The sequence below is a fragment of the Mus caroli genome, unplaced genomic scaffold, assembly GCF_978045245.1.
Source record: "Mus caroli unplaced genomic scaffold, Mus_caroli_1 scaffold_4, whole genome shotgun sequence".
Classification (NCBI taxonomy): Eukaryota; Metazoa; Chordata; class Mammalia; order Rodentia; family Muridae; genus Mus; species Mus caroli.
The window spans coordinates 36,413,791-36,676,242 of NW_028227259.1; the positions used below are offsets into that span (position 1 = coordinate 36,413,791).

At 42.8% G+C, this 262,452-nt stretch overlaps 6 protein-coding genes, 1 non-coding gene and 1 pseudogene across 9 annotated transcripts; 4 read left to right on the top strand and 4 right to left on the bottom strand.

Moving 5' to 3' along the window:
* Positions 1-43,138: 43,138 nt before the first annotated feature.
* On the top strand, positions 43,139-44,675 carry Nicol1 (NELL2 interacting cell ontogeny regulator 1). Of its 2 annotated transcripts, none has more exons than XM_021163739.2 (4): positions 43,139-43,292; positions 43,413-43,552; positions 43,708-43,796; positions 44,545-44,675. In XM_021163739.2, exons 2-4 carry the CDS (start codon positions 43,435-43,437, stop codon positions 44,608-44,610), a joined length of 273 nt encoding a protein of 90 aa, XP_021019398.1. In that variant the 5' UTR covers positions 43,139-43,292; positions 43,413-43,434; the 3' UTR covers positions 44,611-44,675. The 2 variants fall into 2 exon arrangements, with proteins under 2 accessions (XP_021019398.1, XP_085692744.1); XM_085836618.1 differs by having other exon boundaries at positions 43,171-43,292; positions 43,376-43,552.
* A 13,274-nt stretch (positions 44,676-57,949) lies between these two features.
* Aspnat (aspartate N-acetyltransferase) lies at positions 57,950-67,253 on the top strand. Its single transcript, XM_021163626.3, has 3 exons — positions 57,950-59,171; positions 60,330-60,494; positions 62,156-67,253. The coding sequence occupies exons 1-3, from the start codon at positions 58,805-58,807 to the stop codon at positions 62,521-62,523; spliced, it is 900 nt and encodes a 299-aa protein (XP_021019285.1). The 5' UTR covers positions 57,950-58,804; the 3' UTR covers positions 62,524-67,253.
* Positions 67,254-68,698: 1,445 nt separating this feature from the next.
* Positions 68,699-210,495, bottom strand: Poln (DNA polymerase nu). Its single transcript, XM_085836355.1, has 24 exons — positions 210,423-210,495; positions 206,264-206,316; positions 202,163-202,663; positions 195,492-195,682; positions 192,804-192,916; positions 190,812-190,969; positions 188,967-189,035; positions 187,689-187,749; positions 186,921-186,985; positions 182,782-182,865; positions 181,730-181,825; positions 180,516-180,572; positions 178,612-178,665; positions 177,357-177,422; positions 151,693-151,750; positions 150,701-150,778; positions 149,050-149,164; positions 92,831-92,913; positions 85,189-85,320; positions 74,740-75,000; positions 74,123-74,201; positions 70,221-70,288; positions 69,476-69,537; positions 68,699-68,860 (listed from the first exon to the last, which is right to left on the bottom strand). The coding sequence occupies exons 1-24, from the start codon at positions 210,493-210,495 to the stop codon at positions 68,780-68,782; spliced, it is 2,658 nt and encodes an 885-aa protein (XP_085692481.1). The 3' UTR covers positions 68,699-68,779.
* On the bottom strand, positions 112,265-112,954 carry LOC110294700 (nuclear cap-binding protein subunit 2-like). 2 transcript variants are annotated; one of them, XM_021163102.2, is made up of 2 exons: positions 112,837-112,954; positions 112,265-112,674 (listed from the first exon to the last, which is right to left on the bottom strand). In XM_021163102.2, exons 1-2 carry the CDS (start codon positions 112,952-112,954, stop codon positions 112,487-112,489), a joined length of 306 nt encoding a protein of 101 aa, XP_021018761.1. In that variant the 3' UTR covers positions 112,265-112,486. The 2 variants fall into 2 exon arrangements, with proteins under 2 accessions (XP_021018761.1, XP_021018760.1); XM_021163101.2 differs by having other exon boundaries at positions 112,265-112,954.
* Positions 167,714-168,067, top strand: LOC110294081 (protein transport protein Sec61 subunit gamma pseudogene; annotated as a pseudogene).
* A 19,444-nt stretch (positions 210,496-229,939) lies between the features above and the next one.
* On the bottom strand, positions 229,940-240,594 carry Haus3 (HAUS augmin like complex subunit 3). Its single transcript, XM_021163464.3, has 5 exons — positions 240,412-240,594; positions 238,431-239,469; positions 236,928-237,367; positions 234,554-234,782; positions 229,940-230,133 (listed from the first exon to the last, which is right to left on the bottom strand). Exons 2-5 carry the CDS (start codon positions 239,337-239,339, stop codon positions 229,999-230,001), a joined length of 1,713 nt encoding a protein of 570 aa, XP_021019123.1. The 5' UTR covers positions 239,340-239,469; positions 240,412-240,594; the 3' UTR covers positions 229,940-229,998.
* LOC115031147 (U6 spliceosomal RNA) lies at positions 233,388-233,490 on the top strand. Its single transcript, XR_003836772.1, has one exon. It is a non-coding gene; the product is annotated as a U6 spliceosomal RNA (small nuclear RNA).
* A 4,222-nt stretch (positions 240,595-244,816) lies between the features above and the next one.
* On the bottom strand, positions 244,817-258,671 carry Mxd4 (MAX dimerization protein 4). The gene is made up of 6 exons (XM_021162369.2): positions 258,387-258,671; positions 258,206-258,305; positions 255,190-255,219; positions 249,711-249,825; positions 248,491-248,653; positions 244,817-248,042 (listed from the first exon to the last, which is right to left on the bottom strand). Exons 1-6 carry the CDS (start codon positions 258,607-258,609, stop codon positions 247,885-247,887), a joined length of 789 nt encoding a protein of 262 aa, XP_021018028.1. The 5' UTR covers positions 258,610-258,671; the 3' UTR covers positions 244,817-247,884.
* Between the last annotated feature and the right edge of the window lie 3,781 nt (positions 258,672-262,452).

Below are 262,452 nucleotides of genomic sequence, written 5' to 3' on the forward strand. Positions count from 1 at the left end.
AAACACTACCCACTACTTTCTATGACGCCACAGTTACACTGATACCTAAACCACAAAAGGACCCAACAAAGAAAGAGAACTTCAGACCAATTTCCTTTATGAATATTAATGCAAAAATACTTAATAAAAGTCTTGCAAACTGAATTCAAGAACACATCAAAACGATCATTCATCATGATCAAGTAGGCTTCATCCCAGGAATGCAGGGATGGTTCAATATATGGAAATCCATCAATGTAATCCACTATATAAACAAACTCAAAGATAAAACCACATGATCATCTCATCAGATGCTGAAAAAGCCTCCGACAAAATACAACACCCATTCATGTTAAAAGTATTGGAGAGATTAGGAATTCAAGGTTCATAGCTAAATATATTAAAAGCAATGTACAGCAAACCAATAGCCACTATCAAACTAAATGAAGAGAAACTCAATGCAATCCCATTAAAATCTGGGACAAGACAAGGCTGCCCACTCTCTCCCTACATTAAAATCTGGGACAAGGGGCTGGCAAGATGGCTCAGTGGTTAAGAGTACCGACTGCTCTTCCGAAGGTCCTGAGTTCAAATCCCAGCAACCACATAGTGGCTCACAACCACCCATAATGAGATCTGCCGCCCTCTTCTGGTGTTTCTGAAGTCAGCTACAGTGTACTTACATATAATAAATAAATAAACAAATAAATAAATAAATAAATAAATAAATAAATCTTTTTAAAAACTCTGGGACAAGACAAGTCTGTCCACTCTCTCCCTACCTATTCACTATAGTACTTAGAAGTTCTAGCCGGAGCAAGTAGACAACAAAAGGAGATCAAAGGGATACAAATTGGGAAGGAGGAATTCAAGATACCACTATTTGCAGATGATATGATAGTATACTTAAGTGACCCCAAAAATTCTACCAGAGAGCTCCCACAGCTGATAAGCAACTCCAGCAAAGTGGCTGGATATAACATTAACTCTAACAATAATCAGTAGCCCTCCTCTACTCAAAGGATAAACAGGTTGAGAAAGAAATTAGGGAAACAACATCCTTCACAATAGTCACAGACAATATAAAATATCTTGGTGTGACTCTAACCAAGCAAGTGAAAGGTCTATATGACAAGAACTTCAAATCTCTGAAGAAAGAAATCAAAGAAGATCTCAGAAGATGGAAGGATCTCCCATGCTCATGGATTGGCAGGATTAGTATAGTAAAAATGACCATCTTACCGAAAGCAGTCTACAGGTTCAATGCAATCTCCATCAAAATTCCAACTCAATTCTTCATAACGTTATAAAGAGCAATTCTCAAATTCATTTGGAATAACCAAAAAACCCATGATAGTAAAAACTATTCTCAACAATAAATGAACTTCTGGGGAAATCACCATCCCTGACCTCAAGCTATACTATAGAGCAATAGTGATAAAAACTGCATGTTATTGGAACAGAGACAGGCAGATAGATCAATGGAATAGAATTGAAGACCCAGAAATGAACCCACGCACCTATGGCCACTTGATCTTTTACCGAGAAGCTAAAACAATCCAATGGGGAAAAACAGCATTTTCAACAAATGGATCTGATTCAACTGGTGGTCTGCATGTAGAAGAATGCAAATTGATTCATTCTTTTCTCCTCGTTCAAAGCTTAAGTCCAAGTGGATCTAGGACCTCCACATAAAACCAGATACACTGAATCTAGTAGAAGAGAAAACGGGGAAAAGCTTTAACTACTTGGGCACAAGAGGAAACTTCCTGAACAGAACACCATAATGGCTTATGCTTTAAGATCAACAATCAACAAACGGGACCTCATAAAATTGGAAAGCTTATGTAAGGCAAAGGATACTATCAGTAGGACAAAATAGCAACCCACAGACTGGGGTTCATAAAGATCTTTATGAACCCTATATCTGATAGAGGGCTAATATCCAAAATATGCAAAAAACTCAAGAAGTTAGACTCCAGAGAACCAAATAATCCTAGTAAAAAGTGGAGTACAGAGCTAAACAGAGAATTTTCAACTGGGGAATCTCAAATAGCTGAGAAGCACTTAAAGAAATGTTCAACATCCTTAGTCTTCAGGGAGATGCAAATCAAAACGACCCTGAGATTCCACCTCAAACCAATCAGAATGGCTAAGATCAAAAATGCAGGTGACAGCAGATGCTGGTGAGGATGTGGAGAAAGAGGAACACTCCTCCACTGCTGATGGGACTGCAAGCTGGTAAAAACCACTTTGGAAATCAATATGTTAGTTTCTGAGAAAATTGAAAATAGTTCTACCTGAAGACCCAGCTATACCATTACTGGGCATATACCCAAAAATCAAATTTTCTTTCTTTCTTTTTTCTTTTTTTTCTTTCCTTCTTTCTTCCTTCTTTTCTTTTTTCTTCCTTTCTTTCTGTGGGGAGCAGGTGTGGCAGCAGTCCCAATAAGGCGCCAGGGACTGCAGCTAAGTCGTATGACTTGCACCTGACTTCCTCATATAAACCACAAACATCTTGAGAGCTGCGCAGGTGTACCAGGATACCGGTAAATCCATTTTGATGGAGATATGCCCCTGCTGCCCTGATTAGCTGAAGCTGCGTGCCTGGTGAGGTGGCGTGGCCTGCTGTGCATGGATGAGAACTGAGAGTATTTAAGAGTGAGAGGCCCAGGGCTCGGGGGGGGGGGGAGATATAAACAAGAAGAAACAGGACTGAATAAACTGCTGTTAGAAGGACTGGTGGTCGTGTCCTTCTTGCTGGTCGAGAGCGGACGCCACATCTTCCTTCCTTCCTTCCTTCCTTCCTTCCTTCCTTCCTTCCTTCCTTCCTTCCTTCCTTCCTTCCTTCCTTTCTTTCTTTCTTCAAGACAGGGTTTCTCTGTATAGCCCTGGATGTCCTAGAACTCACTCTGTAGACCAGGCTGGCCTCAAACTCAGAAATCTGCCTGCCTCTGCCTCCCAAGTGCTGGAATTAAAGGCATGCACCATCACTGCCCGGCCTAAAAAATGTTTCAACATATAACAAGGACACATGCTCCAACTATGTTCATAGCAGCCTTATTTATAATAGCCAGAAGCTGGAAACAACTCAGATGTCTCTCAACAGAAGAATGGATACCAAAAATGTGGTACATTTACACAATGGAATACTACTCAGTGATTAAAAACAACGACTTCATGAAATTCTTAGGCAAATGGATGTAGCTAGAAAATATCATCCAAAGTGAGGTAGCCCAGTCACAAAAGAACACACATGGTATACACTCACTGATAAGTGGATATTAGGCCAAAGCTCCAAATAACCAAGATACAATTCACAGACCATATGGAGCTTAGGAGGAAGCAGGGTATGGATGCTTCAGTCCGGCCTTGGGGACAGGATCATCACAGGAGGTAGAGGAGGAGGGGGACCTAGGAGGGAGAGAGGAGGGGGAGGAAATAAGGGGATAGTATCAGGTACTGGAGGGGATGGGAGAGAGGTACAGAGGATCAGGAAATCGATTACAAATATGTAACAGGAGTGGATGAGGAAGGGGGGTTAGCCACTGGAGGGTCCAAGACACCAGGAAAAAGAGCCTCCCAGGCCCAAGCGGGTGACTCTAGCTGAAATGCACAGAGAAGGGGGAGATGGAACCTGTAGAGACCACCTCCAACAGATAGGCACACACCCCTGGTCAAAGGATGGGCACACCCACCCATCTCAAAGTTTTTAATCCAGAAATGTTCCTGTCCAAAGGAAGAAAAGGGACAAAAATGGAGCAGAGATTGAAGGAAGTACCATCTGGGGACTGTCCCACCTGGGGATCCATCTGCCTGAAGATACCAAACCTTATACTGTTGCTGTGGTCAAGAGGCGCTTGCTGACAGGAACATGATATGACTGCTTCCTGGGAGGTCTGGCCAATGCAGGTGTGGATGCTTGGAGCCAACCATCAGACTGAGCTCAGGGACCCCATGGGAGAGCTGATGGAAGAACTGGTGGAGCTAAGGGGGATTGCAACCCCATAGGAAGAACAACATCAGCTGACTGAACCACCCCAGTGCTCCCAGAGACTAGACCACCAACCAAGAAGGGTACCGGGAGGAATCCATGACTCCAGATACATATGTAGCAGAGGATAGCCTTGCCTGACAGCAAGGAGAGGCCCTTGGTCCTGTGGAAGTTTGATGCCCCAGTGTAGGGGGATACTGGAACAGTGGGGCAGGAGAGGGTGAGTGGGTGGGGGAGCACCCTCATGAAGGCAAAGGGGAGGGGGAGATGGTGAATGTGGGATGGGGAGTTTGTGGAGGGGTAACCAGGAAGTGGGATATCATTTGAGATGTAAGTGAATGGAATGAATAATAATAATAATAATATAATACTAATGCCAGCTGCTTGGTGAAGGATGTCATGCTGACTTATAAGAACTAGTCCAATTTGATGATGGTGTAATTGAACAATGTTGTGTTGCTGCTTTGAGAGCTTGGGATTTGGTTGATGAACCAGGGGAAAAAATCCACCTCATTTACTAAAATAATACAAGGTTCTGGAGAAGCCTTCAGAGAATTCTTACAGAGGTTGAGTCCAGCTGTGAATAGAGAGCCATAACAGACTCTGAAACCAGACAGTCATTGATAGAATTATTGGTATTTGAAAATGCAAATGTAAGAGAGTAATCAGATCATTTAAAGCACATAAAGCCCCTGTAGATGAATGGATAAGGGAAACAAAGGCTATTGGTTCTCAGGAGATAATGCCAATATCACAGGGAAAATCATAGCTACAAATATCAGGAATCAAAATGCTTGATGTTTTCATTGTGGTGAATTTGATCATTTCCAAAGAAATTGTTAAGGTTAAAAGATTCAGAGCTCAAAAAATAAAATAAAATAAAATTAAAAAAAAAAGATTCAGAGCTCAAAATAACAGGTCCATTGACTCTAGAGAATATGGCAATTATAGGAGAGAAAAAGTAGGTTCTGGTCGCTAAGACCCACAAAGACTTCAGGGTTTTGCTGCTATGGAAAGGGCAAACACTGGTCAAAGGATTGCAGGTCTAAGAGAGACATAAGAGGTAACCTCTTGCATCAGGAAACAAACAGAAGGGCCTGTCAGCCTGAGGTCCCACAGCAAACAATACGAGCTGTGTTCCTTTGGTCAGGAAGAAAGTACCAAACAGGCAAAATAATAATAATAATAATTAGGTATTTCTGATCTTATACATGCTACAGAAGGAAGTGCAGCTTTGGATCTGGCTACAGATAGCTCTCTTACATTATCCCCCAAAGCTGAATGTTACAAGTAAGGTAACACAAAGAACTCTGCCATGCTGGGGTTACAGATCGCTCCAGAAAAAATACAAAGAGGAGATTCACTTAGTTACATGGGTTATAAAATCATTCCACAAACAATTTGAGCACAAAAGGTACAGATCTGCAGGGACCAATTGCAAACTCTTAACAGTTTTCAAAACTTAATGGGAGATATTAACTGGCTGACACCTACAATTGGATTAAGTACATATGAATTAAGTAATTTGTTTCAAACATTATAAGGATATTCTAATTTAAACAGTCTACGACGATGCCTAACAGCTGAAGCAGAAAAAGAGTTAACTCTTGTACAACGAAGACTGCAAGGGTAATATGTGGGTAGAATTGATCCTAAACTTGAGTGTATTCTGGTCATTTTACCTTCAACTCATTCTCCTACTGGACTCATTATGCAAAGGGGAGATAATAGTATGGAATGGATTTTCTTAGCTCATAAACAAAGTAGAAAATTGAAGACATACAGGAAAGTTTTCTGAATTCATTATAAAAGGTAGAATAAGATTACTTCAGCTGGCAGAACAGATCCAGCTGGAATTGTGGCACCTCTTACAGATGCTGCGATTATATCATTATGGGTGATTAATGAGAACTTGCAAAAAGCTTGTAGTAACTTCGTGGGTGAAATTAATAACAAACATCTGAACAGCAAATGTATACAGTTTATAAAAAACTCATTTGAATCTTCCACATACAGTAAAGACAACACCAATTCCAGAGGCACCAACATTTTCTACTGAAGCAAGCAAGATAGCTATGGGAGGTTTTAAGTCAGATAAAAGAAGCAAGGTGATCAAAAGTCCATGTACATCCGTTTAAAAATCAGAATTGTATGCAATCCTATGGTATTATTAGATTAGCCTGAACCTCTTAACATAATTACTGATTCTTTATATGCAGAAAGAGCTGTTCTGAATATAGAGGTTGCTGAATTTGTACCTGATAACTCGGAATTAACTTTGCTATTTATACAATTACAACAGGCCATCAGCAGTAGACACCATCCATTACATATCACTCGCATTCAATCTTATGCAGGTTTGCCTGGCCCATCAGCTCAAGGAAATGACGAAATTGACCAATTACCAGTAGGAAATGTGTTAGGGGCCTCAAAATTTCATGAGAAGCACTTGACAACAAGCCAAAGAAATAATAATAAAAAAGTCCTATGTGTTCTTTATACAACCAAACTCTGTTACATGCTGTGGGGACACCAGAAGAAATGACACCTGGCAGATGGATGGTTTCCATTTTGCAGAATTTGGAAAGCAAAGGTGTATACACCATATCATTGACACATTCTCAGGGTTTCAACGGGCAGTTTCCATAAGTTCTGAAAAGCCTGAATATTTATTGTAAATAATGGCAATTATGGGGATACCTGCATAAATTAAAACTGACAATGCTCCTGCATATGTATCCAATAAGATGAAGCAATCTTTTCATATTATAAAATAAAGCACACCACTGGTACACCACACAGTCCCATACAGTCCCAAGCAGTTATAGAAAGAGCCAATCATACCTTAAAAGAGATGCTGATTAAACAGAGAATGAAAAAACCCAGGGACAAACTAAATGATGCTTTGTTAACTCTCAGTTTTCTTAATGTTGGTGAAAAAGGAACAAATGAGAGACACTGGGTTATCGAGAAAAAAACCTAAGGACTTAAGCTAACCAATATACCATAAGGCTGTGTTGACATTAGAATGCAAACCTGCAATAGTTTTGAGATGGACGGTTATGTTTATGTATCTACAGGGAATGAAAAAATATGGATACCAACAAAACTTATAAAAGATTAAATCGGACCCAGAAAACGTATAAAACCAAGGAAACCCTCTTACCACTTGAGCCATGGATGTCTTCACAAAGCAAACAACCCAAATAAATTCACAGACTGTCTCAATTACTGATTTCTACCAAAAATGCATGCAAACCAACTTCAAAGGGATAGCCCAAGTGATGGATCACAAAGAGATGAACAATGCATAAACTGGACAGACAATATAGACTGGATGAACCCAGAGACTGGACAAGAAGTGCTACAGGTAGTTTTTTTCAGACTAATCATTTTTTCCCATGAGGTCCAAAACAGGAATTCTTTACCCCAAGTCAAAGTTTTTGTTAAATTATTGTATATTAATAGAAATTTAAGTTTTGTGTATTGATTAAGTTTTATTGAAAGAAATTTAGGGTTTTTATTTAATTATTATATAGTGATAGAAATTTAAGTTGTTTTGTTTGAATTATTGTATATTGACAGTTTTTTGTTCACTGTATAGTGATAGAAATTTAAGCTTGTTTTATTAGACCATTGTTTGACTATGTTGTACATAAGCCATTTATTGAAAATATGATTGTTCATATAATTATTTCTTTTATCTTTTTTTCTTTTCTCTTCTTTTTTTTTCGAGACAGGGTTTCTCTGTATAGCCCTGGCTGTCCTGGAACTCACTCTGTAGACCAGGCTGGCCTCGAATTTAGAAATCTGCCTGCCTCTGCCTCCCAAGTGCTGGGATTAAAGGTGTGTGCCACCACTGCCCGGCTTTATAATTATTTCTATTGTATATAGTTAATGTTAGAGAAAAGGAAAATTCTTAAACAGAAAGTGGGATATGAAGTGGAAACTTAAGGGTTCTTTGGAGAGTCAGTTGTGTTAGAAGGTGTTTTGCTGGGGCAAACATGTAAAGGAGTGTTTTCCTGAAGCAGACACAGGTGAAAAGCTAAGGCAGACTCATGAAGGAACATTTTGCTTATGCAGACACAGGAGAAGGATGTTCTGCTAAATCAAGTATGTGAAATGACACATGATGAAGGATTCTTTGCCAACAACACACATGTATCTGTCTGTCTTCCATTGTGTACTTGAGCTCCATTTGTCGGGACTCCATAGAGAAATGCACCAAAAAACTTCTGGTGGTGTGCTGCAGTTTCTTGGACTCAGGCCAACTGGCAGAATGATGTCAACTGAGACAGTTGCACATGCTGAGGAGAGGTACATGGAGGACACATGATGTTTAGAGGGTATAAATAGGATTTGACAGACAGTGACAGAGGCTGAGCTAAGCTTGATTATGTGCTAACTGTGCAGTGCTTGTGGGTCTCATGTCTTCACTGATCTTCACATCCCTGAGAGAGAGAGGCACAGCAGAAAACTCCTGGCGTCCCTCTGGGTCCCTCCTGCCTGGCTGTGTCTGCCAGGTAGTGCCACCGCTGCTGATTCGTGGTTGCTATCCCGACTTTACCAAACTGGACTGCTGGGGTATCCATGAAGTATTTGTGAGTGGATTGAGCTGCCGCGGCTGACCTATGAACTCAATTGTCCATTTCCAGACAACACAAAACAGGAGTTGCTCCAAAGAACCTTTTAAACAGGTCCACTTCCCTCATATCCTTTCTTTCCTACTACCTCTGGTGGATGGTGGTCTAAAAGGGAGGCTAAAGCATTTAAGAACCATCATTAAAAATAGGTTTTGAAAAATTAAAGTTATACAAAAACAAACAGCAAAAAGAATATTCAGAACCATTGTAAGAAATTTTTCGGAGAGGGGGCTGGCTATGTCCCCTTTTACTCCTAAATATTTATTGGGGGTTTCTACCCTACTTTTTGCCCGTATACTTCCAATGACATAGAGACACTACAATTTATTAATAAGCTGTAGTCACTGTGCTGGGCAGGTTCAAGCTATGATATCCCCTCACCTGTTAAAACCCATATAAATACCTGTCAGTTTCCAATGTGATGTTTTCCTGGACGCTTCTGCTCCATCAGCCTGTCCTTAGGGTGCTCCTCTCTAGGCAACATGCTCCTGATCCATCTCATCTCATCTCATCTCATCTCATCTCATCTCATCTCATCTCATCTCATCTCTCCCCTCCCCTCCCCTCCCCTCCCCTCCCCTCCCCTCCCCTCCCCTCCCCTCTCCTCTCCTCTCCTCTCCTCTCCTCTCCTCTCCTCTCCTCTCCTCCCCTGCCCTCTCCTCCCCTGCCCTCCCCTGCCCTTCCCTCCCCTCCCCTCCCCTTCCCTCCCCTCCCCTCCCCTCCCCTCCCCTCCCCTCCCCTCCCCTCCCCTCCCCTCCCCTCCCCTCCCCTCCCCTCCCCTCCCCTCCCCTCTCCTCTCCTCTCCTCTCCTCTCCTCTCCTCTCCTCTCCTCTCCTCTCCTCTCCTCTCCTCTCCTCTCCTCTCCTCCTCTCCTCCCCTGCCCTCTCCTCCCCTGCCCTCTCCTCCCCTCCCCTCCTCTTCCCTCCCCTCCCCTCCCCTCTCCCCTGCCCTGCCCTGCCCTGCCCAGTTGAGGTGGTTTAGGTGGGCACTTGGCCCAGGGAGTAGAGCTGTTAGGAGGTGTGGCATTGTTGGAGGAGGTTGTCACTATGGGGTGGGCTTTGAGACCCTCCTCATAGCTGCCTGGAAGCCAGTCTTTGTTGTGGGTTCCTCTAGTACTGTTTGTATTCTTTATTTTTGTTTTTGTTTTTCAAGATAGGGTTTCTCTATGTAGCCTTTGCTGTCCTGGAACTCACTCTGTAGACCAGGCTGTCCTGGAACTCAGAAATCCTCCTGCCTCGGCCTCCCAAGTGCTGGGATAAAAGGTGTGCGCCACCACTGCCCGGCTCTGTTTGCATTCTTAAGTTAATTCTGCTTCCTCAAGAGGGGCTGCTCCAACAAGGAGTGGATCACACACTCAGGTGATTTCATGTAAACCTTCTCCCCATTTTAACTGGTCAAATAAAGGCTAGAGGCTGTGATTAGGCAGTGGAAGGGAAAGGTGGGACTGGAGGTTTTAGAGAGAGGGGGAAGAGTGAGGAACAAGAGAGGAAGGACAGAGGAGGAAGAGGTGGAAGGACATGCCCTGGAGAAGCCACAAATAACAGGAGTCTCATAACTGGGGAATAGATTAGTACAGTGATAGGTCTGCCCAATCTAGACATACAACTTATAAAAATAATTACTAAGTTGTGTGTTTTTGATATGGGCTTATTGAGGTAAGAAATTACCACAACAAGTCTTCTCCTGTTTGCCTTCAGGACAAAATGTCCTTTCAGCTCCTCCAGCCCCACTTTTGCCCGGACATTGCTGTGCTCCTGCCTTGATGATAATGGACTGAACCTCTGAACCTGTAAGCCGGCCCCAATTAAATGTTGTCCTTTATAAGAGTTGCTTTGGTTACAGGGTCTCTTCACAGCAATGGAAACCCTAACTATGACACCAGCCATAGGTACAGCCTTTTATTAACCAATCAGAGATTATTGGGGAACAATCTTTATCATACATTGGCTAATACAGTGCTCCAACATCAGGCTATAGTATCAGGCTATAGTCTGGTCAGGGGCACAGAACTCAGCTTCTGAATACACATTCCACAAAACGAACCCCCACAATCAGTGCTAAACCTGCCATCCTGAGTTCAGTCCCTACGTGGCAGAAAGAGAAGAGCTGATCCCACTGTTGTCCTCTGAGCTGCCACTGCAAGCAATGGAGTGTGCCTGCTCTTCTCCCTCCACATACATGAACACATTTTGTTTTGTTTTGTTTTTGTTTTAAGTCAGGGTTTCTCTGTACAGCTCTGGCTGTCCTGGAAGCTCTGCAGACCAGGCCAGCCTCAAACTTGGAGATCTACCTGCTTCTGCCTCCTGAGTACTAGGATTAATTTGTGTGCCACTTTAGCCCCACATGAATTAAAAATTAGAATATATAGTATTCACTGTGCAATTCATGAGTAGCGCCAATCTGTAAGATGTTGCAGTGCCACTGTGCTGCTTGGAATGGCTTGGATTAAAGAATCTGATCATATTGTAAGCCGAGTAGACTGCAAAGGGACCACAGCTGGCAGACACTGCTAGTGACTTGAGTAGGCCATAACCTCACTGAGAAAGACTAGTGTGAGACATTACCCACCACTCAGGCATCTGCTTCCAAGTTATTTACCTAGGAAAGCCTAAACCCCATGTCATACAGACTAGCACAGCTCTATTAGTAATACTGAAGGCCATTAAAAGTGAATGCTGGCCAACTTGGAGCACAGTTTGAATCCCAGCACCTAGGAGGCAGAGGAACTCTGGACGTTCAAGGCCAGCCAGGGCTATGTAGAGAGACCCTGTCTCAAACAAACCAATAAAAAGTTCACAGACACAGAAAGGTCCCTCTTTGGAGTCTGTGAGGCTGCCTTCTGACATAGAGCCCTCGGCAATCAGCATTTGTCTAAGGTCACAGTATGTGCTCAGGGCTGCGTCACATTAATTAACTACATCACTCAACCTCAGCCAGTCACTTAGGAATGTAAGGCCAGGGGCTGGAGAGATGGGACTTCCAGAGGACCTGAGTCAGAGTCCCATCATCCAACACCGTGACTCATAAACATCTGTAACTCCACTTTTAGGAGAACCGACATTCTGAGCACTAGGTACACATGGTGCACAGACATACAAGCAGGAAAAACACACATATGTGTCAAATAAAAGTATTTGTAAAATGATGTCTTTATTTAAAAAAAGTGAGACTAAACTCTGGCCACTCAGTGGAGAGCAGTACCGCTCTAGATTAGGAGTGAAAAAACCCTAAGCCTACTCACTCCTGATTATGCACAGCTATGCACTGCTGTAAGACACTTTGCTGAAATACTTTGGATTATAGAAAGAATATCTTCTATACTGTATGAATGCATCTCCTGTCAATTAAAAACCCTATGGCCTATGGCTTAGGCAGGGAATAAAAGTGGGACATTCAGGAGGCAGAAAGGATTCTGGGAGAGAGCCAGGCCCGGGGGGCGGGGGGGGGGGAGGGCGGGGAGATGTGGTGAGAAGGACACATGGTACCTGAGCACAGATACCAGCCATGAGGCAGAATATAGGCTAGAATAAATGGGATATTTTAAGTAGTATCTAGTCAGAGAAGAGCCTAGCTGTATGGTTAAGGTATTTGTGAATATATTTTGAGTGTGAGTCTTATTTCTGGGAGCATGGGGCTGGGAGGTAGAACCAGGCCTAACATCTACATTGGCTCTTCAGATCCCAGATGCTTAGTCAGTGCTCTATTGCCGTGAAGAGACACCATGACCATAGCAACTCTTGGGTTACAGTTTCAGAGGTTGAGTCCATTTAATTGACACAAAACTATCTGACAGAAAGATGAGTATTACTGTGTTCCCAAGGCTGACACATGGAGGGGAGCATGGTAGCATGCAGGCTGACGCAGTAACTGAGAGTTCTATATCTGGGTCCACGGACATCAGGAAGAGAGAGACTCTGGCTTGAACACTTGAAATCCCAGTGACACACTTCCTTCAACAAAGTCATATCTACTCTAACAAGGCCACACCGCCTAATCCCTGTCAAATCGTGCCATTTCCTAATAACCAAACATTCAAATATATGGGCCTATGGGGGGGCATTGCTATTCAAACCATCATACCAGATCTATTTCTAATACTTCACCCCAGTAGAAAAGAAATGAAGGTTCTTCTACCAACTCATAGGATGAAAAAGCAGCACAGTAAGGTTTCATATCCAAACCATGGGAATGCATACTTTCTACAGTGAGGTGTGGCGAGGGTTTCCAGGGTGACGGTGAGGGGCATTTAATATGTGCAGTATACTCTACATCAGACTCTTTTGTCAGATTTGTGTGGGAGTGTGTTAATGGAAAAGCCCGAGGTCAGCACCAGATGTGCTGTGTGACACTATTCCCTGGACAAATGTGCTGTGTGACACTATTCCCTGGACAGATGTACTGTGTGACACTATTCCCTGGAAAGAATGAGCAAACTTTAAACAAATCTACTCACCCCAGATAAGGAACCAATGGCAGACCAAAGTGTGGGTACCACCAAAGTCCATCCTGGTGAACCAATTAGTGTGTTGGGATTACTTAGAGGAATATGGGTGAGGGATTATTTATGGGAACAAAATGACTCAAAAGTGACTGCATCACCCAAGCCCATCCCAGCATGGGTGACAGCTCATAAAGCTGGAAATCTGGAGCACAGGACAAGTCATTAGACATCTAACAGGTTGGAACGTGTCCTTTCCAGGTGGCTCAGCTGCTGTTTTTTAAAGGCAGTTTGGCTGGTTGCTGAATCTACCAGGTTTTAGGTCTTGCAGGCAGTCCAGATATCCAGAAATGAGCTCAAGATAGACTGCAGAGTTAGATAAGAGCCAACCTTACTCAAGAACTTGTGAAGTTGGTTCCCGCCTGCTGAAAAAGTGTACTTAGATATTTCAAACCCTACTTTTGATAATGGTTCTTAAATGCTTTAACCTCCCATCTAGCCCACCACCCACTGGAAGTTGTGGGAAAGAAAAGTCATTAGGATACAGGGGGAGTGGACCTGCTTGGAAAACATTCTTTGGAGCAAATCCAATCTGCATTGTCAGAAAATCAGCAGTTTAGGTCACAGAAATCAACTGCAGCAACTCAATCCACTCGCAAACACTTCACACATACACCAGCAGTCCAGTACTGTCCGGGTAGCAAATACAAATCAGCAGTGGTGGCAGGACTTAGCAAAAACAGCCAGGCCTCAGCCAAATCAGCACAAGTCAGCAGGAGTGACCAGGACCAGCAGGGGCACCAGGGGATGTTCTTTTCTGTGCCTCTCAACGAATTGAAGATCAGCAAAACCAAAGAGTGAAGTGTTGCAAAGCTAACTATGCAAGCTTCCTGTCACTGCCCATTAAGTCCTAATTATATTCACTCCAAACATCACGTGCCCTCCCATGGGTTTGTCTTAGCAAAACACCACACGAATCTGTATCAGCTGACATTCCTTTGTCAATTGTCTCCAGTACGAGGAAGTGGCAAAAAGCCACCAGAGCACCACCAGAAGGTTTTTGGTGCATTTCTCTCTACGGAGTCACAACAAACAAAGCTCAGCAATGCAATGTAAGGCGAACAAATACATGTGTGTCATTAGCAAGGAATCCTTCATCACGAGTCTTTTTCACATGCTTTAGAAATACATCCTTTCACCTGTATCTGCTTCATCAAAATGTTCTTTGACATAACTGACTTACCAAAGAAATCAGAAATTTCCACTTCAAAAAAAAGTAATATCCCTTATCTCTTGCAGAAGGGACAAATGGCTACCTGTGATTGCATATTAAAGCCCGTGCTGGCTCTAGGCTTCTTCAGTATACAAGAAGTTGTTTTATACTTCAAAGCTAAGACAGAATCCTGCCTTCTCACCTCCCCAGGATTCCCTCTTCCTAGATACCTGTTTATTCTCTTTATAATAGCAAGGGTTTTACTCCCCCTATACTATTCTCCTTTCTCTCTCTCTCTCTCTCTCTCTCTCTCTCTCTCTCTCCCACTTACCCTCATTATCTTACTCTCTCACAGTATGCTCTGTTCTCTATCTCTTGCTATCCTACAATCTCCAGCATTCTCTTCCACTTCCCCACTTCCTTTGCCCCCGGCCATGTCTAATCTGCTGGCCATATTCAGTCTACTTCTTTCTCCCTCTGCTCTGGATTCTTCCAGATGTCTCTGTCTCCTGACTACAATAAAATCTTTAATTATATCATGGAGTAGTTGTTGGCAATTTCTTTATTGTACCCACTCACATACAGCTGTGTCAGAGCCCGCTGACAAAAGTCAAATGGTCCCTGAGTGGGGACTGAGGATTAAAGAAGAAAAGAAAGAAGACATGGAGCCAAGAAGCAGTTTCGGGAGGGCTGTCAGTGGATACTGCAGCCTGAAGTTTACTGAGGAGTACAGCCTTTTTATACTCCACATTGCTGTGGGGAGCAAAACTACAGAATAGCAGAAACAATTGCTGACATTTACACAGGATATCTCTTATCCAGGCCTCCCTGTTCCTTCTGCCAAGGTCAATAGAACGTTCAGCCCCTTGCCGTGAGCCTCACATTTCTGTCTTCCCAATGTTCACGTGTCAGCAGGCCAGGAGATCTGTCTGCCCACAAAACATCCTGCCAGGCCAGCCAACCCTGTGCTGTCTTGTCTCTGGGTAGCAGGCGGACTTTTACTCAGCATCAGAAGCAGGCAAGTGGCTCCTGACACATCTTGTGTTGACCACCAGGAAGGGTGCACAGTAGGGGCCTAGTGCTTACAGGGTAGCTCACCAGAGATAACTCACACAGACACAATCTATAATCAATTGAAAGTCATTATTCTATCCAGCTGAGATTACACGCAGGTATTCTGGAACCTAAGTCTAGCTCTAAGTATCCAGAACACAGGAATTTTGAAGGCAAAAATTATATCTTGGCTTCTTACGAGGCGGCTGCAGAAGCAAGCAGTTTAACAGAAGCTAACTTAAGCAGTTAGTTGGAGGGGTTTCCACACAAACAGGCAGTTTAACAGAAGCTAAAATAAGTTAGCTAGGACAACCTGACCTTGAGTTCCTAGAATAGAATTGGGTAATTTTCCATAGTATTCTTCCTGAAGGAGATCAAATTCTAGTTAAACTTGAAAGCCTCTGCAAGAATACAAGATGGTGGAATCTCTTCTCTGTCTTACTCTGTTACATGGCCTTCTGCTGATTTGACTCTCCTAAGGTGTAAGTTCCACACTTACAGTTCTGTAGGGAAAGGCTTCCCTTACAGAAGTTCTGCTCCAGCTGCTAGGAAAGTTTCCCCACTACAAGTATAACAGCTCTGCTTAGTCTGAGGAAAGATTCCCTAGCAGAAGTGGTACAGCTCTGCTCCAAGAGTGATCCTGGCAGTAGGGAGCCAAGGAATACCACAAAGTCACACCACACAGCAAACCACACAAGAGGGGAAACCCAGGAAGGAGGCTGCCTCTGCTGGTGGCAGAAGCAGCCGAGAACTGGGCAGAATGCAGTGTTTATATAGGGTTTCTTGGGGTGCAGAGCTTTCCAAGATGGCCTGGGATTGGAAGGTTTGTGTGGCCTGAACATTGCAACAAGCTCAGAGATTGGTGAGATTTTTTTTCTTGTAGGTTGGAGCCTGGCCAATAGCCCACCTCAGGATTGGAACTGCTCTTACAAAAATTAGCCATTACAGCTGTTAGGAACGTCTTGGGGTGGGGTCTGGCTCTTCTAATGGGAGCCAGGCCTCTTTCCTGCCTTGAGGGTTTACAAAGTCTACAAAGTCTACAAAAGGAACAAGTTTTATTTACAAAGTTTACAATGGGAGTCCCTGCCACTTGAACTGGTGTGAAAAGCGAAGATACAGTATGGAGCACTCGTTTCTGCTGGCTCCTGCCACCCACCACATTCAACTTGAAACTTTGAAGTCCACCTATTCAGCTACTTCTTCCCACCACCTGCTCTAAGCACTGGTCTCTCCTGGCCTACTTGGGTTCACCTTCGAGTTTCTGCCTGTCTTCTTGGGTTTCTGACGTCTACAACTGCTACAAAAGTTATGCCTGTGGGTCACGCAGCTTCTCGCCCTCCTGGACAATCATCATCTTGGAAGGGAAGTCCTTCCTCTGTAATTTGGACTCTGACAAGACTCCTGGTCCACTTGGCTTGGGGACACCCCAGATTGAATTCTTGCCAAAGGGCACTCACCACTTTCTCTCCTAGCCTTGCTTCCCCTCCCCATCTGCTACCCCTTTTCCTAAAGTCTCTCCCAACTCCTCTTTGCTCTGCTGTTGGCTCTCTCCCTGTAAGTGTTACGGCGCGGATGGAAACATATCCTGACAATGAGGAGCTAAGGAATTACACAGAGTGACCCTGCACAACAAACCTCACACAGGAGATTTATTGGGAGGAAAAAAACCAAGGAGGGTGACTGGCAAGAAGTTGCAGAGAACTGATCAGAACACAGAGTTTAGATAAGGTTTCTTGAAGGAGTAGGGAACTTTCATGGTGGCCTGATTGTAGACAGAATCTCTTGTGTGTTGTGTGGAAGTATCACCTGTTCCAGGCAGGAAATAGGAGGTGGGAGTTCTGGGAGCGAGAGAGAAAGATTCTGGAATAGAGTCCTGTGTAGGAAGAGATTTGCCTCGAAGTCTGATGGAGACAGTTGCATAAAACTGAGAAGAGGTGATCAACCACGTGGCTGAACTTAATAAATAGCACAAGTGAGTCACAAGCCAGCAGGAGCAAGCCAAAGCTTTGGCCTAGGCAATTATTTGTAAATAATTTGATCTCAGAGTAATTACTTGAGCATTGGTGGAAAAGCTTTCAGTACAAATGGTGTCCACTGTCAGACATAGAATTTAAGCTTGGGAAAGTCCACCGTAAAATATGCGAATGAACACTTCCTGGAGCACTTTCTGGCTCTTTTTAAGAGGAAGTCTGTGAACTAACTCAGCTGCCAGAGCTGGCCCTGTGATCTCTCTCATACTTGAGCCTGTGGGCTTCTCCCTCCCAGGGTGCCCCGGGGGAAATCCCAAAGAAAGGACCAACCAGAAGGTCAGAACCAGGAGCCAGCGGCCTGCTGAGTTAAGGGGGTGGGATTGAACGGCCTGAGGAGCCTGCAGACTTTCCCAGAGCTGCAATGGGACTGAAAAGCCCTAACTTCAAAACTGGAAAAGTGTTAAGTTTAAAAACAGTAAAAAATAAACCAGGTATTTATAATCATTAAGATAGTTTAAAATTAGTAAAATAAAGTCCTTAGAGAATTAAATTTAAAGAAATAAGGCACATAAAGATGAGAGTTATAAGGACACAGAGTTTTTGGACTCTATATAAGGCAATTTTAAAGGGTTTAAGGATAGAAACAAAAGGCAGATAAATGACACAGTTGACACAATACCAATTATGATTACTATTACATTGGTAATCTTATTTTAATCCTGATAGACAAGATGACTTCTTATGCTTTCTCAAGGAAACGTGTTTTAGAGAGACAAGGAAAAGAGAAAAATGAAAAAATGGAAACCATCCTTGGAAGAAAATTAGAAAAGTTTATAAATAAGACTGAGGAAGATTGGTCTCTGCTCCCTGCCAATGGATCCTTTCTGCTTACTTGGACTGCCTGGTCGGGCCTCAGTGGTAGAGGATGTACCTAGTCCTGCTAGGACTAGATGTCCCAGGGTGCAGTGGTACCCAAGGGGGGTTTTGAGGAAAGGGAGAGGGGCAACAGAAGGAGAGATTTATAAGGATGGGACTGAGAAGAAAGGAGGGAGGGGGCCTGTGATCAGGATTAAAGTGAATAAAAAAAATGAGGAAGAGACTAAGATGATAGAGATACAAGAAAGGAAAAAGGTGAAAAATGAAACAAGCCTTAGACATAAAGCTAGATCCCAGAGACCTGGGGTCTTAGGAGCTCCCAAGGCTCAATGGGGATGACCTTATTTAAAATGTCCAACAATGGGGAGATGGAACCTGAGGAAACAACTTCCAGTAGATAGATATGCCCGAAACCATGAATCATGAGGCCACCCACCCATTTTCAAATTTTTGAACCAGAATTGTTTCTGTCTAAAGGAAATGTTGGGGCAAAAATGGAGCAGAGACTGAAGTAAAGTCTGTCCAGTGACTAGCCCAACTGTGGTTCCATCCCACTCACAGGCGCCAAACCCAAACCTTGGGATACTATTACTGATTCAATATTCTACTTGTAGATAGGAGTCTAGGATGGCTGTCCTCTTAGAGGTTGTACCAGCAGCTGACTGAGACAGATGATGGAGCTACAGCCATCCATTGGACTGAGATCGGAGACCCCTATGCAAGAATTAGGGTAGTGACTGAAGGAGATGAAGGGATTGCATCCCCATAGGAAGAACAACAATATCAAATAATCCAGACCCCTCAGAGCTCCCAGAGTAAGTAAAGGGGCAGGAGATTGGGTGAAGAACTGGGGGGGGGGGGCTGGGAAGGTGAACAATATTTGGAGTGTAAATAAACAAAATAACTTAATAAAAAACATATAAGGAAAAAAAGAAATAAAATTAGAAAAAACCCTATAAATAAAATTGAAGAAGGTACTAAGATAGAGACAGAGGAAGGAAGGCCAGCACCTACAGCAACAAGACTCAAAAAAGGCAGTCTATATCTGTTAGAAACCCTAAAGTGATTTTCCCAGCCTTGTTAAGAGAATTAAAAAGAGATGGAAGAAATCCACAGGGTTATCAAGAATGTTGGTGACAACCTAGGGAGCACAAGATTTAAAAACATTGAAGGAAGCAATAATGACCTATGACTTACACTCACCAATGTCAAACAGATACTTAATAACTGGGCCATACAAAACTGTATAGTTCCAAAAGATGGAAAGATTTGACGACAGCCATCTTAGAGCCTGGCCTTCAATTACAATGGCTAACCTGGTGGAAAGATGAGGATTCAATCACCGAGCAACAGAACAGGACTAGAGGCATTGAAATTATCAAGAATCAGTTACCAGGTGAAGGTCTGCATTCTGAACTGAGAGTACAGATGACCTTGATGCTGCTCTCATAGAGCAAGGCCGTACAATAGCCCTAAATGCTTGGGACAAGGTTATAACAGGGACAAGCTGACTGATTTACAAAGATAACCCAGGGTTCAAATGGACCTTTCAATGACTTTTTACAAAGATTAACTACAGCCCTGAATAGAGCAGTATCAGATCCAAATGCTAGAGAAATTTTGACTGGATCTTTAGCTTCTGAAAATGCTAATGCTAAATGCAAAAAAAGCTATTAGACCATTAAGGGCCAGATCCACACCTCTTTATGAATGGACTAAAACTACTGAGGATATAGACTCTAATTCTCACAAGTTAGCTATGGTTGGATAAACAATTACAGGAGATATAAAACCACAAAGCGACACTGTTGTAGCTAAGAAAGATTAGGTTATTCCCTAAAGGACTGTTGACAAACAGTTTCTAAAGATAAATTCTTCTATAATAATAATAATAATAATAATAATGACTTATAAAGAAAGTTTCCTGTGAAATGTGGAACATGTGGAAAGAACATATGTAGGCTCATAAATGTAGATCATCCAAAGATATTTGAGGCAATTCCTTAATGTCGGGAAACTGACTAAGGGGCATCACTCAAGGCCCAACAAAAAACAACATGAGCCATTTTGTTTCCTGCACACCAAGGAAAGACTGTTCTGAAAAACAAAACAAAACAAAACAAAACAAAACAACTAGAAAAATCAAAGCCTGGTAGGAGAAACAGAGCTGCTCAAAACTTAGACAAGCCACGTTACAGAGATGGAGTGACTCCTATGTCACAGAGATGGAGCCACTCCTATGGGTAAAGCAAGAGACTCTAAAGATACAAACAAACAAACAAAAACAAAATCCCCCAACTGCTTTTAAATGGATTAAATGCATAGGCCCAAAAGATCAACTAGGAAAATTAAGGTCATATGTATCTAATAAGGACATAAATCTATGGGTAAAAGATCTATTGCAACAGTGGAAAGCAAAGATTAGCATTCCTCTAACTTCAGAAACAGGCTTTAAATGAGAAGTTCTGAAAGAACCTAGTGGGGAAACCCCCACTCAATTCCTGATTCGGTGTGCACCCAAGAATCACAAATAGAACAGAACACCTTGATGTAAAAACATGAAGTAGTTTAATGGTGGAGCTCTGGGTCGAAACGTATCTCATGCAGGAGACAGTGGATTCAACCACGAGGCTTGGAAGCTAGGGGGTTTTATAGAAAAGGGGCTGGGACTGGGGGAAGAATTGGCACGGTTTCACATGATTGGTCCATTTAAACATCTGCAGGGAGGAATTGGCGTGGTTTCACATGATTGGTTCATTTAAACATCAGCAGACTGTACATGCAGATAATATTTAACTTAGGTCAGAAGGGCGGGAGATAGGGAGATGCCGGGACAGTCCAGCATGTCATTCTCTTTATCTTTATGGCCAAGCAGCCTCAGGAATGTCTTAACGACGGGCCTGCCCGGGCATGTCCTGGCCTGTTCTGCTATGTTCTTAGCCCCAGGTTTCAAAGCTCACAAACAACTCTTTGGGCTATTTGACATCACAGGTCTCAAGATTTATTTTCTTTCATTTCCTAATAAAGAAATTAAAAATGTTATTGAAGATTGACTAGCCGTAAGTAGGATACAATAGAGGCTGACTCTTCAACTTCATATCGGGGAACCACTGCTGGTAGATCAGCAGTTGGCCTACCACTGAAGTAGCAAATGACAAGCCTGTGTGAATAGAACAATGACCATGACAAAAGAAATATTACAGGCACTAGAACAACTTGACCAAGAGCCACTGGAGGCTCAACATACATAAAAGTCCACCAGCCTTTGGAACTCCCCTGCCTTTGTCATTAAAAAGAAATCAGACAAATGGAGGATGTTGACAGATCTAAGAACAATTAGTAAAATCACTCAGATAATGAGCTCTTGACAGCCTGGAATCCCATTGCCTTCCTTGTTATTAAGGCATAGCCATTTATAGTGACTGAGTTAAAAGACTGCCTTTTCACAATCCCTTGCATGAGCATGATATGGGTAGGTTTGCTTTCTCAGTACAACTTCAATAGAAATTGTCCAATAAAGAGACATCACTGGAGAAGTCTTGCCACATGGAATGCTGAATTCTTTTCTACCAGGGCCAACTCTCTCTCAGCCTCAGCTAATAATTTTTCTTGGACTATCTAAATCATTATCACCTTGTAAGGTCTGAAATAAATTTCAATTTATGCTAATATTTTGTACCATAGCCGTTAGAGATAATTCATAAGCACTTTCCTCAATCTATAATTTACCTTTATATGGATGATATCTTATTGGCTGATTCAGATACAAATACCTTAGGGGGAAAATGTTTGACAAAGTAAAGAAAAGTTTGCCTTACAGGGGATTATAAATTGTTCCTGAAAAGAGAAGATTCTATTAATTATCCAGGATATAAGGTAGGTCTACAAAAGATTTGAGTACAGAAGATAAAAACCAGAAGAGACCAATTGAGAATTCTTAATGATTTTCAAGAATTGTTGAGAGACATTAATTGGATAAAAGTCTCAAAATTGGATTAACTACTCAAGAGCTAAGTAGTTTATTTCAAACCTTACAAGGTGATAAGCACTTAAATGGTTCAGGAAAATTATTAGCTAAGTCTGAGAGAGATTTGGCCCTGGTAGAAAAGAAATAACAAGATGCACATATAGATTGTTTGGATCCAAAGAATGCTTATATTTTAGTTATTTTTCCTTCTACTCATTCTCCCACAGGAGAATTCATATGCAGAGAGAAGCTTATATCTTAAAATGAATACTTTTAGCACACAAACTTAGTAACAAAATTAAAGACATAAAAAAGGTTTCCAAATTGATTCTGAAAGGAAAAATGAGACTTTGTCAATTAGCACAAATAGACCCATCAGAAATTGTGGACCTTTTGCTAATGTACAAATTGCCTCATTCTTGGCAGAAAATGAACATTGGGAAAGGGCTAGAAGTAATTTTGGAGGCGAGATTAACAAAAAAAATGCCCCCAAAGAAGGTGACTTCAATTTATAAAAAGAACTAATTGGACCGTCCCTCGTATAGTGAAAGGGACACTGAGTTCTGGAGCCCCTATGTTCTGTAAGTAAGCTAGGAAAGGCAGGTTATACGTCAGAAAAATAAATAAGATGGCCCAGAGCCTTATAATTCAGTTATGAATTATAGTTCTATGCCATCCTTATCATATTATTAAAATTTCAAGAATCAGCCGGGCATGGTGGCACATGCCTTTAATCCCAGCACTTGGGAGGCAGAGGCAGGTGGATTTCTGAGTTCGAGGCCAGCCTGGTTTACAAAGTGAGTTCCAGGATAGCCAGGGCTATACAGAGAAACCCTGTCTCGAAAAAAATTTTTTTCAAGAATCTCTTAATACTGTTACTGACTCTCAATATGCAGAAAGAGCTGTTTTGCATATAAAGACTGCTGACCTTATTCAGGATGATTCAGTATTAACATCAACTGTAGTTTATTCAACTATAACACATAATCAGAAATAGAAATCATACATTGTCAGCAGCACATATCAGATCCCATACAGGTCTTCCAGGGTTTCTAGCAAAAGGTAATTATGAAGTTGATCAGCTATTGATAGGAAATGTACTAGGAGCTTCAAACCCACCATATTAAGATCAAAGGCTTGAGGAAAGATTTATGGCAACAAGCCAGAGATGCATACTCAGGACTTCAATGGGCCGTTGCTCTACTTTCTTAAAAGGTTGATTTGATAATTACACATTTATTAGAATTTATGGCAATTATGGCACTACCTGCACAAATTAAGACTGACAGTGTTCCAGCATAGGTCTCTAGAAAAGTGAAGTGAGTTTTTGCATATTATAATATAAAGCATATTATGGGTTTACCACATAATCCTACAGGACATTCGTTGTAGAGAGAGCTAATCATACTTTATAAGAAGATGCTAAACAAACAAAAAAGGGTAAAAAAAAAACCCCAGAAATAGATTACATAGTACTTTATTAACTGTGAACTTTGTGAATGCTACTGAACGAAACCAACAGCTGCCAAGAGACGTTGGATTATGGAAAATACTGCTGAACTAAAGCAGCCTGTTTGTATTAAGGATGTCCTAACTTCAAAATGTAGGAAAGGAAATGCATTACATGGCGGGGGGAAGCTGTGGATTCCTTCCAATTGATAAAAATCAGATTTGACAGGGGAGATGCTTTAAAGATCTTGGCTACAGAAAGAAAGAAATCAAGAGGAACAAAACAGGTAAAATATATGCTGAGGCCACTATATGGGAACCACTCTGGGACTGGCTCAGACATGAAAATGTCTCCAGCCAGGACTTCAGCTATGCATAGCCAATAAATCTTGTTTGCTACAGAGTCCTCATGACTTCTCATGCCATCCTTTCAAATGGCATAGATAGAAATTTACATTACAGTTCGGTTATATAATCCAAACTAACTTATAAAGACAGATGCCGTACCTGCTTGAACAGCGAGCAGAGAATCAGCTCTAACTGAATTGTGCACACTGCACAGTCCACACATATGCTACTGCAGAAAAGTGTATTACCTTGTGGTCTCCCTTCCCCCCAGCTTGGAACCTGCCTGCTCTAGGGTGGAGCTACCGGCTCATTCGTCCTGCCACGCCCACTGCTGGAACCTGACCTTGCTGCCTGGAGGCACACACGTGTTCGTCCTGCTACTGGACCCTGAGTTACTTGGCGGGAAATTGGGTTCCCTCCCCCTTCCTTTATAAACTGAGTGTTTGGAAATATTAAATTGAGCCTCGATCAGAACTTGTTGTCCTGGCTTCATTCTTTTCTTCCGCCCTATCTAGTTACCTCTCTTTGCAGGGAACTGCCATTCTCAGTTGAACCGTTCGTGTTGTGGACCGCGGGCGGGCCGCAACAGTTGGCGCCAGAACTGGGACCTGAAGAATGGCAGAGAGATGCTAAGAGAAACGATTGCTGTGTGGAGCTCCACAAGAAAGGAAAGAATCTTCGTATCGGAGGAGGAGCATCGGAGCAACGGACAGGTACACATGCTAGCGCTAGCCCAAAAAAAATTTCAGTTTTGAAAGTGTTGCGGGGATGCAGTAGGATACGAAGCAAGTTTGAAGCAGTGCTAACCCAACACTGGTTCTGCTTGGGTTCAGCAGTTCGTAAATCGGAACTAGATACGGAGACAGGCGGTGTGCCGCAGTTTTTTTGGAAAACTGCTTAGGTGGAGGAAAGAAGGGTTCAAAAACATGGATCAGGCAACTGTGTTTAGTTTTCAGGAGTTGCTTAAGGAAAAAGGAGTAAGGCTTGAAGTACAATTAGTAAGAAATTTTTTAGATAAGATAGATAGCTGTTGTCCATGGTTCAAAGAAGAAGAAACGATAGATTGTGGAACCTGGGAAAAAGTTGGTGAGGCCCTGAATATCGCTCAGACAGATAATTTTACCCTAGGTCTCTGGGCGCTTGTAAATGATGCTATGAAAAATGCAACTTCCCCAGGGCTAAATTGCCCTCAGGCGGAGCTTGTGGTATCTCAGGAGGAGTGCCTATCAGAGAAGGCCTCCTCAGGAAAAAATCTTCTTAACTCAAAAATTGATAAATGTGGTTCCTATCCTAAATAGTAAAATTTAAGATAAGATATAAAGCAATGCCTCTTTACTAAAGCGTTAAAGCTTGCTTTAATAGGTATTCATAGGTATTAATTGATATCCAAACTTCGTAATATGATAGTAATGCTTCTAATATTGATTTTAACAGTGATAAATTGTTTTAAACATAGGTTTTGCTTTCCCAAAGTTGTAAGTATTATCCTAACCTTGCACAAAAACTTAAAAATTATGGTTAAATCTGCCATTGTTCCATTGACTGCAGCTTGCAGTTTGATTGCAAATTTAAGATTAATGCTCAGATTAAAAAGTATTTTACCTTTGAGTCAATACAGGGCTCTGGGCAGTCCCAGAGCGGCTTGTGCCTTTTCTTTTGTTTTGCAAACAATGCCTAAAAAAGTTTTTCCCTGTGTTCAAGAAAATTTCTTTTTAACAGTGTTACAGATCTATTCAGATGTTTAAAATAATGCTTAAATTCAAAGATTTTTGCTTCTAGTAAACTGGTAATCACTAGAAAATTTTGCCTCTATGTATGGCTAATATAGCTTTACATTATGTAAGAAAAATGTTTATTGTTTCTGCTTCTTTACAAGAAGCCAAAAGTTTTAATCTTTCAGTATATATTGTTTCCTAAGTGAAAAATATTTTATTAACTAATGCTTCTCAAGGGAAGTTTACCTTAAATCCTTGCTCTCACCCAAAAGATTCAGAGACAGTATCCTTTTGTTATTTGGTGTTTTGGTTTGCTGCAAGGGGTTTTGCAGAAAATAAAAAAAGCTTTTATAATTGTTGTTAATTGGTAATTAAAAATTAGTTGTGCCCAAGACAATTCTTTGGCCAGAAAAAACATTATTGTAAAGTCATTTTTCTCATCCTCCCAGCCGATCGTTAGCCCACGTGGGCCCAACTAGCTGCTGTGGAGCGGAGTCTTAAGACACACAGTTGCCCCTATTCCAGCACAAATAATCTGGTTGTGTGCTGTAGATGGTGTTTTAAAATGCTGAACAATCAAACCTTAATTTATATATTAATAGTCAATGCTATATCTCTGAGCTCATAATTACTTAAAATTGTTCGTCCCTCAGATACTATTAATTCTCAAATTTACAATTGCTTATACATATTTTTAGTTAATAAATAAATAAATTATGCACGTGTGACTCTTAATAACTTTTCTAGCCTTCTAGTTACAACCGTTCCTTAAGAAAAATAATTGAAAGTACAATTAGTCACTGCCCCTTTACAGCCAAATATTTAAAATGTTTTGTCCAAAAAGTTATTAATTCAAAAGGTTAGATATTGTAAAATTTTAAACTTTAACCTCTTAAAAGACAAAAGAGAGAAATTGTATCCCCATATATACTATTTAGTGCATTTCCATGCACACTATTTAAAACATACCTTTATTTTCAAAATTTGAGATTAAAATGTCAAATTTAATAAATGCTTTTTAGTATCTTAAAAGGATCTACTTATTGGCTTATAAATTGATCCTAAAACAGCTACCTTATTAGGAAAGGGAAAAACAGGTTCTCTCCACAGAACTCTACAGAAGCATATTGGTAATTCGTGTGCTGAGCTGACAGGTAAGTTAACTCAGTGTCCTGATTAAAAGGACTAAAAGATTAAATTCATGTTTTAGATCCATCCTTGCTTGTCATTTTTCCAGTTTAGACTAGCTTCTAGCCTTTTAACTTTATGGCAATAGTACATCAGAGACTGTATATTCAGACTTAGTAAAATTAGTCATTTAATAAAGTCATAATGATTTTTCACTCTTCTTCAGTGTGACCAGCCATTCTAACTCAATCTTAGACTGGTCTAATATTCAGTTCAATTATTAGAGATTCCTATATTCTAAATTACCTAGCAAAGTTAATTCAGAGCATTTGCCCCATCACCAAAGGCTCACCTTGCCTTTACCTTATTTGTCCTAAACTTTTTGCAAACTGACATTAAAGGTCAGTCTGCAGCGGAACGCCACTGGCACCCAGTTACTTCTAATTCTTATGCATTGGCAAAATGGAAGGACCCCCTGACTAATAAATGGAAGGGTCCAGATCCAGTCCTAATTTGGGGAAGAGGGTCGGTTTGTGTTTTTTCACGAGATGAAGATGAAGCACGGTGGCTACCAGAGAGATTAATTCGTCAGGTAAACACAGATTCTGTCTCTCCTCGTAAGTATCACCTTGAGGACTAAATTTCCTCTTGAGCTGGGAGTGGAAGCTCTCAAAAAACACTGTTTCCTCTGAGCCAATTCCCCTACAAAAGGCCGGAGACAAACTTTAGCTTTACAATTTGCATCTAAATAAAGTACCTTGACTTCTCCAAACAGAAAATTTACATTACTACACTCTAATTGTTTAGTATTCTTCCTTCTCTCAAGCAGGTCAATCTACATTCTCCGGTTCTCCGCCCAGCCCCTAAGAGCAAACAGGTGGTTCTGCTAATCTCCCTTCCAAGGACATCCCAGCATGTGGCCTTTCAGTCTAAGATAAGATTTAGATTTACCAGGAGAGCTAGGGAAGTAGAAATTTCATATATATTTACAAAGATTAGTTCTTATTTTGATAGATATAGGCTTAGTCCCTTAACTGGCCTCTGGCTTTTCACCCTTGCTGTTACTGCAAGGTGTCCTTAGTTCCTCAGGCTACTGGGAATAACAGAGATGAAGAGAAAAGACTTTTAGCTCCTATTTTAACCAAAATTAATGGTGTTAATAGTGACATAATTCTTGTCTAGGCCTTGCTAAATCTGAGGTTGACAAGTCTCACATAGAGGCCTCGCAATAACTCAGAATTGCGATACTGATTCATAATCATATGAATACGGTATGGGTACCGCTTGGCGCAGGAGATCACTGCGGAGGGAAGGTCCAATTTGACCGTTTCTGAGTTCCCTGTGCGACACACCTGATTTGAAAGAGGTTGGTATCCGACTCCAGCTAAACACTAAAAATACTTACGGCTCTGCCTCCCCTCCCCAAAAGATACCAAGAGCCACAGATGTGAGTTGTTACGATACTCACGGGAGGAATCAGGTTAATGTCCACCCAAGTCAAGGTTAAAGGCCCACTCATCTACGGATGAGAAAATCTTTTGATCACCTCTGTTAAGCATTGCCTATTTAAACTTAATTAACAGGGGGGAGAGAGATTGGAGACCTTGCTGTTGTAAGAGCAGGCCCTTCACTGCCTCCCACCCAAAAAATAAAAAAGCCAATTGGCCTTGTACTAGGAGCCAGCCAGTCTTAATCGCTTCTCACTGTTTCCCCTGCCTGTCACCCAAAATTGTGGATAATTATCAGTTCAGTGTTATTCTAAAATTGTTTAGCTAAACTCAGCCAGGGTTCCAACGCCCTACTTAAAAGGCAAACAGGTAGCTACCTATTCAGCACTAATTAGCATTATAAAGTCAGAGCCTACAGCCTTAGCCAGATACAGTTTACCATTAGAATAGTTAAGAAATCCCACGGAAATAGGTTTTTTCTTTAGCCCTAGGAACTTAGGCAGAACTATTGAACATAGATAATCTTTCTGCCACAGGCCACCCCTTTTTTATTTTTATTTTTGTTATCTAATGGGGGGAAATGTGGTCTCCCTTCCCCCCAGCTTGGAACCTGCCTGCTCTAGGGTGGAGCTACCGGCTCATTCGTCCTGCCACGCCCACTGCTGGAACCTGACCTTGCTGCCTGGAGGCACACACGTGTTCGTCCTGCTACTGGACCCTGAGTTACTTGGCGGGAAATTGGGTTCCCTCCCCCTTCCTTTATAAACTGAGTGTTTGGAAATATTAAATTGAGCCTCGATCAGAACTTGTTGTCCTGGCTTCATTCTTTTCTTCCGCCCTATCTAGTTACCTCTCTTTGCAGGGAACTGCCATTCTCAGTTGAACCGTTCGTGTTGTGGACCGCGGCCGGGCCGCAACATTACCTGTGAAAGTTTATATGTTTACACACACCAGTGAAGCCAATGCAGCTCTGACAAGAGTCACCCTTGGACAGGCTCATTCACTGGGACATATTTATTCCAGCAAACTGCTTAACCCTACCTCAGACTGCCTCAACACTGTCTCCTCAAAAATCTGTATCTGGGAGCAATTCAAAATGGCTAGCTAGATTGTCCAGCATTACAGGACTTCAGTTAAGCCTTGAACTTTCTCAGCATGAGTAGACAGGACAGCAAATGCTACAGCTAGCTTTCTTAAGACTGACCAATACCCAAAAACTTTTTGGGTGTAAAGAGAATATATTGTGTGTTGTATGAATGCATCACTATTAAAAATATTAAATAAAATTAATTAAAAAATTAATTAAATTAATTAAAATTCTAATTAAATTAACTAAAGTAACTAATTTAGTTAATTTAAAACCTGGGTAGACTAGAAGGTGGGACATCCAGGAGGCAGAATTAATTCTGGAATAGAGCCAGGGCAAGAGATTTGCCCAGGAAGACGTGCTGAGACAGATGCATGGTACCCGTGCACAGGTAATCAGCTGTGTGGCAGAATGTAGATTTGAATAAATGAGTTCCCTTAAGTTATGATTCTAGCCAGAGAAGAGCCTAGCTATATGGCCAAGCTATTTATGAATATATTTTGAGTCTGAATCTTATCTCTGGGATCATGGGGCTGGGAGGAAGAACCAGGCCTAACTTCAACAAATGGGGCCCAACTTGCAGCAATTAGAACCCAAGCTCAAGCCCGAGAAGGCCCAGAGGGAAAGTCAGGCTAGCTGGACAAGAGCCCTGATCTATTTAAAAAGGAACTAAAGCCACCAAAGCCTGAGGGCACAATAGCTGCAACTTCTCCCAAGAGCAACACAGTTACAAGTAAGCTAGAAAGAGCTCACTCTGAAGTCACAGCCTAAGGAAGTGCAGAAGTATGGTGGGTTGGAAAGTCCTGGCCAGGACGGGCATTTGGCAGGATCAGGAGCCTTGAATTATCTGAACTGCGAGGCCTGGACTAGCAACAGCACACGGTACAAAATAAAAAGCCCCAGGTGCCTGCACTGGAATTACATTTAAAACTGGTAAATTCAAGTCCTTAGGGAGAAGTTTTGAGATGAAAAACACAAAGAAGTTTTGTATAGTTAGGATGACATTGGATTCCATGTGATCCTGCTTCCCGGCATGCAAATAGCTGTTTTTTCAATGATTACAGTTTTGTATGTCATCTTTGGGAGAGATCAGAAGGATGCAGACTTGGAGAAAGATGAGACTAAGAAATGATATACTAGATTGGAGATTCAAACAGAGGTTGAAAGAATCTTTAAATCAAAATAGAAATCCAATCTCAAACTTACAATAACATCAAATACATAGTTCTAGACTGGAAGTTTCCACAGTGACTTGAGAAATTAGGATGGCAGCCCAAAGAGATACAACATCCAAGGAATCCAGATGCTGACTAATGATGCTAACGTAAAGAAATGCCACACCATGGATTGTGTGTTTCATTTTATAGGGTTTGGAGAATTGAGATATGTACATGTGTTGATATATTATACAGAAGACATGTCTGGAGTTCCAGTGGGCTTTTAGCTTGAGTTCTGAGAGAGATGATTCTGAGATTGCACATCTATTAGAGATAATGACTGTCTTTAGCATGCCTTTGCAAATTAAACTGATGATGCTCAGGCATCACCAATTAGAATACAACACTATTTACACATTATGACATAAAGCCTGTTGGAGATATACCTTATAGTCCTATGGGTCAAGACATTATAGGAAGACCTAACAGAACTTTCAAGGAAATGCTCATAAAACAGAAGGGGGTGTGGTATCTCCCACAGATGGTTTAAAATGTGCTTTGTTAACTTTACATTTTTTTAAAGTCAATAAAATAAATAGCACAAACTCTAAGACATACTGGATTTTAGAAAGAACTGCTGAATTAGATCAGCCTATAGAAGTCCTAACTCCAAAATGAAAAAAAAGGAGGTATATCACGTTGGGGAGGACATTTTACATTTGTTCCAACAGGAAGAGAAAAGCTATGTCTCCCATCCAAATTACTAGAAGTAAAATTTGACTATGGAAGACCTGAAGATCTCAGCTACAGACAAGGAGAAAATCAAAATGCAGAGATAGTAATGTATATGCTGCTCTCTCTATTTGGAAACAATTCTAAAACTGACTGGGACATAAAAGGTCTCCAGCCCAAACTTGCTATGCATGCCTAATAAATCTTGCTGGCTACAGAATTCTCATTCCTTATTTTCACAGGCCACCTGCTCAGATGAAAGTGGATGGTCATCTTTGGCTGAATTTTACAGCTTGTGCATTCCATACATTGTTGGTACAGAACTATGTATTGCTTATAAGAAAATATGTTTTCAGAAAACTACAACCAAGGAAGCTGCCCTAACAAGATCCACCCTCGAAGATGCTGGAGTGCCGGATCCTGCTTCAGACAGCTTCGATGGCATTCCTCAGGAGACTTGCTTCCAGGACAACTTCAAAATAGCTAGCTCACTTGGTCCAGCCTTACAGACTGATCCAGTTAGGGCTTCACTTAAGCCTGAACTTTCTCAGCCATAGAGACTGGACAACAAATGCTACAGTTAGCTTTCTTAAGACTAACCATTTTTCTAATTTTCTTGGGTTCCCCCAAAGGAGTTCTATATCCAAAATTAGTGGGAGCAATTATATGAAGACTGTTGTCCCAATGACTTAAATTGGAATGGATGGGTTTTGGTCATTTTATGAGTTACAGACATATTGTCATTTCAGGAGATGGTTATAAACACAGTTATGGTCTTGGCTAGGGAGGAAACAAAATAGTGATCTTAGACTCAGGGATTTCTCTTTCCCTTCCTTTTCTTCATCATTCTTTCTTTCTTAGATAAAGGGAAGGAGGTTGAGAAGGAAAAGAGGAAATATAGAATTATCATATAGAAATAATAGAATAAAAGGATATATTATAGACTCTGCTCTTCTACTTAGAGCTATTGCTACTCTCAAACTTATTTTTGTTTACATTGATATGGATTATTGTATACTGATACAAGTTTAAGGTTTTCATTGGTATGTCTTTGTATATTAACACACAATTTAAGATTAATTTTATTACAACATAATGTATGTATGTTTCAACTCTTGCATAGGTATTATGCATATGCAACTCATTTAAAAAACATAAGGATTAATCCCAGTCCTTTTGATAGACGCTATTGCAAACTGTTAGGGATGGTTGAAAAATGCAAGTTAATGGTCAGACAGTTAAACTCATGGTCATGTCAAATACTAGCCTGGATTACCACAAAAATGTACATTCTTGGTAATTACAACAGATCATAAATAACTAGAAGACAATGTTTGTTTGTCCAGATATGCTATAAATAGATGGTCTTTAAAAACCTCAGAGATCCACAGAATATTGTAACTTTAATTTTTTCAAATGCCTATTTTTTAGATTTTATTTAATATATCTTTTATATTTAATATATATATATATATATATATATATATTGAGTACACTGTCACTGTCTTCAGACACATCAGAAGAGGGCATCAGATCCTATTACAGATGGTTGTGGGCCACCATGTGGTTGCTGGGAATTGAACTCAGGACCTCTTAAACACTGAGCATTCTCTCCTGCTCTCAAATGCCTATTGTTAATGATGGTTCTGAAACTTTTAGCCCACCACCCACCAGAGGTAGTGGAAAAGAAAGGATATGAGGTAGGGGATGGGGGAGGGGGGAAGTGGACCTGTTTAGAAAGGTTCTTTAGAGCAACTCCCAATTGTGTTGTCTGGAAATTGGCAGTTAAGCTCACAGGTCAGCCCCAACAGCTCCATCCACTTGCAAATACTTCATGGATACATCAGTAGTCCAGTTTGGTAGAGCTGGGATAGCAAACAAATCAGCAGTGGTGGCACTACCTAGCAAAAACAGCCAGGCCTCAGCCTGGGCACTAATCAGCAGGAGGGACCCAGAGGAATGCCTGGAGAAGTTCTTGGCTGTGTCTCTCTCAGGGAAGTGAAGATTAGCAAAGACTGGAGACCTACAAGTGTTGCATAGCTAGCTCTAGCCAAGCTCAGCCTCTGTCACTGTCCGTGGAGTTCTATTTATACGCTCCAAACACAAGGTGTCCTCCACAGGTCTTGCCTCAGCACCTGTGTTGCAGCAGCACCATGTCTAGCCTCAGCTGACATTACCCTGCCAATCAGCTGGAGTCTGTAAAAGCATCAAGAAACTGCAGCACACCACCAGAAGTTTTTTTGGAGCATTTCTCTCTATGGAGTCCTGCCAATGCATCTCAACTATGTAGTGTAAGGTGGACCAATACATGTGTGTCCTTAGTGAAGAATCCTTCATCATGTGTCCTTTCACATGCTTGTTTTAGCAGACCATTCTCTCTCCTGTGTCTGCTTCAGTGAAATGGTCCTTCACGAGTCTGCCTTAGCCTTTCATCTGTGTCCACTTCAGGAAAACACTCCTTCACAGGTTTGCCTCAGCAAAACACCATCCAACCAACTTTCCAAAGAACTCTTAAGTTTCCACTTAAGCATATGGCATTTAAAGATATTTTTATTAACTTAAGGCTCTTGGACATTGAGACATGTCAGCTCCAGGCAGCACCCCTTTCAACTTGTGTATTATTTTTCAACCTACTTTAATAAAGGTTCAACCTCCCCTGTAGCCAAGAGGTAGTGGGAAAGAAAGGTTATTAGGATACAGGGGAAGTAGACCTGATTTGTTTGTTTGTTTGGTTTTTTGAGACAGGGTTTCTCTGTGTATCCCTGGCTGTCCTGGAACTCACTCTGTAGACCAGGCTGGCCTCGAACTCAGAAATCTGCCTGCCTCTGCCTCCCAAGTGCTGGGATTAAAGGCATGCGCCACCACCGCCCGGCTAGTAGACGTGTTTAGAAATAGTTCTTTGGGGTGATTCCAATCTTCGTTCTCAGTCCAGTCCATTAACAAACACCAAACATGAATCAGCAGCTGCAGTCCAGTCCACTCAGCAGACACCACACACAAACCAGCAAGGGCAGTTCAGTCCCGAAGAAAACACAAGGCTCACCAACTGGCCTTGGCCTGAATCTGCTGAAGTGGCGAGAAGCCGCAGGAACCTCATGAGAAGTTCTTTGGTGAGTTTCTCTCTGTGAAGTCACCACAAGTGAAGTTCAGCAATACAATGTAAGGCAAACCAATACATGTGCACTGATCCCACTTCAGATTTGGAAGATGAACATCAAAGGACCTCCATTTGGAGATGGCTTCATTTTTGTTAAGCTAGTCCCTAGCAAAGAAAATGCCCTAACTTCATCTGCAGACAGAATGCTGTCCAGAAAGGACAAACAGATGCAGGGAAATCAACTGCTGGACTCTACTGAGACAGGGTAAGCAGGACCTTTATAATTACTGCCTCACAAAAGGTCTGTCAGATATTCTGGGCAGAAGGCTAAAGGTGATTCTCCAACACTTTAGAGGTCATTTGGGACTGTCCAGGTAGGCAGCTGTCTCTGTTATTCGTGCAAGTTTTGGAAGCTGCACCCCTGCACTTCCTACATATGCAGGTAAGTTACTACTTTTCAGGTCTCTAATGGGGTTGAAGACTAGAGAGTCATAATCTTACTCTAAGCTAAAATTGTTTAGGATTTAAGGTGATGTTCCATGTCTAAGAAGATGTTTTTGGATTGATAATCCAAGATAGGATAAATAGAATTTTTTCTTAATTGCCAAATACTATGGACTGAAAATTTTTTCTTAATTGCCAAATACTATGGACCTTTATTAAAGTAGGTTGAAAAATAATACACTTACACAAGTTGAAAGGGGTGCTGCCTGAAAATTGTTAATGTATATCATAACATATACTTTCATAATTATTATAATTATATTCTATTTATATTTGAAATAAAAAGAATCTTTTATTATACTAAAAGGAGGAATTGTAGAGAAACTACCTTGTGCATTGTATGGCTGCATGACCTGTCAATTAAAATCCTACAGCCTACAGGAAAGGGTAGAACAGAAGGTGGCACAGCTGGGAGGCAGAAAGAATTCTGGGATAGAGCCAGGGTGAGAGATTTGCTCAGGAAAATGTTTGCATGGTACCTGAGCACAGGTAATCAGTCACGTGGCAGAATGTAGATTAAAAGAAATAGGGTAATGTAAGTTTTGGTCTAATAAGAGAAATGCCTAGCTATATGGCCAAGGTACTTTAAATATATTTTGAGTCTGAATCTTATTTCTGGGAGCATGGGGCTGGGAGAAAGATCCAGACCTAACCTCTACATTTGGGGAGTCCCCAAAAGGAAAATAATTCCCCAAACCAGCAGGAACCAATTTTAAGAGAGCAATGGCCCCATTCCCAAAAGGCAGAATAAACTGATTTTGGTCATTTGATGGATTTGTTATAGTTAAAGGGAGGTTGGTTGCAAGGTGTTAATGGCCTTGGCCAGGGAGGAAACATTTATTTTCTCTTTTTCTTTCCTCTCTCCTTCTTTCTTTCCTATCTAGTGTTAGAAGGAGAAAAAAGGGGGCATATAGCAATACTACAGGAATAATAGAAATAAAGGGTAGATTACTGAATCTACTCTTTAACTACAGAATATTACTAGCCAAAAACCTTACATTGGTATAGACCTTTGTATATTGATACAAAATTAAGGTTATATTTTAACACAATGTATTATGTATATATGTTTTAATTCTTTTTAAGGTATTAAACATGCAATTCATTTAAAAATGGAATTCGTGTTCTAGTTCTAGAAAGCTGCTATTACAAACTGTTTAGAATATTTAAGAAATGCAAGTTAATCAAACTTATGGTCATGTTAGATACTAGTTTAGTTTATTACAGAAATATGATTCCAAGGTTGAACAGGTTTATATCATTAGAAACAAGCAGTATTTGCCTATGCAGATGTGTTATAGATAGGTGGTCTTCAAAACCCTCAGTGTTCTGGGTTTGAGATGACTGATCAAGAGAGAGACTCCACATGGAAATTCTTCAGAGCTCATCATCTGCTTTGAAGTAGAATGGAGGTGCCACAAGGAACAGATCTGTCTCACTGTCAAAACAGGCTTTTAAGTAATAAAACATCTTTAAATGCCATTTTCTGTAAATCTCTGATGTTTTCTTTCCACCATTTCTTGCTTTTTTCAACTTTCTCTTTTACAAACCCCTTGGCACAGTCACTTAAAAGCCAGCACCCTCTTGGTTCACTGTGGCCTTACCTCCCTGAGAGGCCCTGTTCCTGGTGTGTCTGATTTCTCCACACATTACTCATTGCCCAGGACACTTCTCTTCTGGACTCAAGGCCTTGATTGACCATGTTGCTTGCAAGGTCATGAGGACCCACTTTAGCTGATGGCTGGAAGTATTAGTGGTCCAGGGCCATCGCTAATATGCCCCCATTTCACTTTCTCCTGACCACTCAATGATCATGAACTAGTAGCAGATAGAAACTGAGGAACCTGCCTGACTCCATTTTGAAGGCAGGAGCTATTGTGCTGTATTGCTAATATATATATATATATATATATATATATATATATATATCCATTTACTAAGAGAGCTGAGTTTCTGTTTTTCAATCTGTTTCCTGGAGCCTGACCTGCCTGAACCCACGACCCTGACTTGATTTTGAGAACACCATGATCCTCTGAGACCCTCCCTGTTCATGTGGTGGTGTGGTGTTTGTTGTTTGGGTTTTTTGTCTTTGTTTTTTTGAGATTTTTCTGTGTTTCCTTTATTCCATCTCTCTCTTTTGTAAACCTACTTTGCAACTACTTGTGATTTTATTCCTTAAAAGGGTCCCAGGAAATGGATTTGGGACTGTTATCTTTGCCCAACTTAGGAGGCAGTTGCTACCCAGCTCTTCAATGCACCCCAATAAAATCCAGCTTGCTTCATTCAAATTTGATTTAAAATTGTGGTAGTGGTCTTATTCCTTCCCAGCCTAATGAGGTAGAAGCCGCAGTGAGTGTGGGAGGCTGCCAGGTTTCTCAGGAAGGGCCCATTCTCAGGGTTCCCTGGAGTCCCATAGATGCATGCTTCATAGACTCACACATCACATCCCGCAGCCAGACAGGCACAGGCAATAGCTCGAAAGGGCAGCTTCCTGATTGAGTGTAGAAAGGCAAACCTCTGACACCACACCCTCATCTCCCTACCCCCCAAAACATCACACAATGGGTAGTCTCTCTAAGCAGGTGGCCCCAATACCAGTCCCCCAGAGACCCCATAACAGACCTGAATGCCCTAGATATTGGCAAACATTCTGAGGACCAAACCATCTCTGCGACCAACCCCACCCTTCTTGGATTAGATTTTTCAAAATCTACTTTAATAAGGTTTCTTCAATGTTCCAATCTTCCTTCTAGCCCACCACCCACCTGAGGTAGTGGGAAAGAAAGGTTAACGGGGCAAAGGGTGAGGTGGGAACTTAAAGGTTCTTTCGAAAGTCCGATGGATGGTGTTTTGCTGCAGCAAACACGTGAAGGAATGTTTCGTTAAAGTGAACACAGGTGTGGAAGGCTAAGGCTGGGCTTCCCCTCCTAAGAGGTTCTTTCCTATACAATCCTGATGGAGGATGGTTCTGTGCACTGGGCATTCAGATGCTGATTTCTATGTCCAGACATCTGGTTACAGTCTAGATGACAGCATGGTCAAGAAGCTCTGTTTTCATTATATAAAAATTGCTTTCCATCACCTCTGGTTGGTTAATGAAAGAGCTGCAATCACTTATAGCTGGGCAGATTCCAAACTATTATAACCCAACTAGGCTGCTACTGCCCAGCAAAATGGTCCTTTACCTGCATCTGCGTCTCCCCCTGGTTTGTTCTGGCTCATGTGTGTCCTCATGGCTACTTTCTCACAGCCATCTCAGTGAATGCGCCTGGTCTCTCCAAACCTTCTTCTCCTTGTGGTCCTCCACGGTGTTCTGGTCTCCCTTTGGACCTCTTCACTGGGATTAGAAGTTCTGCCCTATCTCTTCTCTCCAGCTAATTGTCTGATCAGCTCTCTTATCACCTGATGCTTTCACACAGTACACAAGAGATTCTTTCTACATAATACAGACATTTTGTTATCTTTCTCTCTCTCTCTCTCTCTTTCCATTTCTCTGTGTGTACACTCTCTCTTTCTACCTCCTCTCCTCTGTCTCCCTGTCTGCATGGTGATTTCTCTGGCCACATTCTTTGGGACCAGTGAACCCACCTGAGAGCTGGCCCCTGCTATTAGAACTTCTAGAGTTTAGAGCAAGGTTAGGCATGGGGATTCCACACTAGGAAGTGACAAATGCTGGTCTGTAGCATGAAACTTCATGGGAGCTGTTGCTTTAAGGGAGACTATAGCTTGTGATTGATCCTTCTGTATACAGAAGGTGGGTTCTCTTCTTGGCTTCTCTGCTGTGTTGTCACACACCATGGAGACTTACCAGGGACTAGTGCCATGCTTTTCAGCCTTCAAAATTGTAAGTCAAACAAACCTCTTTTCTTCATAAAGCACCCAACTTCATGTTTTGTTATAGCAGCAGAAACAAGGCATCAAAGAAGTAGTTACGGAACCTGAAGATACAGAGGATATGACCTGGTAGGATTAGTGTCCTAATGAGGCCATGTGGTAGTGTGGGGTGGGCAGAGGGGTATGAGAAATGTCACAGAGATGGTGACCTTAGCTGCATACAGTGGGCAGGGGGAGGTGTGGCAAAAGATGTTGACAAGGTGGTGACCTTGAAGCTTTGAAGCTATGTCAGAGACTTCTAGAAATAGGATGGGAACTGCAGACAGGTTGGGGTATGGCACAAAGGTCCTGTGCCCGCAGATTTCCAGAGAAACCAGGAAGGTCAAGCACACAGGGAAAGATGTAAAAATATGTTCTTCCATGCAGAAAGTGAGTAACTGGTGGTGACTAACAGTTGGGTGGTGATCTGTGTTATCTGTTGGTCCAGGCCATATTAAGCTCCCACAACCAGGACCAGAGAGATGCCTAATAGCCCAAATGACCGGCAACACTATCTGTATGACCAAGACAAGGCTAGATCTTTCCTTAGGTCCTTAAGCTAGTACAGGTTTCTTATCTCTAGAACCCATATTCTTGGAAGAAAGGACATTTACCCTGAGTGATTTTCAATATAATTACGGTTCCTTGTGCATTGAGGGTTGTATTACAACAGGAAACTTAATTCCAAATTATAATTATATATAATTAAGAAATTATTTCTTAAATATATTGGCAATAAGCCCCTAGCATGGGGTTGCCTTGGTCATGTCTCTTCACAGCAATAGAACAGTATCTAAGACCCTCTAGAAGGTTTTATCCAGGTTGATAAAAAGTCAGTCTGAACTTTCATTCCCACCTCTTTGTGGTTCATTTCCCTGCCTGACACCTGCAGAGCCACACCCTCCCCATCCCACTGCATGGAGAATGTGAACAGAGGTGGGGGAACCAACAGTGATTTGAAAAGTTCCTCTGTATTAGTAGCAGTTCACAACAGCAAAGAGGTGGAAGCAACCCAAACAATAAATGGGTAGGCAAGGTCTGAATGAAAATGGCTCCCATATATTTGCATGCTTAGTCTACAATTAATGAACTGTATGGAAAGATTGGGGGGGTGTCCTTAACAGAGTAAATGTGTCCTTGTTGGAGGAAGTATATCCCTAGGGATGAGCCTTGAGGGTTCAAAGGTCCACAGCAGGCCCAGTATCTCTCTTTCTTGTTGCCTGCTACCTGTGCATCAGGATGTAAAGCTCTCAGCTGCTGCTCCAGTGCCATGCCTGCCTGCCTGCCTGCCTGCTTGCCTGCCTGCCTGCCACCATGCTCCTGCCATGATGATAATGGACTGCCACGCACACTCCAGTGAAGTCTGCTTGACAGGCTGAGAAGCCTGGGAGCACTCACGAGGCATAGAGTTTCCAAAGGAACTCACCTCCTGGATCTTTGGAGCTTTGGCGTTCTCATTAACCCGTATACTCACACCCTATCTCCGCATTAGTCTAGTGTATGGATCCACGTGCTTTCTTTTAGTATTATTTTATTATAAGTGCATTTTAAGATTGAATTCTGACATAGCTAAGCCTTCACCAGTGTTCCAATGTCCTAGAAAGTCCTTGAGCTGACCATGGGTTTGGAATTCAGTAAGAATGTTGCCTATTCAGTGACATTCAGAATTGCCTCTGGTATTACACTATCACTTAGAATAAAAGCCAAGTTGCTTCCATATACAAGAATTTACAATGGTTTAGGAAGTAGATCAGGCTGTGGTTTTAGAGTATTGCATTATTCATGAGATGGTTAGCTAGAGCAGAACTCCCTAATTAGAACCATGACTTGGGTGTGAAAGCCCTTGCCCTAGGAGTGTAAAGTCCTCCCACCTGGCTTCTAAGACTATGGCTGACCTTAGAGCTGACTTTATTTCAGTTGTTTTATTGCCCAGTTCCTGCCAGTATTTGTGTTTACATTCCTCTGTTTTGTGTAAGAGTCATTAAGCATCCGGTAACCTCATTTGTACCTTGCTGATGTGTCACCTAACTTCCCTATTTTCTTCTATATAAAAAGTTTGATGCTCAATTTGACATTACATTCAGATTCTACACAACCTCTTGGTTATAAAGTTAGTTTCAGAACAGTCAAGGCCAAACAAAGAAACCTAGTCTTGAAAAACAAACAGAACAAAACAAAGTATATGGTAAAAACCACGGAGCATATATTTGCATTTTCAGGTATCTGATAATGTGGCTTTAAGTACATACACATTACTGTGCAAATATAATCATATCTATCTCCAGAACTGTCATCTTCCCAGACAGATACTTCCCCTCTACATGACCCTTGGAACATGACAAGGGTCCACTCCTGTCTCTATGGAATTGAAGACTCTGGGACCTCTAGTGAGGGAATCATGGTGTATTTTCCCTTCACTTTTTAAAAGTTTTTATTGTGGTGTAGGGGCACACATGATGTGTGTGCACAAACATAGCATGTGCATATAAGGTCAGAGTGCAACTTTCTGGAGTGAGTTCTTGCTGTCCACCATGGGTTCTAGAGAGTGAACTCAGGCAGTACGGCTTTTGTGATGTCTTAGTTGGTGTTCTATGGCTGTGAAGAGACATCATGACCATGTAAAGTCTTACAAGAACAAGCACTGAATTGGGGCTTGCTTAGTTTTACTAGTTTAATCTACTGTCATCATGAGAACACACAGGCAGACATGGCACTGGAGAGGTGGTGAGAGTTCTACATCCAGATCGGCAGGCAGCAGAGAGAAATTGGGCCTGGCTTGGGCTTTTGAAACCCTAAACCCAGTGACACATTGTCTCTAACAAGGTCACACCTCCTATTTCCTCTCAAACAGTGCCACTCTCTGATGACCAAGCATTCAAATGTATGAGCCTGTGGGTGGAGCCATTCCCATTCAAACCACCACGCATGAGAAGTAGTTTTCACTGCTTTTGATGCTCAATTTGACATTACATTCAGATTCTACACAACCTCTTGTGTTGCATCTGTCTGTCATTCACCTATCTTGCTGGCCCTAAGCTGTCCTGTCGTAACTGGTTACACATGAGATTGGCCCACCTGGGCTGGTGGCAGGTGGACAATGTTAGGATGGCTCTGAGGTAAGTGGGATGGCTAAGGGCCCTGGAAAGGGGCTAGCTCAGAGCCTGCAAAGCAGCAGGGTATTCGAGGGAAACTACCACCAAAACGTGGTATGTCTCCTCCAGGCTGACAGCTGAGAATATTGACCCGGCTGACAAGACCACTTGCCATTTGAGTTTATTCAATGGGGGAGGGGGAGGGGGAGGGGGAGGGGGGGGACTCAGTCAGGGTCAAATTCCTAAGGGTAGTCAGCTGCTGGCCCCAAGAGGACAGATGAAGAAGGGGAGGGCAACAGGCTGAGTGAGGATGAGGAAAGTGGGAGCCCAAAAGGAGAACAGTTTTGTGTGAACTCAGCTAACTGCCCTAGGTGAGCGAGCTGCAACCTTCCTGGAACCCGGTGGTGATTGTGGAGACAGAGAGTCAAAATGATCTTGGGCTTGCTAAGTCCTTTAATATTTACCGTAACTTGTCTGACTTGGCAGCCCTGGGCACTCACATGGTTTAGAATAAACCAGTCTTTCCTTTATGAGCACAGTTCCTTCCTGTCACCGCTGACTTTCTGGGTCAATTTTGCGTGACTTGAATAGAAATCTCAGTGGTTTTTCTTAAGACTGTGTGTGTGGTGTGCCTGGGAACAATCGACTGCGCGGTGACTCACCTGGATCTTCCAGCGTGGCTCATGGTCATGGTCAGTCTAGATCCTGGAATGAAGCAGATCGGAAGGGAGAATATATGCCTAAACTGCGGAAAAGTTGGGAGGGAGCCCCATCCCCACCCCCTGAGCCTCGCTTTCCAAGGAAAGGAGAGTTCCTCTGACACGCAGATGCAGCTGTGCATGGGGGTGGAGACACCGTGACAGGACAGGACAATACCGTGACAAACCAGTGTGGCGCAGCGCCCCAGGCCCTCTCCTGACCCCCACCCCCACCCCCGCACCCATCGCGAGGTTCCCAGGCTTTAGTCAGGACAATCAGGAAACCAACTCCCTCAGCTTGGGCGCGCTGTTCCCCGCCGGCTCGGGTCTGGCTGCCAGGGTTGGTCTCCCACACGAATGGGCCTTGGAGGGACGCGAGGTCGAAATCAGCGGCGGCCAGGAACTGTACGGTCACTGTGGAGAACCAGCGCCCAGGTCGCAGGGAGGATGAGGGGAGCATGTGGGTCCTGGGCAGGAGCTGGCCGAAGGCTGAGCGCGCGGCCAGAGTGACAAGGTCGCAGTAGGCACCCTCAGCTGATCTCCGGTGTCCTCAGCTGCACCCCTACGCGGATGCGCCACGGAGCCTCGCGCAGAGGGGAAGCGGCCAGAGCCAGGCGCGCGCGGCCGCGGTGTTTCTATGACGACGACGTCAGGGGGCCCCGGGTGGGGTCGGCTTAGGCGCATGCGCGCGCGTGCGGGTCGCGGTCCGTCTTCCCGAGTCGCCCGCGCTGCTTGTTCGCGGTTCCTTGAACCGCGCTAAGGGTGGGGTGGTGTTCACGGGGCCCAAGGCAGGGTGGGACTGGGCTAAGCGCACCTGAGCTCGCGGGACACGTGAGTAAGGCTGGGCTGTGGGTGGCGGGCTGTGGGTGGGCGTGGCCGGGGCATCACCATCAGTGGAACGGTTCGGGGTGCAGCCAGGTGCGCGGCGCCGCTGACCGCTACTCGCTGCAGGGCGGCCTGGGCTCCTTCTGCCATGGCCCCCGCGCTCAGGTCCTTGCTGTCGCCACGGACTTTACTGCTGCTGCTGCTGAGCTTGGCGCTGCTGGGCGCCCGCGCCGAGCCCGCCACCGGGAGCGCTGTCCCCGCGCAGAGTAGGTGCCCGCGGAGGGGGAGTGCGGGAGGCGTCTTTGTTTCCTGAGCGGTCACTTCTTGGGTGGGAACTGGAGGGCGGGCGACAGGGACCAGGACGCCCTGGCAGTGGCTCGGTCTGTCCACCCTCACGTGACGCTGATTCGCGTCCCCGCAGGCCGCCCGTGCGTGGATTGCCACGCATTTGAATTCATGCAGCGCGCCCTTCAGGACCTACGGAAAACCGCCTACAGCCTGGACGCACGGGTGAGTATACAAGGTCAGGGAGGTCTGGGTTTGGCCTGTAGGCACCCCAAGATGTAGCCACTTTAGGGATCTGGGCCTAGGTCTCACTTGAAAACGCCCCCATGCCCAGCGCCAAGATCTCGGGACCCTAGATCTTGTGTACTCCAGGGATGTGTATCCGTAAACCAGGATCTCCAGTGAGAGGTGAGCCCAGAGTAAAAAGAAACAGAGGCTGTGGCACAGAGGCTATGGTGTGTGACAAATGGAAAGCTAAGTTGGACCAGAGATCTGGGTGTTTGTCCTGGAGTCTTAGGTCCTCAGAGGTTGGGTGAACTTGGATCTCTCAATTCCTGGGACGTAGCCAAGGGAGTTGACCTTGTACAGAGAATTGTTGGAAGCAGGAGGAAGGAAAGATCCCACCTGCACAGTCAGAAGGATACTCCCCACAGTGGTATCTCTCTCCACTTCTCAGTGAGCAGGCATCCACTCCTTTGTGGGGCGAGAGTTCATGCTTTGAGTATCGATGTGAGTTGAAAGATGGCTGGAGTGGTTATTCTGGCTTAGGGATGAGTGTGAGGAGGGACCCCAGCGATGGGAGCTACTCTGGAGGAAATGGAGGTGATAAAGCACTGAAGGGTAAGGAGGGGCAAGGTGAGGCGGCGGCTTGAAAGTCCCAGCAGGGTACCCAGATGAAAGTGGAGGAGCCAGGAAGGCCTGGGAAGGAGGAGAGCTCTGCCCCATCTTTATGCTGCCTCTGGTTTCTTTGCAGACGGAGACCCTCCTGCTGCAGGCTGAGCGCCGGGCTCTGTGTGCCTGCTGGCCAGCTGGACGCTGAAGATCTTTGGCCAGTGATGTTCCTTGTCAATAAATGCCTGCTAGCATGCCTGTGTCCTGTGTTTTGCTCTGGCCACCAGAGCCCCCATGTTGCCCTGTTAGGGCCCTCTTTAGGTCTTGGTTTTTCTGTTACAGGTGATAGGGAGGTGTTTGGTACTGTCCTGTAGAAGCACCCTGCTGAGGTGTGCTTGCCTGTCCATGCACACACTTGGCACTGACAGTGAATTGGTCATCTCAGACCTGCCTCAGCCAGCATGCTGTTGTTTGGAGGCCAGAGGGTCTGGATACTGGCCTGTCCCTTCTGAGTTCCCTAAGGCCTCTCTGTACTGGAGTGGGCATGGCTTTGTGGAAGCTGAGCTCTGGAACCCTAACCTAGGGCTTCTGCAGGAGGGAGCAGCAGTGAACAGCAGGCAGTGGGCTAACATACCTTCCAGGAGAGTTCTATCTGAAGCCCCAAGCTTGGCTCCTGGGTACGCTAATAGGAACTTCTGGGTGGGAGTTAGTGGTCCCTCTTATATTGGCACATGTGTGTTAGATGCCTAGCAGTAAACCTCAGACAAAGTGAGGATAGCTCTCTCCTTTTTCTCAAACTTTTGCAAAGTTTGTGCAAGTGAAGTTAAAGTTTTTCCACCCTTAAATCGAGATAGGGCGTGTGCACATACGATTGGAAACACTTCCAGGAGCACATCAGGGCTGAGGTTGTAGTAGCTGCCCTGCCCTAGACACACAGTACTGGCCTTCCTGGGGCATGGTTCCTTGATTTACCCCCATGTCCTACAAGGAGCTAATTCACCTTGGGGTTGGGGGAGGCGTTGATGGAGGAGTGCTGAGACCCTTGGTGGCTCTTCAGCCTGAGCGCTGTCCAGGTGTGTTGCACGAACCAGGCTTTTGTTCTGGGTCCTCCCTGAGCAGTTGAGGTGGATGGATACTCCTGCTCTGTTGGCTGATTTCAGTCCTGACCATTCCTTGTTGCAGGAGAGACAGAGAGTATCCTTGCTCTGGGTGTTGATTGCCACAGCTAGCAAGTCAAATACAGAAACAACACTTTTTAGTACAGTGTTTATGGGATGTACTACGCCAAAGAGATTGTTTACTCTAAATTCGAGATTAACTGTTCTGTATTTAATGGATGCTGTTAGGTACAAATAGCCAAGAAAGTATGGTGTAGAGTTTTTCTTCGGGCGTGCCTATGGAATGAAGTAAAGTCAGTCAGAAAGGCTAGGATAAAGGTGTCTGGAGGTTGGTAACCCATCCTGCAGGAGTTGGGGGGCTATGGGGAACTGTGGGAGCAAAGAGAAGAGGCAGCTTGTCAGGTGACCCTCCTTGGAGCTTTATAGTGTCTTTGAAAATGTGTGTGTGTATGCACATGCCCGCGCACAGAGGACAATTGGGGAGATAATTGTCTTCTTCCACTGTGGGTTCCAGGGACTGAGCTCAGTTTGTCAGGCAGGCTTGCCTGGCCGGCACTTTTAGCCACTGAGCCATCCCTCTCGCCCTATGAGATTTTGAGCCAGCAGATTCTAGGAATGTAGGAACAGGCTGCTTGTGGCTGCTAGAGACACTAGGTAATCCAGAGGATAATATGAGCCCTTGAGATCATTGTACCATGGTGGATGGAGGCTAGCTGGGCAGTGCCACCTGTGGTAGCGTGAGAAGTGGTTGGATTCCAGATGAATTTGAAAACAGAAGTGGGGTGTGGTGGCACCTACCTTTCATCCTGGCACTCTGAGAGTTCAAAGCCAGCCTGGTCTACATAGTGAGTTATAGAACAGCAAGAACTATACAGAGAGAGAGAGAGAGAGAGAGAGAGAGAGAGAGTCTCAACTTTAAAAAAGACAGGAGGAGGATTGGGGGAGGGGCAGGTCAATGCAGCTGTAAGGACAAGCACCCGAACTGGCACCAGAGAAAGAAAGAGGGAAACTGTTGAGTTCTCCATGGCTGAGTGAAGACAGGAGAGAGGAGCTGAGAAGACAGTGAGGTAAGGCGAGGAGCCTCAGAGTAGAAGGAGCAGACAGGAGGCAGGAGGAAAGCTGGAGCATGTTCAGGGTGTTGTGCTGAGGGCTCTAGGGAGAGGAGAGCTGCTTGTGTTTCATGCTACTGTGGTTAAGCAAACACCAGGTCTGTACCAACAGATTTGGTATTTGGGCCGCTGCTGGGTGAACTTGACTTGGTTTCTTGGAAGGCGCAGAGATGGAGAGGTTTAGCCTGGTTACCTGGCAAGGCCTTTAGATTTTCCTAAGGGCCCTGCATTGTCCTGGAGCCACAATGTAGCTCTGCTGTTTGTCATTGGCTTGGTATGGTATTGGGAATGACTAAACACAGCCCAGGTTATGGTCAAGCACAAGACATGCATTTTCTTTCCAAGATGCCTTTTCTTTTCTTAGACTTAGCCCTGGACTAACCGACCTTGGTGTCTGCTTATTGTTGAGCACTCAGCCCAAGCCTTAGGCACAGGATACCCTCATATTTACCTGAATCTCTGTTCTTGTTCCCAGACAACTGTACATTCCCACACTGGATGCCCTCTAGGGAGCAGAGGGTGCCCTGAGTGCATGAAGTGCGGAGTGAATGTATGGAGCTTGTGCAAAGACCAGCAGCTGTGGCTTCTTCCTCCTGTAGACTTGTAGGCAGGACTGAGGGCCTGCACACCACCTTTTTCAGAGACTTCCTCCCCCTCTGTGCTGTACCTACAACACGCAGAGATTCCATGTTCCAGTGCTAGTGACCCTAGCCTCATTGTACATGTGTCTGTGCATCTGCCTTTCCTTCATTCTTTTGCCACCCCTAGCCAGGGTTCTGGGACCCAGCTCACCCGCAGTCTTTTGCCAGAGTTGCCTTTTTCTAGGCTTCGTGACTTCTATTCCCGTGGCCTGTGTAGGAAGTGCGGAGGAAGGAAACTGGGTTGGTCCACCTGAAAATACCTTTGTTTGGTCTTGTTTTGTTTTTGGAGGCAGGGTTTCTCTGTGTAGCCCTGGTTGTCCAGGAACTCACTCTGCAGACCAGGCTGGCCTCGAACTCAGAAATCTTCCTGCTTCTGCCTCCTGAGTGCTGGGATTAAAGGCGTGTGCCACCATCACTGGCTGAAAACATTTTAATGTTTGTTTGCCACAGACCCTCTGGGTCCCTTTGTCTGTGTGAAACGGGTCTCTAGTTGCAGATGGGCAAGGAGTCAGCGAATGAATGACAGATGCAACACAAGAGGTTGTGTAGAATCTGAATGTAATGTCAAATTGAGCATCAAACTTTTTATACAGAAGAAAATAGGGAAGTTAGGTGACACATCAGCAAGGTACAAATGAGGTTACCGGATGCTTAATGACTCTTACACTAAACAGAGGAATGTAAACACAAAGACTGGCAGGAACTGGGCAATAAAACAACTGAAATAAAGTCAGCTCTAAGGTCAGCCATAGTCTTAGAAGCCAGGTGTGAGGACTTTACACTCCTAGGGCAAGGGCTTTCACACCCAAGTCATGGTTCTAATTAGGGAGTTCTGCTCTAGCTAACCATCTCATGAATAATGCAATACTCTCAAACCACAGCCGGATCTACTTCCTAAATCACTGTAAATTCCTGTATATGGGAGCGACTTGGCTTTTATTCTGAGTGATAGTGTGTGTGTGTGTGTGTGTGTGGACTTTCTAGTAATAAGTAATGTAGTCTGCCATATATAACCATAATAAAAATTCTAAACTTACTTTGCTAAGCTTGCCCTGAGATTTCTAACTCTATGTAGTAGATAGTAATGCCTGATTTCTTTCACTATCTCTCTTACAATACTAGAGGCAATTCTGAATGTCACTGAATAGGCATCATTCTTACTGAATTCCAAGCCCAGGGTCGGCTTAAGGACTACCTAGGGCATTGGTGAAGGCCAGGAAGCAAAGTTCAATTTTGCTTAGGTATTTGGCAAGTCATTGCTTGGAGGCACCTATAACAAAACAATACTGAAAGGAAGCACACAGATCCATTCACAAGGACAAAATTGGAGCATACGTGCTATGGGATGCCACAGTTCCAGGAGACTAAGTTTCTGTGAAACTCTTTGCCTCAGGACTGCATCCAGGCTTTTGGCCTGTCATGCATGTCACTACTGGAGTGGATGTAGCAGTTCCCTCCCACTTTTTAAAATAATTTTTTTCTTTTAGATGAAGTTCCAGAATATCCCACCCTGGGAAAACTCTAAAGATGAGTGGAAACACAACAATTACTAATAAAATAATGCCAATAATAATAGCAAGTAGGATTATATATTGAACCCAATCCAGGGGATTCAATGTACTTAGGTTATTATTAAAATCTTTGTCCAATTCATCAATATTCCAAGTGACTTTTGCTAATATCTGAAATTTCTGCCTTTGTAGCCTTAATATTTGCTATATCCTGCCCTATTGCTAAGACTACTACTATCATTAACAAAATGAGCAGTATGCAGCTGCTGAACTAAGGCTGTGGTAGATACCTTTTCAAAGTTTGCATTCCCAGATTTTTAAACCAAGGATCTTCTAACTCTACAGGCAGCAAAACATAAGCAGGCCTTTTTAACAAAATCATAACAGCAGATTCCTCATCTAAATTAGGATCTACACAATTAGTTAATTGTCAAGAATTACAATGAATTTGAAAAGACTTGTCAAGATTGGTGATCTTAACTCTTAAGATTATCTAACAATTTAGCATATAGATAAGGTACACAAGCTTTCACAGCTATAGGGGAGTTGGCCTGAATGGCCAAAAACAGTGTCTCTGAGGAAATCTTGTCCAATGCTCTGTAGCAGTCCCTCAGCCTCACCAGTCAGCCTTTTTAGTCGTCCCCAAGTTGACACCAGGTCTGCTCTCCTCGATGTAGCCCATGGCGGAGATAGGAAGTTTCTTCATCTTGTTTGCAAGTGGCTGCTCTCCCTGATTCCTCTTTCTCTGTGTGCTTAATACAGCTTTCTTGTCACCACTGTCAGGGCACTCAGGAAGTCACAGGTCAGCCTGTCACATTGGAAGCTAGCACGCTCCTGCAGCATTCTGTGGAAAAAAAAACAGAAACATTGTCCCCTTTCCCCCATATTAAATATCTGAACAGGCTTATGCCAATGTGCCAATGAGTGGATCCTTTTCATCTCACCTAGTCATAATTATGTCTAGTTTTAAGATACTATGAGGCATTTTGTAAGTTCTTTGACATCCAAATTTAATTTTTTTAAAAATAAAAATGTGATTTAAATAATGTGCACGGGGAATATAATTCCTCCCCTTCTTTGTTTTTTAAGAAGATAGAGTTTTTAAAAGTTCCACAATACCTTGTCTTTGAGAATTATTAAATTGTTGACAAAACAGCTCAAATACTTGAATGTTATAGTCAGTTTTAATATCTGTTTTAATCTAATTTGGAACACCAAGTCTATTAAAAAATTAACATAGGCAGTGACTAATTACACTTTCAGCTGTTTCTCTTGTAGACCAGTTGTAACTAGAAAGCCTGAAAAGGCATTAAATAGTCACATGTGCATATTTTATTTATTAATCAGAAATAAGAGTAGCAATTGATTGTTTTCTCTGTCAAAGAATTGCTGTGGGCTCATAACAATAACTAGAATAAGCAGCTAATATTTGATTACCATTGATCATAATTGATAACAATTGATCACAGAAGTTTCTTCTGCTTTTTGTAAAGCCTTTTTGTTTCTCACCAGTTAATTTGAATCTCACTTGATAGCGCCTAACAAAGGTATAACTAAAACCCTGAGTATTAAAAAAGATATTGCCTCTGAATCTTATGGAGCAACAACCACTCCCCAGAACTTTAAAGCTCATTGTGTGAAAACAAAGATTTGAAGTAAAGTTCCCTTTAGAGACATCAGCTAATAAATTACTTTCCACATAGGAAACAATATACACTGAAAGATTCAAAGCCTTAGCTTCTTGAAGCCTAGACAACGAAAATTTCTTACATAATGTAAGACTATTAGCCATACTTAGGGGCAAAACTTTAATGGTCACAGTTCACTAGAAGCAGACTTTTTACAATGAACAGGATGCAAAGGAAAAAAAAATAAACTTTCAAATCTATAATAGTTTTATATGAAGTAGGCAAGCTCTCTTGTAGTGCCTTTATAAGTTCTACAGCTTGATTAACCTTTTATAAATCTTGAATTTAAACTTTATTATGAACAACACCTGGGTAGATCTGAAAAAAAAAAATGTTGTTTAGCTAAAAAGAAATCCCCCTGAAGGCAGGGAGGGGTGAAGTTTCAAGAACTTCCTTAGGCGCAGTTTGCAAAACATAACATTGCACAAGTTTCCCTGAGGCTGCTCTGGGGTTTGTAGTAACTCAAATGTATATATTTTTTAATCTGAGCATCTTGGCCCTCCTGCAGTGAGGACTGTCTTAGTCAGGGTTTCTATTCCTGCACAAACATCATGACCAAGAAGCAAGTTGTGGAGGAAAGGGTTTATTCAGCTTACACTTCCATGCTGCTGTTCATCACCAAAGGAAGTCAGGACTGGAACTCAAGCAGGTCAGGAAGCAGGAGCTGATGCAGAGGCCATGGAGGGATGTTCCTTACTGGCTTGCTTCTCCTGGCTTGCTCAGCCTGCTCTCTTATAGAACCCAAGACTACCAGCCCAGAGATGGTCCCACCCACAAGAGGCCTTTTTCCCTTGATCACTAATTGAGAAAATGCCTTACAGTTGTATCTCATGGAGGCATTTCTCAACTGAAGCTCCTTTCTCTGTGATAACTCCAGCTGTGTCAAGTTGACACAAAACTAGCCAGTACAAGGACAGATTCTAGGGGAACAATTTGACTGTCTGTCTATACCTCTAATTTTGGACAGTCTTTCTTCAAAAGACTTATAGTTAAAATGTTCTTTATAACTTTAGTGCTGTGAAAAAATTGCTTGTACTATAGTATCCTGCCAGGCAGCAACCATAGCCAAACTGATTGTATGAGGGTCTAATTTCTGTACAAAGACAAATATATCTATAAGTCTGCCTTGCTTTGTATGGCCTGATGGCCAAAATGAGCTGCATTAGCACTCTCATAAGATAATTACTCTTGTAATAACCTTAATTAACAATATATGGGTGAGTTAAAAATCTCAAGCTTGTGATCAAACTGCAAGCTGCAGTCAATGGAACACTGGAAATTTTAACCATAATTTTTAAGTTTCTTTTGCAACGTTAGAATAATATCTACAACTTTGGGAAAGCAAAACCCAATTTTAAAACAATTTATTCTCTTTAAAATCAATACTAGAAACATCACTTTCACATTACGAAGTTTGGCTGCCAATTCATATATGAATGCATGACAGTGCAAAATTGAATGCTTTACTAAAGAGACATTGTTCTGAATCATATCTCTTATAAGTCTAGTTTCTAGGATAAGGATTACATAAAATATTATCTCAATTAGAAGTATCCCTAGAGGCCTAGTTTTCTGGGCTGCTTTATGCCACGTGTTGGACTCCAACCCTAAGTTACCAATATAAAGCTAATTTTCTTGTTACGAATGTTACACCCTTTTAATCATACCCAATAACTTATAAGCTAATACTCTAAGTCCAGTCAAAAACAAAATGAAGCAGCTACATGAATCTTATAAATTCATACCAAAGAATTTTACTTTTTTTAGCTATAATTTCAAGATAAAAACACTTTGTCAGTTGCTAAACACAGTAATCACAATTACAGAGAATTTTCTCGGAAAAAACTATCAGCTTATTTGCCTTAGAACTAAGAGGTTGCAGACTCCTTTTTTAAAAAAAAAAAAAAAAACAGTTTTTCAGCAGGGCCTCTCCTGCTGTGCTTGATTTTTGGCTAAAGTAAGGGGCCACTCTCAGCCTCTGTTGTGCAAACGGAGAGTGAATCAGGAGGTAAAGTTTTTTTTTTTTTTTTTGGTTTTTTTTTTTTTGGTTTTTCGAGACAGGGTTTCTCTGTGTAGCCCTGGCTGTCCTGGCACTCACTTTGTAGACCAGGCTGGCCTCGAACTCAGAAATCCGCCTGCCTCTGCCTCCCGAGTGCTGGGATTAAAGGCGTGCGCCACCACGCCCGGCTCTAGGAGGTAAAGTTTTAACCATTTATTTTTTCTTTTCTTTTCAACATGAAACATAAAACAGTCAGTAAGTCAGACAATGAAACAATCATTCAGACAATGAAACAAAAACATACATGAATTGACACATGATTGGTGCACCAAACACAGACAATACAAAGAGGTTAGAGAACTTCTGTAGGGGCCAGAGAGGATAAAACAGGGTGTCCCCCGATTTCTCACTGTCCCTGGGAGAGTTCCAAAATCCATTTTCCTCTATCCCTTCATTTCCTTTCCTGCTTGTAAGAGGCAGCTTGTCAAACCAGGATTTAAACCCAAAATTTTCGAACAGCTTCTGGCAAGCATCCAAAACTTCTAATTTATTTAATCTGAGGGCAATTTTTTGAGAAAACACACAATCTCTATCCACCAAATGCCTCAAATAGCCTAAAATTTTACCATGCTGAATCTTTTTTGAAGCCATCATCAGCCCACACTTAGTCAAATATTTTACAGCCATCTGCAAAACGCTCTCTACTTTCTGCAACCAACAAAAATACCATCAACAAAATGTATTATATATGTTTCAGGAAATGATTTCCTAACATCCAATAAAACCTAATCTACGAATTTTTTGGCACAATGTAGGATTGTGGAGTTGTAAATAAGGAAACAGTAAGAATTGAGCTATATTTTGACCTTTATGAAGTCTCTTTTTATACTTTAACCATAATTTAACCATAACTTTTAATTTTACCTAAAATATCAGAATTCACAACTTGAAGTTTTTTTTATAACTGGGACTGTGTCCTATAATGAGGTCCACAGTTCCTGAACGGGGCTAAGAGACTGCCCCTGTAGTTTTTTGTCTTACCTGCTTTTTTAGTGAGCGGAGTCCCATCTTTATGGGACTTTGATTTGCAATCATTCTCCAGTGCTTTCCTTTGCCACAACGCAGGCAGGGACCCAAAGGAATGCTCTTCTTGTCTCCCGAGAAATTTTTACAATCTTTTCTCAGGTGCCCCAGTTTTTTTTTACAACCGAAACATGCAATTCCATAAGTATTTCTGACACAGGCGCTGAATTTCTCCCCTATCATTGCTGCGGCATAAGCTATCCCCTGAATTACCGCCGGTGAGGCATCTACACATGCTTTAATATAATCTTGTAGGGAACCTATCTTACGGATTGGTCTGATCAGGTCTTGGCACAAGGTATTCGAATTTTCCCAAGCCAATTGTTTTATTAATATATCAGTCCCTTCCGAGGGAGGAAGCATCCTACCTACTCGCTTCCAATCCTCCAATGTCAAACTTCCCTCCTCTGGAAACCATGGACTGATTTTTTGCACGAAATCATAAAATTCTTGTAAGGATTTATCCGAGACCTTTAAGCCTCTGCCAGACAACATGTGCTTAAAGACTGACAGAAACAATCTTTTCCCTTTCGATTCTGATTGCCCCATGATAAAACTTACTCGACCCTAGCTGATCTACTTATCAGCCTGTCTGCAGCACGGTTACGACGAGATCCTATCCTTGCCTGAGAAAATAAAGAAGAGAAAGAAAAAGGAAAAAGGAATAAAGACTAACCTGCCCTGGTATCCATGTTCGAAGGCACCAACTGCCGCAGACCCTCTGGGTCCCTTTGTCTGCGTGGAATGGGTCTCTAGTTGCAGATGGGCAAGGGTCAGCGAATGAATGACAGACAGATCCAACACCAGAGGTTGTGTAGAATCTGAATGTAATGTCAAATTGAGCATCAAACCTTTTATACAGAAGAAAATAGGGAAGTTAGGTGACACATCAGCAAGGTACAAATGAGGTTACCGGATGCTTAATGACTCTTACACTAAACAGAGGAATGTAAACACAAAGACTGGCTGGAACTGGGCAATAAAACAACTGAGATAAGGTCAGCTATTGTCTTAGAAGCCAGGTGTGAGGTCTTTACACTCCTAGGGCAAGGGCTTTCACACCCAAGTCATGGTTCTAATTAGGGAGTTCTGCTCTAGCTAACCATCTCATGAATAATGCAATACTCTAAAACCACAGCCCAATCTACTTCCTAAACCATTGTAAATTCCTGTATATGGGAGCAACTTGGCTTTTATTCTGAGTGATAGTGTGTGTGTGTGTGTGGGGGGGACTTTCTACTAATAAGTAATGTAGTCTGCCATACATAACTATAATAAGAATTCTAAACTTACTTTGCTAAGCTTGCCCTGAGATTTCTAACTCTCTGTAGTAGATAGTAAAGCCTGATTTCTTTCAGTATCTCTCTTACAATACTAGAGGCAATTCTGAATGTCACTGAATAGGCATCATTCTTACTGAATTCCAAGCCCAGGGTCGGCTCCAGGACTACGTAGGGCATTGGTGAAGGCCAGGAAGCAAAGTTCAATTTTGCTTAGGTATTTGGCAGGTCATTGCTTGGAGGCACCTATAACAAAATAATACTGAAAGGAAGCACACAGATCCATTCTCAAGGACAAAATTGGAGCATACGTGCTATGGGATGCCACAGTTCCAGGAGACTAAGTTTCTGTGAAACTCTTTGCCTCAGGACTGCATCCAGGCTTTTGGCCTGTCATGCATGTCACTACTGGAGTGGATGTAGCATTTGTTTTTTGAGACAGGGTTTCTCTGTATAGCCCTGGCTGTCCTGGAACTTACTTTGTAGACTAGGTTGGACTCGAACTCAGAAATCCGCCTGCCCCTGCCTCCTGAGTGCTGGGATTAAAGGCTTGTGCCACCATGCCTAGCTGGCTGAAAACATTTTGTTGACACATTCCATTCACACTGTAACCCTCCACCTCAAAGGCTCTGCCCTCACTGCTTGCTCTCCTCTTCACCCAGTCACCTCCTCAGTCTTGATAACCTGGTTCACAAGTCTGCCCCTTATGTCCCTCCCCTTTTTTTGAGGCAGGGTCTCATGCAGCTGTGGCTGGCCACCTACCTTTTTTGGGGCGGGGTAGGGTTGATTCCTAAGGAGTACTAGACTGGTTTTCTTTTTATCAGCATATTTCCTCACCCTAGCCCATGGCTGAGTGGGACTGAATTGGTCATGCCCAACACGGGCTGGGGATTCAATCTGTGCTCAGAGGAAGGATGAGTGATGGGGTGGGGGGTGTCTTCTGAGAGCATTCACTTTGCAGCTATAGTAATGCCATGTCCCTGCAGCAGCTAGCTCTGAAGAGGTGAGCTCTGACTGAGGAGGCTTTTCTAAGGAGCACAGAGCCTGAGCTTGTCTGGAGGCATTTTTTTCTTCCTTTCCCTTCCTTTCCTTTCCCTTCCTTTCCTTTCCTTTCCTTTCCTTTCCTTTCCTTTCCTTTCCTTTCCTTTCCTTTCCTTTCCTTTCCTCTTTCTTTCTTTCTTTCTTTCTTTCTTTCTTTCTTTCTTTCTTTCTTTCTTTCTTTCTTTCCTTCCTTTCCTCTTTCTTTCTTTCTTTCTTTCTTTCTTTCTTTCTTTCTTTCTTTCTTTCTTTCTTTCTTTTTTTAAAACTCAGAGTGAGTTGAGTCTGGACCTCCAGAAGTTCTGGCCTGGAAATATTATTGCAGAATTCCCATTTTGGTGGCACCTCTTAGTGGCTGCTGGGCCTGTTTCTCTTCTCTGTGCTTTGGGTTCTCCTGCTCTCTTAAAGGCTCCTGTCCTCCCCCAGTCCCCAGTGGTTTATAGCGTTCAGCAGCGCGCCCAGGGCCATCCCCCAGGATTACTTTGGCTGTGGATATTCCCAGTACCCACTCCTTTTTCTCTACATTTTCAGTATGGGGTTCATCTTCCCCAAACAGACCCTGGGGCAGCCATGCCAGGCAAGGATAAGTCCTCTGTACCCAACATCCTTAGAGAACACACCGTGGTTGGAGGGCTGCCCTATTAAGAAAGCATTCCTACCCATGAATGTTCAGGTGTAGGGTCCAGGGCACCGGTCCCCACTCTGTCTCTGAAATCTTGATAGACGTCTTTACCCCTGCCAGGCTGTAGGCAGGCACTTCTAGGCTCCTGGAAGAGCATTCAACTGCAGGATGTGAGGAAGCCACGCTGGGTATCCTGAGTCTTCCTAGACACCCAGGCAGAGGAGTGTGTAAGCCTTCGTGGGGAGCTCAGGAGAGGTCTTGGCTCTAGGCTGCTGCTTTATTAAAGAGGACCTTGATGCCACCCAGGAATGGCCTAAGGGAGAACGGCAGAGGGCGCCCCACGACAGGAAGGAGGAACAGGGCTAACCAGGGCCATGGATTGCCCCGCTGTCTGCGCAACTCCTACGGTATTATCTTTAAGTCTCTAAGACCCTGGGCTCCAGTCTTGGCCCCTTCACGCTTTCAGACGGTTCTGATGTGCTGGCTATAGCGCAGGCCACCATCATGGCCATGGGGGCGGGGGGCAAATGATTATAGGAGGACTGGGGCAATGGAGGGAATGGTTAGGCAGACCAGGGAAAGGGAGCTCTGCAAAACCGAGGGGGATTCTGGTCGCGCTGATGTGAGTCTTGCAAAGCCCCTAGGCCCGAAGGAGCAACTCTGGTCAGGGGTGTGGAGAGATACCCTATAGGCACCGGACCATTTTGTTGCTTCTAAGGCTTACAGGCTTCAGTGACCCGCAAACCTAGGGTCCTGAGTCAGAACTTCTTGGCTCCACCAGATGGGTCCTCAATGTTCAGCCTCACTTTCCCCGGGGCCCTTCTGCCTGACTGTCCTCAGCCCTTACAGGCCGGCACTGGTCCTGCAGACCACCCAGCCAACCTCGGGACTCAGGAGAAGTCAATGTGGCTGGTCAGGTGCCCCAGCCTGTTCAGAAACTATCAATGAGTTCCTTTGAAATATTGAGAAATTTAGCATCAGTGTCCAGGAAGGTCGCCTCTGGGACCCAGATAAGTCCCACTCCCCCGCCTCCGTGTCTCCAAAACAGTGAGGAAAATCCTCTCTAGCCCAACCCTCTCCTTCTCAGTCCCCTTGCGCTGACAACCCTGGCTGTTTAATTATCCTACTCCCAGGTTCCATTTGCGAGACAGGCCCCTTCAGTCTCTAGGTGACCTTAGCCTTTCTGCTGGCTCCAACAATGGTGCAGCATAACGCAGACTGAGGGTCCTCCGGCCCGGGGACCTCAGAGTCTCCGCGAGCACGTGGATGATTCGGCTTTGGGGGTGCCCATTCCCGTGACCTAGGAAAGTGGATATGCCACTACGCATTCCCCACTCCATGCGCGCCCAGTCTGCTGCGTCTGCACGTCTTGCTCTGGGGGACTGTGAGACCGCGGCTCTGAAGCGAGCCCCCGCTGCACCTGCACCAAGGCCACGGGGCGCATGCGCGGACCGCGGAAGGCGGGGGCCGAGCCGGGAGGGGTTCTGCAATCCCGCAGGTCCGCCGCCGGGAACGGTCGGGTGTCAGATTGGAGTGGGGTGGGGTTCGGCTGTCAGGCAGCGAGTGCATCAAACCCCATTTCAGCCGCGTCCTCACTCTCTCAGTCCGTTCGGCCCCGGCCGCAGGCTCGGAGGGCGCCTGCCAAGGGAACACGGGGCCCCTAACGAGGACTTCGGCCGGGCGCCGCGTACAGACAAAGGGGTGGGAGATGGAGACACTTCCGTGATTACTGCCAGCGGCCGCGGAAGAAGAGGACGCTTTGCTGCAGGAACGCAAGTCCGAGCGCAGCGACAGCTTTGCGGGAGCTCAGGGGCGGGGTAGGAGGCGTCCATCACTCGCCGTCCTCCTGGCGAGCCTCAAGCCCCCTACGCAGCGCCTCTCTGAGCACCCTGTCCCTGCTGCCGTTCACTGAGGACCACTTCCTCGCACGCTCTCCGCTCGGCCCCTCTGTGCTCCCGCGGTCTGCCAGCCACGCAGCCCAAGTGTGCCATCGGGCGGGCGCAGAGGCGGTGTCTGCTCCCACCCCCGAGATCACATGGTGACCCTCGGCAGCCAATGCAGTGGACGCTAGGACCCTGCGGGACCCCGGGCGCCGCGACTGCACCGGCGCCGCTGCATTATAAATACTTCTCCAAAATGCGGCGCAGCTCCCTGCGCGCGCCCGGGCCGCCCGCCGCCTCCGCCCTGCGCCCCTGAGCCGCTGCCGCCGCTGCCGCCGCCGCGGGTCCGAGGGCGCCGCGCCCTTGCCCTGGGCTCGGGCTCTGCCCGCTGCCGCCGGCTCGCGTCCTCGCGCTGCGACGCCCGGCCGGGTGCATGCATTGTGGGCCTCCCGACATGGTCTGCGAGACGAAGATCGTGGCTACGGAGGACCATGAGGCACTGCCGGGGGCCAAGAAGGACGCGCTGCTCGCCGCCGCCGGAGCCATGTGGCCCCCGCTGCCCGCCGCGCCGGGGCCGGCCGCCGCACCCCCACCCGCGGCAGGTCCTCAGCCCCACGGAGGCACCGGGGGCGCGGGGCCGCCGGAGGGGCGCGGCGTGTGCATCCGCGAGTTCCGCGCAGCTGAGCAGGAGGCGGCGCGCCGCATCTTCTACGACGGCATCTTGGAGCGCATCCCCAATACGGCTTTCCGCGGCCTGCGGCAGCACCCGCGCACCCAGCTGCTCTACGCCCTGCTGGCCGGTCAGTGCGCCGCGGGGGGCGGGGGGCCGGCGGGGCTGCGGCAGTCCGGCTCCGGCCCGGCTCCAGCGGGTCCAGCGGACCCCTCCGGGGACCGTCGCGCTTGACTCTTTTTGCCTTCCTTCTGGGTTCCCATCTCTGAGCCCCGGTGCCGCGTCGGTACGCTGGACCGGTTGGGAGGAGACCCGCTTGCACCAGCGGCGCAGCGCTCCGGGCTTTCGGCCAAGGCTCCTGGGCCGGGCGTGGGAACCAGCGCGGGCTGAGTGCAGGGCGCTGCGGACTGGGAAGCACTGGGTTGGCAACTCAGTCCGCGGCGCCCGTTCTCTCCGTCGCGGGGCATCCCGGGTGGGGGCGGCGTGACAGGGCAGGTAGCGCTGCAGCTGCGGCCCGGCGCGACAACTATATATATAATCTTTGGGCGGGGGAGGCCGCCTGAGGCTCAAGTGCTAATTTATGACGGGAAGACAGCCAGCTCCGCGGGGAGCCAGGGAGACTGTTCGCCAGAGCCAGGGATACAGGGAGGATACCCTCTGCTGTCTCGAAGCACACCCCCTCCCATTCCATGCCATCCCATTCTGCAGATGAGTATCTTGAGGCGACTCACCCAAGGTCATTCAGAGGAGGCAACTTTTGCTCTTGTGCGTTTTTTCCTCCTCCGCAACACAAATGAAGTTGGAAACGGTGTGGTGCTTGTCGCCCAACTCTGACAGCCTAGTGGGCTCTGAAGCTGCCCAGGGAGGGCTCTAGTTGGGTGCCTTCTCAGCCCGGCGCGGGATGACCTGCTTGCATAGGCAGTGTCCTGGTGTCTCTGTCCAGCTCTTTGACTTAGCACCAGGCTAGGTGGAGTAGGCAAGAGACCCTTTGGAAACTGGGGGAACCCAGGGCTGACCAGCACTGGTCTGGCCTAGGCTGTATTGTGGACCTTTGTTTCAGGTTGTGAAGGTAGCAGGTGTTTACGCCAGAGAGCTTGGAAATGAGGAAGCGTAGAGAGGGACTGCGGCCATGACTCCTACACAGAGAAACAGTCCCTGGTGGGGAGCATCCCTAAGCACTGATTTACCAAGGTGGTTTGGACTCCGGGTGCCGTGGGACCTACCCATGTCCAGCCTGGCCGCGTGCCCCTCTGCACCTGCCACCTCACCTGTGCTCCCTTGCCTGCAGCCCTCTGTTTTGCTGTGACCCGCTCACTGCTGCTGACATGCCTGGTGCCAGCCGGGCTCCTGGCCCTGCGCTACTACTACAGTCGCAAGGTGATTCTGGCCTACCTGGAGTGTGCGCTGCACACGGACATGGCTGACATTGAGCAGTACTACATGAAGCCACCTGGTGAGTTCTGGAATTCTCCAACTCTGCCTACTCCCTCCCTCTTCCCCTTCAGGCACAAGAGGGCCTAAACTGTGGGATCCTGATGTTCTGAGTCTTCTGAATGACCGAGGCCTCTAGCTAAGGGTAGCGTGTCAGCAGGGGAGAGCCAGAAAGAAGTCCTTCCCTTGGTGGCCTGGCTCCACTGTGTCCTCTGTTGGACACCTTTTCCTGCTACCTGCCATTTGTTTGTCTGTTATGGGGTGAAGTCCTGGCTGGATCTTGAGCCAGCCGAGAGTGCTCAGGGTGGAGGAATCCTGGGTGACACAGGAGATGTCCCAGGGAGCAGAAGATTGAGTAGGGGCCCAGGCTTTACCCAGCCTCCTGACTAGAGTAGTGAACCACAAGGTATTATCCCAGACCCCAAGGTTTTCTGTAGAACGAGGGTCTGGGACTCTGGTCTACAGGAGCTGGAGACTGGTTGGTCTCTCTCTGCGGCAGACCATGAAGCAGGCTGGGTTGTGGGAGCCAGAGGAGAGACATTTTAAGGTGTAAGGGGATGATGACACAGGGGGCTGGCCAGAAGGAACCAGGTCTATTTCAAGGAAAGGCAGCCTTCTTGGCCTTGCCAGCTATAGTTTTCTGCCAGCTTCTCCCCATCCATCCTATCTTGTACCCCAATGTCCTGTTTAGCTGGCCTTGGTGCCTGTTTTCCTTGGCCCTTACCCACATTCAAATACAGCTTCCTGTCCTCTGCAAGGTCCTCGACCTACCTGCCTCTGTTTGGGAAGAGAAGGTGGAAATGGCTGAAGCAGGTTTCGGGTTTCCGTAGATAGCTTGAGTAGATAGATGGGTGTGGTCAGAAGTTATTGTCATGTGCCCTCAGGGGTTAGAGTGTGGCAGCTCTTGCTAATCCTTGGACATCTTCTGGGTTTATAGGGTTAACCCAGCCTCTACTGGACAATGAGCCTGACACCAGGCTAGCCAGCCCCTTCAAGAAGGGAGAGGGCGAGAACAAGGAGTTTGGATGGGAGGAATGCTGCCAGGCACAGGTCACAGGGAATCTAGTCACCTTCATGAACTAAAAGAGCCAGAGCTGGACATCAGCCAACTGGGCTGTGTAGATTTATGGGAGTTCTTATGCAAGTGGGAAACAAGACCTGGGAAGAGTGACAACTGGGTGCTAAAGGCTGTCCTGACCTCTGGTCTGGTTGTGTGGCAGCTGGTCAGAGAGCATATGGGCATATGGAGTTGGAGAAGTCCTAGAGGCTCTGGGACCAGGGCCCTCCATGAGTTGGCAACTTTCTCTGCTATGCTTGTGAAGGGTGGGCAGGCAGCACCCTCAGCTGTAGAGCAGAGTCTGCCCTGAAGGCACCAGCTTCCCCAGAGGTGAGAAGTGTAGGGAGGAGTGCTTTCTCCTGCTGGGTTAGGGCAGATGCAGGTGCAGAGCCTTTGGCAGAAGCCTTTGGCTTATGGAGTGTCTTGCTGCTCAGGGGGTCTAGAGGAGGCAGGTTATCCTAAATCGTGGCCTCCCGTGGTGTCCAAAAGAGCTGAAAGGTGGGTCAGGGCACTGGAGGATTGAGCATCATTGTGATACCCTGACTTGGCACTCAGCTGGAATGGGCAGCTCTAAAGTCTCTTCAGTCTTCCATGCAGAATATCCCTGATTGTCATGTCTTTCCTAGGTTCCTGTTTCTGGGTGGCTGTGCTGGATGGCAACGTTGTGGGCATCGTGGCCGCACGGGCCCATGAGGAGGACAACACAGTGGAGCTGCTCCGCATGTCCGTGGACTCGCGTTTCCGCGGCAAAGGCATCGCCAAGGCTCTGGGCAGGAGGGTGTTGGAGTTTGCCATGCTGCACAACTACTCTGCAGTGGTACTGGGCACCACAGCCGTCAAGGTGGCCGCCCACAAGCTCTATGAGTCACTGGGCTTCAGACACATGGGCGCGAGTGATCACTACGTGCTGCCTGGCATGACCCTCTCGCTGGCCGAGCGCCTCTTCTTCCAGGTCCGCTACCACCGCTACCGCCTGCAGCTGCGCGAGGAGTGACCACCACCACCTGCCCACCACCCTGTCTGCCCCCGTCCACCTCTGCCCTCCTGCTCGCTGCCTAGTGCGGCCCTGCTTTCCAATGCTCACCTTGGCATTTATTTGGGTTTTCCTTTTTCAGCATCATGCTGGTTCATCACCTGGCTGGTTCTGGGGCCACAGGGTCCCAGGCCAGAGTGCTCATCTGCAACACTCTGGTGGGGTGGATTGTCTGCAGCCATGGCCCTTGCCTCCCCAGCCCATCAGAGTGGCTCATCATGCCTTGAAGAGCAGCATTGTGGACCATCTGAACTATCCACAAAGCTGCCCAGCCTGCCTCCATCAGGGAAGGACTAGCCTTGCCCATCAAGCACAGAACCTCTACAACAACCCCACCCCCCCAAGGAGCAGAACCCTGGCCCCCAGCCAGGCTAAGGCTCAACTATTGGCCTCTGGAAGAGTGGTCTGCTGGGCTGGCCAGCCACTGCCCCATGGGAGGCTGAGCTGGTCCCAGGCCCTGCTTTGCCCTGTGCATGCTAAGGACATGGCCTGGCTGCAGCATGCCGCATGCCACAGCCCCCTGCCCCACTATCCTGCCCAGCCTGGACCTCAGGCCTGAGCTAGTGAGCTCCCTTGTCCTGTCCTGAGCTGGCCTCTGGAGGGCCTACCTGCCTGACCCTGTCTACTCTCTGGTGAGGCCTGGCCTGGCCTTGCCTAACCTGGCTCTATCCACTCCTGCTTTGCTTCGAAATCATCTTACCTCTTTCCCTTTTTGGCCCCCGTGCCTCCTTGCTCTGGCTGACTTGGCTGGTCACCCGGGTTTGGTTCCTGTAGCAATCCACTGCACAGCATGGTGGGGAGGGATTTCATGGGGGTGGGGGGGCACCTCCCCCAACACCTGTTAGATCAGGTGGCCACCTCCCAGCTGCCTGAGGTCCTGTGGCCTCATGCTGTTTGTGGGGTCTGCCCTGTGAATGTAACTAGCCCAGGCTGTTGTTGGCAATGCCTGCCACAGCTTCTCCCAGCCTGAAACCACCCATTCTCTAATAAGTTACGTAGACAGAATAGCACTCTGCATGACTTTAATTACTGGGACAAAATGGTAGTTTGAGCCTCCAGACACACATCTGTGTGGTGCTAGCATACGCATGGTCTCTGGCCCCATTTGATGGGGGTGGGTGGCCGGGTAGGTGGAAGATTTCAGTTTGAAGTATGGAAGGAGACTCTAATTTAGTGTAAACACCCCTAAAGTGCCCTCACAACACAGTCTGTGAGGCTCAGGTTGCCCCTTGATTCCTTGTATGCAGGATTGAGGGGACTGGAGGGTCCTAAAGCCTCATAGGAAGGGCTGGGCACTGCCTTGGGGGTAGAAGCTGGTGGTTGGGGTGGGTCCAGGTATCCCACTACAGACTACTCTGCTAGGTCTGGCCTCTCTTTTTTGAGGTTACACTTAGGATCCAGCTTAGATGGGGGTGGGTATGGCCTAGGACAGAGAAAGTCAGTAGCTGGCAGTGGTCATGAGGCCAGTTGAAACTTGGACTTAGCTTTAGTGCAGGGGGTGCATAAAGGCCCGTCCACATTCCTCTGTGTGGGGCTTGGGGTGAGGAGTGGCAGGCTAGGTAGACCATAGAGCTGGGCCCCTGGCACCGAGGCTACATTATTAGAAAGGCTCTTTAGAGTTAATGAGTTGGTGGAACAAGCCCAGCTTCCTGAGGGGCCTTTTGTCCTGTTAGCAATTGAGGCATTTGCAGAACACTGTACAGACCCCGCTCTCCCCTGTACATTCCTCCCTGGTGGTGCCCGGTCCCCGCTTGGGGATGGGAGTTTTGTAGACTGTACAGAAATTGGCACCCTATTTTCTTGCAGCTCTCAGATTTTGTTAATCTGGATTATACAGACAGATGTAAAGTGTTTTAGCAAAATGGAAAACAAACAGTTGTGCCTTTTTTCTCTTTTCTGTTTGGATTGGTCTCGGCTCGGGGCTAGTCTTAGTTGTTGTGGGGGTATAGGGACTGCTGGTGTCTGAGGCCTGTGGGGTCAGAGGCTGCTGGCGGGTCTGAGGCGCCTGGGTAGACCTAAGTGGGAGCCAGCTCTACTGGACACCACCAGCTGCCAAGGCTTCTCTGATCCTGTGCCTTTGGGGCCTGCAGTCTGGGGTTGGAAGGTGTGGCAGGGCACTGGGATCACTTGGGCCAGGGCTGAGCTTGAGGATCCTGTAGCCACCCATGTCTCCTTGATCCTGACCTGGGATGAGCTCATAGTAGATTCCTCCAGCCTAGGAGCCTGGGAGAAGCCGTGGCCCTTCCAGCCTCTTGGCACCTGTCCAAGGGGATCTCCCCCTGCTGAACAACCCATGGATAAAGGGAAGTTTGCTGGGCTCTCGAGTATTCGTTGCCTTCTGTTGCTGCCAAGACTTGGTAGAGATTCCAGGAATGGATGGTGGGGTAGGCTCCAGCTGCATCAGGATGGAGCCTCACCAGGCAGTATGTAGCTTGGCAGGGCCTGAGGCCCTGGAGACATACCTGTCTCCCTGGGCTGGAGGAAGCTGAGTGTGCTGATGACTGCGCCTGACTGTGTCCACTCCATCATCCCAGCCAGAGCTCTGAGTGCTCTGCACATGTGCACTGATGTGAATTTTCTGTTTGTTGAGATTCTGATGTTTCTTCTACCTCTGTGGAGGCCCTCCTCCCTGCTCCACTTGGTGGCCATGTGCTTGGTGCCCCTCCTCTGAGTTGGCTAGTCATCTCCCCTTCCCTTGAGCCTCCAAGCACCTGAGGTGGCCAGCAGCTGTACTCTGGGCCTGGGAAGGCCCAGGGAAGGCCAACCTGGGGTCTGACTCTGTGCTCAGGATCTGTGGCTTCCAGGAGTCCTATCGTTTGCTTGGAAGCTTTAGAGTAGGGAGGGAGAAAGAGATGATGGAATGTCCCAGAATGTCAGTGTTGGATGACCCTACAGCTTGACTGTCCCCAGGCAGCTCCCACTGCCCAGGCATGTGTCTCTGCAGATGCCTAGTCTCTGCTGTATGGCCAAGAGGCTGGCCTGCATGTTCTAAGATCTGGCCCCTGAGTGTAGCGAGGCCATGCCCTGGTGGCCACGATTGCCTCTTCCATGTTCTGATCTCACCCCTATGCTTATCCTTCACCCTAGCACTGCCCTGGGGCTGGGCAACAGCTAAGGCATGTGCTAACCTGACTGAGGTGGTAGATGGCTGGCTTTGGCTGGGAGGCCCTGTGGTTAACAACTTAGTCTCAGGGGCTTGGACAGTTCCCATCTTGCACAGGTACCCTTCCTGAGATAAGGGGATAGGGCAGAGGACAGAGTCAGGGACACATCTAAAGTGAGCTTGGGCTTTGGCCTGGTGCCTGGGACTCGCTAGACCATAGGATCATTGCTTGTTGCTGGAAAACATGCTGCCCATTCCTACTTGCCTTTGCCAACCCCAGGTAGCCCCATGGTCACAGCTTCCTGGAGCTGGCTTCCAGGGCTGTGCCTGTGGCTAGAGGCCTAGGGACAAAACTTTTTGGGTTTTGCTGGTGTCCCAGGTTTCTTGGGGACTAGATGTGACCTCCTAGCTGCGTAGGAACTGTGCAGCACCCATGAAGCCATCTTCTTGTCAGACCCAAGGGGCAGCCTGAGAGAGCTGACCTGAGGTGGCTGTGTCCCTGGCCATGGTAGCAATGCTGCTGGCGCCTGTTGTCCTTGGCTTTTGGCCACCCTCTGCTGGGTGTGGGGCAGACCCTGGGCTGGGCTGCTCTTTGGTGCTACTGTCACCGTGCTTCCAGCAAGGGAGGGGTCCATGACGGTGGGTGGGACTTGCCTGGAGCTGGGTGGAAGATGAGCCTTGACTTACCACTGTTGGATGTATTTTTTTTTTTAAACAGCAATAATTAGCCATTTTAAAGAAGGGGTTTACCTACATAAATGTGCATGCCCATTGGTGTATGTGCATCTGTGCACATGTATGTGCATCTGAGAGTATGTGTTTGCATGTGAGAGCATCTGTGTGTGTAGGAACTGTGCAGCACCCACAGGGCCATCTTCTTGTCAGGCCCAAGGGGCAGCCTGAGAGAGTTGACCACGCGCATGCGCGTGGGGACACACACACACACACACACACATGCCATTTGTGATCATGTGCTCATATGACTATATGTGCCCAAGAAATCACATTCATGTGTTGCATGTGTGTGAGCACATTTGAGTATGTGTGGGCATCTCCATGTGTATGAATGTGTGCATGTGTATGCTTGTACGTGCACATGTATAGCAGTGGGAGGGAATCTATGGGGACAGTCTCTGATCTGGGAGGCACTTTGTGGTAAGAAGGGTCTTGTGGTTGTCTTTCACTATGTCCATTCCCTGCCCTGCCCTGCCCTGCCCAGCTCCACGTGAATGTAGCACAACCCCACCAGGCCAGCTGAGCCTCTCTGGCCCTCACCTCTGTCCATGTCCCCCTCAGCTGAGGGTAGGGTAGAGGAGCTGGAGTTCCTTTGGACAGGACACGGACTGGGTTTGGCCAGGGTGCAGAGGGTATGACACAGTGGTAGGTCTCACTGTTGTGGTTTGTTCCTGAATTTGTACTGTGAGCCCATGATGGGGGTGAGGGTGTCCTGAGACCCCAGGATGTGCCAAAATAGCCCCTAGGGCCAGATGACGAGCCGAGTTCCCAAGAAGACAGGCTGGGGGCCCAAGTGGGTATGTACCCCTGCCTGCATGGCCCCCAATGCTGCTGTTTTTCAATAAAACCAGAATTGAAGGAACCAGGCTCTGTGATTTTTTTGAGGCACCTCCTGGGGTGGATATTCTGGCTTTCCCACTCTCTGGGCCTTTTCTGCCTGTGTTTGGCTGAGCTGGACACTGGAGCAGGAGTGGGATCACTGAGGTAGAGTTAGGGCCTTGGCGTTCCTGTGGAGTTGAGGCTCCTTCCCAAAACTATTACCAAGCTCAAACACCCATGATGCTCTCTCCCACTAGGGAAGAGGGGCTTGGACTTCTCTCTGGCCAAGGATGGTTAGGGGCTGTAGCCCTTCACATTTCCTAAGCATGGTAGATATAGAGGCAGCAGCCAGACTATAGGACAACTTGGCTGTAGGGTGGAGAGGTAGTGGGGATGTAGTGGTGGTGAGGGTGGAGGGGTGGGATTGCCTCAGGCCCAGCAGCAACCAGAAGGTTTTACTCTACCTCTATGCTATAGTTCTTGGGCAATTAAAACTTCAGGCACAGCTGAGACAACTTTGGTGCAGTCTCCAGGCTACCAAACCCCACTCTTCTGGCATGGTTCTGGTAGATATTTACAAGGTCAACGCCCGTGGGTTTATGGGGGTTGGATTCATGAAGAGCTTCATTCTTCTCCTGAGGGCTCTTTTGGACCCTGATGTTGCTAGCAGCCTCCTGCTGGGTGGTGCCACCACAGGCTGTGTTCCCTGCTGCTTGTCTACCAACATGCACATAGGAATAGTATGAGATTTGGATCTTCACAGGTATCGGTGTTAGCCAGGTTGAGGGGTAGACATCTCAGTGAATGAAGACATATATCCTCTCAGACCCCTGTGCAGTAACCAGCCAGCCTTGTCAGTAGGGAGACCCTTGGAGGCTGAGGGAGGGTTTCAAAAACTCAGACACTCACCTTAGTCCCTGGATAGCTTTCTGGGAGATTCCTTTGGGGGAGTGTAACCATGGCATGGTCAGGGGCTGCCCTTCCCAGAGACAGAGGGACTTGGTGATCTTTGCCTGGGCTTGGGTGACATAACAGAGCCCATCTTTGAAACATAACCAGAAGGTCACCTACCATGGAGCTGGCCTTTTATCTTAAACCTTGTGGTGCTCTCCACAGTGCCAGATGTCAGCTTCTTTACTGGACACGGTTCATACTGGATTATATTTGGCACAGAGAATGGCCTGGGTAGACACTCATCAAGGGCCAAACTGCCTTGAGTTAGTTCCCAGTCCAGCCTCTTGCTGAGAAGACTGTACGTTGTATACATGTGTTTGTACCCATAGGAAGAGCCCTCTCACACAAGGATGAAGACAGCTTCTCATTAGGCTTTTACTTCAGGTGCCCCAGTTGTCCCACAAAGGGTTAGTGTGGCCTGTATCAGTTTAGCCCTCACAGAGTACAAGTCTGTAACACAGGGAAAGGCTGTAGGATGGATTGGTGAAAACAAACTCTCTCATTCTACTGTTGCACAGGGATACAGACAAACATAGGATGAAAAAAAAAATGTCCTTCATGTGAGTAGGGAACAGGGACCTCACTGGGGCTGGATTGTGGCTGAGGTCAGGCTGGGCCCAGGGTCTCCTGCAGTGGGGCCAGGTGTCCCCATGAGCGGCCAACACTCAAGTTCACTTTTAGGGGCACCTGTGGGGTGACAACCAGAAATGAGCTCCAAGGAGAAACCCAGCCACCTCCCAGGTCCCATGCAGGTTGATGAGGAAGCAGTACTCATGGACAAACACTTCCACAGAGAGAGCAGCCACACATTCCAGCACACATATGGACACACACATGTAAGCTCCCATTTTCCCTGTTGTAAGCTCATATCCCTTGCATGTACCATGGTGGACCTCCCTGTCTACCAGGCCTCAGCCAGTGTAGGTCTACAGGGCTCCCAGGCATGGTGCCTTAGGGTAGGACTGTCTCAGTGTAACATGTGCTCACGCTGTCAGGGTTGTTGTGCTAGGGGGCAGAAGACCCCTACCAGAGGTGAGCCTTTTCCCAAGGCACTAGACAAAGCCACCTTGTCAGAAGAAAGGGACTGGCCCTCACTATTTCCCACAGTCATCCGCCTCACGAGGGCCCCCTGATGGCAGCTAAATTTAGTTTCCTTGGCTTCAAGCTCCTGGTGCACAAGACTGGAATTTGCCTTCTTCCTTGCCCTCCTGGCCTCTGGGGAGTGGGGCCCTCCTGTCCACCCTGAGTTGACTCAAGGTGTAAGGGATATAGCAGTGATGCTGGGCAGATATGCCCCCTTACCTGCAGCTGCAGTTCCAGGGTCTGTACCTGTTGCAAGGACTCCATGATCCTTCTGACAAGAGCTAGAACAGGAAAACAGCTGCTTACAGGCTGTGTGGGTCAAGGTCTGGCCAGCCTCTGGCTTCTAGGACCCCAGAGTTGAGGATTGAGGAACCTTCAGGCTCAGTGCTGCTTGCTACAAGTTACCTGGTTGTTTCTTGGGTCTACAAGTCCCTTAAACCCTTGGTCCTCTCATCTAACCTCAAACTTTGTTCAACTCCCAGTAGCTCAGAATGTAGCTTAAAGGACCCTCAGCCCATTCTTCTGGTCATGGTACTGAGTGAGCTGGCCCCACCCTTCCACTCCAGCTCTTCACAGCAGTGGCAGGCCAACTGAGGTGGGTAGGTGCTGTGACTACACCAGCGGTTCTGGCTGGGACAGTAGATCTAGGAGAAGGCACCAGGTCATTCTTCCTAGTCAAGACAGTCTGGGCATGGAAGGGCATTATCTTGGATGCTTCTGGTGCAGGTCTAATGTACTCGTCCTGCCTCTGGAGGCAGCTCCGTGGCCCTGACAGTACTATCTATCTTGGGAGTTTGTGCCATACATGCCTGTGCACAGGAACTTCATGGCTGTTCTGGAGCACTCGACATGTCTTCTCTAACATCTGGGAGAAGCCTTGAGATATATCGAGGAGAAGCTTCAAGGAGATAGCACATTTCCTAACTGTTGGACACCACCACCCACTATGCTCCCCTGGACGTACCTGCAAACTCAGGGACCTGAGTGTCTTCTACTTCAAACAGCAGCTCATCATGAATTTGGGCAACTAACCTGTAAGGAAGGAAGTCACTTGGGAGTGTGGATACCACCACATGGGACCTAAAGTTATCCTTCAAAGTTCCTTATTGGTTGTTTGGCATTTGGTTTATGAAAGTGTGTGGCTCTGTGTGGGATAGGTATAGCCATCCTGGCACTATGGTTTGGGTTGTTTACCATCAGACAGCTCCAGGATGTGGGCAGCAGGGGCCAGGAGAGAGGGAGACATGATTTCTGGAGAGTTCCTGACCAGGCTGAGCATTTTATGCTCATGGAAGACTGGCAGATCAGAGAAAGAACTCCCTGGGAAAGCAAAAACACATGGGACCCCTTCATGTCCCCTAGTTCCCTACTCTGCATACCCGTGACTGTCCTGGAACTCACTCTGCAGACCATACTGGCCTTGAACTGTCATCCGTCTCTGCCTCCCAAGGACTGGGATTAAAGGCATGTGTTACGACTGCCTGCCACGCTCCCCACTTTCCACTGACTGGGGTATGATGATGCGCACAATTGGGGTAGCAGTGCTAAGGTGGGTTAGGAGAGTCACTCAGGCTGGGAGGAGAGAATCTAAATCTAGAATGTAGTGGGAATGCACCCCTCAGCTTAGAGGAAGTGATGGGGCAATATTTTTTTTTTTATTTTCTTTTAAAGTCATAAAATATTCAACAGAACTTGAAAATTTTTAAAAATTTAAGGTACAAAACCACATTGGATATGGGGTATTTTGATGGCCCATACAGTATTGAACATGTACTCTGGAGCACCAAACCACAGCTCTCCTTGAACTTGGCTTTGTGGGCTGCTCAGATTCCACTTTCTGCACAGTACTGTATGGCTTCTTTAGTCCCTTCTGGCATCAGTAGGAATCTAGGAAGCAGTGCTTTGTTGAGTAAGCATGTTGGAGGAACAGGTACAGATTTGCACAGGACGAGAAATGAAATGCTGGGGATATCTGAGCACTCAGCCCACAGACCCATGTCAGCACATGTACTAGCTTGCTCAAACCTGCAGGCTCCCAGGAGGGTGGGATCCTAGTGTCCTAGTCTCCCAGGGAGATGACACTTCAGAATCCTGTAGCTGTGTGCTCCCCAGACCTGGTGCTAGCAGCACCTTTGTGGGTACATAGGGGTATATGGTGCATCTCTGGCTCTGCACACTCAGGGCTGGGGTGTGCAGTACATGTGGTAGGGATGGTCACCAGGACCTATAGCCCCCAAGGAAAGGCCGAGGGCATAGAAGGATCGCATATGCTCTGTGGTCCTTGCTCTGTCTCCTGGATGGGACTCTGAAGGCAACAGTCAAATGCCATATGTCCCCACTGCTGTTTGCCCTGGGCTTCCCTGTGGCAGCTAGAAGCTGAGGCTTCACAGGGAAGTGTGGCAATCCCCTGTGGCAGCAGTGATATTGGGATCTGATGGTGAACCCTGGCTGGAAGGAAGAAGCAGCCTTTACATGTCTGAGTAGAGTAGCTGTGATGGTGCTTGACAGCAGAGTTCTATGCTGAACTGTCCATCTGTCTTCTCTGTCACCCTTTTGCTGTTGAATGGGAAAGAGAAGGGTCTATGTTCCCAGCATACATAGCACCTCCTTTATGACGGGGTGACCCAGAAGTCATCTGTTTTCTGACTCCCAGGAAGACGTGTAAAAGGTTGCTTTTACCATCACCACCCATCTCTTGCCTGGAAGGTACTGTGATCGTCAGCACAGCTATGTCTATCATGACACTGAGGGGAAAGGGTCCGAGCTTTTAAAATAGTCAGCAACTTCTGTGCCTTGGACTTCTCAGGCAGGACAATGGTATACCTTTTAATCCCAGGCTACTAGTTACTAGAGACCAACAAAAGCACATCCTAAAGATTATGCAGGCAAGGGACATATCATGCTTGGGGCCAGACTATGGAATAGTGAAGTATACATTCACTATTCATCAGAGACATTCACAAAGAGGTGTCTTTGTGTCTCATGTGCTTTTTCTGGCTAAGGCACCAACACTGCACTTCCAGAAGTCGGACTGTGGCAGGACACGACAGGGACTAAGCTGTAGCACTGATGTGTTTCCTTAAACTCACATCAAGGTGTCTGGCAGGCCTTGGCTCCCAAGAGGCTTACTTTTCATGGGCAGAAACTTCAGAAGAGGCACTTGCAACTCTTTCCAGATTTAGCAGAAGTGCCTTCACACTTCTTGAAATCACACCACACAGTCTGAGCTGCCAGTGTGGCAGGACCTAATAAGTGTGACTGTTAGTCACTCACACATCACCATCACAGACACAGAGACATCACACTTCTCACTGGAAGCTAGGGCACAGGGACAAGCAGGAGAAGCAGAAGAATGCAGGCTTAGACCACCCAGGCTCCCAGAAGGAGGTCATGCCTCCATAGCTTACATCTGCCCTACAGAGGACACAGAGATACGGTATTTGCATCTAGTTGACCTGACACAGGCAGACAGATCCTGGTTCCTTTGAGAGAACTTTCCAGAAGGGCCTAATCTCATCCCTTTGCCAAAAGCCTGCCAGGATGCTCCCTCCTACAGCACACTCTTCCCTGTTGAATTCTTTGTGGTTCCCTAGAAGTGCATTTGTGTGGTGGTAAAAGGTAGGAGACTCTGCAGCCCTGGGAGGACACCAGCCCTGGCTTGGCTCTGCCTGGATTTGAACACGGTTCATGCTGCATATTACCTCATTTCTTCTTCTCTGTAGCCCTGAGTCAGATTCTCTGGGCTTACATTCTGGAAAGACATTGCCCCAAGGAGACCTTAAGCCTTAATATGCCAACACCTTTCAACAGTTCTAAAAAGAGCAACAGAGAGGCAACCTGCTAGCCTTGCATGTGGTAGATGCAGAGTGCTGGGTGCTTTCAGCAGCTGCCAGGATGGGCAGACACAGATTGGTCCTAGGTCCATTCACCTCAGGCGAGAACTGGCAGAAGATGCTTTCTGAATCTAGGAAATCTCAGAATACAACCTGAATAGCCTAAGTGAAGCTAGAGGTTATCTACAGAAGAGTGGGAGAGGCAGATATGCAGACTTCAGAAATCAGGGAATTGGGAGGAAGTCATTGAGACCACAGAAGACAGGGAGGATGACAAGAGAAACCAGGTGGGCTCAAATTTTGCATAGTCTGTTCCTAGTTAACTCTTGGCCATGCCTGGGGCAGGCCTCAGCTGTAGTGTCTGCACCTTCTTCTGAAACTTTCCAGAGGAAGCTTGCAGCTTCCCAACCTATTTCTTTTTAATAAAACGTGCCTGGAACAGGGCTGCAAATGGCAGTGGACAACAGGGCTTGGAGCTGAGCCTCTGGCCTTTGACAATGTATGGCACCAATCCACAGTGCATATTCCTGTGTAGAGGTGTGAACATCACCCAAGAACACCGGTACAAGTCCAAAAAGGACAGGGGAAATGGTTGGAGAAATAAAGTTTCGAACGAAAGATGAGAGACTGCTGATAAGGAAAAATTAATGCCTTGAGTATGAATTATATTTCAGGCCAAGAGAAAACTGTAAGCTTGGTGAGGAATGTCCATAGCAAGTAGGTTCCCATGTCCACAAAGCCCTCTTGGGGCTGCTACACAGGGGCCCATGAGACCCATTTCACATTTTAGGACCTAGGAAAGCTGTCTTCTTCCTACTGGAGCTTTCCTCCCAGGAGCAGAGGTGCTGACCCACTTAGGCAGTGATATGGGTACCCTGGAGTGCAAGGGCCATGGGAGGAGCTCCGGGGCCTTAGGATAAGATGGAGGGTAGGTAGTGGGGTGGGTAGAAGGAGCAATGCCCTTTTGGCACCTGACAAACCTCACTGGCAGGAGTTCAAGGCTGGGCCCAGAAAACATGACTACTTCACTGACCTGGCTGTCAAGGTCGGGGATGTGGCTACTGCAGTAGAGATGCGAATCATGGCTAGCTTACAGAGGTCTGCGGCTGAGCCTGTGGACACAAAGGGTTCTGTTTTAGTGCCTGGGGTATGTGGCACACAGTGTGTGAGCTGTTACAGAGACACTTTTCATGGACACTGCTCACTCCCCTGGCTAACAATGGAGTAGAAGCAAACCATGCCATCTCAGGGCAACAGCTGCTTGCTTCTCAGTGCTGAGGGACACAGTTTGGACGCCTTAACGAGGAAACCTGACCCAGGCAGATTCTCAGGGTACAATAGAGGGGTCCCAACTCATGTCAAGTAACCCATTTCCAGGACTGGGTCTATTGTTGGTGAAACTCCTAAAGACTCCGATTTCTGCTTTTAGAGGGAAACAGAATGGCCTCCATGTGTTGTGGGAGGCCATCTCTATATTTCATTTTTTTCCCATGCAGGTCTAGCTCATGGTGGTTTTAATTTTTTGGCAGTTCTGCTTGGGCTTGTAATCCTAGGGTTAGTGTTACAGGTATGCCTCACTGGATCCTTCCAAAAATGTCTTAAACATAAACATGGCTCTGCTACCCCATCATCAGCTGTGATGACACTTACTGCCAGGCAGGACAGGTGAGGGCTGTGAGGCCCATACAGGACAGTTTTCAGAGCATGACTTCCACACCAAACATCCAAATACCTGAGGAGCAGGGGACATGGACCTGCAGGGAAGGAGCTGCAACAGTGGCAGGATAGGGGCTCTGGTACCTTGTACCACAAAGTTTACTGCCTGTCGCTCTGCTTGTGCCCGAAGCTGCTGGTCCTGTGCACAGATCCTCGGGAGGGGCCTCCTTCTACCCAAGATAGATGTCACATATCCTAGGGCAGAGGAAGGAGAAGATAAGAGACAGGAACAAATGGCATAGCACCAAGAGTACTGTGCCTCCTCATTCTTCTGCCACCACTCACAAGGCTGTCCCAAGTATTCCCAGGGCAGGTGGGGTCTGTGGGAGAGTAAGGACCACAGTGGGTGGCCTCTGTTGGCCAGAAGTCAAGCTTCTACTCTTCTCCTCTGACTTCACTAAAATCTTACACAGAATAAGGAAGGGCAGGGTTTTTTATTCTAAGGCTTGGGCACAGGAGCCATTCAAGAGTGTATGACAGCTGGAATGGAGAGCAAGGAGTGTGAGTGTGTCTTCACAGAAAGGTAGATTGAGGTCTTCTGGGCCCCAAAGCTTACATAGCTTGGGGCTTTTAGGACATGCATAAAGGGTAGGGAAGAGATAGCTTAGTAGTTAAGAGCACTTATTCTTCCAGAGGACGTGGGTTTACTTCCTGGCATCCACATCACAGCTACCATCTGTAACTCTAGTCCCAGGGGATTTGACATCCTCTTCTGGCCTCTGAGGGTACTGCATGCTTGTGGCTCATAGACAAATTTATAAGCAAAAAACTTGTACACACAAAACAAGAATAAATGAATAAATATAAAAGCACATAAAATCCCACTATGTTGGGGTTCTCTAGTGTAACAGAACTTATAGAATGAATCTCTCTTTATATATAGAGGGATTTCCTAGAATGACACATATGCTGCATTCCAGCTAATCCAACAATGGCTGACTATGAACAGAAAGTCCAGGAATCAGTAGTTGTGCACTTCATGAGACGAGATATTTCAGCTGGAATCTCAGTGATGCTGGAACCCAAAGAGGTAGGTTCTAGTGCCAGTAAAGGAAGGGACTTGCCAGCAAGGCCAGAGTAAGCAGGCAAAGTGCAAAACCTTCCTTTTTCATGTTTTTATAGAGGTTTCCAGAGAAGTTTGGCCCAGATGCTCAAATGATCTGAATTAAAGGTGTGTGTCTTCATATTTCAAAGATTTGGATTAAATGTGGATATTACTACTTCAAACTAAGCAAAAAATACCTCATTGGTGTACCCTCCACTTTTGGGTTTTAGTTAATCCCAGATGTAGTCAGATTGGCAACCATGAATAGACATCACAATCTACTCACTGACAACTTACACAAGTCATATCTACTTATATCACGATTACTTCATTTCCAAATGAAAATAATCAGGTCATAATAATGCCTAAACATAGTATAACTATCCAACATACAATTACAAATGCATTCTATATTTAATGGGTCATAATTACACCTAACATGATATAACCATCCCTTGCACAACCATAAATGCAGTCTAAATTTAGAATAGGTGCCAATGTCCCTTGAGGGATATTCTTTTACTGTCTCAAACTTAAATATGACAACCATTGATATTCTCTTGGTGCTACATCATATGAAGAAATTGAGGAAAGGAAACACAAATATCTGTAAAAATGCCTATTTAACAAAATTCAGCAGAAACATGTCAATTATAATCCTCATTTATGTAACCAGTCATGTGAAGTTAGCTGGTCTTTATAACTACTTTCCTCTGTTACCCCACACATTCTGTGTTTCCTCTACCCTTGGGCAAGAAACTCAGCAGGTCTTGGCTCTTGTCTGGAAGGAGTTTCTGGCAAGTGGATTAGGTTATTGTAGTTTCCCACTGACTGTAATCACAGGACCTGGTAATAACAAGAGACACCCTCAAGGATCTTCTGCATTCCAGACATAATCTTTCTTACATCCATTGTGCAGAAGTAATCCAATGTCCTCATGGTAATCTGGATCAACCACCTCTCTTAACACTGTTATTCCTTTCTTAGCTTGTTGGCTTAAGGGCATTAGAGACACAAAGTTGCCAGGGTGAAGTCTGAGCTCCCAGTTCAGTGGAATGTTTCCTGTGTCTCCTGGCAGGAGCACTCCCCACTCTGGAACCATAACTTCTAGGACAACAGAACTTAAGGTTGAGGGAACAAAAAAAGTTTTCCTAGTGGGTCACTCCGGATATAGTGAGTAGAACTACTCCCTTTTCCAATTCTTGATTACTTGACTGAGGATCTAGGCTATGGGAGATGCTGACTCAAAGCATATACTGCCTTCTGAAGAACCCTGTCCAGCCTTCCATGCTGCTGCCACCTAACTGGTGTTGTAACTATCTTCAAAAGGCCATTCCATCTTTCTTTCAGGTCAGCTGCTTCAGGATGGTGGGGAGCATAGTAAGTCTAGTGGATTCCATGATCGTGGGCTCACTCTTGCCCTTCTCTGGCTGTGAAATGAGTTCCTTGGTCAGAAGCAATACTGTGTGTGTGTGTGGAATACCATGATAAGGCCTTTCTCTAAGTCCACTGATGGTGGTTTTACAGTAGAAGCATAACATGCAAGAAAGGCAAATCAATGACAAGAATAAATATCCAGTAAGAACAAAGCATTGTCTTTTCTACAAAGGAAGTGGGCCAATGTAGTCAATCTGCCACCAGGTCTCTGGCTGCTCAAACTGGTGAACGATGCCATATCTGGGGTTCAATGTTGGTTGGTGTCTGCTGTTGGCAGCAGCTGTAAGCAACAGCAGCTTGGTGTGTGGAAGTCCATGTGGTTGAGGCCATGCATAATCTCATCTCTGCCACCATGGCCACTTTATTCACGGGTCCATTGGACAATGACAGGAATGGCTAGGGAAAGAGGCTGACTGTCCTTGTAATGAGTCATCACATCTATTTAATTACTGAACTTCTCCTTAGCTGAAGTCACCTTTTGGAGAGTATTTATACAGGACATAAGTATTTTCACATTCTTCATCTGTTTGGAGAGATCTATCCACATACTTCCTCAGATGCCTTTCTCACCAATTTTCCAATCATGTTCTTTCCAAATCTCTCACCATCCAGCCAGTCCATTGGCTACAGCTCATGAATCAAATGCATATCTGGCCATTTCTCCTTCCAAACAAAATGTACAATCATGTGTACTGCTCAAAGTTCTGCCTACTAGGAAGATTTCCTTTATCTGGTGTCTTTCAGGGTTGTCTCAGAAAGGGACTATAATGCTGCAGCTATCTGTGTTTGGATGATACCTGTATAATATACAGAATCAACAATAAACCAGGCTGTAGTTTTCTCTTCCTCAGTCAACCAATCATAGGGAACACCTCATGAGGCTACGGGTGAATACTTGGTAGCAGATGGCATTGTAATGGGAGTAGAAACCATAGACATTTGGGCAACTTATTCATGTAACTTGATTGGGCCTTCTAGACCTGATCATGAATAGAACTGATCATGAATATACCACTTCCATTTGATAATATATCACTGCTGTGTAAATCCTATTTTATGACTTGGTGGATCAGATAACACCCAGCTCATGAGGTGCAGCTTGAGTCACATGGTAACTTGGTAGCCCCTTGTCAAACATTCAGTTTCCACTAAGGCTCAATAGCAGGCCAACAGCTTTCAAAGGTAGAACAGTTGTCTGTAGATGATGGTAGAGCTTTGGTCCAAAATCCCGAAGCTCTCTTCTGTGATTCACTTATACAGACAGGCCTGTCAAAGGCTCTAAGAGCATCCCTATCTGCCACTGAAACATCAAGTGTCTTTGGGTCACCTGAATCATATGGTCCAAGTAGCAGAGCAGCCTGCACAGCAGCTTGGACCTGTTAAATAGCCTTCTCCTGTTCCAGTCCCCATATAAAACTAGCAACTTTCTTTTTTATTTTTTTAGAATTAATTTTTTTATTAGGTATTTTCCTCATTTACATTTCCAATGCTATCCAAAAGTCCCCTATACCCTCCCCCTTCCCCTACCCACCCACTCCCACTTTTTGGCCCTGGTGTTCCCCTGTACTGGGGCATATAAAGTTTGCAAGTCCAATGGGCCTCTCTTTCCAGTGATGGCCGACTAGGCCATCTTCTGATACATATGCAGTTAGAGACACAAGCTCGGGGGGGGGGGGGTACTGGGTAGTTCATAATGTTGTTCCACCTATAGGGTTGCAGATCCCTTTAGCTCCTTGGGTACTTTCTCTAGCTCCTCCATTGGGGGCCCTGTGATCCATTCAATGGCTGACTGTGAGCATCCACTTCTGTGCTTGCTAGGCCCCGGCATTGTCTCACAAGAGACAGCTATATCAGGGTCCTTTCAGCAAAATCTTGCTAGTGTATGCAATGGTGTCAGCGTTTGGAAGCTGATTATGGGATGGATCCCACTAGCAACTTTCTGAGTCGCTTTGTATAATAGGGCCAGAGTAACACATCCAAGTGAGGAACGTGCTGTCTCTAGAATCCAATAGGCCTACTAAGCATTGTGCTTCTTTCCTGGTGTTGGGAGGGGCCAGGTGCAATGGATTTCCCTTCACCATGGAAGGAATAGCTCTGCACAGCCCACATTACTGGCCTCCTAAGAATTTCACTGAGGTAGTGAATTTTTGGTTGGATTTCCCATCTTTTGATATTCATATGTGTTACCAATGAGTTCAAAGTGGTTGCTACCTCCTGCTCACTTAATCTAATCAAAATAATATCATCAATATAGTGTATCTATGTGATATTTAGTGAAGAGACAGATGATCAAGATCACTTCTAACCAGGCTATGACACAGGGCTGGAGGTTAGTATATTTTTGATGTAAAGCTGAAAGGTTTATTGTCGGTCTTGCCAACTGAAAGCAAATTGCTTCCTGTGGTCCTTATGGATAGGTACAGAGAAAAAAAAAGCATTTGCTAGATCAATAGCTACAAACCATTTACCAGATGTGTTAATTTGCTCAAGTAAGTGAACTGGAAACTTAAGGGGGGTTTTGGAGAGTCAGTAGTGTTGGATGGTGCTTTGCTGGGGCAAACCTGTGAAGGAGTGTTTTCCTGAAGTGGACACAGGTGAAAGACTAAGGCAGACTCATGACGTTTTGCTGAAGCAGACACAGGAGCAAAGATGTTCTGCTACAGCAAGCATGTGAAAGGACATGTGATGAAGGATTCTTTGATAACAACACACATATATTGGTTTGCCTTATATTGCATAGTTGAGCTGCATTTGTCAGACTTCATAGAAAGAAATGCACCAAAAAAACTTCTGGTGGTGTGCTATAGTTTTTTGCTGCTTCAGTGGACTTGGACTGATTGGCAGAGTGACATCAGCTGTGACAGATGCATGTACACATGCTGAGGCAAAACCTGTGGAAGATATGTGATGTTTGGAGGGTATAAATAGGACTCCATGGACAGTGACAGAGGCTGAGCTAGGCTTGCTTATGGGTCTCACATCTTTGCTGATCTTGGGTTCCCTGAGAGAGGCACAGCCGAGAACTTCTCCTGGCATTCTTCCAGGTACCTCCTGTTGACTGGAGCTGAGGCTGAGGCCTGGCTCTCTGCTAGGTAGTGCCACTGCTGCTGATTTGTGTTTGCTATCCTAACTCTACCCAACTAGACTGCTGGTGCATCTGTGAAGTGTTTGTCAGTGGATCGCGCTGTTGCTCCTAACCTGTGAACTGAACTGCTGATTTCCAGACAACACAGACAGAAATTGTTCCAAAGAACCTTTCTAAACAGGTTCACTTCCCCCATATCCTTTCTTTTCCACTACCTCTGGTGGGTGGTAGGCTACAAGGGAGGTTAAAGTGTTTAAGGGTCATCATTCAAAGTAGACATTGAAAAAATTAAAGTTACAAGTAAGGATACCAGATTTGGTACTTTAGCTGCAATTGGAGACATTACCTGATTTAGTTTTTGATAGTCAACTGTCATACACCCTATGATCTTAGCCTTCTGCACTGGCCAGATAGGTGAGTTAAAGAGAAATGTGGAGGAAAGCACCACCGCTGCATCTTTCAAGTCCTCGGTGGTGGCACAAGTTCTACAGTTCCTCCAAGGATGTGATGCTAGTTTTGATTTGCTATTTTCCTTGGCAGAGGCAACTCTAAAGGCTTCCATTTAGCCTCTCCAACTATAATAGCCTTTACTCCACAGATCAGGGAACCAATGTGAGAGTTCTGCCAACTTATATCTATCCCAATTATACATTCTGGGCCTGGAGAAATAACCACAGGTTGAGTTTGGGAACCCACTGGACCTACTGTGAGTTGGACTTCAGCCCAAACTCTACTAATCACCTGACTTCCATGAGTTCCCTCTTTAACTGGATGGCCACAGTATTTCTTGGGATCTCCTGGAATCAGCATTAATTCAGAACTAATAGACCTGGAAAGTCTGATTGTTTCCTTTCTCCCAGTATACAGTTACCCTTGTAAAAGGCTGTAGGACCCTCTGGGAGAAGGACTGGGGATATGCTAACAGTAAAACTTTTAGGTATTTTATCAGGGTCCTTCCTCAGGGGAAATTTGACATCCCTTCATTCAAAAGGTTCTGGATCTACCAACTACTCAAGTCTGCAAATTGATTCATGGACAGAAATGGCCTTTTGCCGCAGTCCAATGAAGCCTCTGTTTCATTTGTTTCAGAATTTTCCCACTTATACAAATCAAACAAAAATCCAGTAGGCTTCTTATCTATTTCATGACTGAAACATCATGATTGATTAACCAGTACCAAAGATCCACACGAGTAATGACACCATAAAATTTACTTTTCCTGTGTTGCCCATTATGGGTCAGGCTGTTATGGGATTGCTTCATCTGTGCTGTCCATTCCAGTAGCCATGATCACCTTGCCTTTGGAGATCCAGTGTTGCCACCTGGCCTCTATCTATGAGGTAGAGTTTCCCAGTTAAAATGATCTGGATTAAAGGTGAGTTTTCATACTTCAAAGATCTGGATTAGAAATGGATCTTACTCTCTCCATATATAGAGAGGCAGGGGGGTAGGATTTCTTAGAATGACTTACAGACTGCAGTCCAGCTAATTCAACAATGGCTAGCTGTGAACAGACAGCCCAGGAATCCAGTAGTTGCTCAGTCCATAAGACTGGATATCTTAGGTGGTCTTTAGTAGACTCTGGAATCTAGACTTGCTAAAAAGACCAGAGTAAGCAGGCAAAGAGCAAAAACTTCCTTTTTCCATGTCTTTATAGCAGAAGGTATGGCCCAGATTAGAGGTGGGAAGCTAAAGTGATCTGGATTCAAAGGATCTGTGTTTTCTTGCCTCAAAGATTTGGATTATAAGTGGATCTCTCTACTTCAAATAATGCAAAAAACCCTTACAGCTGTGCCTCCATTTTTGGGTTTTAGTTAATCCCAGATGTAGTCAAATTGACAACCAAGAATAGCCATTGCAATTGCTTACATATGTTCCCGAGAAGCGAAGACTTCTGTTTTAACTTGGTGTGGATCAGAAGCAAATTTTTCATTGATGAGTTCATAGGTCTGAGAATTGGTACAATTCTCTACATAAAAAATCTATAACTTTTTGGTGGTGGTGATAGGGTGTTAAGTACTGAAATCTAGAGTGTTGCAGATGTTAGGTAAGCACTGAGCTGCCCTCAATGTAATCATCATGAAGTGATGAGGTTCTGAGTACCTCCACTCCGTGGGAGACGTAATACAAGGACAGGACACTGTGTTTCTGGGTCAGCACATCTGCTTCCCATGCCTTCACACGTCCATAGCTTCTGACTGGATGTTGGGCATCTCAGACTTCATGTTGTCAGCATAAGTGTGGCTTGTCTCTATCTGCCGGTGTCTTGGCAGGTTTATGCCACTTATGTATCTCCTTGTATTTGAGGTTTATCTTTATGCTGGAGGGCAAGGACTTTAGAGTAACCTTTTTTTGTAGGGCTATGAGGTGTAGCCCTTGTGAGGCCTTTACTGGATGTATCAGGTATCCAGGGAGTTTATTCTGGCCTGTATGAACCCTAGAATGATCCAGCTGGCTGTTTCCAGTGGTTATTCTGTGCAAGTGTTCTCCTGGGCCATACTGTGTGCCTCTAGACATAGGCACTTACAAGGACTCACCTCATTTTTCTTTTCTCACAGCAATAGGTTGAGTGTCTGAAAACCCATGTACTTTGGCCTGTTTTATAGTTGTCCATGGAGTGACTCCATTGTGGTCCAAATTGGATGTAATCTGACTATACATGTTTTAAACCTTGTTTTCACTCTACCCAACATTCCCAGCACTGCTGCTGAGTTCCTATTTATAGTGCAAAAGGAATTGATGCCATGGTGCTCAGGGTTGAAGTAACAGTCTCAAAATCATTCGCATGTCAGGATACCTGGCAGGCCTCCACCGTGTACTTAGGAGTGAGTGGTGAGCCATGGGAATATTAGTGCAGAAATCTACTCCCTCACCCATCCACCCCCAGTTAAGTTGTAAAAATGGCTATGGCCACTCTAAGGCTACCAGGCATGGGAAGGAGGTAGAGGAGCAAAAGCAGCAACAGTCTTGGTTGATTACAGTTGAGATATCTTGATTTGGACAATTTTTCGTTTTGTGTTAAGATACAACTATGTGAACAAGTTGTGGACCTGGCCTCCTTGGGGCCTTAGGAGCAATGGTGTGGTTGTGATTCTGTTTGGGCTGGGGAAGATAGAGTGCATGAACATCTAGATCCTGACCCCACTTGCACGGTTTGGGTACCAGCCTCTTGGAATCTCCTTGAGTGACACCCCTGTTGTTTGCCCTCATTTCACCTCTGCTCCTGATCTAATCCCTTCACTCCTCATAGACTGTCCTCAGGTTATAGCTCTGACATCAGACTCTTCAAGCCTGTGGGGCCTGCCTAGACCCTATGAGCATGAGCTCAGGCTCCAGGCTATCAGGATCTCTTGAGTTCCTGAGAGCATCTGAGACTACAGTTGTTTGCTGTACCATGGGGCACATTCTAGAGTGCATATTTAAGAATGGGAAGTCCTGCCAGCCCAACCCAATTTTCATTTTCATCTAGTTAGTCCTAATTTGTAAATGCTATCTCTGCGCCTATTATTAACCCTTTGGTTCCCAGCACCCACATGGTACCTCACAACCATCCATAACTACAGTTCTGGGGATCCAATGCCCTCTTCTGGGCTCCATAACACCAGCCACATATGCCATACACGTACCATACATGTGAACAAAACACTTACGCTCATAAAAATTAAAATAAATAAATATTTTAAAAACACCCTTTATCCTCTTATTTCCAATTAAGGTATATGTGTCCAGGTCTCATATTTTTGGTGAGACTGGTTTAGTTGGGATAGCTTTTTAAATAAATGTATAGTCAGTAAGATTGCAATGCATTTTCAAACAAATATGTGGGCAGAGTCATACTCACAGAGGATATATAAAGCTACATCCATATTGTGCTATGTTTATAGACATGTTTTACTTGTGGAGATACTATATTAATATATAAGTACATGTCAGAATGTAGGAATATATGGTCTTCACTTTCAGGTGTAAGGTTTTGTTTTTTTGTTTGTTTGTTGAGACATGTTTCTCTGTTTAACAGTACTGGCTGTCCAGAAACTCACTCTGCAGACCAGATTGGCCTTGAACTCACACAGATCTGACTGCCTCTGACTAAGTGCTGGGATCAAAGGCATACACCACCACTGCCTAACCTAGGTGTAGGGTTTTATCTGTAGTGACAATTTTGGAGTTTTGATTTCTTTTAAAAACACAGAAATATTATAAGAATATGTTTTCATTTTAATCCCAGGTGTGGGTTATGGAGCTACTTCAGTTTGTCCACAGGAGCTCACTATGATTTACCTCATGCTCTAGGAGGGGCAAAGAAGAAATTAGATATCCTGACAGCCAAAATCAAACTTGCTCCAATAAACTTGACACCCCTAATCAGCAGGAAGTAGTCTAATGATAATGTTGCCCCCTTTCTGCCCCTGACTTTATTCAGGAATCTCTTTCCTTTCTCTCTTATCTAGTGTTAGGGATTTGAAAGGGTGGAAAGGGTGCAGAAGTGTGGAAGAAAAAAGAATCCACAAAGTAGCAAAAGATAGCTACAGTTATCTGTTTACTTTTACCTATGTATAACTATCATGTTAAGTCAAGCTTGTTCATTTTGTTGCTACAGGTAGAAACCAGCTCTAGCCACCTCCTTTCTACATGCAGTCTTTTAGCACTGTTGATCCAGTAGGGCTGATAGCTCAGACACCTCCACCCAACTTCACTAAGTCATACACAAACCATAAGACACTCATTTGTCTGTCCATCCACTCAGCAACAAAGTAAGGAGCTATGGACACCACTGTCTGTTTTAAAAGGAGAGGCCTGGCTGCAGCTGGCTTACCTGCACTGTGACACTGGCCAATAACTGTCTGGGCAAAGTCCTTGATTTTCTTGTACTTCTGCAAAAATCTCTCCAAAAAGTGGGTGGCTTCCAAAACAGTGACTCCAAGGCAAGCAGCAAGCCGCTCTTTCCCTGTGAGTCAAGAATACATACCATTAGAGTCCAGGCCTACCTAACTGCAGGCCTGAGGGACAAAGAGTCCAGTGGTGGTGTGGGCCTTATGTGATTGGTTTGGATAGTATTAGCTTTGGGCCTTACATACTGGATGTTAGGTGGCCACTGACCTGAATAAGGCCACTTAAAATGTATTTCTCCCAGTAGTCTTGACTGTTTGCCAGGAGCTGCATGTGAAGTTGGGAACGGGCAGAATCATTACTCTCAGCTTAGTCAATAAGAGATCTGACTGTAGAAAAGCTGTGAGGCCCACAGGAACAAGGAAGGCAGAGTAGATGGTAAATGTGGAAATATGATATTCAGGGGCCCCCATGCTCAGCATTCTTATTTTAGAATACATGCTTTTGACCTAGATTAGTATTTTGCTCCCAAAGAGGCAAAGTTCTTGTGAAGTAGCCACAATGAAGTAGTGAAAGTCTCTGGTGGAGATGGTACCAAGTTCTAGCACATGAGCCTCTTGTTTGGGGGCTCAGATACTGGGATATACAAGTCTAGATCTGACTTCATCTCTGCCACCCACAAGAAGTTCTAGTGGTCTTGGGGGAAGTTGTTTAACTCTCAAAAATTTGTTTCTTCAATCATGAATTGGGAATAATAGTTTTTAGCCTAATCCTTAGCGCTGGGGTTGGTCAGGAATCCTATGAACCAAACTCTAAGCCAATGTGGGTTCTACTTGAGGTTTAATGTGTAACTGTTCTCTTCTCTTCTCCTTCAGGAATGCATACCAGGGCCCTTTCCTACCAGTAGTATTATAGAGAAAGTCCTGTGTTCTTGGAGTAACACTGAAGGATTCCAAGAGCTGATTCCTAGTAGAGTCATTACTAGGGCAAGAGGAAGGCTCACTGAGCTTTGAACTGGCCAATTCCGGCTCACAAGGAATACCCAAGAGGCCTTTAGGCTTAAGGCTTAAGCTCTGTGTCTATGAAGATAGGAAGAGTTTCTTAAAAGAGGAACTATCTGACCTCTCAGAATCACCTTTTGATCCCCTTTTTAGTGAGGCTACCACTGGCCTTCACCAACTGAAACCCTCAGGAGTTCTAATGGCAGCAATATTGAACACTAGGAGCAGAGAAAAAGCAGGTTTGCTTGGAAGAGTGGCAAGCTCATTTTTGTTGTTGTTGTTGTTGTTTTTCCTCAATAGAGAGGGACAAATGCCTGGCTCCTCTGCCCATGTCTAGACCTTCCTGGCACAAATTTTGCTGGAGGCGGGGGAACCTCTTTAAATCCCCTTAGGGCTTAATGAAGATAGTGTGGTGACTCCATAATAAAGTTATGTGTTTTGCTGCATTTTACTGAAAAATTTCATCAAAAACCTTTTCTTCCATCAAATTCTAATCATTACTTTCAGCTACAGCACTGGAATAGACAAGTCCATTGGCAATTCAGCCACTCAGAGGAACTTAGAATTGTCTTCTTTTCTAATTTCCAATGCGTTGCTAAACTAATTTGGGGAACTTTTAACTTCAGAGACTGCTAATTGCCGTTCCAGAGTTACCATTTGGCCCTTCTTATTTGGCAGATTCTCTTTTCCCCAGCTGTTGTGAGCATGTTTTTCTTTATGCTCGTGAGCAGCTTTGAAGTCCTTGTCTACAAGTCCAACATCTGTGTCATCAGGCCTATGACTTTATATGTTTAGGCATCTTGGATTATATTCCAAATAAACAATTTTTCCCAGGATATTTTATTGCATCAACATAAGTATAACTTGGACAGAAACTATTAGCAGAAGCTGGGTGCTCTGTAATAGACCTGACCGTTAGTTTTTATGCTTGGATTGTTTTGATGGGCAGAATGTGGAAGCGTTTGTTACTTTGGGCTGGAAAAAAATCAATCAGCTTTCTGGGAAGAACTTAACGAGCCATTATTTTAAAATATTTTTATTTTATTTTATTTTATGTGTATGTTTGTGAACCATGTGCATGCTTAGTGCCTATGGAGAGCAGGAAATTGGCCATTCTTGTGGGAGTTTCAAAAATAAGACTGCTGGAAGTAATATAGACAGAAGAGGCCCAGGTCATGTTTCAGAGGGAAATGGGGACTTTATTATTAACTGGATTAAGGCTATTTGCATAATATTTTGGCTAAAAAACTGTGTGTGCTGATTGTGAAAGAAGGTTATGAAGAATCAGCTAATCTTGTGATTGTCAACAAGATTAACACCATGATGCACTGGAACAACAGGAAAGTATTTTCTCAGTGTCAGCACCTGAGAGCTAATAAGCTGTGGTCAGAGTGGGTAAGGCTACATTTCAGAACTTGGTAATGTAAGTACTGGTTTTGAAGGCTTTAAAGGGAGGATTTGAGAACATCTGAGGCTTGGCACCTTGTGACAGAGTTGGAGTCTCTGAAGAAGGACCTTGACTGGCCATTGCTGAAGGTGAAGCCTCAGTTGCAATAAGACCCCTCCAAAATATTAGAGAATCCAGAACTGTAGGATGTCTACACCCAAAAAGTAGCTTTAGGTACAAAATGAAGCTGGTTAATGGTGAAACTATGTATGCTACAGACAGCAGAGCTAGAGAAGTGGTGCTGCCCAAAGCCTTTGGAGCCCAGAAGACTGTGAGTGAATCTCAGATGTGTGCTGAACTGTAGGATTTGAGTCTATGCTAGATTTTAGTTTTGCTAAAATTTAAATTTTAGTTTATGATTGTTCATTTATGTCCCAGCATTTCCCTTTTGGAAGAAAAATATGTAAGGATGAAACTTGGTTTTGTCTTTATAGGAGCCTATAGTTATGAGAATTTGCAAGAGACTTTAAAGGACTTTTGAAGTGCTGGAATTTTTTTAAGACATTGAGAGGTTTTTGGAATTGGATTGAATTTTACATTATAAAATTAACATGAAGGATTGGAGATGTCTCAGTGGTTGGGAGTACTGACTGTTCTTCCAGAGAACCTGGTTCAATTCCCAGCACCTACATGGCACCTCTCAACTGTCTACAACTCCAGTTTCAAGGGATCTGATATCCTCACAGTCATATATGCATGCAAAACACTAATGAATATAAAATAAATAAGTCACTCCTCGACTTTGAGGTTATAGAGTGGAAAGTTCCAATGTTTACATGTCAAGTATATGAGCAGTTTATGCTCCTTGATTTTAATTGCTAGCTTGACACAAACTAGAATCACCAGGGAAGAGAGGAGAGCCTCAGTTCAGGAATTACCTAAGATCAGGTTGGTCTGTGAGCATGTCTATAGAGAGTTATTTTGACTAATGTAGGAAGACCCAGCTCATTGCGGGCAGCACTATTCCCTAGGCAGGGCTCTTGAACAGTGTAAAAGAACAGCAAGCAAGGATCCATGTTTCCTCTCTTCTCTTGACTGTGGATGTGATGCTTAAGTTCCTGTCTTAACTTTGCTGCAATAATGGACTGTAGCCTGGAATTGTAAATATAATAAACCCTTTCTTCCCTAAGTTGATTTCTGCAGGGTAATTTATAACAGCAACAGAAGTGTTAACTAGGCCATTTCTGTTTCTAGCCATGAGAAAGTGCCTAGCATCAGGAAGCTCCAAGAATGTTGTATAGCTTACTTAAACAGGACTTCCCATACAGCCCAGGTATTGCTGCTCTGGGCAGCTTCCCAAGTTCTGAGGCTCCATCATAAGTACAATCCCCAGGGTACTCAGTATGAGGCTTGGCTTCACTTTGTGTTTCTCCTGGCAGAGTCAGGTCCCTTAGGAGCAGGCATGAACCCTTATCCTCCTGCTGCAGGGTAGGCCTGGCATTCTGCATGCATCCAGTGAGTTCCTGCTGATTGTACAACAGCTGAATATGGAGTTCACTGAGGAATCATGGGGAGGACTCAGCATTAGGTCAACCTTCAGAAAGCAGGAGCCCAGCAAGCCTGGGGATTAGGAATGAACCAGCAAGCCTGGGGATTAGGAATGAATTCCAGGAGGGACTAGAGTCCTGATGAACTCAGAGATAGTGCATTAGAGTTTTTATTGCTGTGATAAAAGACTATCACCAAAAGCAACTTGGGAAGGAAAGAGCTTATTTAATTATACATTTCACTTATAGTCCTTCACTGAGGGAAGTCAGGGCAGGACCTCAAGCAGGTCAGGTACCTGGAGGCAGAAATAGGAGCAGAATCCATGGGGGAATGCTGTTTTACTGGGTGGCTTCCAATGGCTTGCTCTGCTTGCTTTCTTATACAACACAGGGCCATCTACCTACTCATGGGTGGTACCATCCACAATGAGCTGGAGCCTCCCACATCACTTATTAATCAAGAAAATACCCATAGACTTGGCCTCAATTTCTTGGAGGCACTTTCTCAGTTAAGATTCCCTTTTCCCGGTTATGTCTTGATTTCTATCACATTTACAAAAATCAACTAGCACAGATGGCTATAAGCAGGCCCAGCAAGATGCTGAATTTAGCTGGATATAGAAGAGGCAATGTGCTTGTGAGCCAGCTCTGGGTCAAGATCCTAGATAACACATGGGATACATAAATCTTAGGTGATAGGAGGCCAGGAGGGACTGCCATACCTGCTGCTGCAGGAGACCGGGCATGCACATGCACATCTCTTCCCAGTGCCTTCTCTGCTTGTCTCTTGTGCCCTATGGTTTTCCCCTCTGTCCTCATCACAGTTCTCACAATGATCAATCACATAACCATTTTCTTAAGGTGGCGTTAGAGCTATGTTTCTCCCTGGCTAGGCATTACTATCAGCAGCTTCTGGGTTGCTCTGAATGGCGTCTGTGGAAACACTCCTATATGCCACCACAAGCTGCCTGTCCAAGGTTCCTCCACTGGGTTTCCCAAGGCCCCAGTAGCACGGGAGCCTGGTGGTTTTATTATGCCCCAAGCCTGCTCATCAGCAAGGTCTGGCTCAAATAAGGGAGGGATAGAAACATCATGAACTGAATAGCAGATACACAGTAATTCCAGCTATTAGGTGGAGCAGGAACAATGGAGCAGCAAAGATAGAAGCTCAGGGTGGGAGCCCCCATTACCCCCGAGCTAAAAGCAGCAAATTGCTCCCTTCACTCGCATCACAGCTCCTGACTCATTGCTTATTTACGTCCTCCCCAGAGAACACAAAGTGAAGGCGCAGAAGGAGCCAGCGGGTGCTGGGAGGCCATGTTTCTCTGGGAAACAACTATTGTGGTGAGAGCTGACTCTCCTACTGGAGAGGCCAAGACCAAGTCACACTTAGGGCAATCACACATTCATCCTGCATCCATCCCTCCTGTGCCAGCTCCAGCTTGGCGGGGTGGGGTGGGGGGAGACCTCTGGAAGCTTAGCCACACAGCTCACACCTGAAATGGGAGCCAGATAAACAGAAAGCAGATGACAGAGATGCAAGTTAACGGTACCAGTTGTAGCTCCAGCAACCCCATGGGAGTCTTTAAGGGGAAAGGAATGGGCAAAGAGGTACAGGTCAAGCGGTGAATAGAACTGGAATTTGAGTCCTGGGGTGGGGGGTAGAAGTAGTGGGGAGGTGGGGGACAACATTTGGAGTACAGAACTCCAGGTATGGCAGATCTGCAGGAGGACCCAAAACATCAAGTTCTAATCTGGCAGAATGTTGCTTCTCCTGCCCCAGGGCAGAAACCCCTGAAATCTGGAGGACAGTAGGGAGGAGGCTGAGGAGGAAATGGGACAGGCCACACTGAGGAGAGCCACCAGTATCATGACTGTACTCTTACCCTAAGTTTGATTACTGGCTTCCACATTGCTTTCTAGACACTTCATAGGGTCTGATGTTCTCAAGGCATTGTTACTTGTTCAGTGGGTGCTTTGTACTCTGTGTGTTAGTTAGTAAGCAGAACGGAACTGATGGACACTCCTGGCCTCTTGGGCTCATGCTCAGAATGGGCATTTTACCCAGAACAAAACGAATAGGCAGCCAGCTGGTACTTGGCAGCCAGCTGGCTTTGAAGTGTAAAGTGGTCACAGTGCAGAGTGTTCATGCCAGAGACCCATGGGGCCCACAGGAAACAGAAGCTGAGGAAATAAGAATACCAGGGGAGCCTCAGGTGATACCACAGCCTCACTTAGCCTACGGGCAGGCACCACATGAACCGTGAGATAACAAATGTACTGTCTATGGTAACTTACTGCATAGGTGTGAGTAACTGGTACAGTGGTGGGTGATGGCTGAGAAGGGGAGAGTTGGGTAAAGATGGATGTGTTTTTTTAATGCATATGGAAAAACATGTGAGAGGAAGGGCAAGTGCACAGTCCTGAGTACTGGGGAGGGATCTGGACAAGACAATGGGATCCAGAAGAAGCCTTTGAAACACACATCCATAGCACTGCAGTTACAGAAACCAAGGGAACTGGGAGTGACAAGCATGCCCCACGCTGGAGTTTACACTCCAGCAGTTTTGTTGGCTTTCCTTGACCTAAAACTAGCTTTCAGATTATCCTTCTCAGGGTTTATGTACAAGCCCTGATGTGCTCAAAGCAGTATTGACCAAAGCAAGGAGATCCATGCAGGCCTAGATCTGTGACAGCAGATAGACTGCTTCTCAAGGAAGGAACAGAGGGCTCATAGCCTCTTCTGAGGGAGAACCAGTCCCTATTTTAGCATGACCTGGGGTGGGGGGAGAACCTTGGGTGGGGAGTTAGAGAGAAGGCTCAGTCGTGAAGAGCACTGGCTGCTCTTCCAGAGGACTGGAATTTGGTTCCCAGCACCTACATGGCAGCTCACAACCTCTTTAATTCCAGCCCTGCCAGATCCTTTGCTCTTCTGGCCTCTGGTGGGCAGTGCACATCTATGGTATACAGGCAGAGCACTCATACACATAAATAAAATATATTTTTTAAAACCCACTACTGACAGACTAATCAAGAGAGTGCAAGAGAGAAGAAAAGAGCAGAGTGGATCAAAGTAGAAGGACTACTACTCTGGAAAGAGGAGAAAGAGAAGGACAGCTCATTACTGAGTTTGTGCTAAGAAGCAGAACCAGGTCCTACCAGAGCCCACTTTGGGTAGTGTGTTTTTAAGGATGAGAGTTTCTATGCAGAGAGATGATACCTCTCACTGTGGTGAGATGTGGGGTAGGATTTGGTCACTCTCTGAACTTCTATTGCTGCTCTTAAAGCAGTGCTTCTCAACCTGTGGGTTGTAACCCCTGGGGGTGGGGCTGTTAATGACTCTTTCACAGAGTCCCCTAAGACAATTAGAAAACACAGATACAGTAGCAGAACTAGAGTTATGAAGTAACAACAAGAATAACTTTATGGCTGGGATCCCCACACATGAGGAACTGTATTAAAGGGTCACAGCACTCAGAAGGTTGAGAAATACTGTCTTAAAGGGTGGATGGCACAATGAGTCAGTGCATGGAGTGGCTTGACTAATGTCTTATAACAATACCACTGAGGTGTTTGTGTAAATAGCATACGACTCACACAGTGACTTCTCTGAGGCATGGCACACTTGAACACAGGCATTCTTTCACTGGTTAATGGATGACAACAAGAACCCAGTCCTTCCCTATGACTCACCGGCTCCATAGACCACGGAGTATACCACTTTCTTGGTTTGTTCTCTGTCCATGTGTGTCACACGATCTATGGGAATGTCCTTCCTGCATGGAAAAATGGCATGTTATCTGGCATTGTTGGCACTGTTTGCAGAGGGACAGAATTCTGTCACCTTCCCTGGAGGTCCTTCACCATTTCAAGCCAGCTGTCCAGGAGGCAGCAAAGACTTGTAATGTGTGCAGTATTCAGCTCTCCATAGGCTCCCAAAGAGACAGTGAGGCCCTGGCCCTCAAATTCTGGGGAAACCATAAATCAAAGCTAAATATTGCTCTCACGAAAGGATGTCCATCCAGCATTAGCCTGACAGGCTCTGAGCTACAACTGTGGCCACTACAGGGGTGAGCTGGTTTTAGTCCTGTGTAGTTCCTCCCAGGATTGAATAAGCAGCTGTTGCTTTGATCTCCCACAGAAAGCAGGGTGAGCTCTACTCTATAGTTACACCATTCAGACAGAGTGAGGATCAGCTCTTGGACTGCATGTGGACCAGTGTCTCAGAGAAGAGAGCTGAAATAGTGGAAAAGCACAGTGCCCCAAGAGTTGCTCCTCCCTCCCCAGCACCTCCCAGTGAGGGTGCCTGTGCCTAAGAAGAGCTTCCCCTGACTGCTGCTCTTGAGAACATCCATGGCATCTACTCCCAGTCTGAATGACAGAGTAAGCACAGATTCAAGCACCAAAGGACAGAGCCTCTCTCAGTCTTTGTGACTGTGGGTCTGTGTTGATCAAAGTATTCCCAGTTCTGTCTTAGCCTTCACTTCCTGTTTATACTGCACATCAAGGTAAAAGCTCAGTCTTGTGTGTGTGTTTTCCTAGTATGTCACCTGGGCTCCCAGAGACTAAGCCACCAACCAAAGAGCATACACAGGCTTTCCCAAGGCCCCCTGACACCTGGAGGGGGGGAGGGTGCTGAGAGGGGCACCCTCTCAGAGGGGAAGGGGAGAAGGGATGGGGAAAGACTTCTGTGATGGGGACAAAGAGGAGGGGCAACATTTAGGATGTCAATAAATAAAATAATAAATAATAAAAAAATAAGTATTTTCAGTTCAAAACACATTGAAAAAGCAAACAAACAAGAAAGCCAATAAAAATAACGTGAAAGAAAGGAAATGTTAGGGACCAGAGGAACCCAGGCTCTCAGGAACTCAGCCTGACCAGTGGCATGGGTTCCTTTTGTTCTGGACCCGTGCCCTGAGCAGACCTTGGGCTTGAACTCCACAGCCAGTCCCACAACACTCCCAGGAAGCTCCACTCCCAGGCGATCTAACATGCTCAGTATATTAGGATCACAGGATCCCAGAATAACAGGATCCCAGAGACAACTGAACTCTGAAGAGTTCTGACATAACCAGGATCACAGGCTCCAGTCAGATATAGCGAGGGCAGGTAGTACTAGAGAAAATCAGATGGCAGGAGGCAAGCATAAGAACATAAGCAATAGAAACCAAGGTTACTTGGTATCATCAGAATCCAATTCTCCCACCATAGCAAGTCCTAAATACACCATCACACCTGAAAAGCAAGATTCAGATCTAAAATCACTTCTCATGATTGTGGTAGAGGACTTTAAGAAGGACATAAATAACTCCCTGAAAGAAATACAGGAGAACACAGGTAAACAGCTAGAAGCCCTTAAAGAAGAAACACAAAAAAAACCCTTAAAGAATTACAGGAAAACACAATAAAACGGGCGAAGGAAATGAACAAAACCATCCAAGATCTAAAAATGTAAATAGAAACAATAAAGGAATTGCAAAGGGAGACAACCCTGTAGTTAGAAAACCTAGGAAAGAGATCAGGAGTCATAGATGCAAGCATCACCAACAGAATACAAGAGATAGAAGAGAGAATCTCAGGTGCAGAAGTTACCATAGAAAGCATTGACACAACAGTCAAAGAAAATGCAAAAAGCAAAAAGCTCCTAACCCAAAACATCCAGGAAATCCAGGACATAATGAGAAGATGAAATCTAAGGATAATAGGTACAGAAGAGAGTGAAGATTCCCAACTCAAAGGGCCAGTAAATATCTTCAACAAAATTATAGAAGAAAACTTCCCTAATCTAAAGAAAGAGATGCCCATGAACATACAAGAAGCCTACAGAACTCCAAATAGACTAGACCAGAAAAGAAATTCTTTCCATCACATAATAATCAAAACACAAAATACACTAAACAAAGAAATAATATTAAAAGCAGTAAGGGGGAAAGGTCAAGTAACATATCAAGGCAGACCTATCAGAATTATACAAGACTTCTCACCAGAGTCTATGAAAGCTAGAAGATCCTTTGCAGTTGTCATACAGACCCTAAGAGAACACAAATGCTAGCCCAGGGCGCTATATCCAGCAAAACTTTCAATTACCACAGATGGAGAAACAAAGATATTCAATGACAAAACCAAATTTACACAATATCTTTCTATAAATCCTGCCCTACAAAGGATAATGGATGGAAAACACCAACACAATGAAGGAAACTACACCCTAGAAAAAGCAAGAAAGTAATCTTTCAACAATCCCAAAAGAAGATAGTCACACAAACATAATTCCACCTCTAGCAACAAAAATAACAGGGAGTAACAATCACTTTTCCTTAATATCTCTTAACATCAATGGACTAAGTTCCCCCAATAAAAAGACATAGACTAACAGACAGGATTCGTAAACAGGACTCAGCATTTTGCTGCATACAGGAAAATGTCTTGGTGACAAAGACAGACACTATCTCAGAGTAGAAGGTTGGAAAACAATTTTCCAAGCAAATGGTCCCAAGAAACAAGCTGGTGTAGCCATTCTAATGTTGAATAAAATCAACTTTCAACCAGAAGTAATCAAAAAAGATATGGAAAGACACTTCATACTGGTTAAAGGAAAAATATACCAAAATGAACTCTTAACTCTGAACATCTATGCTCCAAATGCAAGGGCAGCCACATTCATAAAAGAAACTTTACTAAAGCTTAAAGCACACATTGCACCTCACACAATAATAGTGGGAGACTTCAACACACCACTTTCATCAATGGACAGACCGTGGAAACAGAAACTAAACAGAGACACAGTGAAACTAACAGAAGTTAAGAACCAAATGGATCTAACAGATATCTACAGAACATTTCATCCTAAAGCAAAAGAATATACCTTCTTCTTAGTACCTCATGGTACCTTCTCTAAAACTGACCATAAAATTGGTCACAAAACAGGTCTCAACTGATACAAGGAGATTGAAATAATCCCATGCAACCTATCAGATTACCATGGGACTAAGGCTAGTTTTAAATACCAACAAAAACAGCAGAAAGCACACATACACATGGATGTTGAACAACACTCTACTCAATGATAACTTGAAAAAAGGAAGGAAGGAAGAAAGGAAGGAAGGAAGGAAGGAAGGAAGAAAGAAAGAAAGAAAGAAAGAAAGAAAGAAAGAAAGAAAGAAAGAAAGAAAGAAAGAAGTGGCTTTTTAGAGTTTAATGAAAATGAAGATACATCATACCAAAACTTATGGGACACAATGAAAACAGTTCTAAGAGGAAAACTCATAGCTCTGAGTGTCTCCAAAAAGAAACTAGAGAGAGCATACAAATAGTATCCAAATAAAATCGGAAATGAAAAGGGAAACATAACTATGAAATATATCTTAAAATAACTATTCTGTTTGTTGAATATCAACAGTTGAAAATATTAAAATCGGGGGCTGGTGAGATGGCTCAGTGGGTAAGAGCACCCGACTGCTCTTCCGAAGGTCCAGAGTTCAAATCCCAGCAACCACATGGTGGCTCACAACCATCCGTAACGAGATCTGGCGCCCTCTTCTGGAGTGTCTGAAGACAGCTACAGTGTACTTACATATAATAAATAAATAAATCTTTAAAAAAAAAAGAAAATATTAAAATCATGTTTTAAAAACATCATGGAAATATTATTGATATTTTTTCTCGTGCTTGAAATTAGCATTTTCTTAATGTTTAACTTCAAAGAATTTTTGCTATTTTGAAATTTTTAAAATATACTTAGTGATAAAATAATTTCTCTCTTAGAAACACTGATAATCTTTTTTAAAATAAACTGTTAGACAAGGTACACAGATATATAATGTGTTTTAAATACTCTCTCACTATGTCAGGTGGTATCATATAAGGGCTTTTGAATATATTTTTAATGACTCATTTTTAATATTTTATGCTCTTTTACTATGCTTAACTCCCAAAGAATATTCTGTATGTTTTGAAACAATTTAGTATTCAACATTAGATACAGGATCCTCAGTTATGGATAGTATTAAATATTCATTAATGATATTTTTAGGGTATGAAAGGATGTGAATATCAAAGTTGAACAAATTTCTTATGTATTATTTGATTCTCAAAATACTCAATATTATTAGTATGTTTATGTATAAAATTCATTTAAATGATAAAATTTAAGAAAATGTAAAAAAAAAAAGAAGAAATGAAATGATAAAGACAGGACACTCCTTAATGAAATAAGGAGCAGAAAACTGGAGATCAATTTGGCAAGTAGGATCTTTGTTCTATAGCAAATAAAAAAGACAATTAAATTAGTTAATTTCATCAAAAAAGGAATAAGCACAAACATACAAAATAAGAAACTACAACGGAAAGTAACTCTAGGTGTGGAGGAATTAAAAACAAAAACAAAAACAAAAACAGCTTGTTGACCTTTTTGAGTTCTGTGGACTGTATCTTGGGTATTTTTTTTTTTTTTTTTTTGCTAATACCCACTTATTAGTGAGTACATACCACTTTTGGGTCTGAGTTACCAAACTCAGGGTGGTATTTTTTAGTTCTATCCATTTGCCTGCAAAAGTCAGGATGTCCTTATTCTTAATAGCTGAGTAGTATTTCAACCACATTTTCTGTATCTATTCTTCTGTTGTGGGACATCTGGGTTGTTTTCAGCTTCTGGCTATTATAAATAAGGCTGCTATGAACATACCGGAACACCTACCGCTGTGGCATGGTGGGGCATCTTTTGAGTATATTCCCAAGAATGGTATAGCTGGGTCTTCAGGTAGATCTATTTCCAGTTTTCTGAGGAACGTCCAGATTGATTACCAGAGTGGCTGTGCCAGTTTGCAATCCCACCAGCAATGGAGTGTCCCTCTCTCTCCACATCCTCTCCAACATGTATTGTCACCTGTAGTTTGGATCTTAGATATTCTGATTGGTTTAAGATCGAATCTTGGGGTCATTTAGATTTGCATTTCTCTGATCACTAAGGACTTTGAAATTTCTTTAGGTGCTTTTGAGTCATTTAAGATTCCTCAGTTGTAAAATCTTGGTTTAGTTCTATATCCCAGTTTTTGACTGGGTTATTTGGTTTTTTTGGTGATTAGCTTCTTGAGTTCTTTATATATTTTTTGGATATTAGCCCTCTATCGAATGTGGGGTTAGTGAGTCCCACTTGGGAGGGAGAAGAAAGCAGTCACAAGTGGGGAGGGAGGGAAGGATCTGGGAGGGGAAGGGGAGGGGGGAAATGGGGGATGGAGAGGGGAACCTGATCTGATATTAGGTGAGGGAAAAAAATGAAGTACAGAGGGACAGCAGAAAGAATGGAAACAGGCAACCTCGGGAGATAGGAGGTTGGGGGCACCCTCCAGCAGAGACCTGGGAAGTGAGACTCTCAGGACTCAAAGGGAAGGACCTTAGATGAAATGCTGGACAGAAGGGAGAAGGAACTTATAGAGCCCACTTCCAGCAGGAAGACAGGGCATAAAATTAGGGAGAGGGGGGGCCATCCCACAGCCGCAACTCTAACCCATAATTGCTCCTGTCTGCAAGAATTACAGGGATGGAAATGGAGAAGAACCTGAGGAAAATAAGGTCCAGTGACAGACCCAAAGTGGGATCCAGCTCAAGGGGAGGCCCCAATACCTGATACTATTACTGCTGCTATGGAGCGCTCACAAAACAGGACCTAGCATGACTTTACTCTGGAAGACCCAACAAGCAGCTGAAAGAGTCAGATGCAGATATTTGCACCCAAGCAATGGACAGAAGCAGCTGACCCCTGTTGTTGAATTAGGGAAGGCTGAAAGAAGCTGAGGAGAAGGGCAATCCTGTAGGAGGACCAGCAGTCTCAACCTGGACCCCAGAGACCTCTCAGATACTGGAACACCAAACAGGCAGCATACACAAGCTGATATGAGGCCCCCAACACACATACAGTAGAGGACTGCCAGGTCTGTGTTCATTCAGAGATGATGTACCTAACCCTCAAGAGACTGGAGGCCCTGGGGAGTTTAGAGGTTAGATGGGGTGGGGGGTGGGGACATCCACATGGAGACAGAGGGGTGGGGAGAAGGTATGGGATGTGGAACAGTTGGAGGGTGGATGGGGGTGGGAATAAAATATGGAGTGTAAAAAAATTAATTAATTAATTAAAAAAACAACAAACAAAACCCAACAGCCTTAGAAATGCCTTGTGCAACTCCGTTTGAAACCCTAGGTTACATGGACATTATCTTAGGAAAATTCAAGTGTACAAACTGGTTGCAGAGTCAGGGGAAGCAGATTGCTAGCATTTCTAAGGCCTTGGGTTTCCTCCTCAGCAATTAAAAAACAAATAAAATTGACCTTGCATTAAATGTAATGGCATATTCCTATAATCTTAGGATTTGGGAGGTGGAGGCAAGAAGTCTCTGAATTCTAGAACAGCCTAGGGAATATATCAAAACTATTAAAAAAAGAAAAACTGACCTCATTACAGATGAAAGTTAATGAGGTTGGCTCACTAGAAGAGTACTTGCTAATCATGCATGAGGTCCTGGATTCAACTTCTAGTTCTTTAAGAAACATGTTAAATAGAGCAGTATCTATTGAAGAAATGGAGAAAATATTTAAGGAACTATGTCATCAAAACACCATGGGTGCCCAGGCTGCTGATGGCATATGCCTTTAATCCCAGGGTTCAGGAGGCACAGAAAGGCAGATATCTGAGTCTGAAGCCAGGCTGATCTACAGAGCAAGTTCCAGGACAACCAGGGACCTTCAGTCTTTTTTTGTTTTGTTTTGTTTTTTTGTTTTTTGTTTTGGTTTTTGAGACAGGGTTTCTCTGTATAGCCCTGGCTGTCTTGAAGCTCACTCTGTAGACCAGGCTGGCCTTGAACTCAGAAATCCTCCTGCCTCTGCCTCCCAAGTGCTGGAATTAAAGGCATGTGCCACTGCTGCCTGGCGACACCCTGTCTTAAAGCAAGCAAAAAGCAAATAAACAAAAAGATATTGTGACAAAAGCAAGCTAGATGCACTACCTACTTTTCTTATTGTGATAAAATGCCTATGAAAAACAATTTAAGGAAGGGTTTATTTATTGTGGTCCATCATGGCGGGAAGGCATGACAGCAAGAACTTGAGGCAATGAACACACAGTGCACCTGCATTCAGGAAGCAGAGAGAAGTGAATGCTTGTGTTAGCTCACTTTTCTCCTCCTTTTTCAGCCTAGGACTCCAGTCGACAGAACAGTATTGACCACATTTATAGTAAGTTTTCCCACCTCAATTCACCCAATCTGGTATTTCCCTCACAGACATACCTAGAGGTTTATCTCTTAACTCTTAAATCCTGTCACGTTGGCAATCTAAATTAGCTATCACATTGGCATGGTGGTGTGCCCTCATAATCTAAGTGACTTGAAGTTTAAGGCTAGAGAATCATCACTTAAGCTCAGCCTGGGCCACACACTGAGAACCTGCCTGCATAAAAAGGCAGCATCAAAAAGCCAATAGATTTGATGGTATAAAATAAAAATTTTGGGTTTATAAACTTGTATTACTCAGCTACTTAGAATGCTCAGGTAGATGGATGGCAAGTTCAAGGCTTACCTAGGCTTATGCAGTGAGTTTGAGGCCAACCTGGGACAACTTAGTGAGACCATGATAAAAACCAATTCTTTTTAAGGGCTCAGTGATAGAACACTTCCTTAGTATGTGTAAGGCTAGGAGTTCAATCCAAAGAATTACTCCCATTCTTCAAAAGAGGTGAGTATAAATAAAGACCAGTAAAGGCTGGAGAAAATACCAGCATCATGTCTGCAAAAGAGTTAATGAATCACAGCAGATGCCAAAAAATGAGAATGACAAAAGCAAGCAAGTTATATGCAAGCAATTAATAGAAGAAACATAAATGGTCAAGGATAAGTAAAAATTTGGTTTGAAACAATTAGGCAAAGTGCAATATATGCACTAAGTATTGTCTCGTCTACCAAGCTGACAAATACTAACCTAACTTGAAACATATAGCAATGATAGCAATGGTTAGGGCTTCTGATACACAGCCAAATACACTTCTGATACAAAGCCAAATTAGTAACTTTCTGAAAGAAATCGTTATAGTATATAGTACTCTTTACCTCACAATTCTTCTTCTGTGAATTTTAGTTTCTAGACATAGACTCAATTCAGCCTGTATGAAAACATGGTCTTTCTCCATTGTAGCCTCTGCCTCACTTTGCCTTTTTAGCACCCAAAGCTCTCAGGCAAGATCATTAGTACCTAGAGCCCACCTAGCACATCAATAAAAGCATTTCTTCAGAAAACTGCCTGCCATGTCAGCACAGAGCTGCACCCCCTAAGCAGTGGTTCACAAACCTTCCTAAGTCTGCACCCTTTAATACAGAGCCTCACGCTGTGGTGACCCCCAACCCTAAAATTATTTCATTGCTATTTCATAACTATAATTTTGCTATTGTCATGATGTAAGTATCTGATATACAGGATATCTGATATGCAACCCACAAGGGGTTGCAACCCACAGGTTGAGAACCACTGCCTTGAACTAAAGGTTGAACTAAAGCCTTGCCAGTATTCCCTACACACATTTATTTGCCTTGGTCTCATTTCTACTGTGTCTATGCCAAAAAGACCCCAAATCTCTAGTAAATGCTTCTCAATTCCTACATAGCTACAGATGTTTACATATAAAAATACTTATAGACATGTATATTCAGGAAACACACACACACACACACACACACACACACACACACACACACACACACTTTCCTTCCATTGTTAGCTGAAAGAATTTAGAAGCAATGATTCCCCAGCAGCAAAGCAAACATCCATTACCCAGAGTTTGGCTTCTAACACCACTTTCTAATAAAGAAAGCAGAGGTGTAGAAATGGCTGATTTTAGAACTGAAGCAGAAAACATATTAGATGAGCCTGGGAAACCATATGGTACCAGAAAGTGGGTACACACACACACACACACACACACACACACACTCTTAAAGAGTTAAGGGCAAAGGAACACAGGAACCAGCTGAACAAATCAAACAACAAAATAAAGTATTCCTGTATTATAACCCAAAATAGACTATTTTTGAACCCAGGCTGGCAAATAATTGACTGAATAAATTAATAAATAAACAAGAACAGACAAATTCCTATGTAGAAAAGATAAAAATTCTGAAGTTAAGATAAGGCATCACTGCCTATCCCTGTTATAGACAGTGCTTTATAATTTTGTCCCACAGGGTATAGACACCATTGTAGCCCAATGACAAAAGTCAACATCAACCTTGATAAATTCTGTTGAAGAATGTACTTCAGGCAAGGTTCTAAGACTGTGGTCTTCCTCCATGTTCCGTAAGTCTAGTATAAGCACCCAGAGGTCATCAAGCAAGTTCCAAAGCAGGGACAGTTTAGCTATATCTGGCCAAGACTCACTGCTGGCCAAAGCCACCAGAATGAATGATACCTCTAAGGATATTCACACCCAAGTTTGTATGGGCATGTTGCCATTTCCCTCAGGTCACATCTGAGGAACTCCCAGAATGTTTCTCCAATAATGGCCTATTTATCCACTGGTAGTGGATGAATGCTTTTATCTCATCTTGCAGGAAAGCAAAAACTAAGACCCACCTTTGAGTTCTCTCAGTGCCCACCCCCTTCAAATCCAGATCTGGAGTCCCTAAGAAATAATAACACTCTCAGAGGGAGCCACAAAGGCGACTGTCTCTGTTTCTCTTGTGCAGTTGAAAACTTCATATGGCACTCCTGCCCCTGAGATCACATGAGCAGAGACAGTTGTATCTGTGGCCATGGGAGGAAGTGACTGATGTGTAGATTATGGTCCTCACTGTCATTTCATGTACCAGCTTTTCTCCTTGAGGTACTTCTCTGAGCTTGAGTCTCGTCACCATAACTATCTCTCATCTCTTTGGGGATGGAACAGGAATGCTGGCTGCTCACCTCTCTCACCATTGCTCACTACTAATCTTGCATAAGCCCCTCCCTACACTCGCACATCAGTCCATTACTAGCTCTTGTTGGCTCCATCTTCTAATATCACTGGAGTCTGGACCTTCCCACCATCTCTACTGATGGCTGCCTAACTCTCACTGGATGATGACAAGAAGTTCTCAGCCTTTCCCATGCTATTATACTTCCTTGCCAACAACCACAGAGCAACACAAAGTGCCTCCCTGAAAGACATTTGGTTAAAGATGACACATCTTTTTCCCTTCTGATATATCATTAAAATAAAGAAAGGGGAAAAGTTTATCTAAGCATAAGATGAGAGGGATGTTTAGCAAACAAGAGAGTTCTACACACTTATGAAAAGTAAGAAATAGCTGTGTATGTGCATGAGTGCAAAGCATGTGTGAGTTCATGTGTACACATACACAAGTGTGTGTGCATTCCTTCAGGTGGCAGCTATGGGAGAAATTTGACCCAGCAGGACCAGGTACAACCCAAGGCAGAAGATGCAGCTAGAAATGGGGAAGGCATGAATTCAACAATGTATATTGAGTGACTAGCACAAGCATATAGTCTTCTAACTACCTGTCACTGGATCTAGCTAGACTTTTCCCTGTCCCCACATGATGACGATCATGAAATGAGCTGTAGCTCTTTCTGATGGTTTTGACAAGCTCCCCCAATGAGCTTGAAAATGCTTAAGCACAGCAATCACTCCACAGTCCTCTGCCTATATAAGATATTCACAAACAAGAAAGCTTCCACATGCTGCTCATCCATGTGAGCAAACAGCAGTTTGTTCTCAGGCCCTACCTTACTTCTCCTAGCAAGAGTGATCTCTGTGACTTTGTTTTGCTATATCCTGTTAATACTGTCTTGAAAGATTCCTGTAACTCTGTTAAAAAGGTTCTTACTTATATCAACACTTGTGATACTTGTCTGTTCAACAGGAAGGCTGTCCCTGGTAATTTCTTGGTACACTCTAGATGGAGTAAACAAAGTCCTGTGGTTTGCTAGGTAGCACACACTTGTAATCTCAGCACTTAGGAGGTTGAGGCAGGTTGATTTCCAATTCAAAACTAGCTTGGGCTACACTGTGAGATCCTACCTGATAAACACAGTCTAGCCTAGCACAGCACAGCCCAGCCCAGCCCAGCCCAGCACAGCCCAGCTCAGCCCAGCCCAGCCCAGCCCAGCCCAGCCCAGCCCAGCCCAGCACAGCACAGCCCAGCCCAGCACAGCACAGCACAGCACAGCACAGCACAGCACAGCACAGCACAGCACAGCACAGCCCAGCTCAGCCCAGCCCAGCCCAACCCAGCCCAGCCCAGCACAGCACAGCCCAGCACAGCCCAGCACAGCACAGCACAGCACAGCACAGCACAGCACAGCACAGCACAGCACAGCACAGCACAGCACAGCCCAGCCCAGCACAGAACAGCCCAGCACAGCACAGCCCACCCCAGCCCAGAATGAATTGGGGCTATAACTCAGCAGTAAAGTGCTTGCCTAGCATGGAAAGGTCCTGGGTTAAACCTCCAGTGCAAAACAAACAAAAGAACTGCAGCTTATTGCTGACTAATAAATCACTTGAGCTTTCATTAAATCAATATCTTCTTTACTGCATACTAAAGTTTAATGCATGTGTGGATCTATATATAAATGTTATTTTTCTAGTGATCACGTTTTTAGCAACTGATCATGTTTTTAGCAACTATGCCTTTATACTTTAATATTTATGAGGTCAGTCTTATTAATCATTTTTTGTGATTTTCATCATAACCTGCAGATTAGTTGTAGGCCACTGGAAATAATCTATAGTATGTTTGGGCATGTTTAGTAGACATTTCTATGTCAATGTAAAAACAGGGGATGTGTTAATAAAATTCAGGTTTTCTCTTCATTTTTTGTGCTTTTCTAATTTTCATTTTTTTCACCAGGAATCTTACACTTTTAAAATTCACCATACCATGAGTATTTTTACCTTTTTCACTGTATCTTTTCTCCCATTTCATTCTCTAGAACTATGACTGTTTATACTTAGGAGCTGGACTTAGCACATTAATTTAGTCCTGTTTAGCTTCTGGACCCAAGCATTGTCAAGGGCTTCCCCTTTATTGATTCTCTCAGCTTCCTGGGCAGAAATCACAGCATCCATAAAATTATGGCTTGCTTCCTACTTTGTAGTGTTTGCTTATGTTACTTTGCTGGAGCAAGCAGGATTGCCATAGTGACAGTGGCTTGTCTGGTTCTGAACTTCATAGACTACCTTAGTATTTTATGCTCAAGTACAATGCCTGATTTTTGGCTGGTGGCAGAGAAGTCACTTGAGAGTCAATGGGACTGATAGTTCAAGAACTGCAAGGTCCTTCCTAAACAAATGAAGTCATACAAGTAGCAAACGGTATAGCTGACCTGGAGCCCAGCCAGAGAGAACCAGATTTGAAGAAAGGGTCTTCTGGGAGCCATGAATAAGAAAGAGAAACAGACTCTAACCTTAGGGGTCCCTCATTGGAAAGCAGAAGGTTAAGTCTCTAGTTGCTACCTCCAGAGAATAGACTTAAGTGACTAGTTGGGTGATAGGTCACTACCTGCTCAGTTCCAGCTTAGTTCTTCTAGGACTGCCTGACCACAGGGGCATTGCTTTCTACTCTATTCTTCCCATAAGGTCATTCCTGCAAGCAGGGTAGCTTCTGCAGTATGGGGCTAGGTCCAACTTAAGGGCAATTAGGACAGACCTATCAGAGTATATGCAAGCCACTCTCCCATGGACTTCATGGGAATGGGAGAACCTTCATGGTTCCTGTGTAAATTACTTTTCTCATTGCTCTGACAAAAGCAATTTAAGGAAAAGTATGTCTTAGCTCATGGTTTGAGGGGACAGCATAGTGGCAGAAGTGTGAAGCAACTGATTATATCCTGTCCACAGTCAGGAAGCAGAGAAAGACAAACGCTGGTGTTCAAATGGTTTTCTCCTTCTTATTGGGGACCTCAATCTATATATGCTCCCATTCACACTTAGAGGAGATATTACCTCTTCAATTAAATAACTCTTGAAGTGACCTCACAAATATACCCAGTCATGGACCAGCCTGATTTCATCTTAGGGTAAAAAGCCATTTTGTTATAAGGTCAGAATATGTTGTTTCTATTTGCTATAAAATTAAAGTTTGACTCACATGTACTGTACCCTAACTAGATAAGGTATTTGGTCAAGGAACCTTGAGATGTTTGGCCAAGATGACCTGTCAAATAATCTAATCTGCTATCTGCTTCTGTAAAATTCGGTTGCAAAGTCCTTGTTGCAAAACTCCAGTTTACACTTTCTCCCTATAAAAGGAAGCCTGAATAGTTAACCCACACAGCTGCTGTCTGAGAGAGTCAGTCTTATGCACAATAAATAAAGCTTGCTTAATTGGCTTTCATTTGAATGGTGGTTTTTACTCTTGCCTGGTGAGATTAACACCAGAGGTTTGTTTCCTGGGTGATTCCAAATATGGTCAAGTTAACCATGATGATTAGCCTCAAGTCCACTCCTTGTCCACCTGACACCTAAATATATCACTTCTAAATCATACATTCTATCTCTTGCCCCAGTAGATTCATGGTCATCTCATAACGCAAAGCTCCTCAAAAGTCTCTTAACAGTTTCAATATTATTCAAGTCTACTCTTCTGAAACTCAAGGCAATCTCTTATCTATAAGCCAATAATAATAATAAATAACAACAAGCAAGTTATATACTTCCAATATACAAATATCACAGAGTAAATATTCCCACTCTCACATGGTAAAACGGTGGCAGGGGCAAACAAGAGAAGATCAGACCAAAGGAATACCAAAATCCAGCAAGGCAAACATCAAGTCTTATATCTCCATGTTCGGTATCTGTGTCTATATCTGTGTCTGTATCTGTATCTATATCTGTGGCATCATCTGGATTCAATGGGCTTGGGTAGCCCCACCCCCAGTTTTGCCACCTATAGCACTGTCGCCTCTTAGGCTAGTTCCATTTATGTAGCTTTTCTCAGCAGCTGTCCTAAGACCTCCACTATACCTGGGTTTTCACTACAATTTAGGCTTTGCTTTTACAGGCTTATAGAATGGCCTTTCAGAATCTTCTTGTAGGATCTGACCCTCCTTGATGAAAGACTCCATGACACCCTCACTCCAGCATTTTGCTGCTGCCAAGTTCCAGATGTCGTCGGACTCCCTTCTACTATAGCTGTAGTAGTCTCTATGTGCCCTGGTAGTTGAACCAGGAAAAAACACTTCCTGAAAACTGTTGTTTTCTAGTACAGAACCCCTTCAGCTGTTCAGCTCACTCTTCCCTTCTGATGGGTTTTCATTTTCAGAAGACACTGATGTCTTTGATTGGTGGAGTGTGGCCTGGGAGCATCTTCCCTGTTGTTCCAATGCAGAACCTCAGGTTTCTCTTTATCAGCACTCTATCAGTTACAGCTGCTTTCTCCATATTTTCCCTGTCTCCAACTTTATACTCACTTCTTTGCTCCCCACACTTCCCATTTTCTATACCTTCCTTCTTTACCTTCATTCTAAACCTCAGCAAGTGGAGAGAACACAGACCATGACTTAACTCAAATACTGTGCTTCTTAAAAGTTCCTCCAAGTGAGAGAGTCCATTATTTTTTAATTCAGCCTCATTCAAATTTTCAGGACACAGACAAGCTACAGCCAGATCCTTTGCCAGAAATGTAACACTAGTAACCTCTACCCCAGTTTCCAACAGAGTGCTTGTTCACCTTGGAAACCTTATGAGCCGGGACTCTACTGCCCATATTTTTTTTTTTTTTCAGCTTTCTGGTCTTCTACACATGCACTAGAATGGACTAGAAAGTTCTTCCCACAGCAATTTAGGGATTTTTCTACTCTTCAGTTCTATATTTTTCACCATTAATCCTGGTAAATGGTCAGGTTTGTCATAGTCCCAGCTCTACCTCTTTGTACAAATTTTCTGTATTATTTTGTTGTGACAAAAATACATGACAAGAGCAACTTAAGGGAGGAACTTAGGCTTGTTTTGGCGTAGGCCTGGTCCTTCTTGGATTTTCTATGTGGCTCCCACTGGATCTGTCTCCACATTTTCCAGTGTATCAGCTGTCTAATAGTCCCCTCTTTAAAGTACCATGTAAGCATTGATCATCTTTTCTGCCAAGTTTCTTTGAGAATTCCAAATACAGGGTTAGAGAGATGGTTTGGTGGTTAAAAGCATGGTGGGACTGAAGTTCAGTTATCCCTAAATCAACTCTTCAATAGAAGAATCTGGAAGATTAAATAATACTATTCAGGAGGATACTTTGGTTTGAATAAAAACCAAAACCGAAACAAACTGGTGTATGAAATTGAATCACTCCTGAGGAGTTCTTGGCTGCAATTAATGAATACAGCAGAATTTTCTTATGGAAGGGCTTTGGAAAGAATACTGTTTAACAATGCACATAGCTGGACACCAGTGGCATAAACTGTATATTAAAAGAACTATAATTAAAAGAATACAGTACAGCATATTTATTAATATTTATTTTAAGAGAAATTTCTCTGGCAAAAGCAATGAGACTTTCCCAGTATTAATTAATTAATGAGTTGTACTTCCTATTTCTGTTTTTAGTTTTGTCAGTTTTTGCATCAAGTATTTTATTTTTGGGAAAGAATCTCACTATGTATCTCAGGCTAGCCTTGAACTTGGGATTTCCTGCCTCAGTTTCTGAAGTGCTGGCATTGCAGATGTATGCTAAAATACCTAGCTTTCATCAAGTGTTTTGAGTTGAAGATTGCTTTGTTAGGTACATTCAAATTGAGGATTGTTGCATCTTCCTATGAATCCATCTTTTACCATTATGAAATGTTTTGTTTAGTTACTGGCAACAGTTTTTGTCTTGTTTACTTTGATATGAACGTAGTACATTAGTTTCCTTATGTTTAGCACTTATTTTCAAATTATGCCTTGCCTTGTAATGAGTATTATAGTTAAGCATAGTCTTTTTATCTAACCTGACATTTTTCTGTTTCACATTTTAAAATTATCTAGTAAAAATATATGAAAAATAAAAATTATTCTTTATTTTCTGCCCCTCCCAGTCTCTAGCTCAGGCTGGCTTAAAACTTGCTGTGTAGCCAAGGATGACCTTGTTTTTCTGATTCTCTTGCCTCCACATCCCAAGTGATGGAATTACAGCCTTTCATTAACATGCTTGACTCTAGTTCTCTCCTTTAAAAACTGTATATACATAAATTTGTTATTACTGCTGCTGTTGGGATTTATTTATATTTTGTTTTATCTTTGAGACTCTCATGTAGTCACCTTGACCTCAAACTCACATAGCTGAAGATGACTGTGAAGTGCTGACCCTCTTGCCTTTACTTCCTGAATGTTGGGGCTGTAAGCATAAACCACCTTGGCTAGTTTACTGAGGACTGAACCAGGGTACCAAGAAAGCTATATATCCCTAGTGTGTGGTTGTGGAATTTTTGTTCTACTAAGGTCTTAAAGTATGCGTGAGAAATAGAGACAAGGGTAGGCCAAGCAAAGGAAGAAAAGCATCAGTCCATGAGCAGAGCAACGCTCTAGTTCTAGTCACTGACAGAATGACTCCTCAGACCTGGCTGGCATGGTCAGTGGGGCAATGCAAACCCCACGACATCAGCTGTCACTCCCCTGACAGCTTCCTGGAAAGCAGGGAGAAGTGCACAGTCTATCTGGGGTCTGAGTGCCTCTGTCTGTCCAGTAGAAAAACGACACTGGGCCAATAATACAGTAATTACAAGATATTAGGGGAAGGTTTCTTTAAAAGGAGAGAGAAATATGTTTTCATTTGCTAGTGATTTTGAATGCCCCTCCATCCCTACTTTTGGGCAGTGAGAAGCATAATAATATATTTATGATTACATGATACATATTTATTTGTGCCTTTTAACTGGAGCTTTCATCTTATTTATATTTAATGTTTATTGATAACTATTAAGTTTAATCTTTCCATCTTGATATTTGTTTTTATTTACCCTATCTGCATTTTGTTTTCTGTTCCTCCTTCCTTGAATTATTTTAGGTGAACCACAAGATTTTTTTGATACCTCATTTTACTCCTCCCATTAATATTTTAGCTGTCATTCCTTTAGCATTGTCTCACCTTAGAAATTATATATGCATCTTTAAGACCTGACAACCTACATCTAAGCACCTCTCTACTTCATGGCTGTTGTCGTACACCTGCAGAATCCCACTGTGCTCCTGCCTGCCCTTTTTACTTTTACTTCCATCTGTGTTTGAAACTTTAAAAAAGGTATTGCAGAATTCAAGTGTTATATATAAACCACATTTATAAAACCATGAGATACGTAAGGCAGGTTATGTAAAATAAAAGTGAGCATGTTTCATCTCTGCTCATTCTAGTATGCTGGTCATGAAGACTTGGGGCTTTGTGTGACCTCATTTCTCTTCAGCCTGAAGAACATTCTTTAAGTCATCCTACTAGTGAAGAAGTACTTAGACAAACTCATATTTCTGCAGGTCTGAGGAATGTCTTTGTTTTGCTTTATTTTTTGTAACTTCATAGATGACAAATCCCAGACTATTTGGGAACTCTGGAAATTATCTTCTACCTCTGTTTTTGCTGTAATAATACCATTGTTCCTTTGCCAATGTGTCTTGTCTTCTATTGCTGATTTTTTTTTCTATTGCTGATTTTTAAGATTTTCTTTTTGTCTTTGGGTTGTGTGTGTGTGTGTTTTATTAGATATTTTCTTTTTTTAAAGTTGGTCTAACTTTATTGAAACTTGTTAGAGAAGATAAAATTCCCACTGTTTTGAGTCATAGATTATTGAAATCTGACTTATATTTTACTACAAAGAATGTATGAAAGCCGGGCGTTGGTGGTGCACGCCTTTAATCCCAGCACTTGGGAGGCAGAGGCAGGTGGATTTCTGAGTTCGAGGCCAGCCTGGTCTACAAAGTGAGTTCCAGGACAGCCAGGGCTACACAGAGAAACCCTGTCTTGAAAAACCAAAAAGACCAAAAAACCAAAAAAAAAAAAAAAAAAAAAAAAGAAAAGTATGATAAACAGTTCAAGCTACAGTATAAAAAGCTTTATTTTAAAACTTGAGTGTCTCTTCATTGAGTGTTTGCAAACGGGCTTCCTAAACATTACAGTTGTTACAGCTCCAAGAAAACCACACTTAATACAGCATCAAAGATGTTCTGACCCAACCATGAAAACTAGTGAGAATTACAAGATGCTTTAGTAACAAAGTAACATGGAAAGATTTACTTCTTGTATCAAAAAAGTTACTCATATATAATAACACAAAGAAAATGAAAAAAATCTCTAGACGCCTGTAGAGACTGACCTCTTATTAATACGTGGATCTCAGTAAGCATAATTTCAGGGAAAAAAGACTAAAATATGTGTATCAGTTATAACAGACGTTCCTAGAGGAGGCTTTCGGTTGTTAAATACTCTCCCAATTTCCAGACTCTTTTATTGTTTAATCCCAAGGATTAAAGCCAGGAGCACTCACATAATAAGTCCTTAACTTACTATGTCCTGGGACCCTTCCCTAGCTCCTTTATGTTTCTATTTTGAGGCAGACTCCACAGACTAGCCTTGAACTTTTGGTCGTCTTGCTTCAGCCTCTTTTCTAAAGCCCACTCTATTCTAAGGTCCTTTTGAAAATGGGAAGAAATAATTTAATGATTCCAATCTCAGCTTCCATATTAAGGCAGTGTTTTTCATTCCATTCCCTACTGACAGTGTCCTCCCTACTTAGGATATCAGAGGCTCTCTGTATAACAAGGTCTTTGTTTTCGTATTGTTTTAAACTTTCAGTGAAACATTTGCATCTTTTGAGAAATGTCTTTAGTGAATACTCAAGTCCTGATAGTATCCTAATGCATGAAGCATAGAAGTAGGTAGCATGCCCAGGATCATTTAAGGCTGGATTGGTGCCAACTATACTGAAATATAAAAGGCAAATCCAGTTGTCAAACACCTGTTCTTAATTTAGAGCAAAGCTACATAAACCTCACTGATAAATATGAAAACTTAAAATGTAGAAGAAAATCATCTCAGTCCCCATGAAGATTACCTACCTACTTGTAAAAGTCAATTCTGATGTTTTGTCCAGTCTCCCTAAAAGTGTGGTATCCAGCTGACAGATTGTATCTGTTGCCTGGGTAGAGCTTTTTGACCTATTAACAGAAAATCATCCTAATAAGACTAGAGTTAAAGGCATTCTTTGGATCATGTCTTTTAATATTTCAGAGGAAAGCCAGAGGTGGCTTCCAGTACAACAGAGACACTGATGAGACCTTGGGTACTGTTCTCCAGCATCACCACTGTGTTGATGTACTGTGAGCTGTGTACTTGGGGCTCACCGCACTCACTGTTTTTGTGCCAGTTTCCATAGCCTTCCAGCATCGTAGTCCTCCCAATACTCGTCCTGAACCTGACTTCCAGACCATCCACGTCCATACTGCCTGCCCTCCTGAAAGCCTGCATCCCAGTCTGTCCATATGATCCGGTCATTCAGACGAGTTCCGTTTATGTACCTCATTGCAGTCTGCACATCTACTCTTAAATAGTATTCCACAAAACAGAATCCACATGCTGTTTTCTTCATTTTATCCAGACCTATGACGATCTTCTTTATATCACCACTTTTGCTGAGAAGTTCGTAAATCTGTTGTTCTTCAGTTGTATAAAAGGAAAGATTTCCAACATACAATGTACAGCTTTTCTTCAGTAACTTTTCTTGTTCTTCATTGTCGCCCTGGAATTGCTGGTCCTGGTACTCGCTGAGTTCCACATAGGAGTCACTGCTCAGTGCCTTCAGTAAGCCACCCAACATGATGCAGAAACATGAAACATGACAAGGCCATGGCAGGGAGACAGATTTTTTTTTTTAAATAAATTTCAAATGTTATCCCCTTTCTTGGTTTCCCCTCCGAAAACCCCCTCCCCCTTCCCCTTCCAACCCTGCTTATCAACCCACCCACTCCCATTTCCTGGCCCTGGCATTCCCCTATACTGGGGCATAGAGCCTTCACAGGACTGGGGCATAGAGCCTTCACAGGACCGGGCCTCTCCTCCAACTAGGCCTCTGCTACATATGCAGCTAGAGCCATGAGTCCCACCATGTGTCTTCTTTGGTTGGTGGTTTAGTCCCAGGGAACTCTGGGGGTACTAGTTAGTTCATATTGTTACTGTTCCTATGGGACTGCAAATCACTTTAGCTCCTTGGGTACTTTCTCTAGCTCCTTCATTGGGGACCCTGTGTTCCATCCAATGGATGGCTGATAGCATCCACCTCTGTATTTGTCAGGCACTGGAAGAGCCCCTCAGAAGACAGCTATATCAGGCTCCTGTCAGCAAGCTCTTGTTGGCATCCATAATAGTGTCTGGGTTTGGTGGTTGTATATGGGATGGATCCCCAGGTGGGGCAGTCTCTGGATGGTCATTCCTTCAGTCTCTGCTCCACACTTTGTCTCTGTAACTCCTTCCATGGGTATTTTGTTCCTCCTTCTAAGGATTGAAGTATCCACAATTTGGTCTTCCTTCTTGAGTTTCATGTGTTTTTTGAGTTGTATACTGGGTATTCCGAGCTTCTGGGCTAATATCCACTTATAGTGAGTGCATATCATGTGTGTTCTTTTGTGATTGGGTTACCTCACTAAGGATGATATCCTCAAGATCCATCCATTTGCCTAAGAATTTCATAAATTCATTGTTTTTAATAGCTGCGCAGTACTCTGTTGTGTAAATGTACCACGTTTTCTGTATCCATTCCTCTGTTGATGTCTTTGGGTTTTACAAATTTTACTTTCTTCTGGAATGTTTTAAAGCTTTTTGGATATATGATTCTTGTTAATAAATATTTGAAAGTTTTCAGCCATATTTATTATACCTTACCTTCATTCTCTTCTCTTCTTGTGGAAGTTGACCTATTTTATTTTATCCCATGTATGGGTTTTAAGTGATCCATGCTCTTTTTCTCTTTGTGTCTCATTCTTATCTCTGTATACTGGCATAGATTAATGGATATTTTTCTAAGGTGACTTTTTTCCTCCTCCTTCTTCTTCTCCTCTTCCTCTGTTTCCTCCTCTTCCTCCTCTCCTTCTTCCTCCTCTTCCTCTTCCTCTTCCTCCTCCTCCTTCCTCTTTTTGTTTTTGAAATGGGGACTCACTATGTAGTCTTGGCTGGTCTGGAATTTACTATGTAGATCAGGCTAGATTTGAACTCATTGAAATCCACCTGTTTCTGCTTCCCAAGTACTGGAATTAAAGGTATCTGTCACCACATTTGGCCCATGCTACATTTTTTGTTATTGTTCTGGTATGGTATTCTTCACTTTAATGATCTTATTCCTATCTACAGTGTTCATTATCTCTTAATTATCCCTTTCTTTAATTATCCCTTCCTATAGTGTTCATATATCTTTTTTTATTTATTTGCTTATTTATTTACTTATTTATTTTTAATTTTAATTAGATATTTTCTTTATTTACATTTCTTTTTTTCCAACAGAAAGAAATGATTTATTTGAGAGCCTATACCTCCCTACACATCATAAAAATTTACTGCAAATTACTTTTATGACAAATGAAAGCATAAAATCACATATATTAATGTAGTGTGTATATCCCTGCATACACTCAACATTGTTCAAACCAGATTAAATATATATAATTAAATATATGCATCCTAAAAGACTCATTTTATATGATCAAAACATTTAGAGTCCTATCTTTTATAACATACAGAACATTATTGCTATTTCTAATCATCTTATTGCACATTAGCATGATAGAGCTTCTTTTTTTAAAGTTCATCTTAAAGTTCTTAAAATTAGCACTTAGAGCCCACTTTTTCATCTAAAATATTTAGCTGGTTTTTTGTTTGTTTTTGTTTTTGTTTATTGAGACAGAGTGCCACTATGTAGACTGAGCTAGCCTTGAACTCACAGAAATCCGCCTGCCTCTGCTCCTGAATGCTGGGATTAAAGACATGCACTACCATGCCTGACATATTTTTTAGCATTACATATAATATTACATATGTAATATTATACATATTATATGTATAATATGTATATAATATATACAATATATATGCTAAAAATAGGTTGAGCATGGTAGTACATTATCTATAATATATACATTATATATGTACATATAATATATATATATATATATATATACACACACACACACACCACACACACATACATATATATGTATATATTAGATCTTAGGAAAGAATATATATTACATATATACATAATTATATATAATATATATAATTTTATATACATTATAAAATGGAATGCCTTCTGTTGATTTCCCATAGTTGTCAGTCTGTCTTCAGCCTTGATGTCTATTCCTAGACACTCACAGACTCATAGGAGACCTAATGAAGAATGTGTTATGTACGGGAGCTCTTTTGAGCTTTAGTGTGCCTTGCTAGACTACAAGTTAATTAAAAATTTAGGTGGTGTCTCTTCCCTCCTCTAGGGATTAGAGTTGCTCACAATGGGCTCTTTTCTTTAAAAAGCTCATCACTTTCTGGAATCCTATTTGGTTGGAACACTTTTGTTCCTCCTTTTACTCTAAGGTGATAGGTACTTTCCTTTAAAACTAAGGTTTTAGCCAGGCGTGGTGGTGCACGTCTTTAATCCCAGCACTTGGGAGGCAGAGGCAGGTGAATTTCTGAGTTCGAGGCCAGCCTAGTCTATGAGTTCCAGGACAGCCAGGGCTGCACAGAGAAACCCTGTCTCGAAAAACCAAACCAAACTAAAACAAAACAAAACAAAAGAAAAACAAAAAAAAAACCTAAGGTTTTAAAAGGTGTTTCTTGTAGGCAAAAGAGAGACTGTTTTTTGATCCATTCAGTCAGTCTGTGATTTTTTGATTGGAGAATTGAGGCCATTAATATTTAAAATTATGATTGAAATGTACTATTTATGTTCATCATTTTTACTTATGATTTGCTGTGTTCTCAGTGACATTCTGTGTTGAAATAATTATTCTTTTGTTTTTCTTTCTATGGTCACTCTCCTACATTCATAGCTCTCTTCAGTCTCAAGTACCTTATTTTCAATTACTAAATTTCAATAAGTACCTTATTTTCAAGTACCTTATATTCAAGTACCTGCGTTTCCCTTACGTTTGGTTTGTTGGATAGAGGTTTTCTCAGAGTGTTTGTGTAATGGGGAACTCCTTTTCCTTCAATCATGGCAGATAGTTTAGCTGGATGCATTGGTTTAGGACTTGGAATACATTGTTCCAGGCTCTTCTGGCTTTCAAAGTTTCCTCTGAGAAATAAGCTATTATTCTGATGGAGTTTCCTGTATATGTGACTAATCTTTTTTTTCCTCTTGTACCTTTCAATATGTTTTGTCTTTATAGTTTTTTCATGTTCCTTGATTATTTGATCTAGATCCTCTCTTTTATCTTTGAGACTTCATTTTCTGTTGTCTGCTTGATTCCTTTGAGTTTTCTAGTTGGGCTTCTGGGTTTTTCAATTTCATCTTCAGTCTTCTTCTATGTTTCTCTTTCCTGATTGAATTCTGAATTCTGTTCAAGTCTTAGGTTGTCTTTACCATTTCCATTAGCCTAATGCTTGTGTTTTCTTGGGCATCAATCTGGCATTTATTTTCTTTAAGTCCTTTCTCCTTGAGTTCATTGAGCTATTTCTTTGTGTTTCCTTTATACTTGATTTTTTTGAGATTTATGACTGTGCCTTTAACTTTTGTGTTTGGAGTTCTGGGTATTCTCATTGGCAAGCATTTCTATACACTAATAGGTATTGGAGAAAGATACTGGCTTTATCTTTCATATTACTGGTATTCCTTTGATGAGATCTGGGCATGTGGACTCCCTTTGTTAGTTCTGAGTTTGTTATGGCTATATCAGGGTGTGGGAGAGAAAGAATGGTGGCATCTTGAGGTGTCTTGGGGTGTAGTAGGTGGAATGCAGTCAGGTGGGCAAAAGGGACTGGACTAGTTTGCAGGATGTGATTCCTGTTCCAAGTTGGGGATAGACAGGTCTGAGTGGAAAAGCTGTATATGACATGAGAGTTTTGTGTTATAGAAAGTATGGATGATACTGCCCTGTGATGGTTTGTATATCCTTGGACCAGGGAGTGGCACCATCTGAAGGTGTGGCCTTGTTGGAATAGGTGTGACCTAGTTGGAATGGGTGTGTCACTGTGGGTGTGGGTATAAGATCCTCACCCTAGTTGCCTGGAAGTCAGTCTTCCACTAGCAGCCTTTGGATGAAGACATAGAACTCTCAGCTCCTCCTGCGCCATGCCTGCCTGGATACTGCCATGCTCCCACCTTGATGATAATGGACTGAACCTCTGAACCTGTAAGCCAGCCGCAATTAAATGTTGTTTTTTTATAAGACTTGCCTTGGTCATAGTGTCTGTTCACAGCAGTAAAACCCTAACTAATACAGAAGTTGGTACTGGGAGTGGGGTATTGCTGTGATAGGCCTGACCATGCTTTTATTTGAAAGAATGTGGATTTTGGGATTTTGGATTTGGAAAGCAGTGGAATGCTTTAAATGGGGCTTAATGGGTCATCCTAGTAGGAATATGGAAGATTTTGTTGTTGGGAGTAATTTGAACTGTGTTGACCTGGCCCAAGAGATTTCAAAGGAGAAGAATTTCAGAATGTGGCATAAAGACTGGTTTTGTGGTATTTTGGTGAAGAATGTGGCTACTTTTTGCCCTTGTCTGAAAAGTTTGCCTGAGGCTAAGGTGAAGAGACTTGGATTAATTGCATTGACAAAAGAAGTTTCAAAAAAGCCCAGCAGAGACTTTGTTCTCTGGTTAAGTCTTATGAAGAAAAGTTTGAACAAGTATAGCAAGCTTAGAAAGGAAAAATATAAAATATATGGTTTGAGTATTAAAGGAGTACCAGGAAGTGAAATGGAGCAAAATCTTGTGTTCTAGGAGATAAAGATTAAGGGAGTGGGACCTTGGGGCAAGATCCTACCCAGCTAAATTAGATCCAGGCATGGTGGTACACACCTTTAATCCCATGAGACAAGCATGCTGATCTCTACATTCAGGGTCAATCTACAGAGCAAGAACCAGGATAGCCAAGCTTAGGCAATGAAGTATTTAGAAAACATAAAGCTAGTGATAATGTAATAATACAAGGGGATCATATTCTAGTTCCTGTAAGCAGCAGAACTCGGCAGCTTCAGCCATTGTGCCTCTGGCTCTAGAGTTAAGAATGGAAGGAACTACTGGGAAAATTGATGCTGGTTAGCTGGAGCTAAGGAATTAGCGGTGATTAAGAAGAGACCAGCATCGTTGCGGTGAAATCTTCTGGAAATTGTTTTCTGGGAGCACAAAGAAGCTGTGTTCCAGAGATAGATAAGGTTGTAGCTCATGCTGCGGCTGGACTTGATAATGTGTAAGAGTACTCAGGTGGTACTGCTTGTGAAGGAATGAAGGGATCATGGAGAGAAGCTGAGGCTTAGCACTGTGAGAGGCCAGGGAAGCCCATTGGAGAAGGTGAAGCCTCAGCTGTAGTTGATGGCCCAGGATTGAAGGGGTCATGGAAAGGATTTGAGGCTTGGCACCCTGAAGAGAGCCTATGAGAGGCTATTGGTGAAGCCTAGTTGGAGTGGAACACCCCAGTGTATTGGAGATGTCAGTACCATGGGATGATCTCCAAGAACAGCAGCCGTAATGGAGTGGATCAACCTGAGCATAGAGTGCTACAGAGGACAGAGATGGAGAAGTGATGCCAGACCTTAGGAGGAGTCCAAAAGATCAAGTGGAATCCCAGACACTGAAAGAAGAAGCTGTAACATTGAACTTGCCTTGGAGACTCAAAGATGTTAAAGATGCCAGAGCCATGGGACACATGCTGAGGAAAGCTGCTAACAGGGAGTGGAACCAGCCCAGGAGGAAGCAGTTTGTTGCAGTCAAAAAAGATGAAAAAGGAGTGGAGATCTGAAGACCGCTTTGACATCAGCCATGGAGATGCAGAGTTTGGAGTTTGCCCAGCTGGTTTCCTGCCTTGCTTTGGGGATTACAGTTAATTAAGTTGAATGAATCTCAGAAGAGACCTTGAACTTTGGACTTTTAACATTGTTGCAACTGCTATAGACTATGAGGACTTTGAAAGTTGCACTAAATGCATTTTGCATTATGCTATGTTTAAGTATGGCCCCCATAGACTCATGTTTTTGAACAAGTCTATGGGGACCAGGGAGTGGAGTGTGATGGTTTGTATATCCTTGGACCAGGGAGTGGCACCATCTGAAGGTGTGGCCTTGTTGGAATAGGTGTGACCTAGTTGGAATGGGTGTGTCACTGTGGGTGTGGGTATAAGATCCTCACCCTAGTTGCCTGGAAGTCAGTCTTCCACTAGCAGCCTTTGGATGAAGACATAGAACTCTCAGCTCCTCCTGCGCCATGCCTGCCTGGATACTGCCATGCTCCCACCTTGATGATAATGGACTGAACCTCTGAACCTGTAAGCCAGCCGCAATTAAATGTTGTTTTTTTATAAGACTTGCCTTGGTCATAGTGTCTGTTCACAGCAGTAAAACCCTAACTAATACATGCCCCAAAACCAGAGCTCCTCTGCAGTGGAGCTGAGAAGTCTAGAGTAGGCTTTTTCATTGGTTGTGGGGCCCAGGCTAAATCTGATAATTTGTGAAAAAGACATATATGAGATCAGGGATACTCACCATACTATACCCTGGAGGAGGAAATGAGAAGTCTGGGTACGAAATGGAAGTAGCAGTCCTGGGGGTGGATATAGATCCTGGCAGAAGTCTAACATAGGAAGAAGTGGTGGGACTAAGCAGGGGTACAGGCTGTGGACTCAGGCGAGATCTTTCAGGTTGTAGAAGAACATGTATTGGGTGGTGGAAGAGGACTTGGGATGTATAGGTATGGAGTGGAATGATGGAGCTCAGCCTGCTTCTTGTCCATAGACAACTAGAAGCCCAGAGATTATGGCTCAAATAATCATAGAATATTTTAGTCAGCATTGATGCTTTTATAGAAAGTGCATTTCTCAGAAATGTCATCAGTTCTTCCACTTAACTCCAGTCTGCTTTATGTACCTAGAACACACAACTCAAGAGATATGTCCCCTCTGGATATTGCAGGTACCACAAGTAGGCATCAAGGGTTACTTGTTACTGTAGAATTTAAGGGACTGATTCTTGATATACTAAATAAACGGGATATCCTACAGCCTTCTCGCCTCACAACAAGAACAGTTTGTTACAACTTCTTTTCTGTCTTTACTACATTCCATCACTGGCTGTGGCCTCACAGGTGAGGAAAGGTGAGCACAGGAAGTTCTTCCCTGAACTATTACAAGCTAATGAAATGCAGAAAAGACATTATATCCAATGCCAACATGAACTTTTCACATCAGCTTTATGTGTGATAAACTTGACACAAATCTGAAGAGGATAATTTTCTGCCTCACATTGAACCTTTGTCAAAAATCAGTTGAGCATATTTGTGAGGGACAATTATGGTGCTTCCATGATTTCTTCTAAACCCTATCTTTGTATGTAATTATTCAACCTTCAAAGTTTTCCTAGGAAACTGTTATCATTTTGAAAGATGTTACTACATATTTTTGATTATTGGCTTTTTTTTTTTTTTTTTTTTTTTTTTTTTTTTGCTTGTGATATTTGTAACAACAGAGCATTTTACAGGGTGCAGGCGTTTTTAAGTATATTTGATTTGCACTTCTACCATGTGCTATTCTGGTCCTCTGTTTAGAACATAAAAATCATTTCCACAGCAACTAATTATAGTATAAGTCACAAATGCCAGATTACTACTGCTGTGGAGGTTGGAAGCAACCATCATGCAAATACTAAAAGCTTCTTATTTTGGAAGTTCTTCCCTGGACTATTACAAGCTAATAAAAATGCAGAAAAGACATAATATTCAATGCAGACATGAACTTTTCATATCAGCTTTATGTGTGAAACACTTGACACAAATCTGAAGAGAATAATTTTCTGCTTCATATTAAACCTTTGTCAAAAATCAGTTGAGCATATTTGTGAGGGGCTGTTCTGGCACCTCATTCCTGTCCTGCTGAGCTATGTTTCCAGCCCTCTACAGCCTCACCATCCCTCATCACTGCATACGAAATCTTCTTACCCTGTAGAGTGACCGTTTTAGCTGGTCTATCATTTTCTCTCCAGGCTTTCCTTACATAGTTTAGAATAAGCTCCTCCATGTGTATAAACATACTTTTTGGGCTTTAAAAGAACTGCTTTATAAACATATGGATCTATTTAGTGGGACTGACATGTATACCCTAAGTTGTCTATACTACAAACACAATATGTCTCTTGATTTATTAGATCTTTGATTCTTTTCCTTAGCATTTTCTAATTATAGGCATAAATGTTTGCTGACTGAATAATTAAGAACAGATATTCCCTGATTATGAATGGGTTTTATCCTGGAAAGCCCATTTAAAACTGAAAAATATTTTAAGTTGAAAATCAACTTTGTACAGCTAAACTGTTGAATACCCTAGCTTAGCAGCACAGTGCATGACAGAATGTTGTTTGTCTCTGTGACTGAGGCCTGTCTGAGAACAGCTTCTCACCACCACTGCCTACTATGGAGGGAGTACCATACTTCATATCACTAGGAAGGAAAGCTATCAAACTCCAAACTCTGATGTCTGGCTGTATCTATATAGTTTTCACACCAGAGTAAAGTAAGAACATCTGTGGGTGAGGGGTACAGTATCTATACAGAGGCCATTAATAAAACTGATTTACTTTTTCTATATATTCTTGTCAGTTTTAAAAAACGTGATTTGATTTTGTGTGTTGATTTGGGGCTTTGTGTCTTTGCTAAACTCATATATTAGTTCTAGTCATAAAACAAAACAAACAAACCTGTTTAGGACCTGGTGGTGGAGGCACATGCCTTTAATCCCAGCACTTGGGAGGCAGAGATAAGCAGATCTCTCTGAGTTTGAGGCAGCCTGGCTGACTGAGTTCCAGGACAGCTACGACCACACAGAGAAACCCTGACTCAAAAAGTAAAAACAAAACAAAAAACAAAAAAAAACCCAAAAAACAAAAAACAAACAAACAAACAAAAAAACCAAAACAAAATCAAAACAAACCAATTCAAAACACCTGTTTGGGTTATATTCTTTGGAAAACAATCATGTTTTCTACAAATAGAGCAGATTTGTTTCTTCCTTTCCAATCCATCTGCCTTTTTTTTTTAACCTTACTATGCAGTTCTCATAAGTAGTTACTCATCCCAGAGGAAAGAAAGTGTTTTACCAGACCTGCATTGTCCTACCCACAGATCTGCCTTCCTCCCAGAGGAGGCCTGCAGGACCTTGGAGCATCCAGGTTAAACTCTCCCCACACCCCAAATCCTCTGCCTTCTAGATCTACCTGGAGCACAGCCAGCAGATGTGAGCTGCATGCTTTCCCCTGACCTCCACTGTATAGCCCAAGGTGGTACTACCTGCCTTCCTGAGGAGGTCTTCAGGACCCTAGAACATTCAAGTCCACCTGGGGCACAGCCAGAAGATGTGAGAAATGTACTATTCCCTGAGCTCCACTGTCAGGGTCACAGCTCTGCCTGCCTCCCTAAGGAGTCTTGCAAGCATCAGGAACATCCAGCCAACATCAGGAACAACCAGATGGCTAAAGGCACCACCAGAGCCCAGGTATCCTGGTTGAGCAAGCCCTGGAAATCCTAACACAGTGAAAGTACAAGTATATGACCTAAATTTCAATCTCAGAAAAATGATACAGGGCTTTAAAGAGGAAATTAATAAAACCATTAAAGAAATACAGTAAAACACAACCAAACAGATGAAGGGAATGAATAAAACTGTTCAAACTGTTCAATGGATCTTGGAGATGGATAACCTAGGGAAGAGAACAGGAACTATAATGTAAGCATCACCAGCAGAATACAAGAGATAGAAGGAAGAAGGTGTAGAAGATATAATTGAAATTGATATATCAGTCAAAGAAAATGTTAAATCTAAAAAGTTCCTGACCAAAAAAATCTGAGAAATATGGGACACTATGAAAATACCAAACCTCTGTTCAGGTTAGAGTGAGGACCACAGAGGCAGACAGCTTCTGGGACAGGCGGGAGCCACAGAGCCGCTGAGGCAGCACCCTTTTGGGGCCGCAGACATCCGGCACCCTCCCAGTCGGAGGACAGTGACCTGCCCTGCAGGGAGCGCCATCTTGGCTCCGGGACTCCGCCGAGCTTAGTCTGTACAGGTCAGAGTGGGGACCACGGGGGCAGACGGCTTCTGGGACAGGCGGGAGCCACAGAGCTGCTGAGGCAGCACCCTTTTGGGGCCGCAGACATCCGGCACCCTCCCAGCTGGAGGACAGTGACCTGCCCTGCAGGGAGCGCCATCCGCCGAACTTAGTCTGTACAGGTCAGAGTGAGGACCACAGAGGCAGACAGCTTCTGGGACAGGCGGGAGCCACAGAGCCGCTGAGGCAGCACCCTTTTGGGGCCACAGACATCCGGCACCCTCCTAGCTGGAAGACAGTGGTCTGCCCTGCACAGGAGCCCTCTGCCTCAGGAGCAGGGAGCACATCTTGGATCCAGGACTCCACTGAACTTAGGAACTTAGTCTGCACAGCTGAGAGTGTGCACCACAGAAGCCTACAGCTTCTGTGACCTGCCAAAGCAACACAGCATCTGGGAAAGATCCTGTTTTCCGCCTTCTTCTTCGGCCAGGAGGAGGTCCAAACGCCAGATATCTGTACACCTTCCCTTTAAGAGGAAAGCTTGTCAGCAGGGAGTGCTCTAACCACTGAAACTCAGAGGAGAGAGCCTGTCTCCCAGGTCTGCTGACAGAGGATACTCAGAATCACCAGAAGAACAACCTCTGAACAGAGACAACTATAACAACTCCAGAGAGTACCAGATGGCGAGAGGTAAAGGTAAGAATCTTACTAACAGAAACCAAGACCACTCACCATCATCAGGACCCAGCACTCCCACTTCGCCCAGTCCAGGGCACCCCAACACACCTGAAAAACTAGACCTGGATTTAAAAGCATATCTCATGATGATGGTAGAGGACATCAAGAAGGACTTTAAAGAACTACAGGAGAACATGGCTAAAGAGTTACAAGTCCTTAAAGAAAAACAGGAAAACACAACCAAACTGGCAGAAGTCCTTAAAGAGAAACAGGAAAACACATCCAATCAGATGATGGAAATGAACAAAACCATACTAGACCTAAAAAGGGAAGTAGACACAATAAAGAAAACCCAAAATGAGGCAACACTGGAGATAGAAACCCTAGGAAAGAAATCTGGAACCATAGATGCAAGCATCAGCAACAGAATACAAGAGATGGAAGAGAGAATCTCAGGTGCAGAAGATTCCATAGAGAACATCGGCACAACAATCAAGGAAAATGTAAAATGCAAAAAGATCCTAACTCAAAACATCCAAGAAATACAGGACACAATGAGAAGACCAAACCTACGGATAATAGGAGTGGATGAGAATAAAGATTTTCAACTCAAAGGACCAGCAAACATCTTCAACAAAATTATAGAAGAAAACTTCCCAAATCTAAAGAAAGAGATGCCCATGAACATACAAGAAGCCTACAGAACTCCAAATAGGCTGGACCAGAAAAGAAATACCTCCCGACACATAATAATCAGAACAACAAATGCACTAAATAAAGATAGAATACTAAAAGCAGTAAGAGAAAAAGGCCAAGTAACATATAAAGGCAAGCCTATCAGAATTACACCAGATTTTTCACCAGAGACTATGAAAGCCAGAAGATCCTGGACAGATGTTATACAGACATTAAAAGAACACAAATTCCAGCCCAGGCTACTATACCCAGCCAAACTCTCAATTAACATAGATGGAGAAACCAAAGTATTCCACGACAAAACCAAATTCACACATTATCTCTCCACGAATCCAGCCCTTCAATGGATAATAACAGAAAAAAACCAATACAAGGACAGGAACCACGCCCTAGAAACAACAAGAAGGTAATCCCTCAACAAACCGAAAAGAAGACAGCCACAAGAACAGAATGCCAACTTTAACAACAAAAATAACAGGAAACAACAATTACTTTTCCTTAATATCTCTTAATATCAATGGACTCAACTCCCCGATAAAAAGACATAGACTAACAAACTGGCTACACAATCAAGACCCAACATTTTGCTGCTTACAAGAAACTCATCTCAGAGAAAAAGATAGACACTACCTCAGAATGAAAGGCTGGAAAACAATTTTCCAAGCAAATGGTCTGAAGAAACAAGCTGGAGTAGCCATTCTAATATCAGATAAGATTGACTTCCAACCCAAAGTCATCAAAAAAGACAGGGAGGGGCACTTCATACTCATCAAAGGTAAAATCCTCCAAGAGGAACTATCAATCCTGAATATCTATGCTCCAAATAAAAAGGCAGCCTCATTCATTAAAGAAACTTTAGTAAATCTCAAAGCACACATTGCACCTCATACAATAATAGTGGGAGACTTCAACACACCACTTTCACCAATGGACAGATCATGGAAACAGAAACTAAACAGGGACACAGTGAAACTAACAGAAGTTATGGATCAAATGGATCTGGCAGATATCTACAGAACATTTTACCCTAAAACAAAAGGATACACCTTCTTCTCAGCACCTCATGGTACCTTCTCCAAAATTGACCACGTAATTGGGCACAAAACAGGACTCAACAGATACAAAAACATTGAAATTGTCCCATGCATCCTATCAGATCACCATGGACTAAGGCTGATCATCAATAACAAAATAAATAATAGAAAGCCAACATTCACGTGGAAACTGAACAACACTCTTCTCAATGATACCTTGGTCAAGGAAGGAATAAAGAAAGAAATCAAGGACTTTTTAGAGTTCAATGAAAATAAAGCCACAACATACCCAAACTTATGGGACGCAATGAAAGCATTTCTAAGAGGAAAACTCATAGCTCTGAGTGCCTCCAAAAAGAAACTAGAAAGAGCACACATTAGCAGCTTGACAACACACCTAAAAGCACTAGAACAAAAGGAAGCAAATTCACCCAAGAGGAGTAGACGGCAGGAAATAATCAAACTCAGGGGCGAAATCAATCAAGTGGAAACAAGAAGAACTATTCAAAGAATCAACCAATCAAGGAGCTGGTTCTTTGAGAAAATCAACAAGATAGATAAACCCTTAGCCAGACTAACTAGAGGGCACAGGGAAAGTATTCTAATTAACAAAATCAGAAATGAAAAAGGAGACATAACAACAGATCCTGAAGACATCCAAAACACCATCAGATCCTTCTACCAAAGGCTATACTCAACAAAACTGGAGAACCTGGATGAAATGGAGAAGTTCCTAGACAGATACCAGGTACCAAAGTTGAACCAAGATCAGGTTAATGATCTAAACAACCCTATATCCCCCAAAGAAATAGAAGCAGTCATTAATAGTCTCCCAACCAAAAAAAGCCCAGGACCAGATGGGTTTAGTGCAGAGTTCTATCAGACCTTCAAAGAAGATCTAATCCCAGTTCTTCACAAACTATTCCACAAAATAGAAACAGAAGGTACTCTACCCAACTCATTCTATGAAGCCACAATTACTCTGATACCTAAACCACAAAAAGACCCAACAAAGATAGAAAACTTCAGACCAATATCCCTTATGAATATTGATGCAAAAATCCTCAATAAAGTTCTTGCTAACCGAATCCAAGAACACATCAAAACAATCATCCATCCTGACCAAGTAGGTTTCATCCCAGGGATGCAGGGATGGTTCAATATACGGAAATCCATCAACGTAATCCAGTATATAAACAAACTCAAAGACAAAAACCACATGGTCATCTCGTTAGATGCGGAAAAAGCATTTGACAAGATCCAACACCCATTCATGATAAAAGTCTTGGAAAGATCAGGAATTCAAGGCCCATACCTAAACATGATAAAGGCAATCTACAGTAAACCAGTAGCCAACATCAAAGTAAATGGTGAGAAGCTTGAAGCAATCCCTCTAAAATCAGGGACTAGACAAGGCTGTCCACTTTCTCCATACCTATTCAACATTGTACTTGAAGTCCTAGCCAGAGCAATTCGACAACAAAAGGAGATCAAAGGGATACAAATTGGAAAAGATGAAGTCAAAATATCACTCTTTGCAGATGATATGATAGTATATATAAGTGACCCTAAAAATTCCACCAGAGAACTCCTAAGCCTGATAAACAGCTTCGGTGAAGTAGCTGGATATAAAATTAACTCAAACAAATCAATGGCCTTTCTCTACACAAAGAATAAACAGGCTGAGAAAGAAATTAGGGAAACAACACCCTTCTCAATAGTCACAAAGAATATAAAATATCTTGGCGTGACTCTAACTAAGGAAGTGAAAGATCTGTATAATAAAAACTTCAAGTCTCTGAAGAAAGAAATTATAGAAGATCTCAGAAGATGGAAAGATCTCCCATGCTCATGGATTGGCAGGATCAACATTGTAAAAATGGCTATATTGCCAAAAGCAATCTACAGATTCAATGCAATCCCCATCAAAATTCCAAATCAATTCTTCAACGAATTAGAAAGTGCAATCTGCAAATTCATCTGGAATAACAAAAAACCTAGGATAGCAAAAACTCTTCTCAAGGATAAAAGAACCTCTGGTGGAATCACCATGCCGGACCTAAAGCTCTACTACAGAGCAATTGTGATAAAAACTGCATGGTACTGGTATAGTGACAGACAAATAGACCAATGGAATAGAATTGAAGACCCAGAAATGAACCCACACACCTATGGTCACTTGATCTTCGACAAGGGAGCTAAAAACATCCAGTGGAAGAAAGACAGCATTTTCAACAAATGGTGCTGGCACAACTGGTTGTTAACATGTAGAAGAATGCGAATCGATCCATTCCTATCTCCTTGTACTAAGGTCAAGTCTAAGTGGATCAAGGATCTTCACATAAAACCAGAGACACTGAAACTTATAGAGGAGAAAGTGGGGAAAAGCCTTGAAGATATGGGCACAGGGGAAAAATTCCTGAATAGAACAGTAATGGCTTGTGCTGTAAGATCGAGAATTGACAAATGGGACCTCATGAAACTACAAAGCTTCTGCAAGGCTAAAGACACCATCAATAAGACAAAAAAACCACCAACAGATTGGGAAAGGATCTTCACCTATCCTAAATCAGACAAGGGACTAATATCCAATATATATAAAGAACTCAAGAAGGTGGACTCCAGAAAGTCAAATAACCCCATTAAAAAATGGGGCTCAGAACTGAACAAAGAATTCTCACCTGAGGAATACCGAATGGCAGAGAAGCACCTGAAAAAATGTTCAACATCCTTAATCATCAGGGAAATGCAAATCAAAACAACCCTGAGATTCCACCTCACACCAGTCAGAATGGCTAAGATCAAAAATTCAGGTAACAGCAGATGCTGGCGAGGATGTGGAGAAAGAGGAACACTTCTCCATTGTTGGTGGGATTGCAAGCTTGTACAACCACTCTGGAAATCAGTCTGGCGGTTCCTCAGAAAATTGGACATAGTACTACCGGAGGATCCAGCAATACCTCTTTTGGGCATATATCCAGAAGTTGTCCCAACCGGTAAGAAGGACACATGCTCCACTATGTTCATAGCAGCCCTATTTATAATAGCCAGAAGCTGGAAAGAACCCAGATGTCCCTCAACAGAGGAATGGATACAGAAATTATGGTACATTTACACAATGGAGTACTACTCAGCTATTAAAAAGAATGAATTTATGAAATTCCTAGCCAAATGGATGGACCTGGAGGGCATCATCTTGAGTGAGGTAACACAATCACAAAGGAACTCACACAATATGTATTCACTGATAAGTGGATATTAGCCCAAAACTTAGGATACTCAAGATATAAGATACAATTTGCTAAACGCATGAAACTCAAGAAGAATGAAGACCAAAATGTGGACACTGTGCCCCTTCTTAGAATTGGGAACAAAACACCCAGGGAAGGAGTTACAGAGACAAAGTTCGTAGCTGTGATGAAAGGATGGACCATCTAGAGACTGCGGTATCCAGGGATCCATCCCATAATCAGCTTCTAAACGCTGACACCATTGCATACACTAGCAAGATTTTGCTGAAAGGACCCAAATATAGCTGTCTCTTGTGAGACTATGCAGGGGCCTAGCAAACACAGGAGTGGATGCTCACAGTCAGCTATTGGATGGATCACAGGGCTCCCAATGGAGAAGCTAGAGAAAGTACCCAAGGAGCTAAAGGGATCTGCAACCCTATAGTTGGAACAACATGATGAACTAACCAGTACCCCGGAGCTCTTGTCTCTAGCTGCATAGGTATCGAAAGATGGCCTAGTCGGCCATCACTGGAAAGAGAGGCCCATTGGACTTGCAAACTTTATATGCCCCAATATAGGGGAATGCCAGGGCCAAAAGAATGGGAATGGTAGGGTAGGGAAGTGGGGGGCGGTATGGGGGACTTTTGGGATAGCATTGGAAATGTAATTGAGGAAAATATGTAATAAAAAAAAACAGTGAAAAAAAAAAAAAAAAGGAAAATACCAAACCTAAGGATAATAGGAATAAAAGAAGGAGAAGACTCCTGGATCAAAGGCCCAGAAAATACTTAACAAAATCATAGAAAAAACTTCCCCAACCTAAAGAAAGAGATGCCTATGATCATACAAGAAGCTTACAGAACGGCCCTTCTGGTCAGCACCAGCACCGATGCACCTTGGGCGCGGAGTCTGCGGACACCCCCAAGGTCCCCACAGGACTCTCCACGGGATCTTAGGACCTCTGGTGAGTGGAACACAACTGCTGCCAGGAGACAGGTTCGAACACCAGATATCTGGGCACCTTCCCTGCAAGAGGAGAGCTTGCCTGCAGAGAGTACTCTGACCACTGAAACTCAGGAGAGAGCTAGTCTCCCAGGTCTGCTGATAGAAGCTAACATAATCACCTGAGGAACAAGCTCTAACCAGAGACAACTATAACAACTAACTCCAGAGATTACCAGATGGCGAAAGGCAAACATAAGAATCTTACTAACAGAAACCAAGACCATTCACCATCATCAGAACGCAGCACTCCCACCCCACCCAGTCCTGGGCACCCCAACACACCCGAAAAGATAGACCTGGATTTAAAAGCATATCTCATGATGATGGTAGAGGACATCAAGAAGGACTTTAATAACTCACTTAAAGAAATACAGGAGAGCACTGCTAAACAGGTAGAAGACCTTAAAGAGGAAGCACAAATATCACTTAAAGAATTGCAGGAAAACACGACCAAACAGGTGATGGAATTGAATAAAACCATCCAAGACCTAAAAAGGGAAGTAGACACAATAAAGAAAACTCAAAGTGAGGAAACACTGGAGATAGAAACCCTAGGAAAGAAATCTGGAACCATAGATGCATCAGCAACAGAATACAAAAGATGGAAGAGAGAATCTCAGGTGCAGAAGATTCCATAGAGAACATCGGCACAACAATCAAAGAAAATATAAAATGCAAAAAGATCCTAACGCAAAACATCCAGGAAATACAGGACACAATGAGAAGACCAAACCTACGCATAATAGGAGTAGATGAGAATGAAGATTTTCAACTTAAAGGGCCAGCAAATATCTTCAACAAAATTATAGAAGAAAACTTCCCAAACCTAAAGAAAGACATGCCCATGAACATACAAGAAGCCTACATAACTCCAAATAGACTGGACCAGAAAAGAAATTCCTCCTGACACATAATAATCAGAACAACAAATGCACTAAATAAAGATAGAATATTAAAAGCAGTAAGGGAAAAAGGTCAAGTAACATATAAAGGCAGGCCTATCAGAATTACACCAGACTTTTCACCAGAGACTATGAAAGCCAGAAGATCCTGGACAGATGTTATACAGACACTAAGAGAACACAAATGCCAGCCCAGGCTACTATACCCAGCCAAACTCTCAATTACCATAGATGGAGAAACCAAAGTATTCCACGACAAAACCAAATTCACACATTATCTTTCCACGAATCCAGCTCTTCAAAGGATAATAACAGAAAAAAAAAATACAGGGACAGAAACCACGCCCTAGAAAAAGCAAGAATGTAATCCTTCAACAAACCAAAAAGAAGACAGCCACAAGAACAGAATGCCAACTTTAACAACAAAAATAATAGGAAGCAACAATTACTTTTCCTTAATATCTCTTAATATCAATGAACTCAATTCCCCAATAAAAAGACATAGACTAACAGAATGGCTACACAAACAGGACCCAACATTTTGCTGCTTACAGGAAACCCATCTCAGGGAAAAAGACAGACACTACCTCAGAGTAAAAGGCTGGAAAACAATTTTCCAAGCAAATGGTCTGAAGAAACAAGCTGGAGTAGCCATTCTAATATCTAATAAAATCAACTTCCAACCCAAAGTTATCAAAAAAGACAAGGAGGGACACTTCATACTCATCAAAGGTAAAATCCTCCAAGAGGAACTCTCAATTCCGAATAGCTATGCTCCAAATGCAAGGGCAGCCACATTCATTAAAGAAACTTTACTAAAGCTCAAAGCACATATTGCACCTCACACAATAATAATGGGAGACTTCAACACTCCACTTTCATCAATGGACAGATCGTGGAAACAGAAACTAAACAGGGACACAGTGAAACTAACAGAAGTTATGAAACAAATGGATCTAACAGATATCTACAGAACATTTTATCCTAAAACAAAAGGTTATACCTTCTTCTCAGCACCTCATGGTACCTTCTCCAAAATTGACCACATAATTGGTCACAAAACAGCCCTCAAGAGATACAAAAATATTGAAATTGTCCCATGCATCCTATCAGACCACCCTGGACTAAGGCTGATCTTCAATAACAACATAAATAATGGAAAGCCAACATTCATGTGGAAACTGAACAACACTCTTCTCAATGATACCTTGGTCAAGTAATGAATAAAGAAAGAAATTAAAGACTTTTTAGAGTTTAATGAAAATGAAGCCACAACATACCCAAACCTATGGGACACAATGAAAGCATTTCTAAGAGGGAAACTCATAGCTCTGAGTGCCTCCAAAAAGAAACTAGAGAGAGCACACACTAGCAGCTTGACAACACACCTAAAAGCACTAGAAAAAAAGGAAGCAAATTCACCCAAGAGGAGTAGAAGGCAGGAAATAATCAAACTCAGGGGCGAAATCAACCAAGTGGGAACAAGAACTATTCAAAGAATCAACCAAACGAGGAGCTGGTTCTTTGAGAAAATCAACAAGATAGATAAACCCTTAGCCAGACTCACTAGAGGGCACAGGGACAGCATCCTAATTAACAAAATTAGAAATGAAAAGGGAGACATAACAACAGATCCTGAAGAAATCCAAAACACCATCAGATCCTTCTACAAAAGGCTATACTCAACAAAACTGGAAAACCTGGACGAAATGGACAAATTTCTAGACAGATACCAGGTACCAAAGTTAAATCAGGATCAAGTTAACAATCTAAACAGTCCCATATCCCCTAAAAAAATAGAAGCAGTCATTAATAGTCTCCCAACCAAAAAAAGCCCACGACCAGATGGGTTTAGTGCAGAGTTCTATCAGACTTTCAAAGAAGATCTAATTCCAGTTCTTTATCAACTATTCCACAAAATAGAAGTAGAAGGTACTCTACCCAACTTATTCAATGAAGCCACAATTACTCTGATACCTAAACCACAGAAAGATCCAACAAAGATAGAGAACTTCAGACCAATTTCCCTTATGAATATCGATGCAAAAATACTCAATAAAATTCTCACTAACCGAATTCAAGAACACATTAAAACAATCATCCATCCTGACCAAGTAGGTTTTATTCCAGGGATGCAGGTATGGTTCAATATACGGAAATCCATCAACATAATCCATTATATAAACAAACTCAAAGACAATAACCACATGATCATCTCCTTAGATGTGGAGAAAGCATTTGACAAAATTCAACACGCATTCATGATAAAAGTCTTGGAAAGATCAGGAACTCAAGGTCCATACCTAACCATGATAAAAGCAATCTACAGCAAACCAGTAGCCAACATCAAAGTAAATGGTGAGAAGCTGGAAGCAATCCCACTAAAATCAGGAACTAGACAAGGCTGCCCACTTTCTCCCTACCTATTCAGCATTGTACTTGAAGTCCTAGCCAGAGCAATTCAACAACAAAAGGAGATCAAGGTGATACAAATTGGAAAAGAAGAAGTCAAAATATCACTTTTTGCAGATGATATGATAGTATATATAAGTGACCCTAAAAATTCCACCAGAGAACTCCTAAGCCTGATAAACAGCTTCGGTGAAGTATCTGGATATAAAATTAACTCAAACAAGTCAATGGCCTTTCTCTACACAAAGAATAAACAGGCTGAGAAAGAAATTAGGGAAACAACACCCTTCTCAATAGTCACAAATAACATAAAATACCTTGGCGTGACTCTAACTAAGGAAGTGAAAGATCTATATGATAAGAACTTCAAGTCTCGACAACCCTCTTCCGGTCAGAAAAGCACCTGGGCAGCTGGGGCGCAGGGTCTGCTGACACTCGCCAGCTACCCACAACACCCGCCACAGGATCTTAAGACTTCTGGTGAGTGGAGCACAGCTTCTGCTCCAATCCAATTGCGCGGGACCTGAGACTGCATTAGTTAGGGAAGCAGAAACCGGCCTGAGTAGGACCACAGGCCTCATCCAATTGCGCGGGACCTGAGACTGCATTAGTTAGGGAAGCAGAAACAGGCCTGAGTAGGACCACAGGCCTCACCCGGCCGGATCAGCGCCAGGGTAGCGGGAGCGCAGGGTTGCCTGACACCCGCCAGCTACCCACGACCCCCGCCGCAGGATTTTGGGACTGCTGGTGAGTGGAACACAGCTTCTGCTCCAATCCAATTGCGCGAGACCTGAGACTGCATTAGTTAGGGAAGCAGAAACCGGCCTGAGTAGGACCACAGGCCTCATCCGGCCGGATCAGCGCCAGGGTAGCGGGAGCGCAGGGTTGCCTGACACCCGCCAGCTACCCACGACCCCCGCCGCAGGATTTTGGGACTGCTGGTGAGTGGAACACAGCTTCTGCTCCAGTCCAATCACGCGGGACCTGAGACTGCTCTGGTTGGGGAGAGAGAAATCCGGCCTACATAGGGCCACAACCCTCTTCCGGTCAGAAAAGCACCTGGGCAGCTGGGGCGCAGGGTCTGCTGACACTCGCCAGCTACCCACAACACCCGCCACAGGATCTTAAGACTTCTGGTGAGTGGAGCACAGCTTCTGCTCCAATCAATTGCGCGGGACCTGAGACTGCATTAGTTAGGGAAGCAGAAACCGGCCTGAGTAGGACCACAGGCCCCATCAAGCTGGATCAGCGCCGGGGTAACGGGAGCGCAGGGTTGCCTGACACCCGCCAGCTACCCACGACCCCCGCCGCAGGATTTTGGGACTGCTGGTGAGTGGAACACAGCTTCTGCTCCAATCCAATTGCGCGGGACCTGAGACTGCATTAGTTAGGGAAGCAGAAACCGGCCTGAGTAGGGCCACAGGCCTCACCCGGCCGGATCAGCGCCAGGGTAGCGGGAGCGCAGGGTTGCCTGACACCCGCCAGCTACCCACGACCCCCGCCGCAGGATTTTGGGACTGCTGGTGAGTGGAACACAGCTTCTGCTCCAATCCAATTGCGCGAGACCTGAGACTGCATTAGTTAGGGAAGCAGAAACCGGCCTGAGTAGGACCACAGGCCTCATCCGGCCGGATCAGCGCCAGGGTAGCGGGAGCGCAGGGTTGCCTGACACCCGCCAGCTACCCAAGACCCCCGCCGCAGGATTTTGGGACTGCTGGTGAGTGGAACACAGCTTCTGCTCCAATCCAATTACGCGGGACCTGAGACTGCTCTGGTTGGGGAGAGAGAAATCCGGCCTACATAGGGCCACAACCCTCTTCCGGTCAGAAAAGCACCTGGGCAGCTGGGGCGCAGGGTCAGCTGACACTCACCAGCTACCCACAACACCCACCACAGGATCTTAAGACTTCTGGAGAGTGGAACACAGCTTCTGCTCCAATCCAATTGCACGCGGGACCAGAGACTGCATTAGTTAGGGAAGCAGAAAAACGGCCTGAGTAGGACCACAGGCCTCTTCCGGCTGGACCAGCACCGGGGTACCGTCAGCTACCCACGACCCCCGCCGCAGGATTTAGAGACTGCTGGTGAGTGGAACACAGCTTCTGCTCCAATCTTTAAATAGTGACAACGATAACAACTAACCCCAGAGATTACCAGATGGCGAAAGGTAAACGTAATAATCTTACTAACAGGAACCAAGACCACTCACCATCATCAGAACCCAGCACCCCCACTTCGCCCAGTCCAGGGCACCCCAACACACCGGAAAAGCTAGACACGGATTTAAAAGCATATCTCCTGATGATGATAGAGGACTTCAAGAAGGACTTTAATAACACACTTAAAGAAATGCAGGAGAACACTGATAAAAAGGCAGAAGACAATAAAGAGGAAGCACAAAAATCCCTTAAAGAATTGCAGGAGAACACTGCTAAAGAGTTACAAATCCTTAAAGAAAAACATGATAACATAATCAAACAGGTAGAAGTCCTTACAGAAAAACAGGAAAACACATCCAAACAGATGATGGAAATGAACAAAACCATACTAGACCTAAAAAGGGAAGTAGACACAATAAAGAAAACCCAAAATGAGGCAACACTGGAGATAGAAACCCTAGGAAAGAAATCTGGAACCATAGATACGAGCATCAGCAACAGAATACAAGAGATGGAAGAGAGAATCTCAGGTGCAGAAGATTCCATAGAGAACATCGGCACAACAATCAAGGAAAATGTAAAATGCAAAAAGATCCTAACTCAAAACATCCAAGAAATACAGGACATAATGAGAAGACCAAACCTACGGATAATAGGAGTGGATGAGAATGAAGATTTTCAACTCAAAGGACCAGCAAACATCTTCAACAAAATTATAGAAGAAAACTTCCCAAATCTAAAGAAAGAGATGCCCATGAACATACAAGAAGCCTACAGAACTCCAAATAGGCTGGACCAGAAAAGAAATACCTCCCGACACATAATAATCAGAGCAACAAATTCTCTAAATAAAGATAGAATACTAAAAGCAGTAAGAGAAAAAGGCCAAGTAACATATAAAGGCAAGCCTATCAGAATTACACCAGACTTTTCACCAGAGACTATGAAAGCCAGAAGATCCTGGACGGATGTTATACAGACACTAAAAGAACACAAATTCCAGCCCAGGCTACTATACCCAGCCAAACTCTCAATTAACATAGATGGAGAAACCAAAGTATTCCACGACAAAACCAAATTCACACATTATCTCTCCACGAATCCAGCCCTTCAAAGGATAATAACAGAAAAAAACCAATACAAGGACAGGAACCACGCCCTAGAAACAACAAGAAGGTAATCCCTCAACAAACCTAAAAGAAGACAGCCACAAGAACAAAATGCCAACTTTAACATCAAAAATAACAGGAAACAACAATTACTTTTCCTTAATATCTCTTAATATCAATGGACTCAACTCCCCGATAAAAAGACATAGACTAACAAACTGGCTACACAAACAAGACCCAACATTTTGCTGCTTACAGGAAACTCATCTCAGAGAAAAGGATAGACACTACCTCAGAATGAAAGGCTGGAAAACAATTTTCCAAGCAAATGGCATGAAGAAACAAGCTGGAGTAGCCATTCTAATATCTGATAAGATTGACTTCCAACCCAAAGTCATTAAAAAAGACAGGGAGGGACACTTCATACTCATCAAAGGTAAAATCCTCCAAGAGGAACTATCAATCCTGAATATCTATGCTCCAAATACAAAGGCAGCCACATTCATTAAAGAAACTTTAGTAAAGCTCAAAGCACACATTGCACCTCATACAATAATAGTGGGAGACTTCAACACACCACTTTCACCAATGGACAGATCATGGAAACAGAAACTAAACAGGGACACAGTGAAACTAACAGAAATTATGAATCAAATGGATCTGGCAGATATCTACAGAACATTCTATCCTAAAACAAAAGGATATACCTTCTTCTCAGCACCTCATGGTACCTTCTCCAAAATTGACCACATAATTGGTCACAAAACAGGCCTCAACAGATATAAAAATATTGAAATTGTCCCATGCATCCTATCAGATCACCATGGACTAAGGCTGATCTTCAATAACAAAATAAATAATAGAAAGCCAACCTTCACGTGGAAACTGAACAACACTCTTCTCAATGATACCTTGGTCAAGGAAGGAATAAAGAAAGAAATTAAGGACTTTTTAGAGTTCAATGAAAATGAAGCCACAACGTACCCAAACTTATGGGACGCAATGAAAGCATTTTTAAGAGGAAAACTCATAGCTCTGAGTGCCTCCAAAAGGAAACTAGAGAGAGCACACATTAGCAGCTTGACAACACACCTAAAAGCACTAGAACAAAAGGAAGCAAATTCACCCAAGAGGAGTAGACGGCAGGAAATAATCAAACTCAGGGGTGAAATCAACCAAGTGGAAACAAGAAAAACTATTCAAAGAATCAACCAATCAAGGAGCTGGTTCTTTGAGAAAATCAACAAGATAGATAAACCCTTAGCCAGACTCACTAGAGGGCACAGGGAAAGCATCCTAATTAACAAAATCAGAAATGAAAAAGGAGACATAACAACAGATCCTGAAGACATCCAAAACACCATCAGATCCTTCTACCAAAGGCTATACTCAACAAAACTGGAGAACCTGGATGAAATGGACAAGTTCCTAGACAGATACCAGGTACCAAAGCTGAATCAAGATCAGGTTAATGATCTAAACAGCCCTATATCCCCCAAAGAAATAGAAGCAGTCATTAATAGTCTCCCAACTAAAAAAAGCCCAGGACCAGATGGGTTTAGTGCAGAGTTCTATCAGACCTTCAAAGAAGATCTAATCCCAGTTCTTCACAAACTATTCCACAAAATAGAAACAGAAGGTACTCTACCCAACTCATTCTATGAAGCCACAATTACTCTGATACCTAAACCACAAAAAGACCCAACAAAGATAGAAAACTTCAGACCAATATCCCTTATGAATATTGATGCAAAAATCCTCAATAAAGTTCTTGCTAACCGAATCCAAGAACACATCAAAACAATCATCCATCCTGACCAAGTAGGTTTCATCCCAGGGATGCAGGGATGGTTCAATATACGGAAATCCATCAACGTAATCCAGTATATAAACAAACTCAAAGACAAAAACCACATGGTCATCTCGTTAGATGCGGAAAAAGCATTTGACAAGATCCAACACCCATTCATGATAAAAGTCTTGGAAAGATCAGGAATTCAAGGCCCATACCTAAACATGATAAAAGCAATCTACAGCAAACCAGTAGCCAACATCAAAGTAAATGGTGAGAAGCTTGAAGCAATCCCTCTAAAATCAGGGACTAGACAAGGCTGTCCACTTTCTCCATACCTATTCAACATTGTACTTGAAGTCCTAGCCAGAGCAATTCGACAACAAAAGGAGATCAAAGGGATACAAATTGGAAAAGATGAAGTCAAAATATCACTTTTTGCAGATGATATGATAGTATATATAAGTGACCCTAAAAATTCCACCAGAGAACTCCTAAGCCTGATAAACAGCTTCGGTGAAGTAGCTGGATATAAAATTAACTCAAACAAATCAATGGCCTTTCTCTACACAAAGAATAAATAGGCTGAGAAAGAAATTAGGGAAACAACACCCTTCTCAATAGTCACAAATAATATAAAATATCTTGGCGTGACTCTAACTAAGGAAGTGAAAGATCTGTATAATAAAAACTTCAAGTCTCTGAAGAAAGAAATTATAGAAGATCTCAGAAGATGGAAAGATCTCCCATGCTCATGGATTGGCAGGATCAACATTGTAAAAATGGCTATATTGCCAAAAGCAATCTACAGATTCAATGCAATCCCCATCAAAATTCCAAATCAATTCTTCAACGAATTAGAAAGTGCAATCTGCAAATTCATCTGGAATAACAAAAAACCTAGGATAGCAAAAACTCTCCTCAAGGATAAAAGAACCTCTGGTGGAATCACCATGCCGGACCTAAAGCTCTACTACAGAGCAATTGTGATAAAAACTGCATGGTACTGGTATAGTGACAGACAAATAGACCAATGGAATAGAATTGAAGACCCAGAAATGAATCCACACACCTATGGTCACTTGATCTTCGACAAGGGAGCTAAAAACATCCAGTGGAAGAAAGACAGCATTTTCAACAAATGGTGCTGGCACAACTGGTTGTTAACATGTAGAAGAATGCGAATCGATCCATTCCTATCTCCTTGTACTAAGGTCAAGTCTAAGTGGATCAAGGAACTTCACATAAAACCAGAGACACTGAAACTTATAGAGGAGAAAGTGGGGAAAAGCCTTGAAGATATGGGCACAGGGGAAAAATTCCTGAATAGAACAGTAATGGCTTGTGCTGTAAGATCGAGAATTGACAAGTGGGACCTCATGAAACTACAAAGCTTCTGCAAGGCTAAAGACACCATCAATAAGACAAAAAAACCACCAACAGATTGGGAAAGGATCTTCACCTATCCTAAATCAGATAAGGGACTAATATCCAATATATATAAAGAACTCAAGAAGGTGGACTCCAGAAAGTCAAATAACCCCATTAAAAATGGGGCTCAGAACTGAACAAAGAATTCTCACCTGAGGAATACCGAATGGCAGAGAAGCACCTGAAAAAATGTTCAACATCCTTAATCATCAGGGAAATGCAAATCAAAACAACCCTGAGATTCCACCTCACACCAGTCAGAATGGCTAAGATCAAAAATTCAGGTGACAGCAGATGCTGGCGAGGATGTGGAGAAAGTGGAACACTCCTCCATTGTTGGTGGGATTGCAAGCTTGTACAACCACTCTGGAAATCAGTCTGGCGGTTCCTCAGAAAATTGGACATAGTACTACCGGAGGATCCAGCAATACCTCTCCTGGGCATATATCCAGAAGATGTCCCAACCGGTAAAAAGGACACATGCTCCACTATGTTCATAGCAGCCCTATTTATAATAGCCAGAAGCTGGAAAGAACCCAGATGTCCCTCAACAGAGGAATGGATACAGAAATTATGGTACATTTACACAATGGAGTACTACTCAGCTATTAAAAAGAATGAATTTATGAAATTCCTAGCCAAATGGATGGACCTGGAGGGCATCATCTTGAGTGAAGTAACACAATCACAAAAGATCTCACACAATATGTATTCATTGATAAGTGGATATTAGCCCAAAACTTAGGATACCCAAGATATAAGATACAATTTGATAAACGCATGAAACTCAAGAAGAATGAAGACCAAAGTGTGGACATTGTGCACCTTCTTAGAATTGGGAACAAAACACCCAGGGAAGGAGTTACAGAGACAAAGTTCGTAGCTGTGATGAAAGGATGGACCATTTAGAGACTGCTGTATCCAGGGATCCGTCCCTTAATCAGCTTCTAAACGCTGACACCATTGCATACACTAGTAAGATCTTGCTGAAAGGGCCCAAATATAGCTGTCTCTTGTGAGACGATGCCGGGGCCTAGCAAACACAGGAGTGGATGTTCACAGTCAGCTATTGGATGTATCACAGGGCTCCCAATGGAGAAGCTAGAGAAAGTACCCAAGGAGCTAAAGGGATCTGCAACCCTATTGTTGGAACAACATGATGTACTAACCAGAACCCTGGAGCTCTTGTCTCTAGCTGCATATGTATCGAAAGATGGCCTAGTCGGCCATCAATGGAAAGAGAGGCCCATTGGACTTGCAAACTTTATATGCCCCAATATAGGGGAATGCCAGGGCCAAAAGAATGGGAATGGGTGGGTAGGGAAGTGGGGGGCGCTATGGGGGACTTTTGGGATAGTATTGGAAATGTAATTGAGGAAAATATGTAATAAAAATATTAAAAAAAAAAAAGAACTTCAAGTCTCTGAAAAAAGAAATTAAAGAAGATCTCAGAAGATGGAAAGATCTCCCATGCTCATGGATTGGCAGGATCAACATTGTAAAAATGGCTATCTTGCCAAAAGCAATCTACAGGTTCAATGCAATCCCCATCAAAATTCCAACTCAATTCTTCAACGAATTAGAAAGAGCAATCTGCAAATTCATCTGGAATAACAAAAAACCTAGGATAGCAAAAGATCTTCTCAAGGATAAAAGAACCTCTGGTGGAATCGCCATGCCTGACCTAAAGCTGTACTACAGAGCAATTTTGATAACAACTGCATGGTACTGGTATAGCAACAGACAAGTAGACCAATGGAATAGAATTGAAGACCCAGAGATGAATCCACACACCTATGGTCACTTGATCTTCGACAAGGGAGCTAAAACCATCCAGTGGAAAAAAGACAGCATTTTCAACAAATGATGCTGGCACAACTGGCGGTTATCATGTAGAAGAATGTGAATTGATGCATTCCTATCTCCTTGTACTAAGGTCAAATCTAAGTGGATCAAGGAACTCCACATAAAACCAGAGACACTGAAACTTATAGAGGAGAAAGTAGGGAAAAGCCTCGAAGATAGGGGCACAGGGGGGAAATTTATGAATAGAACAGCAATGGTTTGTGCTGTAAGATTGAGAATTGACAAATGGGACCTCATAAAATTGCAAAGCTTCTGTAAGGCAAAAGACACTGTCAATAAGACAAAAAGGCCACCAACAGATTGGGAAAGGATCTTTACCTATCCTAAATCAGATAACGGACTAATATCCAATATATATAAAGAACTCAAGAAGGTGGACTCCAGAAAATCAAATAACCCCATTAAAAAATGGGGCTCAGCCGGGCGTGGTGGCGCACGCCTTTAGTCCCAGCACTCGGGAGGCAGAGGCAGGCGGATTTCTGAGTTCGAGGCCAGCCTGGTCTACAAAGTGAGTGCCAGGACAGCCAGGGCTACACAGAGAAACCCTGTCTCGAAAAACCAAAAAAAAAAAAAAAAAAAAAAAAAAAAAAAAAAAAATGGGGCTCAGAGCTAAACAAAGAATTCTCACCTAAGGAATACCAAATGGCTGAGAAGCACCTGAAAAAATGTTCAGCATCCTTAATCATCAGGGAAATGCAAATCAAAACAACCCTGAGATTCCATCTCACACCAGTCAGAATGGCTAAGATAAAAAATTCAGGTGACAGCAGATGCTGGGGAGGATGTGGAGAAAGAGGAACACTCTTGCATTGTTGGTGGGATTGCAAGCTTGTACAACCACTCTGGAAATTAGTCTGGCGGTTTCTCAGAAAATTGGACATAGTACTACCAGAGGATCCTGCAATACCTCTCCTCTGCATATATTCAGAAGATGTTCCAATTGGTAAGAAAGACACATGCTCCACTATGTTCATAGCAGTCTTATTTATAATAGCCAGAAGCTAAAAAGAACCCAGATGCCCCTCAACAGAGGAATGGATACAAAAAACGTGGTATATTTACACAATGGAGTACTACTCAGCTATTAAAAAGAATGAATTTATGAAATTCCTAGGCAAATGGTTGAACCTGGAGGGCATCATCCTGAGTGAGGTAACCCAATCAAAAAAGAACTCAAATGATATGTTCTCACTGATAAGTGGATATTAGCCCAGAAACGTAGAATACCCAAGATATAAGATACAATTTGTGAAACACATGAAACTCAAGAAGAACAAAAACCAAAGTGTGGACACTTTGCCCCTTCTGAGAATTGGGAACAAAACACCCATGGAAGGAGTTACAGAGACAAAGTTTGGAGCTGAGACAAAAGGATGGACCATCTAGAGACTGCCATATCCAGGGATCCATCCCATAATTAGCCTCCAAATGCTGACACCATTGCATACACCAGCAAAATTTTGCTGAAAGGACCTTGATATAGCTGCCTCTTATGAGACTATGCCAGGGCCTAGCAAACACAGAAGTGGATGCTCACAGTCAGCTATTGAATGAATCACAGGGCCCCCAATGGAGGAGCTAGAGAAAGTACCCAAGCAGCTAAAGGGAACTGCAACCCTATTGGTGGAACAACAATATGAAATAACCAGTACCCCGGAGCTCTTGTCTCTAGCTGCATATGTATCAAAAGATGGCCTAGTCTGCCATCACTGGAAAGAGAGGCCCATTGGTCATCCAAACTTTATATGCCCCAGTACAGGGGAACACCAGGGCCAAAAAGTGGGAGTGGGTGGGGAGGGGAGTGGGGGGAGGGTATGGGGGAATCTTGGGATAGCATTGGAAATGTAAATGAGGAAAATAACTAATAAAAATACTAAAAAACAAAATAAATAAATAAATAAAACCGTCCCCCCAAAGAAGCTTATAGAACACCAAATAGATTGCACCATAAAGAAAATCCTCCCACCACATAATAATCAAAACACTAAATATACAGAACAAAGAAAAAGAATTAAAAGCTGCAAGGGAAAAAGGCCAAGTAACATATAAAGACCTATCAGAATTTCACCCAACTTCTCAACAGAGACTCTTAAAGCCAGAAGTACCTGGGAAGATGTCTGCATAAGAGACCACAGATGTCAGCCCAGACTATTATACCCAGCAAAACTTTCAATCACCATTGGAAGGAAACAAGATATTCCCAACAAAACCAAATTTAAACAATATCTATTGACAAATCCCATCTACAGAAGATACTAGAAGAAAAATTTCAATCCAAGGAAGTTAACTACATCTAAGAAGACACAGGAAAAAAATTATCACCAGCAAACTAAAGGATGGGAAGTGTGCGTGCGCGCACACACACACACACACACACACACACTACCACTACCACTACCACTACCAACATGAAACTAACAGGAATTGATAATCATTGGTCATTAAAATCTCTAAACATCAATAGACTCAATTTCCCAATAAAAAGACACAGGCTAACTGAAGGGATGTGAAAACAGGATTCATCATTCTGCTGCATTACAAGAAATACACCTCAGCAACAAAGATAGACATTATCTCAGAGTAAAGGGCTTGAAAGGGTTTTTCAAGCAAATGGATCCAAGAAGCAAGCTGGAATAGCCTTTCTAACATCTAATAAAATAGACTTTCAACCAAAATTAAGTAAATGCCTATATGCCACAAAATTGGAAAATCTAAACAAAATGGACAATTCCTTTGGTAGATACCAATTACCAAAGTAAAATCAAGATCAGGTAAATAATTTAAACAGTTCTACAACCTCTAAGGAAATAGAAATACTCATTAAAAGTCTCCTAACCAAAAAAAGCCCAGGGCCAGATGGTTTTAGCACAGAATCCAACCAGTCTTCCAAAGAAGAGCTAATACTAATATTCCTCAAATATTTCACAAAATACAAACAGAAGGAACAGTGCCAAACTCATTCTATGAGGTCACAATCACCTCATACATAACTACACAAAGATTATCAAAACTTTAAGACCAATTTCCCTTATGAACATTGATGCAAAAATACTCAATAAAATACTCACAAACCAAATACAAGAACACATCAAAAACATCATCTACCATGATCAAGTAGGCTTCATTCCAAGGATGCAGGGATGGCTCACCATATGAAAACTCACCAATGTAATCTACCATATAAACAAACAAAGAAACTGGATGTCTGCATGTAGAAGAATGCAAATAGAATCATATATATCACCCTGTACAAAACTCAAGTCCATGTGTATCAAAGTCCTCAACATAAAACAAGATACACTGAACCTATTAGAAAAAAAGTGGGGACTAACTTTGAACTCATTGGCACAGGAAAAAACTTCCTGAATAGAAAACTTCCTAAACAGATAGTGTAGGCACTAAGATCAACAATTAATAAATGGAACATCATAAAACTGAAAAGTTCTGTAAGCAAAGGACAGCATCAATAGGACAAACTGGCAGTCAACAGAATGGGAAAAGGTCTTCACCAACCCTACATCCAATAGAGGGCTAATATCCAAAATATATAAAGGACTCTAGAAATTAGACATCAACAAACCAAATAACCCAATTAAAATGGGGTACAGATCTAAACAACGAATTCTCAACAGAGGAATTTCTAATGGCTGATGTTCACCATCCTTGGTTATCAGGGAAATGCAAATCAAAATGACTCTGAGATTCTATCTTATATCTCTCATGACTAAGATCACACATTCAAGTGACAACATATGCTGGTGAAGATATGGAGCAAGGTGAACATTCCTCTATTGCTAGTAGGAGTGCAAACTTGTACAACCACTTTAAAAAGCAACTTGGTGGTTTCTCAGAAAACTAGAAACAGTTATACCTCAAGACCCACCTATGGCTGGGTTGGGGAGCAGCGTGGGGGGGGAGGGTATAGGAGGCTTTGGGGATAGCATTTGAAATTTAAATGAAGAAAATATCTAATGAGAAAACGTCAAAAAAGACCCACCTATTCCACTCCTGGACATAAACCCAAAAGATGCAGCACCATACCATTAGGACATTTGCTCAACTATATTCATAGCAGCTTTATTTGTAATAGCCAGAAACTGGAAACAACTTAGCTGTCCCTCACCTGCAGAATGGATAAAGAAAATATGGTACATTTGCACAGTAGAATACTACTCAGCTATTAAAAACAAGGACATCACAAAATTTGCAAGCAAATGGATAGAACTAGAAAATATCAGCCTGGGGGCTGGTGAGATGGCTCAGTGGGTAAGCACACTGACTGCTCTTCCGAAGGTCCGGAGTTCAAATCCCAGCAACCACATGGTGGCTCACAACCACCTGTAATAAGATCTGATGCCCTCTTATGGTGCATCTGAAGACAGCTACAGTGTACTTATTTATAATAATAAATAAATCTTTATTTAAAAAAAGAAAAGAAAAAGAAAATATCAGCCTGAGTGAAGTAACCCAGACCCAGAAAGACACACATAGTATGTATTCACTTATAAATGGATCCATAAAGTACTGGATAACCATACTATAATCCATAGATCCAAAGAAACTAAGTAACAAGGAAGGCTAGGGGAGGATGCTTGAATCTCACTCAGAAGGGGAAATAAAATACAGACATTGGAGGTTGATGGAGGGAGGGAAGTAGGTGAGAAAGGGAGTTGGGGGGATCAGATATGGGGAGGGCTGGTGGGAGAGGAATAAAAGAGCTAGAGAAAAGAGGGGGAGAATTAGTGGGAGAGCATCTCTGGAACTAGATGGAGACCCAGGATGTGGGAGTGACCATAGCTGAGACTCCTAGCAATGGGGGATTTAGAGACCAAAGTGGCCAACTCCTATAGCCAGATGAGGCTTCCAGTAGAGGGAAGGGGACACCAACTCACTCACAAAACCTTTGACCCCAAATTTTTCCTGCCTATAAGATGTGCAGGGATAAAAATGGAGCAGAGATTGAGGGAATAGTCAACCAATGACTGACCCAACTTGAGACCTTCCCACAGGAGACAGCCAACTCCTTATACTATTAATAATACTTTGCTATGCCTGTAGACAGGAGCCTAGCATAATGGTCTTCTGAAAGGCTTCATCCCAGCAGCAGATGAAAGCAGATGAATAGACCCACAGCCAGACATCAGGTGGAGGTTCTGTGCAGCTGAGCATGGGAGCCTGCCAGTGAGGACCAAATATACATCTGGTAGATTCAGGTAGGCAGTATCTCTGAGAGGACCCTGGCCAAGTTAGAAGTCACTTATATTAAAGGGCAGCATTGCAGAAGGTCAGGACATAGCTAAGGAGAGCAGAGAATGGGGTCAGAAAGAAAGAGAGTTGCTGGAAGGTGGATGGTGGCAAGACTCTGAGCTGATGCTTATAAGCTAGACTTGGCTCCTGATCACTTCCTCACTTCCAGCCAGAATCCCTCTTATTGTACTTAGAAAGGATTCTGTTTGTCCTCGTCATTGCTTTATTGCTGTGAAAAGATACCATGACTACAGCAACCCTTAAAAAAGAAAGCATTTAATTGGTGGCTTGCTTATAGTTTCATAAGTTTAGTCCACTGTCATCACAGCGAGGAGCATGGCCACAGGCATGGCAGGCATGGTACTGGAAAAGTAGTTGAGAGCTATATCCTGATTGGCAGGCAGAGAGAGATAGGGCCTAGCAAGGGCTTTTGAAACCTCAAAGTCTACTCCCAGTGACACACTCCCTCCAACAAGGCCATACCTCCAATTCCTTCTAAATGACTAAACATTCGAATATATGAGACTAAGGGGTCCATTCTTACTCAAACAACCATACTGTTCATTCTTTGTATCTGCCTATTTTCCTGCTGGCCCTATCGAACACAATTTCCATGGTTACTCACTCTTATGACCAGCTGAGCAAACAGTAGTACTATATTCTTACCCCCAACTCTAGCTTTTTTACATAGAATATTTCCTGACCTTTATTACTCAAACAAGAGCCTGTGGTGCTGGTGTTCTGATGAAGGCCCAGGGAAGGCTAGACTCTGCACTCTTCACTTATTCAGCAGATGCTTTGCAAGCTCCAGAGCTTAGTGGGGAACAGCAGGGAACAGGCTGCTGATGCTGTACATATGTGCACTGGACAACAAGCAACTAAGCTAAGAAAAATCAAGTTGGTGTGTCAAAAGTGCCCTTGAAGTCATGAGTGCAGGGCATGCTTGGATGGAGTTGCAGAATGGTCTTCCTGAGTACACAGTAATGAGAGGTTTGAGAAAGTGGACACCATTGTGCTGGGGACTAGCCAGAGAAGACCAGTAAGTGAGCCACTGCAGCTGAAGCCTAATCGGGAGGTATACAGTCCTGTCCCCATGATAGTCACATGTCCTGGGGAAAGACTAACAACAGAAATAAGCCCTTGAGAAGCCAGGGCAGAACCACGTATAGGGGCCAGGATCACCCTTTCTGGAAGGCTCTCAACACAAGGAGTTGAAAACTCCTTGTGATGAAAGTGAAGAAAAAAGAGGAAGTCACAGGGGACAGTCTGATGGAAGAGACTCAAGGTGAGTGGAAGTCAGCATCTGTGGTTGAAGGGGCAGTGACAGTTGAGGCAGGGACCCTCTACCAGCAGCAACCTGCTCCTCCTCTTCCCTATAGTAGAATCCTGACTCTGTGATAGCAGTGGCATATCTGTTTAGGTGAGCACCCTCATGATCCAAGCCAGTTACAGTCTCTAGTTTTTCCACACCAGAGCAGAGCCTCCCTTTAACTGGAAAGTGAGGTATAGCAGATGACTGTAGTGGGTTCCATGGAGCACCCTGTTACTCCAGATCAGGGAACGTGAAATTAGAATCCTGCACCTGCTCTTTTTACCTGCCTAGCAGGCAGCTGGCTGATTTTCCACTGGGAGGAAGAAAAGTTAGTGCCCAAGAATGGTGATTCAGAAAAGAAGGTAGATTTCGATGGCAGAGAGGGATACCTCAGCAGAACCTAAAGTCTTTGGCTGCTGGAATTCCCAGAGTGAACCAGAGTTGGGGGCTGCCACCTGGGGTCCATATGTTCCTGCCCTCTGAATGGCAGGGGTTAGATAGGCACAGAAAGGACAATGGCCTTCCAATAGGAGGCTCACAGATCACATGTGCAACACTGGAGCTCCTTCTCCTGTGACTTCCTACTTTCCATCCCTCCTATCCTTGCTTATAGTGGGATGAGTCTTCAGTTCTTTCATAATTAGGAAACTTTGGCATCTATTTCATCTACTCTTATTTTCCAAATGATTTACAATTACAGAAAAAGTTTACTTTTTTCTTATGAAAATAGCTTAGGAATAACTTTTAAAAACATGTTAGCATTCCTGTAAATCAGATACTATTGTGCCTTGTTTTGTAATCTTACCACTGTGAAGTCAGGGTAGAAAATACATCATCTCTTTCAGATTCCTGGAATAACTTCAAAAGCTCTGGATCCCCAGATAAATGTGCAAGAATGCGCAATTCAATCTGTGAAAAGTCTGTGAGACAGAGTTCTGGGTCAGTTTATGGTACCCCCATCATTGACTCACCCCATGCCACTCTCAGTCTGCCTCTCTGTGGGGCTCAAGGTCATCACACATCTTCCTATCTGCCAGTCTCCCTTAGCCTTAGGAATATAGGCTCTTTTCTATGCCGGCAATTCCAAAGACCGTTCTTCCTCTTACAAGGTCAACAAAGCCTCCAGAATGGGCATTGTTCATTCATTATCTATATTTAGCACAACTTTATGAAGGGCCTCCTATGTGCCAGGATCCCCTGGAGATATGTTAGTAAACAATATAGACATAGAACCCTTCCTCCATGGAATTTACATTCTAGCAGATATTATGAGTAAATCATTTGGTATGTCAGAAAAAGAGAAATGGAAAAAATGGATCAAGGTATAGTTTGGGAGAGAGTGGTGTGTATGTGGAAAGCTGGTGTCATGGTGGGGTAGCCAGCTCCTTTGCTTCTAGACCTTAAGAAATTTACAATGAACAAAGACAAGAGGAATACTGGAAGGCTATAGGGTCTTGAAGTTCAGGAGCACAGTGGCTAGAAGGGCTGCTTGAGTAGGCAAGGGGAAGGGGTGGGGGAGGACAAAGGAGGAGGAAGCAGATTGAATGAGCTATGGAATCAAAATACAGCAAAATGAGGGGGTTCTGAAAGCCAAAGACGTGTTATTACCTAAAGTACATAAGAAATCTTTGTTTCAAGGTGGGGACATCCACATGGAGACAGGGGGGTGGGGAGGAGGTATGGGATGAGGAACAGTCAGAGAGTGGATAGGGTGGGGGAGAATAAAATATGGAGTGTAAAAATAAATAGATAGATAGATAGATAGATAGATAGATAGATAGATAGATAGATAGATAGATAAGAAGCACTTAAGTTTAAAAAGGGAGGGATCCACAGAGCAAGGTCATAAGAAATAATGCAGCAACACAGAGTCCCTACTCCTGTAGGGCCATGTGCAGGAACCCACAGTGACTAAGCTGGTCCTCAGGGCTCCCAGTCCAGGAGACTGCAATTACTTCTGCATCAGAGGGGTTGGAGCGATCAAAAGACAGAGCAGCCATATCATGAATCTCAACTTCCTTGTGGCCAGAAACTTCCTTTAATGATCTGGCTTTTTCTTTTCTCACATTGCAGAAGTATGCCCTTGTCATTACTAACAAGATGGTCGGCCCCTTCTTAGATAGATATTAGAAGATAACCCCTCTTCTGCCATGTGTGCTCTGATACCCTGTCTTTGGAACCCAGGTCATCCTGTGTGTCTCTGGTACTGAGAGCATGACCGTGCTGTTCTCTGTCTGCTCATAGAGTTATTAGCAATTTTAATAAATAAGTTAGTCCCAGCAAAAAAAAAAATCCTTGTTTCATATAAGTATTTGCTTCAAGATTTATTTGCATGAATATGTAATGTATTTTATATGTATCTTTGCGTTATTTAGTTGGTGAATATTTGAACTTCATGAAAATGCATAAAGCAAGCTACAAGACAGTGGCATCCCTCTACCATCCTATGTATGTACCTGCTGCCAGGAAGGTGTGGCCTTCAGAGGACACAAACAGGGTTCTTGGTGAGATGGTGACAGTCTCCTCTTCTTTACCTAGAATTGTCATTTCAAGAGCATGTGGTGAGTTTCACTATCCACTGACCTGCAATAATTCTTCATACAGAGATATTTCAATATCATCCATGAATAAAAGTCTAAATATTTAATTTTTTACTTTCTAGTAATTCAATTAAAAAATAAATGCCACTTGAAGATAAGAAATTTTTCTATTATCAAAATTCTCTGCTCTGTCTACAATTATGATAAAGAAAGTAAAAATGTCAGACACTGACACCCAAAATCACTCTAGCAAAGCACTAGAGATTAAGCCCCACTGACTGGAAGATTTACTCAGGGCTATGGCAGCTATGTGGTCCCCACCGGAGTACACCACAAAAGGGTAGCTGCTTAAGGTGATGATGTGTATTTAGAAAGGAGTGGTGTTCCTGTGACTCCTGGGTCAATGCCCACAGCAAAGCAGCAGCACTGACCTGGCCACAGCTTATTGGGAGTGGACATCCTAGCGCCCTTTACCAGATGGGGATTTTCTTTTTAAGGAATGTGACCATCATCAGCATTACATGTGGGATAACTCAAAAGAAAAAAGAATTTTCATATACTGTTATAAACATCTCCAGAAAACATTAGGTTTTATTAAAACTCAGTGCTATTGTGTGCGCATTTGTTTGTTCTTTATTGGGAAGTTGGTGGGGGAAGGACGGTGGGAAGGGAGATATTTCCCTGGTATAATTACCATCTATTTTAACACATAAACTGCTAAGAGGGAGGTACTATATCACTTCAGCTGCTTTTTATTTTTCAATGTAGGTTTAAGTATTGGTCATGTAAACATAGAGGAGAGCTCCAGAAAAGAATAACAGTTATATTGTAAGAAAGTAACTGTAAACACTTCTGGGTTTTTAAGAAATGCTCTGGAGATTTTAACAAGATAGAAAGTAATGTGTTACCTTTAAAATTCCAAGGCTTAGAAATCTGAATTGGGTGCTTGGAGATACCCTGGATATTCTAAAACAAAAATAATAGTTTTAGTTGAAATGTGTACTCTTAATATGTACCACTTATGGTTTTTAAAATATATAGTATTTATTAAATATTTTATTAAATATATAATGCCAGCATACTATGCAAAAGTATATTATCATATAATACAACTAATATGAAAGTTTCAATAGAGACACCACAAATGACAATCAGCAAGTATGGGAACTGCCTTGACTCTGGCCTGTGTGAGCCTGAGATACATACAGTGACCTGCCAGTAACCCAAATTATTAACTTTCTTAATTGTAAAAAATTGCAACATGATAAAGGTAGATTTCTAGGAAATCTGTTATTCTTTTAATTTAAAAATACTCCTTTTTTCATTAATTTCATTAATACATCCTGATCACAGCCCCCCCTCCCTCCCCTGCCAGTCCCGCCCTCCCAACCTACTTGCACCATCCTCTCCCTTCCCTACCCAGGTACCAACCCACCTTGGCATATCAAGTTGCATCAGGACTAAGTGCATCCTCTCCCACTGAGGCCAGACAAGGCAGCCCAGCTAGGGGAAAGGGATCCAAAGGCAGGCAACGAAGTTCAAGTCAGAAACACCCCCACTCCAATTGTTAGGGGTCTTACATGAAGACCAAGCAGCACATCTGCTACAAACCAAACCCAGTAACACACACAAAAAGGGTTATATGTCATGACCAGAGAGAACTGTCTCAGAAATGTGTGACTTGTTTAAAAATCTAAAACAATTAATACATAGTACTCATGGAATAAAGAGCTTCAAAATACAGTTATGTTGTACAGAACAGAAAAAGGCAATGGCAAATCCAACTCTCACTCAGCCTATGTCAGTATACACACTGAAACAACTTACTATGAAAGGGGAATTTTTTCCAAAACAGCACGTAGAAAGTTTACTGATTCTGAGTAATTTCACTGTCTAAATCTGTCTAAAATAGACTGGTGCTCCCCACCCATCAGAGTCAGAGCATCATCAAGCCAAACTATAGTTAACACACACATTTGGCAGCTCTTGGAAAGCACTGTACGGTCAGGAGCCGCCAGCAGGGGTTCAGGTCCAGACATTATTTCCCACAGAACGCAGCATAGTAGTTTTAATGATAGCTGTTTTACCAAAATAAAGGAAATGTATGGGTTTTCTATTAGTCCTGAGAAAGTAGTAAGCTTAAGCTTACTGTGCTTAGATGAACTGTAAAGAAATATTTTTGATAATTAAGGCTTTTTTGCAATATATCAAGTAACAGAATAGAAAAAAAAACTCACCAGATATTTAATTTACACAGCAAACTTTAACCATTTCAAAAAAAATTAAAACATACATCTTGTCTTTGGTCAAATGAAAGACTGTCATCTTAAGAAGAACCTTTTTTTCTTCCTTAAAAGATGAGACTTTAGCTTTTTCTTCTTCCACTATTGCTAACAGGTACTAAGATAAATTAAATTGTGCCTTATATTTTGATACCTTGCAATGGATATTTTGTCCAATAGGGACTTGCTGAGGCATGAATGGGAGTTTGGGATCCACCTTAGCAGAGGACTTTAGCCAGTAATCAGTGCCTTTACAGCTGATAGGGCAGGAACAGTTACTATAACAGTGCCATACTGTGCTCTCCAATTGATGCTAGAGGACCATAAAATCACTGAACAAGAAAAAGCATTTCAGGGGTTAGGAATTCTACTCAGTGGTAGAGTGCTTGCCTAGCAAGTGCAAGGCCCTGGGTTCAGTTCTTAGCTCTGAAAAAAAAGAAAAGAAAAGAAAAGAAAAGAAAAGAAAAGAAAAGAAAAGAAAAGAAAAGAAAAGAAAAGAAAAGAAAAGAAAAGAAAAAGAGAAGAGAAAAAGCATTTCAGCCGGAGTTGCTTCTATGAAGTGTCCCCAATATAATACGTCTACATAGCAGAGCTATTAAAACTCAATAAATCAACTTCTAAAATAGAAATAGGTTGAGTTTTTTGTTTTGTTTGTGTTTATAAAGAAAACCAGAAACATCCATGGAACTGTCTATTGTATGGAATGGCTTTTGAAGAAAAATAACCTCTTTGTTTTAGAGCAAAGTGTTAAAGATAGAAGAACTATCACATGACCCCATCCAGTTTCACCCTGTGAGCATCTTGGAGTTGGCCGCAGCTAAACCCACAGGTTGTATTACTATCCTCTAAGCTCTGTGCTTTGTTCTCATTGATTTTTTTTAAACCTAATCTCTTTTTTTATATGACACTTAGTCATCATGTCTCTTTAATGTCCTCTTGGCTGTCAGTTTCTCATCATGCTTTACAATTTTAAGGAATGCTAGTTAGATAGGAAACTCCACCCCAACAAGTTGGGATTTGTCTTGATAGAGGGGGTGGAGGGTGGAGGGCATAGAATTATGTTCTTGGGAAAATGATCAAAGTGATGTGTCATCCTCATGTTGTTCTGTCAGGACATAGGCTGACAGAACAGGACCTTCTTGCTGTTGGCACCAATCTCCACACAATATTCTAGGCCTCTTTTTAGAAAGTTACTTTTTTTTTGGAGTAAAATATTTTATTAATCATTTTATTTGTTTACATTTTCAAATGATATCCCCCTTCTCACAGCCCCCCCCCCAAAGTAAAAGCATTCACATTGGATTAGTTACTTCTGTATCACCATGACCGCAGATCTGATTTTTAAAAACTTATTTTGGAAAAGATTTATCTTGGCTTCCAATTTCAAAGGGTTCATTGCATCATGGCATCTTGGAAAGAGCATAGAAGAAGTGAACAGTTTATAGCATGGTCAGGCAGGAAGCTGACAAAGGTGATGTCAATGCTTGGTGAGTTTTTAGTCATTTCCCTCTTTTACTCTGCCTAGGCCTCCAGATAACATGGTGTTATCCACACCCAGGGTGGGTCCCCAAGGTTAATCTCATGATTCTTATGGGAATAGGGCTTGTGAAGAAAGGCCATGTTCTCACCACATTGCATCATCTCTCTAGCAACACAATACATCATAAGCTTAGGTATTTTCTACCCAGACAGTGACTCACTATATAGCCAAGGTTGGCTTCCACTCTCCATTTCCCAGACACCTGTATTCTGATTCATTCATTTTTCCTTTAAATTTGTAAGAGCTCTTATTTGATTCTTTGTGTGTGGGTATATGCATGTATACACCAGGGGAGGTCAGAAGGGATTTCCAGATTCCTGTTCACACATAGCTGTGTATAGTTGTGAATCACTATGTGGGTGCTGGGAGTTGAATCTGGGTTCTCTGCAAGAATAGTGAGTTCCCTCAACCACTGAGGTGATCCAGTCCCTCACTCATGTCTGTTTATGGCTTCATGGCCTATTCATTTTTATCATTGAATAATATTTCTCTGTATGGATGTAACATAGTTTACTAATCCATTGAAGAAATTTTTGTTTGCTTCCAAGTTTTAGCAATAACTTCTAAAATTGACATCGTATGTATTTATGTGCAAGATCTTAAATAGATCAAAGTTTTCAGATAAGTTTGATAAGCTGTGGAGTTTGATGATTGGATGAAATGGCAGTTTGTATCAAACTGTTGAATTTGGGCTTATACATTGATTCAGCAAGTGAAGTTGTTTGCTACCAGGTCTGCCTGATAACCAGAGTTTGATCCCCTGGAACTTCATGATAAAAGGAGGGAACCAACGCCTAGGATGTCCCTGATCTACAGAAGTATGCTGTGGCACATGCATATGTACACTTATAGATAAATGTAATACAAACTACATCTTTCCTCCTTTAAATTGATTATCTCAGGTATTTTGACACAGTGATGAAAAACTGACAAAGGTGAAGTGAATGTTATTTCAATTAATGAACCAATACTGGCACATAGTTATTAGTAAAGTCTACACTTTACTGCCAAACTTCAGAAATGACTGCATTTTTCATTCTCACCAGCAATAAATGAGAATGTCTCTTGTTCCACATCCTTATCAGTAAACTTTTTTACTCACAAAACATGCACTATGTGTTAACTTGATGCTATAAACTGCTTTTAGGATCTTAGGGGTTAGGAAACAGAGCTCTAAGCCTCATAGATAGCACCACTGTTATGACTGTATTCTTTCCTCTGGCTCTTCCCCTCACTGGATTCTAACCCACACAGGCAGGGTTATAAGCCCTTTTCAGAGTTCTCCTTCCCTCTGCCACCCAGCTCAACTTTGATCTTCACTGTGTCTTCCCTCTCAGAACCTCTCCCAAGTCCAAAGGAGCTGTGACAACCCCTTCCCAACAAGTAGGAGCTGTAGATTCCAGTGTGTCCTTATGTTAAATTGACAAATGCCAGGCTGGATTTGGGGGCTGCAGGAAAACTTCAGAAATTCAACAAAGAAATACAGAGTAAAACACTATTAGATCTTTGGAGCATGATGCTTTTCTTTCTCTCTCTCTCTCTCATTCTAATTGAGAGCCAGAGCTGAGCAGGAATCCTTTATTCTCAACTGTGTCTCTTCACTCTGTGGAGAGACAGAGGCTCAGCCCCAATGGCTGGCAGCCTCTCAATAGCAAAAGGAGCAGGAATGAATACATATCAGATGGTATTTCAAAACCATCTTTGTGCTATGAAGTATTTTTTTTTTCAGTTAAAGCTGCTTCTGTTTCCAGAAAAGTGGCATAAACATATTTTCCTCCTTTCTGTCATTAGGAACAACTAAAACCCTGGGTACTAGGCATCCAGGAAATATAAAGAACTCTGAAAGCTGGATAGAAAGAATGGTCAGGGACTACAAAGTCCATAGAATTACACAGAACTGAAGTCCACAATTTTGCTCTAACATGTCTCAAACTGGGTGCTAAAGAAGCCATCCACAGACAAAAATCAAACAAATAAAACAAACAAACAAACAAACAAAAAGACATCTAGCAAAAGACCACTGTTACAGGTAGCCTTACAAGACAGAAAACTTTTAGACAAACAGAATTTTTCCTGTCAGTCACCAAAAAAAAAAAAAAAAAGATTTGTGACTGAGTTTAGCTTGGATCCTCCTACCTAGACAAAATTCTTCTTTGTAATTTTCCATCCACTGACCCCTCACCCTGCCCATGTGTTCTAAGTCCCTAGCTGTCCCTGTTTGTATCCAGAGTTGAGATCAGCCTCCCCATCTTATTGCAATAGTCTTAGATATAGTCTCCCTGGATGGCTTAACTCTCTCTACTTGTTTCAGTTTTTTTTTTTCTTTGACAAAATATAATATAGCAAACTGCGTAGAATGTAGCTACAGCAACACTAAGAGGGAAGTTTAAAGCACAAAAAAAGAAAATCTTCAGCAACAATCTATGCTCAAGAAACTAGAAGCTAAGAAAAATAAACCCAAATCAAGCAGAAGAGTAGAAACAATAGGGAACAGACACCAACCAATTGAAAATGGGGTGGAGGAGGGGATCAATAGAGCAAGTACTTGGTTATTTGAACATATCACTAAAATCAACACAACTCTTATTAGCCTGTCAAAGGAAAAGGAAAGAAGAAGAAAAACATCAATATTGAAGGCTTATTGATACACTGAAAATGCAGAGGATGCTGTCAGCAACATGCGTGTGAATTTCACAGACTGTAGAAAACTGTCACGTTCAGATTTTCAAGTAGTGATTGAACTGTCCATAGAAACATAATTATCTTTTGTTAAAACAATCAAGTGTTTTAGCCATATTGTTTTGAATAAAATAATTATTTCCTTAAAATCGTAAAAGGGTTTTCCTTAAGATATATATTCACTGTCAAAAATATTCCTAGGACTTTTACCTAGAATTCATTCAATGTGTTATCAGACTCCTGCCATGTGTGTGCCACAGTGAAAAATGCTAGATCTTTCTGCATTCAACCTGCATATAACTAACACTGATGTAGTAATACATAAGCTGCTGTAAAAGGCTTCCTTAATACTGAGTATGGGTTGTAGGAGCTAATATACTAAATATTTTTCCTTACCATGATTCATCAGCAATATCTAGCACCTTATATTTAAGACCTAAGTTCCCAATACTACTTTTTCTTTAGAGACATTTGCAACATCTGACAGACATCATGCCCACTTCCAGGGCTAAAATACTGGGTGTGAAGGCAAAACTGGGGGAAGGATGAGAGCGCTGAAGTCAGGGATGCATGAAGGAGGCCCAGGGATAAGGTCTTTAATGAGACTGTAGCAGGTCCAGCCTCAGAAGAGACCAATACACCAAGAGTACAGAACAGAGCCTAGAATCAGACCATGCATGGCATCACTCCTGTATGAAAACGGATTACAGGGTGAGTTGTCATGACTAGAATGTTATAACAAGCAATTATCCAAATGGAAAATGATTATATCTCCACTTCACACTTGTAGTTTTTAGTGGGATTGAAGATACATTGCAAAATATAGACTTTGAGCATGTTTGTAATTGCCTTGCAAGTAAAGATTCCTTAAATGGCACAACAAGTCGGATATTGTGGTACCCATTTGTAGTCCCAGCTGCATGGGAGGATGAGGAAGGAGGCTCACTTGAGCTTATGTCTGTCTTAAAATAGAAACCAAAACCAAGAATATGTAAGATATAAAAACCTATAAAGTTGATTTAGAAAAAAAAATCAAAGACTACACAACATGAAACCAACCATAGACTAAAGATATATCTATAAGCAAACAAAGAAAATACCCACAACATATGAAGAACTTTCATAAATTAACAAAAATGAGACAAACTTCTAAAATGAAATTAAGTAAAAGACTAAGTGGGCAAATAATTGAAAAACGATACTGAAAGAAAATAGCACTCGTCAAGAGTAACAAACCAAACAAATGCCTCACCGACTATGTGGCGTTACATTATTATGAAAATACCTCTTACATTCCAAGAGATTATACTTTTACTGCACTTCATAGCCAAAGTTAATAGCACAGCCTGGAATCACTTAGGGCTTAAAACTGACATCTTACTATATACTCAGCCTGTTCATTGAACCCACCTTTAAGAGACTGATGTAATAATCTTTCTTGCCTTGGATTTTCCATGTAATCAATTCTTACCTAAGCTAATGCATAGCTGACATCTTAAATTACATTCTTCCATGCCACTGTTCCTCTAAAGAACTCTGACACTCTGACCTCAGTAAGACATGTTGAAAACAGCAAATATGATGAAAGCAACCTTATAAAACAAATAAATGCTGGAAGCAACATGAATATAGATTGATAAGTCCATTTGAAGTTTGTCATGGAAGTCAGTTGAGTCATTTGGCGTCAGTAATATTTTATCCTTTGTAAAACTTTATTAAAGATTTCTGTAAAGCATCCTTATTCCTTCTCTATAAAATGATTTATGTGCTATTCAATAAATACAGAGCAAAGGCCTTTGTGAAGGATACATACAGACACAAAGACACAGGGACAGACAAGACATGACAAGATTTAGACAGGCATGGATTCAAATTCATACAGCAGACAGATTACAGATGGGCCAGAAGCAATGTGCTACAGAGAGATGACAGAAGATACAGGGAGACAAGTAGAGATTCAAGTCTGGGCTTGCTCTTGGTAAAAGTACTCCAAGAGAAATTGTTCTGATTAATTTCCTTAATGCAACACTCATGCATTTTGGATACTCTGAAGTTATTACTAATATGTTTAAGTGGCAAACTACTATTTAGGGACATATAACAGGGACAATAAACACTGCATTTGGAATAGAAAAGGACACTGACTTGGGAAAAATATCTAGGAAAGAATAAACAGGATTTTAGTGCCACCAGGTAACATTTAAGTTCTTAAACTGAATGAGTGACATGCTTAACTATAGCAGGCTTTGTTCCTCATGTATAAAAAAAAAAGGGGACCAATAAACTGGGATAGAGACATAATCCCTTAGAAACAAGACTTACTAAGGCAGGGCTTCTGCTTGGAGCTCAGAGTCGCTGACTGGGAAAGAAGACTACCCTGGAGGATATGTGCAGGGATTAAGGGACAGAAAAGGAACAGAGGAAATCGGAGCAGTGGCTGAAATGCAAAGGCACCATAGGTCCTATCAGTTGATTCAATAATGACCTAGTCAGGTACTAAAACACTGTACAAACATGCCAGTAGGTCACTTAAGAGAGTCATAGAAGTAACGAACACTAGAGAAGAAAAAGTACTCATAAAGAAATGAAAGTAGAGGCCTAGCAAACACAGGAATGGATGTTCACAGTCAGCTATTGGATGTATCACAGGGCTCCCAATGGAGAAGCTAGAGAAAGTACCCAAGGAGCTAAAGGGATCTGCAACCCTATTGTTGGAACAACATGATGTACTAACCAGAACCCCGGAGCTCTTGTCTCTAGCTGCATATGTATCGAAAGATGGTCTAGTCGGCCATCACTGGAAAGAGAGGCCCATTGGACTTGCAAACTTTATATGCCCCAATATAGGGGAATGCCAGGGCCAAAAGAATGGGAATGGGTGGGTAGGGAAGTGGGGGGCGCTATGGGGGACTTTTGGGATAGTATTGGAAATGTAATTGAGGAAAATATGTAATAAAAAAAAAAGAAATGAAAGTAAAAATCCACTTAATTTTAAAGGCCGTTAATAATTCTAATTATTCAGCTGTAACATTAAAGAAGAAGGAGGAGGAGAAGGAGGAAGAGAGAAGAGAAGGAGGAGGGGGGAAGGAGGAGGAGGAGAGAAAGAAAGAAAGAAAGAAAGAAAGAAAGAAAGAAAGAAAGAAAGAAAGAAAGAGAGAGAGAAAGAGAGAAAGAGAAAGAGAAAGAGAGAAAGAGAGAAAGAAAGAAAACCAAGAACTCAGGACACTAAAGAAAAGCACAATATGAAAGGTCAGAATTTTTTAATTTTGTAACATTGATAAATTCTGAGCCAGCATCACGAGTAGTACTGCAATGAAATAAGGGCATTGACAAAAACTGGCCCCGATAATGTAGAAATACTAGACAGGACATCTAAGCCATGTGTGATAAGAGGTATTGGATGGAATAATGTGGCTCCTGGCAAGCACAGAGAGAGCAAAGGTCCCCTGCTCTTCCCATGAAAAGGCCTCTGTAGAGAAAATAGTGGTTCTGAACAGGACTTAAAAAGGGACTGAAAGGTCTAAGCCCCAAGGCCTGATTTGGGAGAAAAGAACTTAGAAGAAAACTAAAGACCTCATGGCTCATATTTCAGGTGAGGAAGAGACCTGGCCATGTTTTTTACCACTCTGAAATCCTAGTGATGACCCCATGCCAGAGCAACAAGAGCAAGTAACACATTCCATAAACAGAGAAGCAGGCTGAAAAGGCTTCTATTTACATGGAATTTATGACCAAACAAGATAAAAACAAGTATTCGGGATTCTAGAAATGCAGTGCCATAGGCACCATGACCAGGGAGAACCTAAGGACAAAAGATTGATTCTGACAGGGAAGGGTGCTTGACAAGCCATTTCAATGCAGAACATAAGAAAGAATTTTAAACGAAATAAAATGTACTAGATGAGAGCTTTTACTCCCATTTGGGATATACACAATTGAAAGAAAATTCGTTCCCATAATGAAAAAGTCAGATAATTAAAAAAAAAAAAACACCATTTTTTGAGCCACCACCCAGCTAAATATTCAGCAGAGAGTTGATCCTTGCATATGAATAAATTACCACCACCACTGACAGACAGCTATTCAAAGGACTAAAGAACAAAGTTCAGGTCACAAAGGGCCAGGAGTGATGCCTGCTTCTAGCAGGTATTCAGGAAAAGCTCAGAATTCATAGACACTTAGAAGAAATTTTTAAAAAGTAATTCCTGGAGGGTGAAGAATAATCAACTATAGTCAGAACACTTCTTTTGACCTTCCAGACAACCCATGAAAACAATCAGAACAAGATAAACTATTTACACATGCTCCATCCCAGGGTTGGGAAAGGTAACTATAAAGATCTATTACTCATCCATGTCTATTGAGTTTCTTAGGGTTTCTATAGATGTGGCAAAACTCCATGACCCTGTGCCATGTTTATGTCCATGATCCTTGCTGTTGCCAGAAACCATGAGGAAGTCCATGATCCTGTATGACTGTAAAGGACGCCCCTGATGACTGTAAAGGACGCCCCTGATGACTGTAAAGGGCAAGGAAACTACTTTTGCAGTGTTATGGATGACTGAAAACTCACAGTTAAGAAAGGGGACACTAAATTTTTTTAAAAAATAAAAAGGACATAGAAGGCTTCAACTCCCCCCCCCTCAAAAAAAAAAGTAACAGTCTAGACAAGAAACCATCAAAGAGATCTCTTAAAAATTGTGATAAGGATGATGAAGTCTAGCTCACCACATTTGAAAATACTCAGTTTTCTTTAAGGGGCTGGCTACTAGAAGTTTGGCTGTGTTCCTTTGAATATATAGGCAACACAAATTGGACTTGTGTGGTTTTGGGGGTGGGGTGAAGTGTGAATTTCTGGTTTCTTTGGAGACTCAGTTGTATCATGTGATGTTTTTCTGGAAACTGTTTTATAAGAGATGTTTTTGCTGAAGTAGTCACCTGGGAAGATGTTTTGCTGAGAACAGACACGTGGTGTTATTTTGGAAACTGCCTGGAAAAGGGGCATGTGATGTTTTGGTAGAGCCAATGTTTGAAAGAACATGTGATGTTTGGAAAGGGTATAAATATAATCCATCAGACTGTGAATGCTGTTGTATGGTATTATAGGTTTGCCTTGCCACTCTTTGTTGACAATACTTTGTGGTATTGGTTCACCTTGCCACTCCTTCCTGGTCATCATTTGTTGTGACTTCATAGAGAAAAATGCCACCAAAGAACTTCTGGTGGTGGTCAGGCAGCTTCTTGCCACTTCCATGGACTCATGCCAATCTGCAGAGCTTTGCAGTTTCTTCTGGATCTAACTGCAGTTGCTGATTTGTGAATGGTGTTTGAGTGGATTGAGCTGCTGCTGCTGATCCATGTGAACTGAACTGCTGACATTGCAGATTGGATTCTCTCCAAAGAACTATTTCTAAACAGGCCCACATCCTTCTTTGCTCTATTAACCTTTCCTTTCCACTACCTCTGGTGGGTGGTGGACTAGAAGGAAGGTTGAAGCAGTTAAGTACCCTTATTAAAAGTAGGTTTTGAGCCAGGTGGTGGTGGCGCACGCCTTTGATCCCAGCACTCGGGAGGCAGAGGCAGGCGGATTTCTGAGTTCAAGGCCAGCCTGGTCTACAGAGTGAGTTCCAGGACAGCCATGGCTATACAGAGAAACCCTGTCTCAAAAAAACAAAAACAAACAACAAAAAAGTAGGTTTCAAAAAATATAAGCCTATGGGAGGAGGTCACAGGGTTGGGGGACAGTCCTGGGAGGACTGAGCAGTGTGATTAGATTCTATGTTGTGAAGTTCCCAAATAGTCTATAAAAATATTATTAAGAAACCAAACCAAACCAAAACAAAACAAAACAAACCAAAACAAAACTCCATGAGCAAAGGCAACTTGGGAAGGAAAGGGTTTATTTCATTTCCATTTCCACATCACAGCCCATCGTCAAAGAAGTCAGGGCAGGAACCTGGAGCAGAGGCCTTATACTAGTGCTTATATATCATATCATATTTCATACAATATACTGGCTTGCTTAGACAGCTTTCTTATATATATATCCCAGAACCATCTGCCAGGGACGGCACTCTCCACAGTGAACTGAGCCCTCCCACATCAACCGTTAATTAAGAAAATGTCCAGTACATCTATCATCCTCTGAAACTGTGAGTCAAAATACATCTTTTTTCTTTTTAAGTTGTTTATATCAGCATTTGGTTACAGTGATATAAAACAAACATACTATCCAAACTGAAAACAAGAAATAAATTCACGGTAAAGGCAAAAGATGAGTCTCAGTGAGCTTTGGGAGAAAGTCAAGGGGCCTAATATAAAAGACAAGGAAGAAATGGAAGAATCTTTTTTAAAAGATCCATTTCACTGAACTGTGAAAAAAAGAGGTTATAAAGTTCATAGGAAATGGATGAAAATGGTAATATATGAAATGAGGTAACCTAGGCCCAGAAAAATGTCATAGGATCTGTCTCATACACAGATCCTAGCTTTAAATTTTTAGATTTGTGTGTTTAGTTTGGAGTGTCTGTAGAGGTCAGGAAGCTAGTAACAGTCCCTGATGGGGGAGAGCCTTCAGATGGAGAGCAGATAGCAGAACATACATGATATGAAACAGATGAGGGAAATATTGGGACTTAAGTGGGAGTGGCAGTGGGGAAATGGGGGAGTGGAGCTAAAGACACTTGAAAAGCTTTATGGCACCCACTACTTTGTAAACTAATTTAAAAAAATATTTTTGAAAAAGGAGTTTCAGTGGCTACAGAGCTGGCTCACAGTTAACAGTATCAGTTGTTCTTCCTGAGGACAGGGGTTTGATCTCTAGACCCACACGGCAGCTTAACACTGTAACTCCAGTCTCAGAGGATCTGACGACCCCTTCTGGCTTCCACAGGCATGTGGTACACAGACATACAGGCAGGCAAAACAGCCATGTATATAAAAATAACTTTTATTTCTTCAAAAAAGGAGTTGCACTCTGGCCAGACATGAATAATCCCTCTGGTGAACAGCTTTGGGACGAGATCTCTAGACTTTCATAGTAGAAATGGATTATAGCAATACTCCATGTCCTAAGTGATTTCCGGTTTCTCTTTAGAAGGGAACATCACAGGAAAGAATGTAGCTCATTTCTACATGGAAACATGCCTCCTTCTGTAAATCAGTGTAGTCAGGCCAGCTAACCACCTGGCTAAGGAACCACCACCAGGAAGCAGGTTCTCACCTTAAGCCACACTAAAGAGAAAGGAGAAATGATTACCCTTTAAGAGATAATGTACTTCTCCATGTCAGAATTCTCACTCCTATGCCGGGGCCTAGCAAACACAGGAGTGGATGTTCACAGTCAGCTATTGGATGTATCACAGGGCTCCCAATGGAGAAGCTAGAGAAAGTAACCAAGGAGCTAAAGGGATCTGCAACCCTATTGTTGGAACAACATGATGTACTAACCAGAACCCTGGAGCTCTTGTCTCTAGCTGCATATGTATCGAAAGATGGCCTAGTCGGCCATCAATGGAAAGAGAGGCCCATTGGACTTGCAAACTTTATATGCCCCAATATAGGGGAATGCCAGGGCCAAAAGAATGGGAATGGGTGGGTAGGGAAGTGGGGGGCGCTATGGGGGACTTTTGGGATAGTATTGGAAATGTAATTGAGGAAAATATGTAATAAAAATATTAAAAAAAAAAAAAAAAAGAATTCTCACTCCTTACCACAGTCATTCCGAATGTGCCAGGAGATTCTGTTGAGTCTTAACTCAGAAAGGCCTAACTTCCCCTTTTCCTCTCTTCTGTCTCTTTTAGATGCTGGTCAGAGCCTACGTATGCTTTTTCTCTAGTATTTTGGGGCTTTCTGACATTTTCTCTAATTCTCCCTCTCTGCTTTGTGGCTGCTTGTCTGCCAGCTGACCTCCATACAGGCTTAATCCAAATGGCATGCCTTGTTTTTTAACTACTTTTGGTTTTGAGACAGGCTTCTCTGTGTATCCCTGGCTGTCCTGGAACTCACTCTGTAGAGCTGGCTGACCTCAAACTCAGAAATCAGCCTGCTTCTGTCTCTGCTGGGATTAAAGGCGTGCACTTCCATGCCCAGCTCTGCACGACTTCTTTCCCTTCTCTATTCTCTCCTGGGCAGCTGTTGAGATTTACAACTTCCCTGCCCTGTTTTCTTTTTCTTTTAAATGGTAATAATATTTTCCTCAAGCTTAAAAGTTGGTGTATAATAGGGGGAGAGGTGTTGTGAGGGTGGGACTGGGAGGAAGGATTGGGGGCTGTGATCGGGATGTAAAGTGAATGAATGAAGAAAGAAAGAAAGAAAGAAAGAAAGAAAGGAAGGAAGGAAGGAAGGAAGGAAGAAAGAAAGAAAGAAAGAAAGAAAGAAAGAAAGAAAGAAAGAAAGAAAGAAAGAAAGAAAGGAGAGAAAGAGAGAAAGAGAGAAAGAGAGAAAGGGAGAGAGAAGCCATGGATTATTAAATGAAAACTCCAGACAAGAATAATCCCTCTGGTGAACAGCTTTGGGACTGTTTGGGAATACCCCCTTATGAGTTGTTGGTCAAGGAGATTTTAAAGTCTCATACCCCTCAAAAAATACAGGCAATTATGCTTTTGGTTGTTTGGTTGAAAGCAAAATCTTATTGCTGAAGATATCACATACTGTGGTTGCAGGACATAAAGGACATACAGTTAGAGCTGACCTGAAAACTTCCTCTCTGCTAGCTAGTATTTATAATGCCTACTACACAGGAGAAAAGTCATTACTGACCTTACCAAAGGTAGACCCTGAATGTTACAATACTGATTTGCCAGGCAAGATGTGTTCACTGGTGCAACAGTGTAGTAACCTTTGCTTTCAGGTTGGATTTGAGGCCTACTCTACAGAAGTAATTCATGTCTAGTACTAAAAATCTGGTCAAAAGCTCCTGGGTTTTAGGAAGGTGCTAGGCCATGGAAGAACCTACTACTGTTTTACTAACTGGACATGTTGTCAAACCATCTTCTAAATATTTGTTTGGTTTATGTCCATAGATTAGTGCTGCTGACAAACTTGATCAGAGAAACTTCTCTTTTATAGTGAGCAACAGTAATGCCAAGACTCAGAACTGGCCAAAGTGCTGATCATTTAAATGGTGGTGACTATTTAAATGGCGCATCTTTTCAGGGTCAGGGAACATCACAGAAGAAGGTGGAGAGCTAAGATGGAAGCTAAGGAGGAATACTGTGAAACACTGCCTTCTGAATATGACACAGTTACTACACTCATGAACTCACCAGCTACTGCTATCTGCACAAGCTTATCACCATTCCATGATGGGGAAGGGGCACATGAAACCCCCGGCCCCCTGTCGAGGGGCTGAAGGGACAATGTTTATTTGCACTGTATGAATATATATCTGTTTTTCCTTGCCCACCTAAGGTACATTTTGGTTGGTAAAAATAAAAAAGCCTATGGTCTATAGCATAAGGCAGAATAGTAAGGTGGGACATCCAGGCAGAGAGAGGAACTCTGGGAAGAAGTCAGGCATTGGAAGATTCGCCACTGAGACTTAGTAGAAGTCGGATGTATAAAACTGAGAAGTAGCCAGCCATGTGGCAGAACGTAGATTAGTATAAATGGAATAATTGAGTTATGAGTCAGTTGGGAATAAACGTAGCTTAAGGCCAAAAGCTATTGATAAATAAAAATAAGTCTCCATGTCATTATTAAGACCTGGGGCAGGCATAGGAAGGCCCATAACAGTGCTATGGCAATAAACACCCACTGAGAAACAGGGGAATCATTCTTCAGGGGTGTAGCCACACCTAAGTTGCTCATGGTCCAGTTGCTAACCCTGTACTCACACATGTTAGCAGCCCTAATTAAAATCAGTGGGTTAGGGAAAGGAGGGAGAGAGAAAAAGATATGAAAATATGGAAGCAGGATGGGGCTATGTTGGGAGGAAACAGAATTCCAGAAGGAATCTGAGGGGGATATAAAAGGGAAATAGGAAGTGAGAATGATAAAAAAAAAATACATCATATACAGTATGAATTATCTAACAATAAATAAACAAGAGGCATCTCCTGAATAGGTAAGTGTGAAGGGTTGACTGTGGGGCCTCCCAGATGGTAGAGCTATTGCAGAAGTTGGGCAAATCAGAGAGCAGAGCTTTACTAGGGAGCAATGTGCGTTCTCTCTCTTTTCCTCCCACCCACCTTCTCTCTTCCTCCCTCCCTCCCTTTCTCTATTCTCCCTTTCTTCCTCCCTCTCCCCCTCTCTCCTTCCTTTCCTCCCTCCCTCCACCTCCACCTCAGGATCAACTATAGAACTGATGGTGGGAAGTGGACTCTTCATCCACTGCTGGTAAGAATGTCAAGTGGCATTGCTTCTTGGTCTTTTGGCTAAGATCAAGTGAAGAATGTCTACCCCTTAAGAAGTGAAGCACAGAGCTTCCGGTTCCGTTGGGCTCAGTTCTCTCCTAAGCTACGTGTCTCTACACTCTTAATCCGCCATCCAACAAACATGGATCAGGTAATACAGTTTGTAGAGCCCAGTCGGCAGTTTGTAAAGGACTCAATTCGGCTGGTTAAAAGATGCACCAAACCCGACAGAAAAGAATTCCAGAAGATTGCCATGGCTACAGCTATAGGATTTGCTATCATGGGATTCATTGGCTTCTTCGTGAAACTGATCCATATACCCATTAATAACATTATTGTGGGTGGCTGAGTCCTTCTCATCACGGGACGAGTGAGCCAGAGGGGGGACAAGGGCATGAAGTAAAGCATTGCCTGGAAAAAAAAAAAAGTGAAGCACAACCACATGGCTCAGGCCTTTAATCCCAGCGCTCAGGAGGCAGAGGCAAGAGAACCGCTATGAGTTAGAGTCCAGCCCTTAGATCAGCTAAGATGTGGTGATTACTGTCTCTCAAGAAGAAGAAGAAGAAGAAGAAGAAGAAGAAGAAGAAGAAGAAGAAGAAGAAGAAGAAGAAGAAGAAGAAGAAGAAGAAGAAGAAGAAGAAGAAGAAAAGGAGAGAGAAAAAATAAAAAGGAAAGCAGCACATAATACAAACCCAGCATATGACCCAACTATTATTGCATTATTATATATGTATTTTACATATATGCATTATATGCATAAAAAGCATGCACAAATGTACATATTTACATCCCAAACAGGAAACAATCCCAAATAGATTGATAAAGGAATTCATGAACTGTGATGCACAGACTGAATGGAATACTGCTCAGCAATAAAAAAGAACAAAGTATCAAAATACAAATCAACATGCATGAATCTGAATATAATAAGTCTGCCAAAGAAGTCAGAAGAAAAGGAAACACTATGTGATTCCATCAATATGAGCTTCCTGGAAATGTAAGTGATCTATAGTGACAAAACTGGGACACACACATAGGTTGAGGGGAGACATTGTTAGGGGTAACAAAGATATTCCAGGTCATAGCTATGGTCACTATTTTGATTGTCAGGAAAGTTTCATGGTTGAATGTATACATCATAATTCATCAAACTGTTTGTAACATATGAAGTTTCTGGTATATTAAATTTGCCTCAATAATGCTAATAAAAAATGAAAAAAACAGCTTCTTTCCTTTCTGCTGGGTGCCATCTGCTTCCTATTGAAATGGGCAAGTCCATGAAACCGGGGAAAGTGATGCTGATCCTAGCTGGACACTACTCTGGACGAAAAGCCATCATCATGAGGAACACTGACCGCCCTTACAACCATGCCCTGGTAGCTGGAATTGACCGCTATCCCTGAAAAGTGACAGCTGCCATGATCAAGTCCTTTGTGAGAATTTGTAACTACAACCAGCTCATGCCCATGAGGTACTCTGGATATCCCCTTGGACAAGACTGTTGTCAACAAGGGTGTGTTCAGAGACCCAGCTTTGAAACACAAGGTCAGGAGGGAGTCAAGTTTGAGGAGTGATACAAGATAGTTTTTCCAGAAGCTTCGCTTTTAGGTATATTTTTGTTTTCATCATTATTTTTTTTTAATTTAAAGAACCCAGATGTCCCTCAACAGAGGAATGGATACAGAAAATGTGGTACATTTACACAGTGGAGTACTACTCAGCTATTAAAAGGAATGAATTTATGAAATTCCTAGGCAAATGGATAGACCTGGAGGGCATCATCCTGAGTGAGGTAACATATTCACAAAGGAACTCACACAATATGAACTCACTGATAAGTGGATATTAGCCCAAAAACTTAGGATACCCAAGATATAAGATACAATTTGTTAAACGCATGAAACTCAAGAAGAACAAAGACCAAAGTGTGGACACTGTACCCCTTCTTAGAATTGGAAACAAAACACCCATGGAAAGAGTTACAGAGATAAAGTTTGGAGCTGTGACAAAAGGATGGACCATCTAAAGACTGCCATATCCAGGGATCCATCCCATAATCAGCTTCCAAACGCTGACACCATTGCATACACTAGCAAGAGTTTGCTGAAAGGACCCAGATATAGCTGTCTCTTATGAGACTATGCCGGGGCCTAGCAAACACAGAAGTGGATGCTCACAGTCAGCTATTGGATGGATCACAGGGCCCCCAATGGAGGAGCTAGAGAAAGTACCCAAGGAGCTAAAGGGATCTGCAGCCCTATAGGTGGAACAACATTATGAACTAACCAGTACCCCAGAGCTCTTGACTCTAGCTGCATATGTATCAAAAGATGGCCTAGTCGGCCATCACTGGAAAGAGAGGCCCATTGGACTTGCAAACTTTATATGCCCCAGTACAGGGGAATGCCAGGGCCAAAAAGTAGGAGTGGGTGGGTAGGGGAGTGGGGGGAGGTGTATATTGGGGACTTTTTGGATAGTATTGGAAATGTAAATGAGGAAAATACCTAGTAAAAAAAAAGATGTCAAAAAAATTAAAAAAAAAAAAAAAAACAAAAACGTGAGTTTTTGCTCCTGGTAAGATATAGTGAGATACACTGAATACATTCCACTGAATACAGCTATGAAAACTAGACAGTATGCTGATAAATTAGAGCAGGACACAGACTAGAGAAGCAGACCAGAACCTGAAACATTCCCAAACATGCAGCAAGTCTATCATTTGTTCCCCTCGAGCATGGGGATGCTTGGTACTCTACGTATGATTAGTGGCAGAGAGTCCAGTAGCTTCAGATTATTAATGCCTCAGATTTCTGGTTAGGAGACCAAGAAAAGAGATCGCCAAAGATCCAGAAACAATGAGAGAAACCCCAGAAAGACAGCAGCTCAAAAAAATGAACCCTGGATCAGCTGTGCCTGTCTAGGCTCATTCAATCCTGCTTGGTTAATTCCTAGATTGACCACTGGGTGGCTGTCATGTGAAACTTTCTAAATGGTGCCTGGAAGACTGAGAGCAGGATAAGGTGGCATCACAGCCACCAGAACTTGAAACCTAAGCATAACCAGGCCACTGGAACTAAAACAAAAGCATCACCATTTTAGTGGATTTTCAAAATAAGACTCAAACTTTCCAAACGTCTAGCAAATAATCTCAAATTCCCTGGCACAAAGAAGTAGGAAAATCACAAGTCACATGGGAAAAAAAAAAACAAAAAACAAAAAAAACAAAAGCAAAAACAAAAAAAAACCAACCCAAAGATACAGCACCAAGACGATACGAAGATGCAGCGCCAAGACAATACAAATGTTTGTCTTTTCTCCTCTCCCTCTCCCTCTATATCTCCCTCTCTCAATGGCCTCACTACATAGTTCTGGCTGTCCTGGAACTCACTCTGTAGACTAGATTGGCTTCAAACTCATAGAGATCTGCCTGCCTCTGCCTCCCTGTGTTGGGATTAAAGGTGTGTGCCACCAGGCCTGGCAGTATTTTCTAATACTGTTAAGCAGCTACTGTAAAAAAAAAAATTGTGTCAATGTGATTATGTTACCTACAATGATGAAATTTCAGCACAATCAATTAAAAATCAGGGCTGGTGAGATGGCTCAGTGGGTAAGAGCACCCGACTGCTCTTCCGAAGGTCCAGAGTTCAAATCCCAGCAACCACATGGTGGCTCACAACCATCCGTAAGGAGATCTGGCGCCCTCTTCTGGAGTGTCTGAAGACAGCTACAGTGTACTTACATATAATAAATAAATAAATCTTTAAAAAAAATCAATGTTTTTGTAATTTTGAATAAACCATAACCTATTATTACTTCGTTGAAATGTCAAAAATATGGAAAAAGATGCAGGGGAATCAAAAGACAAAGCACTTTACGCTTTCTGTCACTAGAAGCAGAGTCACACAGAAATGGGTAGAAATGACTTCAGCTGGTAGCAGAGACTTTCTCTTAGAAGGGATATATGTGAAAAAAACAAATTTCTGAAACTATTTCAGTTACAACTGATTTTTTAAAATATTAGTCAGTGACTGCAGAATTAGCGAAGCAGTTAAGAACATTTATTGACTGGCAAAGATCAACAAAATAACTGACAACAAATGCTGGAGAGGACATGGAGGGGAAGGGAACCTTTGTTCACTGTTGGGATTGCAAATTGGTCCAGCCTCTGGAAATCAACGTGGAGAACCTCAAGAAGCTAAAATTAATCTGTCACATGACTCAGCTATACTAACTCTAGACATATGCCCAAAGGACTCAACAGTCTCCTCCACAGACACTTGCTCAGCCATACTCACTGTGGCTCTAGTCACCATAACTAGGAAATAGATACGGTCTAAATGCTGTTCAGGTGATGAAGAGACAATAAAATGTAATACACACACACTAGGGAAGATTATTCAGCTGTAAAAATTGAAATTGTGAATTTTGCAGTTCTGGGTGGAACTAGAAAAGATCATACAGAGTGAAGTGACCGAGACTCCAAAGGACAAGTGTCATACATTCTCTCTCACCTGTGATTTCCAACCCTCAGCCTTCAGATGTGAGTGAATCAACTACAGTAAGTGCAGAAGCCAGGAAAGTGGAAGGGGGGCATGGTAGAGGGAGCAGTAGAAAGGGAGAGCAAGAGGGTACAAGTGATTTGAAGAGGGAAATGTGGAAAACAGAGCTATACATAAGGAAGGAGATAAATACAAAAGGAAGGAGGAGGGTAAAACAACAGTAACAATGTTTGATATTACCTATTCTCTGTCTACCTAAAACTACATATAATACATATATATAAGTCTGGGTATGCTTATACATATATAGTTTAAATGAAAATTTCCCATCTCACAATGCTTTCCGAAGAGCCATACACAATCTAACTAAAACTCCACCTCCAGCCATGAGAAACCATAGACTAAATACTGCTGTCCTTAATTGATCCTAGAGATGGAAGGTAAGTTGCTATTGCTGAAGGCACCATGTACATTAAACATGTAACCCAGAGAGGACCTGAGATGGATCTTGGAGGAGAACCTATTACTGCCACTTTACTAAACCAGCACAATCCCTAACTATATGCTAAATATGTATCCTTATACCCATAGATAAGTGTAGTCCTCACTGCTCATCAAAGAAACTTCTCTTTGCAACTATTACAGAAAGCCATAACTAATCAAAATGCAAAGAATAAAAGAGCATGTGGTGCCCAGTTCCAACTGATACAACTATAACACAATTCCTGCACCTAAGGTTCACAGATCATTTCAGAAGAGGAAACAAGAGTCAGAGGAACAGGAAGTTTGTTGTGAGATTGTGTCCCACAGAAAAGTCTTATCAACATGGATGACTAAATAGAACCTGAACAACAACAACATCAATAGATATGCTAACATGGAAGGGGGAATCTGCATAGGCCCCTCTGCTAGACAAAGCAGAACAGGCAACTAAGAAATGCTGAGAGCAAGAGATATAGACTCCCCCAGGGAAGAGCTCCCTAAATAGTTCTACAATACCAAGTAACATTATACAGACTGAGTAGGTTGCATTTCCAGATTTAGGAAAAGTATGTAACAATAATGAAAGAAAAGAGGTGATGGATTTGAGAGGGAGCAAGAGCAGCTACATGGAGGGGTACATGGGAAAGAGAAAAGGGAAGTGGGAAAATGATGATCATATTATAATTTTAAAAAATCATAATGCCAGGCATGGTGGCCCACACCTTTAATCCTAACAATGTGGAATCAGGGGCCGATGAATTGGAGTTTGAAGCCAGATTAGTGAGTTCCAGGATAGCCAGCACTATTTAGTGAGACCCTGCCTTGAAAATAAATCATTTTTTAAAAGTCTCAAGTTTGTTGCCCGGCACCCACATGGTAGTACACACAGTCTGTAACTCTAGTTCTAGGGTATCCAATGTGTTCTGCAGGCATCAAGCACACAAGTGGTACACAATACACATAAAATAATACAATAAGTAAGTCTAAAACATTTATCAAGGATCAGTAGTATGGCACTCTTCTAGCATGTGCAAAGTTCATCAATTGAATCTGTTCAGTTTAAGGAAAACTAGTTCAATCTCTAGTCATCTTATGGTAATGTAATGATATCTGGTTAAATAAATGTCCAGCTGGATTCAAATTTTATGTGTAAAAACATGAAAAATACTAATATTATGGGAAATCAGAGGCAAATATTCAGTTAGTCTTGGAGAGAGGAAAACCTGTCAGAAGATTTGAAGACATAACTAGTCATGAACTACAGGCTTGGGAAAGAACCATGGACAGTGGGGAGCACCACCATTCATGAGTCATGGCAGAAATGGGGGCTAACCAGAGTCAGGAGATAATTGATAAAACTATAAAAGAAAAAACTGAATATCCTCTGACAGGACACATGCTCAGAATGCTCTTTGTAGTGGGGCCTGAGCTCATGAAGCTCGGAGAGGCACATGCTCATGATTCCCTCTCACAGATATCTGCGCAATCCAAGAGTAACATGGTCCCAATCTGTTACAAGCAGATGCTGATAGAAAAAAGTAAGAAATAGAGAAAGAACCTGCCAGAGACCCCCCCATAGAGGACCTGAACCCATAGCAGGGTACCCAGGTGGGCCTGTACCACAAAAAGACTCTAAACGGTAGACATCCTCATGGTCAGTTCCTAGAGCAAATGTGAGAAGCCTGAGAGACAACCGACCTGAGAATTTATAGTTCCAAAGCAGAGGCCCTGAGCCTAAGAGAGCATCCACATAATGCCAGCTTCTTTCTCCTTCTTGCATAATCACCTGAGTTAGGTCAGCAGGTGCCTCTTCTTCCTGTATCAGTGGCTACAATTTAGCTACATCTTCGATTAACTAAATCCCAAGTGTCTGGGTACCCCTGTAAGGTTTTTTTTTTCCTTAATTAAATCATATGAAGTGGGAAGGCCTAAAACTCAGAAATCCATGAATTATTAATTTTGGAATTTTAGTTTCTTAAAAAAACACAGAAATATTGATGAATATGTTTTAGTTTTTTTTTTTTTTTGGTTTTTCGAGGCAGGGTTTCTCTGTTTCCTTGGCTGTCCTGGAACTCACTCTGTAGACCAGGCTGGCCTCGAACTCAGAAATCCGCTTGCCTCTGCCTCCCGAGTGCTGGGATTAAAGGCGTGCGCCACCACGCCCGGCCCATGTTTTAGTTTTAATCCCAGGTGTGGGGCTGCTTCAGATTGTCCACAGCAGCTGACTATGACTTGCCTAGTGCTCTAGCAGAGGCATGATTTTGCTAGCTGCAGATAGTTTCTTCAATGGTGTGATGTTTGGGATTCTGGGAACTTTTCAGAGTATATATAAATGCTAGGGCCTCAAAAGGCAGGATTGTTTGCTATTGGTCGCTGTTTGTTAAATAGTTGTATTCAAAGAAGAAAGAAGAAGAAATTATGTATCCTGACAGCAAAGATCAAACTTGCTCCGAGGAACTTGACACCCCAATCATCAGGGAGTAGATTAACAATAACATTGCCCTCTTTTTTTTTTTTCTATCCTTTCTTCTATCTAGTGTTAAAATGTTGAAAGGGTGGGAAAAAGAGGGTGGAGAGGGGTAGAGAAAAGAACTCACAAAATAGCCAAAGACAAGCCACAGATCTGCCTTCCTCTGCCTCCTGAGTGCTGGGATTAGGGTATGCACCACCACCACCCAGCTGGAAAGACCCATTTTTAATATAAATCTTTTGTGGTGGCTAGTTTGAATCTGGCCCACACCTTCTGGTGGCAATCTATATAAGGGATATAGAAGAAGGAATTGCCTGCTTGCACTCAATTTTGTTGGCAAGTTCATTCCTTCACTGACATCAGTATTCTGAAGACTAGAGGAGACATCCAACATCCTAGGCTGAACAACTACTGGATTCTTAGGCTCTCCATTGGTAGACAATCATTATTGGACTAGTTGGACTACAGCCTATAAGTCTTTATAATGAATTACCTTTCTATATCTATGTATAGATTCATTTTTATCAGTTCTGTTCTTCTAGAGCACTGGTTCTCAACCTGTAAGTGGTGACCCCTTTGAGTCACCTTTCATAAGGGTCACTAAGACCATCAAAAAACACAGATATTTATGATTCATAACAGTAGCAAAAGTTATGAAGTAGCAATGAAAATAATTATACAGTTAAGGGTCACTACAACATGAGGAACTATATTAAGGGGTCACAGAATTAGGAAGATTGAGAACCACTGCTCTAGAGAACACTAATTAATATATTAGGTAAAATCCTAACTACTAATTAGGGACTTATGGGAAGGACAAAAAGGAAAGATGACTTATATTTTCTTATTCTTTAAAATTTCACATTATTTTATGTCAAATATTTCTTACTATATACATTATTTAGTTTATATTTTAATTATTCATATATGTAATTCATGTATTTAAATCTAGGAGGACTCAGATAAATGTATAATACAAGAGATGTTAAAAATAAAAAATGAGGCCAGGTGGTGGTGGTGCACACGCCTTTAATCCCTGCACTTAAGAAGCAGAAGGAGGTGGATCTCTGAGTTTGAGATTAGCCTGGTTCACAGAGTGAGTTCCATGATAGCCAGGGCTGTACAGAGAAACCCTGTCTCAAAAAACAGAAATATAAAAATATTTAAAATGAAGAAAAGAATAGTATTTTATGAATATACCTGTTTAATGGACTGTATGAAAATACAGGTGATTCATGTATTTAAATCTTGATGGTCTTAAAACTTGAATAAGAGTGGTGGTTTTTGCATCTTTCTGTACTTGAAGAACTTCTCTATGAGAAATTAACAAGTCTTTGTGTATATTTATGTTTGTATTGGTGTGTGCATGTGAAGACCAGAAATCAACCTTGGGTGGCATTCTTCAGGAGCCACCTACTTTGTTTTTTGAAATGGGGTCTCTTATTGGCCCCAAACTCACTAAATAGGCTAAGCCAGCTGCACATCAAGCCCAAGAGATCTTTCTGCCCTCACCTCTCCAACACTGGAACTACAAGCATACACTACTACACCCAGCATTTTTATCTGGGTGTTAGGTGACTGAACTCAGACCCTCATGCTTGTGCGGCAAGTACATTATCTAGGTCAACAAGTCTCCTTTATACCAAAAATATAATAAAGCCATTTAGAAAGCGATCTGGCTGGGAGTGGTGCACACCTGTAATCCTACCCATCAGGTGGCTATATCTAGACTACAAAGCAAGGCCTTCTTTTTAAAAATTACACCCAAAATTGTTACTATAAATGTAAGGGCATTTATAACTTTCCATTAAAAATGGTCAATAGAGACAGGTGGTGGTGGTGCACACCTTTAGTCCCAGCACTTGGGAGGCAGAGGCAGGCATATCTCTCTGTGAGTTAGAGGCCAGCCTGGTCTACACAGCAAGTTGGAGGCCAGCCAGGGCTACACAGAGAAACTCTATCTCTAAAAGACAGAACAAAACCCCCCAAACCCAACCTTTAGTAATTATGAGATGGAGATGGTTTTCGCAGATAGCACTTTGGTTGGAGTCACCTTCCCAAGGCAAATCCTTCTGCCCTCCTCACCAGACTGTCTGAGTTTCTGGTAGAAAACAGCTATTCTATTCTCAGAGCACATAGTTGATGCTTCAATACCAGAGAAATAAACACAGAGTAAAGCACAATTAGCACCATAAGGTTCTCTTCTGGGAACACAATGTGCAGATGCAAAAGTACATTAGGCATGGAAATGGGCAAGAACTTACTGGATGCTTGGCTGAAAGTCTCCCTGTCACAGTTCCAGTCTGATTCCATGTAGAAGAGATGGAGCCCTTGATCAATTAAGAAGAATCAGTTTAAACCTATGCAATATGGTGTGAGAAAGAACACACAGGCCCTTTACCTACAACCCTCCCTGTTCCTCTTGAAAGTTACTAAACAGCCTTTGAGATCGGGGACAGCTGAAGGATGTTCCCTCTAACCCAAGCAGCAGTAGGACAAGTAGAACCATGTCTGTTATTAACTCTACATGTGGGTCAAGGGGGCTTTAGAGACAGCATAAACTCAAGTGAGATCATGACACATGTTCTGTTGCTTGTGTGCAGTCTTTTAAGTCACAGACACCTCTGACTGTAGCTTTCTCATGGGCAAATAAATGTCTGTGATGGATATAATTGGTTGCCTTGACTATATCTGCAATTAACTAAAACCCAATTGGCTGGGTACACCTGTGAGGGATTTTTTTTTCTTAATTAAATAATTTGAAGTGAGAAAACCTCCTTTTAATCCCAGTCTTTTGTGGTGGGAAGATAGACCTTTAATCCAGATCTTTGGAGGAGAGAAAATCTACTTGGCCACACCTTCTGGTGGCAGCCTTTATAGGACACAAAAGGAGGAAACTTACACTTACTAGCCTGTTTACACTCACTAGCAAGTCCATTCTGTCACTGGCATTAGAGCCTACTTCTTTGGATTCTAATATATATTTTAGACCAACTGAGACACCCAGCCTTATGGACTGAAAACTATTGGATTCTTGGACTTTCATTGTTGGACTAGCTGGATCATAGCCCATAAATCACCCTCATATAATCTGTCTGTGTATGTATCTATGTTTGTGTGTATATATGTGTATGTGTATATATGCATATGTGTGTGTATGTATGTATGTATGTATATTCATCCTATCAGTTCTGTTTCTCTAAAGAACTCTGACTAATATATTACCTCACATGGCTCCAGAAAAAGGCAGTACAGTAGATGTGAAAGCAAGGCTAGCTGCCTCATATGGAGAATCTGATGACATAAAACCAACTGCACAGAGCTGGAGAGACAGCTCAACTATTAAAATCTAGGCTCACAACCCAAACCAACCTGCACTGTGCTGAGATTTAATAATACAAACACAGTCCATAGTTCCAAGAACAAGTTCCTCCTTTACTGTAAAAGTGGTATGTGTATCTAAATTCAAAATAAACCTTATTACTAATCCAAATTTCTTTTTTGTTAAGCCTTAGTTACCTTTTTCATATAAGCTAGTAATCCATCTATGAAAGTTGACTTGATCTTGTGAACCTACATCATAAAGATAAGAACAGTTATATTCTTAGGAACTTGTTTAAGCATTCAAGGAGACCAACTCTATAGCAGTGGTTCACTTAGGGATGGTCATGTGGTGTAGAATTCACCTTGGACAGCCTCAAGTGGTGCCAGGATTGAATAACACAGATTGGCAAAGAAAGATGCCAGTTTGTCATTCTGCAGTATTTCTAGGCTACAGAGATGCTACAAAATTGCACTGTAACTTTAATCTTTTTAAAATCATGTTTTTAATGATGGTTCTTAAACACTTTAATCTTCTTTGTAGCTCACTGCCACCAGAGGTAGTGGAAAAGAAAGGATATTGAGTAAGTGGACCTACTTAGAACGGTTCTTTGGAACGATTCCTATCTGTGTTGTCTGGAAATTAGCAGTTCAGTTCACAGGTTAGCAGTAACAGTTGGATCTACTTGCAAACACTTCACAGACATACCAGCAGTCCAATTGGGTAGAGTCAGGACAGCAAACATGAGTCAGCAGTGGTGGCACAGCAGCAGGGACCAGCAGGAACACCAGAAGTTCTCCATTGTGTCTCTCTCAATGGAGTGAAGTTCAACAAAGAGGTAAAACCAACAAGCATTGCACAACTAGCTCTGTAAGCAAGCCTAGCTCAGCCTCTGTCGCTGTCCATCGAGTCCTATTTATATCCCTCCATGTGTCCTCTGTGGGTCTTGCCTCAGCACAAGTCTGACTTGGCAAAACTCCATGTGTGTTTGTCTCAGCTGAAATCACTCTGCCAATCAGCCCAAGTTCTCACAAGTGGAAAAAAAGCCTGGGCACACCACCAGAATATTTTGGTGCATTTCTCTCTATGGAGCCCCAACAAATAGAGCTCAACTACACAATGTAAGGCAGACCAATACATGTGTGTTGTTAGTGAAGGATCCTTCCTTCATCATGTGTCCTTTTATGTGTTTGCTTTAGCAGAACATCCTTTCACCTGTATCTGCTTCAGCTAAATGTTCATTCACCAGTCTGCCTTAGTCTTTTGCCTGTGTCCACTTCAGAAAAATACTCCTTCACGTGTTTTCCCTAACAAAACACCATCCAGCACAACTGACTTTCCAGAGAACCCTTAAGTTTCTACTTCACTGCACAGATCTTCAACACTCTCCTCAGTGTCCCCAGCAGTGGGCCTTTCTAGTTCTCTCCCCAGCCTTATATCACTTCGGAAAGATCACTAGGTTGGTATCAATGCATTTCTGTAGGCTCATTAGACAAGAGCAGTGTTGTTTGGTTTGTAAATGTGGTTAGTGGGAACATGAAATAAAGGGCAGGTATATGAATCGAGGAAACATAATTAACTAAGAGAGGAAAGGGGGCATGCCACTAACACCCCCCCCCAGTAAATATCGCTGTCTTAGAGCCTGGGAACTAGGGGAATGACAAGATTGTTGTGAGAAATAGTAGATGTCTCATTTTCACTTGAAGAAACTGGGTACAGGCCATCAATTTCCTTCCTCATATGACTCCATAGGCTTCCAGTATTAGAGTAGACTTGGACTTGAGTAAGATGACATCCAGTGATGAAGAAGTAGGGCTAACAAGGGCACAGTAAATAATAGCACTATTGTTTGGTTTGTAATTGTGATTACTGGATTACAGAAAACATGAAATAAAGGACAAGTATGTGTCAGGACAAAAAAGGCATGATAAAGTTGGTTGAGAACATATTATCTCCTTAGAACTCCGTTAAAGCATGTCAACAAATATGGCATTGTAAATAGACAGGTTGGATAGTTCTCCTTCATCACAACATCACAAACCATTTATACACACACACACAGAGGCGGGAGGGGGAGATGGGGGGAAGGGAATCAACTTACCTGTCTATATTCCAAAATTAACTTGGGTAATGGGTGAAGGTCTTGAAGAGAATTTAACTAAAAAATGAAAATATGTATTACCAATATAATTTCTTCATTTCAACATTCCAAATGTTTACTTTCAATTGGAGGGTGTGCTTCTAATAAATGATATAATTTAACATATTTTCCAAAATGAAGATTCGTAACAAAGTATCTTACTCCCATATCAAGTTCCTTAATCCCAACCCTTATAAAATCATTCTGACATCTAGTCAGGAGTTAAAATTACTTCATATAAGCTGAGAAATAAGAGTCTTCTTCAGACCTTAAATTACCAAAATCTAAGTCTCACACAAAGGAATAAATCAAGTGTCCCCAAATATAAAATCCATGCTACAGCAGCACCCAACATTTGACTGAGTGAAACTTCAGGGAGCTAGCATAAGCTTTGAAATCCTAAAGCCACAGTATTGAACACACAGTACTACTTATCCCAATCTGTAAATATGAAGTTCAAAAAGAGGAAAAATCAGCCAGCAGTCATAGAGCTCAAGGTGTGAAAAAGGCGCAGAACCTAGTGTGGAACTGGGATATGTATTCTCTGCCATGAGAGCAGGTGCACAGTGTGGTCACAGGAGGTAGTTCTATGTGCCTGTGCCTGTGAGTGCTCAGCATTACTAAAGATGGTCTGACAGAACAGACTGCAAAATCAGTCACATCTGAAATCATCCTTGACCTTCCAGCCTTACTCACAGCAAATCTTATGGTTTCTCCTTACAAAATATGTCAAAATCTGCCTTTTTCGAACAGTCCTTTGTCCTGTCATTTACTTTCTCTCCTGGTCTCACAGGCAAATACACTCATATGCCTAGACACACAAATATGTGCACACATAAAATACACACATAGGCACTCTCACACACACATGCACATACACATACATACATGTGCTCTCTCTCTCTCTCTCTCTCTCTCTCTCTCTCTCTCACACACACACACACACACACACACACACACACTTAAAAGCACTAAATTATCCTTCTCCAGAAGTATAATCAGCCAGACATTCCTGGAGGGCAGCTACCTGCTCATCTCCTGGTGTACAGCCAGAAGCATAACTCTGAGTGAGAGCACCTTGTCTAAATGGTCTGCTGCCAGCACAGAAGGCAGCTTGTACCTGGTGGAGACACATGGACATGTCAGAAAGACGAGGAAGCTAGACCATGGCTTACCATGGCTTCTGATGTGGACAGCTGCTTCTGCAGCCCAGTTCTGGGAAGATGCTTCCTCTGACTCAACAGGTGCAGCTTCAACTTGCCAAAGAGGATCTTAAACAAAAGCAATGCATGTAAAAAAGATCCAGATTTGAAAAAAATGAACATAGCCATCACAGCTGTAGACACTACTCTGAGGATACACACCTGAATAGATAGTACAACAGGCTCGGCTCCTCATTTATAAAGACCTTGATTTCATGTATCTCATAATGCTCATCACGTGTGAGAACATGAATACTTTAAATCATTTGCAGACAGTATTATATATTCAGGATAAACCATCTTTTAAATTTTAAATTCTTGAGTAATGTTATGAAGCGAAAGAGCCAACAAGCAGCTGAAAGAATCAGATGCAGATATTTGCACCCAAACAATGGACAGAAGCAGCTGACCCCTGTTGTTGAATTAGGAAAGACTGAAAGAAGCTGAGGAGAAGGGAGATCCTGTAGGAGGACCACAGTCTCAATTAACCTGGACCCCAGAGATCTCTCAGATACTGGAACACCAACCAGGCAGCATACATCAGCTGATATGAGGCCCCCAACACACATACATAGAGGACTTTGGGGTCTGTGTTCATTCAGAGATGATGCACCTAACTCTCAAGAGACTGGAGGCCCCAGGGAATTTAGAGGTCAGGTTGGGTGGGGAATGAGGACATCCACATGGAGACAGGTGGGTGGGGATGAGGTACGGGGTGTGGAACAGTTGGAGGGTGGATCAGGGTGGGAGGGTGGATAAAATGTGGAGTGTAATAAAAATAAATAAATTAATTAAAAAATTCTTGAGTAAAACACTTAGCTTTTGAAAGGACAAAATTTAACATTACCAACCAGGTATAGTGGTCCATGGCTGTAATCTCAGTACTTGGGAAGGTGAGGTGGGAGGACTGTCATGGGTTGGAGTGAGCATACAGCCATGCACTACATAGGGAGTTCTAGGCAAGTCTGGGCTACAGAATGAGACACTGTCTCAAAATAAAAAAAAAAAATGAAATTGAGCCTTACCTCACGAAGTTGATTATTACTCATTATAAGAAACTGTTCTCCGGCAACAAAATGGGCTTCTTGCTCCAATTCCTTGAGGCGAGCCTGAAAAATTGAAAAACCATTCACAGACTTTATGATATAAAATAATTTAAACTTCTCATCAAGCAACTCTCAACAAAAGCCTTTAATGGAATAAAAAGTCACCTATAATTTACCAAAATGAACTTTAAAAACATACATATGACTTGTGATGGCTAAAACTTAAAGAAGCAAAAATAATAGTACTTCAAAATGAGAGCATCACTATTAGAACTAGAAAAGGGATCCATTATTATGAGAAATAAGACAGAAAAAGAGAAGGTATGGGTTACAGCTTACACACACAATAGATCAAGATGTCCACTAAGTCAGTAGAGGACATATAAAAGACTTAATGAAGGGCTGGCTGTGGGTAAAAGGCACAAGCCTGATAACCTGAGCTGCATCCCTGGGACTCACATGGTGGAAGGAAAACTGAATCCCTGAAGACCTCTACACACCCTTACACACACACACACACACACACACCTTTTAGAGACTTGATGATTGTTTTCAAAGAGAAACCAATAGCCAATGATGACAGAAAACAATTTACTTCATCCATAGTAAGGAAGACAAACCAAACTGATGCATGCTCTATGATAGTTGCAACCTATAGACAACCAGATGCCTCTTGCCTGGGATAGACATCACCCTGGCAGAGCTTAGTAGCACTGAGCAAAATACATTGATAACATCAAGGCTAAGATACAGATAATTGAGAGGCTGTATACAAACTATTGATTTACTCACAGTTCAACAATAAGCCAAACTATATTGTTTAGACAATGAAATAGAGAACATGTGAAGAATAGCAAGAATGAAATCCCTTCTAAGACAGGGTGGTAGTATTTTGGGTAACAGAATACACTTCTGCCAGGAAAAGCACATAAGGCTCTAGATATCCCATGGTGCAGGGTGGTGGTGGCGCATGCCTTTAATCCCAGCACTTGGGAGGCAGAGACAGGCAGATTTCTGAGTTCCAGGCCAGCATGGTCTACAAAGTGAGTTCCAGGACAGCCAGGGCTACACAGAGAAATCCTGTCTCAAAAAACCAAAAGAAAAAGAAAAAGAAAAAAAGAAATAAAAAATAAAAAAGATATCCCATGGTTTAACCTGGGTGATAGATACCAGAGTTATCTTTTGGGTTGTTTAGATGGAATTTAAAAATATTTTTCATACATCTTTATGTACCTTTCCATATTTTCATTCTTTAGGAAATGTACCACAGTTCCTTGGATGAACTGTAGGGAGCAAATGTCCTTACAAGAAAAATAATCTAACTTGATGGTCCACTGACGAACTGCCCCTAACACACACTAGAGCAATGCTTGTCCTCCCTACATGAGTGCATGTCAGCCACCATTATATTGCTGTAAAGAGCATGACCAAGGCAATACTTATAAAAGGAAGTATTTAATTGGATTTTTCAAGGCAGGACTTCTCTGTGTAGTCCTGACTGTCCTAGAACTCACTCTGCAAACCAGGCTGGCATCAAACTCAGAACTTCACCTGCCTCTGCCTCCAGAGTTCTGGGACTAAAGGCTATGCTATCATCATCTGACTGAGAGTTCTACTCTTGATCCACAGGCCAAACAGAGGGGGAGGGCGAGAGGGAGAGAGGGGGTGGAGATGGAGACAGAGACAGACAGACACTGGGCTTGGCATGGGCTTTTGAAACCTCAAAGCCTACACCCCTAGTGCCACACTTCCTCCAACAAGACCATACCTCCAAATTCTTCTAATCCTTTAAAATAGTGCTACTCTCTAGTGACTAAGCATTTGAATATATAAGCCTACAGAGACCATTCTTATTCAAACAATAATGTTCCAGTCCCTGGGCCTCAGACATAGGCTTGTAGCCATAACATAATGCAAAAATGCATTCAGACCAATTTCAAAAGTCCCCATAGTCTATCATAGTCTCAACACTGCTTAACAATCCAAAATTCAAAGTCTCTGAAATTCATGGCAATTTCTTAATTGTAACCACCTGTAAAATCAAAATAAAAAAGCAGATCACATACAACATTCAATGTCATAGAATATACATACCACTCCAAAAGGGAAGAAAAGAAGCATAAGTGAGGAAATACTGGACAAGAGCAATACATAAAACCAGCAGGGCAAACTCCAAACTCTGCATCTCCATGTCTGATGTCAAAGTGTTCTTTAGAGCTCCAAGTCCTTTTAGTTTTGTTGACTACAACCCAGTTTTCTCTCTCTTGGACTGGTTCCACATTCAGTGATATCCCACAACTCAGTCATCTCCAACATCTTGATATCTCCAACACAATCTAGGATTCACCTTTATAGCTTCAAAAAATGGCATCTCTGAGCCAGGCGTGGTGGTGCACGCCTTTAATCCCAGCACTTGGGAGGCAGAGGCAGGCGAATTTCTGAGTTCAAGGCCAGCCTGGTCTACAGAGCGAGTTCCAGGACAGCCAGGGCTATACAGAGAAACCCTGTCTCAAACAAACAAACAAACAAACAAACAAAAAAAAAAAGAGGCATCTCTGAGCTGCCATGAATTTACACCTCTGACACACAGCTAGCCTCAGTGGCTTTCATTAGCTGTGGAGAGATATTCCACAACTGCTTCTTGTATCCTTGACTCTAAGGCCAGAAGATACAAATAGCTGTGGCCAAAGCTGACAACTTCTGCTGCTTGCTGGGTCTAGAACTTGGCCTCCATGTTCAATTACACTTGCATCAGCTTTCTATTGTTGATGGTTTCCTTTATGGCTTAATCTTTTCTTTAATTCCTTTTTATAAATTGGAGGCTTAGCTGGATGGGGTCTTTTCCTGAGGTTATCACTCCCTTTATTTCATTTAGCATCAGGCTTTTCTTTAAGTTCTTGTTTGTCTATTTGTTGAAGACAGGATTTCTCTGTGTAGTCCTGGCTGTTCTGGAACACACTCTATAGATCAGGCTAGTCTCAAACTCAGTGATCTGCCTGCCTCTGCCTCCCATGTGCTGGGATTTAAAGGTGTGCACCACCACGTTTAAGCTCAACTCCTTGATCTCAGGACCTGGCTCTAACATCACCTTTTCTGGTGCTTTTTTTCTCCTTACACTGTATATTTTATATTTGTCTTTGTCCAGCTTGCTCCTTTTCAGTATAGATCTACATAAGATTGATTACTAATAACCACAGGATATAGTGTCAATACTGGCCTTTCTTGAAATCTCTTCTGCTAATACCATTAATCCAAAATTCTTCAATTTAGCCTCAGACAGGCTTTTAGGACAAGAGCAAAAAGCAGCCACGTTCTTTGCTAAATTATCACAAGAATGACTTCTAGGCTAGTTGCTAATATTCTTTTCTCTGAAGCCTCTTGAGCTCAGCCATTATAATTTACATTGCTCTCACCATTACTGTATCCCATGTTCCTAATAGAATGGTCCATTAAACTCTGCTTAAAGCATTCAATCACTTTTCTCATCCAAAGTCCCAAAGTCTTCCACATTCCTCCAAACAAACAGCATGGTCAGGTCTGTCACAGAAATATCCTAGTCCCTGGTACCAACTTGTGTCTTAGTCACTGTTCAATTGCTGTGAAGAGACACTAACCAAGGCAACTCTTTTCAAAGAAAGCATTTAATTGGAGGCTTGCTTACAATTTCAGAGGTTAGTCCATTATTATCACAGTGAGGAGCATGGTGACATGTAGGTACACATGGTGCTGGAGAAGTAGCTGAGAATTCTATATCTTGATCCACAGGCCGAGAGAGAGACATTGGGATTAGCATGGGTTCTTGAAACCTCAAAGCCTACCCTCCATGACACACTTCCCCCAACAAAGTCATATCTCTAATCCTTCTAATTCTTTCAAATAGTGCCACTTCCTGGTAACTAAGCATTCAAATATGTAAGCCTACTGGGGCTATTCTTATTCAAACCATTCAGTGCAGTAGATGTCAGTGAGGTATAAACTCTTCAACTTACGATCTTCCCCTCTAGGAGTACAGGAGAAGGAAGAACAGTACCAATACCACACTAGGACCAATAGTGAAGGAAAGAAAATCAGAATCTACAAGAGCAATGACAAGTACAGACTCTGAAATGATAGCTTACCCCGAGGAGTGCCGATGTCCTCTCCATTTCTTCTTTGTCAACTGGAATCTTATAGTTTTCCATCACTGTGAAATCAAAGTCAAAAGCAGATCATGTTTTCATTGTATTAATCAATCCTTTCCAGAAGACTAAAGAGCCCCACTCTTTCATGATAACAATGATAACAATGTTCATTTACTCAGGTCTCACTGAAGTCAATCTCTGTTCTGTGAGGAAACAGAAGCATCAAAATAATTGGACTGCTGGGGATACAGTCTAGTAACAGGACACTTGCCCAATACAAGCCAGGTCCTGGGCTCAGTTCCCAAGTATGAAGGATGTGGGACTATATTGGCCCCAGTCTGGCTCTTTGCATGTCTGGATGGAGAGTCAATCCTGGCTCTGCAGCAGGACCTGGTCAGAGGCAGATGGGCAAAAGTCTCGGAACATGCTTAAATGGAGAGTCTTAAGTACTAGAGGAGAAAAGCACAGAACTGTAGGATTAGCCTTAAGTTAAGATAACACAGGTTGGTAAATGTCAATGAGACCTCCTTCTGGCTAGACAGAACAGGGAGGATCTTTATAGCTGAATGCCAGATGTTCAAGTCCTTCGAGACCAGGAAACGATGCCCCCAAACCCTCTTGTTGCAGAAGAGAAGGCCATGTGCTAGCAACTTCCTTGGATGAACTACAGCGCCCACTCTATTACAGGGTGAAGAGAAAGTCATTCCTGAACAACTCAAAGGTGCTCCAAAAGGATGGCTATGCTTTGCTTTTATGGAAACTCACCTGCCAAAATTGGTATCAATGGAAGCTCCAAAGTACAAAATAGCTGCCATAAGCCATAAGCCTGCTTTACAGGAAGAGATAATATAAATATAGATTTGAGTTGTTATTATTTACATTTTGTTGAAAAGAACTTGACTTGGTTGTGTTATGATTAAAGCTACCTCAGTCTGAAGTAGTTTCTCATCATAGCTTCATTCTTTTTAGATAAAACTCTTATTTCCATCACAGAGATTATTTCCTTACTATCTGGATATCTAGTAGATATATTCCAAAATTTCACAAGGCCTTTGCTTTCTCACTTTCAGGAGTATTTGTATGATTTGAGTCTTCCATTTTAACTACAGAATGGCTCACTGAATTTCAATCATTTTATCTAGTTTTCAATCTTGCATTATTGGCCCTTCAGACTAGTCAGGAGTGTTGGAATCTTTTATGTTAGGCCACTGCTTTTAAAAGCATGAAATCCTTCCTCTTTTATGCATATCACCTTCCATTTTGTTTGTTTATTTATAGGCCCTTATTTACACACAGAGTGTCATGTAGCCCAGTCTAGCCTCAAACGCTCCATAGATGAGCCTGCTTTTGAACTTCTACCTACTCTCACTCTCTAAGTGCTGGGATTATAGGATGTCCATCACACCAGATTTTCTATGATGTTTACTGTAGTATTTCCTGCTGTTGCCTAAGAATGCTGGGCCTCATCTTCTAGTTCCCCTCAATTTCTCTGTCTGTACCTGCACTCTAAGGTAGACTGATCCTCTCTAGAACACATCAAATGAGCTCTTCCTCAACCCTTAGCCAGTTTTCCTGTTTGAGAAGTTCCTAAGGGCAGGAGAGGAGAGAAGCAGCTTGACTTAGAGCCAGGGATGGGAAAGCCTCCAGCTATATAGCCTGTCCTAGGAAGCTTCTCATCTTTCCAGTCTCCTTCACCTTTGCCTCAGAACATGGTCTTTCCTTCAGTTTTCCTCAGTTGTCTCTTCATTGGCTACAGCATCCCAATAAGAATCTAACTGAAGCAAGTTGGGTCCATTCTACTACTAACTAAAATAACTCTTAGCATCAGAAACACTCTATTTAAATGTGAGGCTTTGAAAAAATTGCTTTCAATATACAGAACCTATTTTAAAACTTCAGGAATTATCATTTTAGTCTTTCCTTTTCTAAATGAGGCACAGGTTAACTTGGCCTTAGGACAAACATTCACTTCATGTGAGTGGGTAACAAACAAAAACACAGGCCTAACACAACTAGAAATTACAGTATTAAAAAATGACTTGCCTTTAACTTAGAACAAAGATCCATTGTAAGGTCATAGAGTATCTTCAGGTTCATACATACATTCTGACTCTTTAAAATGAATACATTAAAATTAGATGAACTTAGCAGAAATTCTCATCACAGTCAGGGAACTGATATCACTTACAAAAATGTTTCTAGTGACATGGGAAGATGCTCCTCATGTACTGCAAGGTTCTCCCATGGCCCCATCTGGCCAACAACCATGATTGGAACTGCATTTAAAACTCTCATATTCTCATGATGCAAAGACATGGGGGCTCAGAAATAAAGAGTGGAAGCTCTAGATCGGACTTACCAGCATCACTAAGCATCTGTGCCAACTTGCATTAAAAGAACATACTCCCTAGTGCTGATGTTCATTCCACGCAGCCATCTTATTCCTCAATAATATGTGGGAATAATAATAATAAACTAGGCTTAAAGTCATAAATCCAAACTGAACCATCAAATATACCTTGGCTAAGATGAGGAGCAGTAGCATGCCCACATCTAGTACCCCCTATGTAAACTGGGACTGATAATACTGAGGGGACAATTTCTTGCCGTCATTTTTCAGCTTGTTTGGGGACTCTGCCATATTGAGTAGGGTTATAATGACCTGTGAGGGAAGAGGGATACTTTCCAAGTGCTAAAATGGAATCTTGGCTCCTACATAACCACTCCCCAGGCTGTCTCCATTCCTGTAAGAACTTCTTCTCTGATTCTGAAATATATTTCATGACCTTCTCGTATACCTTTCAGTGTTTCTGGTATTTACAGTCTATCTATCTATGTATCTATGTATCTATGTATCTATCTATGTATCTATGTATCTATGTATCTATGTATCTATGTATCTATCTATCTATCTATGTATCTATCTATCTATCTATCTATGTATCTATCTATGTATCTATGTATCTATGTATCTATGTATCTATGTATCTATGTATCTATCTATCTATGTATCTATCTATCTATGTATCTATCTATCTATCTATCTATGTATCTATGTATCTATCTATCTATGTATCTATGTATCTATGTATCTATGTATCTATGTATCTATCTATCTATGTATCTATGTATCTATGTATCTATGTATCTATGTATCTATCTATGTATCTATCTATGTATCTATGTATCTATGTATCTATGTATCTATCTATGTATCTATGTATCTATCTATGTATCTATGTATCTATGTATCTATGTATCTATGTATCTATGTATCTATGTATCTATCTATCTATCTATCTATGTATCTATCTATCTATCTATCTATCTATGGGACACAGACCCTGACTCTACACATGGTAGTTATGAGGATGAAGGGCAGGATGTGCAGGCTCTCACATCTGAATGTTCATCTGTAGTGTTCCACCATGTAGCTGAGAAGGGGACCATGGTTGTGACTGCACTGCTCCCTAGCATATCTCCTTCAGGAGAGGTAGCTTTTGAAGACCAGGGGTATCCGCAGCACAAGAGGGCTTGAAGAAACTCACCTTGTCTTCTCTACCTAGACTGAGGTGGCTGTCCCCAAAAGTCAGTCAAGAAGAACATGTCACTAGTGCTAAAGATTTACAAAAGGACAGTCCTCTGCTCACAGAGGAGGTGCTACTGACACTAGAGAATCCATAAAAGTATACTATAATGAGACATGCCTAGAAATCTCTCATCTTTATTCATTGACCTCTACCAGAAACACCTCAGCAATAAAGGGTTTGGATAGGACAATGACATGAAAATGGGTGCTGGCTATATTCTTGTTACTATTAGGTTGTTTATGAAGTGGGAAGTTAGGGTTATATTAAGGTAGACAGAACCTTATCTTAAACATCTTACCACAGTATTTCTTGAGGCTTCACTGAATGTGCTGCTTCGTTTGACTGTGATGGACTTTTCTAGGTATTTTGCTACTAAATCTTCAAATGAAGGTGCAGTGTCACTGGGGTCTATGAGCCATGCAGCAACTCTGGGATCTAGTCCTACAAAATCAGCAACTGCAAAGGAAAAGGTCACTTAGCATTCATTCAAGTTACAGGCAATTGTTTTCCATCTTTACACTAAGCAGAGTTTTCCAAATAGAAACACAAATGACTGAGGAACATTTAAAGAAATGTGCAACATCCTTAGCCATTAGGGAAATGTAAATTAAAACTACTCTGAGATTCCATCTTACCCCAGTCAGCATGTCCAACATCAATAAAACAATTGACAATGCTGACAAGAATTCTGACAAACGAGAACATTTATTCATTGCTGTGGGAGCAGATTCAGCCAGTGTGGAAATAGTGTGGAGGTTCCTCCGGAACCTGGGACTAGATCTACCTCAAGATCCAGCTATGCCACTCTTGGGCATATACCCAAAGGACTCTACATCTTATATAGAGACACTACCTTAATTATGTTCACTGCTGTACTATTCATAATTGCCAGAAGTTGGAAACAGCCAAGATGTTCATCTACTGATAAATGGAAAATGAAACTATGGCACATTTACACAATGGAATATCATTCCGTTGTTTAGAAACCAGTGAAAATTTGAAATCTGCAGGTTAAAAGGATGGAGCTAGAGAAAAAAAATTCCCAAGTGAATAAGCCAGACCCAAAATAGACAAATACTACATATTTCTTCTTATATGTGGATGTTAAGCTTTTAAGCTTTTGATATGTGTAACTAAAATTCAAATAACCACAGACATTAGGTAAGGGGCCAGTGGGATGGAGAGGATCTTCCAAGAAAGGGGAAATAGAATATAGTGTTGTGGGGAGAAGAAGGAGAACTAGACCAGAAGGATTCGATGGGACAGAGGATGGAAGATCCAAGTTAAGTAGGGACTATGAGAGGTACACCTAACACTAAAGGCATTTGAAAAGTCACATGGAAACCCACTATTGTAGAAGCTTCCTAATATAGGCATATATGGAATGGATCTAAATGGAATCACCATATAATGCCACCAAGTAAAATTTCCAGTGCCAGGAAAAAGTTATATATTTTTTAGTTGTTGGCCAAAGGGGTCCCATGGAATCCCTCCAAACATCAGAGACTATTACCAAGGCCATGACTGTTTTCCATCATAAGGTGTAAAGCCCTACTGTTGCAAACAGCATATATTTATGTTACTGAATGTGGAGAAGTCCAGCTGGTGCCAAACCAGAAGCTTAACCCCTACATGTTCATGATTACTCTGCCCCTGACAAGGGTTAAAGACAATTGCCAATATCACCCAGCTATAAACCCTGTTACCTACAATAGCGACATGACTACAAGATATTCTGATACAATAGTGGCAAAAAAGTTATGAAAGTACTTTTAGATTGGATTTAAGTCCCATCCCATGAAATGGAACCCATACCTGACAATGTGCTCTCTCTCTCTCTCTCTCTCTCTCTCTTTCTCTCTCTCTCTCTCTCTCTCTCTCATTTTTCAAGATGGGATTTCTTGATGAAGTCCTGGCTATTTTAGAACTCTCTCTGTAGACCAAGCTGGCCTCAAACTTAGAGACCCTCTAGCCTCTGCTTACTGAGTACTGAGATTAAAGGCATACACCAGCTATTCCCTACCCTTTATACTGTCTTGTTTGGTACTCTCTGTGTTGTAGTTCTTAGTATCTGTATCCATTGATGATAACAACAAAGCCCATTATGACTGTGTTTCAGCGGTCATTCTTTACAAACTGGTACATATATAAGAAGAGTCCAGACATAGCAGGGGAAGTGTCCATGGCAGGTGAAGAAGCAGTGTCTGTGTGGCCAAGAGCCCTTGGAGCAGGTGACATGGTGGCCTGACCACTTTTCTAAATCTTAGAGACAATGAGAATGGTGACTTACCATGCTTCCAACTGCCATCTTCACCATAGAGCTGCAGTACTGTTCTCACAAAGTCCTTGGCATTAAAACAAACAACGGGACATTTACACCTCAGTGTCCAAAACAGTATGTTCCTAGACAAAAGAAAATTCACCATTTAGATAGTAATTTGGGTCTTGGAAAAATATTGTAATATCAAATCGCTATCTATCCTTATGTAGTATATCCACACCTCGATTAACTACCGAATCCTATGAGGTGGGCATTACTTCTTATGTGTATTTCATGCACTGTGAAGCTTTGACTCAGGGCTCATCTCTGAGAAAAGCTTCTACTCCTGAAGCTCCTGTGCAGAACACACACACTGGACCTGGTCCAAGCCTCCAAGTGTCCCACCTCTCGGCAGGCCAGGTCTTTCCTTCTGCCACTGCACGGTGCCACTCCTACCCACACTGCTGGGGATGACATATGCTCTTGCATGCCTACTCTTCTCCACCCACAACTTGTGCAACCTGCTCAAGAGATGTTCTGGGCAAGCAGCCTACCCACACACCTTTCACAGAAGGACCCACACGTGCTAAACTGCAGCTTCTTCCATCACCTTATGAGCTTCTGAATCTGGGATAACAGTTAACATTTATCATAGCAGATACCAGGCTACCATTTCACAATGTTGCCACACTGAAACTTAATCCTCTTTATGGAAAAAGTACAATACATTAAAAAGAGCTCTTTGATGGGGTAAGAAAGGAAGAAACCAGGAGTCCAGTAGACATGCACACTGAGTGACGGTGTATAGGTGGATTTTGCTTGTCTGGTTCCATTGATAGACACTGTATAGTGCTTTGAAAGTTATGAGGCTTGGCCTTGATTTGTTGGAACAGGAGACCAAAATGGTAGGGAGATCAAAGTGCCAACGGCACTGGGTCTTGGCTTAGATAAGACTGGTAAGGGACACAAGAATGAGAATGAAGAAGTTAAGAATGGTAGAAAATGGAATATGGGGACCTCCCTGGCACATGCTGAAGGATACATCTAGGACGAAGTGATCTAATGGCTACCCTGCCTTCTCATGTGGAGAAATTCAGGCTGGCTAAAGTCTGTCTTGGTAAGACAAGCATCCGGCTCAGTGGGAAGAAGCACTTCCCACACCTACACCAAGACTGGAATTCAGGTTCTGTTCTAGTTTGCTTCCTGTTGCTGAGATAAAACACCAGAAGCAACTTGGGAAGAATAGGGTTTATTTACTCTTATAGGTAATATTCCATCATCAAGGAAAGTCAGGGCAAGAACCTGGAGGGAGAAACTGAAGCAGAGACCATAAAAGAATGACTGCTGGTTCACTTGCACCAAGATTCAAGTTCAGATACCTTTGTTATACAGCCCAGACCCACCTGTGTGCCAGAGATAGTGGGCTGGCCTCTCCTATATCAATTAGCAATGTAAAAAGCAATGCATCATAGACATGGCCACAGTCCAGTCTGATCAAGGCAAATCTATGGTTACGGTTCCCTCTTCCCAGATAACTCTAGGTTTGTGTCAAGTTGACAGCTGAAGCCACCTATGACAGATTCCCAGAACCTATGTAAATTCTCTGTGTCCTGCCTGTAATCCCACCACTGGGGAGACAGGGATCCCTACAGCAAGCTGGCTAGCTAGACTAGTTAAATAGATGAGCTCTACATTTAACAATGTGCATGTATATACATACACATGCAAACACACACAACTCATACACATGAAAAATTTCTTAGTATATATTTAGCATATATTTATAAGGTATGATTTAAATCGATTTGAATCCTAAATACACTACTGTAGAAATGGGACTATTTTCCATGTTTTATAGTATATAAGAGACTATCTTTCCTAGAACTTAATAAGCTTCAAAATGATATTGTGGTAGTATCAATTGTGGGGGTGGGGGTCATGAAATTGAAAAAACAAAATCCTGCCCTAACCCTCATAGAGCTTAGTAGTGGACATACAGTAAACAAAATAAGATGTATGAATGGTGGGGTGATAGACATTATAGAGAAATGTGGGCTAGAGAGGTAGCCTGGCTGTTAAAGGTGAGGCTCTCAAACAAAAAATACAAGATAAATGTGAAGATAGTGATTATATATGGTTCTGGGCTAGGGATTGTTTTATCCAGATGTTTAGAAAAGACCTAAGTGATAAAAATAACACATGAATGAAGATGTGATAAGGTGAATAAAGTGTAGATGATAAAGAAAAGCTTTTCACAGAAAGCTTTAATAAATGTAAAAAAAAAAAAAAAACCCTAAAGAGTTACAAAGCCTCTACCATATTTAGGAACAATTAAATAAAGTTCATTTGATTCACAATTGCAGCAGCAAAGTCGTGTTTCCAGGCGATGATGACTTATCCTTTGCTGTAAGGGAAGAAACTAGAATTCTAGTGAAAATCACCTGGAACCCTGGTAGTGGCAGTGAGTTTTCAGGCTAGATGACAAAGCTTCCCCCTAACACCTCATTGCAAAGCTGTCACAATACTGGAACAGGCTCCCTTGGCATCTGGATGGATCCTCCATTCCACAAACTCTGAGGGAGGACACCACTGCTTTCTTGGGTTTTTTTTTTTCCTTTTAAAATAATTTCATGTGTTCATAAAAAACCAAAAGTTTAAATAGTTAAAACTGGAGCTTGGGAAGTTTTACATTTAATGTAATAGATAAAGATTTCTTGCCTGACAAATAGACTATGTGCTTCTTGCTTTGGGTCCCAGAAAGGGGAATGCTCCGTATGTATGTAGACACAGTGATCTGTGGATGTGAAGTCCTTTTCCAGAGCACCACCATGGGCTGGGAGAGTCAGAGTGCTGTTGCCTACATGGCTTTTTAGTAACACCACAATTCCTTTAACAGTACAAGTTAAAGCCTGTGAAGACACAGCAATGCAAAGTCACAAATGAGAGCAAGCTATAAGACAAAGGAGTAACATCTATAATGAACTTTAAAAATGCCATTTTACAAATATCTGTGCATGTGCATGTATGAATTCAGGTATAGACACACATATAGAAGTTAAAAGTCAAACTGGGATATTGATCTCCATCTTTCACTTGTTTGAGACAGAGTCTCTTGTTGCTTGTCACAGTGTATGCCAGGCTAACTAGCCCCTGAGCTTCAGGCGATTCTCTTGTATCTGTCTCCCATTTTACCATAGGAGCCCTAGGATTACAAACATATGCTATCGCATCCATCTTTTATAGGTTCTGGGGATCCACACTTGGGTCTTTATGCTTGAACAGCAAGCACCTTATCCACTGAGCCACCTTCCCATCCCCCAACTGAGTTTTATTTTTAGATAGGGTCGTCTACATAGCCCAGGCTGGCCTAGAATGTCTGCTCCTCCAAAGTGTTGGGATTATAGACATGTACCTCTATCACATCTAGGTCTCAACTAGAATTTTCTACTCAACAAGACACCTTTCACAAATGGAAACCAAAGTGTTTCAGGGCTCTGATTCCTATTCTGGTTACTAAATGGATTTAGGGTTACCTTTCAGAGAAAGGCATAATTAGCCTTCATCAGGTCTCTGTGGAGGCCCAGAAGGGAAAGCTATTTCTCTGGCTTGGATGGAGACCTAACATTCCCAAGTCGGCCACAACAAGAGAGACTGTGCAATTGGGCCAGAAAATCAATCACCTGGCAAGGGGACCATATCTCAAGAAGGCAGGTTTACCTTAAGTCACGCTAAATACATAGAAGGAATAATTATCTTTTAAATTTTTTCTTTCTTTTTTTTCTTCATCGGTGGGAATATAAAACTTAGCAAAGTACATTAGTTATTTTTTTATAATTTTCAAACTTTAACCATTTATTTGTTTTTTTTTTTTAAACTGCCTGGGTAACTCTAATTTATTATATGCAAGTACACTGTAGCTGTCTTCAGACACTCCAGAAGAGGGTGCCAGATCTCTTTACGGATGGTTGTGAGCCACCATGTGGTTGCTGGGATTTGAACTCTGGACCTTTGGAAGAGCAGTCGGGTGCTCTTACCCACTGAGCCATCTCACCAGCCCTTATTTGTATTTTTTAACTTTTTATTGATCCTTTGTGAATTTCACATCATTCACCCTAGTCCCACCCCCTTAATACATGCCCTCCCCATTGCCAAAAGAAAAGAAAATAAGATAGAATTTTTTTAAAAATCTTGTCATGGAAGTTGCAGTGTGTCCCACAGTATACCCTTCTGTCCACACATCTTTACTGGCAAATATTCATTGCAAGGAGTCATTGGTCTGTTTGAAGCCTCTGGTTTCTGCTACACTATCAATCGTGGGGGACTCCTATAGGATATCCTCCTGTTGTTGCCCTGTGTCAGAGAGATCCTGAAACTTTAGATCTGCAGGGGCAGAACTTTGATGTGCCCAGCAGATCACAGATGGGGTAGATATTAGGATGGGCCTACTCAAAGCCCTGGATCTGGGCCTAGGAGGTAGCTAAGTTGGTCAGCCTGCTGGCTCTCCTTCACCTGCACCACCAAGGCAAGCTCTCTAGCACTGTCCCTCCAGTAGCTCCCTTACTGCTGCAACCAGCAAGGGGCAGCTCTCTTGCTTTTGTGTCCTTAGGACCTGCTAATCTGGGCCTTCAGCACCAGGGCCAGCTCTACTATGCTGCTAGGCAAGGTACAAGTACTGCAACCAAAGAGGGGTGGGGCCAGCTCTCCTACTCTCATGACTTTGGTGCTAGCTCCCATGGCACCCCATGGCAGATGAGGGGTAGGGATAGCTCTCCTTCCTCTGACCCCCAAACACAGCTCTACTGTGCTGCCCAGGTGAGTTGCAGGGCCTGCTCTCTTGAGTGCTGCTGCCAGTGAAGGGCAGAGCCAGCTCCCTCCCACTCTCATGACCTCAGGGCCAACTCTCCTGCCTGCTGCAGGTGGAGGGAGGCAAGGGCAGGGGAGAGTATCTCTTCCTTGCTCAAGCCACCCCACAACAGGTTAGGGGCCAGGGGCAGGCCAGCACTCCAGAACTCATGTCCTAGGAGTCACCTCCCCCACTGCTCCCCTACCTCATCATCAAGGTCAGCTTTTCTGTGCTGCCTAGGCAAGGGGTGGAGCCAGGACATCTGCATGGACATTGGTGGTAACACTGGCCTGGGACATCAACACAGTCCTGGCTGCCATAGGACTACAGACCCAGACATGGCCCTTGGTGGCAGCCTGAGCCAGGACCTCACCAGGCTTCCTCACACCTTGCCTGCTCATCGCCAACATTGAGACTCCAGTTTCACCTCTCTCCACAGTGCATGAACCCCTTGGCTTTGCCTTCCTTTCCATCTCTCCACTGAGTACTGCATCTTTCCATCACACATTTATCTACCATAGTGGCACCCATGGCAAGTGCTTTGGTGTCTACCAGTCACCCCTGCCAGCAGGTCCCAAGCAGGTCAAATAATTATCCTTTTAATGAAATGATATACTTTTCTTTCCCAGATTTCCCTCCTTCTAGCACAGTTGCATACAGAACCACAGCTATACAGCTTTAAGTCTGCCTGATTTTCTTAAGTATTTTTTATTAATTCTTTGAGAATTTCATACAGGAATACCTTATATTTTGATTATACTCACCCCCTCTGTCTTAGTTTGGGTTTTATTGCTGTGAAGAGGCACTATGACCAAGGCAACTCTTATAAAGGAAAATATTTCATTGGTTCTGGCTTACAGTTTCAGATGTACAGTCCATTCTCATCTGGCAAGCAGCATGGCATCATCCAGGCAGACATGGAAGGAGTTGAGAGCTCTACAGCTTAATCCAAAGGCAGCAGCAGAAGAATGGATTTCATGTTGGGCAGAGCTTGAGCATAGTAGACCTCAAAGCCTGATTCCACAGTGACACAAAGCCTGACTTCATGGTGACACACTTCTTCCAACAATGCCACATCTCTTAATAGTGCCACTCCCCATGGGCCAAGCATTCAAACACATGAGTCTGTGGGGGCCATTCCTATTCAAACCACCGTGCCACCCCTTCCCCTAGATCCTCCCAGATCCACTTCCATTTCCCACTCCATACTGTCCTATTTTTTTTTTTATAATACACTGAATCCAATTTGTGCTGCTTATACACTCATGGGTGTGGGCCATCCACTGGAGCATGGACAACCTATCAAGGCCACACCTTCACCAAAACTTGATTTTTCTTCTTTCACCATTTGCCAACAGTTCCTCACCTAGAGGTGGGAACTTGTGAGCTCCTCTCCCTCCATGTGAGATGTTGGCTGCTGATCCTCTGGGGGTCTTGTGTGGCAACCACAGCTGTTATAGTTCAGGAGGGCTATAATCCAGTCATATCCAAAAGACACTACTTTGTTTCAGTCCTCTCTAAGATGTAGCTCTTAGCAATCGTTCTGTTTCCTATTCCATAATGGCCCATGACCCTTGTGGGGTGTGATGTGATACAGATGTCCCAACTGGGCTAAGAATTCTACAGACACTTATTCTCTGACCATTTTGGTCAATTGTGTATTTTTACATTAACCACCATCTAATGCTCAAAGATAAGATATCTTATCTATGATAAGATCTGCACTAGTCTATAGGTTTAGAGATATACATTTAGAGGCAGTTCCTTTTTTCTGAACTATTTTTTCTTTTTCTTTTTGTCTGTTCTAAGCATGCTTTTCCCATCATTTTGGGATCATGTACCATTTCTCTAGCCACCATGTGGCAGCTTATTCGCTATGTAACTGAGCTCCATACTGGCCTAATTCAAATGCCATGTCTTTCTCTCCTCCTCTTCTCTTTCTCTATCCTCTGGGCAGTTGCCAAGATTTTCAGGTTTTTTTGTGTTCAGATCTTTCTTTTAAACTAAATTGTCCTTGAAACTAAAAAAAAAAAATGCTTCTCCACCAAAACAAAATTTAAAGAGTCAACATAATTTGTATCAAGCCCCTAGATGGATGTTTACAGAAATTATGACGACATAATAAAACAATGATAATATTTATATAGAAATGCAAAGGAACCCTGATAGCCAAAATAACTTTTAAAAAGATTAACATAGTTGGAAGATAAAGAGTTTTCCTTTTGATTTCTAAATTTATTACAAACCTCAGTCATCAAGACAGTATACTTTCTAGTATAACACAGAAACAAAGATTAAAGGAAAGAATCAAACATATGGAAATCAACCCTTACAGGTGACATTCCATACACTTATAACCCTAGCACTCAGAAAACGGAGGCAGGTAGATGTCATGAGTTTAAGGCCAGCTTGGGGTATATAGTGAAACTTTGTCTCAAACTAAACAAAACAAAACAAAACAAAAGCCCAGAGTAGAAACAGGAATCAACCCTTAGAATTACAGCCAACTGATTTCCAATGAAAGTGTTATGAAGATTAACTTTATCGTCAACTTGTCCAGACTTAGAGCTATCATGGAAACATACCTCCTTAGTGTGTCTATAAGGATGCTTTTAGAAAGGCTTAATTAAGAGGGAAGACCTACTCTGAATGTGGGCAACATCACCCCACAGACTTTGGTCTTGGAATGAATATAGTAAAAAGAAAGTCAGATAAGACAAGCATTCATCTGTCTCTGCTTCCTAAACCGTGAGTGCAATATGACCGACTATCTCAAGCTTCTGCTGCCAGGCCTTCTCCACCATGAAGAGCAAAATAAACCTCCTCCCCCACCAACACACACAATTGTTTTTGTCAGAGATTTTCTCACAGTAATGAAATTGTAACTAACAAAAGCACTAAAAGATTTAAATGAGAGGCTGGAGAGGCGGCTTGGTGGTTAGGAGCACTAGCTGCTCTTTCAGAGGTTCAATTCCCAGCAACCACATGGTTCCTCACAACCATCTGTAATGGAACCTCTTCTGGTGTGTCTGAAGACAGCTACAGTATACTCATATAAATAAATATTAAAATTTTTTAAAAAAGAATTAAAAGAGAAGAGTATTTTTAACAAATAGAGCTGGAATGAATAAATAGTCACCTGCAAAGGGTGAATTTCCACAGCCTAGAAAAAAATTAACTAGAATGGATCACAGATTTAGATTTAAGAGCTAAAACTACAAAATGCTTACAAATAAAACTGGGGCAAATCTGCTTGACTTGGGAAAAACAAAGCAGGGGCTCGGGGCATGTGAATATGTGATTGTATGTGAAAGTCAGAGAAGAAAGCCAAGTATCCTCTTCAATTGTTCCTGTATGTTATTACTTTGAGACAGAGTGTCTCACTGAATGGACAGCTCAGTCTTTTAGCTAGCTAGCTGGCTTGCTACCAAGTACATAGGATCCCCAGTCTCAGTCTCCCAGTGCTGAGGTTACATGCACGCAAAGCTATGCTCTGCTTTTTTCTGTGACTGCTGGGGATTTGAACTCAGTTCCATATGCAAGCAAAGCAAATGCTTTTAGCCACTGAGCCATCTCCTCAAGCCCCAAGCATTCTGAATATGCTAACAAAAACACAAAAATAGGATTTTTAGATTTAAAGTTTTGTTCCCCCCTCCCCTCAGGCCAGGCGTGGTGGCCTACGCCTTTAATCCCAGCACTTGGGAGAAAGAGGCAGGCAAATTTCTGAGTTTGAGGCCAGCCTGGTCTACAGAGTGAGTTCCAGGACAGCCAGGGCTACACAGAGAAACCCTGTCTCAAAAAAAATTTTTTTTCTCAAATTTCTCAAGAAATTTGAGTGAAAATTCACAGATTAGAAAAATTGCAAATCATATATCTTATTAGAGATCAGACTCATAAAAGCACATGAAGAATTCTTACATATCCAAAATAGAAAAAATCATAACCTAATCCAAAAATAGGCAAAAAAATCTTTAATTTCACCAAAGATAAATGAAGAACAATAAGTACATAAAAATGCTCAGTATCACTGCTGTTGAACACAAAGTAACACTGCACACACAAGAAGGGTTTAAGTAGAAAATAGAATAAAATCTCCAGCAGGTGGAGAATTTGACCCCCTCAGGCATTACTGGTGGAAGGTAGATTGGATCACCTCCTCTAGGAAAACAGTTTGCCAGTTGCCCAGAATTGATAGGAACCCTACATTGTCACAATCATTTGTCAAAGTAGAGGAAGTAAGGCTTAAAATCATATTTCTAGCTCTTATCAAAATCAGAAAGAGGATTTGTCTTGAAATGAGGTATTTTTGTTTTGTTTTGTTTTGTTTTGTTTTTTGAGACAAGGTTTCTCTGTATAGCCCTGACTGTCCTGGAACTCACTTTGAAAACCAGGCTGGCCTTGAACTCAGGAATCTGCCTGCCTCTGCCTCCCAAATGCTGGGATTAAGTTTCCCAGACTGAACCCAAATTCCAGAGTTCAAGTTACCCTCCTGCCCTAGTCTCTCAAGTGCTAGTGCCTCAGGCATGTGACACTACTGTTTACTAACCTGCTTGGCGCTCAGCTGTGTGGAACCATCCTTGTACATCAATGTCACCACCAGGGCTGCTGCCTGCTTGAGAGCATCCATCAGCTGGGCTTTGGCCAAATCACCCAAATATCTAACATCACACAGCTTTTCCCCCAAAGCTCTTGTGTCCCTGGAGTTTGGCCAGGATTCAGTCCCATCGGTATCTTTTTCCAGGGCTGTGTGTTTACTTGCTTTTTCTGAGGATTTACTACATGTAATATATTTTCTTTTAAGACTTGAGTTGTCCTTATCTTCTGTGCCTATATTTTCCTTTAGGAAATGCTGTCTCTTATGCTCCATATTCTGTAAAACTGAAGCTTCCTGATCACACTGTGGAATTAAATAACTGGAAAGACCCAATGAGCTGATGCTGTTCTGCACTTGACCAGCAGAGAGCTGACATGTGCGCTTAGTAATGGAGGGCTGAGGACAGAGCTCAATGGATCCTCTTGGTGTCTGGGTTACTAATGACTCAGGGTTCTGCAGAAAAAAAGGAAAAATATTTCATTATAACATGGATTCATGAGACATGTGTAGAAACCAAGTGCATTTTTGATACAGTGAGAGCAGACGTTTTACATTATCTATGATTTTCCTCCTTCCTTTTTCTGGTACACGCTAAACAGGTGTTCTACCACTGAGCCACCCTTCCAGCTCTAGAACCACACTTTCCAGCAGAGCTAGACAGTCTTTCTAGACGACACGACCCTGGAGCTAGAGCAGGTACAAATTCAAAATGTTTCCTCTGGACTCTGTACTAGAAGTGACTCATCTCAGAAGAAAATGAACGAGTGTGAGACCTGCAACTGCAGCTCCAAGTAGAGGGCAGTCATAGAGAAAATGAAATCATAAAAAATACTTGAAAATGTTAATTGGCCTATGAAATTAACAAAACTGTAGTCCAGCAATGTTTGTCCTCATTCTAGCAATGTGCAGTCAACGCTGGCAGACCCACGCACTAGCAGGAGAAAAACATTTCCACCCATCTTAATACGTTTGTTTACAATGGTACTTTGTGCTTTAATGTTCATTTCCAAATTTATAATTTATCTCTTGCTTTGCACAACTGCACATTAATATTAATTTTAAAGTAATTTTGAGCTGGGTGGTGGTAGAGCATGCCTTTAATCCCAGCACTCAGGAAGCAGAGGCCAGCCTGGTCTACAGAGTGAGTTCCAGGAAAGCCAGTGCTCAATCCAGTCTGAAAGAAAGAAAGAAAGAAGAGAAGAGAAGAGAAGAGAAGAGAAGAGAAGAGAAGAGAAGAGAAGAGAAGAGAAGAGAAGAGAAGAGAAGAGAAGAGAAGAGAAGAGAAAGACGGAAGGAGAGAGGGAGAGAGAGAGAGGGAGGAGAGAGAGAGAGAGAGAGAGGGAGGAGAGAGAGATGAAATGCCCAACAGAAGGGAGAAGGAACTTATAGAGCTCACCTCCAGCAGGAAGACAGGGCATCAAATGAGGGAATGAGGGAGAGGGGGGCCATCCCACAGCCACAACTCTGACCCATAATTGTTCCTGTCTGAAAAAATTACAGGGATGGAAATGGAGAGGAGCCTGAGGAAAATAAGGTCCAGTGACAGGCCCAAAGTGGGATCCAACTCAAGGGGAGGTCCCAAAGCCTGACACTATTTCTGAGGCTATGGAGTGCTCACAAAAAGGGACCTAGAATGACCGTACTCTGGAAGACTCAACAAGAGGCTGAAAGAGTCAGATGCAGATATTTACACCCAAACAATGGACAGAAGCAGCTGACCCCTGTTGTTGAATTAGGGAAGGCTGAAAGAAGCTGAGGAGAAAGGCAATCCTGTAGGAGGACCAGCAGTCTCAATTAACCTGGACCCCAGAGATCTCTCAGATACTGGAACACCAAACAGGCAGCATATACCAGCTGATATGAGGCCCCCAACACACATACATAGAGGACTGCCGGGTCTGTGTTCATTCAGAGATGATGTACCTAACCCTCAAAGAGACTGGAGGCCCCAGGGAGTTTAGAGGTCAGGTGGGGTGAGGGTGGGGACATCCACATGGAGACAGGGGTGTGGGCAGGAGGTTCAGGATGTGGAACAGTCAGAGATGGGGGTGGGGTGGGAAAAAATATGGAGTGTAAATAAATAAATAAATAAATTTATAAAAAAAGAAAAAATGAATTTTGAAAGAAAATGTCTTAATACTTGGTCATATACCACAGAAAATGTAATGTATTTATTCATATTTTTATTGCAGAAGAATAGTTTATGGTTCCAAGAACAGACTTTAGGCATAAGATTATATTAATTTAAAATTCTGTGGAGGAGTATTCAAGAAAAGGAATTCAATAAGGTTTTAGACTGTTGAAGATCTTGCTTGGGTGTTTTTTAAATGGGTGATGGTGGATATCAAATTACCACAGTGTACTTTGAGTCACAGTGGATTTTTTTATGACAGTTTTTAAAAATGTCAATATTAACAATATACTAATGTTCTTTGCAACTTTAGAAACTTATGGTGAATGTTTTAAATTTCAATCTTAAAAAATTTCAGGAAGCACATAACTTTTCAAAATCTTAGGGCTAGATAATCAGCCAGTAGTACAAGGGATAGGTCCCGACAACATCCCTACTTTACTACAGGGAGCTTAATTCTAAATTAGGTTGGGGGCTGGCAAGATGACTCACTTGCCACCAGGCCTAGAGAGCTGAGTTAGATCCCTGGAACCCACACAGTGTGCTCTGACCATCATATGTGATCCATGGCATGTATCTCTTCACCAACCAAAATAAGTAAATAAAAATTATATAAAACTCTAAAATAGATTTTGCTAGGTGTACTGCTATATTCCTTTAATCCCAGCACTTAGAAGGTAGAGACAAGCAGATCTCCATGAATTTGAACCAAGTCCTGTCTACATAGTGAGTTTCAGGTCAGCCATGGCTATACAGTAAGACCTTCTCGAAAAAAAAAACAAAAATAAATAAAACAGCTTTTTAAAAAGGAGCCCAGCAATGGTAGTAGTTCATCCCTTTAATCCCAGCACTCTGGAGTAGGCAGGCAGAGCTCTGTGAGTTCAAGGCCAGCCTAGTCTACAGAGTGAGTTCCAGAACAGCTAGGAAACCCTGTCTTGGAAAGAAAGAAAGAAAGAAAGAAAGAAAGAAAGAAAGAAAGAAAGAGAGAAAGAAAGAAAGAAAGAAAGAAAGAAAGAAAGAAAGAAACAAAGAGAGAGAGAAAAAAAGAAGAGAAGAGAAAAGGAAAGAAAAGAAAAGAAAAGAAAAGAAAAGAAAAGAAAAGAAAAGAAAAGAAAAGAAAGGTTAGCCTGAATAAGCAGTTTGCTCCAGAGTCCATTTTCTCCACTATGAGGCAGCCTCTGCCACTGCTTCCTACACAACGTCTTAGATGACATCATCTCTCATTTCTCTTGTATTATCAAAACTGGTTAGCTTACTTGAAAAGTTTCAAGCTCTTTTCTCTTAAAAATTTTCAGTATTGGGTTGGAGAGATGGCTCAGCAGTTAAGAGCACTGATTGCTCTTCCAGAGGTCCTGAGTTCAATTCCCAGCAACAACATGGTGGCTCACAACCATCTGTAATGGGATCTGATGCTCTCTTCTAGTGTGTCTGAGAACAGCTACAGTGTGCTCATATACATTAAATAAATCATATTTAAAAATTTTTTTCAGTATCCTTTCCCTACTCTTGAAAGGTGGGAGCTTCATTTTGGCCAACTCCTGATGGCCCATTACATTTCAACTCAGATACAATCTTCATACTTCATAAAGATATCTATCTCAAGGTCCTTCCCCCTATTGCCCCAAAAATGAAAACTGCATCAACACAAAGCTTCGTTAAATAAATGTCCATCTTCTTGGTCTCAGAGAACATGAAAGTCATTGCTCTCACAGCACTTTCTGCACACACGGAGCAGATGTGTGGGGTGCTTCTGTGCCCTCCTCCTCACCACCTGTCTAAATTAAACCATGTGTTCTGGAGAATAAGAACTATTTTTAAGGCAGTGTGTCCAGATTTTTTAACATATACCAGGACATTTATTAACTATTTGTTTAAAAACGAGGATCATCTATTTAGAATTACTCAGAACTGTAAAGATTTACCTTTGTTTCTAGTGACTGAGTCTTCTCACTGGATTTCTTTGTCACTTTTGAAGCTTAAAAACAGACAAAGAAACAAAAAATTAACATCAAAAACTAGGCATGGTATTATATATCTTTAATGCCAGCACTTGGGGAAGCAGAGGCAGATGGAGTTCTGTGGATTCAAAGCCATATACATAGCCAGATCCAGACTAGCCCTATGTCATACAAAACAAAACAAAAACTTATAGAATTCGCTAACAATTGAAAACTGAATAATATGCTATTTAGCCACTACCAACACAATCAAAATGCACAGGACCATTGTAGTAAGTGATTACATAAAGTGTCTTTGAAGTAATAGAAGGCAGATCTATATAATTATGAAATGCTTATTTGTGGGTACTTGTAATTTGCACTTGAATATTTTATTTTGAAAACCTAAAGTTAGTCAGGCAGTGGTGGTGCACACCTTTAATTCTAGCACTCAGGAGGCAGAGGCAGGCAGATCTCTGAGTTTGAGGCCAGCTTGGTCTAGAGAGCTACTTCCAAGACAGCCAGGCCCCAGAGAAACCCTGTCTTGAAAAACCAAAAAGATAAAGAGAAAAAGGAAATAAAGAGAAAAGAAAACCCAAAGTTAACATTCTGGAGTCACCTTATAAGTACTAAAGGATTGAAGAAATGGTTAAAATGAATAATACTGCAATAGAACAATCAGGATCTCAAGAAAACAGCACTGATGCAAACAGCTAATTTAGATTTTAATTTTAATAACCCTGAGCTGAAGAGCTGCATAAATGGCTCAGTATGTAAAATGTTTGTTGAGTGAGAATGAGGACTTCCATTTGGTTTCCAGAACTCATGTAAACAGCCACCTGTGGTGCAAGCTTATAACCCCAGTGCTGGTTGATGTGGAGATAGGATCCCTGTGGTTTATTAGCTATCTAGCCTAGTCTAAGGTGAGATACCCTATCTCAAAAGAAAAAGAAAAAAAAAAAAGATAAATAGCTGGCTCCTGAGGACCTATAACCCCCACATGCGTGTACTTGTGCACTCACACAAAAGCACACTGACTGACTTTAGTTGTACAGTAAGGGATAGAACTAAGACTCAATTCCAAACAGTGTAACTTATATATCTGTGTTCATAGCCACCTTGACAGGTGTTCTGTACACATGGGCTCACTTGCTCATGTGTAATCCCAAGGCTCCAAGAGTACTCATGGGAAATGGAGCTGACAACTGAGAATAGAGAACTGAGAAGGTGAGCCCATTTTGGACCACTTGTTGGTTCCGTTCAAATGAGTCACTGTGTAGGTAGCATGGTGATATATATCTGCGGTCCAGTTGCTTGGGAGGATAAGGTAGAAAGACCACCCTTGGCAACACAGTGAGATACATTCTCTAAAAGATTAAAAAAAAAAAAAAAACACCTATCACTCTACCTTTCAGAGCATGGGAGTTGTTAGTGTTGCCAACCTGCCACCAGGTGACTATTCACAAAATATCATGCCCTGGAGACTCTGAGCCCAATCTCTGTTGTTGGGAAGTTGGTTGTTTGACAAAAAAAAACCTTAAATCAGTCCTGACTAATGGGCCCATATGCAGTCTCTTCCCCAACTCCCATGGTTACTTAATTCAAAGTAACCTTGTGTTCTCACTGGGACACCATGGGACAGAAGCTGGTATGTGTCAATTGGCCAAGTCATTCTAATAACATGGCTGTTGATGCAGCCTTGGGTGGAAATTCATAGGTGAGAGATACTTCAAGTCTGTATCCTGAACCTAGCTACATACCTTGCCTCGACAACTCCCTGTGCCAGATTTTCTGAACGTTCTTATTCCAGATTGGTCAATTAGTCAACTTTTGTCTATAGGTTCAAAGTTTTCTAGCCTTGGTTTTCCCATCCATACAATGTAGACGGCCAAGTAAATCAACCAAAGTTTTATCCTGTGAATTTATTTTCAACATGTCTTTCAGGATGCCTGAACTGGAGTATGGCACACCTGCAGTCCATTTTTGGCTTTTTGCATGCTGAGACAACACATTATAAGCCAAGCCACACAGTTCAAATAGTCAGTTGTGTCTACTGGCCTGCTTGTACCTGAACCAAATAAACCACTTCCAGCACACAATGGATTGCTGAAGACCCTCTTACTGATGCTCTGACAGAAATGGACATTGTTTGACAGTTTGAGATTCAAACTTGGTGTCCTTAGAGTCTCAAGCTTCATTTCCATCAGGAGCTAGTAGCATGGCAGGGGGCATTTGTAACTTTAATTTTTTTTCAAATCTTATTTTTAATGATGGTTCTTAAACCCTTTAACCTTCCTCTTAACAACCCACCACCCACCAGAGGTAGTAGAAAAGAAAGAGTATGGGAATGGGGGAATGGGCCTGTTTAAAAAGGTTCTTTGGAGCAACTCCTGTCTGTGTGTCTGGAAATCGGCAGTTCAGTTCACAGGTTAGCAGGCAGTGGCAGCTCAATCCACTCACAAACACCTCATAGATACACCAGCAATCCAGTTCAGTTGAGTTGAGTTAGCAACATCAGTGACATGACCTAGCAGAGATAGCTAGGCCTCAGCCTCTGTCAGAAGCAGGAACAAGCAGGAACACCAGGTGTGTCTCTCTCAGGGAAGCAAAGACTCAAGACCCATAAGCGTTGCACAGCTAGGGGTATCAGCAAGCCAAGCTTGGTCTCCGGCACTCTGTGGAGTCCTATTTACATCATCCAAACACCACATGTCCTCCATGGGTCTTGCCTCAGCACGTGCATCCAATCAGCCCAAATCCTTGAAGTGCAACAAACTGCAGTACAGCACAACAAGGTTTTTGGTGTCTCTCTATGGCATTCCAACAAATGCAGCTCAATTATGAAATGTAAGGCAGACCAATATATGCATGTCATTAGCAAAGAATCCTTCATCACGTGTCCTTTCGTGCACTTGTTTTAGCAGAACATCCTCTCTCCTGTGTCTGCTTCCGTGAAACTTTCCTTCACAAGTTGGCCTTAGCCTTTAACAAAACGTTCCTTTACATGTTTGCCCCAACAAACACCATCCAACCAATTTTCAACTTTCGAAAGAACCCTTAAGTTTCCACTTCAGGCATTTTTAGTTTAATTTTAATCTTTTAAAAGATTTATGATTCTCTGATGCTGATGTAATAGCCTTGCTTCATATTATTGAAGTCTGTATTATGATTCTTTTGTTAAGGCTCTAAAAGCCACACATCTTTTTTTTCCCCACCTTTAATATCATCAGGTCTATTTAGATGGAAATACACATGGCTGGGACACTAGCTTCACTGCCTGAACCCCATCTACTTTAGGCCCTACATGAAGCAGGTGACTTTTGTATCATTCACTGTTTGGGATAGAACACATTCCCAAATGGAAGGCATATGCTTTCATTCTCTTCCAAGTTTTCTATCAGGTCTATGTCTCTTTCTTAGTGGTGGGAGGCATAAAATTCTGTAAATACCCTACTGCATCCCCTAAGTCTTCTGAATCATTTAGAGTTTATCTCCCACCCTCTGAACAGCAAAAGCTCCAATAGACAATATTTGTGCTGTTGGACTGGCATGATGCCATGGAAACACTTCCTAACAGTCCTGGGGCAAGATAAAAGCTTCTATCATCCATCTTAAGTGAACATGAACTTTCCTAGCTAGTTGTGATCTTGGAGCTGACCCTGTAAACTCATGGCACAGTGCTAAACATAGTCAGCAGAGGGTGCTGGAGGAACACTGCCAGAGGATGGACACCTTTCCTTTTTTCAGCACACTGCTCCAGCATTGGGGTAGGAAGCTGCTCCCTGTCTGCTACTTAGATCTTTTAGAGTTTTCTTTATATACCTTGGTGGTTAAAATCCATCTAGTCAATAACAATTGCATAAACATTCCCTGTTCAAATTACTATGCGACTTCTGTCCCTTGAGGGGAAGAAAATACTCCCTAAGCAAACCTGGTTCTGCTAGACCAGTTTAACGAAAAGAACAGGAAGTGGAAAGAGACCCAAGAAAGCAAAACATTTAACTTATACTATAAAAGTACATATAAACTCTGAAAGTTTCAGATAAAATGTTTGAGCCCATAGAAACATTAAGAAAAAGTAGGGTAATAAGACATCAGTTTAGTTTTGGGTGTCCCTAACACATTACAAAATGAACAAACATACCAGGTTTTTCTAAGACAAATGACCCTGCACTGCTTTCAAGCAGAAGGACAGTCGGGCCTAGATCTTCAGTCATCCAGGCAACATGGACATGGATTAGCTGCACGGGGAAGGGCTTCTGGGCCCTTTGTATATCTGGATGGCAAAACCACCAGAACCACACTTTTTGTACCATTTGGTTTTCACATGTTATTGTACTTGATAATTCACTCTATTTTCCATTTCAACCTACTCTGGTTCCCCCTTTCCCAAAGTCTTCCTCTACTTTATGAACACAAGATTAAACAGAAAACATTGTTGAGTTTGGCTTCTTAATATGGTCTCCAGTTTCCCTACAAATGTCAGTTTCATTATGGCTGAGTAAGATTCTACTGTATGCATATATATATATTTCCTTTATTCATCTGTTGATGGCTGCTCCCTCAACCTTAAGTTCTACTGGTCTAGAAGTTTTGATTTCCCATAGGGCGTGCTCCTGCCAGGAGCCTAAATAAATAAATAAATTCCATTGACCTGAAAGCTCAAGATTTTCCCCTGGACACTTTGGGCTTCTGATACCCTTAAACCAACAGGCTAAGAAAGGAGTACGATTATTAGGAGGGGAGACTGATCCAGATTACCAAAAGGAAATTAGATTGCTTCTCCATTATAGAGGCAAGAGATTATATCTGGAATTCAGATGATCCTTTGGCATCTCTTGGTGCTACCATGTCCTGTGATTAAAACCAATGGGAAACTACAACCTAATCCAAACAGGACAAGAAAAGGTACAGACCCTTCAGGAATGAAGGTATAGGTTACTCCTCTAGGAAAAGTGGCAAGACCTTGCTAAGGATGGAGAAAATACTGAGTGTGTAGTAAAAGGTAGTTACAAATGCCAGCTAACGCTACATGAGCAGTTGAAGAAATGAGGGCTATAAGTGACGTCTTCTGTCATATTTTAAGAATGTGTTTCTTTCCTCGATGTCTTTATCATGTAATATAACATCGATTATGAGACAATCAGTGATTATCATATTTAAGTTCAAGATACTAAAAGAACATCCCTCAAGAAATATTGCTGCCTATTCTAAAAATGTGTTTGTGGTTGTATGAGGGATTGTTCTATCACATTAGACATAATTGTGAGCTGATTAAATATGTAATATGTTGGTAACTATACATGAAATGGTTATTATCATGCTAGCTATAATTATCTGGTTATTGTTTTCATTTGAAAATTAAGTGTGATATAAGGAAATATGACTGTGTGTAAGTTGACAAGGAATGGACTTGTGGTGGCTATTCTTAGTTGCCAACTTGGCTACATCTAGAACTGCCTAAAATCCAAGTGCAGGGTACAACTGTGAGGGTTTTCTTCAGTAAATCATTTGAAGTGGAAAGACCTACTTTTAAACTGGATTTTTACATTTTTATTTATTTATTTTATTTATTTAATTTTGTGGTGATGGAAAGATCCACCTTTAGTCTGGGCCACACCTTCTGCTGCAGTCTGTATAAAAGACACAAAAAAGGAAGCAACCAGGCAGTGGTGCTGGACACCTTAAATCCCAGCACTTCGGAGGCAGATCTCTATGAGTTTGAGACTTGTCTGGTCTACAGAGTGAGTTCCGGGACAGCTGAAGAAAAGAAGAAGCTCTCTTTTTGCCTGTTTGCCCTCACTTGCAAGCCCATTCACTGACATTAGAACTTCCTTCTTTGAGATTCCGGTATATATGGAGGACTAAGTGAGAAAACCACCCTCATGAACTGTACAATTACTGGCCTCTTGGGCCTAACATTAGCAGACAACCATACACACACGCACACACACACACATACACACACACACACACACCATACATTCAATCACTTCAGTTCCTCTAGAGAACCCTAATACAATAGGCATGTATTCTGATTCTATAACCTGGCTATTGTGAATAGGTGTGTAGGTATCTGACTTTGATTTCATTGGATATATACCCAGAAGTGTACAACTGGATCATATGTATGTATTTACTTATTTGGTTTTTTGGAGACAGGGTTTCTGTATAGCCCTGCCTGTCCTGAAACTCTTTCTGTAAACCAGATTGGCCTTGAACTCATAGTTCTACTTACCTCTGGTCCCTGCCTCTGGCCTCTGAGTGCTGGAATTAAAGGCATTTACTATCACTGCCAGTCATATTTTCTCTTAAAGGACTTCTATACTAATTTCCATGGTAGATGCATTAATTTACGTATACATTAAACTGTGTTGTTTAAGGGCTCCTTTCCCCTGTATCCTGAACATAAACAATTTAAAAAGAAATTCTGAAAACTTTCTTAAAGATGACTTGTATGCGTGTTTTACTTGCATGTGCCTGTGTACACCACATGCATGCCTGGTGCCCGAGCAGGTCGTAAGTCTCCATATGGGTGCTGGGAATAGAACCCAGGTCCTTTCCACAAGTACTCTTAACCACTGAGCCAACTATCCAGTCCCAAATTTGTCTTATTGATGACAGACTTTCTAACTGGGGTAAAATGGCATCTCAATATAGTTTTGATTTGAATTTTCCTGACAGTTAAAAACATTCATTTTTCTCATGTATATATTGGCTGCTTGTTTTTCAGAACTCTGTTCAATTTATCTGTTCATTATTCGCTGGCCAATTTTTTTCTTTTTAATTTCTTGAGTTTTAAAAATGTTTAGATGCCAATGCTGTTAGATGAATAGCTCACAAGGATTTTCTCCCATTTTGTAGGCTGCCTCTTCACTACTTCCCCAAGATGCCCAAACTCCATTCTGTGTCATCCCATTGGTCACTTCTTGATGATTTCTTGGGCTAGTGTCCTATTTAGAAAGCCCTTGTATATACCTTTAACGTTTTTCCCGTTTTCTTCTTTCAGGTGTTACATTAATTTTAGTTTTCCCAGGACCAATTGAAGAATGCTGTCATATGCTCCAACATATTTTGGCATCTTTGTTAAAAATCGGGTGTTTGTAACTCCATGGGTTTATTTCAGGGTCCTTAATTCTATGGTCTCTATCTGGTTTTGTGTCGGTACCATGCTGTTTTTGTTACTACTGCTTTGTGGTATGATTTGAGATCAAGTGTGTGTGATACCCGTAGTGTTGCTTTTTGCTTGAGGTCTTCTGTGTTTTTTGGAGTCTAGTTCAAATTTTAGGAGTTTTGTTGTCATTAATGTCATTGGATTTTTGATTGAGATTGTGTTGATCCTATAGATTGCTTTTGACAATAGTCATTTCCTTCAGGCCAGTCGATGAACATATTTTTCTCCATCTTCTAGTGTCTTCAATTTCCCTTGGTGCTACTCTTTTCGTTGGAAAAGTCTCTTTGTCTGTCCATCCTCTCTTCTTTCCTTCCTTTCTTGAGACAGGATGTGTCTATGTAGTTCTGGCTATCCTGGAACTTGCTATATAGATCAGGCTGGCCTCAAATATCTTGCCTCTGCTTTTCAAGTGTTAGAATTAAAGGCAAGCACCACCACACTCAGCCTGATTTTTTTTTCAACATGTTCTTTATCGTTATATAGAAAAGCAACTGATGTTGATTTGTATCTTTCTTCTTTGATGAAAATGTTTATTTAGAAATAAGTTTTCTGGTGGAGTCAGGGTCTTTTAAGTATAGGATCACAGTCTGGAATAGGAATAATTGGACATCTTCCTTTCCCATGTGTATTCTTTATTTCTCTCTCACATTACTGCTCTGGCTTAAGAATTCAAGAACTACATTGAATAACAGTGGAAACTAGACGTATTTGTCTTTTAAAAACTATTTGTTATGTTTATTTTGTGGTGGGCTGTGCTTGCCATAGGATGCCAGTGGTAAAAGGACAACTAACAATGTTGGGTCTGTCCTTCTACCATATGGGTGCCAGGGACTGAACTTAACTTGCCAGGCTCAGTATTAAGCACCTTTACCTGCTACTTTATCTCACTCATTAGACATTGTTTTCTTTTTTTTTTTAATTTTTAATATTTTTATTACATATTTTCCTCAGTTACATTTCCAATGCTATCCCAAAAGTCCCCCATAGCGCCCCCCACTTCCCTACCCACCCATTCCCATTCTTTTGGCCCTGGCATTCCCCTATATTGGGGCATATAAAGTTTGCAAGTCCAATGGGCCTCTCTTTCCAGTGATGGCCAACTAGGCCATCTTTCGATGGCCTAGAGACAAGAGCTCCGGGGATCTGGTTAGTACATCATGTTGTTCCAACAATAGGGTTGCAGATCCCTTTAGCTCCTTGGGTACTTTCTCTAGCTTCTCCATTGGGAGCCCTGTGATACATCCAATAGCTGACTGTGAACATCCACTCCTGTGTTTGCTAGGCCCCGGCATCGTCTCACAAGAGACAGCTATATTTGGGTCCTTTCAGCAAAATCTTGCTAGTGTATGCAATGGTGTCAGCGTTTAGAAGCTGCTTATGGGATGGATCCCTGGATACGGCAGTCTCTAAATGGTCCATCCTTTCATCACAGCTACGAACTTTGTCTCTGTAACTCCTTCCCTGGGTGTTTTGTTCCCAATTCTAAGAAGGGGCACAGTGTCCACACTTTGGTCTTCATTCTTCTTGAGTTTCATGCGTTTAGTAAATTGTATCTTATATCTTGGGTATCCTAAGTTTTGGGCTAATATCCACTTATCAGTGAATACATATTGTGTGAGTTCTTTTGTGATTGTGTTACTTCACTCAAGATGATGCCCTCCAAGTCCATCCATTTGGCTAGGAATTTCATAAATTCATTCTTTTTAATAGCTGAGTAGTACTCCATTGTGTAAATGTACCATAATTTCTGTATCCATTCCTCTGTTGAGGGACATCTGGGTTCTTTCCAGCTTCTGGCTATTATAAATAGGGCTGCTATGAACATAGTGGAGCATGTGTCCTTTTTACCGGTTGGGACATCTTCTGGATATATGCCCAGGAGAGGTATTGCTGGATCCTCCGGTAGTACTATGTCCAATTTTCTGAGGAACCGCCAGACTGATTTCCAGAGTGGTTGTACAAGCTTGCAATCCCACCAACAATGGAGGAGTGTTCCTCTTTCTCCACATCCTCGCCAGCATCTGCTGTCACCTGAATTTTTGATCTTAGCCATTCTGACTGGTGTGAGGTGGAATCTCAGGGTTGTTTTGATTTGCATTTCCCTGATGATTAAGGATGTTGAACATTTTTTCAGGTGCTTCTCTGCCATTCGGTATTCCTCAGGTGAGAATTCTTTGTTCAGTTCTGAGCCCCATTTTTTAATGGGGTTATTTGACTTTCTGGAGTCCACCTTCTTGAGTTCTTTATATATAATGGATATTAGTCCCTTATCTGATTTAGGATAGGTGAAGATCCTTTCCCAATCTGTTGGTGGTTTTTTTGTCTTATTGATGGTGTCTTTAGCCTTGCAGAAGCTTTGCAGTTTCATGAGGTCCCACTTGTCAATTCTCAATCTTACAGCACAAGCCATTACTGTTCTATTCAAGAATTTTTCCCCTGTGCCCATATCTTCAAGGCTTTTCCCCACTTTCTCCTCTATAAGTTTCAGTGTCTCTGGTTTTATGTGAAGTTCCTTGATCCACTTAGACTTGACCTTAGTACAAGGAGATAGGAATGGATCGATTCGCATTCTTCTAAATGTTAACAACCAGTTGTGCCAGCACCATTTGTTGAAAATGCTGTCTTTCTTCCACTGGATGTTTTTAGCTCCCTTGTCGAAGATCAAGTGACCGTGGGTTCATTTCTGGGTCTTCAACTCTATTCCATTGGTTTATTTGTCTGTCACTATACCAGTACCATGCAGTTTTTATCACAATTGCTCTGTAGTAGAGCTTTAGGTCCGGCATGGTGATTCCACCAGAGGTTCTTTTATCCTTGAGAAGAGTTTTTGCTATCCTAGGTTTTTTGTTATTCCAGATGAATTTGCAGATTGCACTTTCTAATTCGTTGAAGAATTGAGTTGGAATTTTGATGGGGATTGCATTGAATCTGTAGATTGCTTTTGGCAAGATAGCCATTTTTACAATGTTGATCCTGCCAATCCATGAGCATGGGAGATCTTTCCATCTTCTGAGATCTTCTATAATTTCTTTCTTCAGAGACTTGAAGTTTTTATTATACAGATCTTTCACTTCCTTAGTTAGAGTCACGCCAAGATATTTTATATTATTTGTGAGTATTGAGAAGGGTGTTGTTTCCCTAATTTCTTTCTCAGCCTGTTTATTCTTTGTGTAGAGAAAGGCCATTGATTTGTTTGAGTTAATTTTATATCCAGCTACTTCACCGAAGCTGTTTATCAGGCTTAGGAGTTCTCTGGTGGAATTTTTAGGGTCACTTATATATACTATCATATCATCTGCAAAAAGTGATATTTTGACTTCATCTTTCCAATTTGTATCCCTTTGATCTCCTTTTGTTGTCGAATTGCTCTGGCTAGGACTTCAAGTACAATGTTGAATAGGTATGGAGAAAGTGGACAGCCTTGTCTAGTCCCTGATTTTAGAGGGATTGCTTCAAGCTTCTCACCATTTACTTTGATGTTGGCTACTGGTTTGCTGTAGATTGCTTTTATCATGTTTAGGTATGGGCCTTGAATTCCTGATCTTTCCAGGACTTTTATCATGAATGGGTGTTGGATCTTGTCAAATGCTTTCTCCACATCTAACGAGATGACCATGTGGTTTTTGTCTTTGAGTTTGTTTATATAGTGGATTACGTTGATGGATTTCCGTATATTGAACCATCCCTGCATCCCTGGGATGAAACCTACTTGGTCAGAATGGATGATTGTTTTGATGTGTTCTTGGATTCGGTTAGCAAGAACTTTATTGAGGATTTTTGCATCAATATTCATAAGGGATATTGGTCTGAAGTTTTCTATCTTTGTTGGGTCTTTTTGTGGTTTAGGTATCAGAGTAATTGTGGCTTCATAGAATGAGTTGGGTAGAGTACCTTCTGTTTCTATTTTGTGGAATAGTTTGTGAAGAACTGGGATTAGATCTTCTTTGAATGTCTGATAGAACTCTGCACTAAACCCATCTGGTCCTGGGCTTTTTTTAGTTGGGAGACTATTAATGACTGCTTCTAATTCTTTGGGGGATATAGGGCTGTTTAGATCATTAATCTGATCTTGATTCAACTTTGGTACCTGGTATCTGTCTAGGAACTTCTCCATTTCATCCAGGTTCTCCAGTTTTGTTGAGTATAGCCTTTGGTAGAAGGATCTGATGGTGTTTTGGATGTCTTCAGGATCTGTTGTTATGTCTCCTTTTTCATTTCTGATTTTGTTAATTAGGATGCTTTCCCTGTGCCCTCTAGTGAGTCTGGCTAAGGGTTTATCTATCTTGTTGATTTTCTCAAAGAACCAGCTCCTTGATTGGTTGATTCTTTGAATAGTTCTTCTTGTTTCCATTTGGTTGATTTCGCCCCTGAGTTTGATTATTTCCTGTCGTCTACTCATCTTGGGTGAATTTGCTTCCTTTTGTTCTAGTGCTTTTAGGTATGTTGTCAAGCTGCTAATGTGTGCTCTCTCTAGTTTCCTTTTGGAGGCACTCAGAGCTATGAGTTTTCTTCTTAGAAATGCTTTCATTGTGTCCCATAAGTTTGGGTATGTTGTGGCTTCATTTTCATTGAACTCTAAAAAGTCCTTAATTTCTTTCTTTATTCCTTCCTTGACCAAGGTATCATTGAGAAGAGTGTTGTTCAGTTTCCACGTGAAGGTTGGCTTTCTATTATTTATTTTGTTATTGAAGATCAGCCTTAGTCCATGGTGATCTGATAGGATGCATGGGACAATTTCAATATTTTTGTATCTGTTGAGGCCTGTTTTGTGACCAATTATGTGGTCAATTTTGGAGAAGGTACCATGAGGTGCTGAAAAGAAGGTATATCCTTTTGTTTTAGGATAGAATGTTCTGTAGATATCTGCCAGATCCATTTGATTCATAATTTCTCTTAGTTTCACTGTGTCCCTGTTTAGTTTCTGTTTCCATGATCTGTCCATTGGTGAAAGTGGTGTGTTGAAGTCTCCCACTATTATTGTATGAGGTGCAATGTGTGCTTTGAGATTTACTAAAGTTTCTTTAATGAATGTGGCTGCCTTTGTATTTGGAGCATAGATATTCAGGATTGATAGTTCCTCTTGGAGGATTTTACCTTTGATGAGTATGAAGTGTCCCTCCCTGTCTTTTTTAATGACTTTGGGTTGGAAGTCAATCTTATCAGATATTAGAATGGCTACTCCAGCTTGTTTCTTCCTACCATTTGCTTGGAAAATTGTTTTCCAGCCTTTCATTCTGAGGTAGTGTCTATCTTTTTCTCTGAGATGAGTTTCCTGTAAGCAGCAAAATGTTGGGTCTTGTTTGTGTAGCCAGTTTGTTAGTCTATGTCTTTTTATCGGGGAGTTGAGTCCATTGATATTAAGAGATATTAAGGAAAAGTAATTGTTGTTTCCTGTTATTTTTGTTGTTAAAGTTGGCATTCTGTTCTTGTGGCTGTCTTCTTTTAGGTTTGTTGAGGGATTACCTTCTTGTTGTTTCTAGGGCGTGGTTCCTGTCCTTGTATTGGTTTTTTTCTGTTATTATCCTTTGAAGGGCTGGATTGGTGGAGAGATAATGTGTGAATTTGGTTTTGTCGTGGAATACTTTGGTTTCTCCATCTATGTTAATTGAGAGTTTGGCTGGGTATAGTAGCCTGGGCTGGAGTTTGTGTTCTTTTAGTGTCTGTATAACATCCGTCCAGGATCTTCTGGCTTTCATAGTCTCTGGTGAGAAATCTGGTGTAATTCTGATAGGCTTGCCTTTATATGTTACTTGGCCTTTTTCTCTTACTGCTTTTAGTATTCTGTCTTTATTTAGAGCATTTGTTGTTCTGATTATTATGTGTCGGGAGGTATTTCTTTTCTGGTCCAGTCTATTTGAAGTTCTGTAGGCTTCTTGTATGTTCATGGGCATCTCTTTCTTTAGATTTGGGAAGTTTTCTTCTATAATTTTGTTGAAGATGTTTGCTGGTCCTTTGAGTTGAAAATCTTCATTCTCATCCACTCCTATTATCTGTAGGTTTGTTCTTCTCATTGTGTCCTGTATTTCTTGGATGTTTTGAGTTAGGATCTTTTTGCATTTTACATTTTCCTTGATTGTTGTGCCGATGTTCTCTATGGAATCTTCTGCACCTGAGATTCTCTCTTCCATCTCTTGTATTCTGTTGCTGATGCTCGTATCTATGGTTCCAGATTTCTTTCCTAGGGTTTCTATCTCCAGTGTTGCCTCATTTTGGGTTTTCTTTATTGTGTCTACTTCCCTTTTTAGGTCTAGTATGGTTTTGTTCATTTCCATCATCTGTTTGGATGTGTTTTCCTGTTTTTCTGTAAGGACTTCTACCCATTTGATTATGTTATCCTGTTTTTCTTTAAGGATTTGTAACTCTTTAGCAGTGTTCTCCTGCAATTCTTTAAGGGATTTTTGTGCTTCCTCTTTACTGTCTTCTACCTGTTTACCAGTGTTCCTTTGTATTTCTTTAAGTGTGTTATTAAAGTCCTTCTTGAAGTCCTCTACCATCATCATGAGATATGCTTTTAGATCCGTGTCTAGCTTTTCCAGTGTGTTGGGGTGCCCTGGACTGGGCGAAGTGGGAGTGCTGAGTTCTGATGATGGTGAGTGGTCTTGGTTTCTGTTAGTAAGATTATTACGTTTACCTTTCGCCATCTGGTAATCTCTGGGGTTAGTTGTTGTTGTTGTCACTGTTTAAAGATTGGAGCAGAAGCTGTGTTCCACTCACCAGCAGTCTCAAAATCCTGTGGCGGGGGTCCTGGGTAGCTGGCGGGTGTCCGCCGACCCTGTGCTCTAGCTACCTCTGTGCTGGTCCGGCTGGAAGAGGCCTGTGGTCCTACTCAGGCCGGTTTTCTGCTTCCCTAACTAATGCAGTCTCAGGTCCCGCGCGCAATTGGATTGGACCCGAAGCTGTGTTCCACTCTCCAGAAGTCTTAAGATCCTGTGGCGGGTGTTGTGGGTAGCTGGCGAGTGTCAGCCGACCCTGCGCCCTAGCTACCCCTGAGCTTTTCTGACCGGAGAGTCTTGTGGCCCTACTGAGGCCGGATTTCTGCCTCCCCAACCAAAGCAGTCTCAGGTCCCGCGTGATTGGACTGGAGCAGAAGCTGTGTTCCACTCACCAGCAGTCTCAAAATCCTGTGGCGGGGGTCCTGGGTAGCTGGCGGGTGTCAGCCGACCCTGCGCTCTAGCTACTCCGGTGCTGGTCCGGCCGGAAGAGCAGACATTGTTTTCTTATTCCTGATTTTACAGAGAATGCTTTCAATATTTTTCTCCTCTTAATCTAATGTTTGCTATAGGTTTTCTTTTAATTTTTTAAAATTATTTTCTCATTTTCATGTGTGTAGTGTGCAAGTATATATACAAGTATGTTTGCAAGTATAGGTACACATGTGAGTAAGTGCATGAACACATGGGTGCTTGTGCAAGTAGAGATTCAAAGTTGATGTAAGGAATCTCCCATCACCCTTCTACCTTATTCATGAGGCAGGACCTCTCAAACTGAGAATTCACGGATAAGGCTAGTTTCACTACAGACACACATGTGTATACACAGACACACAGACACACAGACACACAGACACACAGACACACACACACACACACAGCATTTACATGAATTCTTAGAATCTTAATTCTAGTCCTCGCATTTGTATAAGTACTTTAACCATGGAGTAATTGTCACAATCCTTAATTTTAAAAATACACTTACCTATGTTTGTGTGTGAATGTGCCATACCATGCACATAGTCAGGAAACAACTTTCAGGAGGAATTCTCACAGTCCACCAGGTAGATCCTGGTGATTGAACTTAGATGGTCAAACTTGGAGCGAAGTGCTGTCACCTGATCCTAACTGTCTTACTATGCTAAGGCATGGTCCTTCTAGACCTAGTTGCTTCAGGATCAGTATGAAAGGGTACTGAACTTTGTCAAATGCCTTTGTCAAATATATGTATCTATTGAGATGATCACATGATTTTTATCCCTGATTCTATTTATGTACTATATTAATTTACTAATTTGCTTGTTTTGAATCATCGTTATGTCCTTGGAATAAAACTAACTTGGCCATGCTGTACACTGTTTTCAATGTGGTATTAAAACTCAGTTTACAAGTATTTTATTGTGAAATCTGCATCCATGTTCATAAAGGAAACCAACACTAAAACATTGTGAGCTGTGAAAAGTCAAAAAGGTCTCAAACAAACAAACCAAAAAAAGGTCAAAAAGGAAATGATAAGTACAGGGGAGACAGAAAAGTGTCACATTTTCAGAGTCATAATTAAAATCTGAATGGAACAACAACAAAAATATAAGTTGAAGTTATAACTTTGCACTGGTATGGAATTTATAGACTGATGCTGATTTAAGGTTTTCATTGGTGTGAATTTCTTATATTGATACAAAATTTGAAATTAATAAATATGGTTATTCTTTGGTAGTATTGTACTTATGCAACTCATCTAACAATACAAGGCTTAATCCAGTCCTTCTAATAACTTCCATTACAAACTGTTTAGGATGATTAAGTAACATGAGTTAAGGGCCAGATAGTAAACTCATGGTTGTATTATATTCTGATCCAATTACAATATGGTGTTTTTAATTTACTCAAATTGAAATGAGTAAGAATAGTTAACAGTTCAGATATACTTTGCACAGACAGTCTTCAAAAGTGTCAGAAGTCCACAGAGTATGATATTTAAGGATGTTTCAGTATTAAAGATCATTTGACTAGAGACATGTCTGCTCTTGACAGCATCATCAAAGAAGAAAGTGAGCATCAATGGAATTGCTCCAGTTGTGGTAAGATAGCCACTGGGCAAGAATTGCCTCAGTTCATCTATGGACAAAAATACTGTCCAGGAAAAGAACACACTATGCAGAATAGTTGACTGATAGCTCTGCCAATACAGGGTAAGCAGTCCTCAATAATTCTGCTTTGCAAAGGTCTGTCAGATGATCCTGGACCAGAAGGCTGAAGACTGATGCTCCAACATTTTGAGGAATCAGAGACTATTCAAAGAGTCTGTGGACTCTACAAATTGGTTAAGTTTTAAAAGCTATGTTTTATGTTTCCTATATTTTCAGATATATTTGAGTCATTCTTGGATTTCTGACGGGGTTGAAGACTATTTATAGTCTCATAGTCAACACAAGTTGTTTGGCACTGAGAGAAGTTATATAGATTTGAGAAGCTGGTTTTCCGATGGCAATACAATCTAAAACCAGAACATAATTCAGGTATAAAATTGTGGCTTAAGCTAGGATAGATGTTAGATTACTTTATCCAAATGGACAAAGATGATGAACTGGATGTTAAGTGTATCTTATACCTTATAATTTGCATAATTGTAATGGTTGTGCTCAATTTATATCTGAAAGAGCCTTTTAATTGGACAAAAAGGGGAAAATGTTGTGGATTGCCCTGGTGCTATTTGTATTCTAATGTTAATTCTGTTTCCTTAAGAGGGATGCCCTGATGAATTTGATCATGTTCTCAGGTGATTTCATGTGAACCTTCTTCCCATTTTACCTAGTCAAATAAAGGCTTAAGCCTGTGACTGACCAATGCAAGGGAATGGTGGGGCTGGAGGTTTTGGAGAGTAGGGGAAGAGTAAGAAGGGAGGAAGGAAAGATGGAGAAAGAGGAAGTGGAAGGACAATGGAGCAGAACCACATGGCCAGGAGAAGTCACAAGTAGCAAGCAAAATAGCGCAGGGAAGAAGCTACAAGTAGCAAGGGATCTAATAGCTGGGGAACAGAATAGTGTAGTGGTAATTCTGTCCAATCCAGACATGCAACTTACAAATATTACAGTAGAGTTGTATGGTTTTTGCACAGTCTTATTGGGGTTGGAGATTTACTGCAACACAAAAAGATGGAAAATAGAGAATAGCAGAATATAATATATAAAGGGGAGTTTGAAACCAGATGATACACAGGAATACATGCTAACATTTCTAGGGACAAACTTTCCAGAGAACAAGGACAATGATCTCAAGCCGTGGCACAAGGAAACAACCAAAGTGGTAGTTAACTGAAAACAAAAAACTTGAAGGGTACCATAAAAATCTCCATGAGGCAGAGGCCTGAATGAGAACAGTGACCTTGGGAACTAAAATCTAGAGGCTTATAGGGCCATGAGAGTGATCTGAAGTAAGAATTTCATACTTAATTTTACACATAAAAATTTTTATTTGGGCTGGAGAGATGGCTCAGCGGGTAAGAGCACTGACTGCTCTTCTGAAGGTCCTGAGTTCAAATCCCACAACCACATGGTGGCTAACAACCACCTGTAATGAGATCTGGTGCCCTCTTCAGGAATGTCTGAAGACAGCTACAGTGTACTTATGTATCAAAAAAAAATCTTTTTTACTCATTTAATTAAAATGAATAAAAGGAATACAATCATCATAGGTCTATTTTGTCATTTTGTTTCTATTCTGTCCCTGATATTGCAAAATACTCCTACAAGATACTGGGAATAAAGACGAGTTTCACATTAAATGGATTTTAACAAATACTTTTTAGGAAATCAGCCTTTTATGAATTCATGTTTATAAAATATTTTTAATATAATATATATCCCTAAACTCTAACTAAAAATAAAAGTTCTAATAAATGTGTGCTAGAATGTTTTCTATATGAAAACGAAGATAAAAACAAACATACTGACAAAAAAATTTCTTTTTTTTTTCAAAAAAAATTCTTAATCTCAAGTATAACACAGCATCTAGTCAGCTAACAACCTTAAAAATTCCTTTGATCCCAGTAACTGACAAATCTTTTAACAGTATTACTAAATAATATGCCAAAAAGTTTGCAGATGAACCCCAATTCTGAATATAAAGGGAGTTAAGATTAAAAAAAAAAGACTACAAGCACAAAAGCTTCTAATACAATGGCTTAAAGAACAAAGTGTAAATGTATTTCTTTCATGTTCTGAGATACAAGGTCTCAGTTGGAGGTAAAGCAGCTTCATGAAGCCTTTACAGGCGCAGGGTCATTCTGGCACATGATTTTACCACCACCACCACCACCACCCACGAGACTGTTATTTAGACCAGGACTGAAGAGAAATTATCCTGAATTCCAACTGGTAATCCAACTTACAAGCAAGTTGGTTGTCTTCAAACATGCCTTGGAAGGGGCATTTACTATCTGAGTTCCCACTTTGCTGACAGGGACCTGATGCAGTGAAATTGAGCCATGAACAGACCTGTGAACCTCAGACAGGAAGTCTGGACCCCTACAAATAGATAAGTAATCTCTGACAAAGAGGTCTGTGAAGCAATACAAAATGCCTTTCATTATAAAAGTTGTAGTAAGTCAGGTATTGGTGACCTTTGGACAAGAATATTTTGAGAAAAACTGAGATTCTAGCAATGTAGGCAGTAATTTTCACTTAGGCTGGCTGGCCAGGAAACTCCCTCCACCCACCCGCCTCTACCTCAAATACTGAGGTTACAGACACACAGCTGGCTTTTCCATCTGAACACAAGGGATTCAAACTGAGCTGCTCAAGTCTGATGCCTCTTTTTCACTGAGTCATCTCTCCAGCCCCAAGTACTATTGTCTCTTAACTGAGAAAATGTGTTTATTTGTTAGCATTTGTGCCAATACTTGGTAATCTTCTGAATGATTTCATCTCAATATCCTAACAGTATCACTTATAACTTATTTTGTATGAAAAGAAGCCACAAATTACTGGTTTTGCTGATTAAAAAACCAAAAAACTACTTGTTACAAACCTTTCAGCTATACCTGAACCTAAGAATATATGCCACAGCTTTTTACTATTATAGCACACGTCATAAACCCATACAGACAAAGCCATTCTTCTCTGATACCCAGAGTTTATACATTTTATGGCAGTACAATAACAGAAACACTTCTCTTATGACCACATACAACAGCAACTATTATGTACAAATTCAGTAATCTGACAGTCAAGCAAGAGGCATTATAAAAGATCTCATCTTCTTTGAATATTCTAGAATACCTGAAACAAGGAAGAGTGTGTTGTTTTAAAACAATGGGATTAAAGGACTTCAAATTCAGTAAGCAATTTGGTCACAATGAATGGGAAGGCAGGGAGGGAGCATATTGGAAACTACTTCCTTTTTAGGCAACAAAAATCCCTACAAAATATAAAGTTCTATGGCATAATTTTATATCCATTTCACTTAAGTCTTAGTCTTTAAAATAATTAACATTCAAGACAATAAAAGGAAGGCCCATAAAATTACTTACTCTTTGTACTCTCTCTCTCATTCCTAGAATCCATGAAATCACCTGAACGCATAGCAGACATAATCTTCTGAGCAACAGCGGAGAGGGGTATCTCACAGACATCAAAACCTACACATGCCTCATAATTTTCCATTTTCATAAAGTCCTAAATATAAGATAAGTACCCACATATTAATTTTAAGACTTTAAAAGGATTTATGTATATTATTTTTAAAAGGTATTAAAAACTACAAAAAACAGGTTTTTGTTGTTGTTGTTGGGTTTTTTTGTTTTTTTCGAGACAGGATTTCTCTGTATAGCCCTGGCTGTCCTGGAACTCACTTTGTAGACCAGGCTGGCCTCGAACTCAGAAATCCACCTGCCTCTGCCTCCCAAGTGCTGGGATTAAAGGCATGTGCCACCACCGCCTGGCAAGAAACAGGTTTCAGTTATGAAACACAAATAGGATAGAAAAATGAGAAGTGAGACATGTTGATGCAAGTTGAACTGGGAGGCTGAGGCAGGAGGAAAACAGTTCAAGCCTGCCTAGGCAGAGCAAATTCAAGGACAGCCTAGGCACCTTAACAAAACCCAGTCTCAAATATTTTTAAAGTTTAAAAAAAAATGCTGGGGATAAAGCTCACTGGGAGAGAGACCATTTGCTTGGTATGTGTAAGTCCTGGGTTCGATTTGACTTGCTGGGTGGTAATGGCATGCATCTTTGATCCCAGTACTAGAGAGGCAGAGATGGGTGAATCTCTGAATTTAAGGCCAGCCTGGTCTACAGAGCCAGTTCCAAGACAGCCAGGACTACACAGTGAAACCCCATCTTGGAGGGGAAAAAAAAGCCCCTTAATTTTTAATTAACCAATTATAAAGTAAAATGTGTACTGAAATACTCCTCAGTTCTAAAAACGACCTATTATTAATTTTCAAGCATATGACTGACTATAAATATGGAAGTTAAAACTGACTTGGGTCATCAAAGCAGACAACCTGTCATCTTGACACTGACACACCCTACTGGTCCCCAAGCTGGTAAAGGTTTAGGTGGAAAGAACAGAACAAGCATCTGGTTCACACTTCTAAACTACCTGGCGCCAATTTAAAACGATTTTGCTACCACCCACCAGGAAAGCAGTTAATATATTTTCCCACATTATTTTCTTTCTAAAAATGAACAAAAAACTTTGAGATATGTCATTTTTCAAAGTTTTTTTTAATTAGATATTTTCTTTATATACATTTCGAATGCTATCCCGAAAGTTCCCTATACCCTCCCTCAGCCCTCCTCCCCTACCCACCCACTCCCACTTCTTGGCCCTGGCATTGGCCTGTACTGGGGCATATAAAGTTTGCAATACCAAGGGGCCTCTCTTCCCTGTGATGGCCGACTAGGCCATCTTCTGCTACAAATGCAGCTAGAGACACAAGCTCTGGGGGTACTGGTTAGTTCATATTATTATTCCACCTATAGGGTTACAGACTCCTTCAGCTCCTTGGGTGCTCTCTCTAGCTTCTCCATTGGGGGCCCTGTGTTCCATCTTATGGATGACTATGAGCATCCACTTCTGTATTTGCCAGGCACTGGCATAGCCTCATACGAGACAGCTATAACAGGGTCCCTTCAGCAAAATCTTTCTGGCATATTCAATAGTGTCTGGGTTTGGTGGCTGATTATGGGATGGATCCCCGGGTGGGGTAGTCTCTGGATAGTCTATCCTTTCATCTTAGCTCCAAACTTTGTCTCTGTAACTCCTTTCATGGGTATTTTGTTCCCTATTCTAAGGAGGAATGAAGTATCCACCCATTGGTCTTCCCTCTTCATGATTTTCTTGTGTTTTGCAAATTGTATCTTGGGTGTTCTGTTTCTGGGTTAATATCCACTTATCAGTGAGTGCATATCTAATGACTTCTTTTGTGATTGGGTTACCTCACTAAGGATGATATCCTCCAGATACATCCATTTGTCCAAGAATTTCATAAATCCATTGTTTTTAATAGCTGAGTAGTACTCCATTGTGTAAATGTACCACATCTTCTGTATCCATTCTTCTGTTGAGGGACATCTGGGTTCTTTCCAGTTTCTGGCTATTATAAATAAGGCTGCTATGAACATAGTGGAGCATATGTTCTTATTACCAGTTGGAACTTCTTCTGGGTATATGCCCAGGAGAGTTATTGCTGGATCTTCTGGTAGTATTATGCCCAATTTTGAGGAACCTCCAGACTGACTTCCAGAGTGGTTGTACAAGCTTGCAATCCCACCAGCAGTGGAGGAGTGTTCCTTTCTCCACATCCTCACCAGCATCTGCTGTCACCTGAATTTTTGATCTTAGCCATTCTGACTGGTGTGAGGTGGAATCTCAAGGTTGTTTTGATTTGCATTTCCCTGATGATTAAGGATATTGAACATTTTTTTCAGGTGCTTCTCAGCCATTCGGTATTCCTCAGTTGAGAATTCTTTGTTTAGCTCTGTACCCCATTTTTTAATGGGGTTATTTGAATTTCTGGAGTCCAGCTTCTTGAGCTCTTTGTATATATTGGATATTAGTCCCCTATCAGATTTAGGATTGGTAAAAATCCTTTCCCAATCTGTTGGTGGCCTTTTTGTCTTATTGACAGTGTCTTTTGCCTTACAGAAGCTTTGCAATTTTATGAGGTCCCATTTATCAATTCTTGATCTTATAGCACAAGCCATTGCTGTTCTGTTTAGGAATTTTTCCCCAGTGGCCATATCTTCGAGGTTTTTCCCTATTTTCTCCTCTATTAATTTCAGTGTCGTTGGTCTTATGTGGAGGTCTCTGTATAAGAACTTCAAGTCTCTGAAGAAATTGAAGATCTCAGAAGATGGAAAGAGCTCCCATGCTAATGGATTGGCAGGATTAATATAGTAAAAAATGGCTATCCTGCCAAAAGCAATCTACAGATTCAATACAATCCCCATCAAAATTCCAACTCAATTCTTCACTGAGATAGAAAGGGCAATTTGCAAATTCATCTGGAAAAATAAAAAACCTAGGATAGCAAAAACTATTCTCAACAATAAAAGAACCTCTGGTGGAATTACCGTGCCTGACATTAAGCTATACTACAGAGCAATTGTGATAAAAACTGCATGGTACTAGTAAAGTGACAGACAGGTAGATCAATGGAATAGAATTGAAGACCCAGAAATGAATCCACACACCTATGGTTACTTGATTCTTGACAAGGGAGCTAAAACCATCCAGTGGAAAAAAGACATTTTCAACAAATGGTGCTGGCACAACTGGTGGTTATCATGTAGAAGAATGCGAATTGATCCATTCTTATCTCCTTGTACAAAGCTCAAGTCTAAGTGGATCAGAGATATGTCATTTTTTTAGACTGGTATTTCATATAACAAAAGTAAAAAAAAAATATTCTTAGAGGCATTTAAAACAGCTGATCTCTTATGCTATTTAGTATTTAACAGAAATATATCATGAAATGAGCTCTTTGATAACTGATAAGCAGTCTAATATGGTGATGCATGCTGATAATCGCAGCACAGTCAATGCAGGACCATGAATTCAGAGAGTGGCAAGCAGATCTCTTAAATTCAAGCCCAGTCTGGCTAGCCGGTGCTACAAAAGCACAGCACCTCCACTTTGAACAGTGGTTATAGGGGTTAACAACGAAACTAATGCAAACTAAATATCCCCTATCTTAAATGTATAGGACCTAAGTGTTTCAGATATTTTAATTTTTGTACATATACAAATTAAATATCTTAGGGATAGAACCCAAGCTGAAATGTGAAATTCATTTGTATTTCAGACAAACTGAAGGTTGTTTTATAATTTAGCATATCTGTTTTGTGACTCTGACCTGTTATGCAAGATTAGATGTAGAATTTTTCACTCACAGAATCATCCCAGTTACTTATAAAGTTTCAGATTTGGGACCATTTAAAAACTTCAGATTAGGGAAGTTCAACTTAACACTAAATATATTAAAATAAAAAGTTCCGTTGATCTTAAATTCATAAACTTAGTAGCATTGAGCCTGACAAGATGGGCTAGTCACTGTCCCCAAGAATAATGACCTGATTTCCACTTCCAGAGCTCTCATGGTAAAAGGATAATACCAACTCCTCCAAATTGTTCTCTTATCTCACGTAGTCATTATGGTACACACTAACGTACAAGACCACAACAGACACACACATCCCTCCCTGCATAAAAATAAATGTTAAAAAAAAAAACAACAGGCATAGTAAATATTCCGTTTTTAGAAGTCTTCAGTCTTTTCTACAACATCTTTTATTTAGACAGTCTTCATCTTTAAAAAACTATACATATAATTATCTTTCCACTTGATGCAATTTATTAGTTGCCAAAATTCTTCTTTTCGTCTTCACATCAGCAAGAATATCAGTAAGGAGATGATGTAGTTCATTCAACTGGGATTCAACTTGATGAAAGTGCTCCTTTAACTCCTGAAACAGAAAGAAAAAGCTTTTATTTCAAGAACTTTATTCCAAACACCAACTAGAAATTTAAAATATAATTTAAAAGGAAATTCTGTGATTTAATAACTCCTCATAATAAAAACCCATATCACACACTCTTAATCTTAATGCTTGGAGACAGAGGCAGAAATATCTCTGAGTTCTAGGCTAGCCGGATCTGAATAATTAATTCCAATCCAGCCAGGACTACACAGTGAGATCCTGTCTTTAAAAAATAAACAAAAGAAAAACAAAAATCTGTAATTAAAGATCACTGGGCTGAAGAGATGGCTCAGTGGATAAAGGTGCTTGCTATCAAGCCTAATGACCTGTTTGATCCCCCAAACCTACATGCTTGAAAGAAACAATAGACTTCCAATTGTCCTCTGATCTTTAGACATATGTACACAACTCCACACACAAAAATAAATGCAATGAAAAGTCTTGGGCATGTGCTCATGTCTGTAATCCCAGAGTAGGAAAGCTGAGGCAGGATTGCTATTAGTTTGAGGTCAGAACTGGAATGCATAGTGAGTTATTTAGTGGCTACCTTGTATAACACTGTTTTATAATTATTGACACAAAAACAATGAACAAAAACTTTTTCATGAAGGTCTTATTAGTGAAACTTCACTGTAGCTTAATCTGTGCCCGAGACATATAAATGCAGGAAAAAATCTTGAAATGAAGTCTAATAAAAAACAATTGCTTCAGTATGGACCCACAAATGCTTTGTTATAGGGGTGGGAGAGGCTCAGGAAGCTCTCCTTCCTGACTCTCCAAGAGGATATACAGGCAGCTAACAGTTTGGAGGGAGACTTTTTTGGGCAGTAGAGTTGCCACTAAGTTAACTGCCCATGCTCCAGTAATTGGTCTCTCATTTAAATCCTGTTTTTGCAATTAAACTCACTGGTTCACCAAACTAGACTCAGGTGGAATCCTTTATCCGTTTCTGTCTTTGGTGAGCATCAGCTAGGTGAGTAGATGGTTTATTCACATCACCTGAAGAACTAGATCAGTGGGGTGGATTTGGGGATGTCAGCCAGACAACCAACTATTGATTTATATCTGCCTCCACATTGACTAAAGGGTGCATGGAGCCACAATCATCCCGGAGTCTCTAGAAATGATAATGTAGGTTATTTGACTATATTATATAATCACATTGACAATAAAAATCCACACAGGAGCATGCTGCTTTCTTCAACCATTTAAAAACAAAAAACAAAAAACAAACCCTGCCTCACAAAAATCTTTTCTCTTTTTTCCTGTCCTGTAAAATGAAATTACACAGAATACTTAATGAAAACTATACTAATATATGTAATTCTTCTGCTTAAGAACTCAGATTTGGAGCCGGGTGGTGGCAGCGCATGCCTTTATTCCCAGTACTTGGGAGGCAGTGGCAGGCAGATTAAGATAGGTATTGTATATATGCAACTCATTTAAGAATACAAGGCTTAGAACCAGTTCTTTTAATAGCTGCTATTACAAACTGTTTAAATTAATTAAGCAATGCAAGTTAATAGATCATCAAACTCATGGTTTGATCATATTAGATTCTAATTTAGTTAATTACTATAAAATATTTTCAAGGTTATTCATATAGTAGATGGCTAAAAGTAATCAATATTTAACAATTCAGTTATGTTATATATAGATGGTCTTCAAAAGTGTCAGAGATCCACAGAATATTACATTTCATGTTATTTCATTATTAAAAGATCTTTTGACTATGAGACATGTATGCTCCTGACAGTATCCCCAATTCCACTTCAAAGAAGGTGATGAATATCAGTATCTCCATGTGGAACTGCTTCAACTGTGGCAAGGTAGCCACTGGGCAAGAAATGCCCCAATTTTATCTGTAAGCAGAATACTATCTGTTCATAAGGTCTGTCAGATATTCTGGGCCAAAAGGCTAAAAGATAGATGCTCCAACATTATAAGAAATGTTGGGAACTGTTAAGCAGTCAGCTGTCTCTGTCATTTCTATAGTTTTCGAAGATGTGTCTTTGTGCTTCCTGAATACTCAGGTAATATTTAATCCCTTATGAAACAGAGTTGAAAATAGTTATAGTCTCACAATTATACTTATGTTGTTTAACATTAAAGATGTTCTATATTTGAAAAGATAGTATTAGGACATTAATACAAGTTAAAACAGAAGATAATTTAGGTACAAAATCATAACTCATTGAGACAGGATATATGGTTAAATACCTCACCTAAATTACAAAATATAGACTAGACTTTTAAATGTAATTCATACTTAATAATTTTCCCAATTGTTTCAAAATAGTTCCTAGTATGTGTATGTTGTTACTATAAAGAAAAAGCCTTTTTAATTGGACAAAAAGGAGAAAATGTAGTGGGTTGGCCTAATGCTGTTTGTATTCTAATGCTAATCTGGGCCCCCAAAACTGGTTGTCCCAGAGACAAGAGAGACCTCAAGTAAGATGCTAAGTGACCCTGCCCCCTGGTTATTCTGATTGGTAAATAAAGATGCCAACAGCCAATAGCTCATCAGAAGAGATATAAGTGAGGTTTAGGTTTCCAGAGCTTGGGGTTGGGGAAGATGACAATGAAGAGGAGGAGGAGGAAAAAGAGAAAGAGGAAGAGGAGGAAGGAGCTGTCATAAATTAGGTGAGCCATTAAGAACTTGATCCTGAGCTGGGCGTGGTGGCGCATGCCTTTAATCCCAGCACTCGGGAGGCAGAGGCAGGCGGATTTCTGAGTTCGAGGCCAGCCTGGTCTACAAAGTGAGCGCCAGGACAGCCAGAGCTATAAAGAGAAACCCTGTCTCGAAAAACCAAAAAAAAAAAAAAAAAAAGAACTTGATCTTGAGGGCTAGCCAATTAGAGTTAAGAGCAGCCTAGTGAAACATAGAGTAAGTAATAACTCAGGGTTATTGATAGGAAAGTCGATTCTTAACAGCACAGAGGGTAGGAAACCGCCCAGCTCATGTGCTGTTTAAGGCCTATTGTAAATTAAAAGCTGTCAGTGTGTCTTTCATCCAGGAACTTAAATACCAAAGGCAGGGTAGAAGCCTCAGGCTGGGGTTTAAATAAATAACTATAACACAGAGTGAGAGCAAACAAGATAATGAAATATCCAATTGAATGCATATAAAGTTTGAAAACACAGAGAAGTTAATACACAATCTAATTTACTTATATAATAAAACTCAAAGCCAGTTCTCCTCAAAGGTTGGGGAATTCCATTAGAAAAAAGCATGTATTGTGCTCACTTCATCAGCACATAGACTAAAACTAGACTGGTACAGAGATTGGCATGGCCCTGCACAAAGATGACATGCAAATTCGTGAGGTGTTTCATATTTTTAGTTTGCTTCTTCCTCTGGCACTATATTTTCTTCTGGTAACTACCTTTTAAAACTTCGTCCAAGATTTGTTATGATTTAAATCCTGTTCTGTTCAGAAATAACTGATTGAACGAAAGAATAGACATACACCATAAACAAAGAATCTAAAAAGATGCCTTTAAGCTTATTTGACCTGAGCCTTAAATTGGCATTGCTCAGGTTCTAGCTCATTACATACGACTGTTTCTTTTTTTTTTTTTCATTTGACTGTTTCTTTTCCTCCTTCCATATATTATTCATATTTGACTAAAACTTTCTCCAAAAATCTCCCTACATTTTGTTTACTATATTATACGAATTCTTAGTATATGTATTCAATCTACCTTGTTATATTACATATATGCTGTTATAATATTCCATGTGAAAAAAGAAAAAAAACATGTACCATACATATAGAGATTTTAAATACAGAAAGGCAATCCTCTATTTGCTAAAATAACAAGTTTTCTTTCTTAACATAGCATCAATATTATATATCCTTTTATAGTGGCTGAAAAATTTCAAATTCTGTACATGAAACTCAAAATTATCTGAAAAAATATATATATAAAAATTAGGAGTTAAAAAAATCGTAAGATTTTTGTATGATGACATAAGCCCATAATCCTGGGAGATTTTGAGTTGGAGACCAGCATAGGCTACATACATAGCAAGACTATGTCTCTCAAATTTAAGTAAAAATTATATTAGTTTAATGGAATAGGATAATCTTTTCTTCACAATATTTTTTATAAGAAACATTTTTAAAGTTATTATTTTTAATTTGAATAAGTATTTTTGTTTGCACATATGTATGTGTACCACATGTATGCCTGGTACCCACAAAAGCAGAGGACATCAGAAACAAGAGTCACAGATGATTCTGAGCCATCAGGTGCCATGTGGGTGCTAGGAATACAACAGGAATCCTCAGCAGCAGCAGCAAGTGCTCTTCTTAACTACTGAGCCAGCTCTCCAGCCCCTTAAAATAAACTAAATAAACTAAAAGTTTAAAGCATTTTAAATTTCTAGGTAAACACTCACCTGATCACAAAGCAATAGCTGATTCCCTCCATGATACAAAGCATCACAAAGCATATCCACATCATTATTCAGTTTGGACAAAAAGAAAAAATGCTCTTGAGTAGATACTGCCAACTGATCTTGTATTACAGAAACATCTTGTTTCAATTTCTCAGCCACTTCCTCCAGGTGTTCATGGGTTATAAACAATTCTTTTTTCTTATTGTCTCCTTCTAGAAGTTGATAAAGCCTAAAATACAAAAATATTAAAGAGAATTAAAATTAATTAAATTTAATTAAAATTAAAGAGAAAAATGTTCAAGTTAATAGTTTTCGAAATTATAACCCACCAAATTGGGTAACAGATAATGATAGCTAATTAACAACTAAAAAGTAATAATATATGTGTTTCTAAAATTGAACAACTGAAACCATCTCAAGTATAATATTATTTCAGAGGAGAAATATCTAAATTTGAATATGTTGTAAAACCCTGTCATCCCGGCACTCAGGAAGCTAAGATAGATGGACTAGAGGCTCAAGGCGACATAATCAAATCCAGTAAGACACTATCTCAAAAGATAAATAATCCTTTAAAGGAAAATCTGAATTTCCAGTTTCTTCATCTTCCATATTTTAGATATAAACATCATCATGATTCTTAACTGTTATTAGTTTACTTCAAAGTGAGCTTCAATGATATGTCCCAAGAAAACACTTCTTTTACAGAATATATCTATGATAAAGCAGCAGCAACAATTACACAAGAAAAAATCATTCTTTAATACTTATATCACAAAACTGTGGTGGGATTAAAAGAGAAAAACTAAAAATGTAAGACCTATATAAATGGCCATTAACAACAAAGTGCCTATTTTAATTTGTTCAGTATTTGGTTGGTAAAAATCCTGCTAATTAACAAAACCATTTTAACATCGCACTTAATGGCAGAAAATCCATCAGACTGTAAGACAAAAGATAAATCTAAAGCAGCATGTTATGCCTGCCTTATAAGAAGACATGCTCTTTTTACTCATAATATACATACATCAACACATAGCTTGCTCTCTCTCGGTTCACACATACAAATCTCCCCCCTCCCCCTAAGATACGGTTTCTCTGTGTAGCCCTGACTGTCCTGGAATCTGCTACATAGACCAGGCTGGACTGGAACTCAGAAATCTGTCTCTGCCTCTGCCCCTCTGCCTTTCTCTCTGCCCCTCTGCCCCTCTGCCCCTCTGCCTCTCAGAAATTTGCCTCTGCCTCTGCCTCTCAAATTCTGGGATTAAAAGCTAAAGTATGTTATTCTGATCCTACCAAAAAATGAGTAGCAGCATACAAAATGTGTGTGTCTCCACATGCACACGGGGAGCCCAGAGGTTAATGTTGGGGGTATCCCTCAACCACTCTCTGCCTCACTTTTAAGTCTCTCATGAACCTGGAGCTCACCCATTCTATGAGACTGGCTAACCAGCAAGCACTAGGGATCCTTCCTCCTCTACCTCTCCAGTGTAGAGATGACAGGAGTGTGCCACTGCACCTGGCTTTTTTATGTTGTTTCTGGAGGATCAAATTGAGGTTCTCAAACTTGTACACAAGCACTGCAGTGACTAAGCTATCTCCCCAGCTCTCTCCAGTCTCCATGCCAATTCTTTCTTTCTTTAAAATACAAAGTCCCATTGTGCAGCTCAGGCTGTCCTAGAATTCTTACTATGTATCCCAAGCTGACCTCAAATTCAAGATTCTCCTGCCCCAACTTCCAGAAAGTTGAAATTAAATATGTAATCCCATTACTATACAGGATTTAAAAGACAAGTGTTTGTTGAACATTATTACACAGCCCATAAAGGCCTCAGACTTAGTATAGCTCTTCCTCAGCCTTTTAGGTGCTGGGATTACAGATATGAGCCACACATCGGGCAGAGTACAGACTTTTGAAGTCTAATACTTTTAGCCTTCAATTCTAGTATCTTGTTATCATCAACTGCTTAGATGTCCAGGAAGGGCCAGCTTTCATTTTAGTGATCTACCTCATCAGATAGGGAAATAAAGTCTTCCCACCCTACTACCCTCTTGCTGATACAATCAGTATCATGCCCAGCAATACACCTATGATACAAAGCTGTATTCATATTTCCTGACTCAAATCCAGGTATCTAAGTGGGAGTAAACTATTTTATCACTTTACTCCCTCAACTCATTGACTTCAGCTCTAAAGTGGCTACATTCAGACCTAACATGAACAGAAAGGGAACAAAAAATTTAAAGGATAAAAGAACAGAAAGGCCAAATCTGAATACAAGTAATTTTTAAACCTTTAAAATTTCTGTTCCAACTCTCTAGTATTTCACAAAGATAAAAGAAAAAAATGCTAAGGAAGCAATGACATACATACCTATGAGTGGAATGATCTTTGGTATCGATGGGAGTCCTTGAGGTTAACTGCTCAGATGCTGGTATTTCTGATAACACTGCCAAGTGCTGGCAGAGCACCGTGTTTCTTTGGCTGAGTTGTTGAACCAAACTCTCTAGTTGCCGATATGTATCCCAATGTTTTCTCAACTCAATCTCATATGATAACTGGACAAGCTCAAACGATGCCTTCTGCTTTATCAACTCATTTAACACTAACTCTTGTCTTGCCGTATAATAATCTTGTTTAGCAATCTGCAGTTCAAAGTCGCCCTTTACAACTGGCATGTTCAATAGCTGAGCATACTCTTTTACCACAACAGGCAAAACTTTGTCTTTTATATGAGTGATTTGTTCTTCAAGTTTTAGAATCTCACTGTTTAAGCTAGAAATTTCTGCATCCAAATTTTCTTTATCAATAACCTACACAAAGAAAGCAGTAACATTTTAAAATGTAGGTTTAAACTTTTATTTTCTAACTATTTTCATTGTTTGTTTTAAATGGTCAGATAATATATGCAATGAATAAACACTAACTTATTGGTATAAGCCAAAACTAATTTTAAAGGAAAATAAGGACTAAGTCAAGAGAAAGGCCAGCATGAACTATTGAACTTCAGTACATTTACACTATATATATATATATATATATACACACACACATATATACATACATATATACATATATACATACATACACACACACAATAATGGCTAACAAACTAGACGATCTCATCATGATCATAACTTTAGTAAGTATATTACTCATTATAACAAATGAATATCTTAATTTTCTTAAAATTATATAGTAGGTATTTTCTTAGTCTATGAGCTGATTATAGCACACAGATTTACCAGACTTATTATTTCAAAATGTTTCTGTTGTAGTAACTAATTTAATACAAGTATTGATTCAGAAACCTCTACATTTTTATTCAACTATCTACTGCCTATATTATCAAGAAAGCAAGCTTCTAGAGAGTGCAGATGAACAACTGCAATATATCTACATATTCTCAACAAGTAATGAGAAATTCACTCCACTGAATCCTGGACTTCATTAATACTTTCTTCTTGTCAGAGGAAACAAGGCAGAATACCCATAGTTAAGCAAGTAGTTTCCTTGGTTTATACCAAAAAACAGAAACCCCAGTTTAATCTGTATTTGAAATGACACAATTTTCAAATTCATAATGCAAATTAAGGTTATTTTTGTCCAAAATTAGCTCAGTAATATTACTAAGGATAAAATTACTAAATTCTAGTAATATGATTAATAATATATTTGTATGAAATACATACTGCAAATATGTACTATAAAATTACATCAATTATATTATATAATTAGTAAATTATATTAATATACTATATTAATATAATTTTATTCAAAATTAAATTAGATCCCCCTTTTCTAAAGTAGCAGCAATATTAAACTCTATATTCCTAACAATTACAATATGAATTCAGTCTTATTTCTTATGCTTACCTCATTGGTTAGTCTATGAAGATTCTCTTCTGCCCATTTTATACTCGACTTCATGCTCGAATTACTCGTTTTCAAGTATATGATCTGTTTCTGGACACAAATACATGCCATCTGCAGTCTAGCCATCTCCAGTCGTCGCTCCCTAAGGATTTCTTCATTATCACAAATAGACGGTGTTTGTATATCTAAAAGTTGAAAATTTTCTTCATTTGAACTTTCAACTACTTCATGTATGCCCTGAAAGAATTGCTTTTTTGTATATAAGGTTAATGCTGCTGTGCTCTGCTCTTCTTGGCTTATATATTTTCCCAAGGAAAACTGAGATAAAAACACCATTGGATTTGTTCTTTCACTTAAATTAGAATTTCTGAAGAATATCATCAAATTATTAACTTCCTCAGTAAGACCCTGAAGTTCATTACTGAGCTTAGTATTCACAGCATTTAGGAATCCTTGCTTCTGTTTCAGCTTCTTAGTGGCTTCCTCTTGTTTAGCATTTAATGCCAGAAACCTGTAGCTAGTTTCAGAAACCATTAACTGGTATTTATTCCGTCGCTGAATTTTTGAGTTATTTAATTTCTGCAGAGTTTGAACCTCATCCTCTAATATCTGTATCTCTTTGTCATCCAGTTTGCATGTCTTCAAATCAAAAGTTTTACAGGTCCTAAGAACTTCATCCAATGCTGTTCCTTCTAGGATAGGCTTGCCTGATCGCTGAAGATCGCTGAAGGCTTCCAATTCTTTTTCAGACAACACATTCTGTTCATTCACATTTCCACAAAACCATTTCAAGAATGACTCATCTTCAACATCCTCAAAGAGCCAGTCAAAATCTTCTCCATTAAGAATATCAGCTTTGGGATAACCAATTTTTTTCAATGTTTCCACAAACTCATTTCCACAACTCATGGTTTAACTACTCCTGTTTTTTAATACTTGATATGAATCTATTTTTTTAAAACTAAGTTCAAACAGAAAAAAACATGTTTACACTAAGTCCATAGAAGAAGGAAAAAAATACAATCTATAATGTGTTTTCCTAGTGGGGGAAAGAACACAAGTATTAGACCATGAACAAGGCAAATGAATTTTAAATATACAGATCATTTTATCAGATGACATCAGGAGACTACTTAAGTTAAAGGCAGATGCAGGTGCAATATCTGACAAAGACAAAGCAAAACAGAAGCAATCAGGGTGTTGCTAAGGACACTACAACAGTAATGAAGAATCTAATTAATGAAGATATAACAATAAAAAAACTGATTTTTTTTCCCAATGATGAAATTACTTAAAATAAATTACATTTTGTAAAATAGCTGTTTCCCCTGTAGTTTCTAGTTAGGAAAAAGAAATGTGCCTACCTTTCTAAGGAAGAATCAACTAAATATTTACTTCAATCAGCGTTCCATCAATCTCAAAGGACTCAATCTATAGATATAACCAGTCTAATGCAGAGAAAACCAGGACAAATTGACAAGTTTCAAAGTACCCACCAGTCATCAAGTAAGAAGTTTTATTTCGACCAGAGCACAATGAACCACGACTTGAACCAAACTTAGGTCAGTGACAATGGCAGGTCTTAAAATCACGATATATTTGACACTCTGGTAGCAAACTCTCTGGGTTGGTTTTGGTTTGTTTCTGAGTATACAGTTATGACACTTAAGAGCTCTAATAAAACACACCCACAAAAGTACCGAATTGCTGTTTTTAAAAGCTGGGTAACAGATGAGGGTATATTTCCGGTTTAACGTTTGCCTCGTATGATTGAGGCCTTGGGTTTTATCCGCAGCATCCGAAAAATAAAGCTACCAACCCCAGCCGGACGACCGGCCACGTCCCTCCGACCCCACCCCTGGCACGAAGCCTCAGCCTCCCCGCACACCCCGCGCCCGGGCCCAGCGACCTCTATCGATGCCTCAAGCAGGCTGTAGGAGGGTAGCGGCGGCCCCGCCAGCCCCTAACTTACAAGACTTACCTCAGGAAGCCGCAGCCACTGCTCTCTGCCAGCCTCCAACCGCGCGCGCCGCAGTGCCTCACGGGAGTGCCGGAACGCGCACGCGCAGATTACAACATCCGTAAAGTCAGAGCAGGCGGCGAGGTATCCGGGAGAAGGCAAAGGAGGACCCGCTGACCAACCCCCTTCAACGAGCCAGGGCAAAGTGATTGGTTTTCCTGACAGACGCACCGCCCCTTAGCCCCGCCTCTGGCCCGCCGTTCTTCCCGCTAGGCTCAAGAGGATTGGTTTTCTCACTAGAGGCTCTGCCCTCGCTCCGCCCCACCCCGCCCCCGCTCCGGAGTTGGAGTCTGGGTCTCTTCCGGCTGCTCGTTGCCTTGGCCATTCGGCCCTCCTGTCTTAAGAATGGCTTGCAGTCTGTGACACCACTAGGGGACCGGAAGCTTGAGGCCGAACAGACCCCTTCTTCCCCCAACAGCTCTTACCACCACCACTGGTAGGGTGATCCAGCGTGGTGCTAATAACAAGGTCAGCAGCTGGGACCCTATCAGGTCTCTTGCAGGGTAGGATTGTTGGCTATAGAATCTTTTACAATGGTTATTTAACAAAAAACACTTAACTCCCAAGGCCTCGATGACTTCCAAGCAAAAGCTGACTTCCTCCAAGATCCCATCGTCAAAATGTCAAGGTGTAAAGTACATCAGTTTTAGAATGCATTTAACTCAGAAGTACGGACATTCTGAGGATGCCCGCGGTCATTCAATGAAAGACAGAATGCTGAACTAAGATGCAAGCCCAGTTAATGTCCTATTTATGGTCTCAGAAAACTGATCTTTGGAGTTACAGTTGACATTGGTAACAACTTGTCTGTATGGGTCATAATCTGTTCATTTTTTTCTATCAGACAGCATTTGCAACTTACCACTCTCTTGTAAGATGATATATAAATTCACAAGATGTGGGCTTTGATCATTAAAAAAAATAGTACTCCCCTCTTCTAATCACAAATAGGGTGATGTATCAGACAAGGGTCTAGTCTTGTTGTTACTAGGTAGAATTCTTTCTGGATCTTTTTCCCTGAGCTTATTTGTTTTGTGAGACAAGGATTTGCTTCTCTGCCCAGGCTGGGCTTCAACTCAAGATCCTCCTACTTTAGCATCTCCAAGTGCTGGGGTCACAGGTATGAATCACCATGCCCAGATATTCATGTTTTCAAAGAGAGAAAAACTAATGTTCTAAGCAGATCATTTAAATTTGAGTTGAAGACATTTCCTATTAATTCTTATTTAACTTTTATCCTCCTTTTGAAGGTCAATAAAACTGGAAAGTAAATAAAAACAAACAGTACAGGGGAAAAGTTCTTAGAATGGTGCCTAATGTGGTCAGGAAATCAGGGGACTGGCCCAAGAGGACCCCAGATGCCAAACTGGAGGTAGGGGCTCAGCAGGGAGCTGGCGTTGAGTGGGTTTTGGCCAGAGGAAGTGCAGGCAGTACTTTTGGGAAATTTTGCTGAGGAGGCAAAGACTGAGAGAAAAAGAGCCAAATGACACAAGATGAGGGGGTGGGAATGCAAGGCTGAGAGGATTTTTGGTGTTGTTTTGTTTTAAAGTGGGAGGAACTGGAGGATATTTATAGACTGTGCGGAAGAGCTCGGAGGAGACGGAATTAAAGATGCCAGAAAGACAAAGGGCTACTTTGCAGGGTGAGGTTCCCCCCAGGCACAGCCTGGAACCCAGGAGACCTTCTAGAAAACCCACTGTTCTTAGTGACTCCTGGCCCCCAGCTCACTCTCTTGAATTGCTGACCACCGCTCCTTGTCTGAGAAGTGTTTGTGAGGCCATAAGAAGCCATGAAAACATAAAGATTAGAACAGGATCAGCCCCCTGAGTACAAACAGCAAACACAATGGGGTCAATTATACAGAACTGGAAAGTTTTCTTGGGACTGGATTAGAAACTTAAGAAGGCAAGTATGTTAAACTTATTTCCAAGACAAGCTTGCTTTCTTCTACTCAAAATCAGTTGTGGTTTTAGTGGGGTCAAAAGGTAACGGGAACTGAGGAGCTAATCGTTCCTGAGCAAGCCTGTGAGAACGTAATGGGCGAAACAAACCGGAATGCAGGACCTGAGTCTTTTCTGTTGGCCTTCCTCTCCTATCATCAATATTAAAAATTATTTTATGTTTTATACAGTATCTTTACAGACAGTTTTAAAACTTTGTATACAACTGTGCTGTTGAAAGTTGTTTTTGGATGCAGTTTAATGGAAGTGAAGAGATCTGTTCTCCAGACAACATGGAGGAGGGAGCAACAGCCTCAGACATGTGTTAGCTTGATTATACCAAAAAAAAAAGTCACAAAAAGTTTGAGAAAGCTGGCACTGGACAATTCGGAAAAGGCAAGGGAGCCCAGGAGCTGGCAGAACACTGGGGGCCATCAGCCAGTGAGATGTGGTCTGGCAGCTTCCTCCTATCGGTCTTGTTCTTCCAGAAGAAAGTTGACTTTTCTTAAGACTATGGAGTTGGGGTCAGGGATATTTGCTCTTCATTGTATTTACACTCGTGTGGTGAAGGTAAAAACTCAGTACCAAACTCAGAAGTATTTGGGTCTACAAAACTAGGAAGGGGTCACCATAGTGGTGGGTAGACAGGGGTCTTTGGAGATGGAAGCCGGTATCAAGCGGCCTGCAGAGTTTAGGGGTCCGAGGAGTCCAGGACCTAAGGTTGCCTGAGAGCTTTGGTCAGTTGAGGAAGAACTGGGATGAGAGCCCATCCTTCCCTGCAGCTCCCTTCCCAGGCCAGTGGCCTAACTCTGGAACAATCCAGAGCATCCTGTCCTCTAACTTTCTGGCTAAAGATTGGGAAAGAGGACATAAAATGTCCCACTAGCAATTAGTCCAGATTAGTCCAGCCTCTAATTTATACAGCCATCATCCCAGCAAAAGTGGACAAAGGGACAAAAGAGGAATAGGAACAAAGTACTCAGGGACCACCTGCAGAAGAGGCTGGGCTTGAACTAACCATGAGATCCAAAATGAGCTGGTAAGGACAAAGGGTTGAGTAGAAGGTAGGCTGAGCTGAGGTGAAGGCCAGGAGCCAGCAGGCATCTGAGTTTAACTCTGGGGAGGAAGAGGATGAGGAGCAGAAGGGCCATCTTGGAACCACTCTAGCAAGGGTTAGGACTCAGGCAGGGATCTCAGGTAGGGGCAAACATGGAGGAACAGAGAGGCTGGTGGTGTGTATATAACAGAGAGATAGGCTGGTGTCGGGTCAGGAAAACTACGGAAGGCGTCGTACCATATCTGAGCTTCGAGTTTCCTAACCATGAGATGGACCCTGTAAGACTGACATAGGTGCTAATTATGCAGAGTGCTTAGCACAGATCCCTGGCACCCACTGCTTCCAACAAGAAGTAGTAGCAGGTAAGACTAAAAAACATAGCATTTGGAATTTAAGTGTTCACATTGATATCAACACCTAAGTCATACCAAGTCTGAGGTTCTAATTGTGTTCACATCAGAAAACTCCTTTTTCCTCTCTGAGTTAACTTCAGCCTCCTCTAAGGCTGCCCATCCCTTACCCCGTACCTAACAGGAGGCAGGGAAGGCAGGGATACACATTTCAAGAATCCAGGCTGGTTGTTGCCTACCGGGAGAACGAATCCCTCCCCTGGTTTCATGATTCCACATTAAAACTTTTTAGCAGGTGCCACTAGGCCATCTCCAATGAGCTCTACATAGGGTTCAGTGAGGTAACACCATCCTCTCTGGAAGTCCTGATCCACACTTTCTGTGGTATTCAAGGTGGCAAGTCCTTGAAGGACAAGCCTCAGTGCACTCATCTGTCTGGGAGGACACTGAGTCCTCCAAGAACCAGAACCAGGATTCCTGCCAATGGGCTGGAGCCTCCCTGTAGGCAGTGGAGTGTCACTATCCTGTTTTCTCTCTAGTGTGTGTTCTAACCACCTCACAGCTGCTCTGGAGGCAAGTCAGAACCCCATGCTAGCACCGAAGCACAGCTGCCCACGTTTCTACCTCAGCCATGTAGGTCTTGAAGGCAGAAGCTAGGGCCTGAGTCCAGCCTAAGGATGCTGGGATAGACTGGAAGAGTCCTTGAGGTGTAATCTGGAGACCCAGCAACTTCTCTGCAGAGGGCATCTGGCCACCATATCACCCTTAAGGACTGAGCTATCTTTGGGCCTACAATGTCCTAGTCCAACAAGAACACCTGGCATAGAGAAGGCTGTATGGTACTTCCACCCAAGCCTTTACATAGAGCTGCTCAGCTTCCCAGGAATGGAGGTCGTGGACGTGAAGGTTGCTTCCCAAGGGCCAGGATAGCCCTGGCTCTTGTGAGTCAGTCCCTCTAGCTGAAGCTAGAGAGAAAGGAGCAGAGCAGAGCAGACAGAAAGAACTAGAAACCAGAAAAATGAGGTATAAAAATCTGTATTTATATTACAATGACAGAATGACACAGCACAGCCCCATCTGTTAGACAGGTGGGATGGGGTCCCATTCCAGTCTGCAGTTCAGGTCTCATAACTCAACCACCGCACTGGCACCAGGCCCCTTGTGTAGCCCCCGACTCTGGCACGGAACCTGCCCTAGTGCCCTAGTTTAGAGGCCTGAGAACTTGCTTGCTAGCCTGGGATCAAGACCCTCTGTGCAGGCACAAGGGGTGAGAGGCTAACTGACCCACCAGAGGCAGGGAAGGCTTGGGGCACACAGAAAGGTAGAAACTGTCCAGCCACAGTTTGGTGCACAACTCCATCTGCCTAGAAAGGCAAGCTCAAGCACCTGCAGGTTAGAAATACAGAGGCAGGCCTAGGGCCCGTCTAGAGACAAAACCTCTGTGTCCTCTCCTGCTAGACCAGCTGGGCCTGCAGCAGGATGGTGGGTCTGGTACATCTGGACCACCTCCTAGTAGAGAGGCCCAAGCCTGAGCCTGGAGTTCCAGACTCTGTTATGGCGCACCGCATGGCTCACATGGACAGGTGCAGGTGGAGGACATAGCAGCAGCTATTTTGGTCCAGCTTTCTTTCCACAGACACACAATAGCCTTGGCTGAATCTGTGGCTACCAGCAATGGCCATACTGTGCAAATGGTAGAGAGCAGGAGAAGGAGTAATAGATATGTAACTCTTAGCACCAGCCCCCATGCCTATAGACCACCCCTCACAGGCCTGCTAGCGGAAGGGGCAGCTGGCTAGCACCCCTGGGTGACTGAGGAGGCCAACTCCCAGGCTACATGGGATCCATAGCCTGAAAAGGCAAAGGGCTGAGCTGCCACAAAATTCAGCCAAGGGGGCCAATCTGGTCACCAGGAATGGGCTCTGCTGTCAGGGGTGGAAGCAGAATCTCAGGTGCTGGAGATGGAGCAGGGAGTTGATAATCTAAGAATTCAGGGCACATCAGGAGCCCTGGAGTTGTGGGTCCTTTAAACAAAGTCCTGTGCTAAGGGTAGGTGTGCTCAAGACAAATGCCTGGGGGACGTGCTCAGGCAGACACTGAAGCGCCCAGATGGGCAGAAAATGTTGACAGAACCAGCTTACTAGGATGTTGACTATCTTTCTATCCTGGAGACACCTACCTAGGCCTGCTGTCCACCTGTCATTCTGAGTGCCCACAGAGCAGGTTCTATGCCAGAGCTGTCTCCGGGAACCTCATTCTGCCTATCAGTAGGCCTCTCACCCTAGGATGCTCATTGGCATGACTGAAGATAAACAAGAATTTCCCCACAGTTTGGAAATTGTTTACAAATGCACCAGAGGAGGTGGCAGGTGCTGCTGTGGGCCAGCCCGTGGCCACTACCCAAATATTGCTGTGTGGTGCCCCTAGAAACAAAGTCTTCTAGTACTGAAAGGCCAACAGAAGCCTCCTGGACAGGCCTGTACTACTTCCAGAACTGTGTAGTTATAAGCTGCCCATGGCTGACACTCCAGGCTCTATGCTAGCAGGCCTGCTGTCCCCGAACTTTCAGGCACAGCCACTCTGCCAGTTACCATGGAGGCACCACTGGAGGCCAGGTCATAGCCCTGCAGGATACAGGAATCAGCCATGGGAGCCACACAGGCATGCATATGTCCCTCCCAGGAGGCTGCAGCTGCTGGGAGGGGCTACCTGTCAGAAAGCAGTGAGGGGGGCACCTACCAGGAGGCCTGGTGCATCCCATAAGCCACACGGGCATGCTGGTGGCAGTGGGTGGGGTGAGACAGGGAACACAAGGCACACTATGACGATGTGACAGAGGATGGGTCCCTGAGACGCTGGGTCGCTCCCACCCCTCAGCAAACAAGGACACAACAATGGCTAGGAAAATAGAGTACAAAATTCTCATACAGGAAATAGAGGCAGCACACACTCATGTCCCTTGGCGAGTCTTCAGAGCTTTTCTCTCTTTTTAAAAATGTTTCTGGTTTGTGTTTTGGGTAAAGCCTCTGCCAGCTGAGGCTGCCCTGGACAGGGTTTGTGAGGCCCCTTCTGGGAGCTCCCTGTTGCACTTTTTTTTTCCTTTTTTTTTTTTTTTTTTTTTTTTTCTTAAGAAAGGAAGTTGAGAAAGCTTGGAGGACCCAGTGGTTTCAGCTTGCCACCCAGCTTATTCCAGTCCCCTGCCAGGAAGAAAAGCCCTGTCTATTTCCTGTGCAGACCAGGCAGAGCTGTCTGGACTGGCCCAGGTGATCAGGGGCCTGAGTAAGAGTCAGGCACAGGTTAGGGGGCCACCATTTCCAAGTGACCTCAGGTCAACTATCTCAACACATACATTCTCTGATGTCCATGTGTATTTGTGCTTGTGGGTGTGAGCCTAGGCATGTGTGCATACGTCTGATGGTCCTAAAAGAGCAGAAGCCACCCAACTTGGTTTGAGGTGGTCCAGCCAGACCCCAGGAGCATCCCATGGCTGCTGACACCATGGAAAAGGGGGCCACCCACCAGATGCTCATCCAAGTCCTGCCCCTCACAGATCCCTCTGTCCACACTATGTGGACCAACAAATAGATGGATAGTTGGATAGACAGACAGCAGGCTCCTTCTTTCCTTCCTCCCTCCCTCCCTCCTCCCCTCCTTCTTTCCTTCCTTCCTTTCTTCCTCAGTCCACTCCTCTCTCTTGGGATCCAATTTTGGGGTTCAAGCTCCCTATGGTGGTCATTAAGGCCCCTACACGGATCCTCCCGAGATTTGTAGAAATGATATTTAATACTTCTGGAATGATTAGGAATCTGAGAACAGATTGTGGGTGGCTACGCTGGACTCCAGGATGTAAGAGCCTGACACTGCTTCCCTGCATGGGGTCTAGCCCTGCGGAGAAGGGGCAGGCAACTTGAGTCCTGACCGAAGGGTGGGCAGGCAGAGGCAGGCAGACCAGGCAGCAGCTGTAGCTTCGAGAATGGCACAGCAGTAGGCCCATGACGAGGCTGGCTTCAGTCAAGGGAGGATTGGAAGGCTGAGACGCTTGGCTAGGTGAGCAGGCAGGTGGGCCAAGAAGCAAAGGACACGGAGCCTACGAAAGGCCAGGGCAGCCAGGCCGCCTGCAAGGGTGCCCATAGCTGCTGTCGCTGCAGCCACTGCTCTGTAGGCTGTAGTGGTCATCGGCATCACTGCTGCTGCCAGCACTGTCCAGCTCCCCAGGGCCAAACTCCATGCCCTCTATATCCACCTCTGGGAGAACAGAGAGAGGATGGGTCAGGACGGCCTCTTCCTAGGAAGCCAGCCTGAGGCTCCCAAGTTAGAGCCCACAGTTCCCTTCTATGGAAATGGAGCCTGGGTTGGGGAGGTAAGAGCGGTCCTTTGGGCCCTGAGGTGGAAGATGCGAGGATGCTTCCAGACAAAGTCTGGGATGCTGCCCAGTGGTGAGTCATCCTCTGTCTTCACATAGCCCTGACGTGGCCTCTGTGCCTCATTGTCTTCATCCCATCCCTTCTCTGTGCGAGGTTGTGGGAATTCTGCAGTACCCCCAGCAGTTAGCTTAGGTGGCATGGACACCTTGTCACCGCTAGCACCAATCCACCTTAGGTACTTCCTTGTTCCCCTGGAACACTGTGGATACCTGCACCCAGAGGCCAGGATTGGGCTGCCCAGCTCCTACCTTGCTTGCCTGGGCACTCACCTTGCTCTGAGTCATCTGTGGACACAGCAGAACCAGTGCTGTCTGTGCGCACACGCTCTACACTCTGCACTGATAGCTGCTCCAAACGTCTCTTTAGGAAGCGATGTTCCCGCTGAAGCTGTTCCTTGATGCTCAGTGCCCTGCGGTCCTGCTCCTCCAGTTTCTGGGGATAGAGGATAGTCTGTGAGCCCATAGCCAAAAAAGGAGTAAGCACCCTGCACAGAAGCTGCACAGGCAGGATCCTTACATAGAACATGGCCTGCTGGACAAAGCCACAGGGTGCCCAGCCAAAGGCTTAATATGCCTCTCCTCACCCCAGCAAGGTGACCAGTTACACAGCTTGGTCTTCCACGCTCAGCCTCATGACTCGTAGTACAATGCCCAGTGCTGCTAGCCAGCCCCAGGAAGTACAATTGCATGGGCTTTCAAGCCCTGAAACAGCATCATCCAAACTTTGGCAGGCGCCTCCCTCCAACCCTACTATGAGAGCTCCACTTACCCTCAGACTACCTGCCGCATCTGAGAATGGAACACCAGCAAGGCCTGGTGTATCCTGTAAGGCAGACCTTCCTGCCTTCCTAAACCCTTCCTGTGTGGGGCCACCTGATACACTGTTGTTCTATTAAAACCCCAGGGCCTTGGATATAACCCTTTCAAGGCTACTACCACCCAGCCTGCAAGTCCACACTCAAATGTCCATATTTAGTGTCCCAAGAACACTAAATAAGCAGATGTCAGTCTGAAGGCCTTGAGGGATTGCCTCAGGTAATATCTCCCTCAGTGTAACCCCATAACAACTCCCAAGAAAAACCTCTACACCCCCCCATTCTTTTTAAACATTACCTGCTCGCAGTTAGACTGTCTATGAAGACATGCAATGACCCCTTTTTCCTAAGCCCTTGAGTTTAGGAAAGGGAGGCCTCAACTCTGCCTCCTCTTCTAACAGCTGAACTTCCATAGCCCAGTGTTAATAGATCTGTAACAGTCTGGAGTCTAGCCTGTCCAGCCAATTACACCATCCCCCTGCCAATCACCCCTCAACAAAACCCAACACAAATCACATAACTTCCACCCCACCAATCAGCTCCCATTGGGCCTCCCCATAAGCTCCTGACACGTACCTGCTAGGTGGCTCCACCACCCACCTCCAGGTCCTCTGAACCAATGCTGCCCAAGGGTGGGGATGGCTGGGGGGCATCAGGGTAGCTGAGGAGACTTACCTTGATGTGCATCTTAGCACGCTTCAGAAGGCTCAGAGTAGTGTGACGTGTGCTGTCAGGGCCCAGGGGTACCAGCTGCTTGAGCTGCTCCAAGTAGAGCCTGAGTTTAGCTCGTCTGAAAGAGCCAGAGATAGACTATCAAGCTAGGCAGCAAATCCACAGAACTAGGCTCATGTGTCTGGTGCAAGGTGGGAAGTGGACAGCCAGGCCCTCCCTGGGCCTCTGCGCTGCTGTAGGCTTGCCTTTGGGCCTGGGGATTGTCCCATACTCTACCTCAAGGCTGAAGTAGTTAGGTCCCTCTCCAGGAATTCCCTCCTGACCTAGATAATACTTCCCCTCCGGGGCAGCCTGCCACAGATACCTTCATGGATAACGTGTCCACAGATCCCTCAGGGCCTAAGAGCCCAGGGAACAAATACTGTACCACCTATTTTGCACTATATAGTGTGCTCTTGTCATCACAAAAACATGAGTTGATAAGGCTAAAGGGGTGCTGAGGACCAGCTCTCTTTGCCGAGTCTGTGGTCTCATTGGAAATTGCATTATTTTAGGTTTTTCTTCCTGTGTCCATTTGTGTGGATCTATTTTTTCACAAAACTGGAACCACATTCCTAGTACTTGTTCATATGGCTGCAAAGCTTTCCTGCCTGGCCTAAAGGGCTAAGTTCATCTCCAGAGGCTATCTCTGACATTATCATGAACAGCAGGCACTGCTGCTGTGTCTGCAAAGTTCACCTGACCAGTATCTGCAGGAAACCAGTGCTCTTCCCAAGTAATGCCCGAGCATGGAGCTAGCCAGGCCCTATAGAAAAGCCAAGGTGGTTTCTAAGTCAGTATGGCTTGCTTTGGGCAGATTCTTAAAAGTGTAACTGGCAAGTCAGGGACAGAGTTTTTTTGGTTTTTTGTTTTTGTTTCTTGGGTTTTTGTTTTTTTTTGTTTTGTTTTGTTTTTTTTGTTTTGTTTTGTTTTTTGAGGCTTTAGCCTGCTGCCCAACTGTCCTTGTTTTTTAATTTGCCTGTTTGTTTTGCAAAAGCAGAGAAAAAGGAGGTGTAGAGTTGGGTGGGTAGGGAGGTAGGGAAGATCTGGGAGGGGGCCAAGACTAGAATATTCTGTATGAAAAATACCGATTTTTAATTAAAAACAAAGAGTGCTGTCATGCTGAAAGTTTCTGTCTGTTCCCTAGTCACAGAGCCCAAGCATACCCACAGATTCCATCAGTCCTAAAGAGACTCTGGAAAGACAGCAGGCAGAAACAGCCAGTCACACACACAGAGGGTAGGCCATCATGCTTTTCCATCTGTACCCAGTGCTGACAAAGCACTTTCTCACCTAGCATCCTAGCCCAGCATCCTGAGTGAGGCCTAAAGAGCCTTTTGGTGAACTGGAGTTAGACCTTTGGAAGAACTTCTTAGACACAGGACTGAGGCTGAGCTTAGCCAGGTGGCAAGGTGTAAGTGAGAGTTGTGTAAGCCCTAGACTCTGTCGCAAGGCTAGAGGATCTTCAATCTCACCATAGAGAGGTTCCTGGCTCCATGCTACTGCCTGCATGGTTACCCTCCCAGAGTCCAGATCTCAGCGTCATTGCTTCCAGCACAGTGAGCATCCAACCCTAGGAACTGAAGGGACTAGAGAACAGAGCTGGGCTAGAGAGCAGAGGTGGAGCCTCCCCGAGATAGATTCCGTTGTCTGAGGCCAGCACTGGGATATGGCAGGTGTAGGACAAGACCACGAACCCTTCTCACCAGGTGTACTTGTTACACAGCAATTCCTATAACCACTTAATCATGTCAGCAGCTATGGCTTTCTGCAAATTGACAGAAAGTGCAAATTGACAAGAAACAAAGTATTCCCAAGTTCCCTGTTTTAGAGATGACCACACTGTTGTTTCAGTGTCTCTGACTTTCTAGTTCATGAGTGTTAAGTGGAAACATTAGGATACAGGACCACATATGTGACAAGTGACCCACTTTTGTTTAAAAAATAAAAAGAGCAGACGCACACAAGAGACTCCACAGAACACAATGAAGCACAGGAAGCGTGCATCTCCAGGGATGCGGCTGGCAACCTTTATTTCTTTAGCTTTGTGCTTGTCTGTATTTTCCACGTTTTCTATGCTTTTAAAAGCCTCACATTTACTTTTACAATCAGAGAAAGACACATTTGTACAAGAAAGAAACACAGCTGAAAGACAAGTAACAGTAGGAACACACTTGCAGTACATATAAAAGACAAAACAGTATTAGTGATATCTTGAGCTTGTACACATCAAAAATAAAGACCACTGCCTCCGTGTAACAATGAGCAGAGTTGCAAAAGACAAAAGAGCAAATCTAACATGGAAACAGACTCCATCCCACAAGTCATCAGGCAATGAAAACGCAAACAAATGAGCCAACGCTCACTTTCTCCTCTGTTCCAAACGGAATGCAAAGAGGTGGCTGGAAGTGGCTTAGTGGCACATGAGGACCTGTCCTGTGGGAGAAGCACCGCCTCTTTGGCCCAGACTGCTTGACAGTACTTCTAGTCTACTTCTAGAATATGGGTTCCATAGAACCATCCCCAGGCATCTGAAGACTCAGCTCAACAATACTCAGATCAAAGGGAACCGGGATCCGATGGTTGTGGGCCGCTACAGGCTCCGAGGCCAGGGAGGCTACCGGTACAGAGACACGGGTCTGGAGTACTTACATGGGATTGGGTGAAGATTCCAAGTAGGGAGAGTGGGTAACAAAGGCCCCTTATCATCTCAGAGGCCTCCAGGTAACCAAAGATAAGGTCTCTGGGTGGGGTGCAGGAAGCACATGAGCAATATTTAGAAAAAGGTTTTCTTCAAGAGACAAGGAAAAGTCACCTGACCATACACAAGCAATGTAAAACTAATGTCAACCCAAGCATAGAAGAGTGCACACCCTGGGCTGAGCCTGTAGCTAGTGAGGGGATGTGGGGAAGGTCGATTATGAGCATCACAGTCATAGAGTCTAAGTTGCTCTGGGATCTCACTATATCCTCCCTAAAGTCACTATAGCAACACCAGACTCAAGACATTCATGGCTGACCCTATGCATCTCAAACTTGTCAAACCCCTGTGCTTCTAAAGGAGGAAGAACTTCGCCTAGAATTCCTGCATTTCTATCAGCAACAGCCCCATTTCTCCTCACAGCTCAGCCATTTGACATTGCAACACCTACTGTCTCACCAAAAACCCCTACTCCTCAAAAGAAGGCCCAAGAGCTGGGGGTGGGTGGGAGTTTGGCTCCACACCAGGGTCCCCTAGCACATGTAGGCTCCAGTCCTGGCTGGATGGCAGAGATAGGTTCCAGGCCAGGTTACTGGAGCAAAGGCAGTGGCAAAACCCACCACAGTCCGTGGGATGGGGAAAGGGAATCCCCATCCTTTTCTATTTATTAGCATCTTCGAGGTGTTGCTGACAAACATGTCTTTTGTGTGGTTCCACATGGCTGCATCAGACACTTGTGGGCAGCCATGCACGAGCATGCCAAGGGTACTATGACAGGCCTGAAAAACCATCTCTGTGCCTGGGTTAGGGTGAGGGGCCTAGCTGAGGGCTTAGATCTGAACTCTGATGTTCCAGGAGTGCTAGGGGCCAGGAAGAACACTTGCAGCTCTCATCAATACTAAAGACCAAAACTTAGAGCTGAGTCTAGGAGGGCTTCCAGGCCCTGAGGTCAGCAGCTAGTGCCACCATGGCAAATCTACCAGAAATACTGACCTACAGGGGTAGTGGGTAGGGTTGGTGGGTACTGTTCAAAGCTCCAAATGGGGAAGTCCCACAGGCCCACCTGAGTCTCTCTGATAGACACTTCCAGTGAAGGCAGTATCCAGGGTATGCCTCTTACGGCCTTCTGGGCAGCTAGCCAGGTGTTTCCTTCCTTCCTCAGGACAACACATAGCCCTTCCTTCAGCTGGCATCGATCTATAGTCAGCTGTGACTGATGTCCTTACCAGGGCCCAAGCCCCAGACGTTCGGACTTCTCAGAGCTGTCTACATCTATGACCCAGTCAGCTAGGTAGAAAGACCTTACCCTGAAAGACCCTGACACCCTGGGTGTCAGAGAGGCCCAGGATACCCAGAAAATCCTACCCTGTCTTAAATTAATAGCCTCTATGAGATCCAGTCTAACTATAGGCTTATGAAGAATGGCAAAGACCAAGACTAAGGTCAACAGATGTCTGCAGAGGTCAGAGGTCAGCCCTTATCCTCCCTAGAGGCTGCTTCCTACCCACTCTTGCCTCCATGGCACTCCTCATCTGTCTTCACTATCAGGTGTCCTCCCAAACACTGCTTCCAGGAAGTCTGTCCTCACACAGGCCAGGACATTGTGCCTGAGTCTGGACAAGGTGGGTTCATCTCTTCTGTCCTAGGAGCAACCCCAAGCCTGCCTCACTCTGGCTTCCATCCCTGTGGCCTGGCCCCCTGGGAACCCCCCAAACACACAAGCCACTGCAGGAAGTGCATCTCCTCTGGGAACATGGTGTTCTGTCCCTGCCCAGCCACCCGCCCCAACTAGAGTCCTGAATCCCGGGAGAGCGGAAGTTGGCGCTGCACTGGGCGCAGACATGGGAGATGGGGGAGGGGAAAAGGAAAGAACTGGCTGGGCTCCAGACCTTTCCAGTGTACCCAGAAGGGATCATCTAGGATGCAGAGTTAGGTACTCCACCCCCCACCCCAAACACCAAGAAGGCAAGACAGAACTCGTCCATTTTATTGATAAAAGCAGAGGTCAGGAGAGAGGTATTGCATGCTGTCCCTCAGGGGCTTTCCCTGGTTCTGGCATGGGGTCTACTGCTCATGGGACTGCCTGGCCTGAAATACCTCTGCTTCCACTTAGGCTACTGCTGGCAGCCACAAGGATCTCCTTCACCTCCCAACTCCCAGGGTATAGCCACACCTTGTCACCACTGACAGAGGGAAGAGGCAAATGACAAAGTGAAGTAGCCTTATGGGCCACCAGCCATACCAGGAGCTGACAAGAGCCAGGGTACAGGGACAAAGCCTGGGTCTGCTCTCCTCCTGTGATGCTCCAGTCATGTAGAGCATCATAGCTCCTTAGAAAACAGACCCCAAAAGGCACAGAGGGAAGGGGGAAAAGGAATGAACCCCCTACCAAGGCCATGATACTGAGAGCTGAGGGGCTTAGGCATGCCCAATCACACCCACGTCTTCTTCCAGGGAGCTAACTCAGACTGCTACCAGTACAAGGAGCTCCAAGTCCCTGGTACCTATCCAGTTCTGACCCCAAGCTAAACACCAAAGAATATGGCCTGAGCCCAGCCCTTGCCTGCCAATCCAAGACTGCCTGAGAACAGACCCTAGTCCCCTCTAGAACTGGCCTTTCCAGAGCCTAGAGCATAGTCTGGCAACCCCGACAGGTCAGGTCTGCAAAAGTACCCCTTCGATGTGGGAGGTTGAGGAGACAGTCACATCAAGTAGCTCACATGGGAATGGGGTACCACTTACCTGTGCTTTTCTAGTTCGTTGTGTGAAGACCTGTTTAGAGAGATAGAAAGACAGGGCTCACTCCAAGGCCCAACAACAGGAGCACAAATAACAGTGGCTCTTTGTAGAGAGCTAGGAGCCCTCACACAGTGGCTAGGAGGATCTAGGTCCAGGATATTTCTGGATGCTGAGAGCTAGGGCAGGTATACAGCTGCCTATCAAAGGCTAGGGTAACCTCACATGGGGTAGGGAGCAAGGCACAGAAATACAAGTAGATCTAAGGGTCTGATGGCCACACAGGCCTATGGTGGCTCTGGTTGGCAGGGATACCCAGGTGCCCAGCCACCTTCATCTGCTCCCCTTTATCTGAGGCCAGCTGTGTCCTTATAAGTAATACAAGCCACACACAGAGAACCAATGGCAGGTCTGAGCATGCGACATGAAGTTCAGACCCTCCGAAGACAAGATGATCCTGTCCTCCTGTGGCCACTCTGCCTTACAGATAGAAATACCCAGGACAAGTCTTTAAAGCCAAGTCAGCTTATGGAGGCATCTGTGAGAAATGCATGCTTTCTGGGCCTGTAGGTACATAGCAGGACATAGAAGATGGCCATTCCCCCTTCTCTCAGGAATTGCATTATATAGAATATGTAACCCTGAGACCAACTTTACCTTCCCTGGGAACAGTGACCCCATGGGCTGCTTGAACTCCACTGGCCAAGCCCACTCACCCAGACCAGACTTCTGAACACCACAGGTTCTGAACACTCAGGTTTCCAAGTCACTCTCAATCTAAGGGAATGTCACAGACCAACACAGGCTTCTAGGTCCCCAGACTGCTACACTTAAGAGCAGAAAGATCAGGACACACCCAGACCAAGGCCCTCCCGGTGCTCTGCTTGTTGCCCACCTGTCCTTTCCTCTGCTGCTCTAAGAGCTTGGATCTGGGATCTTTTACCAAAAAATGTATACACTCTGCCTGGCCCATCATTCTTTGACACCATCAGGGTACTAGCTCACCTATGTTCCCTCGGGCCCTGGATTCCTCAACTCTTCCAAAACCTGCTGCTAGTTACTCAGGCTGGGCCAGAGCCTCAGAATCCCTCCACAGACCAACCAGAGCCAAGAAGGCAGTGCAGAAACCCCTTGATGTCCTCTGGAGAACCTGTCTTTCAGTTCTCTAAATGGCAGCCTGACTGGGTCTACAGGTCTGCTAGTTTATGTAGCAGGCTAGGGTCAGCAGGAACCTTCAGTCTTGAGGAGTCCCCTCACCTCCTGCACCAGAGGATACTACTTTTCTTGCCAGCTCCCAATCCCTGGACTACAGGGCCACTCTAGCAGCATGTGGGTTGGCCTTTCTTGGAACTCTTTTGGAGTCCAAAGATCCTGGGGGGGGGGGTGTGCCTGAGGAGAGGCCACCGTTGTGTCAGATGCTGCCTGGGCACCATCTTGATCTGACCCTTCTGCTTATATTCTGCAAGTACTTGACCCTAAAGGCACCCTCCCGTGGAGTCGCTGCCATTAGAGACCTAGCCATCACTCACCCTAGCCTGCTATACCAGGGCCTGTCCTTCATTTTGCCAGGACACAGAAGGTTCAGAACTGCCCTGCCACATCTGAAATCCCAGCTTCTCAACTGAGCTGGCTGAGAATAGCCTCTGAGCAGTGACTGGGGAGAGGAGGGCTGCGTCTGCCACCCTAAGGCTTCAGGTCTTGAAGGAGTACACTCTGTCCAAGGAAGCTTTAGGGGAGGTGCACCCAGTCAGAGAGGCCCTTTGCATCCCCTGCCCCTTGCACCCAGTTCTCCATCCCAGAAGAAGACGGAAGACTAGGACCTCATCCAGGAACAGGGTGGTTAAGCAGCCCTACCCAAGTAACTGAATCTGTCTATGCCTTGGCTTCCTCGGTTGTAAAATGGAGATCAAAATAAGGCTTCATTTACAAGGCTGGGTCAGATTCTTACTTGTGTATATGGCAGAAGCATTCAAGGGCCTCAGCTCAGGAATGCTACCATTCCTATCAGCTGTGGGTACTCCATGCCACAGGAAGCTGAGCTCCCAAACCTGGAGTTTAGGGCAGACAGAAGCCGGGTCCAGGCCATCTCACTGTGGAAGCTTGGGGCAGTGAGGCCTCCAACACACTTAAGTCCTTCTGCAAACTGTTCAAAGCAAGAGACCAGGGGCTGGGACTCAGGCCGTTGGTAATTCAACCTGTTCTTTGCCAGGCCTAGGACACCACAGAAATGGGTCCTTGTGCCAGCCTCTCTGTTTCCCAAGAACAGAAAGGCCACAGGAATGAGCCGCACCCTCTGCCAAGGGGCCCTGAAGCCCCTAGCCTGCTAAGGAAGCTCTCAGACTGACCACACAGGAGTAGCTGGGTCAAAGTTAGCCCCTAGACAGTGTCAGGTGTGCCCTGGATCCCACTGCAGCCAGGAAGGTGGAACCTTTAGCAGTCCTAGCCATACCTAAACCTCAGCTTCAGGGCTTCCTCCAAACACAAGGCCAAGGCAAACAGAGTGTAGTTGAGCTCTGGAACTTTTGGGAGAAATAGCTCCCGGCAGCTCTTCGCGACAAAGCCAACCCTATGCTTGTGGTTGGAGTTTCCTTGTCAATAAGCTGCGCAGGACGCTTAGGTAGCCAGGGAGAGGTCTCTGTCCAGGCTCCTGGGGATAAGGTGCTGGGCCTAAGAGCAAAGCCAGCTCCGAGAAGTGCAAGGGAGGGAGTAGTCCCCAATTAGGCCCAAACTAGGGAGTAGCGGTCGGCACCAACTGACAACTCCTCTCCGGTCTGGAAAAGTCCAGAACGGCCCTCGGCGAGCGCGGCCGCTGTACGCGTGGCACTGTTTACGGCGGCGGGGAGGCGCGGCCGCGGGAAGATGGCGACGCGCGGGCGGGGCCCGCACCTCCTCCAGGCCGGCCGCCCGGGTGCGCGCAGGACTGTACTGGGGACGCAGAGAGGACGGGGACACTCGGGTGGGGCCGGCCCGAGCTGGCTTGGCACAGCGCGCGGGGGTGGGAGGTGGGGGTTGGGGGCGGTACCTGTTGTTCGGGGCCTTGCGCACCAGGCCGGCCGTCTTTGTTTTCTTCCTAGCGAAGTCGCCGTCGAAGGGCAGCACGGAGGCGTAGCCGTGCTCGGCCTCTGCGGGACAGACGGTGCGGTCAGCGGCCCCCTGCGCCCGCCCGCCGCCCGCCCACCCTGGCACAAAGGGGCGCGGGCTACCTCGGTCCCTACGCTCCAGGTACTCGGCCGCCTCCAACAGCAGCAGCAGAGAGTTCAGCTCCATCCTGCCGCCCGCGCACGGGACGGCGGCGGCGGCGGCTGCCCGGCGCGCTCCTGCCGGCTCTGCTCGCCGCACGCCCCGCGCCTGGCGGCACACCAGCCCGACTCGCGGACTCCAGCGCTGGGCCGCCACCCTCCGCCTCAGGCCCTCAAATTGACACATAAGTCGAGCAGCAGTCAACGCAGCCAATAAGTGTGGGCGCTCCGGCCTAGGGGGCGGGTTCTTGCCTAGCCTTGCCCAATAGGGACTGGCCGAACGCCTCGGGCAGGGCTGAGAATGTTGACAGATGCGAAGCTTGGCTAGGATAGGCTGGCTCCAGTAGTAACAATTTAGAAGCCCAAGCTTAGCAACAGCACGTGGTGGCCCAGCCCCAGTGCTCGCTGACTGGCGGCCACCGTGCATGTTAAGTAGGCACTGCACGCCGATTGGACCAGAACGGTCTATGTAAATTGGGTCCGTGGACCAATGGCCAGTGACAGGGCGTGGGGCCAATGAGGACGCCCGGGCAGGACCGGTTGCCGAGAGGAAGCACTGTGTGGTGGGACTGCTGCCCGGCCTACGCGGGGGCCAGGAGGACGTGGACCGTGTCTCGGGAGACACCAGGCAGGATGCGCTGCGGACACGCGCCCCGGCGCTTTGTCGTGCCCATGCATGTCGTGCGCAACGACCTGTTGCCCGGAGTCAGTTGTACCATAGTCTCGGTGGAGGACCAGGCTTGGGGCCTGATAGGGGCGGGAGCTGGGATCTCGCTAAAGAACAGCAAAGGACACCTGTCTCTGCAGGAATATTAGCTTCAGGGAAGGCTAAAACTTGGAGATAGGGACGCAGACCATTGGAATCTAAAAGCCTCTCAGATGTCAGACCCAAAGTAGGCATCATGACTGAAAAGGAAGGCCACCAGGCTTAAGGGAGAGGCACCAAGAGCTACTGACACTACTGAGCAAGAGGGATCCGGGAGTGTTTGTTTGCAGTGCTTGGTCTGAGGGTAGAGCCGTTCCAAGAGCCAGGCTATGGTAACAAGAGGGTGAACTCTTCTCAAGCTCCTGGCCCTAATGACCCGAGGCCCTCATGCTGGCCTATAGATGCATGGGGGACAGACAGCTCAAGATGCCCTAACACCATCCTCTGTATCCATCCCCTCTCACCCCTTGATCCTCTCTCTGTTATTAGGTTGAGGACAAAATAGCAGGCTGGAGAGTTCTGTGGGAAATAAGATGGCTAGATAGCAGTTTTTAAAATGGAAGGAAGCTACTGTAGCAAACAACAAAGATTATTAGCATTGAATTTACTTTAGGACCAAGGTGGATGCATTGTGCACACTTCCTTGTGGCTCTCCATATGCCCAATATGCAGATAAGGAAACTTACAGTGTCCCCTTGAAATAGAAAGATGGAGATTACTGCTCCCACACCCAGGGCTGTTAACAATCTGGGAATGTGGAAACCAGAACCACCTCCCTCCCAGCCTGGGTGTGAGCCACAGATGTCTGACCTGTGGGGCAGGATTAAGAATAACAGGTGCTCCAATGGCGCCCTGAAAAAAACAAAAGAGGAACCTCATGCTGTCATAAACAGTCCTGTATAGACACTTAAAGAACTCCTTGGTATGGGTTGAAGTGCCTCTCTGACCAAGCCCACAATCACTCCAGGGCCAGGGCTGTCCAGAGCTGTAAAGGAGAAGGGCGTCCATCTTTCTGGAATATTGAGGCCCATGCTCAATGCTGAGCTTTGGGCCCCTGAGCTTCGCATGGGGGCCCAGCATTTTGAAGGGTGCACCTTTGCTTTGGCAGGCTGGTGAATTGCCTCTAAGTGCTAAGGCAAGCCGACCTCCCCAGCCTGCTCCCTCCTCCTACTGGGATGGGATGCTGCGGTGTGTTGAAGTGGAGCACAAGAATAGCCTCCTAGCCTTGGAAATTTTTAATCTCAACTGGGGACACTAGCTCCCACCAGCTGCGTCCAAGACAAGGCACTTTCCAGTGCCAGAAGTGCTCTCCCTTTCCGAGAGCATGCGAACGCTGGGAGGAGTGGGTAGTGGTGACCTGATAAGTAAAGGTCAGCTCTAGAGGAGTCCCAGGGGCAGGACAGCAAGCCTGCTGCTCAAGGAGGCTGCAGAATGAGCTGGCTTCCCAGGGGAGATCTGGAAGCCTCTGCTCAGAACAGGAAGTGGCTTGCAAGTACAAAGGGCAAGTTTGTCCCCTGTAGACCAGAGGGGTCTCTCCACCCATGGCCTTCAGATGGGGCAGGGGCACCAGCAGTGCTTGTGTGCATCTGTATCCCAAAGTTCCCAGGATCTGGGGAAAGGAGGCATCAGGCTGGCCAACCAAAACCACCTTCCTCATCACAGGTCACTGTGACATGCCAGGCCCATCCAGAGAAAGCTAGTGTCTTGTATAGACAGAGCCCAGACTTTCCCAATTGGAAACTGTGGAGTCCAAGGTGGTAAGAAGGAAGACACCTCCATCTTGCCACTGCATTGGCCCAAGTCCTCAGTGCCATCTTCCCTCACAAATGGTAAATTCAGCATGACCCAGGAGAAAGGACATAGGGCCTCCCCGGGTTTGGGTAGATGACCAAGAATAACAGGTCTTTGATCTGCCTGGCCTTTCCCTAACTGGCCTTCCTACCTCTGTTTCCCTGACTAGGAATAAGGCTCTAGCACCCATTTCTGGGACATTTGGAGAATTGACCAAAGAGCTTTGGGTCTAGTATAAGAAAGGGCTGCTTTAGCACCACCACCACCCCACACATACACACACACAAACACAGTGATGAGAAACAACTAGAAGGCTGCTCTTAGGTCTTTTCCCACTTACTCAGTCCTGGCTTCCTTTCTCTGGGACCAGGATCAGCAGTTTTACAGTAGACAGTACCCTTATACTTTCCTGTCCAGGTATGGCAACATTTCCCAGGCTTCTTAGGACCAGGGCGTGTGCCACACAGCTAGAGTGGAAATGTTGATGAGGCCTACTCCCCCTGCCCCTCTGATTACCTGACCTTGACCCTGCTTCCTCTCCTTGCACCTTTGGCCACTTCAGTTATTGTAGTAGACATCCAGAGCTATCAGGCCACAGCCCTAGCATCCTTGTTTGCTTATGTCCTTGTCCACCTGTCAGAATCCTGCAGCCACACCTGCCTCCCCTCACAACCTCAGTAGGTGGCTCCTCCAGGAGAGGTCTGGATCTGTAGGATGGCAGGCCCAGCATGGAAAGCCACGATGAGCTCAGTCCTCCAGAAGCCTCTACTACCTGCACACACAGGCCAGTTGTGTGCCTACAGCAGGGAAGACTATATAGAGGTTCCATTTGAGTCCTTCCCTGAGAGCCATTCTGGATTCTTGTATGGCTATGACAGGTAGGCTCTCTAAGCCTCAGTTTCCCTAACTATAAAACAAGAAAGACAACCCCTAGCTTTCGGAGGGGTTTAGTGACACACTGATGGGTGTATGACAAACCCTAGGCAGTGGCAGCGCCTGGGTAACAGGAGGATTATGTACAGCACTCCTAGGAAGCACTGCAAAGCCCTGGCCACGCCCATGATGAAATGGAGCCCATAGAGGCAGGCTTACCCAGCCACAACCGGTCAGAATCTGGGGTGGAGCTGAGGCTGCCAGGCTGGCCAGTCACAAGCACCAGGCCTGGTCTCCAAGCACTTGGAGGCCTTCCAGAAAGTTTGACATACAAGAAAACACTGTGTTCAGAATACAAAAGGAAGACAAGAAAAATCAAAATATATCAAGATGTAATCAACTGTCTATAGAAACTAATATAATGTCAATATTATTTTTAAATGTAAAAATAAATCAGTTCATTGTATCTGTGAATGATTTGTGGAGTGGATTCACTCACTTGCTGCCTTAGGGTCTGTCCCTGGACACATATCACTGTGGGGTCCTCCTTCTTGGAGGTCAGACATGAACCAGAGGGGCTGTGCTCTGCTCTGTGTGTGCAGCAGATGGGAGTCAGCACTGCTATCAAACAAGGCTTCCTGTGTGCCTGGGAGGAATCAC

Bases quoted from the DNA above. Each gene is read 5' to 3' on its own strand.
- Haus3 (XM_021163464.3), bottom strand. From the start codon at position 239,339: ATGAGTTGTGGAAATGAGTTTGTGGAAACATTGAAAAAAATTGGTTAT. The intron at 237,368-238,430 runs GTAAGCATAAGA...TTCTTTGTGTAG, and splicing joins TTCATAGACTAACCAATGAG to GTTATTGATAAAGAAAATTT. The intron at 230,134-234,553 runs GTGAGTGTTTAC...TTTCTGTTTCAG, and splicing joins AGCTATTGCTTTGTGATCAG to GAGTTAAAGGAGCACTTTCA.
- Mxd4 (XM_021162369.2), bottom strand. From the start codon at position 258,609: ATGTGTCAATTTGAGGGCCTGAGGCGGAGGGTGGCGGCCCAGCGCTGG. The intron at 249,826-255,189 runs GTAAGTGGTACC...TGGCTCTTTCAG, and splicing joins AACGAACTAGAAAAGCACAG to ACGAGCTAAACTCAGGCTCT. The intron at 248,043-248,490 runs GTGAGTGCCCAG...CTGTTCTCCCAG, and splicing joins CACAGATGACTCAGAGCAAG to AGGTGGATATAGAGGGCATG.
- Nicol1 (XM_021163739.2), top strand. From the start codon at position 43,435: ATGGCCCCCGCGCTCAGGTCCTTGCTGTCGCCACGGACTTTACTGCTG. The intron at 43,553-43,707 runs GTAGGTGCCCGC...GCGTCCCCGCAG, and splicing joins GAGCGCTGTCCCCGCGCAGA to GCCGCCCGTGCGTGGATTGC. The intron at 43,797-44,544 runs GTGAGTATACAA...GTTTCTTTGCAG, and splicing joins CCTACAGCCTGGACGCACGG to ACGGAGACCCTCCTGCTGCA.
- Poln (XM_085836355.1), bottom strand. From the start codon at position 210,495: ATGACTGAAGATCTAGGCCCGACTGTCCTTCTGCTTGAAAGCAGTGCA. The intron at 151,751-177,356 runs GTAAGTTCTTGC...TTTTTGTTTTAG, and splicing joins GACTTTCAGCCAAGCATCCA to AATATCCAGGGTATCTCCAA. The intron at 92,914-149,049 runs GTAAGATTACAA...TTTTCCATGCAG, and splicing joins TCTACCCTGACTTCACAGTG to GAAGGACATTCCCATAGATC.
- LOC110294700 (XM_021163101.2), bottom strand. From the start codon at position 112,954: ATGTTGGGTGGCTTACTGAAGGCACTGAGCAGTGACTCCTATGTGGAA.
- Aspnat (XM_021163626.3), top strand. From the start codon at position 58,805: ATGCATTGTGGGCCTCCCGACATGGTCTGCGAGACGAAGATCGTGGCT. The intron at 59,172-60,329 runs GTCAGTGCGCCG...CCTTGCCTGCAG, and splicing joins GCTCTACGCCCTGCTGGCCG to CCCTCTGTTTTGCTGTGACC. The intron at 60,495-62,155 runs GTGAGTTCTGGA...TGTCTTTCCTAG, and splicing joins GTACTACATGAAGCCACCTG to GTTCCTGTTTCTGGGTGGCT.